Source organism: Anopheles ziemanni, chromosome 3 (assembly GCF_943734765.1).
Source record: "Anopheles ziemanni chromosome 3, idAnoZiCoDA_A2_x.2, whole genome shotgun sequence".
In the NCBI taxonomy this organism is placed as follows: Eukaryota; Metazoa; Arthropoda; class Insecta; order Diptera; family Culicidae; genus Anopheles; species Anopheles ziemanni.
Window position 1 is genome coordinate 93,949,872 of NC_080706.1, and position 288,358 is coordinate 94,238,229.

Below are 288,358 nucleotides of genomic sequence, written 5' to 3' on the forward strand. Positions count from 1 at the left end.
AAAAAACATTCTCGTAAACGTTTCCCATGCGACGTCAGCTTTTGCCAGAACATGGCTCTGGTTGTGGGTTGCGGTTTGTGGCTTGCAACTTGCTTGTGTGGTTGATTAAGATACTTTTTTACATAGTCGTGATATTTTCATGTCGATAGGAGGATCTTATTGTATCACTAATAGAGATTTTATAAAACAACCTTTACCAGCTATGTCAAAACAGAAGAAACACATGCTTAACATGCTCTTCGTTCAGCTACGATTAGGTCACATTGCAATTTCTATTTTTTTGACGTAATAAAACATCGACCATGAAACCACGCATCCCCACAAGAAGCAGATCGTGCGAATCCACCCAACCGAGATTGAATGGAATCGACCTTCGCGCAGGAAAAGGCTTACGTCAATTTTTACCTCCTAACAAACCCAAAGACGAAACCGATGATCAATCGTTTCCACCGGATGATCGGCCGATGATCGACGATCTGCGTGATGGATGGTGGGTTTTATTTTTATTGATTTTCCCACCCTAGACACAAGGAGCCGTCAAGCGGTGAAGTTACCCACATGCGATCTTCGGGGCCGTGAACACCAACACCTTCTTCGGCGCTCGGTGCATCTTGCCACGTCAAAGATTTTACACGAGCCCGGCGTCATGGTACCCGGCGGGGACAAAGTGCAGAACCCACCGAGACGCCACGCCTGTTTGCATTTATTTTGGGAACATGTGCTGCAAAGGCGAGAACGAAAGCGAAATGTACTTCTTCGAGACATACCGAACGTAACATGCCGGCAAGCGAATTGGGGTGTTTGACTTGAGTAAAGGCAAGGGAATTTCTACGCACCTCGCACGGGTGAAGGTCGAATGCGTTTTGACACCGAGTCGACGACGGCGACGACGAACGCTTGACACACTGCTTTTATCATCGCCGTTGAAGAGGGGCAGTATTTTTAAAATCAGCATTTACCGCATGTCAGTTGTGCTGACTAGTTACAGTGGCTTTCGTCTTGTCCATTCCGTAACGAAAGTATTTTTGAAACACATGTCCACACCCGACAGGTTAATTTCGTTTCGTGCACGGCCTGTCCATTGCAATTGGGTCCATGGTCGGGAAGGAAAGTAAAGGCGTAGTGCGTCTTATTGGACTAGAGAAGGTCGTTGTTCCTTCGAAACTACCCAAAAACAATTTCCTGATTTGGTCTGCCCAGAATGTGTTGAAGCGATTGTCGTGATTTCACGAATCATTTCTCTATTTCAATATATCAACTTTCAACTTCCAAATTCAACTATTAGCTTCACTTTCACTATCCACTCTCGTCAAAATCAATCACAAGACTCATAGTTCAATCCTTTTCATTGTTCAATGTCTACTTTGTTCTATCTTTTCCAATATGCAGATCCATCTCGATTCAGTAGTGGGCCATCGCTCTTCCAGTTTTCATTGCCAACTATGATAAGCTAATGTTTTCATTTTTAATTTTTCGTTGCCTCGTATTCGCAATTCTTTCGTTTATAATTTTGATCAAATTGTTCATTAGTGTTATTATTCTATATATTCATCTAGCTCGGCACAATCCCTACAGTGATTTGGCCGTACTGTATATACTTTTATCCATTATTCTTTCAATTTCTTTTTTTTCTAAGCTTTCTTCTCTGTTTCAACATTTATGAGTAAACAAATGACTTTGTTATTTTTGAAAACTAGCCATAATCTACATTTTATTGTGTAAATGCAGCAAAAACTCGCTTGATATGCGTACTATTGCAATAATTCATTCTGTTACATTCGAAGGTTTTTATCGTAAGCATTTTAATCGTCTAAAGTTGTTTAAAACATATTTTTCTTTTTTTTTATGTCCATGCAATTTCTTTAATAATTATTTTTCTACAAGTGCGTTCACATTTCGTGTATATGTATAGGACCCAAACCGATGAGTAACTTCAAAGTAAAATACATAAAACATAAAGTTAAATTAATCATTGCATTTCAACAAACATTTACACCATCAAGGGTAAGCTTGGAAGGCAATAAACTAATCATCGTTCAATGATTTCTCAAGGGTGGTGTGTCATCGCAAAAGGTGCACTTCTGCATGTTCATTTGAAGATAACCGAACGTTTATTGGTGGCCTACGACAGAGATTTTCGAGCATCAAATGGGCTTTTGAACTCTGAAATTTTTAATTATCCTCTACACACTCCCCTCGTGTCAAGTTTCGTCGTGGGCTTGACGCTCTTAAGGGTTAATTGTGGCACTCGACACCCGGGTCGTACCCAAGTGCCGATCAATGCCGGCCGATAAGATAACAAGTAAATTGCCGGCTGCGGTCCAATGAAGTGAAAGTTGGTCAGGTTGGCGCGGTGTGGGGGTTGGGAAAAACATCCACTCGGACGGGGAAAATCCTTCAATCAGAGCGGCCCCCGCGATGATTATCTTATCACAGACATGTCTGTGAACGGGACAGTCAATTGGTAATTGAAGTTATTTACACCTCATCAAACCCGTTTGCAAACGGTCCGGAATCGGGGCGGGGGCCTTCGAGTCGCGTCGTTCCGCGTTCTTATCTACGGCACTCTTTTTGAATGTGTCGGGGCTTCCGATGTCCCCTAGGAAGAAGCGAAGGGTAGAATACTTGATTGTGATGAAGCGGCAATTAGCGAGACATTAGAACCATTTGGGGCTGCTGCTCGTCCTTTAGAGGGAAATGCATTCGAAGAGCGTCTTCATAGATAATGCTCGACACGTTCGAGTGTTATGTGCGCCGTTGTGGGGGAATGGAACTGGGAGAAGCCCAGGTGACGAATACCCGCTATCCACTCAAGAATGCGTCACACGAATGTTTTATCTACCTACCACTAGAGGAAGAGACAGATTGCACGTAGTAGCATCGGTTACAGACCTCCCCCACCAGCGAACGACAATCAATTGTGATCGAGTGTCCACCTGGCTGACATCAGTTTCTATCGTCCTCCATTTTTTCATGTAGAAAACTAAACGTCGTTGAGCTTTGGAATCTGGAGCAACACACCAGCAACTAGGGACGCTGGAGAATACTACCGTCAGGCGGGAAGTGACCGTTTTGTGTCAGTCAGCGGACATATTTAGAACTAAACCGTAGAGGAAGTCGTCTTGTGCCTGGCGGCGCGAAGTGAACGGAATGTCCGGCGGTAAGGATCGCCGATCGAGGGCGAGCAAAACGCAAGGATGGGAGGAGGCGGGCGGCGAGTTCTACCAGGAGAGCTATCCGGCCGATCTGGAGGGTATGCAGCGCGATCCGTCCAAGATTGCCACCCTGCTACCATCGAAGCAAACGCGAAATGGTAAGTATCAGGCGTGAGGAAGAGGTTTCACTTCAAGCATGTTGAATGTTATATTTCCGTTCTTCATTTCTCCCGTTTTAGCAACGACAAGACGCGTCCGGCCGTCGCAAGGCCAGGACACCAAGGGAGGCACCCGGCGAAGGGCGAGCTTTTCGACGACGGTGGCCCGGCGAGGTTCGCAGTACCACGAGATGCAGGTGGCCACCCTGCCCGACCTGTCCGGTGAGTGTCGTCGAAACCGTCACGTGCCCTCGAACGGAAAACTCCAAAACGGAAGTGCGAAAAACTGTTTTTTCGAAACCATCACAACCTTCACGCCAGACGCCGATGTGATAATTCAAACGTGGACGTGGCCTAACGGTACACACCGATTGTTGTGGCGATTTGTGCGGTGGAGCAACGCGAACTAATTGTATCTTCGCACGCATTTAGGCGCCGCCATTTGGTCGGCAGCTTTGTAACAGGTCAAAAATTGGCCCAACGAACTATCAGCTCGTTTGGTGATTTTTGAAAGAGCAAAAACTCGTACCATTGAATTCAATGCTAATGATGTACCTCCCAGACGAGTGGGGGGTTCGAAAGTTGCAAATGGGAGGTGGGGGGACAAAAAAGGAAAAGTCCACTCGTCAGATAAAGCGACAGAGCGCGACGTTAGTCATGGCACCAGCGCCGGTGGTGGTGCGTAAAATTGTCCCACGACAGTTCTGCATGATTCCGATCGTCCATCGCGCGAGTTCAAAACCGGTCGCTGCTCGCTTACTTAACTTCGCAGAGCGACAGTTCAACGTACGAACCGCTGGCGACCATATGCGAAAGACACGGCCAGTAGACGGCGGTGCGGCAAAGGTTCCAGACGAAGTCGCCGCGCGGATGCGTTCATTATAGACGACGCGCTGTAAATTATCATCGAAGAATATTCGCGCGCCCGACGAGAGACCGACTTGCCCTTCCTGTCTCGTGAGTCTCGTAAAGTTGTCGTAAAGGGGCAGCGGACCGGCGGAGGGTGTCACGAATATATGGTGACTTCAAACCTCATGTGATCTCAACCCGGCCGTAGGTGTGATGGCGACGAGCGGATTGGCAACGCTGCAGATGGGGATATATTTTATGGAGTTCGTTAGATAGACAGCTTCATGATTCATGGGGTTTGATAGAAGGGGAACGTTTGATGCGTGTGTGTGTCTTCGGATAGTGTGCATCATTTCTTTTTTCTATGCGCCGCTTTTATGATTGATAAAAAATGGGGTCCCTTATGGCAATTAAATTAGTCTGATGTTTACTAATTGACAAAAACATGTTCGTTTTTAATTCACAGTACTCGAGCAAACGTTCAAGCACGGTTCAAAATCATTTTATCCATTTTAAAATGAACTGACTTTGTACTTTCGGTTTGTTAAAATACAAATGTTCATTCCATATTGAAGTTTCTTAGAACATTTCATGCTCTTAAAAAGATACAAAGGGTTCTACTTTCTTCAAAGAGGTGATGCCATTTTGAAACCGGAACACCATATATTGTAGAAAAGAAACATACGAAAGGTTCTTCGAAGGTAAACTGCTTTGAACAAGGTGCCAATCTTAAACCGCTAACGACCGTGGCAGTATGTTTCTTCTTGTGACAAGGTCCACACGATCCTGACTCGCCAATGTTTTCTTCTCTTCCACCGACACATCGTTGTTTCTGCTACAAATGGCCGACAGATGGATTTGGCTCGTGAAGCCTTACCAAGAAGCTGATCATGGCTTAGTCACATAAACAGTGTGGACTCTTTTTTTTGTGACCATGTCTCAGCACGATATCGCTGAGAAGGTTTGAGCGAAACAGTTGGGCAATTTCGAGGTTATTCTGCACTAGATAGATGCAAACACAAACAGACATGACACTGTGAACGTGATAGATAAAATGATAGTTTACAGTTGGTCTGTGTTGAATGGAGATATTTTTTTTTTCGTTTGTATGACTACATGTTGCGTGAGAAAGAGTTTTATGATTACCACCACTATGTAAAAGATGACCACGGAAGCCCGTTATAATCATTTTAAATTCAGTATTTAATGTTCAAATTCGCTCAATATCAATCCCACGAACATGACTCTAGGGAATTCAAATCTATTTTAATAAATTACTTGACTCCCGGCGCAAAGCGAATGCGATAAGGGTTCGGTAGCAATTAGCCAGTTTCGTCCGGAAACCGGCGGCAGGTTCTCGGTTCATCTGTTAACCAATTGATTGATGTTCGTCGGATCGCGCAAAGGGCCGAAACAATCCGGCACTGGTGTGTGAGGGTCACGGTCGCTGGTTGTCTCTCAATCGAATGCACTTTTTTGTCAAGCTGCAATTAAGCGAGGCGATTGTAGATGCCTCCCCATGTAGGAGGCGAAAGGCAAAAACACACACAATAGAAACCTTTGCGAGGTGTCACTGGGAATGTCGGGAATGGTGGAAGTAAGCGGTGACCTATCGGTGTACGGTGTACAAGGTTGGCGAACATCACAGTGATGGAGTGCTCACAAAACGAACTGACAGCCGGCCTCTTTGTTTCCGATTGCAGCTAAAGTTCCCGACATGCCACGTGCATTTCCAAACATCATCTATCCGATGCCGTCCAATGATCAATGTTGTATTTTTTTCCTTCACACCTACAGAGAACCTTATCAACGAGGAGCGAACATGGGAGGAAATACGGGAGATCAAATCTATGCCGGTGCCGATGGCACAGAAGCGGGAAATGAAGGCACAACTGCAGGTAAGTTAGCCTAGGGGTTGTCAAAGTATGGGAGTTACACAAAAGTTAATTCCGTTTCGTTTTATTTTAGAACGCCACAAAACTCCGACTGCAAGGATTCGAGCAGATCAAGTGGCGACGGCGGAAAGCGTGGCAGAGCTTTCGCTCCAAGTGGGGCGAATACCAGACGAAGCTGGAGTTGTGGCGCATGTCGTTGAAGACGATCGAGGGTAACTTTGGGACGGGTGTGGTCGCGTACTTCCTCTTCCTGCGCTGGCTCGTCTTTCTCAATCTGTTGCTATTTCTGCTGATCTTCGCGTTTGTTGTCCTGCCGCATCTGGTGCTGCGCGAACCGGCCGATCTACCGTGTGACGCTGAGACGGACGCCACGTCCGTGCAGTGCTGCTCGGAAGGCTACGAGAATGTAACCCGTACGGCACAGTTCTCCGTACTCGATCTGATCCAGGGGACGGGATTCGTGGAGGGTACGCTACTGTTTTACGGCATGTACACGAACCAGATCTACGGGTACAGCCCGATGGAGGATCGGGCGTACCAGACGGCTCGGCAGATGAGTGCGACAGCGGTGGCCGCAGCGGCCAACGGATCGAGTGCCATAGCAGCAGGCCAGAGTCGGCTGATGGAGGACGATGGCACCGTACCGGATCATCCGGAACCGACCACTATCCTTTACTACGACCTACCGCTGGTGTACGTGATCATCATTGCGATATACTACGCGATCACACTCGTCGCGATCATGCGTGCCGTCGTGCGCCAGTTCAAGGATCGCATCGCCGAGGGTGAGGGTCTGTTCTATCAGTACTGCAACCTGGTGTTTGGTGGGTGGGACTTTTGTATCCACAATCAGAAGTCGGCCGACATCAAGCATAAAGCGTTGTTCAACGAAATAAAATCGCTGCTGTACCAGAAGCGGTTCGAGCACGAGCGAAACAACCGATCGCGCGAGTTTATGCTCAAACTAATCGCAAAACGCATCGTGATCAACTTGATTGTCTTCGTAATCCTGCTGCTGGCTGCCATCACCATATACGTGCTGTTTAACGAGTCGCTGGCCAAACTCGAACCGAACTACAATCCTTCGAGTTCCGGCAACCGCAGCATCATACTGAGCTGGTCGACGTTTTTCTCGACTTCACCTCGCTCGGGAGCGGGTTCGCTGTCCAGCACGATCCAACCGTTGCTACAAACCGGGTTCGCCGATGACGGAACGTCCGGTGGAGCGGACGGAACCAACAACTTCACCGACTCGGGGGCAACGCTCGACCAGCCTCAGTTTTCGTTGGAAGAGAAACTACGGGTGCTGTTCTACGAGTTTCTGCCCTACCTGGCGATCGTGTGTATGAATTTGGTCGTTCCACTTATCTTCAGCTATCTGGTCAAATACGAGAAGTACTCGCCACTGTTCGTGATCAAAATAAGCCTCTTCCGGACGGTGTTTCTGCGGCTTTCTTCACTGGCGGTGCTGCTCAGTCGGTTCTACTTTCTCATCACGCCCATGAACGACACCCAGAAGATGCTGCTTATGAACAGTTCGACCGGGGATCAGGGTCAAACGGTCGCCACGGTAAATGCGACACAGTCGGTGCCTCTGACACCGCCACCATCCTCCGTTCTGGTGAGCTCCGGTGAGATGAATGACACAACTGGCGCTTTTGTGGCGAACCTAACCGCGACAACGATGTCGCTAATCGGGACACTACTACAGCAGCAGTCCGAGCAGCAGCCGGACGGGCAGGAACAACCGTCTCTTCCAGCCCCTCAGTGCTACGACGAGAAAAACGGTGCTCCACAGTGCTGGGAAACGTTCGTCGGTCAGCAGTTCTACAAACTGTTCATCGTCGACTTTGCGACGCACTTTCTGGTGACGTTCTTTGTGAACTTCCCGAGGGCCCTGTTCGCACGACACTCGAGCTCCCGTGTGGCCAAGTTCATCGGAGAGCAGGAGTTCGAGCTATCGAAACACGTGCTCGACGTAATCTACTCGCAGACGCTCTGCTGGCTCGGAACGTTCTATACGCCGTTTTTGCCGGCGATCGCAGCCGTTCTGACGTTCCTGATGTTCTACATCAAGAAGTTTGCCTGCTTGGTCAACTCGAACCCCTCGGCCATGCTGTATCGGGCGTCCCGCTCGAACTCGCTGTTCATGTCGACACTGCTGATCTCGTTCACGGTTGCCCTGGTGCCGGTTGTGTACGCGTTGGCCGAGCTCGTACCCTCACGCTCGTGCGGCCCATTCCGTGGGCTCCCGTCCGTCTGGGATCGGGCAATTGCGGCGTTCATGAAGCTGCCGCTGTTCTTCCGCAACGTGCTGTTCTTCTTCGGTACGGCCAGCTTCGCCATACCGTGCTTTGTGGTGCTGACGTTCTTCATCTACTACTACTACGCCGTGTCGACTGCCAACCGGCACATGGTGCAGGTTCTAAAGCAACAGCTCGTACTAGAGGGACATGACAAGCAGTTCCTTCTCAGTCGGCTCAGTTTGTTCATCAAGCAACAGCAAGAATACCAGAAACGTATGATGCGCCAGGCGGCCGAACAGCAGCAGCAGCAGCAATTGCAAGGGCAGTACCCCCAACACTCGTCCTCTTCCAGCTCAGCCGCCAACCATGTGATACAATCCTCGCCCTATCAACAACAGCAGCAGCAGCAGCAGCCACCGATAGTGCCACCGCCCCGCACTAACAGTCAATCACAGGCGACGGAACCGATACCGGCTCTACCTCCACGTGACTCGAAACCGAGTAGTCGCGATCGGCCAAAGGACCTACCCCCGCCGCCGCTACCAACAAATTCCGGCACCGTTGCGATCGATCTAAAGTAGGACCCCCCTTTTGGTTTAGGTTTACAATGAGATTAGAACACACGTGGCGGAGCGCCTCGTCGTTTGTTCCTTCCCGGTCTCTTCAGCTTCTCCTTCCGGGCTTCATTTACGGAGAGCGGACCCGAGACAGACCAATCGTGATATTATATTCCAATCGTTAGGTCATTTTTTTTTTACTATAATTTAGCGAAATCTTTATAATTTATTCTAGTTTCGGTATCCCTGATTTATGTTTATGATTTAGCCACAATGGTTTAGATTAATTTTTCGCAAAAACACAATTCCTCAGCGACATAGTCGGAGAAGCAAACAGCAAGGGGATATATTAAAATAATTGGTGGTTTGCAAAATGTACACCCCCCCCTTGGGGATCGTATTGTAAGGTTGATTTACACTTTAAAAGTGTAACTAACTTACATGTTGAAGGAGCAAGAAGGATCACGTTTTAATTTACAACTGTTTTAACTCGTTTTTCCTTCCGCAAACGCTCCTTACTTGTTGTATATAATTTATTGCGCAAAAAATATGTTTGTAAGCGTGTATAATTGAGTGTTTATATGTGTGCTGCTAGCTGTAAGTAAACAATGTGGATCTAGTGTGCATATTTCCTCGTTTCACACGGACACGTAAAATAAAATGCAAGGTAGGACTTGCGTGATAAAATATAAAGTACATTTGGGTAGACGGAAGTAGCAACACAAAAGAAAAGGTCCAGGAGATCATGACACGCATGTGATGGGGAAGGCAAGAAAAAAAAATGCTGTGGGTAGCATAAGTTAGCGATGTTTGTCATCCATAAGTTACGAGATGTCAATCGAAACAATCGTGTTTCCACCCCCAGACACACACACTTCTCACTAACGATGGGCAGCTAAGAAAAGAACTCAAACAAAAACGTAAAACAAAGTTTCACTTAAAAACGAATACACTAATAACAACCTTTTTTGGCAATCCAGACTCATCAAGGGAGGGCAGTCGAAAACAAATAAACGGGAACCAACCCGCGTACCAATAAGCTTCATGTACTAAAAGAATAAAGTAAATAGCCAAATTTTCATACGAATTAAATCGTAATAGACCGAGATTAGGCGAAAATGTAAGAACATTCTGCTCGCAAAATCATTTCATCTGTAAAAAAGGGATACAAAGAAGAAAACCAATAATAAGACTGCCTATTTGTACCGTTTAGTTAGTACTGGCTGGCCCAGCTCCGGGCGGATACCAGTCGAAATAACGAATTAAACATGCTCAAACACAATACAGATAATACGATTTAAACAAAATTGGACGATCTTTGCTAGGTGCTCGTTGCCAGCCCGGTTCAACTTTTTTCGAATCCCCGCGCATGTTTTACAAATAGTAGACAATTTTTGAACGACTCTTAGGTTTACGGTAACATACTTTTATTCTTGAGACATCCATCTGCTCTGTCCCATTCTCCGCGAGGAAACCTCATCAGAATACTCTGTAATATGAAAAGGGGGAAGCAATACAAGGTAGATCTGACCACACAACAAATCCTCTTTAGCTCCTCGTTTCACTGGAGGAAGTATACTTTTATCTTCCAACAACATACGGAAATGCCCGTCGCATACGTGTCCCCATGAAAGACTTTTTACGGATATTGAACTAAATCGGAGGAACTGCGCGCGGACCTACGCGCGGCACGTTTCCATATCCGCAACAGTCTGATATACGTAACTACTGCACTCCGGTGGAACTAAGCTAATCTAAGATCTCATAAGACAAAGTGGCCATCGGTGGACCACAAGCTGTGTCGCCAGTCTCGGAGTCAAGGGAAAAAAACATTTATAAAACGAATCGCATACATTAGGAATAGCCATAGGTTAAAATGGAAACTTTACCACCCAGAAAAGTCGTCACGCAGGCTAATGCTTGCTGATGCTGCTTCCCCCCCCCCATAAAAAAACCCTTCCGGCCCTACGAATGGTCTATTCGAAATCGTGCTATCCCCAATCGTGTTAAGACTGCTTTAGCGTAAACGAAAATTAGTCAGTTGATTCAACACTATAGTACGAGTAAAGCAACAACAATATCCTTCTGCTGTTCTACCACACGACATTATCACTCTCTACTGCTGAAACATCCATTTTCATAATACTAAACATCCACATTTTATGAGATACATTTTGTAATAACAAGTGTACCATAAGTATATGACAAACGTACAAGAGAAGAAGGAAAAAGCTGATGCACGCAATAGAAAATTATAAAAATGAATAACCGTTGCATTTTTTTGCTCTAAATAAAAAGCGTTTACCTCCACGGTATGGTCTTGAAAGAAATAATTAATTGGTACGCAAAAGATCATGTAAACTTTTATGTACGAGAGATATGACCAATTCATACGAATCTTTCATTCGATTCGAATTTGAATTGTTTCATAATACTTTCCTAATGTTTTTGTTAGTGCCTGTTTAACTAAGCGCTAATGCTATTCAAACCCATAGCGAATAGAACTAACATCGAACAGTATTAAGATTAATACCTGCATTCTTCGAGTATTTTGTTGCAGTAAAACATCGAATCGGTTTGAAAACGTTTTTCGGGACGATTTTGAATTTGAAAGTCAACGAATCGGTTCTAAAAATGCTCTTTTCTGTGACGCTCGCAACGATTCGTTTGTGAGTCACAAAAGTGGCATTTCAAGTGAGAGGAGAGAAAGAGAAGGAAAACAAAAATGACGCGGAATTCGGTCTTATTCGTTCAATAAGCAGCGAGACGATACGAACATGGGTAGCAAGAACAAACGTAATAACTAAGCCCGAAAATGCGCGCCGTTGTTTTGTAAAGCAAATCAAAAGTTGAATATACGAAACAGGAATCTAGCAGAGTTTCGGTCGAAGTATTCTAATGTCCGAATTGCGGCCGAATAGTGTTGTGTGTATCATTTTTCTTAGCGCGTAATTTGGGGTAACAAATCAGCATAGTGAAGTGAGTTACATCAACAAGTAAACAATGCGAGCGAGGTGGTTATGAAATTTCGCGGATCATTTTCGTCGTCGCAATGAATCTGGTACAAGAAAGAAGAAAATTAGCGAGAAGCGCAAAGTGTTTGATTGGTCGGTGGTCTAGAATGACTAGGTTTGCCAGATAGGCTACGAAGACCGGTGAATTGCGCGTTTGCTGACGCCGTCGGCAAAGCCGGCCTTGTCGTCAACTTTCAGCGCGTTTTTCGCTGGTAACGGTGGAGGAATGGTATCACCTTCGAAATCCAAGCTTTCCAAAAACGCCAGTCAACAGCAGCAGCAGCAGCAGCAACAGGAACAGCCGACACCGCAATCATCGCATCGAAAATCGGCCAACTCATCGAGTAAGTTCTTCGAAGCTTTTCTGAAATACAATGTAACATGGCGGTTAGCAAATTGCGGAGTCCTACGATTTGGCTTTCTCTCGTTTCGCGGAGTCCTCTAGTTTCATTTGCAGAAAATCTACCCCAAAGCGGATGAGGTTATGCTACGTAACATTAACATTCCGGTCAGAATCGTTTCGGGATGGTTCTGAATAAATTCGGCATTATTTGTTTGTTTCTTAGAACGCTTCGTCGTAATCCCGCTTTTTTGCCAGCAGGGATACGATACGTGTGCGTTAATGTATTCTGTTCCGCGGAGTCGTGCGTTGCGAAACCAAACCGGTCATGTTATTTATAAAACAAAAGAGGAAAGCTGATAAAAGTGTCGTAAAAGTACCGTTGCTAATATTGACAGCGCAGCTGTCTATTGTACGGTGTTTATAACGGGGGTCTGACGGCTCCAAAGGTTGGTTGCCTTTGCAAACTTTTCCTAGAAAAGTATGTGAACTTTTCGTCATAGCATTTATCATAGATGTAGGAATGCCATTATGTTTAAAAAAAATTGTATTACATATTCAAATTTAGATGCACGTACGTCACATAGCTACAAGCTAGAATTAAATGACCATTATATCTTTGAATTTATGTACTGGGTAAATGCAAATAACACGTTATGATGTTTCGAAACATATTGATGCTATGCCATACAACTATGGTAAATACTGTAAAGGAAAAAAATCTGCAACTATGACAACGGGATCAAAACATGGACTCGCACGATAAAATTCAAAAAACAAACACTGGTTGTGGAAACATATGAGGTCGTGGTTGAGAAAGTATTTGCAACTGGAGAAGAAAAAACTATCTGTAATTTTGTTAACACCAAATGGATCACCAATCGCGAATGACGGAATGTTTGATTTTCTTTCTAGACACCAACAAAGTGAAACTGGTGAAAGGACCCAAACCGTTGATTTACCATCGGTTCTACTTGGATATCGAGCGGCATCAGGTGGCGACGAAGATCGAAACTACCATCAAAGAACTTGGCGGTGTAAGTAACTGTACCTTTTCTTGATGAAAATTCGTGTTCGGACTAGATGCGGGGAAAATCGATTTCTGTTGCAATAGTCAAATGGAAGGAAAGTACAGCGACCGGCTTTTGGCCTCGCAGAAGCATCGAATTAGCAGCAAAAAGAAAAACATGTTTCGATCTCTCTCTTCCTCTCTCTCACTCTCTCGATGAGTATTTCTTAACTAAAAGAGGATTAGTTTTTGATGTAGACATTCGCGTAACTTAATCTTTTCATTGAAATACATTCCTTAAAGGACGACTTAAGAACTTACAAAGTGCACACTACTTAAAATAGTACAAGTGCATATATTAAAAAGAAATCGGTAGAACTTAAAACATTTCCTCTGTTTTAAAATATGTGTCATGGGAGAGGAAGAAAGATGGAGGATTATTTTTTTGCGAATGAGCTCGCGTTGCTCATTCACACAATCTGACGCGCGCTTCTTTTCTCATTCATCTTGCGGAGAGAGAGAGGGAGATTTATCAAAGAAAAATGTATCTGCGAGCGTAAAACCATCACATTTTCTCGGAGATTGCGCGGCACATTTTTACCTCGCCGGAGAAAGCGGAGCGGGTTGGCGTTTCACACGAATTTTGGGATCATTGTTAGTTCTGCTGCCGAGCCGTTCGGACGTGTCATTTTATCGAACGTGCGCACCCCACGTTCATCGGGCCCGCCGTCGGTGTCTGCGCGGCGTCCCCGTGGCATTTTATCGGTTTATGTAGAATGTGTGTGTGTCTTTGCGTATGCGAGCAAGGTGGAAAAACGAGAAAAGCGCCGATCAAGCAAGCAGGGCGACATTGGTGAAAAGTAAAACATACAGCGGTGTGCCGATGCGGCAAAAGTAGCAGTAGGCGTCGGCGGCACCTTACACGGTTAGTTAGGTTTGTGTGTGCGTGTCATAGGCGGCTGTGGGTTTGTTTTTTCTTCCATCTGCGCACCGCGCTCTTCTCTTCTCGTGACCCTGCCGTGTTGTTGTTGTTGGTGGCCGTGTGGTGTGCTTTCCTTCTTCTTGCTATTCTACTACGTTCTGTGCGCGTAGTTCGCGTCCAAGTGCGTCCGTTCGTTTGTTGGTGAGAAGAAGGAACGAATGATGCCACAACCATTCGCCCGGTTGCAATCGATGGTTCATCGCGTGCGCACAAGCGTGTATGTGTGTATGTGTGCGTGTATGTTGTGTGCTGTGTGCGCCTGACAGTGTGTGTTATGCTATGCTATGTGGTGAACGACGACGACGACGACGATGCTTCTCCACAACCCCTCACTCGCGTGTAGTGCGTTTTGTTGCTTGGTTGCCCAGGGGTTTTTGGTTCGGATGATATGGACGTTCGCTCGAATCGCGAGTATGCGTTTGCTTTCAACTTTGCTGCTACCAAACGGGGAGCCAACCTCACCGATGCGGTCGGTTCGGTCGTTCACTGCGCGTCAGAGCAAGTAAAACCAGCCGTCCGACGACCGTCCGTTCACACAAGAGCAGGAAGAAGTCTTGATACTCGCCATTTTCTCGACTGTACGACCGTTCGCATTTGCGGTGATGAACAAAACTGGGTGTAGCGGAATGATATGCGCGGGGTACGGCGGAGGAGTGCGTCAGCGTCCTCCTTTTTGCTGCCGTCCCTCATTTGTGGGTAGTCCATACTCGGAATTTCCCATCAGTTTTCGCCTACCTTTAGGAGGAGGAGGAGGTGGGGTGCGACGGATAATTTTTCATTGCTTATGCGATATACAAAACAACCCACGGAAGAAAAATGAATTCACATTTGCTGGGCAATCGAAAGATATCTGATGAAGTAAAAAAGTGTGAAACTTTTGAAGGCATTTCAAACCAAAAAAAAACCCCAGCAGGCTGGGCTAGGTTTGAATCAGCAAAACACAAAACACCAACCAGCACAAACGTTCGCGTATATGACGACGTTTGCCGAAGGGAGGAACGAACGTGTGGTTTAAACAATTTCAAACCCAAGAAATGTTTCAGTGAAGGGCGTTTTCTTCGCTGGAGCGCTGCTGATGGTTTGTTTTCTTGTTTGCGTTGCCTTAGCGCCGGGCGGAACGGGAGTGCTGATGGGTAGGATAGCAGGGAGCACCACACCGCCTGTACACTGCCACCCTGTGCCTGTGCCTGTGTCTGTGCTGTACCTTTCAGTTTACTTTTTCTCGTTTCGAAACGTTTACGAAGCGGCAGCAGTAGCAGAAAGTGGTTTCTGGGCGATCGCAAAAGAAAAGGGAAAAGCGGGAAGAGCGCTCACAATATAATCAATATACGGAATGGACTGTTACAGCATAGGATTGAAGGAAGCGAGCACGAGAAGGAGAAAGTGAGATGAGGTTTGCAAGCGCGGAAAAGAGTCGATAAACATGAATGGTGGGTCGACGGTGCTGCTGTACGTGAGTGTTGGTGAGAAGAAATCGCTGTTCCGGTGTGTTTGTGCATGTTATGTATGCAGGTCGATGAAACCTTCGCTGTGTGGTTTTGTTTGTGTGCCAATTCCGGGAATGAGTTTATGCTCGCGCGCAATGCGTTGCCCTTTTCATCGGGGAGGAGGGAAAAAATACACTACGTGGTAATATGGGAACTAACGGGAAGAAACACAAGGACATCGAGAGCAATCGGAATATCCCCCACGAAGAGCCCTCGGGAAAACAGTTTTGCAATGGGATGGCAAAAAGGGACGATAAAAATCGATACTTAAATAGGTCAATTTGTTGCTCGCGGGTTTTCCACCTCTCGATGGTGGATTAAGTGTTTAAATTGTGCTTCTTTTTCAATTACGCCGCTTAGCGTGAGCTAGAGCCGTATACTAGTATAGTATCGCTTTTGCAGCCAAATTAGTTCACTTGTTTTGCCTTGCGCAAGTGATGTGGCCCAAGAAATTTCAAGCAATAAGAAAAACTCAGTAGTCGAGACGGCGAGAAGGAGGTGGTTTGGTAACATTTTCTCATGAGAGGCTGATGGTAAATTTTGTCCTCTCCCTCTCACACACTCTTTTCCTTCCAAGAAACGCGAGTAATTGGTGGTGTATTGTGAAACGGAAAAGTTGTGTTGGTGCAATGTGTATGTTTTTTTTTCTCTTTTCACTTATCATCTTCCGTAATGTAAACTTAGTTGTTGATACATCTTGTTGCATGATGCTAAACGAAATATGGCATGTCTGTTAATATTTTTACCAAGTTTTGGACATCTTTTTCACTCTCGTATACGCTTCTATCATTTACAAAACTGACGTACGCCTTAAGCAAACGCCAAGAACCTTCAGTTCCCTGTATATATGCTCCCTTTGTTCCATCGTACGCTCGTTGCTGCTGGAGGGACACACAATCAGGAGATAAACATGGGGTTCATGGAACGCCTATTCCTTTCCCGCTTTATTCTTCACCATTTTTCAGCGGTATCTCGCGTTTTCTCCCTCTGGTTCGTAGTGTCGCAATGCAATATTCAACATAGGTTGAAGGAAAAAAACCCGCACCATCAGCGCAGCAAGCACGTTGTGTGTCGGTGGTTCGATTCGGTGTGGTGGCGTGGCGGGCCTGACTCGGCCTTCTTCTCCCGCCGACCAAAGGTACGAGGGAAAAAACTTTGTAACCATTCAGCCCCGTGTATACCCCAGCCTACGTACGTGTGTTGCATACCCTCTTCATTGTATCGTCGGCCAAAGGGGGAGAAGAAAAAAGTACTCAAGATAGGCCTCGTTCCATTCGCGTGTCGTTTTTCTCATCGCACTGTTTAATTTGTAATACAGCAATATTCTTTTCCCCATGAAGAAAGAATACGAATTTTTTTTTTTAAATGCACACCTTTAAATGGTATTTTAACTTCCCGTAAACACCCCGACTTCATTGAACCATTCTACTGGCGGTTGTTTTTGTGTCACTTTGGGGGGAGGAGGAGAAGAAAAAACGAGAAAAATATGTTGACAGCTTCCGTGTAACACCTCGCGTTGTATAACTGTAGTGGTGATATGTGTGTGGCGGTGGGTTGTTTACAAACTTTTGTTATTATTTTGTTCAGCAGGTTTTGATATGCCGCGTCAACTTAATTTGTTTCTTTCTTGTGTTTCATGGAACACACCATTTTTATGCAACGTTATATCGTATAGTAGAATAATATTTTTGTGGTATAGAGTAGCTCTTTTTTGCTAAGAATAAGAAAGATATGTTTTTCTTTACTTGTAGTTGCCGAACTTTTCGAAACTAAGAATCCAATCGATATGGAAAAGGGGTTGAATGTCGTTACGGAAAGATTCTTTATTTTTTCCACCGACACCGATGGTGAAACGGTTGAAAGAAGGTTCGCTCGAAAGCAGAATAAGGCAAAGATATAAACGAATGTGTTCTCCAACGAGATGTTCGAACGAAACGTTGCTCTTGGTTGAAACAGCTCGAAATGTGCCCCCAAAAAGGCAACGGTGTTACGAAGAGCTGGCCAGCAAAAACACACCAGCCGAGGAATCGACGGACTGCCGCGGTTCGTCGTCGTCGTTTATACGTTCTCTAAATATCGCATTGGTACGGGGATGATGTGCCAGGGAAAGCGAATGGACGCCGGTAGAGCAGCACACGATTGGAACAAGCGACGAAGGCAACGAAAAACACTCGTCAAAATTCAACCGGGTACGGCGACCGGATGAACAAGCTCTAGAGCAGTGATGTCAAACTCGTTTCACCTTGCGGGCCGCATTTCCTCCAAAAATAGGTTCGCGGGCCGCATTTTCTCCCAAAATAGGCTCGCGGGCCAAACCATATAATTGATTGGAGTGATGAAAATATGTTCTTATCAATGTGGTTTTATCTTAACAGTCAATCATGATTTACATTTTCACATTTTTTCACATTATTGTTCTTCTTGGCGTAACGACCTTGTTGGTCATGCCTGCTCGTTAAGGGCTTACGAGACTTGTTTCCCTGTTGTACGTGGATAGTCAGTCCTCTCGTACAGGGGAAGGTCCGGTCTCGGTTGGGATTCGAACCCACGCCGTCGAGGTGGTGAGCCCCGGCGCTCATGGGTCGATTTTCTAACTGGCGCTACCGCTCGGCTGTCGCGGACCCCTATTTCACATTATATTACTTCTAATAAAATTTACAAATTTTGAGTAAAAGAGAGGGTTTGTTGCTCAATCGTTTTCCTAATTTTAACGAATTCAAATCAAGTTTATTGAAATATATGTTGCAGTTCAACACTATTGTGTATTTTGTTAATGTTTTTAGAAAAGTAAAGGTATATAATTACAATAGCTAACTTATTGCTCCGCATTTGTTATTTTGTTTGGAATGGTCTTGTAATTCATCACGTTTGTTTTCTATAAACACTATTTATCCACTTGTCTAGAAAAATCTGTGTAAAACCTTTGCTGCAAAGTTGCATATCACTTTCTTATTGAAATTGTTTAAATTGACATTCGTTCAGTGCCTCTTGCAATTCGCAGTTCGTGAAAAAATGTACATTAAATATTTTGGTATTTGCTTATAAGCCAATACTCAAGGATCCAAACTTTCGATGTAATGCTTAGTTTACACGAGGCGCAAAACTCTGTAAAATACACGCGCAAATGTCGATTTTGCTGCCACTTTTTTTCGCTTCGTGTAGACGTTACTATTCGTGAGCCGATGCAGATGTAAGCGCATTCAATGTTGATTTGATTGTTTAACTGTAAAAAAAAAAAAAAAAAAAAAAAACAGCACAGAGGTATTGTACACACCGAAATCTTATCAACAACAACTGTACATCATCACAAACAACTATTTTCCATCCACCGGCACTCTATACCTGGTGCGCAAATTTTTGCAAAGCTATTTTTCAATCGCCGACCGAAAAACACATTTGCGCACATTCTGACAGTTGACTGCCCATCTGACAGCATTTTACCGCCAACTCACAGCATTTTACCGTTTGCAAAGGTTGCTTTGCGCTTCGTGTAGACTCAGCATAATGTTTCAAAGGGGTCGCGGGCCGCACCCAATGTTCTTGCGGGCCGCATGTGGCCCGCGGGCCGCATGTTTGACATCCCTGCTCTAGAGACACAGGGCAGCATGTTGGCGCGGCACCGTCATGTTATTTTTTTCATGTTGCATCCAACTCGCACAACCGTCAGATTGTATTTCTTCTGCGTGTGTTGAACTGACGTTTTGTGAGGGTTCTGCTTCCTTTGAGCTGTGAGCTTTGTGCTGTGAGCGAGAAAAAGGGATAGGTGATCGTAAGATCCGTAGTAAAACCTTGTTTTATCCAGCTAGCATGAAGATTTTCGTGAAACGACGAGCCGCAACAGCGAAAAGTTAAATTAAGGCCCGGGGCTGGTGGCCATATCTTGCCGTCGTTCGGTGTTTCGTTTTCCTCACTACGGGTTATAAAAAAAAACACCATAAGAAAGAAATAATAAAACGTTGGGGGTAGTTTTGCAAATATATGTGGAGGTTTGGCTGCAAAATGGTCGACCACGCATACACAAGCTTGAAATTGAACTGTCCTGGCCATGATGGAGTTTAACATAAAAAACCTGTGGTATTGGAAAGTCTAAATGGAGTGCAATTGCATCTTGTTGGAGTGAGTTTAATTGCATCTCAGTAGATTTGTTGACAGTGTCTTCCAGTTTACAGGACCATCAACTGAAAGTTTCCTTTATTTGTTGTCGTTTGAAGACTTCGAAATCGGATGATTTCTGCTGCAGAAAACGGAAATTAAAAGGAAAGTAAAGCATAGAAGCTGCGTTGTCGATGTATTCGTGAAGTACTGATGCATGTGCCAAGAGCTGTACTCTCGAGGTAGATCCGAAACAGCGATCAAGAAAGGCAACCCAACCAATCCATGGCAACTGGAGAGGACCCCCAGCGAGACGATGACAGTAGCGGAGTAAGTTGCGCATCGTTAATGAATCGTCCGTCTCCGTATGGGGACTCCCTTTTAAGCGAAACGTTTCGTTGCAGTGCAAGCGAAGCAGGGAAACCAGCTGTAGGGGTAGCAGGCGGCGGAAACGCCATGGAAACCAAGCGCAAAGAAAGACACAGACGTTCATGGCAACAGACTAGAAGGGTATATACAATGTTATGCAGTGTCCGCTGCATTTCAGAGTTCGAAAAGGTGCAGCAGCCCATATGTGCTGCGTCTTTTATGCACACCCGCGTGGACAGTCCTTATGTACCATTTGGGGTTTCTTTTACTCCCGCTGCCAACTGCTCCATCCCCCACGGCGGTGTGCATTCCGTTGGTCTCATTGGTTCACGAGGTTGGTCCTCCAACGCGTCGGTCGATTTTCTTACACGCATGTTTTGTTTGTTCTTTTGCATTTGCAGCAGCGACGTACAGCTCATGGGGCGGTAGACACATCACCAAGAAGCGTTCGTTCTCTCGGTTGCCCTGGATCGATCTGAAGGTTCAGACTCTTGAAGCGCTTCTTAGCTCGCTTGCTTGCTTCGTTTCTTCATGCCGATGAGCTGCAGTGGAAACGAATGTTTGCGTCCTGACGTAAAAATGAAATTCATCCGGAGCACGCACAGTGATGGTAGAAAACCAGACACGTCGTCACGGGATCACAGAAGCTACCCATAGGTTATTAACTGAAAAGGCAAGCAGAGAGCCGTTAGAGTTGGGGGATTGTGTTCTTGCTATGTGTTTATATGGCAGAAGAAGAAGCGACAGAATTGTTGCTTTCCTTGTGGAAGTGTGGATACTCTGTAAAGCAACGGTCTGTGCCATACGAACGAAGAAAATGGTTGCTGTTTGTGCTATAATTGCGACTGTCGTCATATTGGATACAGCGGTAGCCTACAATCGTATGAATCAACCGCTACCTTCATGCGACTGTACGTAAAAATTGTGCACGTAGCCTTACCTCAAACTCGGCCACCTCGATTTGTGACCATGGAGACCCGCGACGAGCGAAGGTTTCTCCATCAAATTGCTATTTCATGTTTCAAGCTAGAAGCAACAACGTGACAAGCGGCGGGCGGGGATTCTTACCACTATACTATCGAGGAACCACTGACATGACGTTGTTGTTACAAACGTCAAACGAAACCACTTAGAGTGAATGCGATGTACGGAGTTGATTTGTTTACGTTTCTCGCTCATCCTACTATCCTATCTGCCGTTGCTGTTGCCGCAGTACGGTGTATCTTTTTTGTTTTTTTTTTTTACTTTTTCAATATCTTTTGGTTGACCAAGATAAATTAAATTCATTGATTACATATATCTTACATCATCCGTTTAAAACATAGATAAAGCTACATGTAGTTAGTCACTTTTATTCAGTTAAAGTTTTCATTTCCTTGCTACTGTCAACTCAGCTGGTGTAGATAATTTAAAGAACCTATCATCGAACGAATGTCCAGATATAAGCGTTTACCACAGCAACTGCTGTGCCATCACTGATTGTGGCGATGACGGCAGCTAAAAATCGCAGATTTGTACAGCTATTCAGCGGGCAGCCGCGAGCAAAGAGAACAAAACGGTGGCCAGCGGAATGCACGGGCGCGCAAGTGGAATTCAATATGGCTGCTCTGCGCCTATTCGAACGGACGGAGTAGAAAACTCATTTTATCCAACTCCATTTTGTACGAAACAAGCTCCGTCGTCGGGTCGATCGGGTATACGGCGTTGCTGGGCTGGGCAAGTACAGACGACACGGCAAGCGAACGCGAAGAAACGCGCGACGAACGTGGCGGCCGCGTTGGCGAGATGAAGCGCAATGAATGTGTATGTTTCGGCGGAACGAACATGATGCAAGCTTCAATAGCAGTCACATAAAAGAGAGTGAGAGCTCAGGTAATCTGTGAGAATTTTCATTTAGAGGAAATATTCTCTCAGTCTCTTACTCTCCTCCAAAACTCACATACACTATTAGGATTGTTGATATTTAAATATATTAAAAAAAGATGGAGATAGAGAATTTAATTGGAAATTGAAGCCCCCCGAACAAATATCGATTTTATAATATTAGTTTTCCATATGTAATACCAGACAATTTCTCTGCGGAAGTCTACATATTTTATATCAAGTTTGTGTCTCATTTTGATGCTTTTCTCTCTCTCCCACCTATTGCCGCTCGTTCGTAATTTTCACGCTCTTTTAAAATATTTTGCCTTTTTCTAAATGTTGTTGCTCTCCCACGAGGAAAACAAACATAAAAGTGTTTAAGTATTAAAAAAAAGACATACACACACTGATTATGATTCTGTAACATAGCGTTTGCCAGACTCATGTAGTATTGGTGTTGGTTATACATAGAGCATAAGTTTTTGTTTATCAATCTCTTTAAATGATTGCAACAATGGCAAATTAATTAGTGTCAATACGATAAAAATACACATTTAGAGATATTAACTTCGTCGAATATGTTTGCTGTTGTTATATTTTTATAATTTATCAACTAACAGCAAAAACCATAAAGAATACACACCTACACAATATTACTCTAGAGTTCCATGGTTCGTGTAGAATGAAGGAGAGCAAAACATGCTAAATGCCAACACACGCTCAAAGTAAAGATCTTTCCCGAGCTCGATGCTCAACATCATTCGCAGGGGCCGGGCCCTGAAACCCAGCACAACGCAGGTACAGCAGAAATCGCGACCAGAAAGCAGCACATTTCGGACATGTTGCGATGGGCGAAGTTGTGCCTTTTGCCATTTGTACGGATGGAAAAAGTGTCTAGTTCCGTGGGTCGTTGAATAGTGCTGTGAAACGAAGCCATTGTTGTCACGTGTAGTTATTTACTAAACGCTGTGTTCTCTTTTCAATTTTACATCGTAATACAATTCTAACAACACCTACTACGATGCATGTACCATGAAAAACCTTTATACTTTACCAATTAGAAATGTGTACATCGTGTATGTGGAGAAAAGCATAAATGTGAAGATCTAAAGAAACAGTTGCCAGATTTATCCTGATTTACATCAGATTTGATAAGCATTTTCCTTCGCACGGTACACCTACGTATATGCTTAAGAGAACTTCGAACAAATCGATCGATTTCTCTCGATGCTGGACTTTCTTGCACTGGCTAAAATGGGGGAAATATAACATGTAAAAAAAAGAGAAACAATTATGCCCACCATACGGGGAGGCCACTGACTGAAATGAAGAAAAATAAAAAAATCCCATCCGATTCTTATGTACCGTTTTTGTGTTGTGATACCGGGAATCTTCGTATTCTCTTTTTTATTCGTACGGAGCGGTAAAAATGAGTATTTCTGAAAATATGTTGCTCTCGTGTGCGGATGGAAAAATTGAGATAAATTTCAGACGATAAACTTTCGGAGAGCATCGATGTTTTAGGTGTGTGGGTTTTGTTTTCCCGGCTGATTTTATGGGATTCTTTTCACACGCACACAGGCCTAATAGTGTTTTGTTTTCTGCCAATGAAACAGTATTTTTATGTTTATGATAAACTAAGAATCGTAAATAGAGATGTCTAAGACAACTCGAGTTTACAACAACTCAAAGCTAACGTTATAACGAACCTGGGTTACATTTTATGTTTACTTAGTCTCATCAGTTCAGCAGTTTTTTTTTTAAATATCCATCATCTGTCAATAACTTATCCAAACGGGGGGTATTGTCGAGTTTTGTTTTTAAATCGATCTAATCGAAAGTTTTTTTTTCCCCCATCAGTCGATCGAGTTTTTCCTCAACAAGGATATAACCCACTTCATCACCGATAAGCACCAGCAAGCGAGTGGGTCGCTTCCGATCACTACATCAGCTGCTGCCGGGACTGGCGAGCGGTACGACGAACACCATCCATCACCGTCCGGAGTCAGTAGCTTAGCACGCCGATTTGGCCCCGCTTCACCGGCGGCAGTAAACTCGCCGGACACGCCAATCCTTGGCACGCGGAATCGGCAACAACTACAGCAGCAGTCGGTCCGTGCGAGGCACCATTCACTTCATCCGACGCACCAGCAAAACCCCTACGGTCAATATGTAAATGATTACGGTCCGGCGACCAGTCGTACATCGTCACCATGCCCAACACCGACAATAACAACAACATCCACAGCATCATCATCGGCGGTATGCAGTTCCGGTGCGGTCAGAAGCGTGCAGCAGACGGTGGCTACCGGAGAAGTGGCCACCTTCAGCAGCACTGCACCGGTATCGCCAGTGACAGCAGGATTGGATGGGAAGGTAAGGAAAAAGTGAGGCAAAGAATGAGTAGCATAATGAGATGATTTTCTTTTTTTTCCAAGGGTAAATCAACTCAACCCGCTAATACCAGCACCGCACAAGTGTTGCCGCGCAACCGTGCGGATGCTATGCTACAGCGTGTCCGCCAACAGCACCACCAACAACAGCAGTATCAATCAGCAACACCCCACCACTTGTTACACTCGTCGCCACTAAATCCACCGGTGTACGTACACGGAACGCCAACAAAAAGCGAAACACCGCTAGGAACGCCACCGTCGTTCCACTCGTCCTCCCACCATAAGCCACCGAATCCGGCGAGTCCTTGTTACAGTCCGGCCGGTGGTGGATCGGTTGGCCCTTCTCGGCAACCGAAACAGCCACGACAAAACAGTCCCGTCCAGCTTGCCCGATCCTGGGGAATACCTGTGTGGAGTGCGGAGCAGGCGCTCAAGTTTCTCCGAAAGGTGCTCGACTCGGTACAGAACGAAAACCGCAACCGTTCGACTTCGTTGGCTCGCACGGCTGAAGGGAATAGAGGCAACAAAAGTGGACTGCTAGACGGTGGTGGAGGACGTCTGCATCATCATCATCGGGGTCATCACCACCGGCGACACAATCACGTTCCGCACCAGCACGTCCACCATCTCCGGGGACAGTTTATAAAAATCGAGTGTCTGTCCAATCCGGACAATTTTCGACCGATCTACCAGGAGTTCAAACAGTGGCCCATTTTACTTACCGCCGCCGAGGACTATTCCCTCAAGAAAGCCCCATTTGCGGACGCAAATCAACCCCCGGGACAGGCTAAAGAAACGACGGTGGGGGTTGGAGGTAATGGTGGTGGCAAAAAGACAGCCACCATCAACGCTGCGACGCAAAACACCACCGCTGTGGAGGAAGACGATCCGGCGACCGGTTGTGGTAGAATGACGAGGAAGTTACTATCCAACACAACTGCAACGACGACACCGTTGGGCAACGAGGGTGGCGACCAAGGTGGAGTGGTAAAGCAAAGGCAAAAGTCGGAGAAAGCAGTGCCACCGCCGCCGCAGACCCAGCAGCAGCAGCCCCCTCGGGATTGCGGTTATTGCGAGATCTGCCGGATCGAGTACGATTCGCTGGCGGTGCACGTTCAGTCCGAAAGTCACCGAGCGTTCGTGGAGAACGACGATAATTTTCTGTCGCTCGATCGTTTGTTCGGTTCGATTGGTTCCGGTGGCGGTGCTTTTGGTGGCGGGCTGTTCGACGAAAAAAACGACGAAGGTGGTGGTGCTGTTGGAGCTGCTGCAGGAGTGGCACCGAGCTTTGGGAACTTTGGAACGTTTCCGGGCGAAGGAAAATCCCCCAAAGCTGGTGGGAAAAAGCAAACATCATCAAAAACGGTGACGGTGACGGTGACGACGACGACGACGGCCGCCGCTGACGACGAACAACTGATCGAACGAAAGGAAAAATCGATCGGACAAACAACAACACAACGCCAGCAGCAGCAGCAGCTGAACGAAGGAGAGGTGGATGTGAAAGATAAGGCGAAGGAGCAGCAACAAGTGAAAGGGGAAAACTCTACGATAAACCAAACCTTTGCTGATGAACAGAAAGTGAGTGAGGGCGAAAAGGGGAAGAAGAAGGAGGGTGGGGATGGTGTCAATCTCAACGATACTCAAGAGCTGATCAAGCTTGCCCTGGCATCGACAGTGGCATACTTTGAAAGTGGCAGCAGTGACCGGGGAAAAAGTGAACGGACATCGACCGGTGGAAAGAAGGACTCTAAACGTAGCAGAACGGTGGTAGAGGACAGCGATAGCAAACGCATTAACAGTAGTTTGGTGGGTGGTGATAGTGAAATCCTTCCGCAAGAAGTCAGTGCTGTTGTTGTGGAGGAGAAAACAAGGAAACGTGGTCGACCATTCGGAAAACGAAGCGAAGGTATTGCTGGGGACATTATCAGGGTGATTGGACGTGTTAGTCGGTCATCGGCAGCAGCAGGAGCAGCACTAGCGTCTTCAACAACGGCTGTTGAAGAAGAAGCAGAGGAAGGGAACGATAACGTAAAGCCATCACTACTGCAGACGGAGCAGAAGCAGGAGGAGCGCAAGGGAATGTTTGGGCGACGGTCAGCAATTCATCATCATCCGCATAATCAACTGAACCATCATAACCATCAGAAGCACAAATCGACCCTCAGCGCACTATTGCTCAAGCAGCAGCGGGAAAGGGAGCTGCAGCAGGAGCAGGTGGAAAAGAAGGAGCAACCCTTAACGAGGGAGGACGAGGAGGAAGAGGAGGAAAAGAATCAAGACAAACCGGGTACCGATACCAGCTCCGACAGCAGAAGAAACCTCATCGATGATGATTATCATCATGCAGTCGGGATGAAAGTGATCACCAATTTTCGCACGGAGCAAGAAGAGCTTGTTGCGGACAAATCGGCACTCGTAGTGTCACCGCCAAAGTTGACCACCGGTGGTGTCGACGGTCTAAGGAAAGAGGAAGAGACGGCAACGCCAACGACGGCTGCCGTGGCAAACAAGCGAAGGAAACGTCGTGGTTTGGCCACATCGACGACGACGACGACGACGACGGAATTGGATACCGAAGGGAACGAGCTTCTTGCGATGGGTCAGAAAACGTCCACCACGGCTATGAATAAACACCATCACCATCATCATCATCATCATCATTTGCATCATCCAAACGACGATGATGGTGGTGTAGGGGCCGGACTGGTGGTTGGTACAAAAACGCGCCATACTACAGCCGAGGTCCATCATCATCACCATTTGCTCGAATGCGAAGGGTTGGACCCGAAGAACACGAAGCGTATCAGCTTGGGACTACGGCAGAATCCGAAGCGAGCGAACCTGAACGAAGACTTTACCAGCCTACTAGACGAAACGCTCGAGCGATCGAAAATGGCGTCAACGATGGCGGCCACCACCGGTGGTGCGACTGGTGGTGGTACGTCAGCGCGGAAAGCTCAATCCCGGGTACGGCAAAAACAGCACGGCGGAGTTGGGAAATCCCCGGTCAAGGAAGAAGGAGGTAGCAAAGGTGGTGACGTGGAACGACGGCTCCATCATACGAATAGTGGCTGTGAAGAGGAGAAGGAGTCGGATGATGTTGAGCTAGAGCTGGCGGAAGCAAACGAACGGTTAGGGAAAACGAACCACCAACGGAAAGTGGACAACTCACCGGGTGCTGGTAGTAAGGCAAGAAGCCGGCCGGCTGTTGGGGGGAAGAAAAGCGCATCCGCCGCAGCCCTGGAAGACATAAAGGTGCGCGGTATACGATGGAGAGCACCGAGTCCAACAACACGGCCACCGGTAAAGTCTCCCCTGCTGTACAAAGTGATTGAACAATCACCAGCCACGCCAGCTCCGGAAGCCAACTCCTCCCGAATTGCGGTTACTAATAAAAAGTCGTCTGTCTCGGTTGCCAACGCAACCGTCAGCAACACGTCAACCACTGCCGCCGATTTACAGTGTCCAAACAACAGCATCACCAGCCAACGAAGGTCATCGAAGTCTGGCAAGGGTGCGTCCCCGAAGAAGAACGGTCTTATCGTAAAGATTCGGCGAGTCCGACAGTCGGAGCTTAGTCTGTTAAACGATGAGGCAGAGAACTTTATGTTCCCCCGAAAGGACGACAGTAGCTCGGAGGTGGATACGGACGACGATCGCCAGACGTCGTCGGAGGGATATAGGGCGGCGGTTTGTGGCGGTCTCGGTGATGGTATCGCAGGCAATAACTATTCGATCGATCTACCGAGCAGTAGCGAAGGAGAGCGAGCGAAAGTGGAAGAAGCCGAGGTAGAGAAAGAGGAGGAGGAGGAAGATACGCCGGTTAGTGGTGGTGGTCGAAAGAGGAAAAAAGGTCAATCTGTCAAACATGGTCGTGAATGCTCGATGGAAAGTGAACCGTCATCGTCGTCGGTTCCCGGATCGCCTACAATAGCACCCCCCACAGCTAAGCGTCAAAAACTGGACGAGGACAAACCCCCGGCCTCCCGGCGGAAAGGCGGATCGCAAACAACGTCGTCCACCGCCGATTATGACAAGTGTCAAGAGCCGGCCGGGAGCAGGCCGCGATTTCCAGAGGCCCCCATCCAGCCAGGCCCAGTAGCAGCAGCAGCATTGTCATCTGCTAAAGAGCACCAACGGACACGGCGACGCCGCAGTCCATCGGTTGCAGTCGCGGTGCCGGAAGATGACGATGAGCGGTCGGCGGTAGCTGCAGATGAACACGAACGCGAGGAAACTCGTGAAGATGACGATGTCGACGAGGTGGAAGAGGAAGTGGAGAAGGAAGTAGAAATTAAGCAGGTAAGAAAGCCAGGTCGAGGACGCGGTCGATGGAAAAAAGTGGACCAGGAACGTACCATCTCCAGTACGACAGCGAAACCGACGTCGGCTTGTAGCAGTTGCTCGTGCGGAGTTACGCGGAGGGGTCGTGGTGCCGGACGGCGTGGGCGAGGCCGAGGCCGTGGTGCAGTATCGTATCGCGGTGGACGCGGTCGAAAGCTTGCATCGGCCGGTGGCGTCTGTCGCTGCCAACTGCTCGATGCGACGCGTATGCCTCCACCATCCGGAACGATCGATGCTGCTGGCGGTTGGCGTCGGAACAGCGAAGACGATGGATCCTCTTCTTCTACATCTTCCTCCTACCAGCCCACGACGACTCCTGGTCGCCGAAAAGGAGCGGGCTCCTCGCGGGCGTCGAAAACCAAAACGACCCCACCAGCAGCCAGGCGTGAACAGTCCCCGTCATCTTCAGCATCGTCAGCATCAACGTGTGACATCGTGAGCAGTAGCAGCAGCAGCTACGCCAGCACAGCCAGCAGCTGCGCCGTCGGCAAGGGCAAGGAGGATGGGATGGGGGCAGTATTCAAGTGGATCAACTTTCGCAAGCGCTGCGAAGAGATCGAACCGTATCGGTTTGCATTCGAACGCGTACCATCGCTAGAGCCGTGGTACGAAACGTTCCAGCGCCAAGACGATGGCACGGAGAAGGTTTACGAATACTTCGGTAGCACTGGTAAGTTTCGAGTAGCAGTAGCAGTTCACGTTTTTAAAGTACACTCTGCAATATGGTTTTTCTGCCAGATTAAAAAGGTACTTTCCAACCAACCATTCTCCATCCATTCTCTTGTGGTATTGTTCTACGTTTTCCGATCTAAGCAACCGACTTCATCATTCAAAACAAGGTCGGTAAAAAGAGATAGGTCAGAGCATACCAAGATCGATAAAAAGTAATGTCAGTTTTTTCTGCTACACCATTCTGCCTTCGCAACAATCTCTTGGCCGAAATAGGTAATCGAAAATGCTGGATCCAGTTGTGACCCAGGAAATTCAGAGTAGTGTTCCGTGTAAGTGATCCGCGGTTCTCTTGTTACCGCCCTCGCTGGCAAATCTATTTCGTTGACAATTCCGCAGAACGCCGATATTGCAAAGTGAACGTGTTTTGTTAATGTTTCTTTAAATTGACATTAGGAAAGAGTTAATTTTAACTTTGCTCGTGCTCATGCTTTACTTCTAGGCTACCGGAAACTACCGTACGAAATGGGTCCCCTACCGGCGCTGGGGCAAAACTGTTGCATACTAAACTACAAGGTGGTCGCATGCCGAAAGTCGAATCGCACCGCTTCACTACAATCCTGTTCGTCGTCCTCGATGGAGCCACCTTCGCCGGGGAAACGAACCAGTGGTTCGCGGCCAAGCTCTGCGGACACGGCACAACACCACCATCCCGGCACGACGAGCACAGCGTCAACCGGAGATACCGAGGCAAAGAAATCATCACCTTCATCGTCATCATCATCATCGTTACCGTTGAAGAAGCGGAAGCTTTTGCTACAACAAGATGCAGCGGCTGCAAGTAGCGCTGGAAGTGGTGCTGGAACATCCGGTGATGCTGGGGAAGGGTCAAGCGAGCGAAGTTCACACGGTAGTCGAATATCGAGGCTTATTGCGGGGGTTAACGAAAGACCCCGAAAATCGCCCCGTGAACACGCGTCGACACTGGCCATTCTCAGTTTGCTCCAGCAGCAGCAGCACCGGAAGCGAGCAGCCGCCATTAAGATTCTCACCAGCCCAAAGAAGGCCACAACTGCTACGGCTACGCAAACATCGGCGTTCCTGGATCATCACCAGTTCACGGCGCAAGACGGAGACATTGGTGACGAATTGTCGCGTCGTTCTTCGTCACGCGCAAGTGAACGGGGTGCGTCCTCCGGCGGTGGTGGTATTAAGTTCGAGCGACCCCTGTTCCCCGACAGTGGCTACGTCAATAGCCGCACCCTGTGCCAAGAGATGGATGCGTTCCTGACAGAAGAACTGAATCGTGTTGCCGGTGAACGAAGGACCTCGTCGACAACCTCTGCCGTTAAGAAGGAAGAACCGGAGGAAGTAAGGCTCCGCGAGGATCTTCAGCAGCAGCAGGAGGACGAAAAACAGAAAGAAGTTGACCAACTCCTGGAGGAAATTTCCGACGACGAACCGATTCTCCTACCGCCATCGGTCGCTCACGAAGGCATTGCAATCGAGCGTGACAATCTACCGGTGAGCAAGCGCGATCTGCTGGATGTTCTGCAGACGGTCGGCTCGGAGCCTCCGCTCAGCCTGAAGCTGGTACAGCGCTGCGAGTCGGTGGTGAAAAAGATCGTCCAGTACGATCGTAAAACGCGTCCGATGCTTTCAAGCGGGGCCGGTGCCGGCGGGCTGGGCATATCATCCATTTCGTCAACCCCGATCGGATTGCAGCTGTTCGATAGTGGCTCAATGCTGGCGGCCTGTGCCGGTAGCGGCGCTGGTGGTCCTGGGTCGGGCGGTTCGTTCCTTAAGAAGCGCATAAATCGCACCGGCTGGCCAACGAACAAACGCAAGATCGGTACGCGGACGCGGCTTCAGGCGAGGTTTATGGTGCGCTCGTCCAACTCCTCCTCCGGTCCCGGCCGAGGTGGTGGTGCCAGTGGAAAGGGAGGAAAATCAACTGGTGTCCTACTGAAGTCGGTTTCAAGCGAGTCGATTAAAAAAGAGCCAACCGAAGAAGTAGATGGTGGTGGCATTGAGGAGGAGGAGGACGATGACGGTGAAGAGGATGATGAGGAAGAAGAAGATGATGATGATGATGAGGAGGAAGAAGAGGAGGATGAGGTAAAGACGGATGATGATAGTCACGAACGACGAAGGCGTGGGCATCGGAAAGCTCCACGGCGGAAGACGCGTGATCCCGACGACGAAGACGACGACGATGACGAAGATGACGTAGAAGAAGATGAGGAAGAAGGGGACGATGATAGCGGGACTGTGGTGGAAGTAGCCAACAAATCTAAGCATCATCATCCCTCCAGAAGGAAGAAAAAAGAACCCAGCCATGAAAAGACTGAACGACGAAGGAAGTCTACGCGTGAAGAGGAACATTGTGAGGCGCTAGAGGAAGAACACGGGACGACTGAGAAACCAAACACCTGCCCACCGGAAGAAGCTGCTGGGCGAGGTAGAAGAAGGTGTATTTCCTCAAAGAGTGAAGATTCAACTAAACTCGTCTGCAAGGACGACGAAGAAGAGGAGGCAGCGGCTCCTCCCCGGGAATCGAACGAAAACGACGAAAGCGATGGCAAAGTCCCCATGACGAAAGAGCGTAAGAAAAAGGAAGAATCTAAACGGATACTTGATTCTATGCCGACGCTAAGGGCGGCTCTGATGCGGGACAACAGTCAGTTACAGCGACATCTGAGCGTACCCTCCTCTTCGTCGTCCCCGTTGCTAGCGGCGGCTATACTGGCACCACCAAAGATGTCTTCGGGACCGGTTGTTGATGCGCCACCGGAAGATACCACCGCCATCGTTAGAGGAGGACCAGCGGCTGTCGTCACTTCATCGTGCCGTATATCCTCGGGTTGCAGCAGTCTATGTCCAACATCCACGGGACAGCCCAGCGTAGTAGGTAGTAGTTGCTGTAAGTACGTGACCAAAACAACCACCACCATGACGCGCGTCGACTACGACGGAGGAGCGAACAGTGGAATCAGTTCAGTGGCGGCGACTGGTGGCAAACCTTCCGGAGGACGAAAGTCACGCGAACGAGCCGAAATAGGTGTTGTCGATGTGGCACGGTTGGGCGAGTGGTCGAGTGTGGAAGGAAATTCGGCCGCTAACCGTACAAACCGTCCTCCTCGATCATTGGCGGGAGGTGTCGGAACAACATCGGTTTCGGCGGGCACCACGAACCACGCGCAATCGACGTGCGCGACTGAGGATGACGACAAGGAGTGCGATTCCATCAGTTCCCGAAGCATCTTCGTGAGTGATGACTGTGATACAACTTCTTCTTCAACCGTGCTCAACGCGCCGGATGATGGCGGTGGTCTTCCTCCTCAGTTAGAACCCACAACTCCTTCCAGCTCTTCTGGAGGAGGTGATGTGAAGAAATGTATCATCTCCCAACCAAATGATTGTGGGGAAAGTTCCGAACATGACGAAATCGTTCGGAATGATACGGCACCGCACGAGGCGATAGCAACAAGTACAGTTAAAAGCAAAACGCCTCGCACGCCAAGCGAGAGAATCCGGAACAAGATGGTCCAGAAACGAAGTAGAAATGCCAATAAGGTCTCTCGCGAAAAAGTTGACACGATTGAGAAACCATCACTGCAGGAAACGGCGAAATCGAATAGTCACTCCCGGCGTAGATCATCATCATCGGTGCTAGCACCACCGGCCCCAACGCAGTCACAGTTTCCACCCCCAACGATGATGCCCCTGTCCCCACCGCTAACCACTTCCACGTCCTCGTCATCCTCATCGTCGTGCGGTGTGGATGATAAACCGATGTCTCCGATGGTGGTGGCCGAATGTAAGCACGACGATGAGGCGGATGATGATCACGACGATCACCACGGTTCAAGCACACGGCCTGCGGTCGAAGATGAACAACTTCCCCCTATCAACAACACCTCCCTGCTGATTCCATCGAAGATAAAAACTCGCTCATCCACGTTCGGTCGGTCGCCTGCGAAGCGAACCTATGGGAGAGCGAAAGTGGTCACGCCCGTGAAGTATCCTTACGTTGCCCTGGTAAGAACGAGCTTTCTGCCCAAAGGAGGAGACCCGGTGGATGTCAACGAACAGCAGCAGGAGATTTCCGTCGTTCCATCACCCGCTCCATCGCCGACGATTATGAGCTCCAGCAAGCGGAAACGGAGACGGAAGGCCGCTGAGTCGGATGCCTCGCTAGTGCCCAAAGTGCCAACGAAACGAAAGTCCAAAGCTTCGGTCAAAGTATCGAAAGTGAAGCATGCCATGATCGCTAGGAAACCTAAGCAACCATCGAAGCAATCGAAGAACATCGATCTGTCAGATGGGAACAACGTGGAAGAGGCGATCGAAGATGGCGGCAAAAAGAAGCGCAAAGGTTCTTCCACCGTTGTCTCGATCCATCATGTCGCGGTAACACCGAAGGCGCCACGTAAACAGGAGCTAAAGATAAAGGTGTTCAATCACGGTAGCGGCCACTTCAAAAGTGTCAGCAGTGTCACTTTCGAGAATGACGAAGACGAAGAGCAACATCATGAAGGTGCGAATTTGGATCCATTGGCAATGCTGGGTGGAAGTATCCATAGTCTGGACGAGGATCCTGAACAAGAGGAAAAGGATACACAGGTCGAGCTGATGGAGGAACATTTGATAGAAGAAGAAGGGGAAGTCGAAGAAGACGAGCATGAAGAGGATCATCACGATTATAGCGAGCAACACGAGCAGGATGTTGATGAAGCGCAAGAGGAAGAGGAGGAGGAGGAGGAACTGGAACACCACCACGGTATCGTTGAAGAAGAGGAAGAACATATTGAAATGCTCGAACTGATGGAGGTTGATGAAGAAGAATTGAATCGTCAACACGAGCAAGCAGGGGATGATAGTGGGGAGGACGATCACGAGGAGGAGATGGAGAAAGAGGAGCAAGAAGAAGCGTTCCTAACAGGCGACGAAGCGGATCATGATGATGAGTATCCTGCTCGACATCACGACAACCACGACGAAGAGGAGGAGCAGCGAAAGCTGATGATGTTGGACCACGACTATGGTAATCATCGTCATCAGCGGTCCATGATGGAGGAATCGGAGTTTGTCGAGGTGGAAGAGCTGGAGGAAGATCTGGAGGAGCTGGAAGAGGAAGAAGAAGAAGAAGAAGAAGACGATGTGGACAGTACTGAGGATGGCCATCACCAACACGCAAGCGACAATTTGGAGTTTGAGCTGCATGGCGTTGATATGGAACAGCGGTTGCCAGCTGGGAAAGCAACACCATCCGTAGCAGGCACCTCTTCAGCGGTAGTAACGTCGCCCACAGTAGCGCCAAGGTCGTCCGGTACGAGCACAAACCTTACCAATACCGCCGCCACGGCAAATAGCAGTAACACTTCGCCAACGAAGTACAGTCCGCGAAAGCTACGTAAACCTCGGGGCCGTTGGTACCGGGAACGATGAGTGACTGACAGTATCAACAGTGGTGGCATCCGTTGGCATCGCGTCATGCTTGTGTAAGATAGAGAGACCAACAACCAACATGGCCATAGTTTCCATATTTGATGTATTTGATCATCGTCGTCAACTATTGCTTCTCTTGCTCCAAGACCGCGGTATAAAACAAAGCTCACACTTTATTTCGTGGGCCTTTCCATAGTCCTTGTTGAGTGAGAGTCCAAGGGATGTACGCAAGAAGCGCATCAATTATTCAATCTATAAATTGTAACGATCACCGGTTGGATTTAGAGGGAACAGTTTCTAATAGCACTTGATTTAAGCGACCCGTTTAAATTTGGCCTTTGTTTTTAATTCGTAATCTGTCTGCCTGCACTCCAAAGCTTTGAGTATATAGTTTTGTACTTCTTTTTTTTTTTGTAAGCACAGTTGTGCATTTTCGTTAGTCCATTTTCGTTCAATAATAGCCATTTATTTGTCTAACGGTATAAGAGAGCATCACCTTTAATTTTATTATCATCTGTACACTGTTGTATCTTTTGTGTCTTTTTCGTTTCCATATCGGTTAGATGAATGCTCCTTTCCCTACCAATGTTCTCCCCCTCCTTCCCCCCAAATGACTGCCACCGCGTGTCGTATTTGATTCGTTTCGTTATGTTAGAACGTGCAGCTCAAATAATGGTCCCTTATTATTATTATTATTATTATACCTACTGTAAATGTACTTTTAGTTTTTTAAGCGCCACCGGTAGTTTTAATATCAGGCAAAGGCAAAAGAAATAATCGTGGTTGAACGAACACTAAAAAGAAAGCGAAACAGGGAAAAAACGTGAGTATTACTAGACGATGTGTGTAAACCGGTCGGAATAGGAAGATTAGGTATTGTGAAAGGCATAGATCACCACCACACCACCCAGCGTTAGGAAATCATCATCAGGAGGAAGGAGGGAAAATAAACATGTATAGAACGATCGTGTAAAATTATGGAAAAGGCTTTCTTCATTAATCTCTCCTAATCTGTCGATGGCGGGCGGGGACGTGAGTTTAGTGATGGAGAATTATCTTAGTGCCAATACTCGGCTAGGAAAAGGTTCGATAATGAAGGATCTCCCATAGTGGGATGATAAAATGGGGTGCGAAACTAATGTGTACCCCCCCCCCCCCTTGCGAGGAAAGTAAGGAAAAGGCATGCGCATATAGTTAGTTGTGTAAGTGTTGTTAAGACGCAAATTGAAGGGAAATCGCGATAACTTAGAAGAGAAGAAAAAATGCATAATGGAGAAATGATAAAGATGAGAAACTTGTTTCAAATTACCTTTTTGAGTTTGTCTGTTTCATTTAAACGTTGCATTTAAAATGATCATTTGTATTTTTCAGTTAATGGGTATTTGTTTGTGGTTTGATTTTATTTTAGATTTTCTCCGAATGTTGTAGGTAAACATCTGCTAGCTAAATATTTCTTCTGAAAGTGTTTCTTCGTTTTCATTCGGTTTCTGTTGTTTTCTGAAATGTTTGAGACTTCTATGAAAATACGTCTATCCGATGCTAATGATCGCGCTCTTGGGTGTGAAACCGATTTTTTTTTCTAGCACAAATTTTGTTGTTATCACCGGCCATGTCGGATGTTCGCGCTTTTACCACTGTACGACAGAATTATAGTTTTGAAAGTACTGAGAAAGTATCCTTTTACTTAGAAACCGCACAAAAATGCAAGATCTCACCACTGGTAGACAAGCGTCGGTTGGAAATATGTGAGCAAATTTAATTAGTACATTATAACGAGCCAAAATTATAGGGGATGTGTTCGAACCGCACATACGAAAAGGTAAACCACAGAGGGTGTCAAAATTACGAACCAAATCGAGGGAAAAAAAGAAAAAAAAATTAACTAACTACTATGCTAGGGATAAGCACAATTTCGGGATGGCATAGAAAATATGGAAAAACTTTGGAAGAAAATGAAAAATTCTGATTTGAAGAAAAAACAAAAACTAATCATTGAACTGTGTAATAAATACAAAACTGAAATGTCGAACAGTTTAAAAAATATAAGTCGGAATCTTGGTGGTGGTTTTATTTGAAAATGAGAACGATTTTTGTTATAGTCCTTCCGTTTGTGGTTGGTACGCTTACCGTTCTACGAAACTAACTAAACCCAATTAGTTAGCCTAAGAAATAAATTGGAAACGGCGGCGCGCTCGCAGGGGGCTGCGCTAGGTGTACCGAGGAAGTTTGTTATATTTTTATAAAATAAGGGGGGCTCGTGGGAAATCTCGAATCCCAATTGAATCAAATCTTGAATCCGTCAAATGAGATCCATATCCTTAGAATCCGTCTAGGGATCGAATCACCAGTCTGCCAACACTAGTGGACAACCAGAGTAGTTTTGGGAAAATCGATTCCCGGTTGGGATGTCAATCTCTCGATTCAAATTCATTTGGAGATCCGGATCTAGAAGCTAGATAAATAGTATTTGATACATTCAATTCCTAGATTTAACGAGCCAATACCCCATGAGAGCGGTTTTATTCACAGGTTCAGGATTAAATGACCCACCACTAGCTCACTCTTTTCGCCGCTCGGGTTTGGGGCGAAAAGGCGAATTCTCTCCCAAAATTCGGGCGAAATATTCTCTTTACCGGACGGTGACCTTGAACTCCGGTAGTCTGTTAGAGCGCAATGACCTTGGCTCGCTGAACCGGTAAATCGAACCGGGAAGGCAACTTGTCTGTACACGCACCGCAAATGTGTTGGTGCGCAGAATGCAGATGTGTTCGTGACCCGGTTCGTTCTCGCGGAGAGGAAATTGTCCTCTCTTCTCTACGCGAGAAGTAGTAGAAAAACTGAAAAAGATGGTCGAAATGTAATATTTTGCTTGAGACAAAGTTACGCGTTTTGAAAAGATCTTTCGTTTGAGGGGTTATTTGTAGAAATCGATCTAGGAACTAAAAAGTTATACGAGAATTGGCTTTTTTACCTGAATTGCAAAACCAATCTGCTTTACCATTTCGCCCCTTTTCGCCCCTTCGGGCGAACACGTTCCAAACTGTGTTTTTATCAAAAACAAGAAACAACGGTAAAAGCTACCTTCAACAAAGTTGCGCGTCTTGAAAACACCTTTCATTTGAGGGGTCAATTGTGCAAATCGGTTGAAAGAATCAAAAGTTATTGACAAATTATCAAATTTTCGCCTTTACTCACTCGATGAGTCTTGCACTAGTGGACTGTGTGGACTCACTTGGCGAGCAGTGAGTGTTTAGCGTTCGATGCGTTAAGGTGTGCTTACTTCGCTTGTTTCGCGTTTCGCACCACAGGAGGAAGGCAGTATTCAGTGCGTTTTTTTGTGCCACCAGCAGCAACAACAGCAGAAGCCCCATTGTTCACTGCTGCATACTGTTGCTGTGTGCACCTTTTCTGGTGGAGTCGCCTCGTCGTCGTGCGAAATCGTGCGAACAAGTCGCGCTATCGAGAAGCAGCTCCAAAGCTCGTTCGAGTGGATCCCGCCTTCGAGGTGTCGAGGTTGTTGTTATTATTATTGTTTGTTCACAAATTCGCTGCAAGGAAATCGGATATTGCTGAAGGGGGTCGTGTGTTGGTCGAAGAGAACCGGACGGCTATCGCAAAACGTACCAGTCCAGTGCGTCATCACAGTGGCCGCCGTCTCAGGGGAAAGGTGGATTTCTTTATCGCCAAACAGCGACGAATTGCGACAGCAAGCCCGACAATCCCTCCAAGACAGAAGGAGCACACCCATTCCGCTGCTATCTCTGCTGCATGCCCGGATCGTCGGCATATTATCAGCGATTTCGTTGATTGAAATCGAAATTCAAACCGCGATGTGAATCGAAACGACACGGGCAAAATCTTGTGATGCAAGGGAAGTGTGTGCGCTACGGAAGAACAAACCTTGCGTTTGTACGACAAATCTTCGGCGTCCGCCTAAAGTTCGCCCCATCGATTTGTTCCGGTTTTCGCGAGATCGTCATAAAATCGCATCCAAAAAAGTTTAGTGTGAACAACCAGTCCACCGTGTTGCGTCGTGCGCACACTTTTATACTAGTGGTGAATTGTGTACATGTTGGCTGCCGTCGATGCGATTAGCGTAACAAGAAAAAGTGATGGTGTTGCTGCTGCTGCTGCGCGGTACGCGAAAATTGCGAGTTCTGGAAATCATTTCATCCGCGCGAGAGAAAGGAAACAAATAGGCAGAAGTGTGTGTTTGACAAATCGTGAAGTGCTGTTCACTCGTTGTCGTGATCGTTGTTTTGTGTTGTGGAGGAGGAAAAGTGCGAAGGCAGGGAGGGGGCGGTGGTACTTTCAGAAAGAAAACAAAAAAGATGCTAAAGCCGGTGGGCACTTTGAGGTGGAATTTGTGAGGTTTTCTTACAAAAACAAACTATACGGTTTCAGTGGGAAAATCTCTTGGAAAATTACAGTTTACTACAACGAGAAAAAAACTGAAACAAAAACAAAACATCAGTTTTGTTTGGTTGTAAAATGGTTTATTCCTCTAGGGCTCCTCTATTTCTTAAAAATAAAAGAAAACGAGAAAATACGACAGCAAGATTTTGAGAGAGCATTGGTGAGAGCGAGACCTGATGGTGAGCTGCGTGGGATGAGTTTGAAGTGAAGTGGATTTCATTTTAACCTCCTATCCCGGCAGTTTTTGAATCAATGTTGAAACTAAAATGGTCAGGCTTAGGCTAAGTTTTCAAATGTTGGAATTTAAACCCTTCATTCGTGTTCCCCAATTTGAAAGTATCCAAAGGAGGTATTTAAATTTGCTCACTTTGAGATGAGACGTGAGGTCTGAGATCTCGCCATCTGCTGGTTGTTTTTTTTTCTCTTCTCAGCTGAGCATCGTTCAACATCGGGGTGGATCGATTGATGAAAACGCGTATCAAATACACTGCAAACCTCACTTTGGAGGTTTCCCGGGCTTCTGGAGCAGCAGCATCCGAGTTCGTGTGAAACATTCCAAACATCTAGCACGCTGTCGGTGCTACCATTAGCTCCGCACAATGGCCTGTGTGCCCGGGGCGGCAGGAAAGGAAGGAATGAGGCGGCAAGTGTTGGTGTGTTTACAAAACGCAGATGCTCCATATTTTCTGCGGATGTTTGCATACGGTTTTGTTTTTGTTTGCTGGGAAATGGAAAGTAAAAACGAAAGAACGTCTCCGGATGCCTCTGCGCTTATCTTGTGGCCCATGCTTATCTCGTGGCCATCGGTGTCTCTTTGAACTGTGTGCTAGATGGAATCTTCATCCAAAATTAAACGCCATAAAATTAAGACGACAAATGTCGTAATTCAAATGGTTCAGCCAAACAAAAGTGTCACGGTGTTTCCCGCAAAAAAAAAACCCGTGCCCCGTTTCGTGCGACGTGATGATGTTTCACGTTTTCAATTACAAACCATTGCCGTGAACGAAACAGTAAAATAGAATAAAATAAACTAAACGCCTCCATTAGCAGACGGAGTAGTAGGTCAGCGTGTTTCGCGGTCGTCGCCATTGACAGGCGAGTTGAAGGGTAGCGGCAACCGTTGTGGTTCCAACCGTCGTCATCACCCCTTCCCCCCTCCCCCATGCACCTGTTCACACTCCGCGAGAGGCATGTGACGATCGACAGAGGTCACCAATTTGTACGCGGGGTCGCGATCGAGCGTACGGTCGCGTGCGTTTACATGCGCGACTTCAACTGGTTGGCGGGGACATTAAAAAAAATACACTAATCCGTAACGACAGGTGGCAGCAGCGCAGCGTTGGTGTGTGTGTTTTAAATGGCATTAGCCCCCATTTCGTTCTTTGTTTCAAACTTGTTAGATCGATTAGTAGAGACCAGAAGTAGGAGTAGGCTTTGGTGGAGTGTTAGAAAACGAGCATCTAAATGGAATGCCAGAAAGCATAAAGTGAAATAGCTTCTTGTTGTTCGTTGGTTTAAATTATTTTTCCGTCCCGTGCGTATGCGTTTTTGTTTCAGCGATCCAGATTACGATTGATATTTCTCCATCACGTCTTTTCGGTGCCAACCCGGGCGAGTTGCGCACTAATTTGGATCCCGTGTGTATCCTCGGAATAGTGTTTGAGCGTATGGTGCATGTACGTGTGTAAGTGAACGGGCGTGAGATTGGGTGGAAAGTGTATCGGGATCCCCCACAAAAAAAGGGAAAAATTCCAAACCGCCAGCGGGAAGAGTGCACAAACGGGTGGAAGTAGAAAGTGAACCTTTTAAAAAAGAAGGAAAAACCCCAAACGGTGAAAAGTGCGCGTGTGTGTGTGTGGTTGTGGTTGTTGTAGAACTAAGAAAACTCACCAAAAAAGGGTAAAAAAAACCATCATCCGTTGCAAGCCAAAGCCAAGCGCGCAAGATGGCGGATCTGGAGGCAGTGCTGGCCGACGTCAGCTACCTGATGGCGATGGAGAAATCCAAATGCATGCCAGCAGCCCGGGCGAGCAAGAAAATCGTTCTACCCGATCCAAGGTAAGTTACGGATGTGTTCGGATCTCCTCCGAACGTTTGCATTGTGCGGTTAGTTTTCCTTCCCATCGATGTGTGTACATTTCTGTTTTCGCAGAAATGGGTTTTTAAGGAGCGAGGGAATAAGAAAACATACACGGTTCGTAGCTGCGCTGCGACTACCCTTGTTGGATAAAATAAACAATCGGCCAGTCAGTGGGAGATGTTTTTCTTCAACCGCGCCTTTCCAAGGTGTCTAACACCAGGCGTCTCCATTTGGTATTCTTCTGCTAGCGGCAAGCATCTCCTACAAGAGTGCGCTTCAAATATTATGCATTATTCGAAACCTGATACTTACTACATCTACTAGAAGTGAAAGACCGGGGTTTTAGAAAACAAATACGGTGCTTAACATTTTTAGATGCTTGAATATTTATGCACGTGGTATTTTATTGCTATCGGTGCTGGCGATGGATTAGGTGCTAGTTGTTTTTATTCGTCTCGAGAACATAAATCTGCCTCACTACCTTCTACCCTAGTGAATACAGCATCACTTAACATTGCGAACTTTTGCCACTAGGTAGACAAACGATTTCCGTTACCATCGTTACCGTTCAAAAAAGGTTGCTGCAATGTTTATATTCTGTAAAATTTAAATAGAAACATGTTAAAATACCGTACGAACCGTGATGATCGTTTTACATATAAAGTCTGTAAAACAACAAATTGAATTCAATTTACATTCCAAGTAAATTCCTTGGCCCGCCAAACATAATCATCCACGATTCGATTGAATTATTTGCGTCGAATGCCGTTATTCAATCATTTAATATCGATTATCCCACCGAAAACATTCCATTTTTGTGTGTTTTATACGGAATTGGACAGAAAGGTGAGCAGAGGATCAACATGAGTAAGAAATCTATCTGAACTATGGTTTCGGAGAAAATACAACTGTTGCAAAAATTGGTAATGAGTTGTTGGCCGATGATGGCTTGTTTATTTTTTGGTACATTTTTGGTTTACATCGTTACTTCCATTTACACCCAATATGGCGGGTGCAATTAATTCCGTTGAAAACTGCATCGATCGAGCATTACCTTTTAGACGCCCTTTCAATCAAGTGAACTCCAATCAGAACGGGTTTTGTGTTGGTTGTGTGTTGTGTGTTTAAATTTTAATTACTTTTCGAATGAAGGGTCCTTCCACGTGTGAAAGGGGTGGCGTTGATGTGTTTGTGTGGCTTTTTTTTTAAATTGTCCCCAGCAACATGTGACCTTAATTTTCGCCCGTTTGAAACCATTTCTCCGGTCCGCGGATCGATTCGCAATAACATTTCCATACTGGCCCTCCGTCATTTATTTATTAATTAACCTGAAAAAAGGGCAGGGCGTTGGGACGAGCGAAAGCAAGTAGAATTGGTTGGTGGTTTCCGTACGGACCGTTCCCTCGGGGGTAATTTTCATTCGTCATGAAGGGGTTGGGGTTGGGAAGTGTTCGACAGTGCTTATAAATGTGCTTGATAATTTGTACTTATCCTCACCCCACCCCATCCGAACCCTTCTCACCCCCTCACGGAGCTAGTAACTGTATGCGATAGGCTCGGGGTGGTACGTGCGTGTGCGTCATTCGGACGCAAAAAATGGCCCCATGCGGTAATAATTTTCCACCTCGATGATGATGCCGTTCCTGTTGGTACTACTGTTGAGGGTGATAAATAATATAGGAAGGCTGGCCGGGGGGAAGCTGCGCCTCAATTGGCACTTTTCGGCGGGCGAGAGGCGCCCTCTCACAAATAAAGCTGTTAAAAGTCGACGCTTCCTGAAGCGCTTTATCAATTCGCTTGACCCTCGACCATTTTGGGTTGGTGGGGGGACTCATTACTGCGTGTAGGCACAGCAAATCATGCTCGCTCTCACCTACACCCCAACAATTACCTGCGTCTGCGGGTTCGCTGAAGGGGCCAATTAATTAAACATTTGCATAGATAATTAACTCTTTAACCGGCTGGCTGCCTGGCTGGCTGGATGCTGCTGAGCGTGTGCTGGATGCTTCTACCCCACATTTGCTCATCTCGTTCCTGGCCCGTGGTTAGACGGCGGAAGTGTAGTACCAGCTTCGTGGTAGTAAGAATTTGCTCAATTAATTGCAACATAGTGAAGGCAGATTATTCTCATTGCACTGAAATGCTTTACCATCCGGAAGCGGTTCATGCACATTTTATTACATGAAGCAGAATTATGCTTGACTTTTACATCACAGCTTATTGAAAACGGGATTTGGATTCGCTTTTCATCATGCCCTTTGTAAGGTCTATGAAAATACACAAAATTTTCTGCCAGATTAATGTTCATGTGCCTTTTATATTTGATAATGCAAAATTTTGTTCACAAATACAACATATGATTTTTGAAAAATAACAGTATGAGTTACGATACCAACGATAAAAAGTTTCGTTTAGATTAGGATCTCGGTAAATTAAATAGTATAAATAGTTTATCACCAAAAACACATTTGAAATGAGTTCACATGGATACTTTACCACTGTGAAAATCATTCTGGAAGGTTACTCACAAAGTAGTTCTACGTGTTTTTCAATGTGACTCACGTGGCCCCTCTCGGAGGCAAAAGGAGAAGAATTCAATTATCCAGCGAAACACACAACTGGTTTCGTAACGAAAAAAATCCATTTTCAGCCCATTCCGACGATATAAATCATAAAGCAAGAGCTCTTCTAGGCGTTGTAGTAGCTGGTACTGGACTGCTTCAGTTTGTTCTAAGTGCTTGCCCTCAAGCGGCAATAACACACTCTCCATAGTCCGTGGCTCCGTTCCGTTGGGATAAGCAGCGTGCCACACGTACTTCTTCACACGTCCACGTGCGTGTGGGTTGGAAAAAATATATAAATCATAGCCGAGTGAAGTCTCCAACCGGTGGCTTTCCTTTGGACGCCTTTTAGCACAAGCACCAGTGAAGCGTTCATGATAATTTATTGTACCTGTTTTTTTATTTATAAAAGAAATATTTATCAACCTTTGGAATCAATAACATGGGGATTGGGGGAATGGAAAACATACTTCTTTGAAATGGAAGGCAGGACTCTCGAACCTTCTCATCAATGAAAGGCAATAAAACCCCGCACGAAACGATCTGATTGATTCGTTCGAGTGGCGACTAGTTTTTCCATTTATGAAGCCATAAAAGCAGAAATGTGAGGAAAATAGAATTATTGCCCGATGCTACACCACCACAATCATTACGTTAATTGCACACCGAATCGAGCCGAATCGATGATCATCGAGCAGCTTTGGGTAGGAAATAAAGCGAAGTGTGTCTTGCTGCTTGTGTGTACTGCTCTTTTCTTTTTTTTTTTTTTGGTTTGTGTTGTTCTATCTCGTCAAGAAGGATGGTAATCTCACACACACACACAACACCAAGAAAAAGAAAATACACGAATAAATAGGAAAACATAACCTTTTTGAAGAGAACTTCCCCACTAAACTTTCGCTGGAGAAGGGAATTTTCCGAGCCTGCTGAGCCATTCCATGGGTGCGTGTGTGTGTGTGTTTTGTGCGTCGTTTGTCCGCACGCCGGCATTCGACGATGTCGTTGGACTGGGTGGGCGCATTGTGTCTGGAAGTGAAATTCATGTCACAAACAGTAATATTTTCCCATGTTGACTTTTGCACAGCAGCAGCGTCCGCTTGAGATGTAACATAAGTGTGTCCTCACCACACGTTCCCTCTCCCTCCTCCTCTTCGCATGGGACAGAGAGGAAGGAAAGATTGGTTGGTCGACGACGGGTTTCGTCGGTTGGTTGTGTCATATACTTCGTGTAAAACGGACGTGCTCAAAGACGTGAACAAAGACCGGCGGTCGCCATCGCAGCGAAGTTGCTGGTGCTATGTTGTGCAGGATAACGATGTGGGCTGTGAATGGTGTCCCGCCAACGGAACGAGAGCACAGAACAACACGTGGCTGTGCGGGGTGCGGTGGGTGGGTCATATGTTTTTCCAGGGAACTTGTTCTGGCGTTCGACTGGCTGGCTCATAGAATATGCTGATCTTACGGTCGATGAGATGAAGACACCAAAATCCCGTTCCCCTTACACTCCTTTTTGTGTGCAGCGATGCTTTACTGCGCTACCATGCTGTCGTTGAAATGTTTGCCTATTACCGGATGAGGATCGTTTCTGGTTCACTGCGAACGGCGGTTGTTATCTTTTATTTTTTGTTATTTGTTGTTCACTTATTTATTTTATCGTTTAACTTCGTCATCCTTCCGTTTTTTTTTGTATCTGTTTTCTCTGTTATTATTTGTTCCGATCCTTGTTTGCTAGTAAAAAAAAGATACTGTTTATGGAAATTGTAATATTCAATAAATCCCCTTTTGGTAAGAAAGTTTTATTTTCCACCCGAACACCACGTGATTCTCGCCTTCGCTCACACACACGCACGTGACAGCGACCGCCAAAGAAAAGCTGACATGGAAAAAGCTTTTTCTTCTCCGTCCGGCATCTTCAAGCTCGCGACGAGTGCTAACGACCACGTGCTCAAACGTTGCTGCTCTTGACGAAGGTTTTAGTGAATGATTCATTTGGCTGGAGGATATTAGAAGTGTGTGGTACTTTGTGGCTGAATGTCACTAAAATCATTTTCCTTTTGCCGTCGTCCCCGTGGGAAAGGGACGATTGTGGGCGATTCGCCACAACGTAAAGATCGAAGTGCCCTTGTTGACTTCTGCTGCAGAAGTCTTTGCGTTGGGCTAAGAAGCGTCCAAGGTGGAACAGTAAGCGGCTTCCCAAGCACATAAATGGCTACTCAATAATTCGTGCGTCAGGGGTGATTATTTCAGCGAATTTCGTGCAAGTTGGCCAATTCATTTCAATACTCATGCATAATGAGTGGTTAGTACAGGGTTTTCCCCTGCGGATGGGAAGTTAGCTTCTACTAAGTGTTTGTATGAGAATAGTCCATCAAAATTCCGACTATTTCCGTTTGCTTAATGAATAATGGTAGTATGATATTACTTGGATGAATGATTCATTTCCCAATCTTTAATTGCCCGTAATACCTAGTCATCCTCAATGGCAGTGGATTTAGACAACTGGAGAAAAGTATAGAATGGGCCGAATTGACGCAATTTTATTCTAAACAGATTAAATGAAAAAAATGACATTAATAGTCTAGTGAAAGCAATGTACTTCACTTCATTTAAAACGTGCTTTTACACGTTGACTGCCATTTTTGATAGCCAGCTGTAATTAGTTCTAAAAACTTTTTGTCCCATAAATAAATGAAAATGTAACTTAATAATTATAGGAATATTTAATATCAATTCCCAAAGAAGCTAACTTTTTGTTTATCCATCAAAAACTGTCGGTTTATTGAATGTTATAACAAATTTTATAAAAAAATATTGTACTAAAAAAGTGTGCTAACGTGTGTCAACGTGTTAAATTTCTGCCTTGTTAGTGTGGAGTCGAAAAGAACAACAATTTAGAGAGTGCGTTTTTATACCAAGGATTGCAAAACACTCGAAAGTAATCTGCTTAATCATTTCTGAAAGTAGCAGCCAATTTTTCAAAGATTTCCGTTTCTTTTTCATGCGATTCGTTTTGCAACATCTATATCAAGTGCATTGGTTAGAAACAGCAGTGAACGATGCGATAAATTAAATGTATATTACTGTAATCGATTCAATCAATGTTTCAGTTCATTAAAATTAAATCGACAGCGATACGATTACAGAAAGCAAAACGGCCACCGACTGGAAGTGTAATTGAACCTTTTTTCGCTGGCCTTTTACTTCTCCCGTGCACCAGTTTGCCGCGAAACAAGTTGCGCCTATTTAGTAAAACAAACAAACGTCGGTGCCAGAGAAAACGTGGACATTCGTTGCCCGCGACTCGCGATCGCCGTGCAAAAACACTCCACGATCGCGTTCGAACCCGGGAGTTTCGCTTTTTCGTGTGCAAAAGTGGCCGGGGGAGAAACGATCCGGGCGGGGGATGAATTGATAAACGGTGGTTTTGCGGGGCAGCGAAAGGAAGAAATGAAATGCAAGATGGCGGCAGAATGGTCTTTGAAGTGGATGAGGGAATAAGTCAAAGCCGCCATCCGCCCGGCGCAGAACGTGTTTCCGCTCGCGCGTGCGCGTCGTTCGGGCGACGATTAAATTGAACCACTTTTTGGTGTGCGTGTGCGCATTTTCTTACAGATGTCGTATCGTAGTGCTGATATTTAATTTAGCTTGTTGTTTTTTTTTATGTTGAAACGGATTATGAAGGAGCCATACGAATGTGCGGGAAAAAAAGGAACACGAAAAATCAATCCGCTACTGTGCATTTAAAAGATGTCGTTGTGAAAAAAAATAAGGTAAATTGCTCCCATATCAGCCACTTAGGTGAAAACACAAATTCTTCTTCATGAGCAACATTAAACAAATCTAGTCCATTTGTTTGCATTATTTTATATTTACAAAAAATGCCAAAACAATATGTATGCAATCAATTACTGTTTGTATGAAAAAACCCTATCAACTTTTACATGCACAAAATTTTAACTTGTATTTGTAACTTGTAATAAATTCACGGGGATGAGTAATATGGCTGCAGAATCAATCTTTAAATTTTACGTAAATCATTAATCATTTGACTGAGTAATTGATGGTGAATGCATCAATTTATATGTTTTTTAAGTGTAAATTTTTGCTAAATTAGTCCGATGGAGTTGGTGGTGCGTATTGGAACACGTTCCTGTAAATAAGAAATACCATCCGACGCACACTACCATTGTCGCCATCGGCATAATCGGCGGCATTCGCGGACCGCGGGCCCTTTTGCCACACACTGTTGGCTTCGAAGATTAGAAGTTTTTACGACTCGTTTTTGCAACAACCTTCCCCAGCCAGCCTCCCCCCCTTTTTCCGCCAACCTGGTCGGTGCTTCAATGCCAATTGTCGGCCGACCGATGTCGCGTTTGCCCAAGCATTGTGTTGGGGGGATTGGTTTTGTACCGAACAGTAGATTTACCTCATGTTCTCTTGTCTGTGTGTGTGTGCATGTGCTCACACCTCACAAGACGCGAAGGAGACACCGAGACCAATCGTCGCCGTTTTTTTCATACCCTTTTTTTATTCCTTCTCAAGGCAATCGAGTGACGCTCCGAACCCTGTCGCGTAAGTTCGAGCTTACTGTAATTCCCTACGTTACGAGCCTATATTTTACAACATCAACCGCGTGAGTAACTGTTTGCCAAACATTACGACAACAACCTACATATAAAGTGTTTCGTAAAGACATATGCATATTTACTTTTTACATAAATGGGCGCGGTTGACATGTTTTTTAATCCATCGCCGAAGCAATCTTTAAAAGATTCATTGTTAAACTTCGTCAAACTCGGAGAACTGTCTTATAGAACAGGCTGGCTTATGCTTCAGAAGAGTTTTCCTTAAGCTTTTCCTTAGAGGGCTTTCAGTAGTGATTTATATGCTGGGATTTGGAAGCAAAACATAAATGAAAACATGAATGAAATTTTAAAAGTTATTAATTAGGACTTCATTGATTCCTGACTAAATATAAAAAAAATACTTGAAAGTGAACACTCTGCAAAAAATCTGAAAAGTAAAGCAAACATACCCAAAAACTGCGTTGCACAAATTTACAAGCCAAACAGTCCGCGGGGAACAACCGAAACCATTATACAATCACGACCGTATTGCAGAAGATCGTGTTTTATCAGACACGATGCTATGGTAAAGGTGAAGGGAACGGGAAAAAAGGCGAATGAATATATTTTAACAGGAAGAAACCATTCGACGAATGCGTTGACGTAAATGTTCGGATCAATATTTGCTAGATCGATTAACAACGGGGAGGAGGAGATGAGAAGTAGTTTAGAGGGGGGAGTGACAGTGGTGGAACTTGCAAGGGGGTTTGATGCGTTCCACAGTGGCTCGAGCAAAACTTCGTTGCTTAATTTCAATTCCGTGTGTTTTTTTTCTCGTGTCTTTTTTTCTGCCTGCCTGCGTCTCCAGCGTCTTTACGGAAACGCAAACACACAACTTGTAGATGGTTCAGCTGCTTTTAGCTTTACATTTCGATGGAGTACGCGGGGTATGCGCGCGGTAGCGCTTTAGGAGTCGGTAGTGGTTATTTTTGGGTGTGGCGAATGCTTTTTGCCTCCCCGTGGCGTTTAGGAATGTGAAATTTCGTTACGCTCCATCGTTCCAGCGTCGTAAGCGGGCGTTCCTGTTTATCTTGTTATAGTACCGATAGAATCACTATGGCGGAAAAAAATAACCTGATAACAACGTATCGTTAAAAATAGATAAAAAAAGGAAAAACTATATACGATAAGCCCGATGGCATACATCGATATTGCGTGACGACAATTCGGAACGGGCGCGAAAGAAAGTAACAGAATTTCATCGATTTTTATTTATAGAAAACTGGGAAACGACCTTATCATGAGTGTTTGATCAGTTTTTGCGCCGCCGTTTGACCACAGATAAATCTTTGCTTCGGCCCGGTTCCATGTGATTTTTCTTCGAACAATCATTTTCGGAAACACTTACACACTCATACGGTTCGGGTTCGGGTTTTCCTTCCGGCCACCAAAGCCTCGATGCAGTAGGAGAATTTGCTTTTATGAGTTATTCCCATGTTATTCCCCGGCGCGAAACTCATCAACCGCTGTCGCATGAACCGGTAATGGCGGATTTTTCCCTAGATTCACCATTATTTATGCCATCGGAGCACAGGATAAAGTGAAAATAAAAATAAAAAAGCCCCAAACAGCATCGTTTTATGGTCGGGGAACTGTTTTCGTCCTTCGAGTTCGAGCTCCAGCAAAAAGTGTCGCCGGCTGGTGAACTTTTATTTTCCATCTTTATGGCCCTTTTTCAAGAGCGCCATCTTCTAGATTACCAATGCACGAGTCCCCCTCCACTCCCCCCGCCACGGATAGGTGTTATGTGGGTTTGAGTGTTTTGCCTTGCGTTTGCATTGTTTTCGGAACGCAATATCCCGGCATATTCCCGTTGCCTGGTGGTCGTAAAATAGGCGACCATATATATCCAAATGCACGACCGACCGGTTGCCTATCGTACCGCCAATCGTGTTATTGGGTTTGTAATTTTTTTATGGATCCAAATCAAATCGAGTACGAACTTGGAAGGGTGAGGCAGTTTAGTGTTCATTTGAATATTTAAAACCGAAAGCAGTGCGTGTAGTTATTTGAAAACAGCGTTCCTCTTAAAGTCACTTTAAGTAAGGTCTGTGAAAAAAGCCGACATTAAAGGAACAGGTACAATGTAAACCACAAAAGTATCGATGAGCTTTTAACATCCCCTTTCTCCTTATCAGCAATATTCGATCGATGTTGGTTGTATGTTTTCCTTTTGGAATTGACGATGAATTAAATCGAATAAAATATAGGAGAATTGTTTTGTTCGAATTGAATTTTGACTGTACGAAAATGTAATGGATAGTTTAAAGCACGGGATGGTTCTTAGACGTGTTAGAACGGAGCTTTAACTCTAAATGTTCCTCATATCTTGCGGCAAGATCTTTACGTGCGTCTACCGGAAGCCATAATGGGCGTTTCCCTTCCAACGGTGACGCCACCAAACGGTACAATAATGTTGACAAGCATTATTTGCTCGCTTTTCCACCGGAAATGTTTGGCAGCGTGGTCTCGGCGAAGGAACGTCTAAAAAGTTTACAACGGGTTACGGTTTTATTTTCCAAGCCATCGATTTTACCGGAAATCGTTAGGTACGGGAGCGTAGCTGTGAGTAGTCAAAAGCCGGGTTTGATCGAGCCTGTCGTTTTAAAATGGCAGCTAAAAAATGAATAATGGCAGCAAAAACAGACATATACGCACCTAGAGTTTCGAGCACTAGCTTTTCCGGTGATAGGCAACCTAGGGAGGAGAACACGATAAGCAGGTCGGGCGTGTGCTGAAGCGGAATTAAATTTAATGTCAACATCGATGACACAACACATGGGAAAAAAGGAGGATCCACTATCGAATGAAAAAAGGGCACTCGATGGCGAGTATAATTTTCCACGGTGCCCTGTTTTCTATGACATTATGATAAGTACTTTCGTTATCCGCTGCGGTGACAATTAATACAATTTTTTCTGCGAATGAATTTTAGTTGAGGATAACTGTTGAGAAAATAACTGAGATGGCCGAAAATCCTATTACAAAAAGTACTTTTTTCAAGGTATAAATTAAACTAAAAGATTTGGTTCAATGTCAACGTGTCAAGGAAAATCGAAAAATCGAGCAAAAACGGCGAAAAAAAGAAATGAAATGAGAAAGAATTCCCCCAGAATGATGAATGACTCTGACACAATAATCTATAAGGAAGCAAACAAAATTTTCCCTAACGAAAGGGGAAAACAAAAAGTGAAAGAAAGCACCACCAACCGGGACCAAAGACCGGTGCAAAGAGCGAAAAACAAAATGCAAAGACCGAAAAGAAAGGAACGCACTCCGGAAAATGTGCGGCTCGCGAGACGAAGGTCGAAATGGTCAAACATTTCACTAATTAATCACACACCCGAACGACAACGCATCGATAAAACCCCATTAGGGGTTGGTGGAGGGAATAGAAAAAAAAGCGGAATGCGAGCGGAGCAATTCATTTGTTACAGTGGAAAAAGGGCTTTTCCGGGTAGCGGCCGGAGCTTGTGCTTGGGCAAACTCTCGTCGGATGTCGGAAAATTGGATGCCTTTAATCACGCAATACGCGGCGGCGGCGCACCATCGATAAGATTGTGATCGCAAACAAAAAAGCTAAAGGTGTTGGTTGGAGAGAATGGAGAACACTATTTGTGTCTGTTGTTTTTTTTTCTCGCTTGTCGGGAAGATAAAGGAAAGCGAAAGCCTTCCCGGTATAGGAGGTATAAGAGGGACGGGCTTACGTGAAAATCCCCCAATACGATTGCCGACGATAAGAATTAACGCACGGGGGCTACTAATTGATGGTAGTTGCGTCGGGGGGCCGGAAATATGGGACAGATTTATGCTTACCTAATGTTTTGGGAGCTGTGGCGCGTGGCCATGCTTTCAATTGGCGTTCGGTTTTCCATTAAGGATAAAGTGGAGTAAAGCTTAGGATTCTTCGAAAATTGATTGAAATTTCTTTATAAGGGCATTTACTGAATAGTTTAACACGTTGACTGTCAAGCGTTTTTAGCACAATTTTTAACTACAATCTTTAAAAAAAAAAAAAATTGTTTATAATATTTATTAAACCAATGAGTTTCGAAGGCCAAGCAAAACCTTACCTTCTCAAATAACTTATTTTTAATATTACTATAGTTTTTACGTTGCATTTTCATTTATTTATGGGTTACACTTTTTAGAAAAAGATTCTATTGTCACCCACTTGGCACTCAACGTGTTTAAATATAAATTGTCACACTATTTTAGTACAATCGTTTTGACTGTTTTTTAGTCACTATAGGCTACACTTTATAAGTGCATTGCATTATTAGTGTACTGCTGTCGTTGTGGCAGTCAACATGTAAACACGTTGAGTACCAAGCGTTTTTAGCACAATTTTTGGTACAATCTTTTTAATTAAAATTTGTTTATAATATTTGTTAAACCGATGGTCTTTGAAGGCCAAGCAAAAACTTAGCTTCTTAAAAAACTTACTTTTAATATACTATAATTTTTATGTTTCATTTTCATTTATTTATGGGTCACAAACTTTTTAGAACTAGTTGCTGCCGTCACCCACTTTTGGGTGACGTGGTACGGAATAGAATATTGAATAGGCTCAAATTGACTTGAGATGATGATCAGTTAGACGATAAAGCAATTGTTTTCCATGCGCTTTTACGTTAGAAAGAGCTCTTAAAAGTTGGGTTAATAATGCAAATGCCACCCATAAGCTCTCTATTCTAAACGATGATCAAATAGAGCCGAGAAGTTGCTGTGATTCGGAGCGAGTGTTTTTGATTAACTGTCCCATCAACGAAACAATCAGTGCGATGATGATTTTCCTTTTGTTTCGTCTCTTCTCGAACTCGGTCTGTCAGTCCAGGCCGTATGATGGTGAGTGATGGAAATTTTATCCAGTATGGAAAACTTTTCTCCCCCGCCCCCCTCGGATTGCGTTCGTGTGTCGTTCGTTGTGGTACAATATTACACGCTAGCACTACTACTTGTCGACCTGTGATCCCGCCAACGCTTTGCCACTATCCCACTTGGCTTCTGTAGTGTTCCCGAAAGCTCCGTTCGAGCGAAAAAGGGGGGAAATTAGAAATGCCTTTGGGTACATGGAATTAGAATTTCCTCTTAACGTCTACCATCAGGCTTGTCGCCACATCGTTTCCGGGCCGCTTTCTACTCGCACCCGCCCCAGATATGTACGTGTTTTCATGTATGGGCTATAAAACCATCTCGTTTTTTGCATGTTTTTGCATCTGGCATCAGCATATTTTTGTCGGCTGACGAATAGGAAAGGGTTCCCATATTCATATGTAGATGCCAATGACTGTGATTCTGTTTAAAATTATTAGAAAGAGGTAGAGTTCTTGATGATTAGGTCCTAGAGGTGGGAGCATGATTTGAAATGTGTTGTGATTAAACTGGATTCTGTGTTTACGTCACTGCCCTGAGTGTTTCTTGATTATTATTCATTGTCATTTCCAATTGATGTTTTGTTCCGGTCGTTTCTAATCATTAATACATAATGTGTCCCAGATTTTCTATTTATACTTTTGCCACAAAATAGTTCCTTTCAATTTCACACGTTGTAGTAGACATTCTGTTGAAAGCATTAATCCTTTTATTTACCCCAACCGACGGTCATCATCTGTCGAAACCGTTGCATATTTATTCTAGCCCAAGGTCCATCGTCCGATGTATTGATTGGTGGGCGTAATTCAATTATAATGTTTTCCCCAAAAATTTCCACCACAATCTACGATGACAGTGATGAAATTCGGAGCCCACAGGAACACCGAACGAGCCCGGGACCACCCTCTTCAACGAATTTTTGCCAACATCATTTCACTATCAATCTTGTTTGTGCGCGCGCTTTCATTTATTTTATTTTTCCGTTTCCGTTTTCTACAACTTGCAGCAAGACAGTTTTTTTCAAAAGGCCTCGTTTTGTTTGCTGGTCGGTGGAGGCGGCATAAAATCTGCCAACTAATCCGCTTCGATAAGTAGCGCCGTTGCGGAGGGAAATTGCCGACCGCCATCGCTAAGGGAAAGGCGGCGGGGGTGTGCAAAAATATGAGCTTAAAATGAAAAATGGTTCTTCAATATTCTTCCCGTTTCTGCGCGGCAAGTAATTCGCTCCTCGGGAGTTTGGAAGTCATCCAAAATATGGGAGGCGCTATTATCTTCTTCGTGATTCTTTTCCGATGCTCTCTCGAAGGTCGTTTCTTCGCTGGATTCTGCCGGTTGGCATGAGCGTGAATGAAGTTGACAGTTTAAACTTCGCCTGGCTTGACGATGACGAAGTGGAGAAATTGTTTAATTGGGTGTCATTTGAGGTTGATAGCTCAAGGCCATCGGTGTTTGTGAGACAAGTGTTTTTTACCTCGAATAAGCGTTAATTTATTTGTTTATTTATCTTTGTGTCATTATATTAATGGCAAACAAGTTTGATTAGAATAAGCTGCCTAATGCACGATGTTTATACTCATTTGGGATTTAGCAAAGAAATGAGAACGAATCGCTTCTTAATGTCCTTCCTTTGCATCATAAAGAGACGATAATATGGCGAACATCATGTTACATTATATGTAGAATGAATGTGAACAATAAAAAAGCTGCTACCTCCAGCTGGGACTCGTACGAGCAGGGATACGATTTGCATTAATTTTGATCTTTCAGGAAAGGAAAGAAACACGGGTGACTCTTGCGACGAAAGTGCTTGCTGCCGTCGGGTTCGAGGATGAGAACCACGTTCCCCATCATCAGGCTAAATTAATGGCCAGATGAGGTTAGTCATCATGCAGTATAGCACTCCGCCTCCAATCGGCTGGATATCGATCGGTTCCATCGGCCGGAACCTTTCCCGTGCAAATGATCCGACGGAGCGCTCACTACTGCGCAACGGAAAGCTCTCAGATATCGAGGCATTTAAGTATGAAACATACTTTCGGAGACGACGTGAGCCGATCGGGGAGGCTAATGGGATTTTACGGCGAGAACTTTGACTGCACTTTTCCTTTAAGGCGGCCTCCGTGCCTGTGCCTCCGCCGGGTAGCGATGTCACGCGAAGGATCCTCTCGCGGAAGAATAAATTAGATTTGGGTTGCTGTGCGAGCGGCGGGGTAAAAGTCACATTCGTTTTTATTAGAACACACACGGGGAAAAGGCGACTTCCCGGTACGGTAAGGGAACTGAAGCATATGTTGTAATTGACATAAATTATGATCAACGTGGTACGAGCGGCGATCTTTCCGTTTCACAGCGGGCAACGAACTTTCCCTTAAAGTAGCAAAATATCTCTCACTGAGGATTATTTGTTGAGATTGAATGCTTCGTTTGAAACATTTTCAAATTGTTAACAAAATCCGAAACGAGCTAGAAGTAAACTATAAACAGTATAATTGGTACAATGTACCAAAAAACTTGTCGTAATAATTCATTTAAACTTCACTTTGAAAACTCAATTTTCATCACTCAAACCAATGTTGAATGATTGTGTGATAGAGCGTCGCTGCATGAAAAGTGCATTGTGCAATTTCATTTAATGTTGATGCAACACATGCACAAAACAGAAAAAAAGATAAACCAATTGAGGGGATTTGATGGATAAAGTAAAAGAGGTCATTATATTTATGGGAGGAAAAAAAGGTACGAACGAATTGGACGACTAAAGGGATAAAGGCCAGTATAAAAAAAAACGGGATACTTCGGTTAACCTGTTCTCCAGCATTGTTATTTCGTTTTATACCTTTTTTCCAGTTTCATTTTATGTCCAATATTTTGCTCCCTTGTAATTCTCGTACATTTTTTAATGTTTTCCCCTTTCGTACGCGATGTGGGCTTTTTTTGCGCGCGGAAGTGGTGAAATCAAAACAAGGGATTAAAATTAAACCAACAATCGACCGCCGCCGTCAGAGGGCCATCGCGCCTCACAACGGAGTGACCGGTCACAGGGCGGTAACGTAAATAATTGACCCGATGCGCTCTCGATGGCCATCGGAAACACCTCGGCCGGGCCATTTTATTCAGTTTTTCCGTCATTCCGGCTTGGATTGGATTATTTGTTTATTTTATTTTTGTATGTTTTACTTGTCGCATCAACTGTTGACGGGGGGAGTCTGTGCACCCAGCCGAGTTGGCATTTTTGTGGGTTTGCTTTTTAAAACAAACATGCTAACGTATTTTTGTTGTGAGCGGACGCCGTCGGAGCAGGTTACAGACCATCACAAACATCGATCAACACCGGTAAAGGACAAAAGCAAACATTGCACACGATATTCAAGCAAGAATAAAAACGATTCGAAAATGTCAGTTGGAAAAAATGTGTGGGTGAAATAATGGCTCAGCTTGCATCATGCATCAAGAGTAAAACAAGCAAACAAATTAATTCTAAACGAACAAACGAAAATAATTATTTTCGACAGATAAAAGTACAATACACACTATAAATACCTGTGAATGCATAGGTCGTTTTGTATAATGTTTTTTTGTATTACTTGCAGTATGCAAAGCGTCACTTGCCATACTGACCTTAATGGTGATCATGTTTTCTGTTTCTTGCTTTAAGTTAGACCGGTTTTTGTAGCTTTTTATTTGATTTTTGTCCCTGCTTTTGTGACCTGCTTTCCCCCGGGGGCATCTTTCGTGTTTTTTTATTATTACTTTTCATCATCCGATGGATATACAGATCGTTTTTTTTTCTCCTGCTGTATTTCCTCTTCTGCAATTCGCTTGATTGTTTCTCGGTTCCTATCCTTCCCGTTCGGTTCATCTTTTTCTCTATTTTATTTTTGCGTTTTACGATTCTCTCCTCCGATGCTGTGTCCGCGACCGGTGTCTGCGAGGCCAACACCGGACGGCGTTCGCTTAATGCTTGTCCCTCGACTTATTATTAATGGTGTGTAATGGGTGGATTTGGCCGTGGGTTGTTGGTAGTTTTTTTTTCTTGTCTCTCGTGTGGTTTTGCCGTGCGTTGGGAAACCTGACCTGGACCGGCGAATCGGACATACTTTTTTTCTGATTCGGTTTTGTTTTATTCGAGCCCTGGTCGTTGGTGAATTCTTTTTCACTGGGTCATTATTTCATTGGAGGTGTATGTTTCAACACATACTTCAAACTTTTTTTGTCGTTCCTGTGACATCGCGTGTGGAATGGTTGGTGAACTCCAACAATTTGCCAGAGCATGATGAGGATTAAGTCAACAATGCCATTTTTTCCCCTCAATGCATGATTATTATACTGAACAGGTTCGAAAACCGCAACAACTGGGTGGACAAGCTTCTTCTTTTCTTTGCACATCCTTGACCGCAAAAGACGACAGCAAGGTTCTTGCTTGAAAGAGGCCAAAAGGCAATGCGCGAGTTCATAATTTGCAGCTTGAAGATGAAGGTGTTTGTTAAAAAAAACATCTTTGAGCGAAAATTGTAGAAAAGGTCTCTTTTCTCACTATGAAACTGTTGAGTGTTCGTTGGCTGTATCTATATTTTGATCTCGAGCAATATAGAGACAAGTTTAGCACATTGCAAGGCAAACATGAGCACTTTTTATGCACTTTTGCTCACATATTTTAATTGCCATTATTTTAATCTTTTTCCTATCTTAAAATGTCCATTTTCTGACATCAAAGCAATAACTACAAGTCCAGTTTTTCATCTGTTTTCGGCTATCGCCTTCTAATAAACCTATAAAAAAATATATTGAACCGTGGAAGAAACCATTCAGTTTTACCTGAATGAAAAACATTTCGTCCCTTCGGGTTGGTTTTCCGGAGGCTAATTTTATACTGATTTCCAACGAAAATGACGACGTTCAAAATATGACCCGTCGGAGGAAAAAGGTTCAAAGGACACAGTACGCATTTTCCCACGCTCTACCATCCGGAGGGGTGGGGTAAGCAAGCAAAAGGCTAGCGCACTTTGTCCCGGTTTTCCCGTCTACGGCATGAAAACAGTACCGTAGTCGGTTCGTGCATCCATGTTCGATGCCATAACATTCCTTCCGTTTTGTTCCGAGAAGGTTATTCAACGCAAGCGGCGGGTGGCAAGAGGTGTCCAAAAATAGATCACTTCAAACCGAACGGGGTGTGTGCGAAGGGCTTCCCCGATGAAAAACCGTAGGTAGCCCAGGAAAAACCTTTCCAATTTCGCTCTGGAACAATCGCATCATAGCAATTTGTGTTTTGTTCGAGTGGTTTGTGTGAGTGTGTATTTTGACAGTTTCCTTCTGCGTCGCCACATTTTTCATAACTGCTCAGCGAGCCGAAAAGGTAAACCGAAGCCATTGCGGGGGAAACTGATGCTGCTGCCCCACGGAAAGGAAAACCCACGCCACGTCGTCCTCCCCGGAATTGCTGCCGCGAAAGGAAACGATTGCGAATCTCTTGATGTCTTTCTGCCGGTGATGGATTTTTATTGCTACCGTTTTGGTTATCTTAGTTGAAAAAAGGGGGAATTTATATTCACAGAAATCGTTTGATAAATAATACACATCGGTTTTTTTCCTTTTCGACCAGTGTTCAGGTGAAGTTCGGTCATTCTTTCTTACTACATTTTCCGCAATACATTGTTTGCAATGGTTTCGTCTTATAGCCTTAAATACTTAAGCCCCTTATTGAAGGTTGATCCATATTATGTTATTATTATTCTATTGGTTCAACACCTTTTCGAATATTCATTTCTGCTTTCCATTCCATCAAAAATAGCCTCAATGGTAGTGTGCCGTAAAATATGTACGTTTGTTATTTAAATTTACGTAACACTGGCAAAGAGTGCAACCCTTCTCTCCTGCAGCGATGCGTAGCGAAAGTAAAAGTTCGATGAAGCGTTTCAAAAAAAAAGGCTCAGTAAAAGAAAAACAAAACTGACTCGCCGCTAGCGAAATGTTTAAGGGGGGTAAGAAGCTGTCATCTTAGTCCCGCCGAGTTTTCGAGTGCTTTCGTAATTTCTGGCAAGTTGTTTGGTGGGTGAAATAAAAACGAACGAAAGCTCTTGAAGCTTTGCTGAGGATCTTAAGGGGTTCAAAAATCAAAGTTTAGTGCCCGACCGTACGGTACCGCTTAAGTTAATGTAAAGACCGAACAATTTAAACTGCACAGCAACGAATACCTTCCCGATTATTCATCCGATTTCTAAGCTTTTTTGTTCACCTGTCTTTGCGCTAAGCTACGGCTTGATCTCTTTCTTCCGTGCGGACAGGACAGCAAAGTTTCACAAAACGCAATCTCGAACGGAAACGCAAATTATTAGCGACAGCAAACCGAAACAGACCACTCGGAAGAGATTAAAAAGAGTGGTTCCATAATAAGTGCCTAAGACTGGGCTTAATCTTAGAAAAGCTGCCGGAAACGAGGAGAAAGTATAATATAGGAAATAATATTTAGCTTGAATTGTCCTGCTCTCTCTGAGCTGAAGAGGGCAAATTAATCGGCCTTCTCTAAGTTTGGTTAGCTTATAGTAGACAAGTTTGTTGGTTTAGCTTTTTTTTGCCCTGACCTCTTTCGCTATGTTTTGTTCGTTAAATAGGAAAACATCCTGCTTGGCAAGTTGCTTCGTTTTATTTTGATTTTCTGAATTCAGGAGTTTGGCTCAAGCACACTCAAGCAAAATTGGTGTATTTTATTGCGCATCATATTTTCTCTTGAAACCATTGAGTATAGCCAGCCGTACAAAATATTAAAAACACAATAAACATAGTCCAGACGATATCGTCGACATGGTTTGTGCGTTTCAATGTTGTCTGGCAACGATCAAAAGCGTTAAAGTATAAGTTATTACTTTACATATTTTTTTCTTTTGATCTTTCTTTTCCAAGTCGTTTCCGAAAGTTCTGTTTTATTTTCATCTTGTTTTTAAGCATTGCGTGTTTCATGTATAAACTTAAGATAAATTTTAAATATACCTTTATTTTATTTATTCGCTTTCTATTTTGCTATTAAAATCCATACCTTTCTAGTTAATTCGTACCACAATCACTTTATTCGAAACACCTCCCTCAATAGTTTCGCAAACTCACAATCAGAGAGGGAGAATGTGATAAAATCAACCTGCAATAAAATTTAACGAGCAGTTAGTGTCAGGAGCAGCACGCATAAAACAACGTCGATAATAAACGCTTTGACATGATGATTGTTATTCATTTCGCATGGTTGAACTACTACCAGCATTAGCTGAGCGTAACCGACGTGGATTCTGCGTGTGCGAATCTGTGATGGACCGGGTTTTCCTCCACACAAAAAGAAGGGGGGAAAACGTTCGTTCTCGTTAATTCAACGACACACGGTGGAAAGGAATAAAATCGGTGTGAGTGTGTCCCCAGGAGATTACGGCACCCCACGCACGACGTTTGGATGCTTTCATCTTCACTTCAATTATCCTTTGCTTCGGTATTGTTGCTTCCTATGGAACTATATCGATTCGTTTTCGTGTCGAATTGTCAGATGAAAAGTGAATGAAATTGAACTGAACGTATGTTTTCCACCTTGATGTTCTTGATAATTATTGGAGTATTCGCATGTCTTTCAAAATCCCTTGGGAGATTGAATCATGTGTTTTTAAATCCTAGAAAACTATAAGTTTGTGGAACCCCAAAATATTCATATTTTCGCAGTTTTGTGACAGTGGGTAAAGTAATGTTCATACCTACAGTATTGCGAATTCCTGGTACAATTACACTCTACTTTCCATCGGGAGACAGTGGCTTGCTTTCTGGCTTTTGGCTAGGATTGTCAAAACCTTCTTTATCCTTTGCTAATGAAGTTGAAATCATCATCGTGGTCCTGGTGGCATTTCGGTTGGGTATAAGAGGGGCTGAAAACCTTTTGCGGGAGGGAGGTAAGATGAGGTCCGAAAGGAAAAGGAACCACGCTGATTAAGGGCGCGCTTTATTATTATGTGACTTTCATCCCTGGCGACGGTCGGGCCTCTCTCCCGTGCCCTCGGTTTGGGTTTTCTTCGCGCTCGGTGCGTTAGCCGTCTTACGCATGAGGTTTTCCGCCGTCGCCGAGGGAGACAAACGATTATTATCTTTTCGAGAGCCGTGGTGCCATGGTCTCGTCCCGATCGCCACCCGTTCGCGCCCTTCGTTACTTCTTCCGGTGAAGTCGAGCGTGAACGTCGTCGTCGGTGGATCTTTTTTGGCTGGCGAAAACTTTTGCCTCTGTCGCCGAGATAGTTTTGGTGTATTTACGGTCAGAGATCTGGGTGGGTGGCACAGGACAAAATACATCGGCGCTCCCTTCCATCCCCTCGTTCCTGGTCTGCAAGGATCGAGCTTTGTTTTCTTTTTTTTTGTCGCTCGGCAGTTACAATACTCCTTGGTCCTGTGGAAATGTTGTTAGACGGAGGGTGCAGGAGGGAAGGGCTGGACTGATTGATAGCAGTGCAAAAGGGAGGGGGGGGGGGGGGGGGGCGAGGTGTGCGTGTCTGACTTGCCCAAAAGGGCGGCGCGGTCACACTGGAATGGGATTTATTTATTAACGAGAATGGAATTTATTTGTCCGCCTTATTCGTTTTCTTGCTCGCGTCGTCTTTCTTTTATCTTTCTTTTTTTTTTTTGGCGGCAAGGCACGACTCGAACTCATTTGGAATTTGTTATCGATTGCTTGGGCGATCCCCCCTCGTTGCTAGTTTTATCTACTTTTTATGGCATCTTGCATCTTCCAGTTTCGGCTCCAACGTTCGGCTTTTCATTCGAGCTGAACGTTTTGCGTGTTGAAGATAGAAGTTTTCGGTGGGGAAGAAAATAATATGGAAGCTACAACTAAAGTATCGTAAAAGCAATACAAGATATGGTGACACATCCACGCTCTGGGGAGCGACATCTTAGGACAGAACTTCTCAACCCATTTTATTTAAAGCAATTGAAAAAATCTGTTTTCTAAATCTACATGCATCTTATATTATTAACTATATGGAACTGAAGTGAAATCTTTCATTTGGTGAGATACTATTTCGAAGGTACAAAAAAGTGCACTTTACTTACTTTGTACGATTTATCAATCCAAATGCTTGACTAAAACTTTGTTTCTATTTTAAATGTTATCCAAAATAAATATGAAGGCATTCCTGCAACATAACTTGAGAACCACTGCCATGGTGTATACCCGAAAAACTCACACCAACCAAACGAACCCGTGATTGACGGTAATAAATACAATAAGGAACTAATTAGAGAGAGCGAGATACCGATCGTCGTAAAGGTTGATCGGAGGAGCCAACAGTCGTTGGTGTTGGGCTGTTGAACTTAATTTTCCGAAAACGTTTCCACCCAAAGTCACGTACAGCCGGTGCGTCAGGAAGGAGATGTGTGCTTAGTTGGCTGTGTTCTGTTTGGCATCTGCGCTTCTTTTGCTTCCACTTCCATTCGCTTTAGATGTTTATTTGTTTCTTGTTTTATTCATCACCTCTGGACCGAACGGAGGGACACTGTATGGGTCTGGTCGTTTTGGGCGCTTTGCAAATCGTGGAGCGTCTTATCGAAAGTCGAAAGTTTATTGCAACCAATGTCCAACACAGTTTGTTCCATCGTTTTTTTGGTATGATTTAGTTTCGATTATTTTCTTCCTTCATCTGGCAACCAAACAGCGGGCCACTGTTGTTCTTACGTATCGGTTTCGAGTAGAGTCGAACTCACGATAAAGTTTGCACATCGGATTCGAATCTGATTATGGTGATTGGCAGTTTGATTTATGTTGTTGCTTCCATTGTTTTCTGACAAAACGTGTGCGAAAAAAATAGAAGAAGAATTGCTTGCAAACGTCTTGTGTTGCGTAACATGTTCGCCTGTCAGAAAATATGTGTTATTGTGGATTCAATTTGAAATCGGTTTATTTTACTTCTGTTTGTGGACATTGATTTGCGGGTGTTCTTTTCTTCAAATGTTTGCAAGATGTTGGATCATCTTATCAGTTCTGTTAGGCGTAATATCTAGGAACTCTCGTCTTTCGATGCTTTCATCTCTATCCATGTTTTTGTACTTATATTCCATGATCAAATCATCTTGAAAAATAATGAAAGTATTTTCAAAAAATGTTGACACGTTGATAAATAGTTGTCATTTGAAACTTAGTCTCCGTTTTCGCTGGTTTATCGTTTTTCCCCTCTGCTAGAAGTTTTCAGGATCCTTTATGTTCATATCGCGTTCATTGCCTGTTTTTTGTTTGTTTTTTCCCCCCATTTATAAACTTCCCTTGGTTGTTCCTGTCCTGCTCAAACTAGGCGTCAACTGATCAGATAAAAGCTGAGGCAGTATGACAAATTTTCCGGGAATTTGCGCCCAACAGCAAATTGGTGTTTTTGCAAAGGAAAAATAAACCAAAGTCGAACGCGTAAGCTTCAGAGTTCATTAATTATCGGAAGCGTCCTGAAAACGGGAAAGAGCGATAGGGAAAAACCGCGTACGCGTATCACCGGTGGAGGCGCATGGTGGTTTGTAATGCCGATACGCAACTACGATACATCTTGTGACGATGAATAATGTTTTTATTATGCACTGTACGTCAGTCGGTTTTTTTTGTCGCTAATACAATTTATGTTATTTGTATTACCATTTAAAAACCGCACTTTTGTTGATTAAAACTTTTTTGATTTTCTTATTTGATTTCGTTCTCGTCGATCTTTGGAAAAGTTCACAAAACAGAAACATATGGTGCAGTTTATTCTTGAGAATAAAAACATCCTTCTTGTTTTATAAACAAAGATATGAAAGGGCTTTTTGTCTGATCGAATATCTTCAGCTCGAACACAAAAACCATGACATTCAGACTGATGGGGAAAAATAACAAACGCACTGACCGAAAAGGATTATACATTCGAGTGACATAAGGTTTCCAAGACGGTTCTTTTCGAAACTGGGGCGATAAAGTTCGTCCGGAGCGGCGGATAAACGTGTCTCCGATGTCGTATGTCCCCGACAGAATACACGCCAGCGGTTACCGACAAACGTTTGCCACGAGGAGCCCCGGGAGAAAGGACGACGACCATCCAATTGTCGTGATTTAGGTGAGCTGGAAAAACTTTGGCTTCCCTTCGCTTTCCTCCACCGAAAAAACAGTGGCGATTCGCCGTTCGTGTTTGGTTTCAGATTTGTTGGTCGCCGTTTTAGTTTTGACTTTTCACTAAATGCGATCACTCCGAGGAAACTCCCGACAAGTTTGGTCAAAAACTACCCTCTCGCTCAGTTTGGCTTCATCCCTCCTGAGTGCGTGTTCCGTGTGCAAGTGTGTGTGCGGTACGAAAAGTTTTGTCCCTTCTGAGAGCTGTATCTGATTTCATCGTTCAGCGAGTTGGAAGAATTGGGCATGTTGGGGGGGTTTTTTTGGCTGTTTCGGTTTAGCTTTGCATTTCTCAAATGTTAACTGCAAACTTTCGCTTGACGCCAGCCAGCCAACCACCGGCACCGGGTTGGCCCCGGACACGGATCGGCGATCTTAGACATGACTGAGGAAAACTTGCTCCCAAACACAACAAGCCGCAACACTGCACAACCGAAACTTTTCGCTTTTCCCAAAAAAGAAAAACCAATGGCTGCTTGATTTCGTCGGTTTGGTTTTGCGTTAGACGGAACTATCTCGATGATAAAATTGTTGAAACATGTTTTGTAGTCGGTTGTAGTTCTTCTGCTTTCGAGCTAACGAAGATATATTAATACAGTTTGTGGGGAGTTAAAAAAAACAACGAAAACCCATTGGCCGAGAGCTATCCGAGGGGAAGGGGAAAGTGATTCACTCCAGATGGGATCCGTCTCAATTCGTTTTCCGGCCAGCTAGTAGCTCCCGCTCGAAGGCCTGGTCACGGAATAAATTTGAAAATCGTAAACCACTTTCCCGGTCTCCCCGGTAGCGGGGGAGGGAAAAAGTTGGTGAGCGGGAAAGAGCTCGTTTAGATAAACTCGTCGAACACACTCCGCGAGTGGTGGATCATCATCATTAGAATGAAACCCAGCGATCCGTGAACGCGGAAAGGCAGCAATGGGGAAATGAAATGGAAGTTAGAGAAAAGAAAAAAAACACGGAGACGAAAACAAACGGAACCAACCCAATGGGGTGGTAGAGCAATGGAAATGGATTCTGTGGTGGATCATTCCACGACGCCAGGCAGGAATCAATCTTCAAGCACGCCAAAGTGATACTACCAACATCCATCCATCCGTCGGCTTCGGTCCGGGCAAGCAAAAGACGAATAAAGACGCCACACACAATTGCCATGGTTCCGGAGGGGAAGGGGGGGGGGGAAGGTTGTGAAGCGGAGATTGATTGCTTTCGGTCGAGCGGTGCGCTTGTCCTCTTCGTCGAGCGCTCGATTTGCGATTTGCTTCTGGTGAAAAACAAAAAAAAAGCATGGAGTTTCCCGCGCTTCTTGCCGGAGGAAGGGGGGGGGGGGGGGGGGGGCTTCTATCCACCTTGGTTCGGCTTACGGTCGACTTGCATCGCACAAATCCTTGGCGCTCTCGCGATTGCCCGACGTTCGTCGAAAAATGGGAATTTGCTGCTCATTGACATGGAAGGACGTTATTGTAAAGTGCAGGTTTTATTGGTTGACTTTGCTATGATTATGGCGAACGACAGCGAATGATTCTAAATCTTGCCAGCGAAGTAGGGCAATCGTTTTCAGATTTCCAGATTCGCCTAAAATCCAATTTGACATGGCAAAATTAAAAGGTTTTTTTTGGCTATTATGCAGTATAACTGATATCGTTCATGTTCTATATTTCAAATCGATATTTTCATTCCAACAAATATCATCAGTGGATAACTAAAGGTGACGAATTGATAAAACCAACTGGCTTGTTTAGTTGTTAACTAACTCTTCTAAGAGGTAATGATGTGTTTTTTTACAAAAAAAAACTCGTTATTTTACTTTCAAATGAAACATAATTGACGAGAAGTGTTATCAAAAATTAAAAACAAAAAAAAAACTAAGAGTATGTTACGTTCGATGGTCTTTAATCGCAGGGGAACCCTTCTAGTGGATCGATTAAAATAGCAATTTGATTCGTGGATCACAAATACAGCAGCAGTAGTAAGTGGAGAAGCGCTCAAACTACCACCGAGGGATGAGATCGCGATAGAAGAGATTATTGCGATTTGGCAGATCAATAAACCACCCATCGCTCGGGCGTCGTCGTCCTCCTGCTCCCAGATGCATCGCTAAAACGAGCGATTTCCCTTCGCTTTCCCCGGAACTCCCAGTAGTGCGCTTCCGAATGCGTTGTCGAGCGCAGCAATGCTTTGATCAAATGTAGCGAAACTAATACCGTTCCGTTGCAGAAGGGAAAGCAAGAGAGATTGAGCGAGGAAATGTAACAAAGTTCGTTCGCTTCGAACCCATCTGCTGCTGGGAGTTGCTTTTGCAGCGAGGCGTCCTACTTCGAAACCCACCCCCGCGGGTTGTGGTAAAGCGATAGCGATGCGCGGCGGAGAATGTCATCATCATTTTTCGAAACGATTGACGTGGCTCGGCGGGTGGTCGGCGGGATGCGGGTGGTTGTGGGAGCAATGAAAGATAATCATCGTAATGCAATATGCAGCCGGGGCCTTTTTCTTGGGCTCGGTTAGGGAAGGTAGTGTGCAGTCGGTGTAATGATACACCAGCGCGCCCGGATGGACGTCATCTGGGTAGCACAGAAGTGAAAAGGAGAGACATGTGGCGACGTGGGCAGAAGGAGGGAAAATTGTGACCTAATCGGGTCGGCAGTTTACTCCCGCCGAGAGGACAATGATCGCCGTTGCGATGCCGCTAAGCCTGATGATGCAAGGCAAATTCTGTGACATCAAAACGTGGTGCTTTACCGCAATTAAGACAAAAAAAAACCGGTCACAAAAAGGACGAGAAAAAATATGTAATCTCTTCAGTATAATTTACAAGAAGCGCTAAGTAATATAAAGGCTGTAATTTGGTTACGTTTTATTCGTACCATGGAGAAACAAACGAAAGAGTGGTTAATAGTTTCTAAATTAATCCACACGCCAATAATTAATTAATCATTACAGTCGGGAATTAAGCTTTTTTCTTATTAAAAATGTGTAAAAAATGACATCATCATCTATATATATAAAATTCTTGTGTCACGGTGTTAGTGGTTAAACCCCTCCTAAACGGTTGAACCATGTTTAACGAAAATTTGCACACATGTTTCTTAGGTATGAGAATAGGTTTTTAACTATCTCACGTCTGAAAACTGTATACTTTTTTAATTAATTACGATTTTCTATCGTCATACATTAATCTGTTTGTTTACATTCAGTAATGACATACGAAGTGTAATCTCAACTCGCAAGTATAAACGGTTACAACCGGGTGCCTTTTCACAGAGCGTGCTGAGTTGATTTCGAACAAATCGTTTCTTTTCAATAACAAGAAAAATAATCTATGTTTTTTTGTCGTTAATAAGAACAAATTTGTTTAGTTTTGGTATCTATGAACTTTATATATTTATAGAGCACGGCACTTATACAACAAACAATCAAAACGTGTAGTTAAAAACCAAATATTTTTAACAGTTGTGACAACTTTTCCAAAATCGTTTAACCGAACTATAAAAAGCTAGTTACATATAATTTTGTAGAACAGTTCGAAAAACAAGTTTGACATAAAAATTGTTAAATAAAACGACTTGTATTGTTTGCGGGGTAATTATAAGCAAAAACTAAAGAAGCATGTGAAAAATATTAATTAAGAATAATTGTATTTGAAAAAATCACAGACAGTAAACCAAACAAGCACCTTTAAACCACATGCAGTAACAAAAGTAAAGTTCCGCAGGTTATGAGGATGCCGGTGGGAGCATGGACGCAACCAGCCATCGGGTTATGAACACAGTTTCTCGTGCTGAACGTCTCACCTCACACTTTCCAGTTCACGCGAGTCACGTGGCGGAAACGAACGTTGAACGTTTGCATAATCTTGGGGCCACCGGACGGATGGCTTGCCTCGACGGGTGCAGAATATTTTCTTTCGTACCCTTCCCCTGCTCCTCGTTGGGCCTGGGGCGAGGATAAAGTTAATATATTTCTAGCGAAAGGTAGCTGCGAGCCGGCGGCGGCAGTGTAACACATAGTACGAGTCCTTTGCGGGATGATTGAAAATTCAATTTCCCTAGCCGATTCCACCCGGAACTGCAACTGCCTCCGTTGGGGATTTTGGTTCTCAATGGGGTTGAGGCTTTGAGTTCACATTTCGTAAGGCACTCGAACAGGGCAAGGTAGAAAATTAATTTTATATGAATTTGTAAATATATTTTGCCTCGCTGCAGTTGAGTTTCCTTCATCTCTGGCGTCCGAAGAAAGAACACATTCGAGCGGGTAAACATTTCATTCCACCGTCGTCGATTGGTCCTGGTTTTTCGCAGCTATCAAATGGTGGTGGTGGTGGTGTGGGAGAAGAATTGAGCCAGACCCCGCCGGATGACGCCACGGCGGAGGGCGGACTGATCCGTCTGGCAGGATTTGCGCGTGTTTGGCATGTGGCCGCAACGGCATGTAAATATTTACCCGACTAAATTAGAATTGCCCTCAATCGATGGCATGTTTTGGCAGTTAGGGCACGGGGGTCGGGTGCTGCCAGTGCTGCCGGTGGTCTGATGCGTGCTTGGCATCCCGGTTGGCGTTTTTGGCACACTTTTATTTATCAAAAACCAAATCAAAACTGTAAACGCGTTCGGTGTTTGCAAGTTGGTGGAGTGCAACGTTGTGCAAATTTGCTGTGAAATCAAAAAATATTTCTAGCAAACAACATATCTGACAACACTGGTGGGACGGTTCGGAAGCGGTTTCATCGCCATTTGGTTGTGTTTCGGTGCTTTGGAAGCGTTCCCTCGCAGGGAGGTCTCGCGAATGGCAAAGCGTCGACAGACTGCTGGTGCTGATGACAGCTGTCACTGCATCTGACAGCTCCACACTTGCCACGCCTTTGTCCTACGGTTTCTATGCCCGCCGGGTAGCAGTGGGGTGTCAAGGGAGATATTTGAATGTTGTAAAATAAATTAATCATAGCATGTCATGGAAGGTGCTAATCGCAATTTTCGTTTGCAGCACAATACAAAACAATAAAGTAACAAACATTCACTTCATCATGGTCCAACTAAAACATTCGATGATTGTGTTGCTTTCTTGCTTTCACTTCTTATTATTTTTTTTTATCGTAAAAAGTAAAGGCATTACTTTGTTTCTGAATTTCATTTACCAAATTATATAGTGTGTTTCTTTCCTTCATGTTATATATCGCTTGACATGTGACACTTTTCGTCTCAATGATAGTCCAATGTTTTTTGTTGAAATAACTGTTGTCTAAAACTGTTCGAAAAGTATGGATTGTAATTACTCTAATGCTACGCGTAACATTTTATTAACTTTAATTTGTATCTGCTTTGGCGAATGTCTAATGCAATGTGTGTCCGCTGTCAAAATGCGCCTGGCTTACAACTGCAATCAAGCGAACAAGCTCTACTAGGTATCGTAAAATCTCTTTCCAACCGGGCAGCGGGACCGTGCTTAATTCAATTCCCGCGTCGCCCGCGGTTCAGTAAGATTGAATTTGGATTTGTTCCAATAATCCAATTATATCCCCAGACGTGTTCGTGTACGACCACCGGAACATGGGGAGGAAGCTGCAATTGCAGTGCAGTGCGTTTACATGCTGCATCTCTGTTGCACGGGGGGGTTTACGGTTATCTCGTTTCGCTATCATCTACTGGGCAACAAAAGGGTCGAAATGGAACTAAAAATTGGGAGGTCTAGGAAGAAGTAAGGGGTTCGCATTGGTATCATCTGTTAACAAATTAAATTAGGTTTCCCCTGGAGCTCTAGGTCGTTACGATAATTTCATGGTTTTTTAAGCCATGTGAGCCATGAGAATGTTTATTTGTTACCGCTTTATAGTAGTTCTTCCATTATTGATGTAAATTAGAATCCCTCAAATTTACAAGAAGTTTTGACGGAAAGATTGTTATCCCCTTTTTAAAATAGAAAACTAAACTTTCGACACCAAAAAAGGATAATTTATCATAAATTTCTTGTCACGTTTTGCGAGCTCGGAGTTCTTTCGGGGAAGTTCTTTTTCAAACTGTTCGTGTTGTTAACGACCATTTTCTCTTCTTCCTCTCCCACGCAAACACACATGTCCTTTTAGGCTTCCATTCCGTATCCCCCGGGCTCCCCAGCGTTTGGAAGATTGATCGTTCGGAAAATGGCAAAAATTCAATTCTGCTCGCTCTCCGTCCCTGGCACGTGTGGCGTTCGCCAGCACGTTCGGTCCGGTGGAAATAATGGACACGACCCTCAGCGGACAGGAGGTCAGCATTAGCTGCGCCAAGGATCCGTTGTCTAAACAGCGCGTTTTTCGCCCCTCCTCAATCGATATTTGTTAATCTCAATATTGTACGGACCCAAATCGGCTCCTAGTGCTCGGGTCGGACATGCGGAAAATACCCAATCTTTGGATGTTCTGCGGTTCGGTGTGGTTTTGAGCGATAATGATAAAGTGTGTCCCCTGAAATCGAAAATAAAAAACAAAACACAACGGCGAGAAGAGGAAGCAACAGAAAGATAAAACCACCCTGAGAAGGAAGCAATGGGGGATGGGTTGGTTTGACATTTGTTCGTTGGCAAAAGGAAGTGGGCTTTGTTTGTTACGGAAGAGAAAATCGAAAATCAATTTCCTTTTCGGAAGCTCCACAAGCCGCAGTTGGGCGTCTGTGTTGCACATGTCTCGGTGAAGGTGACACGATCGAAAATCGACCCGCAGATATGGTTCCCTGGTTGAGGGCGAGAAAGAAGGGTGAAAACTGGAGCCAAGTAAAAAAGCCAGAGGGATCGCATAAATAGCAAAGACTATAACAAGGAAGCTCCCAGCTTCGTCTGGGTCAGCATGGAAATCTGTGCACTGAGCTATGTTTTGGCGACAGATAAACTAAAGGATAGGGATTTGATAAGGATAACGAGTGTTACATGGGACGTTCTGGTCGAGGCGATTTCGGTTGGCGTGTGTCTATTGATTGCGTTCTATTCCAAAAGGTTTCAACTCGAAGAAAAAAACCCGATCCTTTTTGGTGGTGTAAGGAAAATCATTTGGCATCGAATACAGAAGAACTTGGGACAACAAAATTCGTTCATAAAGTAGAACGTTTCGATAGAAATAAAGGAGTACACCCTTAGACAGCTTTAAATTTTATTGCAAAACATTATATTTAAAGCACTTTATTCCATTCCAAACAAATGGCTGATTTTATTTCTTTCTTTTCCCTTTTCAGGTAAGCGACATCGATCGTTACATAGAGAATGCTAAGCATGAACAATTGACATCGATTGTGGAAAATTTATGTTGGCCAAGAAGAGAACATGAGAGAAACAAAACCCCCTGAAGTCAATCTCAACGGAGGAAGGATGCAGGATGTTCAGTGGAATTCCAAAATCAAACACCATCGAATTGATTTCGAGGCAGCTTATCGTCCCGACCGTCATCGGAAGCTGTCTGTTTTACGCTCCGGAAACATGCGTCCCACTCAAACCAAACCAAACGCTCCTTCGTTCCACATCGACTCACCAAAGGTTGCGAAAAAGAGGAGACAAAACATGGGTGAAGCTTCATGGTATAAGGTGTAAGATTTACCATAAGCCCCTAAATCCGATACGATGTCAAAATTATCTGACAGATTGTATGGCGCCGTTCATTTTCAGTAAGATAACCCAGTGGAGGCGTAAAGCACGTTCCGGGGCGTGGGTGGTTAAAGGGACCGAAGGATAGGACGACAAGCGGACGGAGGAGTCATCGATCTACACACAGTCGATTCCACCTCCCACGCAACAACCATCCTTCGTGTGTGTGTGAACCGGCACAACCCTGCTGGAGCTACGCTTACTTCTCATATGTTGACAATTTCGTAGCAAATTATCCACCTTAATTTTGACGTGCACCGGTTTCCGATTACACAACCTTGGACCGTGATCGAGGTAGGAGTTGGGTGGAAGGAACACGGGGGCGGGCACGAATGAACCAAGGGATGGAAGGATAGTGGATATGTGCCTACGGAACGTGATTTCGTTACAGCACCCTCGGCCTAACGGCAATGCCCGCTTTCGGAGCGAAGAGGAAAGCAAACGCACCAGCAAGACGCTGTTTGTGCACAGGTTTTATATACCTTTTCCAGCGTGCCAGCATTGTCTGTCAACCTCTCCATCGCATACCTAATGCCTCCTCGGTCCTCCTTTCCGCCCATTTCGCAAACGGTGGCACGTGACGATCATATTGAATTCTCGACCCGGTTCGTGATCGTCGTGCGTGCATTGGTGTGTGCGATAAAATTGGACCCGGGTCTCGGACAGGTTGAAGGAACAACTGGTTTAAATAAGGTTCGAGGTTGTAGGATTTTTTAGAAACAAAAAAACAACATTCCAAAAAACATTCCAAAAATTATTGTTATATATATTTCCTTAACGGAAATAAATATAAGCTAGATGGTATCTCTAGAATGGTAAAATTTTACTTTTCTACCGTCTCAGGGAATAATTGGAAGTCGTTCTTCAGTTCATTTGATGTTAACATTAAACAACCAGCGTTTATAATGTAGACAACAAGAGAATTTTGTATGTTTCCGGTTAAAGCAGCTTCGTTGGAAAACCGCAGCTGAAATCGCGAGGAAAAACTGTAAAACAGCAACCTGTACAAAATGAGTAAAAAAAACCGCCCAAAATACGTGACTAGAATAGGTTAGTCAATATCAAGCGATGATAGGATAAAACTCAAAAAAGGCTCACTTACTAGGAAGGAGACAACCGAGGTAAACATAAACGGACGGAAAGCTTCTCGAGACTGAAAAATTGCACGTTTTCGAGATGAACCGAAAACAAACTGTAGTATCAATAAAACGTCGCACGGAAAGGAACCACCTCACGATGGGTGGATGAGCATAAGGATGGCGGATTTGGCGACTTAAAAAGCTCCCTTCGAATTGAATTTGCTCGGGTGTGTGCGCGAGGGTTTTTTCTTAGATGCTGGTGTTTTTTCACGCATCTTCATCCCAAAACCTTCAAACTCCAATTTGGATTAGTTCAATCGTGATCGTGGTCGAGCGACGCTCGGGACGGTGGGGACGGAACGGGAACGAATAGTGGAATCCGAATCCGCATCGTGATCGGGGTCGGTGCGACAACTTGACTCGCCACGGATGTTCGGATCGAAGGTTTGACGAGGGTTAGCCGGCGTTTGCTCGAAATGAAGTGAAAGTAAAGTGGGAGAGAAAATAAAGATCAGTTTTATTTGTTCAAGGTTTTTAATTTTCTGTGAAAGTACCTTCTTAACTCGGTCATGTCTCGTTGAGAGTTTGTTTTTTTTACGGTCGTAAGATCGTCCCTTGTCAGTTACAATCCGTTACACAAGCATTGTGTATGACAAATCCGGCGGGTTAAGGTTATAAAATTAAAAGGGAGATTGTGAACATTCTGAAAAAAAGCACGCAAACTATTTCTTGCCACATTTCGACTCCCTTTTACAGTTATCATATTGTTCATAGTCGCGTAGGGTATTTCCATTTCCGACGCAAGCTGTCAGTAGAAAACCGCCAGCGGAAGCTGTCAAATAGTTGGTTTGAAAGCCGGTACAGTAAGTTCACTTAACCTGGCCTGAAAGACGTGTTCATAGTAGGAAACTTCCGGTGCGCTGGGGGAAAACAACACGCTTCCTCGCGGGAAAGCTGTCAGGGTAGTGTCAGCAGTCGGAGCACCGATTGGCATGTATTGATGTGATATGCATGGACTCACATTGTACCAGTCCGGTTCTGTAAGGAGAAGCTCATTAGCGTGTTTCCATGATATGAGCTTTCTCAAAACTGTCAACTGTCATTATCTCTCGTTACGGGATGATACAAAAGAGAACTTCACTTCACTGTACATCAAATGTACTAAGTGGCGTATGAGGTGTTGGTTGTAATTGTTTATGTTTTGTGGATTTAAACCACTTTAAGTATCGTTCACTGCAATAAACATGATGAAGAAATAGAAAAACAGAAACGTATTTCGGAACGACAAGTTTGTTGATTGTTGTGAAATTCGTCCGGAATATAAAAGCTGTTTCCTGCCTTCTTCATTACGAAAACATGCTGCTTTTGGAGGATGTTCTCTTATCCATCACGTTCCGACCGAGGACCTTCTTTTCCCGCGGCGAGAGCGCAACTTCTGTGTTTTTTTCTTCTGTTCATTCTGCTCCATCAAGTTGTCCCGTTTCATCATTTTTGGTACCAATAATGATCGTGAGAAAATGCGCGGTTTGTGGTTCCCAAAAGGGCATCACCGAAAAACCGGAAAAGATTGAGGCATCCGTTCTATTCATCCGTTAACTTGGTGTAAGTTCATTTCTATGGCCATGTCTATCCGCGTGCCATCTGTGTTTGAGCGACGATCCCTCCCGCTGGTCGGTTGTGCGAAATTTACTTCACATGCCGGTTGCGCCGACGTATAGAGAGTCCATTCAAAAGCTTCCTTTGAACCAAAGTTTGAAAAGGAGACTTAAAAAAACGGAAAACAAAAAAACCGTTCCAAAAGTATTGCTCACCCAAAACGGTGACAAGATGGCGCACAGGGAAGACGTACGATCTTCCATAGAATGGGTGGTCCCGTCAGCGTATTTTTCTTTCGGTATTTTCTTTTAAAAGCCTGCTGTCCACCGTTGAAAAGTTTCGCTGCCGTTGTGCCGTTCTTGGGTGGGTGCAAAAAATAGGGCATCGCCATTTATCAGGTGGCATTCGGTGGAATTCACACCGCGCTTTCGCCCTACGCCCCGGTGGGTTTTCCGTTTTCCGCTGGCAACTCTCGCTCCGTCACACAAACACACAGCACTGACAAGAACGAAGGTTTCGTTCTTCATGGACTCGGTTCGGTTGAAAAGAAAAGGTCTGTTGGATGGATTTTTTTTAATGTGTTCACGAACATTGCGAGGAAAATGTTGAAATGGTTTTAGGAGCAGGAAAAAGAAAGATGCGAGCAAAAGTGCGAAGTGAAATACCAGCCGGAGAGTGAAAGCATCGACCCAAAATGTTTCTTTCATTACACTTGGCAAGGGAACTCTTTCGAATTTTTTTAAAGTTCCGTACATTATATTTATTTCGTTCGTCTATTTTTCATTAAAACCCGCAGATTGTATTTGGATTTTTCCATTTTTTCAACTCATTTTCGATATCTTCAACAACTATCGATAAGAAAATATAACAAAAACCTCAACTGTTAAGATCATTCCCCTCCTTTTTCTTTACTGCCCGCTGTTTTCTTCTTTCCTTCCGACACTGGGTTCTGCAAGCTTTAGTTTACGCAGCTTTTTAGTGAGCGTGGAAAGCAATGGAACTTCTGATTTTCCATTTCCTGGCGTTGTGGTATAACAAAGTGGAGGCTTGCGGGGAGCGTTGAATAAAATATGATTTAACCCTCGCCTCGCCAGTACCAGCATAGTGTAAAAAGTGTGTGGGTTCTGCATGTGTTTTCTCTGCCCTCCTGTTCTGGCGGCAACGGTATCGTTTTCACTTAGAAATGTGGTGTCCCGGAAACGAACGCAGAGTGGTGGAAATGCTGGCTCTTAGGAAATGTATTTTTTTAACGTTCTAGTCAAGTCCGCTGGGTGAAACTGATTCCATTCTGCAAGTGGGTGTGGTGTGCTTGACCCACTGATCGCAAGTTGCTGGCGGAGTGCGACACCGAACCGTTGCGGTTGCAACGTGCAAAATCCCTCGCCTCGAAATAGGTCACCCCCGGGGATATGGCGCTTGCTGCAAGCAAAATGGAAAAGAGGAATTTTTAGTAGCAATTTTTTTTTTAAGGAGTGATTTTAAACTGCTCCTTTCACATTCCTATGGTTTCCGATGTCGGAATTAGGTCGAATGTAGAAGTTTTTTATTCCAGAGAACCATTGAAGGTATCGAATTATCAAACATTGTACACTATCTGGTTTGTTTTTGAATAAAACTTTGTTAATTTGTTTATTTATTTAACTATAAATGATTTGGCTTGTTACATGTAATATTCTAACTGCAGCACATGACATTACAACAGTATCAGTTGATTTCATAATGCGATCATGTTTATGATAACTGTGTCAGTTGAAATCAGAATCGTAGCAGTTGATATTATAGAGTTGAATGAAACTTCAAGGTTGATTTACATAGCAGGTGAGTTCATCTCGCATGAATCGCTTTAATTTCATTAGAAAACAAAAGGAATGTTTAAACAAGCAGTGCTGATTAATTTTCATGTTGACTGCATGTCATTTATTTACTTATTTTTGGGAGCAGTTTCGTTCCAATGAAATCGAAGAGCTTCATCCGTTATTAACCTACCTGCTACGTAGATCAACCTTGGGCTGTTATTCGTGCAATATACGTTTACACTCGCTAGTTGCGTACTTCGCTCAAGCTGCTGTACTAGGAGGATTATAATACCAACTGCTACGATTCTGTTTTCAACTGACACAGTTATAATAAACATGATCGCGTTATAAAATCAACTGATGTTGTTGGAATATCATATGCTGCAGTTGGAATAATTGCTGCTACTGTAATGATATCATCTGAAAATCCCTGTACTTCCCGTTAAATGTACAATTAATCAGTCACTGCTGCTCCAATCTTATTTGTCGTTTGAAATTGCAGTGTCCAGCCGTCACTTTCTTTCATTACTATCGCAGAGAAATGTAATACGAACCACCAGAGGAGATTGAGTTGATAGCATTATCAGTGATATTTGATTGCTAATCAAAGAAAACTAAAGCAGACCGTGCACAAAGGAAGGTGGACACCGAGCTGTGTATGTAGCAATGATGGTTTTGCAACCTGTTTTCCTTGCCACTGGGAAAGTAGGAGTCTCCATTGCAATACTACGCCCCCGCACGAAGTTACTACGGTTGTTTGCGAACAATACTGGGGGCAGTCCCTCACGCCGAGGGATGATTGTGGAAAAGCGGACTCTGGTCTGGTGTGGTGAGTAACTGCTGTTGCTACCCAAACGAACGGAAAAATAAAGCTCCCAAGGCAATCGGTATAGAGACGACAGACAGACGGACCTAACGGACCCAGTCGCAAAAGGTACACTTGTGGCCGGATGGATCGGGAAAAAGGGAGGGGAAAGGGAGTGCAAGGCGACGCCAGTTGGAGTTCGTTAGGAAATGCACTTTTTAACTGCAAACGAACTGCACAATAAATGGTCCAACGTCCACCACCGTTGGCTGGTGAAGGGAAGGACAGTTTTCTCCCGGGAAATGGTTCGGGTTCCGATTGGGAGGAAGGCGAAATTATGTAGTCCCTTCGCCGCTGCTTCCCCCTTTCTCACTCTCCCTCTTTCTCCCACTCGGAACGGATTTAGTATGGAAGGACATTTGAGCTGTGGTTCGACCTCCGCAGACCGTTGGGGATATGCTCCACCAGGATGTGGTAATGTCGATCCGCATCCGCACCGGTATCCTTGTATTACTCCTCCCCCCCCCCCCCCCCCCTCCCCATCACTCCCTCACAACTATCCCGTTCACCTACCGGAAGCCATTTGGCTTGGGAAGTAAACATTTCAATTCTCGTTCTCGTGGGTGCTCCGTCCATTCGGTTCCGTTCGTCATGTCTGTTCCGGTTCCGGGTTTTATGGTTCAGTGTCCACCGATAGACTTATCTTTCCCTCCCTCTCTCTCTCTGGTCCGTGCAGGTTGGATTTGCACAACATAAAATAATATCCCCGGGTCCTTGGTGCGCGCGCGGGAGAGCTGTCTCTGGAGCCATGATATATTTTTATGGCTTTTATACCTGGTTCTTTTTTTCCTTCGAGCGCCCGGCCGGTTACAAACGTGAATACCTTCTTTTTTAGGTTTTTTCCCCATTTTCCTAACGGTTTAAGGCACACTTTCGAGACGGCAACGTGCTTCATCCCAGCGGGAACGTAGTAACGATAATTTGTGACGGAGCTTTTCCGCAAAGGTATTCCGCGTCCTTGTCGCCACTTTCGCTGTATTAGTGTCGGACGGATTCGTCAATTATGTAATGACAAATGTGTGTGGTTTGGGGAAGATTTGCTTTTGGGGGTTAGAGTAGGAAAAGTTAGGTTAAAGTAGAGTACGATAATATTAAAAAATGCAAGAAAACGAAGCATATTATTTGAAATATTTGTTGCTCCATAAGTAGATAAAAATATAACATCAAAGCTAAAGCTATTAATAAAACTAATTCTATGGGAAGCTAAGTCTTCACTTGTTTTTCAAAAACCCTCGGTTTAGCAAATTTTATAAACAAGTTTTATCAAACATGGTTGTACTAAAAAAGTATGCTAAAAACGCTTGGCCGTATATATCCTAGTTGAACAACTGTCCTGTATTATTTAGAATCTAATTTGTTGAAGTCTCTCACCCAAAAACACGGCATCTCTGTTAACTCGAATATTGTCCTAGTGTAAATGATGTTATGTAAACTTCGCGGAACTATTCCTTGCAGACCTGTCTTTAAAAACTAATCGAGTTGAGTTTTACGTCGCCAGTATACCAGGTGTTCTGCGATAACAGTGTGAGGAAATGGCAAATAAAACTCTTTTAAAGTCCGTTTAGTTTTTGGCCATCAAGTTTCGAAGAAAAATCCCTTATCGCTCGTACGTCGCCGTTACGTGCTAGAACACAGCTACGGGACATATCTTTCTACCGGCTTCTCTCACAATATCCTTACCCTGGTTAGTGGTTCTGGGCTATTCCGCAAAACTTCATACCCACAACCGGCAAGTAAAATTCGAGTGTACTTTAAGTGTCCGTTGCGGAGCAGTCCTTTATGGCAGTATGGATGTTGGGTGTTTTTGCAGTTTCTTTTTATTTTAAGAAGCAAACGCACCACCATCGTTACTGGCTCTTGCCGGAAGGGTAAAGGACGTTACCCATTTGCCTAGAAGTAACCGTTTTTTGACCCCATTAGCAGGGGCAAACCACCGTGCACAGTGGCACAGTGGCTTGGGTAGAGTAATTCCCGCCCATTTTCCTCTTTCTACCTTGTAGTAGGTCCCCTTTTTCCTTTATGCTCTTTACATCAAGACCACTTCAATATTCCTTGCCGCTCATTATACGAAAAGATGAACGACCACTCTGTCTGTTTTTCCTTGTTAGTCGAAATTGTTAGTAGCTGTGTTTTAGTTGTAATAAATTTGCACAATCGTTAAATCATATTTTAAAACCTTCAAAATATTTTTATAAATAATATTAAAGCTATTTTTATACTTACCAAAAGAGGCACCCATTATGGGGACATAGCCTCTACGGGGTTCGTTAAAATACGGATGAGTGTGCAGATTGCCGGTGGAATGTGTAAGCCAATCGGAACAGGCAAAAGTTTCTTTGTCATGGCCTCCTTCGAGGATCGATGCTGATGATGCTATATTAAACCACCTTTTCGAGCACTTTTCGAGTCCCTTTTCCGACAACACCATCAAGTTTTGGGCAAATTTTCCTGACCCGGTGTAGTTTTGAGTGACTTTTTTTATCATTATTGCTGTATAGAGATGCTTATTGGGAAATTCCAATTTCCATGAGCTCGTTCTCGGAAGGATGCCTGCGCCATATTTACATGTTGTTTGATCAATATTCCTAGAACATGCATCGATGCATATTTTTATTGCTCTTCGGTGAACTTTCCTGTGTTCCGAGAAGGCAATTCAAATTTGCCACAAACCAGGCCAAATAAACGTGGTTCATCATCACCGGTGTGGGTAGTAAATGATTCAATCAATTAGCTTTCCCCCCAAAACGGCTTGAAAAAGTTCGTATACCAAAGTTGAACGATTGCAGAAATTGTAATTTAATCAACGTGTAGTGCCCGCACATGGCTTGTGTATACAAGTCCAACTTTCTCATACATTGTCTGTTCTCTTTCCCAAAGACGAGTGTCGTTCATAACTTTGTAAATTTTACATGCCTTCGTCAAGCGATCGTGACCACTTTTGAGTGAATGAGGCTCGGAGGAGGTCTCGTCAGGATACTCGGGTATTCGTTTATGTTCCGGTCAAGGTGCAGCGTCCACGGAATTATTCGATTTTAAACAACTCCTCTGATGTGAACTGAACTCATTTTTCTGTTTGATTTTGACTTTGGTTGGTTGTTAAAAATGTAAAATCACTCGAAAAGCTTTCGATTTGACGACGCCATGTCCAATTTACAAAAGCTAGCAAAGAAAACATTATTCCTTTCAACCGCAAGAGCTCGATTTGATTTGATCCGTGATTGGATCATGCTTTCGGTTTGCGTGGATTGAAAATTCCAGCGCGTCTTAAGTTAACAGTGTTTGGAATCGACACACATCGACAACATGTCCCGCACCGCACCCGTCCCTTCCCCGGGACGATCGGAATTAATGAGGTAAGCGCGTGCGGGGCTAACCTTAACCTACACCTACGCCCAGACAAACACTTACACAACCCCACAAACATCTGGCCTCGGGTTTTTTTTGCAAGGGGGCGTAACTTTGGTGAAAGTTTCCTTTGCCGATTACTTTGGCGAAGGTGCAAAGTACGCGTTGCTGAGCTTTCCTAGCGTGGTTCGGGATGATTCATGGATGGAACGCAATACGGCAAACCCAAGAAAAAAGAAAAGACCAAACCAAACCCGTTTTGTGCGCTTTTATTTTTCTTTCGCTCCACTTCAAAGCGCGTCAAAGTTTATTTGACTTTGCACAAGTAGGTTGTGTATGTTTTTTATTACGTGTAAAATTTGATCCCCCCCCCCCCCACCCCCCCCCCCCCCCGCGTTACTCGACCTTACGACGCGTGTTTCATCGGGAGCATCCCACACATCGAACATAAAGTGTGTTTGATTAAGTTTCAAACGAAACGATTCGCTTTCGGCGAATCAGTTTGCGGATGCCTCGGATCATATGAAACCAGTCAGTTCAGACCGCCGCAAAATGGCAAAGGTTAAATCGCATCGCGCTGTTGCTTCAAGTTTGTTTGTTCCATGCTTTGTTGGAACATTCAAACCATGAGTCATGCCTAATCGGAATAGCTAAAATAAACCAATAATTAACTTACAAGATATGTCTGGAGAAAGTTTTCAATTAATTTTGAGGTGGAATTTTCAGGAAGAGTCGTATCGTTGTTCAATACTTTTTTTTATTAGATGGCGGTAGTTCTTCTACCGATAGGAAGTTAATAATGTGTCGACAATTAACAAATTTGCCATAATTAATATAATAAAAAACAATGGAAAACTTTCCGTAGCTTCCGATATGAACTAGAAAATGATAAATTGTCGCACGCCAGGTCGCTTTGGCTCGATAGAAACATTGTGGTTTCGCCCCATTGTGAGCCCGTTTATCATGGATAATCAGTATTAGCGAACAAATTGCTCCCCCGTTCGAGTTGAGGATACCGAAAACTCCGTGCTAAATAGAGTTCCTGCCCCCCCCTTTCCCATTCGGTCTACAAGGGAATCAGGATTAATCCACCGGGCGGGCCGGTTGTTTGAGGGGTGGAAAAATGATCCCATTTGAAAAATTAATCGACGATCGTGTTTCCGAACGCAGCCACATTTCCACGCTGGCACAGTTTGACTTATTAATGGAATTTATAATGAACTAAGATGAAGAGCCGGTACAGGACAGGTTAAGGATCGCCTTCAAGCGAAAGAACCGAACATTCAATAAGATGCTGTTGTTGCTTGCAGGCCGAACCACGGATCGTTCATCAACTTGTTTTCATCAAGGCTTAAGGACAAGAGAAAAAAGCGTCCCAGCATAACTTATCGCAAAGGGCAAGCTCCCGGAGGACGCATAGGGTTTTATTGAGGTATCTTCCTTCCAAAGCCATCTCTAGTAGAGTAGTAGGTCTGTTGGCAAGCAAAGGCCTGTTTCTAAAAACCGATGTGCCGCCTGATCAAGATTGAGTAATTAATTATCCCTCACCGTTCCGTCGAGCAATCTCGCGGCCAGAAGGAATGAAGAGAAGCTGACAGAAGTAGAAAGGCAGGCGGGGAAGACCAGGGAAAAGGAAAACCTTTCGACTTTTGGACACTTGCAACTCTAAACTACTGTCATTCGGGGACATCTTTTACGGTGTCAGGATGAGCGAGCAGTTTCGGGCCCTTACGAGAGGACTATCGTGAGGAAAGATTGACCGAAAAGGTGATAAGGAGTTGCAAGAGGTGATAAAAAGAGACGGAAATGGAAAATGTTTCAGACGAGTTTGGGATTCCCCAAGCTGGGGAAGCTTGCGCTAATGAAAGGTTTTGTGACAAGCCAACTTGGGCTCGACTCTGTCTGTGTCCCATTTTCCCCCCTCCTTAAGAGCCCACTTGCCGAACTTTCCCTCTGTGAAAATCCTCGCTCGCTGAACCAGAAGAGGGCCGCCGTGGGTGCGTTGGACTTTTGAGTTTAATTAATTATGAATGGTCTTCATCGCTGTCGCCAGCGTCCTAATGTGTCTTGCCCTAGAAGCCACCCTGCCGCCGCGCCTATCCGTGTGGCCTCCGCCAACTTCTCCGCGGGTTAAAAGCGGGAAAAATTTACAATTCAAAAAACAGGGGACCAATCCCATCCGCCCGGTTTTGTAACGGGGCCACTGCCTCCGCTTTCCCAGATTTGCCGGCTCTCGGGCGTAGCCGTAAGATATTCCATGAATATGTAACACCAACTTTGTCCGCGTGGAATCTTTGGGATTGCATTTTCCACAGAACGCTTTTCGAACGACACTGCGTCCGGTTTCGGCCGTCTTATCGCTCGTGTTATGTTTTCATTGGCAGCATTGGAAAAAATGTTTGTACTGTTCAGCTTTCGCTATCACAACCGTAATAAAATTAGATGTAATAAGACCGTTCTCTTGTTGAGTTGAAAATTTATTGAATTATTTATAAATCGTTTTGATTGATCAATTGCCCTTTCTTATACCCTTTTCTTCTCTTCTTTGCAGTGTTCGCAGTGTGATGCACAAATACCTCGAGAAGGAAAATGAGGTCAACTTCGACAAAATTTTCAACCAAGTACTAGGTGAGTAGGTTTTTGATGTTTTAAAATTTCCAATCGTATTTTCATTCTTTAACAGTTGATAAAGTTTTTTCATTTTTTGCAACTTCCACGATCATATAATCACTGAAGAATTTAATGGATCTATTTTCCACTGTTTGGACTGCATTTATTACTCAATTATTTTCCTATCAACTGTCAACTGCATACAAAGTAACGTTTTGCTGAGTTCCTTAGTGGAACAAATATTCGAAGAATGCACTTTCGCGAGGTTCATTATTCAACGTCACTGGCCAAAATACGTTTCTCCCACAGCTGTCATCGATCATAAAACTCAGCGAGGACATTTTGGACTAAGAATCGGGTCAGAAGTAATTTATTCCCGTTCAGTGTCAGATTGAACAAAAAAAAACATCCAGTGGTAAAACTATCCCTAATGAAGTTCTTGTAAGGAAAAATAAACCGACTGGGTGGACAGGAGTGCGAAAGATATCCTATCGTCCTTGAAACAATTTGCTAGTTTGTGACATAAAGCAAAGGAAAATGAAGAAGCCGGTCGAGTATCCCTCTACCATCTCTAGATTATCAACATCTAGTAATTTGCATGATAAGTGGATGATATTAAATCAATTCACTAGAACGTTATTCTTGTTCAGTTTTTCTTCTTATAAATTTGTTCTTGGTGTTTTTTCAATTGTATACTATCAATCGAAATTTATTCATTCCTTATGCTGTGAATAAACGTTTTGATAAAATCGTTTTAACATTGCGCTTTACTAATTTCTACGGGGGTTTTTTTTTACAGGATATTTATTATTCAGAGACTTCTGCGACAACGTATCGGAAGAACCAGTGCCACATTTGAAATTCTACGAGGAGGTAAATATGCAAGGAGCTTATGGAGTTTCTTTCTTTTTAATTTGTTTTTCAAATGCTCAAAACCGATGAAGAAAACGGTGCAAGTATTAAATTTCCTTTATTGTGCATATTGTTTGTTCATGCAAGTCTTGGTTGGTCCGACATCCAGATCCAAAATTTCAGAGACTAAAAGCTAATAGTCGTCATGCATCAATCTTAAATTAGAAAAAGAAAAACTTTCGAAAAATGATTTCCGTACTAAGAGAAGAAAACATCTTGCTCCAACATTCTGCGGGCTCGTTTAATCATACCGTTCAATCCCGTTAAAGCTGGAAGCATAGATCAAGAAAACCTTTTTCAAATGTCGTCTGAGGTAAAGCGCAACATTGTATTTCGTTATAAGAACACAGCTCAGCATTTCGAGCTTGTTTCGAAAAATAAAACAAATTTCTTTGATGAATTTTGCGAAGCGGTCGGGTGAATTAATTTCAAGCAACTCTAGAAATAAAAACAAAACATACTTTGTCTATTTCGCTGAAGCATGATAATCCGACGACCGAAGGTTCGTGTTGCTGGGCAAGGAATAAAATAAATCTTTGTAAAAAAAACCAAAACACCGTTCGGAAGCTCCTGAAAAGAAAAAGTATAACTGTGGAGGAGTTTTCGTTGAATTTGCGTGGTAATTGCGAACGCCCAACGGGAGTTTGTTATAATTAAATCCTAAAATCAGAAAAAGTTAAATGTTTGCCCACAATTATCCTACAACGACAACAAAGTGAGTTATTTTCTAGAAAACGTGAATTGATGTTATGAAATGTACATTAGTTTGAAGCTAATGAATATGTCTGTATGCAAAACAAAGTAATTGATAACGTCCGGTGTGACGGCTTTACGTTGACAAATCTTTTTCCGAGCTTGTTTTGATCCAATACCTCTCAGGATATCCTGTCCACCTTGCAAAGGGCCATCCATCGTCTGCTGAAGCCCCCGAAAGGGTCGTCTCGAGAAAAGGTGGAGAGGATCCAAGCAAACAATAAGTAACTGACTGGTAAAGAGGGAAAGTGACAGTACACAGGAAGGAAGACGGAAAGCGATCGCGAAAAACGAAAAGAGTAAAGCTGCGCTCTGTTTGAAGATGTAAAATTTCTCATTTAAATGCAAATTAGTTGATGGAAGCTTGTTTGAGGTAGAGGTGAGCTTGACGAGTTTGGCAGCACTGGACAGCGGGTCAGGCTTGTCAACGCCTTGCAGGCCATCTTCGGCAACAGTGGCAATATGAAACATTCCCGCGTCCCCGTCCCCCCTTTCCTGCTTTCCCGGTCCACGCGCCGTCAAGAGGTAAACTCCGGTTTGACTTTCTTTTAACCTCGGGGAATTTTGTTTTTCCTTTTCGCTTTCCGGATCGCTTGAAGTGCGTCGAGACCCCGTCTTTTTTTTTTCTTCTTCCGCCTGCATCTCATTTGCGGTGTGAATTGTTTTCCCCGTTCGCCACCACTACCACCGCCCCTTCGGTTGGGGTCGCTTGACAAGTGTTTGATAAATGGCGGATGCCGCGGTTGAGTTATGGGCTGGCGATGGCAGCGGTTTGACTTCAACGTCGCGGTTCACCGGTACGCCCTGTTGTATTTGGCTTTACAATATCGGCCCGGCACGTCAGAGAGGGATAACAAAGTTTCGATCAGGCGTGTTTTCAGGGCGCAAAATTGATACCGAAAGCAAATGGGCCTTGTAAAGCGCGCTCAATAAACGTGACGGATGAAAGCAAGGAACGAACATCAAAAAGCATTTCGATTTTCAATATGATGGGTTTTGATTTCGTTTCGAAAATGATGTAAATTTGGTCGGTCGTTTCATTGTTACAAGTAAATAACAAGCACACCGAGCGTGTTTGCAACGTTACGTAAATATCTCTACATGTGATTTCTTCCGTTTGACTTTATGATGTCAGCCTCTCGACGAGCGTTGAGAGGAACACCGAAACATTTGATGATTAATGTTGTTGACCACAAAGTATGGATATTTTTTGGTTGGGACTTCGTGATCGTGAAGCATTAAACCGATTAAGAAAAACATAAATAAATGATGTCAATCTATCACGCACGATCGACCTTGCCCTTGCCGTTTGTCGAAAAAAGGGAGAAGCCAACCCCATTCCTACTCTTCAAACAAGTTTCTGTTCATATTTTCAAAATCTCCAACTGGTTTATTGGTCGTCCGGGAAAAATGGGGATGTTGGAGACGATTATTTTTATACACCCTTTAGTGACAGCTGCTCCATCGGAGCACCGTTGGTCCATGGTCAAACGGACACAACCCGCGCATCATAAACTACGTTCCTCGTTTTGAGCAAATGATGATGATCGCCATGCGCCCGTTGAAAAAAAAGCGATGCTTGGAACCAGCCATTAATTAGTCTAAAGTGGTTTGGTACGAGGTCCGATTGAACGAATTCGTTTTTAATTCGCGTTGATAGAAGAACAACATTCAATTACTTACGTAGTATAATTTTTTCCCCTGGAATAGATGAAGTTTGTTTTAAATTGAGATTGTTTGATATTGAAAAAGTTAGAAGTTGAAAGCATTTAATAAGCTACATCGGAATCGTCCTACGCTCAGCTTCATTGTTAAATTTTCAATACTAACAATTTGGCGAGTGAATATCAATACACGAGCAGCCTTAAGCTACCCAAGAAATTGTATTCTCGAACGAAAAAAGTCAATATATGAAATTGTTATGCTGCTTTGTCGATTTGGTATCGATTATTTTTGTTCTTGGTTCGATTTTTTTGTTTAGAGATTCTATTTTACCAGAAGTGGTTTTGGTTCTCGAACCATGTACAGATCCTCTTAAAACTTACATGGTATCGTGGTGAAACAGTCTCAGATGTATAGAACATTTGGTGATTGGAAGAACGAAAAAACAGAACTCTCGTTGGGAATGGAAAGTGATATCCTCGGGGGTAAAGTTCCTCCGTGGACAAAGGTAATCGATATAGGAAAAAAAGAAAGAAAAGCAAGAAACTGTGTATAACTGAAAAAGGACACTCAGGATAATCCTAAAAGAAAACAATTTTATTCTTTCTATGTTTCGATTAGTTTAGATTTGTAAAAACTTCGTCCGATTTCGTTCTCCTCTAGAGTTTCGTGTAATGTACTCAATGTTAATGTTCGTAACGAAAGTCCAACGCTTTTTTTAGAAGTTCACAATTTTACTTAGACTTTTAATTTTTTTAACTTGCAACATTTAGAAATACAAGTCGCACAAGTTTCTTGATTTGTTGTTGATTTGTGATTCTTGTGATTTGTTAACTATTACAGAAATAATATGAAGTATTTAAAAAATTAATAGTCTGCATCAAATGTTAATAGTGTTTGCCATCTGAAGTCCAATAAGAGCATTTCTAATATTTATACTATGTTGTTTACTTATGATAGTGATTTTTAAAGTGTTGTTTCGCCACAACTCGACGTAGTCTGCTTATCGATGTAAGTTTAGTGGTTATTTCCTCTAGCCCTCTATACTTCTTCAATTGTTACGGCTTCCGCTTTAAGTCTGTTGCTGCATGGTGGTGCGTACTTCAGTGCCGCTACCATAGCAACTATGTACGAAGAAAAATCGAGAAATAGTTACGACTTCCACACAAACTTGCCAAGGGTGGTACACGCTTTCCGGGGCACGTTTTATGTTCCAGTGTCCATTTTATTAGCGTTCTTACCGTTTCGTTGCCATCGGCTGCGAATCCGAACTATTCCATCGGCTTCCCGTACATCGCTCGATTGTTTCTCCGCCAAGAGCAAGGAGCAAACTTCCTGTTTCCTTTCTCATACAAAACTGTAGTCGAGGTGTACCTACGGTAGCTACGGAACAAGAAACTGCCTTCTTCGGCCATTTCACGTGCATTTCCTGAGACCGAACTTTATCTTCCACCTGTGTGGGCGAGTTTGAAAGCGTGTTGGTCTTAGAAAATTATGTTGATTGCTTTTCCAACCATTTCAGCCATTGGACGGTTTTCTTTTTTCTTTATTTTTTAAATTAAAAGATTGTTGTACATTTTATTTTCCAATCTGTTGTCGTGCTTTCCAAATTTGTTGTTGTGATTATTAATTTTCATAGAAATGTGTGTTGTTTCCCTTGCTGAAAATCATTTGACCTAAAGGAACGTTCAATTTCAGTTTGTGTTCTGCTTTCGATATTTTCCGCTCCGTTGGTATATTTTATTTGTTTGGTGTTGCAAATCAGGTTGCGAAATATTTTTTCCCTTTTTTTCTCTTCAATGTGAAAAAAGACCAGTAAACTTCGTGCCAAGCAAATAGTTTAAAGTTTTTATTTGTATGTTCCTTCTTGTTCCATCGTATCGGTTTCTTTTCGCCGTTTAATCCTCAAAGTTGAACCATATTTCTTTCCATCCGAGGAAATTTTTCGCAATTTATTACAACCTATCCGTGCTTCGCATCCTACGCAGTCTGACGGAAAAATGTTTTACTGGTGTCCTAGAAAAACATGCAAAAAAGAGCAGATCAAAATTATTTGCGTTGGTGACCTGAAAAAACAATCCCACCAGTGAATGTATAGCGGAACTTAGCATGGACGAATGCTGCAACCATTCTGGTGCCATATAAACTTTCGCTTCTATCGTAGGATTATTTCTGGCATGGACTTTTCTAAACTTTTCCACGTTTCAGAATGGCAAGTGGGTCGTTGTTTATCGTTTAATATTTAATATTTTTATTTAGATTATGAATTAAAATAATATAATATATGATTCTTCTTGAAATGTACAAGAGATTTGATGGAATAGAGCCTCCACCGCGAAGCTACCTCAGGTTTCGCAAGCTTTTTCCGGAGGTGAAATCGAATGAAAGTTTTAATTACAACTCTATTAGTCTCAGAACCGACAGGTCCTGCCATTCCCAGTAAGGAGCTATCCTGTAAAGCGGCCGGCGCACTGACCTGTCTGAATGTTCGAAACTGAAGAAGAACTGAACGGCCGCCTCCGGGCTGAAAGTTACCAACTATTAGTCCGTACACCGGTGATTCCGGGTCGTCTTGTTACCACCTGAAAGGTTTAATTTGGGGGCTAAAAAGTTAATCTCGCGGGATGAGTCCAACCGGCGCCGCAACCCATCCACCATTTTATCTTATTTTTCATCCGCCCACCGGGGGTTCCTTCGATTTGCACCATCCGCGCACCATTAGGAACTCACAATAACTGCACGAGCGAAAGAGGTTAAGTAGTTCCGAAGCCGCTGTCGAGGAGCGTAATTATTTCAATGAGTTTTGCTGCTTCCGAGAATGAGGATTGTAAAGTAGGCGGAGGGTTCATTCAATTATCTTCATTCCTTGGTAATGTTAGCTTACTTAATATTAAAATAAGATAAATAGAATAACACAAGTCAAACTGGATAAAAAATGGGCATTTATGTTTTTAGATTGCAAAAACAGGCAAAACGATAACTTGTTCAAAACTTTAAGTTGTGTAACAAAGTTGTTTCGTGTAAAAAAGTAGCACCTTATCGTTCTTAATGGCATAAAAGCACGAACAGGGATTGCGAGAATGAAGTACACGCCAAATACTGCATTTGAGACATCAACATCCACTTAGAATTGTCATCGTATTAAGTGTTCGTTGGCACTTCAATATCCTCTCGTACTGAGCCGTTCTGGCATGGTTCGCGCCTGGTCACCACCACCTCAATCAACCTATACTGCATAGTTTCTAGTGGGCACTTCCTTTGACACCACGAGCATCAATTCATCGAGTGGCCTTTCTTTCCTAAGGGTGACAAAGCTCATCATGTTTTCGTCGCAAAAGAGTCGCTCAGCCTTATTAAGTGTAACACTTTGAAGAAATGAAGCTGAGTTTCTTCGTTGATGATGCGTTTACTAAGGTGAACATAAACTACAGTTTGATTTGTAGAAACCTACAAGTGTTGGCAAATGTAACTTTTGTAGAAACCCTAGAAGGTAGACTGACAACAATATAAAACTTTATACATCGATGTAAAACGCTTGAATGATTTCATCATCAACATCAACCATTACCCCCCAGATCGACAAAGAAAAGTTTGTCTTAAATGAGGGATCATTCTGAAGAAAAACCATCTCTAAGGAACAATTCCCAGCTTGGAGATAAAATGCCCGCTGAAACATACAACAAACTTTGAAGGATTCTTGATGTTGCTATACAATAAATTGAACGATGGAATAGATTTAACGTTCTAGGGGTTTTGAAAATAATGGCTTTAGTTTCCATACGGTTAGTAGTTTTGTTTTTAAATTCGCACTAACAGGTGAAGTCGAAGTAATAGAATTTGATTTTTCTTTGCTGACTAATAAACAAAATATTTATGTCAATGTTTTTTAAGAAGTCGAACACAACAGGAAATAACCCATTTGCATTTTAAAAGCTAATTTTAATTTTGTTTTGGGGAAGAAACAGATCGTATCTTAAAAACCAGCCGTTAGATTATTTATACTTCAATTAATGTTAGCTTGTTCCGTTGTTGTACATTTTAACGTTCGCTGGTGCCGTTGCGATGCAGTCAAATGGTGTCTGGTGTATAGCATGTTCCATATGCCGTGGAAAAGCGCAACCAACTCTGGAATGGGGCGACAAAAAAGAGAGAACGTCACGTAACGAAACTGAGAAAACTGCACGAAACCCTGTATTTCGTGTGTGCTCTTATGAAAAGACAAATTGAAAGTTTTCGACAGGTACAACTGGAAGGCGCCAGCAGTTTTCTCAGTGGATGTAAAGCTCGCATGGCTGGACTAGAGAAAAAATTCTAAAGTTTTCCACTCCACGAACGAACTCGAACTTTGCACCAGGTTGAGAGAGGGGTCGCGAAGGGGAAGAAAGTTTTGCAATACGTGTTTGTTTTATTTTAGAGTCGTGTACTTTTTCCTTGTCGCGCCCTCCTCTAGCATGGTTTGTTCCGTGCAGGATCGTACCCGTATTTTATTTTGCTTGCTAAAACTCATAATTAAGACAGTTCTTGAAACGTAATTAAACTGGGACAACTTTTCCGGACCATGCTTGATGATTTCAAGAGTAAATTTTAGCGTGAAGAAACGTGTTGTTGGAATGATTGCATGCCACACGAATTGAAAGGATATGCTATGAAACAAAGAGCTTTAGTCTACAGTTTAGCTGTTCGTTTTTGCGAGGCGAACCTGGTTTATTTGAAAGTATTCACTCATTTTGTTTTACAAATTGAAAATAAGCTTTATACATTGGATTCTACCGTTTCTAAAGATAAGGTCTTAGTTTCTACGCTACTTAAATTCCCTTGACAAAACAAACCCCCTTTTCGTTCACGTCCCCTGCTCTTGTGAAGGGAATGCTGTAAAAATTAATGGTACCATCTGCATACAGAAATTGGATATTTGCTTCCAATTTTCCACCCACCAAACCCGAATTCCGGTTCGATACCGGATAGGGTTCGAATCTCTTACCGATCGGATCGGAAGTAAGCAGTGGATGACGGTGTCGGTACAAGTGTTTTGCCGGAAACCTCTACAAGCAGTGGATCTGGGCTTCGCTGGCAGCGCTTTAAAAAAATGCTACCCCACGCTGGGTCAGATGCCAGTGGCATTCCAACATGATGCCCGGCGAGAGCAGTGCGAAAGAAGTCCTTCCGCGAAGACGGCTACGGCAGTTCCAAACCCGGCGTCAGACGCCTCGGTTGGGATTCCGTGGCTTCTTGCTTTGGTCGAAGGACGGACGGAGGAGTGACTATCGGGGGTGTTAGGTACGAGTGCTTTGGAGAATTTGGGTATTTGATCGGTTTTTGTGAAGTAGAAAATGTTGGGGAAATTTCGCCAAAGACGGACAAAGAGATGTGTTTCAGCCCACATCGGTACGCTGGCGTTGACTTAAAGACTCTGAGGATGATCGACACGGGGCACTGCTTTTGAGGGTTTCCTATGCTCCACCGTGCGTGCTGGGATTTCAGCGAACTAGTACCGCCCATTACGGAAGAACCGACCGGCACAAACGCTCGGCTCCTTTAAAAGATATCCTACATTATCACTAGAAACGATTCCCATGCACAAAAGAGTTCGGTGCTAGAGGCAAGGGTTGCCTGAGAGGATTCTGATGCTGTGTAACTAAGGTAACTCCAAAAGAGAATGACGCTGGATGGAAGAGGAAGCAACGATAACAACGTTTTGCCATTGTACTCGCCGCTTGTGTTCGTATCGCAAGCTCTACCCCTTGCGTGTAGCACCACTTCGTTGGCTTTCGATGCAAATGTTATCCTTTGGCTCGTCCTTCTCGTATGGAGGGTCTCCTTTGGCGTGGTCCCGTTTCGAACGAACCACCATACCGCAATACCGTTCGTTTGCGTGTGCATTCATCCACGCGGGGGAACCCATGGGAAAAGCACGCGGCAACAACTGCTGGAGCCGGAAAGGTTAGAACTACGATTGCATCTGCCCAGGACAATCGCTCCAGAACGGGGAATCAGTTTTAGCAGCCTTCCCCCGTAGTCAACCTTTCCTCCGGTTCCTTTTTCTTTCCGTGCGCGGGGGAAACAGCTTGAAATTCGGTAGTTTAGTTCTGCGTGGGGAGGGTGCAGATAAACAATTCCGCTCGTCTTGTCGGCTACCTCCAACCGACACCGTCACTCCTGTTAACGGCCAGAACGCGACAGCTGGTCCCTTCGGAGGGAGTTCTCGAGGAACGTCGGAAGCGCATGTTTGCATTGTGTAAATCCCGGCTTCACCGCCGAGGGAGTTTCATTTTCCTGCATCGAATCCTCGGAAGGGGAGGGTGTGGTACTACATGACAATCTTGTTACATTTTAAGTGCATATCTCGCCCCACCAGCTGCACTGAACGGGGAATTCATGGGACACATGGACTTACATGAGTGTTCGCTGGCATTCGGAAAAGCGTCAGGCGGACGCGCAATCGAAACAGGAACATTTTTTATAAATCCACCATCACCTTTTTCCGCCCCGGGAATGGGAAATCTATCTTCTTCTATATCTATCTATATCTATAATATATAAAATTTGGCAACTTGTAAGGTGTAAGATTGTATCCCAACCAATTTGCATGCAAGTTTTCTATGCAATCGGTAATCTGCTGCTGAATTAGACAAAAAAAATCCCAACCAACAGTCCCGCAACAGAAGAACTGAATTAGCGTCTTCATTGATCGATCCTGATGCGCTTTGTTTTCGATTTAAAGTCACTAACTTGCCACGGATGTTTAATATTTTCAGTTTGTCCACAAATATGGAACATGAACAAAAATAGCTAAACGTATTTACTTTTGACATAAAGTACCGAACAGCTGTTCCCATTACATAGCATCGATTGCTATAGCAACCAGCTTGATTTGGGAAAGTGTAAGGATACTTGGATTAGCAAAATACTTTTCATGTTGAAATTGTGTTTTGAAACAATTTTAAAATGAAGGGCGGAAGCGCGGTTTACTGTAATTTTCCCCTCTATTTACAACTCGTTGGATAACATACACAAACTAAACCAGATACAAATCTTCAACAAAATGCTTGAAAAATGGGACAAGAAAAACGCATCGCAGATACTAAAGCATTGCGTTACAAAAATGGACCTTTACTATTACCACCGGTTGGTCTAACCAACTCCTGAAGCCGTTAGGGTTGGATGGTTGTGGTTAACTTTACAACCCGACTGCACTCCGACGGATGATTCAGTGTTATTTTCTGCTCGAGCGAAGGTAAAAACCAGGAAAATCATCATCCTGTTTGTCCAGCAAACGGTGCGACGGTGCCTAGGGGGTGGGCAAAGGGGGGAGGTTGGGGGTTAGAATCCCTGCTTCAAATGGAAAATGATGCCATCTCCGGAGAGAATGGTCGACCGAGCGCTCAAGGTGATGAATGAATGATGTTTACTAAACAGCTTCGCACGGAGGAAAATTGCGCTTGGTTAACGCAGTAGAAAACACGGACAGAGGAAGTATTCATTTGGGGCTGAAAAAAAAGAATGAATACTTGGTATGCATGAGTGGGAGATACCCCCGCAGTTGGTTCGCCGGAAGGAAGTTCCGTTTTTTGTGTTTGCTGCAATTTCCCTACCCTTTTGGTACGCGCTGAATGAAGGAACACATTTGCCGCCGGGGGTGATGGGAAATAAAACCAATGCTGGAGCGAAATGATGAAACCATGGTGACTGGATCCTGTCGCTCTGTTGGTCGCTAAGCATCGCATTTGGCGTGCAGTGGTGTGCATACCAATGCTCTAGTCGGTTGATGCGCTCGAAGCGGAATGGCAAATGTGCCAACGCAAACTGATTGCTTTTCCACGCTGTTGTAATATTCGCTGATGGATGTTTTTGTATCAAATTGCAAGAAATCGCACTCGACTATAGTATCGGGCAGGTGCTGTAAGATTTATTATGTTGAATTTATTCCTTTCGACACCTTCTATTATCTATTTTAGCTTTTTTTATGTATTTAGTTTTGTGTACACTAAAAACTCGGCCAATCACAAAGTTTAAGCACTGTAATGCACTTGTTGAAGGTTTGTTTGATCACTATTTTTTTATAAAATCATCCAAATTTTACAATTGATTCTCAGTTTTACTAACACATGCACACATATGTCAAGGTTTACTAAAGTTATACAACAGGGTTTATACAACTTATTTATTTTTTATTTTTCAGAAAAGACGGCTTGGCCGTATTGTTAGGGTTTATACAACTTGAAATCGATGAAATATGAGCCATTTTAGATATGACGTTATTGTAACTATTACATTAAAACATAACTCTCAAGTAAATAGTTAAAACCATAACTCTTTTCTCTTTTCTTAAGAGTTAAAACCATAACCAAACCTTTCTTAACCGAGTACCGCTGGCGTGTCAAGCTAGTATTTACATATATAAAAAATGTGAAAACTGGTAACGATTTATTTGGCTTATTGTTGGGTAGTTTATTTCTCATGAGAAATAAAAATTGTCATTGATTTTCGTTTTTTCCGGTTTGAATAGGAATTTCTAACATTTTCTTTTCCGATAAAGTTCGTTTAGCACATTTTCATGAATACGGTAAATCTACTACCAGGCGCCTTCATCGATTTAACATCTTGTTATAAGGACCCCTTCACTGATTTACATCATCATGGTATATTATCTGGTATGTTAATTTAGAGTGACAAAAAATAGAACAACGTGTGTCCAGAATGTGTCCATGTTATGCTCTCAAAATAGTCCAATGACCGGAGAAGATAATTAAACCCGGCTACTTGCTTTGTTCACTTCATGTCTCGATATCATCGATCGATAGGTCGTTTGCAAGTGCACCGATAAGCCCGACCGTCTTTACAAGGTTAGACAAAAAGGGGTCTGTGGCGGCTATCAGGCATGCATCGAGTGACAACAACGTCTTTATTGGCTTAGAAAATATATCTGTTTATCGGCCGGCCCAGACAAAAATCGATCAGTGATAAGGAAGGGGTTGCAAAAGAGGTCAGCACATTCAAGATTCTCGTGTCGGATAAAAAAACCCCGTCCGGAGATGTAGAGAGTGAAGGATAGCGTACAACTATTAATCTTCGCCGGGAAATGAATAGTTCTCGAGTGCCGCCTGGAACATGGCCGGTTGTGTGTGAAAAGCAACACACACTGCCTCCGGTATTGCGGAACACGGTGCAAAATGGGATTTATTGTGCAGGCGTGAGCATTCGCCACCCTTCCGGAGGGGGCGGCTTCCTATCATCAGTCTTCATCACCGTGCGTCGTGGGAAAACGTTTACGGCAGGTTCGATTTTTCCCACGCGAAACGTGTCCGACCCAGAAGGACCCTCATCTCGGTGATGATGCTTCTCTTCCCCCTAGGGGTGGTGGGGTTGGCGTAGGAAATGGGGGTTGTGATAATGGCGATGATGCATAAGAATTGTCGCAGAATTTTTCCCCGTCTTCCGGTCCTGCTGTGTGATTTATCGAAGACATTTATCGTGGGCCACAAATTGTACCTTTTTGCATCCTTCAGTTGATCCTAGCACGGATCGAATACGTTAGTTTTGGTTTGAGTGCATACTCAAAGTGCGCGAGGTTAAATTGCGTCTTATCATATGCATTCTTTCCAATGGAAGATTTATTATTTGAAGCGAAAAGATCGAGCAAATGCAAGATGTACTATAACTTAGAACATTAGAATTTATGTTCGTGCATCTGAACATGTAATTTATAACATTGCATTGGTAGTTAGTATCTAACGACAATCAATGGAAGAAATAATTATTATTAATTAGGTATTAGAATTATAATGATGTTTAAAATTAAAACTATTAGCCACTAAATTATCCACCCTCTTGAATTTCCTCGCCCGAACAATGATCAAATTAACACACCATAGAGGAAAATTTCCCTTCCCCATCACGTCCGCAACGTATCGTTTTGTCTCGGAAGAAAATCTCGAGTGCCTGTAAAGCCCATTGTTGCTGCAACAAATCGAGCCTTCTCCCTGGATGGCGTCCGTCATGCGTTATTAACTCCCATCGTCGCTTTCCCTTTCGCACTCCTTTTCCGCCACGCATGAACGTCGGTTTTCGTGATTATAAATATTTTAGCACCTTTCAAACCCGTCCACGTTTGGCACACACTATTCCTATTCCGCTGCTCGCTTTGCTTTGTGTCGTAATCGTCCTTTGTGTGTCGTCCTGCTTTAGGGAGCGAAGTTCCTGTTTGCGTGTTAGTAATCCCTCTCGGGGGCGTCTAGTACGGATTAACACTTTCACAGGCGCACAGGTTCGCTTGAGGGGGGATTGAAAAAGGACCTCATTTTCGGACCGCCCATGCCCTTAGCTTTGTTTTTCTTTCGCCCCTTGAGCATTCGCTTTTGCCTCTGATGAGTGTTAGTAGTTGCGTGCCGGAATCGCATGGAGCTGGCAATTGTGCTTTCTTATTTTCCATTCCTTTTTCCACCCGTCCTTCATCGACCCACTTTTTTAAAGGTATTATACGCAACACAAACACCACTAGGACGAGCTAACAAGCGGAGGGAAAGATAATCGAAAAGCTTTTACTGTGATGAAATGTTTTTTTCCGGGTTGGATAGAGGACGTCGAGCAGGAAATTGTGAACCGTTTCACAATCGACGCACCTGATAGTTTTTCCTCCTCCGCCGGGTTTAACCAAATTTAATCAAATCTATCTGCTGTCGTAAATTAATGTTGTCGCGTCGGCCAAATCTAGTGCAGCAGCTTAGAAAATCGTCCCATCGCCAAGCCATCGCTCGTTGAAGTGGAAAATTGGGTGCGTTTCAAGCGCGAAAAATCGTTCAATCTATCGACTTTCGATGCGCCCACTTTTCCACACCAGGCCGGGGCTGAATATCATATTTCCTTCTTTCCTTTTCTTCCTTTTCGTGGTTCTCCCTGTGATGCTTCTCTGCTCTCAAGTGTGCTACAGCTCTCACACTCCGCGTGCTTTAGCATTTCGGTCGAAGTTGAAGTATGAAAATTTCCACGTTCATAGGAAAACCGGGGGAAAAAAATACTTCCACTGTGCGCTGTGAAGGAAAAACTTTTTCCATCGGCTTTTTCGGCGCTCGGCGTGTAGAAGACGTGCCTTTCGACGTCCGTTGTTTATTGATTTTTTTTTTCGTTCGTTTCTTTGGGTTATCATATTTCTGTTTACCGTTGTTGGTTTACTCTTCAACAACGTGTACACCACGGGCGCGAGCATCGTTTTCTAACGATTGAAAATGGTTGAAAGTGAAAGAAACCGCAGAAAACACAGCAACAAGCTTACCAAATATCACAGGAAATGGTAATGTGTGATGTAAAAGCACACTCTTTGTTTTGGATAAAACAGAAACAAACAGTTTCGTGTTTCCTTCCGAAATGTGATCAAATGTGTTCGGCTGCTTCTGGTGGTTTTTAGTAAATTTTACAGAAGTAATAATCTTTTTTTTGTAACAACTGTTGTAATTTTTATCTTTACACGCACAAAATATAAATTTTAGTTAGTATATTAGTAAATTGAAATACTTCACAGCCTTTTTATCATTGCAAAATATGAAGTATCTGTATTTGGCAGTTTTCCTAAAATATGGGAAAACATCTACGTGGTAGCGAAAGCCGTTGATTTATACTTTATATTATGAAAGGGGAAAAATTGTGCGTGAATCCAATTTTTACATAATTTAGAAGCTGCCTAAAAATAGAGCATAACAAGGTCAGCTCGGTATGAAAAGCTCTAAAGCATGTCCAGGCAGGTGGGCAATTTTCTCATGCTCTTGTTTGTTTGTTGGAACCCATGCTTATACATGTTTTCAACTCTCCAACAATGCCCCATCATTACACAATTTTTCTGTTTACCTCATCGATATTATCTTTTGATTTTTGTTCAGGCATTATTAAAGTAACGCTTTGTTAATAAACAAGACGCATGAATTACACAACCGTATATGAATACGTTTCCCTGCCGTTTCGCTGATGTATGATTATCATTCGGTATCCTGGAAATGATCGTCCCAAATTAGACAAGAAAGGCACACTCGCACGAGTCTTCGTCGGTGGTTTGGAAATATTCCACTTCGAAACTATCTGGTTTCGTTTGCGGATCGATACGGAAAAGTAGGACACGGGGTTTTAACGGGGTGTTGATGGGACGGGAGTGTTATGTTTCACCCGGAAGCCTCGAATCATGCCGACGTCCGTGGCGGTTGTTGGTGGAAAAGCTGCCGCCTTCCCATACTTCCCAGCATAAGGGGGTTTTTCGTCTGTGTGTTTCAGTCTTTTTTATACTCTTCTCCCTGTCCTTGGGGAGCAACAGTTGATGGTTTATGTGCGTTCAACAGTCGGGGTGTTTGAGTGTTCGAGCGCCTCATCGATTAGCCATCAGTTTCATCGATTCGCAATATTGCGCCTTCGGAACGTGTCTGACAGATGCTTCTGGTTTTTGTAGTGTTTCTTATTGTTCTTTTTTCCAGTGTAACCTGTTGCCAGTTGTGGTCCTTGCTTCGTTTTGCATGACCTCATCGATATCATGTTTAAAGTTCATTCAACTGGCAGTGAATTTTATACGATATCGTAGTGTTCATCACTGACTGTCTCTCAACTCCTTGACACAATAGCAGCATTTCCACTTCGTTGTGTTGCTGACTCATGAAGAGCTAGAAATAAATCAAACTACCATCATCAGCAATAGTGATAAAGGCGCTCTTTCTCTCGCAGCTTACGATCAAGCGTTTCTCAAGTTCACCGACACAACTTTATCTTCATGCGCGCCTCATCGACCGAAGTGGTCGGGATTATCGAGAGACGCAAAAGTGGCGGGTCTTGTGAGAAATTCTTTCGAAAAACGTTCGCTTCCAGAAACGATTGACCGGGACACGCTGATGGAAAAATCAATGGCCGCCCCGAAAGGAACGCGGGAACAAAGAAGCTCAAGCTTTTTATCCCGCGCTCGCGCGATTGGTGTGGCGTAAAACAATTTGCCCATCAAGCACAAAAGTTTTCCCATCCATGACATGAAATATATCATTGATTCGTTTGATCGTCGGAAAAGTCTTACCGTCTCGAGATGAGCTCACGTCTTTGCCAGGTTTCATAGCGGATCTAACCGATACCACGGGATCGATACATAAAACACAAGGCAATTGTGGGGCATCGAGGGCAAACATTTACATATTTGTAAGAAGATCATCAAAAGGAAAAGCACCTCAGTTTGTATCAAACGAAACAGCCGTGTCTGTTATGCTCCAACATCCTTCGCGAACGTTTCGCTTGCCGATCAGATTAGCTTTTTCCGGACGAAAAGTTGTGATTGCGATGGGAGGATTTTGTTTGAAGGCCAAAAGGGTGCACGATAAAAGCAATTGGAGAAACCCATTCGAAAGGATGCATCGTAATTCGAACCTGTGTGTTTTTATGAATTGTAAAAAATATGGTAAATTTTATTATTCATTTGAATTATTTTTTTTTTCAAGGTACCATTTAAGGGAAAATTTACTCGCTTAAAAAAAAGTTCCAATTCTAATTGGGATCATGAATCATCGATTTAATTATGATATTAAAAGCAATGTCCTTCTGGGCGTGCACATCAAAGCGAAAGCGAGAAGAAAAGGCCCGTTTTCGAAAGCAGATTAAATTTAGGCAACAGTCGATACCGTCGTTTCATAGACCATTAAATTCGAAATGGTCGGAAACAAATGGAAACATTTTATTTACCAGCAGCCAAAACACCGAAAACCCGCTACACGCGCGCGTTCGTCACCTCCTCACCGGAGTCCGCCGGCAGGAAAACGGAAATGGTGCGTCGATTCCGGTCGATCGAGAGTTTGTTGTTGGCTTTTGGTTTTGGCTGGAAATTGTGAGGGAGTCGGAACAAAAATCGACCACATCGCAATGCTCGACCCCGCGCGCGGAGCCCGCTTTAGGCGCACCATTTTAGTTGCGGACTTTGTCGAAGCGTTTCCGATCGACCGAAGTCCACGATATCGCGTCGATTTTGGGCGAAAGTGCGGGGATGTGGGAAGCATAAAGGGTCCACTAACGAGGAAAACGATTCGATTTGAATCGGAATGACATGGGTTTGGTCGAATTCGGTCGAGTTTGATTAGTTTTCCCGGGCGCTACGAGAACGGTTCCGAATCTCATTTGCACGGCTTAGCGTGAGCTGGCTTTCCACTCGGCGGATAGTTGAATACCGGAGGCTTTTCCGTCCGTGAGGAATCACTCATCGTAATCAGCTTTTCCGTGCATCCTTCAGTATCATCACAGCGAATGATGGGAAATGAAAATTGAATAATGATTCGCTTTAACAGTTAGCGCCTTTTCGCAGCGCTTTATTGTTAGTAAACTGCTTTTGTTAAAGTTAGCAAAAAGATGTTATCATTTTCTTCAATCAGAATAAATTTAGATAATTGATTTGCTCATACTCATTCATAACGAAGCGAAGGCACGTATTATCCGGACGAAGGATTCACATTCCGTGGTTTGCGGTTCGCATTCGGATTTCTGCTTGCGCAGCGTAAATAAAACCTCAAACAAATAAACAAACCATTCCCGTTCAAACACCGTGCCAGCAACAGTTCGAGGTTTGATTGAATTTCACGACGTAGGAGACCATGGTTTTCTCACACATTCGATGGTAGAAAACTCTCGGAACGAATCGATAGATATCATGTGTGTGTTACAAAACGATTGTGAAAGGAACACGAAAGCAACTTTAAACAAAAATGGCTGATATATTATCCCATCATACAGAGCTGATATTACATACCATCTTTTTGGAAACCTCCGAAACCTGTCGAAGAATCAAATATCGATAAGTGTTTCGAAAGCGTCGACTACTTTCAACGCCCACTTTGTTGCAGCCAACTTTGTAGGCGAACGATGTGGGCTTGTAATGCCCGTGTTTGTAGAAATCGAATAGTTTGTGTTGTAACCGGTGTGCAAGGGCTTGCGATTTTTCACCGCTACAGCACCAGCGGCTCCAGCAGATGGTTTGTGTATGCAAACTGCTGTGGAATTGTAAACACAATTAGGAAAAGTTAAAAACATTATTTCTTATCTTCCACCAGGCGGTGCGAGAGTGCGTTTACATTAGATTGCGGTCTGGTTCTGCTCTTCTGTAGTGCGCACACATCGGTGGTACTGGCAACTACAAATGTAACCCTCTAGGAATGTTTGGTTTTGCAAATAGGTGAAAAAAGAAAGATTTCTATTGGAGACCGTACTGTTGAATACGAGTGCTTCACAGCTTGAACGCATATTTTTTCACTTTCTCGCTCCACTTCTCACATCGATTGCAACGAGCGCCGGAGGCATCTGGAAGCCGTAAACAATAAACCCTTGAGTGTCGGTCTAGTTCCGGTGCGTTTGAAACACTTTTGCTATGATAAGATTTAAGTGAAACGCTCCTTTCACCGCTCGGTTAGATATTGCATTGGAAAGAATTTTAAAAAATTGTATAACTGATTGGTGTAAGCTATTTAATTACGTCGTGTTTTGATGGTAAGAGGGTTTAAAACCACTCGACGGAAAATGAAACGTCGTTTGCAGACATCACCGTTGGCAGCTTTTCATCGCCTTCGGCGAATGTTTCCCGGTTAGTCTCTCGCCCAAGCATAACTTTTTTTCATTTTCCAATTTGCATTCTCCCCCACTTGCCTGGGCGCACAAACTTACAGCATTCGCAGCGCCAAAGATAAACACAGTTATAAACAAAAATAAAGCACCACTAGGAAACAAACAAGCGGAACGACGCAAATCCTCGCGGCTGTAGCGGCCCGAAGCCACAGCAGGAGGGAAACACTGTTTTTTTCCACTCCCGCAAAATACGGTCGACGTTCGTTTCTGCAGTAAATAGAGCTGCAAATCGTACAATATCTAAAAAATGGGATTCTGGTGGAAATGGTGGCAGGAACACATTTTTTTGTTGATTTCCTTCCATTGCAAAAACTGAGGAAATACGCACATTCGTACGTACCGAGACTGGATGCAAATTGGACGTGGTGTGAATAGAAGCACGAACGATGCGAGTGAAAAAATGCGTTCCTTTTCCGCGAAGCAAATGACACAACCGTGTGGAGCTTGTAGACCATCGAATGAGAAGAGAAAAAGTTCTATAAATCTGCCGCACGGTGATGTATTCATTTGTTTCGCATTCGTTAGTGTTTGTTTTTGAATGCTAAGGCAAGTGAGATTGACTTACACAGATTTTCACTTCAATCACAACACAATTGAACGCATTCACCCGAACTTGAAGCATGTTTGCAAACAATGAATCAAACATATTTCTGTAAAATAACAAAAAAAAGTCAAAGCAGATGTGGCCGAAGATAATTGCTGCACCAAAGAGAGACTACGATTGAAAATTGTAATTGCTTAAACTGGTTTAATTTAAATTGTCCTCTGTTTGACCAGATCATGTTAAAACTTTAAAAATTACAAAAAGAAGCAATTCAAAATTCTGGTCACCTTTTTTTTTTTGTTCGAAGCATTTGCGGTTATACAGCGACATAAAAGGTACGCGTGTTGATTTAGGATGTTTGTCGACAAGGCAAACAGAAAATGGTAGTTTCGAGACGCCCACTCGGGGTTTTCCCCGATCAAGATGAGGCGTTGAAACGTGGTTGCGAAAAGGAATTCACTGACCAAAGTGTCACCAAAGTTGATAACACGCTTGTTTTCTGAATTAGCATAATTGAGTGGGAAAGTGGAGGACGTTTTTAGTATCCCAGTAGGCGTTTGCAATGGTTTTGCCACTACTCAAATTGTTTAGCGCGTAGGTTTGATTGAATAACATATTAAGGTTGGAAAAACCTCGTATTGTTGAAAGTTGGAGCCCTTTTTTGCTAAACGATAAACGATTTTAAATCTAGTGTAAATTAAGCAATCTTTGTCTAATAAAAAATGTTTTCTTTCATTGCAGATCAAAGCCTACGAAAAGACAGAGTGCCATGATGAGAGGCGGAAGCAGGCGCGAGATATTTACGATAATTACATCATGAAAGAGATGTTATCACACACTCACGTAAGTAGTACAGAAAGCTCTCAAACGCCACTATCTCAAAATGAGCAGTTTAATTGTGAAATGCCTTTTCTCTTTTGCCAGGAATATTCCAAGGAAGCGGTGGCACACGTCCAGAAGTATCTGATGAAAAACCAGGTACCAGTGAATCTGTTCGAGCCGTACATCGAAGAAATTTTTCACCATTTGCGCGGCGAACCGTTTCGAAAGTTCCTCGAAAGTGACAAATACACCCGCTTCTGCCAATGGAAAAATTTGGAACTCAACATACAGGTGAGTGCCGGCCGCCTGTCCACATCAAGCCGAAACGTTTGCCGGGCGCTAAAGTGTGCGGATGTCGAGTGGAAATTGGATAATTCACCGCGCCAAAACCATCAGCGCCTCAATTTCCCTCGCAAAATGCGCTTCGTTTCGTGCTGGTGATTTGCGCGCAAGTTTGAACGAAATAAAACGAAACGGAATTTTCAACGGCTGGAAACGGGAAGATTGATTCAGCTATTTATAGATGGCCTTGCTCGGTACCCAACGCTTGGTGCGATGGAATGAAGCGATAGGTTGGCGAACTCTCCGGGGTCTGCCGATGGAAACGGGGGCGAGATCCCGGCGATCATGCGGCGCACCCGATCCTGTAGAGATTCTATTTTTAGCCCAGTCGTTGTCCTCCGGCCGATATCCGTCCGTCCGGAACGCACCACTACTACCATCAGCAGTAGCAGAAGTAGCAGCAGGTGTATCATTTTGCAAGCGTAAGGTGGATCGAAATTCTATCGCCCCGACATCTCACAGCCATCTCCCAAAGGGGCTTCGTCGCTCTCGTCGCATACTTCATTTCCCTTCAAAAGGCCACAGAATCCGACACCGTGGCAGCAATCCAGCCGACCGTACCGCCGTGGGCATCCTGTCGGCGGGGGAAATATTCTGGGAATTTCGTAGAATCGGTTGCATTTGATATCAATTTTCTCGTACTGTGAATTCAGATGAACCGAGGAGGAAGTTACAAACACCGTGTTATTTCGTTCGTGCTTAGTTAATCGATTATTGCTACGGGTTCCCATCGTCGTTGAATGAAGGGTTTCGATTAGGTGCCAAAGCGAATCCTGATTAAAGTTTCAGTACGAAGTTGAATTGTTAGAACAAGATACATTTAAATTCCTTCATTTGGGTTATTTTCATCACGTAATATGGAAACTTACACATCCAACAGTTGACCAGTTGTTAAACGAACAAGCGGAAATTGAATAATAGGTTTGAGTACACTTCATGGGCCCAAAGTCTTATCACAAACGACGGCCTCAACAGGAAATGGGATGTGGCGGAAAAAATAAATCTGCCTTAAAGATCTTTTCCATATTAAAGTTTACTTTTAAAGTCGCTGGTCAAGTGACAATTTGCTAGAAAAGTCGGCCATGGTTGAAGAAGGGTTCTTTGCTAACGGAATAAAACTTCACCAACGGAATCCTATCCGGTACGAAGCATCGTCCTACTCGAGGTGCGTAAAATTTTGGTCTCGCATCGAAATCGGGTGCGTAGTATGTGCTGCCTTTCGGCACACGACCCTTTATCCTGTTCTTCGAATATCCATGGGGTCGTTTCCCAAGAGTCAGCACAATATTTTTACCGCGAGTTAGGCGGGCAGTTTTTACGAGCCACCAGGCGTCTCCATGGAGCTCGGCTTCTTGTGTGCGTGACGGCGCATAACGTCCGTGCGTTGGAAGAACGCAAAAAAGGTGTTGAAATCTGATTAGAAAATCGCTGCCGGCAGGAGCCGGAGTCGTTTGGCTTGCGGTGCTAGCTTACTATCGGAGATAAGCTTTATCACGCTACATAGGACGTGAAGAAGTGCCAAAACACAGCTTTCATAAACAAAGCAAAATATGAAGATTCATCACTCGGCAACAGCCTGCCTCGAAGGCGAAGGGAAGACTTGTTCCTTCCCTTATCATACTTTTTCAACCTTTCCACATGAAAATATCAATTTCAACTAATGCCTCCACTTTCTTTTTTCTTGCATCGTTTGTAGGGCCTGAGTTATTCCTTTGCATAAGATAAACTTCACACATTGACAGTGACACATCGCTCCCGGTCGTCTACTCCCAAAGGAGTAACTTTTCACGGCATCTCCATGCTGTACAGTATCGATGACATCTGTGGAAACTGTGTGTCGCTTCAACTGCTCGAGGCTTTGCGGTATCGAGAGAAGCGTAATGAACGTTGCTCAAAATGGGCGAGAGTGTACATAAGAAAAATAGAAAAGCAGTACACTCGTTAAAAATGTTGAAAGCCGCATGAGGGAACGCAACACTGGTTGATATTTCTCTGCGCCAACTATTCCGCACTCAACCATTTGCCTCGGGCTGATGGTAAACTTTTCCCTTTCTCAAAGTGGCTCAACACATGCACACGACACAAACGGATGCAGATGTGTGCGGTAAAAAGAATGTGCTCGGGCTGTACGGGCAAGAAAACAAACTCGCACACGCCATATACACGCCGGGCCGAAGAATGCGGCTTTCGGCCGGAAGCAAAGTGAGAGAACATCATTAACTTTCAAGTCCGGCTGCTACTTTCGAATCCGGACCGGGCGATTCCGGTCCCTCGCACGTCCTTATCGTTCACTTTGATCATGGTACCCTGTACGGCCACTTGTTGGAGCGAGTGAGAAACGTTGGGGGGGCGCATGTAGACACACATCCGCAGGACAGTGCCCGAAGGGTTCAACATCTAGCTGACTATACGCGCTAGTTGATGAATAGCAAATGACAGGCTCCGACACCGACTAATCTTCCATCCACCGCCCACCGGAATATGTTCATCGTCCCATGTGTACGCCCCGGGGAAGGCAAGGAAAGAGGCTAGAATCCTTTTTCTAGTGGCATTTGCAAAACGGGTCGGAGTTGTAATTTTTGTGATGGCTTGATTATGTTTGGAGCGTGTGTTTGCGTAGGCAAAGTTGTGAGGTTGGTTAGACAATTTTATATTCGTCATGTTTTCTTAAAATGGTAAAAACTAAGGCACGTTTTGATATGAACCCTGTTTTTTGCACTTCATCCTTAATGCTATAAGTTTTTATTGTTAGGTTTCATTTGAAATTCCTCCTACTTAATGTATACCATGATTGAACAAAGTGGTTTCCTTTCTTCAAGGAGATCCCACCACAAATATCATACTTTTGAATTATTGATTTTCTTTAATGCCATTATGTTACCATTCGTTATTTATAAACATTGCACACTCACACACCATTATCACCAACAATCGTCGCCCAAGCAACCTGTGGGTGATTGTGTTAGGGATCACGAAAAATAATCGTCGGCTCTTCAACTCCTGCTCGCCGTTAAAATGGTCCCGACACTTTGTTTCTGCAATTATTGCACGGAAATTCCAAAATGAAAATGAGGAAACTGCGCGCTTGCCGACGAACCGACCGGGCCTTGTGCTTTTCCTGCCGTCCGGCAATGGTCCACCCCCTCCCCACCCACCCTTTAGCCAGTGGCCCTGACTTGTCCGTGGCGATTTGGGTCAACGTTTACCATTAGCCTCGCGCGCCCATTCCCTTTGCACTATGTTAATGGCCAAAAGTCTCAAAGTCTACCGATCCCATCGGACGAGATCCCCGTGTGGGAGAGGCAGTGTCCGTGCGTGCGTTTGTGTGAGTGTTTTCCGGTCGGCTCTATCCCTTTTTTTCAGGCAGCAGTCGAAGAGCAGACGGGGTAGAATAATAAGCCCAAGCCGGTGGTGCGGGGATGCACGGGACTGAAAGTTAGGTCCTTGTCCCGAGCTTCGTGTGGTGTTAAATAATAATACGAGGAAATGAAAGAAAAAAGGTTTCCATATAAAACCGGCTTGATGTTCAAACTCTCGATTTGATTAGATTAGTTTTTATGGTGTTTTATGCCTGGTGATAGGTGAAACTTTTGCCCGCAATATCGGTGTGCTCGGCTAATAATGACAATAATAAAAAATTACAGCTAAACGGTGCGGGTTCCTTTGCTGTACGGTTTCATAATTTTCCCCCTTCGCGTTCGGAAAATTTTATGCTCGAGTTGGGATTGTTTTATCTCTATGATGGCAACATGATATTCTTCGCTTCGGAATGAAGTAAAAAATTACCGACGTTATTATTTTTGTTTTATTTACGTTAAAAAAATAATACTCGTTGCAGCTGGATGTTTTTTTTTATGCTTCAGCGAGAGGTTTTCCTTTCACGATTCGCAGAATGATTTATTTGCGGATTTCCTTTTCCAACAGATCAGATTTTGAGCAATGTTTCATTTTTGTTTGGCTCAAATTTCTTGGAAACTGAAAAGATTAAATTGGTTTAGCGTTTACTGGAAACATTCCGCAGTCGAATGAGATTTACCTGGAACAGCGTCAATACATACATCGAAGCGATGCAATGAAAGTAAAACCGTTTGTGTTAACGCTTTTTTGCCGATGGAAAATTTCGCCCATGCTTTTGGAGCAACAACCGCGTAGGATTGGGTAAGGGAAATGAATATAAGTGCGAAATTCAGAGAAAAACGAATTTTCGTATCATATTGCATGGAGTAAAAACATTTATCGAGCAGCAGATATCATTCATTTCATTTTAACGTGGCAACAGGTGCAGCTTAGTGATTTTCCAACATTGTTTGAAGCATTAAAGATACGCTTATAGAACGCCTAGCAACAGCATAGCAACAGACCGTCTGCATACACAAAACACCGCTTATCCATTTATATTTCCAAAAATGGCTTCCTCTGTCTCTAGCATTTCCGCTTCAAGCTTCTCTTTTCGGCAGTTATTTTCCGCGGATGGCTGAAGAATTTTCATTAATTAAACGACCTATGCGAGAACTCAACTGGAAAACCAACTTTCTCCAACCTCCGTCTTCTGTGTGTCGCGCCTATGTTTCTTCCCTCGCAAGAGAAAGAGACGGCTTGAGTCGAAAACAGGAGGGAGCACCTGTGTTCGCGCGCCCCACCGGGTTCCTACCTTGCTTTCGTTCCATTGATCCCTGCTGGCGGAAAATCCGTCAACCGTGTGCTACGTTGGTTTTTCTCGGAAATTTGTCCTTTTTTTTGTGTTTTCACGAAGGATAAAAGGCGCATATTGGGCGCCTCTACCTTTAGCATTTAATTTGAACCCTCCGCCGGCTCCGTTCGACGATCGTAGGATGCGGTGTTTTGAAATGACAGTTAAATCAGGTGAAGAGAGATTCAACTTCACCTTCCGGTGGCGCCATCGTCGTGTATGTGTGTGTGTGTGTGTCCTTTACCCAGGACGAATGTCCACTGCGTGCCATATGCGGTCGGTCTCACACAAACACATCCACACAGACACACATCCGGCGTTGGGCAGTTCATGCGTGTCGAGGCACGCTGTTATCTACCTACCAAAAGTGGACCATCGTTTTAACGCTCACTCTTTCTCTCACTGGCTCTAACGTTCTGGCGGATGGCGCTGTCTGCTGCATGGTGAGCCTGGAGACGTGTGTATTTGTTTGTGTATACGCTTGTGCGTGTTTTTGTAGCCAAGCCTTGCCTGGTGAAAAGGGGAAGCTTAACCGGATGAGTGGTTTCATTTTTTCGCTCCAACGGCGAGGAATGAAATGACTTGATTTCATTCCCCATTTCTTTCATTACCACCTACGTTTCCTTCCCGGTTTCGGAGCCGTTCGTGGGCCATTTTGGTTGTTGTTTTTTTTTCTGGGTGTTCTTCCTTCTCTTCCCCCCCTCTCTATCAATCATTCCGCTTAACATCGTTAGGTTATGTCGTAAATTGGTAGCTTTGGGGGCTCTGGCTTTCGGAAATGGGCGAGCTACTGACTCCACGCGTCCTGGCCGGGGACGAACGATGTCGCAGCCGTATGTCGTGATGTTGACATATAAAGACACACACACACACATGCATACACAAACGTCTACCAGAGAAACGGCACTTGGCTGGTGGCATTGTCAAAACGATTGGAGAAGCGTTGACGTTGGTGGGAATACAAATTTTCCCCCGCAAACCCGAGAAGAAAGTGAGGCAAAGGTTCGAAGAAGAGTGGCGTGTGCGAGAGTCGCAACCACTTATTATCCGCCCGTCGCGCTGTTAACGGATCCATTTCCCCGCGATAACTCACACGCGCTTAAAGTCGTAAAAAATAACGATAATGACAGCTACGTGATATTTATTCGTGGAAAACTGGGCGCCTCCATTTCACCGTCCGTCGTGCCCACGATGATGCTGTGTCGGTGGTGAAAGTGGTTTGCTCTCTGTCCCGATGTCCTGGGAGCTGTTCTTCCCCCTCCCATTTCGAGCGAACGAGAATCGGAGATATATTCGGGAAGAGGGTGACAGAGCGTACCGCCGCAAAAGACAGAAAACGGCAATAAACGATCACTGCTGGGTAATTAGTGATACGGGCCAAATGTCTCTTCTCTGCCTGTGACAGTGAGGCGTTTATTTGACAATCTCCAGCCAACACAAGGATCCAGCGAACGGGACTACGCTGACGTTCGCAATCGTCGTTAGATTGGAAATTGAATTTCTCCGCCAAACCGCTTCGATCGATTGAAGTGGGTGCGTTGCCACTCTCGGCCTGGGCCGGCTGCTCTGAGTGTGCTCGAAATTCAATCATCCAGTCGGCCGGTGTAAACGAGTCTGTCAACTTAGCCGCACCATGCTGGTGTTGCTGGCGAATCGGAGCCGGGAGGAAAAGTTGATAGATTGCCAAATTGAGGAAGAGCCTCGCAAAAGGTGTCGGCGACGGTAGAAAAAAAAAGTGGAACTTAATCAGCTGAGGTGAAGATGAAACGATGTACGATAGGCGCACAGTGGTTCCACCGGTTTCATTTCACATCATTTGGGATGATTCTTTCCACGATTAAAATCAAATAACTGTGATAATACATTTCGATTGCTGTGGAAATGCAATTTACTTGGTTGTTTCAGTCATTTTCTCAATTGTTCACTCACTTCACAATGTTTTTAATTGCTAGTAAGTAACAACATGTATCTTTTATAAAATTTTTACTCTTGTCCATAAAAATTAAAAATTTTGGATGCGAGGAATTGAGTTGAACTATCTTTTTTAAGGAAACAGTTGTTGAAGAATTCATCACACTACATGGCAAAATATCCACGCTCTGAGCCACTGTGAGCAGTCCCTGTGGATGACAATTTTGGTCCGCAGATTGCCACACGTTCTGGCAACTTTATTTTCCTTCGAACATTTCCCTCTTCTTGAGCACACTTGGGGGCTTCATTTGGTTTACCGTAAGTTTTTCATCGTCACTTTCTTTTTACAGATTTACCTTCTTCCTCTTTTTTGAATTCCATCAGCTTACTCGGCTTCCTGTTTTTGTCGGCGAAGCTTGGCTTCCGTCTTTTCTACTTCTTAAAAGTTATTCCCTCACGGAAGTTCTCCGCCACCGGTTCTAGGCTAGCCGTGTGCTTTTTCTAAGGCTTTTGGTGGGTTGACTTATGTGTGATAAGATGAGAAAAAAGACGACTGCACCGGACGTGGATTGATATCGAGGAATTCAATTAGTGAACGTTCGTGATCTGTGACTTCTGGCACCCAACGAATTCCGTCGTGCTACTTTCTCGGGGTCGAGAGTCCTTTTTCACTTTGCCAGCCGTTACTTGAAAGATAACGTATTATTTTCTTTAAGATAAATTCGGTGAGCGATGAAAATATTCAAACCTTTTTCAATCGTTTCCAATCAAAACCGTCGGAGAGGGTTTTCAGGCGCTTAAAATGGTTTTAATTTTGGTCTCTTCTAAAGGAATTACGACACAACCAAATATTTCAACCCAGATTAGGAGAAAAGATCAATTCAATTATAAACTAATTGAATGCACTTTCTTTTATGGCTAAGTGGAACATGGAGTATCGTGTGTCGTAATGAAAAGCGATAAAGTTCAGCAAAGTCGTTTCACAATCGGTGCCTAGAAGCGACCAGGCAACGGAGATGAACGATCCTGGGCGTAACGCGTGGGCATTAGGATACATCAAACTGAAATTAACTCCTATTACCTTGCCACCTTCGACTAGCTCACCGTCCTTGCCATCCCTTTTTTTTGATTACCAACGTCAACCGCGACTCGGTCTTTTCACCTGAAGGCAGCCTCAAGGGCTCATGACCACAACGAGCAAGAAAGGAAGACGATTTTATCTATTTTATTGTGGGCGTGTTTCCGTTTGTTCTGCCTACCTCCCCGGGGCCCCCGAGGACGTGTCTGCCCACGAGTATTGGCACGAATTGCTTGGCAGGATAGAGCAATTTGCACTCCCAAGAAAGCGCTTCTTGCGGAATCCAACGGCAGAGTCGGTGTGTGGTTGTTAATTAATCGAATTATCTTATCGTAAACCACACGAAGCAGGTTGCATGCAAAAACGTGCTCGTCGGGTTGGTGGTGCCGGGGGGAGGTGGGCTTTTAAAATTTCCCCCGATCGATATCCATCGAGTGCCCTGGTTAAGGAATACAGTCGCAAGTTATATCTCTGCCATTTTGCTGCAAGTAAAACCTGATCACCGAACCGTCGTTGGCCTTAGCTATGATTTTACTATACATTTTATTCATTCCTCGCCAGCTCGAAAGAGAGAAAGAGGGTGAGATGCTCTGTTTTTGTATTGTCCCTGAAGGTGTTCTTCTTTGCAATCGATGCGGATTAGCAAAAGACCACTCTCTCTCTCGGGCTCTCGGGTAACGAGATGGATGATCCATCGCGTGGCAGCAATCCGGGAAGATGGTAATGTGCTTCATTAGGAGTGTTTGATTGGCGTGGTGTTTAGCATCTCTTCCAGGCTTGTGGTTCGGGGTGAACGTACGTACGGCAGGCGATAAAGACACGGCTCGTCCAATTAAGGCGCGCAATTCTAACGATCCTCTCCCGGGTTTTTTGACGGTCGTCTAACGGTAACGATCCTGGAAAATGTCTACAAACGGGGAGGGGAGAGTGGTGATTGATCCCGCATTTTCTCCGGTTTCAGGCTTGCGATGTGCCATGTTTTACGGCCGGTCATAAAATGGCTTCGAATAAGAAAGCACTTTTATAGCTTCCAACAACGACACCCTGCTTTTAAAGTACTCCGCACTGTCATTCGCTTTAAACTCGATGGATGTTTAATTGAGATTTCAATTTATGTTAGGAACATTTGTTTGAAAGTTTGTTATCATGTATTTTATGAACTGCTGTGCGCCTTTTTAATTTTCAAAGTCAAAGTAGGGATGTGGTTAAATATAAGTACTTCTTTTTAAATGTTTCATTGACTCAAATATCAAAAACCAGGAAACCTTTTCTCCCTGAAAGAACATTTTACACAAAATTGTTTAAATATGTAAGAGGTGTGTTCTCTTTAATATCACGTTCCTCATTGTTATTCTTTAAACTAAATTATATTACACATGACTCTGCCACCGATGTACGGTTGCACCAATTTACACAACTTTATTGCCACGGTACGCCACCCGGCAACACGTGAGCGACCGTGCGTCTCCATCGTGGATCGATGGGAAATGTGTGTCCCGCACGTTGGAGCGTGAAAATCATGAACCGTATTGTTTGCAAATTTAATTTAATCATACCACCGCTTTCTCGCATCCGCTTTTCCAGCTGACGATGAACGACTTCAGCGTACACCGGATCATCGGGCGGGGTGGCTTCGGCGAGGTGTACGGGTGCCGCAAGGCGGACACCGGCAAGATGTACGCAATGAAGTGCTTGGACAAGAAGCGTATCAAGATGAAGCAGGGCGAAACGCTGGCGCTGAACGAGCGGACGATGCTGTCGTTGGTCAGTACGGGGGTAAGTACACGTGGCTCTGCAACGAAGAAGAAGGAATAACACGTTACGTAATCATACTGTGGGAGCTACTTGCTTCATGTGTTTGAGTTTTAAAAAATTAGAAAGAGTTCAGTTTAATTCTAGAAAAGCTCCCTTACAACGCACAAAACAAAAAGTGAACGTTGGCTGAAGATAAAGAAACTAGCTCCCAGTAGTAGTTTATTTCAGTGCAAATGCTTCCACCACCGAGTGAAGACAATGTTGCGCACTCGAGATAAAGAGAACCCCATCAGTGCATAGCGACATACCTTTTCTATTAGTTCCACATATGTCCAACTGGCCAACGGTGCCATAAAACACGACTCTTCATGCTTCCGCAACGCAAGCGTGGCGTCATAAATCCGGCTGGATTATGTGAAATTCACTGCTTGAAATCCTTCACCCCAACGAGCAATCGGTTGACGGTGACGGCTGCCAACTTTGTCGTCGTAAAACCTGGCCATTTTGTCGTCTCTATTTGTGTGTGTGTGTGTGTGTGTGTGTGTGTTTTTTGTGTTTTTCTATTCCGTTTATTTATCCCCATTAGTTGGAAAACTGTCAACGGTGAACGCCAAGAGACAAAGAGCGTCGCATGTGTCGAGGAAAAGCCTTCACTTCCGGCCAATGTCAAGCCACCTTTCACCGTCACCGAAACCCAACGAAAGGTGTCCCGGAAGTCCGGCAGTTGCGAACGGAAGGGTGAAACGGTAGAGGCGCACACAAGGGCGCGGTTCATTATGCGGATGGACGAACCGTTTATGACGGCTCAGCGGGGAGAGAGAGAAGATTAAGATGAGCACATCCACCAGTGGATTGTTTTGGCTGGAGGGGCCTTCTTTGAAAAGACTTCCTTCGCCTAAGTGTATCTCCTTTGGTATATTCCCCTTTCCAGAAAGCTCAAAGAATGCCTGCTACTTCCACGGCAAAATGGCACGAAAGTTCCGACAAAGTCCACTCCACACACTAGCGTCATTTAACGTCCATCAATTACTTTGCCTTTTGGTAACAGTTTTTGTGCACTTGATATGAAAAGTTTCTCGCCAAAACTTTCCCACTAAACCTTCGTTGGGATAGACATCGTGGAGAGCGGGTAGGAATGGTCTTCCCTTGGCTATGATTTAACTCGCCCGAACGTTGTGGAGAGGGAGATCCGGAATCATGCACTGGAAGCTGCTCAACAGTTGAAGCATCCATCTAACGAACTTCCGTTTTCTTATCGTACCCACACACACACAGTGATATCCACACATACACACGTACCATCTCATAATGTTTTTCCTGCTTTTCTCTTTTTCTTTTCTTTCCGGGAACGTGTTCCTTCCTGCTCACGGAACTGTGGCATCATCATCATCATCGTCGTCGTCGTCGTCGTCGTTGGCATTCCCGGTCATCAACTTTCAGGTCGATTGCCCATTCATCGTGTGCATGACGTACGCCTTTCACACGCCGGACAAGCTGTGCTTCATCCTGGACCTCATGAACGGTGGCGACCTGCACTATCATCTGTCCCAGCACGGTGTCTTCAACGAGTCGGACATGAAGTTCTACGCGGCAGAGGTGAGTGATTTACCCCCCAACCCCGTTGTCGGTCGGGTTTGCATGCACGAGGAAGGTGGCAATTCGATACGGAGGGAACCGAGCGACCTTACCAGGGATGTTCGAGAGAGCCGTGGCTTAAAACTGGATTAATCTGTTCATATTTTTGTAGAGAAAGGATACGCTGGGCGACCGAAACGCGTTGGAATGATGTCGATGGAAGCTAGCAAAGTAGGGCATTTAATTACGCCACCATCTGTCTCCCGTGGCTCGTTTGGCGTTGGGCAAGTTTTTGCACGTACACCTGGAGCGCCAGGATGTGTGCGCCACGGAGCGCACGGATTGGCCGTTAATCCAAACTATCTTCCGCAGCAAACCACATCATATTGCTTCTCGCTCGAGAGGTGGTGGGGGAAGGGAGATACGGAGGGTGACCATGGGCGGCACGGAACCGGAACTGCCATTCGCAGTCCGTTAGATGATGATTAACGAGCGCTCAGTGCGCGTCGACCGGCACGGCCACTAGTCGGTCCGGCATTACGCCATGATTACGGGCTTTATTGAAGTTTTAACGGTCGATTTATTACATGGGACTTTGGGTTGGAGTTTGGTACGGCAATTTTTTGCCTCCACCAGGGGCCTCTCTGTTTTTATCAGTAAATCCGGAAACATTACATTCGTGCCAAACAAGGGGGTAGAAGAAGGATTCTGTAGGCCTTTCTGCATCAGTGGTTGTCCCGCCAAGGCAAATACTGGCAACATTCCATTCCAAATCCATTGCGATTACTCTGAACTGAACCGGCACAAGCCTCTGGTGCGCCTGGCCAATATGAATTGTGTTTTTGAGCAATGATTTATGTACAACTGAGAGTTCTGATCATTCTAGACACTAATGCAGTTCGTACTGAGCTCCTGTTTTATTTTTTGGTTTTCCACACAAGCATTTTTTCGTAAAATATTACATTAAAGCTTCATCCGCCTTTACACTTTTGCATGTTTTTCTAGGAAAAGTAAAAGAATAGACGGTCTAATCATAATGACAGGGGAGGAGCATAAATGAACGAAGTTGAAGAACATTGCTGGAATCTCAAATTCACATTCCTTCTCGGTTCGCCCGTGCGAGACAAAGTAACCGAATTAGGTGAAAACTTTCAGTCTTTCAATCGAGCCTTTTTTTTGTTGCGCAAAAATTTCCTAATTACTTGTCCAGGCGAGGCGGCGGCTCGTGTCTTACGGTTGAGTTGTAAGCTACGATTTCATTTCTAACTTTCGTCGGAATTGTTGGATAGCGCAAATCTTCTGCTGCTAGCAAGCGCAAACAAAAGTTGAGGATTTCATCCGTCGAACCAACCATTAGAAAGTGGAGCTACCTGGTTGAGGTTTATTCCCCGTAGTCTCACTTGAGCTGTAGCAGTGGCGTGGGGCAAATTGTCTGCACACTTTTTGAAGCAATCGATACTTTATGCTAAAGAAAGCAATCCCTATGGACGAGGTAGTAATTAAGTTTGAAAACAGATAAAATGGAAGGAGTAGTACTCAGGGAAAATAATTAATTTTCATAGGGATAACTACGTCATACAACCGAACAGGCCGATGCCATAACGCTGTAATGAAATATGATTGAAAATTCATCCATAAATTCAGTAGATCGAAACATGTTGGCACAAAAATCGAAGAGATTTAATTCAATTTTACTTCCAATAAGTAAGCAGGAACGGCTTCGAGAGGGAGAGACCTTTATCTGCTAAATGGATTTTTTCCAACATTAAACTTTTCTACTTTCCACACTCCAACCATGGCAATTGAAATGATTTAACTTTGATGTTATTTAAACGAAATTTTCATTGTGATACAAACACAAATTTTAGCGAAGTGAATAGCGATTGAACTTGGGAAAAAGATGTATAGTTTGCGAAACTAACTTATGAAATAATTTATTGGTTCCTTACTTCCTTTCCTTTTAAGGTAATCCTCGGCTTAGAGCACATGCACAAACGGTTCATCGTGTACCGGGACCTGAAGCCTGCCAACATACTGCTGGACGAGAATGGCCACGTACGCATCTCCGATCTCGGGTTGGCCTGTGATTTTAGCAAAAAGAAGCCTCACGCATCGGTTGGCACCCACGGCTATATGGCGCCGGAGGTCCTGTCGAAGGGCACACCGTACGACTCGAGCGCCGACTGGTTCAGCTTCGGCTGCATGCTGTATAAACTGCTCAAGGGCCACTCACCGTTCCGGCAACACAAAACCAAGGACAAGCACGAGATCGATCGGATGACACTAACAATGGTAGGTTGATATGTTTTTGAATTTGATGTAGCTCTTGCTTAACTAATCTTTTTGATTTTTGTTTCGTCGTAAATTAACCAAAAAAAATTATTACTCATTGTTAAACCTGAATAATCACTACTTAACTAAATCCATAAATCAATGTAGTTAACTTATACCGTATTGAAATCACTGTTTATCGATCAGTAAATAATAATTTCAAACTATAATCAATTAACCTATTTCTTCGATCCTTTGTTGTGTAATTCATTAGTCTATTAGATTGATTTGAAACGTGCTTCGTACTAATACATCTCACAAAACAAACATAATACCCTAAATATACTCTCATCGATCGAACCGAAGTTGTGTATGAATATTAAATAGCTATTTTAAAAAGCAACCTTCGTTCTTGCAGAACGTAGAGCTGCCGGAATCGTTCAGCAAAGAACTGAGGGACCTGCTGGAGGGCCTGCTGCAGCGAGACATCGACAAGCGATTAGGCTGTAAGGGCGGCGGGTAAGTCTCCGGACGGTGCGCGGTTGGTGAGGAGCATGGAGCGGTAGAAAAAATTAACCGACATCACACTTTCGCAGTGCGGACGAGGTTAAATCCCACCCATTCTTCACCGGCATCGACTGGAACCAGGTGTACTACCAGAAGTACACACCACCACTAATACCACCGCGCGGTGAGGTCAACGCCGCCGATGCGTTCGATATCGGATCGTTCGACGAGGAGGATACCAAGGGCATCAAGCTGACGGAGCAGGACCAGGAGCTGTACCGGTACTTCCCGCTCACCATCTCCGAACGGTAATGTAACTTCTGAACGGTTTTTGCTAATGAAGGGAAGAAGTTGTATTACACTCTGCTTTACTGTTTCTTCCACAGGTGGCAACAAGAGGTGGCAGAAACGGTGTTCGAAACGGTCAACACCGAGGCGGACAAGGTGGAGCAAAAACGCAAAGCCAAACAGAAGACGCGCTTCGACGCGGACGAGAAGGACTCGGACTGCATACTACACGGGTACATTAAAAAGTATGGCGGCTCGTTCGCGTCCGTTTGGCAGACGCGCTACGCCAAACTCTATCCCAACAGGTGAGTGCCAGATCGTTTGTCACTGTCGAAGAAACCATCTCACGGCGTCCTTGTTTTGCTTATTCTAGGCTGGAACTGCATACCGAAAGTGGCAGCACCAAACCGGAGCTGGTGTTCATGGATCAAATCGAGGAGGTATCGCCCGACTTTGTGCAGTTTAAGAACGAACAGTGCGTCCAGGTCCGGTTTCGCGATGGCATTCGCGATGGCAAGCTGATTCTGACGAATTCGGTAAATACTAGACCCGCAAGCCTGAAAGATACCACTGATTGAACACGTTTACGGTTTTGCTCTTGTAGGATGAAATTGGACTCAAGGAATGGGCACTTTCGTTACGGGCAGCGCACAAGGAAAGTCAGGAGCTGCTCGGTTCGATGGCGAAGAAGGCAGGGAAAATTTACGGCACCGAGGGCCAACGAGGTACGACAGACGGCCGACAGATGGGTGGTGCCGGAGCCGGGGGTGCTGGTGGCATGGTGATCGCGGGTTCCGGTGGTGCCGGTGGGGTGCTCGCCGGCAGTGGCCAGAAGAATGCGAACGGAGGCTCCAACTAGCGGTTACTGTTGCGATCTCGGTCCTGTTTCATAGAACCGAATCGTCTGAAGGAACCACTGCTGAAGATGAAGTGCAAGGACACCTAAATGCTAGGTTGCCATTGTGTCATCATCATCGTCACGCACGCAACGCACACTTACACATAAACACAAAACCACAAAGCACGCGCATCCGGTAGACCGATCCGCGACCGGCATACGGATTCCAGTGTGCTCCATGCAAGGCACAGCATATCGTCGAGCGAATGCAAAGTTGTTTTTTGCAAAGTATTACCAATTTCATGACTCCGAGTTGCAAAACGGGTTTTTTCTATTAGGAAAAAAAAATTAAGGTGAGTTTAGGCGAGACTGGGGCGTAAACGGGCGAGTTAATATTAGACTTTTACATTTAAAAAACTGTCAGTGGCCACTTACAGAGCCGCCTCCAGCAGGGCCAGCAGAAGGAAAACAGCATTGATGCACAGGACACAGGTAATGTGAAACAGCTCATTCATGTGTACGTACGTGTGTTCGTGTGCGTGGGTGATTGGCTTTGTTTTTGTCTCCTCTTCTCGTTATCGAAACGTTACAAGGGTCGAGAATGGTGTTGGCTAACATTGTGTACCTTTGCTGTGCGTCCGATGTTGATGCAGCAAAACGGTTTTGATATTTGCTGCCGAAAAGATACAACAGTGATATTTGAGGAATGATATCAAACAAAACCCCCGCGCCTTGCGTGGCTTAACACGTTCACCGGTGCGCAAGCTCCACCCGCTTGTACGACTGCATATGTAATGGAATTACATTACGAGCAGTGGTGGTTTCCTGCTCCATTTTCTCCTCATTGGCTGCGGAAATAGCTAATCGGGTAAAAGCAAAAAAAAAAAAACACCGCCAATGCCACCGGGGTATATATATATAATTTAATTATAAAGTAACAAAATCAGCCCTAGTGATAGCACTGACAAAACCGTCATACAAAACAAAATAAAAGGAAAACCTTACCAACAAACAAAAATATTAATAGTGAAAGGAGCATACACAAATATTTAGAATAATGAATGTGTCAATTTAGTATTGTATTACGAAGTGATAATCGAGTAGTGGGTTGGCGCAGGGACAAGACTACACAAACAATTTAAAAACAAAAGAAGCACATTGAGCAGATGTTATTAGAACTATATTAACGTAACATTACGATACAACATCGTTTATACAACGGGCGACAAATGGGGTAACAAACAAAACGTGCATGAAAAATGAGAAGCGCAAACATTAAGAGAAACACTTCTAGTAGCAGCATTACAACAGCGGACTTTTTGCGTCGCTGTGGAGAGCAATCAATCCGGCACTCTTCCATCAACAATAGTTTCCAATTGTAGATCAAACTGGTTCGGTTCGGCGATTATGTAGAACGTGCCGGAAGAACACACCGATCTGAGTGTACTTTCACCAAATAAAAAGCTGTAATTTTATATAGGAATCGGCCGTCTCTTCCACAATGATGTATGTACGACATTTGCTAGTTATTTTTCGACTCGTAACACAGTCTCCCCAACATCCCGCGCTCTATAAATTGCTATTTAAAGTAGAAAATCTGTAACACTGAAGGCAGCTTTCCGGTGTTCCTATTGATGGTTTTCGTTACCAAACTCCCACAGATCAGACACAATCAATGACAATAGTGCAGCAGCATCTGTAGCGATGGGGCGCCAGCAGAATGTTTAAATTAAAATTAAAATAAAATAACATAACTTCTCTAAACAGTAAGCAATGTCACATCAACTATGGTCAATGGTAATCAACTTGTAGATTCCTCAGCATTTGACGCGACTACGCAATGGCCTCTCTCCTATCAGAACACATAGGAGAAATCCTTTAGGGATACACTGTAGGGACTGCTATAGCAAAAACGCGCACGAACAATCCTCAATACTTATTTTTTTTATAACACACTACTTAGGGAACGATCGAAGTAAACGCGAAAGTGAAACGATCAGTTTGACAGCCAGTGCGAAACGATACGAGCAAAACCACCAATGCACGTGCGCTTAGTAGGCTGGGTGTAAGGAACTTCCTGTTTAAGTTGGAAATACCGCGAGCGAGCAATCATTCGAAGATCAGCTGAGGTGGCTCTGTCTATAGATGCAATTGTAGAAGAAATACCATATGTATCCAAGTTTTGACAAAACTCTTAAATGTGGCAATAGCGTACCGGAGTAATGCTAAACCGAAAGTAATGCTACAGCTTTGGCAACGGCCAGCAGCGGCACGAACGTAATTGTGTGTGTGTAGTTGTATGTGTGTGTGTGTGCCACGATATTAATTAATTCATTAATTATATCTCTACATTTAGTAGCTGAAATGACTGGACCTATAGTTAGCTAAAGTTGTTCGTATGGGTTTGAAATGCGCTGCGGCGGACGAAGCCAAAGGCAAAGTAATCCCAAAGATGGCTAGGCGAAGCAAAAAAATGAATGGAAGGAAAAAAACAACAAAAATAAGTAATTATTATATAAATTCAGCAGCTCACTGTTATGCAACACCAAGACTTTAGAGTAGATGATTTGATTTCGTTCTTTCATCGTTCACGATATAATTATCGCGCGTCGAAAATGTGAGACAACCGAAACACAGTGCATATAACGTTTAATCTTTAATTATATCTAACAGTAAAAGAAAAAAAAGAACAAGATAATTCGATCATGCAAACCAAAAAAGAAATGTGTAAATGGAAGCCCTTCAGTCAAATATGTATAACTATTAAAACATACACGCTACATACACGCAGAGAACAAATGGAAACCCCACCAACACACTAGTTCAGAAGTTCACAATTAAAAATCGCAAAAGCACACTTAACAAAAACGAAACAAACACGATCTTGAATAGAATAATTAGTAATAGATTAACGGTTTTGTTTTTTCGCATGTTCCCAATCTTGTTTCTTAAAAACCCCGTTTGTATTCTTTATGGTTTTGCGCAATACTTTTTTTTGTGGCATTCATTTTGAAGCTATCATATAATTATTACAAAATTAAAATTCTTTAAAAAATAAGAAAATAAATTCTGGAGAACGATTAAAATATAACGAGACGCACAGTATTAGCAGGACCACTAAAACACATGTTTCAAAACAGTGAGAGAAAACAGATTCTAACAAATCAATCACAATCTGTTCTTGTTCATGTTCATGAACTTTGGAAACATATGCGTGTAACTGAAGCGTTGGTCTTAAAGCAAATCATTTCTTTTACAAAAAAGTGGAACAATTCTACAAATAAAATAACTAGCTTTGGATCAGGAACTCCTCCGTACGGTCGGTGCAATGTTGATAATCATAAAATGATGCAGTACGTAAAACTAGACCGTGGACGCTGGCAATAGGCCGATGAAGAACTCTACTCGAGCCTCACTGTGGAATACAACTTTTGGTGGTTGCCTCGAGTTCCCGGCACTACTCGGCAGTGCAACATATGTAAGGCTCGCAAGGGCATTTGCTGTACATACTAGTATAATCGGTAAATAATCCCATTGCGTGTTTAGTGTGTACGTGATGATGCCGTCAGGTGTTTGTGATCGTAGGCGATATATAATTTCCAGTCTGTGTCCATCGATTTTCGCTGAATTTTGTTCGAAACTGTAATAAACGATTGTTGCATAAAACGGATTCCGATAGCTCTAAATAATACAGAAGAAACCAAGAAAAAGGATGGCTCGGCCATCAAGCGAAACGAGTTCGATGGACTCATAAAGCTTACACTGATTGAACATAAACAGCATATAGTATTGTAGAAGAAAGCATTGAAACAACTCAATACAGCAGCAGAAAAACCCCATATAGAGATACAATTATACATGTTTTCATGACGGGAAAGTTCGTAGGGAAAAACATTTTCAATGCTGCTACAGATATGAACCAACAGCAAGGGTTATTATCGTTGTAGGGAGCTTTGAGTGGCATGCGGTACACATTCACACACAGCCAAGCATATACTAACATGTTTGAAATAATGGATTTAGCGCAAACATTATAAAACAAGTCAAACAAATGTGCAAGCGTTTATGTTTAAATGTTTGCCTGCCATCACCGGTTTGGCATAACTGAAAAAATATTTTCTATCAAAGAAATGTACTCGGTGTGTGTAGCATAACGTGACCGCGCATGAATAGTGCGTACAAAGAGGAAGCAGGTGTTGGAATCGACGAAACGCAGAAGGTGAGTAGGAATTTTTAAAATAATTACCCAAAAATAAAGGTTCAATCGATGGAGAACATCATTGACTTTTGCCAAAAAAAGAAAAAAGGAAAACAACTGTGGAAAACATAAAATTCCACAACAAATTATCTAAATCTAGTGATTGCTAGTGTACGTTAAGAGACAACTCTCTTCTCCTGTGAATTGTACGTGTTAATTTAACTGTGTAGTCTATAAAGAACACAATTAAATGTTGACATCATGCAAACATCTGAAAAAATAAACACTACACACTCACACACAAATGTAGAAAAGAAATCAAATGTACACATCCAAGCACACGTTCGTTGAGATGAAAATGATGCGTTAAAAAAAATGGGAACGAGAATTTAACATTTATTCAGAAACAAAAAGGAAAGAAGTGTCGCAAGAAAAACTAAACGCACCGTGAACAGAACACACTCAGATGTAAGCCGTAGTGCGGGGTCAAGAAAACATTATAACATTGTTGCAAATGCCTGTTCAAACATGTGCGTTTAAAAAATGCAAATAAACAAACCCAATTAATAAGACATAAAACACGAGCGAAGTGTATGAAAACGAGCGAAAGAAAGCCGGTTGGACAGAGAATGGTACCACCAGGAGGATAATATGACTTGCGGCAATGCAAAACGAATGTTTCGGAAGGTCAAAAATGGATGATGAATGTTCGCTTAGCAAGCAACAAAAAATGGAAACCTGTATATAACACCGGGTGTTACAAACAACGTGTTAAAAAATATTAAGTAAATACAACAAAGATACGGCAGAGATGAAAACAAACGCAGCGTTGGTAATCCCAGTCAGAGGCCCGAAGGCATAACACAAAAGGCACTTATGAGAACATTTTTAGTAAGTAATACCATCAAAACAGAAAAAAAGAGATGCATGTAGCAGGGCGAAGTGCAACGCGGATGTTTAAATATGAAGAAATGCAGCGAAGTGCAAAGTTGAAAGCGTACTAACTGGTGTACAGTTTTATTAAATTATCCTTTTCGTGTACAAATCCGAAAAAAAATAGTGTTCGCCGTGGCTCCAAGTCGTTAGAAAGCTCTTACACATTTTAAACAGGTGCTTGAAAGTGAAAGCTTCTGCTGAATGCAAGCTTCGTGTGTAGGTTCGTTCTGAATTGATCGGCCCGGAGGTCGTGAAGTGATCGGGCCGATTTTGTCCGTTCAGTTTGTTGCTGGAGCTCCAACAGATTGGACGAGAGAAAAACACGCCTGAAGCAGTCCGCTTATCGCCTACTTTGATAATACCGCCTGCTACGATCTTCCCAAACGTAAGAGAATACGGGTTTTTGGTTGTTTTGTGATAACATTCCGGCCAGAGCAAGAACGTGCTTCAGTTTGGTGAAACTATCGGTGCATTATCAGTAAAAGTGATCGGTGTGTGATCTTTCGTCCAAAAACAGTACACGCTCAACTATTTAAACATCATGAGCTTCCAAAAGGCAGCGCTAATCTTGGCAACCGTGTTCCTCGTGCTGGTGTCATCGTCCAGGGCAGCTGATTTTGCAAATTGCGGTAGGTTGACGACCTATTTTTTCCACGAAACGGCCAATACAAGATGATAAGCGCTTGTCCTAAGATCGATGCGCCGCATCCGGTTGGGGATTTTTGTTTCCATTCTTCGAATAATATTAAACCCTTCATATTTCAACAGCAAACGAAACGGCCATCGGAGAGTTCAGCAAGGTGGAAGTGTCGAACTGTGGTGATGACCAGGCGTCGTGTGTATTAAAACGCAATTCTAATGCTACCATCTCCATCACCTTCACCAGCAGTAAGTATAGTTTCGTAAAGCGTAAATGGCCCCCGATTTACATACTTCGTCCTTGACCATGGATTTTCTGTTGCGAAAGAGAGAATACTTTCTTCGCTAGTACACGCCCCTTATGAAGCATGGAGTGTGCACTTTGAAGGTTTCCGTGACCTAGAACGGAAGGATAGTAGAATGCTACTAGTTGTGGACCAAGCTCAAGGTCCCGCTAATGGTACACTAATTGCTTGTATGAAAGATGTGCGGTCATTATTCTATTCCTTTGCGACAGTTTCTATCGGTTTAATCGACATTGAAGGCAATTAACCAACGCAAGCAAAAGTGTGTCACAATTTTACATTTAAATTGTAAGACATAGACACATCCATAGACCTATTGTACGACGAGAACCACTTACCGCTTTCTGTTTCTTCCCATGGTTTAGACGAGGATCTTTCGGAACTGAAGGCCGTAGTGCATGGAATTATTCTTGGCATGGAGGTACCATTCCCCCTTCCGAACGCTGATGGTTGCAATGACAGTGGACTAAACTGCCCATTGACTAAGGATACGTCGTACCGTTACTCTACTACGCTACCCGTTTTGAAGCAATACCCGAAGGTAAGTGAAATTTCCACAGTCTGACTTGAATTTTATTTTTTTTCCATTTTTTTTATAACCCCAAAAAGGTTGTAAACTGAAATTATTGTTGATTACTGATGAGCTTTGACGTGAACCCGCATCATTATCATTATATCAATCTTTGCTTATACATTGCAATTTTGCGTTTGGAATGATGCGTAGAAAGAATAACGTGTTTTTCGTGGAATTATTTGTTTGTTCAGCGAAGCGTTACAAAACAAATATGATTTCATTTTTTCCCTTCGTGTGTATACTTTATAGACTCTATTGTTGATGGTTGGGTTTTTGTTCTGTTTCATTGCAACACGTGGTGTAATTTAAATTTACTTCATCTTTTTTAGGTTTCCGTGGAAGTAAAATGGGAGCTAAAGTCGGGTGACAAGGATGTGGTCTGTGTGCTTATTCCAGCTAAAATCCAGTAAAACGAAATGAGGATGGAAGCATCGTTTATCCCCATTGCGTTGATAAGTTTCCTACCAACAAGTTGCCTTATTTCCCATCGCTGTGCCAAACAAAAATTAAACCACATATTGACGCATCGCTGCCGGCGTACTATGACCTCAATAAAGAACAGCTGTAGTAAGGCGACATACTCCCGCCAATCGAGGGAAAATCCACGCTACACCAACCGGATGAAGCATGATTCTCGCGGTCCATCTTGCCAGTTTCTTTCCGATTCTTTTGTTGCTGGACGCTTCGCCGTGCCTCACCATTGTTAGTGTAAGCGAAGCCTTTTTTTTTCTCTCAACGTCCGTTAATTAGATTGTAATTGAAAGCATAGTCAATCCAATAAAACCAACTCGTTTTACACGTTGACACTGTGCACGCGGTCGCATGCGACAAGCCGAGTTTATTCTTTCCACCATCCACCTTTCGCGCTCCGTGTCCCCCGTGCCTCCTGTCCATTTGGTTTAGCCAACATCAGCCGGCCTGTGCCGACCACGCTAGACATCTACGGAAATGAAAATTTTTCACATTCAATTGATCTCTCCGTGTGCCGACCACCGGTCGGTCAACGTGGCTGTTCGTGGGCGATGTTGGATTGACCACTAGCGGGACGTTGGCGGCATGCAGCAGCTGATTGTTTGATTGCATTTAACCGAATAAACGGATCGCGCCATCGTGTATTAGCCGACACTTCGTACCGCGGCAATAGGTGGAGTTGGCGGAAGGGTTGATGGGATTGCGTGTTAGCAGAATGGACAAAAACGGTTTCTAAAACATGATTCATCGTTGAATGTTGGCGTCGAAGCAACGAAGGTTTGTAATAGGTATTCTTGCAATCGTTATTCGTTGATTTTACATAGTGCACCGCAACCACAGGACTGTTCCTTACTACAAAATGTTCAAAATCTTGAAAATTTTTAAGATCCTACTGAGAAGGAAAATTTCTCAAAACTTCCAGAATACGACTCTTTGCGAAATTTCTCGAAATGTTTTCTATAAAAAAGGATAAGAAATATTAGTGCCGTTTGATATTCGTTGCCTAGCGCCAATATATTGAATTAGTTTATAAATAATGTTGCAGTTATTGAATAAATAGTTTTAAAAAATGCGTTCATCCGACTGCTAGCCGTACAGGTGTGAACACAGCATAATGCTGTGAGATCACTTTGACAGCAAAACGGGATTTGACAGCGCTCTGCTGCCAAACATGGGCAGCTGTCAAAACAAAGAAAAAAAGCAAATATTTTGTATTTCTCAAAAGTTACGTGAAGTTGCGAAGTTTCGTAGCGAAATCTCGCTGGTTTGATACATTTTTTTTCACGAAAAGTACAACACCTTACCGTAGTGTCCGAGTCGAACGATCGACAGTGCCGTGATGTCTTCGTTTGATTTAAAGAATGAGTCGGAAGTAAAGGAATACATTGAAAAGCTGGGCGTGGAATACCGGTTTGGTTGCTACTCGGAGAAAAAACCGGAAGGTAGGTATGGGAAACGAATCTTCCCGCTCGGAACACGTTTTAAATTGGTTTCTCTATTCCCATCGTTCATTGTCCAGTTTGTCACCTGCTTGGCGATTACCTGGAGGGCATCCGGAAAGATTTTGAGAAGGCGGCCAAAGTGTACCGATCGAACTGCGACGACTACAACTACGGCAAGAGCTGCCTGAAGTATGGCAACTACAGCTTCCTCGGCAAGGGCCGCGCCTCCGACAAGGGCGATCCGGCAAAGGCTTATAGCTACTACGAGAAGGGCTGCACACTGAACGATCCGGACGCCTGCCTGCACAGCGGTCTGCTGCTGGTGTCGAAGGTAATGCCGAAAGAGATCACCCGCGACGTACCGAAGGGATTCGAGCTGCTAAAGAAAAGCTGCGAGATGAACAACTCGGGCGCCTGTTTCTACCTGTCCGGTATGTACATTTCCGGCGTGCTCAAGGACGAGTACAGCCAGGCGAAGAAGGACGCGCAGACGGGTGAGCAAACGGCGGCCGGACACAAATCGTCCATCGAACCGACACGACCTCCGGGTGCGTACGTGGTGGAACGCGACATGGAGAAAGCGTTCGGTTTTGCGTACAAGGCTTGCGAACTGCGGAACATGTACGCCTGTGCCAACCTCAGCCAGATGTACGCGAAAGGTGACGGAACGCCACGCGACGAAAAGAAGGCTGAAATTTACAAAAAGATGGCCCTGGAGATGCAGGACGAGGTAAAAAAGCAGCAGCAACTGACATTCCAACAAGGGCTGAACCCGACGTAGATCAACGAGACGGACACCAGTCGAATCGGTAGCAAGCGAAAAGGGACGCAGCTGAGAGGAAATGAGTGTAGTAGAAGGATTGCGTTTGTTATCTTGCACGAGAATTTCCCTTCGTCAGCGAGGGAAACCGTAGCAAAGCCACTTATAGTGTTTGGTTAATTTTTAGTATTTTTCTTTGCCGTGTGAAAGCGTGTGTGTGCGTGTGTGCTCCGTGGACTGATTGATCCAGTCTATGTAGGTTGAATGCAGATAATAAATGTTGTTTCAGTTAGGAAGAAAAAGCAAACAGCAGATAGGCAGTTGTGTTACTGTTACGCGAACTGTTTCTTTATTTTACTCCGGACCTCGAGCGGAAACTCCACCACCCGCTCCATGCTGCACCGCCGGCAGAATGTGGCCCCATAGAAGAAACTACACTCGGTCGCCTTGCACACGGTCCGCCGGCAAAGGTTGCAGTCTGCGCCCAGGATGAGATAGTGTTCGCTGGCCGGTTTGTCCGGTACGGCACTCGGCGGTGGTGCGAACGGATCCCGCATTACGTAACAATCCTCCGGCAGCTCGATCTTCGCCGCAAACGGTGGCCGACGGCCCCGATAGTCGCAGGACTCGTTCAGTCCGCACAGCTCGCACCGGAAAGCGATCGATGGGATGGCCGGCGTTTCCGGGGCGCCCGTTTGTTTGTCTTGGATTTTTTCTTCCGTCGAAGAAGGCTTTGCTGTCATCATCTGTCAAGCGAATCGGAGAATGCAAGGAAGAATGGAAATCAAACTAAGCTCGTTTATCGAAGTATTTTCCTATTAGTGTCGTGTATTCGTTTCTTTGGGCCACCAGAACGGTTTCCTGGTGCGGCAGGCAATTGGATCGCTAACGCCTGCAACATTCACCGACAGTTGTCCATCGGGGAGCACCTTTTCGATGCGCAACAATCCGAGCCCCATGCTACCGGCTAAACCGCGTAACTTTCCCACAACCGCCCCGTCTTTGTTTTTAATTTCCGCATCCTGGAGTGCTTCCGATGGAACGTCTTTCACCGGTGGGGGTTCCTTGAATTCGAGCGGCATGAGGCGCTTCCGGATGACACCCGTGTGATACGTTCGTGCGGTCAGTTCCTGCCCGATGTAGCATCCCTTGTGAAAGCTGACACCGTGCAGGTAATCACAGTTACACTCGAGTGGGAAACACTTGCCATCCGGAAGATTTTCGCCACCCTCCCCAACACCGAGCGCATAACGAAATGCTGTGTACGGCAGAGGGTCGGTACCGTTCGTCGGGGCCATCGATGAACCCGGGAACATTTTGTGCAGCTGTTCCATTGCTTCGTTTTCATTTGCGTTGGAGGAAAGCACACGATAACCGAGCCGTGTGAGACGGGGATCTTTGAACGGATGCAGCTGGTCTGCGGCCACGGGAAGGTTTTTATCGGAGGCTGTTTCTTCAGTCGACGGGGCTTCCTCGTGTGTAACTCCATCTCGGAATGCAACCCACAAACGGAACGTGTCGTCTGCTATTACATCAACCTTCTTCTTCAACCGATACAGTCGCAGGTGCTTTTCCAACCGACCCGCCACGCTGCTATCACACTCGAGCAGATAATCATGCTGCTCGCCTTTTGGCCGTTTGTAGATCAGTGCGTCACAGAACACTCGCCCGTTGGCTTTGAGAAACATCGAGTATATCGCACCGCCGTGCTCGAAATGCCGCATATCGTTCGTCATAAGACCCTGTAGGAAGCTGGCGGAGTCGGTTCCGTGCACTCGTATGAACGATCGGTCGGCCAGTGGTTGAAGTGTGAGAGGTTTGTGCGTTGAAACGGATTGATGGCGCAGCTGTAGTCCACATTGTGGTCGCACCGGGAGTCTGATGAATGTGCCGGCAACAATGGAGCTTCGGAGCAGCATTTCGATGTGTTTTCTTTTGCTGACTGGAAAAATATTTTAATGCGCATCTGTGCGCCCAAATAAAACGATACATAGGGCGTCGATACTTACTATCGCTGGCTTATTTGCAAAAAATTATCCTTTTGCCGGCGTTCGAAGTGAACTCTGCCTTTTATCTTCGTAGGAAAACAGTAAACATTGCATCAGCTGTTGGAGTTGTCAAAGTTGACATTAGTGGTAAAACAAAACATTTACCTTTTGGTCAAAACCTTGCGAAAATACCAATTTGTGAATAACTTTTTGGATTTTCAACCGATTTTAATAATTCACCTCTCAGTTGAAAGGTCTTTGTAAGTGTTGTGTAGGCACCTTGGGCGCGCGCGTAACGCTTCCGCTCAACCCTGTCCTTGTTGACTGGGTTTTCGATGTGGAGAGTCCTTGCCGTGGAGCGCTCGAGAAGATCGGCCCCGAGCTCTCTCGCTTCCCAACCGCGCACCGGCACGGACGTACGGCAGCGCTGGCCGCAATACACCGGATACACACACGCGCGTTATAATTTTAACTTGTAACTTTGTACGTAATTAGTAATAAAGTTTTAATCATTTTATGTAAACCAACAAACCATAACAGTGGCGACGAGGATGGGATACCCTGTTGCGTGAGGTTTATCGCTACATCACGAATGGCTGGCCAAATAATATCACATATGGCGCAGATTTGGCTCGATTCTACAACAGGAAGGAAGCACTTACAACCGTGGATGGCTGCATCCTTTTTGGGGAGAGGGTGGTGATCCCTACATCGCTACAGAAAAGATGCCTTACTCAACTACATCGAGGACATCCGGGCATCCAGAGGATGGAGGCAATCGCACGCAGTTTTGTATACTGGCCATCATTGGACGGGGACATTGCCGATCGCAACTTTCTACTAAAACCGTTAGGGTGTGCAGTGTACAAACCAACAGCAAGTTTGTCGAAGCTATCATCAATGGAAGAAGCATACGGTTGCAATTGGATACGGCATCGGACATTACCATCATCAGCCATACTGCATGGGCGATTTTAGGAAAGCCGCCATTGATTAGATCTACAGTGTGTGCAAAAACAGCATCAAACGAGCAACTCGAATTATTGGGTGAATTCAAAGCGGAAGTCACAATATGCAATACTACGAAGCCAGCGATCATCCGCGTGGCCCAGGTCGGTCTACTTTTATTGGGAGCTGATTTAGTAGACTTGTTTGCACTTGGCTCCGTTCCGATGGATACATTTTGCGCTAAAATTTCGTCCAATACGCATACTTTGACAAAGTCGCGACTTATCAGCAAGCACGCGAAGCCGGAGCCTGAGTACATGATTGCGAGTATAAAGCTCGAGGAAGCCATTAGTTCCGTAGTCGTACATTCATTAAACGCCTTCCCAATCAATTTTAGAGAAGTCACAACGGCTACGGGAAACGATACCCTGTTGCGTGAGGTTTATCGCTACATCACGAATGGCTGGCCAAATAATATCACATATGGCGCAGATTTGGCTCGATTCTACAACAGGAAGGAAGCACTTACAACCGTGGATGGCTGCATCCTTTTTGGGGAGAGGGTGGTGATCCCTACATCGCTACAGAAAAGATGCCTTACTCAACTACATCGAGGACATCCGGGCATCCAGAGGATGGAGGCAATCGCACGCAGTTTTGTATACTGGCCATCATTGGACGGGGACATTGCCGATCGCGTCGCTGCATGCGAGGCGTGCCAAGACGCAGCTAAATCTCCACCGGTAGAGACATCATCGCGTTGGCCCAAACCATCTGGACCTTGGGACAGGGTTCACATCGATTACGCGGGACCAGTCGATGGAGCATATTTCCTGGTCGTAATCGATGCATTCTCCAAGTGGCCCGAAATCATAAAAACTGGAAGCATCACAGCGTCGTCAACGATAAGTATTTTGCGAGGAATATTTTCAAGATTCGGACCACCGGTTACACTGGTCAGCGACAATGGCACGCAGTTTGTTAGCGGAGCTTTCAAGGAGTTCTGTAGCAGCAACGGTATAAAACATATCACAACCGCGCCATTCCACCCACAATCGAATGGCCAAGCCGAGCGGTTTGTGGATACTCTAAAGCGTGCCTTAAAGAAGATTCGAGTGGGAGCCACATCACTCGAAGAGGCTTTGGATCTATTCCTTCATACTTACAGATCCACACCGAATGCAGTCCTGGAACAGCGCACTCCAGCGGAGGTAATGTTGGGCCGGGAGATCAGGACCATTCATCATTTGCTGCGCCCTTCAGCATCATCAGAGTCTACGGCAGAGAACGGTTCTCTTAAATGGCATCCGGGCGATCCAGTTTATGCCAAGGTGTACCGGAGGAACTCTTGGAGTTGGATCGCTGGGAGAATCGTCCGCAGCATCGGACGTGTTATGTTCGAGGTCATCACCGAAAACCAGAGGAAGCTCCGTCGGCACGTGGATCAACTCCGTCGACGCACTACGGCTTCTTCGAATCATGCGGAGCAGGATTGGGATCAACTTCCACTTCACGTATTGCTGGACGCGTGGAACTTGCCCGGGATACGACAGACATCCCACCAACCTGGAGCATCGGAGCCCTCGGTTTCATCCCAACCGGAGGTCGAATCATCAGCATCGCTAGCAGCGCCACCGCAGCAACAGGCGCGACGTCCGCCTCCTGTCACAGCGAACGACAACTACCAGCAGCCGCTACTACCACGACGTTCTTCTAGGAATAGAAGACTGCCTCGTAGGTTCACCGCGTATCGGCTGACTTAAAAGGGGGAGGTGTTGTGTAGGCACCTTGGGCGCGCGCGTAACGCTTCCGCTCAACCCTGTCCTTGTTGACTGGGTTTTCGATGTGGAGAGTCCTTGCCGTGGAGCGCTCGAGAAGATCGGCCCCGAGCTCTCTCGCTTCCCAACCGCGCACCGGCACGGACGTACGGCAGCGCTGGCCGCAATACACCGGATACACACACGCGCGTTATAATTTTAACTTGTAACTTTGTACGTAATTAGTAATAAAGTTTTAATCATTTTATGTAAACCAACAAACCATAACAGTAAGATTCACACTTGCACAAACGAGTTTGTATTTTATGATTTAAAAAAATCGGCAAGATAAATATAACACCCAAACTCCCACCTTCAACAGTTGATTGTATGAACCTTAAACATGCTCCTGCTGATCCTGCTACCCTGGTACGAGAGTGACCGAACTGGTTCGTTTTCCTTGTGATGTCGGGACCTTTTTCGAGACCAGCTCGACAAATCTCATCTGGAGAAGAAATGTATGCTCCTATCACTCCCCCAAGCTGCAAACGTCACTTTAAAAGACGTCTTTTAGTGGTCTTTTAATAGATTAAAAGACCGTTAAAAGACGTCTAAATAACACGGTTAAAAGACCGCATATGTCAAAACGTGGGGATTTCGAAAATTCGAAATAAAAAATTGTCCCTCCTTTTTTCGAACACCCACGTCTCTGAAGCAGCAGGCAACCGAGGAACAAGGAGGCGGGCTACTGCACCACCAGCCGTTCCAGAAGTAGGAGCTGTGACGCTGTACGGGAGGTGACAGTCGACGAGACTAGCCGCAGTCCTCTGACGGCGGCGAAGGAAGCGGCCGTCTCGGAGGCCTCGACGTCGGGCCGCTAACCGGAGGTAGGTTGTCCTGTAGGTGCCAGCTGATGCGTTCAGACAGGAGCTTTCTAGCGCAAGAGCTTTGCGAGAGCCAGGCGGCTTTGGGCGTCAATACTCTTCAATGAGCCATGCCCCAACCACTGGCTTAAACCTCTTCTTTCGATCTTTCGAAGATTCCCTTGATGTTAAACAAAAAAACACTGATTGTTATACAAACAATTATGGCTGAAGATGAAAGCGGGATCACTGCGTTGAGTTAATCTTCCGAACGATGATACGAACATTACCTCTGCCTCAGCTGTGTCGTCTGCTGTTGCCGAACCTTCTTGCAAGTTGTTGTTTTCTTCACTGTGATTAATTTTTTCACCCTCTTCGCTCATTGTATCGATTGGATGCTTTAAAATACACTGATCTGTGATGCTACGATAGTCAGCTGCATGAAATAAACAACCAAATATTTACGATTCTCATCGTGCCTGTTTCGCTTTGACAGAAATACAATGCAAGGAAGAAAAATAAGAACCTCCTAAACCAGATTGAAATTTACACGAAATGCACTTAAATCCCGCTTGACAGTATGTAACTACACGGACACAAGCAGAAGCCAAGTGCAGTAAAAACCATTCAAACTCCTCAACCCTGTATTGTAAATTGAGTCAATCGGTCTTTTAAGCCAGACCTTGCAGATTGGGCTACTTCCTTGTTACAAAAGCGACCGAGCTGGTTCGTTTTCCGTGCGATTGCGGGACCTTTTGTGAGACGACGGAATCCCACCTTGAGAAGAAGGTTGTATAAACCTTTGCCATGCTCTTGCTGTTCCTGCGACCCTGGTATCCAGCCGACCGAACTGGTTCGTTTTTGGATCGTTTTCCGTGCTCGCGATTTCGATTTCGGGACCTTTTTCATACCAGGATCGCAGATGCGTAGCGGAGGTTGCGCAAAACCTTACGAATCTTATCGTCATGACTGTGGAATGGTATTGGGATCACATTTAAATTGGTTTTTTGATAATTGAATGCAATCAATCGCTTATTAACCTGCAGCTCGAGAAAAATACTTACCGTATTTTATGCATTCATTTATTTTATTGCATTCGTGTTTTTTGACGTGTAATTTTCGTAAAAAATTAATGCAACTTGCATGCAACTTTTGTCCACTTTCTTAGGGCTTGCATGCAAGTTTTCCCGGAAGTGCTCCAGAAAAAAACATTCGGAAAAACTTGCATGCAAGTTGCATGCAAGTGGCATGCATTTTTTCCAATTTTTTAATCACTTGCATGCTAGGTTTTTCAAAATTTTAAACAAAAATCTGCAGTTTTCTTTACAAACTTGCATGAAAAGGACACGCAATTTTTTCCGATTGTTTAAAAGCCGCGAGTGTAAACAGAATTGTTTTACACTTCTTTTCAGAAGTCGGTTTACGCCTAGATTGCATAGGAAATCTGCTGCAAAAGAAGGGGTAAAAGAATCCTGAAAAGAAGAGCGGGCAGTTGTGAAGCGAATTCTTTTACGGCCCCAAAATAACGCCAAAATTCCTCGTTGGGGTGTCGACATCCGCCTGTATAAACAAATGATAAGTATAAATATAGACAACGTTGACTTTTATATATTAGATTCCATTAATTTCTTTCGCTAGTTGTACAATGAAATAATCAACACAAACTAGTGGGAAGTTGGTTTTTGTTATGGTTTTTATTTTCTCGCAGTCTGCAGAATCATCATGAACATCATTAATACGAGCTTAAATTCCATTCCTCCGTCACCGTTCCTCCGGTCGATCCAATTATTGTTCAAGGGAATCTTCGCGGACCAGGCGACTCCTTGCCTTGGGGCCTTAGACACTTCGAAATTTAGGTTTGTGTTTGATTTATCACTAGACTTTGTTTGAATACACTTACGAACATTAACCTTGGTTTTTTTTGTTGTGGGTGGTTGTTTGCTGTTTTGTAGTACACTAGAATTATTTACGGTGATGTTTTTTTTTCTTTTATGTATATTTGTGTGTTTTGCTGCGGGGGGTGTGTGTGAGAGAGGTGTACTTTTATTTTTCATTATTTTTCGTTTATTCTTTAAGTTCGTAACCCCACTTCCATCTTAGTATTTACCTTCATTATTGTTTTACGTTTATATGTTTGAACAGGACTAGATTACTTGTATTTCCGTCATCCGTGTACTCGTCTACACCGTTCTGTGTGTGTTTTTTTTGTTCCTTATCCTTTCCCCCCCCCCCCATTCCATATTTTGTGATGAACCACACCCAAACCCACCCTACGACCCCCTTCTCTCACTTCCATCGTGTATCGTGCAATGGAATCGTCCTCTACACATCCTCATACCTTTTGTGTCCAACTTCTTAATTTCTCTCTCCTTGGTTTACTGTTTTTTTTTGGTCAATCAATTCGATTCGCGATCCCCCCGTTCGAGGACACCTGTTCCCCATCCTTTCGCGGGGCACTTGTTCTTCTTCCTCCTTCCCATAAATTCACAAACTCACACGCACACACACACATGCACACGCACACCGAGAGGGAAGATGCTTCTTAGAAACGTAAAAATACTAGACAACCACACGTCGGACCATATCCGTCGGACGCTGGTGTGTTTAAATATGGTACACAAATTATACAGGGCATTCCGTTTCTTAGTATAGTTTTAATCAACTCCTCCGTTATCATTTCCTCAAGTTCCTTCCACATTCCCTAGTGTGCTTATTGTATTGTGTATTCAAGACTTTCAAGACAAGAAAACGGACTTCGATGAATGTTGACGATTTGTTTCCCTCCCCCCTTCCACGTTTTCCACTTGGTCCGGGGTGTTTGTCCCGTTGTTCTTTTTCGGTTGTAGCGTGATGTAAGGTTTGCAGACCCAGATGCAAAGCATTAGGTAAATGGAGCCCGAGGTCTCTCCCCCCGGCGGAAGAAGAGGGTGAGTATGGGACATACACTCATACAAACATACACACACACACACATAGAAGGACATGCTCCTCCAACTGCCACCATTCGATCCCCGGAGCAATTACAAGCCGATTGTTGAAATAACATAATTTTGATGAAATGTTGAACCAGAAGCGAGATGATGTTTGGCTTTTGCTTTTTTAAAAAGATGGCACGCTAGTAGTAGCAGCAGTTTGTGGTAGTAACAGTAGTAGAAATAGTAGTAGTGGTGGTAGTAGTAATATTCCGTTTAGCGGTAGTAACATGTTTAGCTAGTTTTTCAGCGGTAAATGATGGGGCGCGCGACTATAGTTCGACTATATTTACACGATTGAACGGAAGGAATGATTGTGGTGATTGTGGGTAGAGTAAAGATGGGCACGGGGAAGATAATTTCTATCGTTTTTTCATCGCGGGGGAAGTGAACGGCCTTCTTATGGTTTGCAAGTGAAGTCCGTCGCATATTACTTGCAAGTATTTTTTTGTATGATTTTGCATCATCGCATGTAATTCTACCGATTCTATTTCCTCCATTCACTTAAACACGCTGTATTGTATTTTTTTGCTGTTACCAACTAAAGGAACTAGAACTGAGTGAAGGAGAAAACCCCCATGCACAAAGATTGGTGGTTTGTTGGTTGCGGGTGACCAGTGTGACAAACGAAGAAAAATTTCAAACAAAAGTACTCTACTGGCATTCCTTTTCTATTCTAGGCTCTAAACGAGAGAAAGGGAACTGAAACAAATAATCCAACGCTCTTCACAAATCATTGGCTACATCTAGATGGTTTCCGAACGGATACGTGTGTTTTTTCTCTTATTTTTGTTGTGTTATCCTTAAGAAACGAAGGATGTTGGTAAATGGCAGGATGTTGTAAACGAAAGGTTCTGTAGAAGAGGGGCAAACCCATTCGCAACCCACACCACGGCCACTTCTTGTCACCGTTGATCGATTTTTTTACTTCTAAGGCTAACGTTTCCCGTTTTGCGATCAACAGGGAGCTTCAAATTTCATTTCCTCATTCGAATCATTTCCTTTGGAGGGATTTGTTTTTGAGAAATAGAACAAACATTTCTTCTTCTCACACACTTCGGGCACCTTCCGAAGAGATTCTCTTAATCGAAACACGTTCTTCGCTCTACGAACTAGTATTTACAAAAAAAGGAAAAACAATCAAACAATCGTACACATAAAATGATACAACAAATATAAAATACAGCTGCTCCAAAGGAGGCTCTGGAGGAAGGTGAAATTTAAAGTACTCCTGTTGATGCGAGTCGCATTCCTTAGCAGCTTAACGTATATCGATCAAGGTGGCCGTTGAGACGGTGGTGGAGAACGACTCCATGGCAACGATCTGCTCAGGCTGTTGCTGCTTCAGTTGCGCTTCGCTTAGACTTCCGTCGAGCGACCATAGTTGCCGCCGGTCGAGGGCGCACCAGCGCCGCTGGGAGGGGCCCCCGGGGCCGAGGTGCCGCTAGAGACTCCCGCACTGGCTGTTAGAGCTGCTACCGTAGCGGCATCTTCGGTACGGGAGGGTTTCCGCTCGCGCCGTATAGCTCCACTGCTGTTGCTGTTGCTGCTGCTGTTGCTCGGGATGATGGTGGTAGTGGTCACTGCGGCCCCGGTGATGTTGCCGTTGTTCAGGAGCTGGTGCGGGTGCGGATGCTGATGCGGATGCTGCGACATCATAGGACCAGGACCAGCAGTATGCGGATGGTGCAGGTTGGTAGTAGCCGGTGGTGCTGCCGCTGCCTGCTGAGAGGACACCGATGGACCCACCGAAACGATCACTCCGGTGGAAGGGGCCACCGCCGGATGCAGATGATGATGGTGCTGCGACGCCTGCTGCGACTGCTGGTGCTGTTGATGGTGATGGATTTGCTGATGATAGATGGCACCCATGAGGGCAGCGGGATGCTGCCCGGCATGCATGATTATCTGACCGGAGGTGTTGCTATGCGGGAGCATTCGTACTTTGATATCGCTACGTGAGCCAGTGCTTGCGGAGGTGGATTGAAATGATATCGACATTCCACTATCTAACGAGCCGACGCTACCACGGCGTTGCGGTTTTTCATTGCCAACTAAACGATGGATGCAAATTTTGCGCGGCGATTTGCGGTAGAGTTTTTTTTTTCAAGACACAAGACACACAAGAAAGGTTTTCACAAGAACGGTCACGAGAGAAAAAAGAGAGAAACGAAACGAAAAGAAAAGAAGAAAAAACAGCGCTGTGGTGAAATGATGCTTGCCCAATGATGATGAATGATGAATGCATAAAAATGACTTGCGGCGCGAGTCGTCAGTAGTAGGTGAGTATATTATTTTATCGTTTTTAGGATGAAGGATGAAAATGGAACTGGCGAAAAAGCCGTGGCGAAGGACGGGGGGGGAAAGGACAGAGAAGAAATGGTACACGAGCGGGGGGAATGGGGGCTTTTGTTAAGTCTTGCCTCACAGTTGGTTGGTTAAAGGAGTATGCACAGTTATGTTAGCAAATTTTATAAAAGAAAACATAGTACAACACAAAAACCCATCGACCCAAAAGACAGGAATGTTGTAGAGGTTGTTCATTCCGAGGAGGGACTTACTAAAGTCGGAACCAAGTAGGGGATTCGTTCTTCATTTCCTGGTTTAGGCTACGCTTTCCTTCTTACCTCACTATTGGTTGATATCACAATTTCACGATGATCGCTCGATCGTCGTAGTTCGCTTTTTTGAAAAGCCATTGCTATAGCAGGACCTTTTCACTTGGAATAATCTCTCCCAAATACGGTATTACTTATAAGACCGCCATCTTTCCAATGGTAACTACGTTCACAAACATCTCTGCCAGTCCTACATTACAGAAGGATGGAGGAAAGTTTTCTTGCTTTTTGGCACCTTGTTGGAACGGAATTATCCTTACTTAGTATAGGTTATGTACTACTTAAGTAGGGAATAGATATTTATCACAAAATTGCTGTGCACCATGGACCTTCATTCTACGCGCTTGTTGAAACCGTTTCCGTAAACCTAACTTTATTCGATGAACGATGCAACATCCCTACGTTCCTTCATCAAACCCTTGTTTTGCCTTTTGTAAAAAACGATGTATTTCAACGAATCCTTGTATTTCATTTTCGTTTGGGGGTTGTTCCTCCAAGTGCAAGCAAATGAGTGTAAGCAAACACAACAATGAGAAACTGATGATAGTAGTGTCTAGTTCTGGGGGATTTTGAAATGATTTGATAAACTCATTCCGTGTGCCTTTTTGTTTTGCTTGTGCAGCACGAACTAACTTTGCGGAAGCTCTTTATGACAGAGAAGCGTTACGCAGCACAAACGAATAACGAGAACAATCAACAACTGCAGGGAGAGAGAATGGTTTGTCTAAGCCTGCTAGGAAAAAAGCGTGGGCAAACGTGTTGGCGCAAAGTAACAAAAAAAACATAACCTAAAAACACGTCGGTACGCACTACCTCTCTCTCGCTCCCTCGTTGTAAAAGCAAACGGAAGTAACCGAAATGTAACGAAACTGTGCAGGTTGTTGTTCCTTCCCGTGGTGGGTTGCGGAAGTGAACGGATGCAAGGATGGAGAAGTTCGGGGGGTATGGATGGAGTTCGTAGGTGAAGTAGTAGGTGGTAGCAGTAGTGGTACAAGGTACTGGTTGGTTTGGTGGTGGTGTTTGGTAGGTAGCAACGTGACGGAAGTTCTTCGAGGTACTTAACAACTCCTCCCAGCGCGCGCGCCCGCCGCCCGTTCAGAATGACTTACATTGTTCGTGCATATCGAGGAGCGAGTTGCTGAGGGCGCTGCGCTTCAGCTGCGCCTCGCTGTGGGTGTGCGCGAGTCCACACTCGTTCGGCGAGACCCCGCCGACACCGGTCAGCGCACCGAGCGTACCACTGCCGGGCGGGTACTGGCCGGCGCACACCTCCACGTCGGCGACGCCACTGTCGCGGTTCTCGCTGTTGTTGGCACGGGTTCCGCGGGCCGACTTCTGCCGCTCGAGTTCGGCTTCGATGCGAAGCGTCTCCATTTCGTCCATCTCGCTGATCGACTCGCGCAGATCCTCGGCGAACTTGCACCGGTCGTGCTCGTTGCGAGCGTTGAACGTTACCAGCACCTTGCCGTCGACCTTCTGCGACAGGCGGATGCAGAACTGATAGTCTAAAAGTGGACGAAGAGAAAACGGGATTAGTTCCTCTTCCTGACACTCCTGATAGTTTGCCTTTACTTACTTGGAACATCGAGCAGTGTAACGACCATTCCACAAAGCGTATAGCTGTTGCGGAACGTGTACGTGACGGAGGACTTCTTCTTGCTGAAGATCTTCGTGATGACGAGCAGATCGTTGAACAGGAACACCTCCCTCTGGTGTACGCCCGGCCGTTCCTTCTTGTTGATGTCCGGAATCTCGTACAGGCGACAGTAGCACACGAGCCGCCGGTGGGGCAACGCCAGGTTCGGCTTCTTGCCTACGATCGTTGCCTGCACCTTCATGACCTGCGTCACGTGATCGGAGCCGGGTTTGAACTCGTTCGCCTTGACCCGCTCATAGATGCCGTTCAGCATGTCCCGATCGATGTCGTGACAATCGTCGATGCCACGCAGGTTCTTGATGAAGTCGTCGCACCGCATTCGCCGCTCCGGCTTCAGGTTCGGCGTGTGCAGATCCGTGTTGAGCATGATGATGGCAAACGCCAGCACAAACACGGTGTCGTGCGAGCGTAGCCGCGACACGATGTCACTGTTGCACTGGCAGTAGCGGGCCGAGAACACCTCCATCAACCGTTCGATCTTTTGCGCCTCACCCGGCATCCGGAAGTAGCCCTGGAACTTGCGCAGCGCCACATCGACCTGCATGCCGGACAGGTCCAGTTCGCCGGCGAAGCAGTCCAGCACCGCCATATTGAACGGATTCTGCAGGTTGCCCAGGTACTCGCCGATCATCTGCCGCGAGAGACCCTTGCGCGAGATCAGGAAGCGGGCGACGCCCTGCGGTGTGTTCTCGAGGAAGCCCTTCCGGATGAGATAGGTGATTCCGCGCTCCGGTTTCTTGTTGAACAAGTTCAGCCCGACGCGGTACTGCCGCTTGCGGATTGTCTCCGACACCTTGTAGCTGGTCGGCGTGTGGACGATCTGATCGTGCTGTTCCATCGAGTACTGGGCGGCGCTCGTGTGCGAGCTGAGGCATTCACTTTCGATGCTGGCGATGGTGGCGTTGGCACTTACGCCTCCACCCGTCGACGCCGTTACACCGCCGGCCGTCGTGACCGAGGTGCTCGAGAGGGATCTGCCAGCGACCACCACCTGCGCCACCTCCGTGCTGCTTGCACTCATCAGCATATGATCGGGCGATTGGGCCGGCAGCATCGGGATGCTTCCACTCTGGCTGCTGCCGGGGCCCTTGCGCTTCCACTGCGGTGAACTCGACCGATCCGAGCCGATCTCCGGCCCAATGCTAACCCCCGCGAGACCACGTTCCGCCGACGCCGACGAATCGCTGCCGGAAGACTGCACCGAGCTGAGACTTCCGTTCTCCGCCGTCTTGCACAATCCGTTCGGACGCAGCGAACGACTGGGTGTGTGCTGACCCGCTCCTCCCGGTCCCGTGATGCTGCTCGTGCGCTTCGGCACCTCCGGCGGCACTTTGCGTCCACTGGCGCTCGACGTGCTTCCGCTGCTGCCACCCGAGCTGCCGATTCCGATACCGCGCGGGCGCATGTAGATCTGGGCGGCCGTGTAGTGCGGCGTGTACGGGCTTTGGTGCGTGCTGGCCGTCTGCGAGTTCCACGACAGGTTCATCGACGACACGGTCGAGTCCAGCTGGGAGCTACTGCTCGCTCCGCTCACGTTCAAATCTTGCGATCCGTACTGACTTTGGTACTGGTGCTGCTGCTGCTGATGGTGATGCAGGGCGGCCGCATGCTGTAACGAGGCCTGGGGCGACGGGGACACACCCACCGGTGCATAGCCGTAACCGGCGGCAAGTTGTGCTTGTTGTGCGGCCTGCAGTTGCGCCTGCTGTTGATGGAGGATGTTGACATGTGGATGAGAGTACTGTTGCTGTTGTTGCTGTTGTTGCTGGGATGCGGTTCCCGTGACCATTTGGGTTGGGCTCTGACTCCACGAGGTGATGGGAGCCGGTGCGGGTGAGGCCGTTCCGGATTGGCTGCGTGGAATCGGGCTCGAATCCATACGGCGTTCCCGTAGCGACATCGAACGAACGGGCGTTACCCGATGATGCAACGTTCCGGGAGGTGTCGCAGAAATTCTACAATGAAATGAAAAGGAATTAGCACCCGGTGTGTGGTGGTTACTTCTGAAGCGGAAAAACTTACGTCGCACAGACACGTTGCTGGCCAACCATGGTACCGTCCTCGGTAGCATAGATCTGACCATCCTCCAGCTGATGGTGCGAGTGATGGATCATGTCCAGCTCACCGCCTTGCTGCTGCTGCTGCTGCTGCTGTTGTTGCTGCACCCTACGGCTCATGCGTTTCTCCGCCTTAGCCATCGCCGTGATCGAGGCAAACTTCTTCACCATCGTGTAGTGGCGGAAGGCGCGCTGAATCGTAAGGGCCGCGTTTCGTGCCTTCACTCCGCCGTACTTGCGCTCCAACAGTTCGATCTGCTTGTCCAACAGATCCTGCGACAGTTCATACCTGAAGGCGAGAGAAGCGAGAGAGAGAGAGAAATGAATATCAACAAAGCTCGATATCGGGGTAGATCCCTCACACAAGAAACCTATTCCCGGTTCGGAGGTTATGCGACAACTACCGACGGCGAACTGCGTATTAATTAAGCCGAAATGCTCGGGAAAAACCAGTGCTCGCGTTGGGGGGAAAAGCCATATCTCATCATGTCGCTACCCTTTTTTTCCCTCCTCCCTCTCGGTGGACAAACACTTGCATTGGAAAGGGTATCTAAATTTAGAGCTAAACCGTTCCAACTCCTCGTCCAAACGACGGGGGGCAAAAGTGACCGACCGAAATGCTACCGCTACACCATCGGTTGGCATCCTCTTCAAGAACCCTTCTCTATATGGGGAAAAGTGGGATCACCTGTCATCTATGGAATATTATAAGTAATGGGGGGGAGGTGTACCCGATCCTCCTCCGTCGCAGAATGAGATCAACCGGGATGAAGTTGAAGATGAAGACTGTCGGTTTCACTTTGGACACACCATCCATTTCCTGGAGACCCCACCATCGAACGCACAAGGGACATTTATTAGCCACCGTTCGGACGTCGTCCATCATTAACCGACTTTCCCCCTCCCCTCCCAGCTTCCCATCTTCTGCCAAACGCGGAGTTTCCGAAAATTTAATTAACACACTCTTCCGATTCGCCTCAACGATTTTTTTTTTTGGCTGCCAATGGAAAAAAGAGAAATGCTTCAATAAGCGGCGCAACCCCCGGAATTCGGTGGAGGGAAAAACCAATGAAAATGAACTGACGATGGGAAAAGCGAATTTTTTAATTTTGCCTCCAACGACCGCTTGCAGGTGTCGCTCATGTGTGTATGTGTCTGAGGTATTTGCGTGCCTAACGGACTGTGAATCCGCACTATAAATAACGGACCACAAGGGGGATGTGCTGTTAAATTTTACGAGTTTAGCACCCCGCACTTTATTATAGTTTAGCTAAAGTCAGCGAAATCCGTTTTTCCAGCGACCTTTCCCAAGGGCGATGGTTTCCCGCCTCCCCCCCCCCTTTCCGGGGAAGAAGTAGAACAAAACGTGAGTACTTCGGTTCGGATTTGCTCCCCATTTTTTTTTTCTTCGTTTTTGCTAACTGTTCCCAATCCATTCATGTGAGAATCATAAATTTTAGGTTGGAAAAGAAAAACACAAATGCTTCCCTCAAGAACGATGGGCAACATTTTTGATGGATGAAGCCGGTAATATCAATTGGGCGTGCAATTTTCCACCCGAAAACATGCGGATTACAGAAGCGTGGAAAGGAAAAGAAGAAGAAGAATGAAAGTGTTAGTACAAAACTGTAATTCGCAGTAGAGACCATTAGTAATTCAAACACGTCAAGAGAATTCATTCAAGAAACAAGAAACAAGAGAGTGTGTTTCCAAATGGGTTCAACTAACGGACCATGATTACTTTTTTGCAAATGTGCCATCTTTTAGTTACCAATTCTTGTTTAAAGGCCAAAGGGCGGTTAGAAAATGGATATCGGCCAAGTCCATTACCGGGAATGTCTATGTTAATATTAATAACTTATATGGAAGAAGAGAGAAAGTTGCCTAACTGTCATATGCTATTATTTCAACGGTTTTAAACAATAATTCCACAAATATTTTCCAATTAGTTTGGAGTCTATTTGATTCGGAGTAGATCACCACGAATTTGGCCTGAATGCGTGTTTATGAAATAGTACTTGTCTGAACTTTGTCATAGTAGGCTTCTCTTCCCCTACAAGATGATTCTCGAGTTCGAGCACGATGATTAGAAGGTCGCGAGCTGTCGTGTGTATATTATTTCAAAACACAACGCAATCACCCTCAGTGTATGGATTTCCCGCGGAAGCCGTAGCCTAACCACCTCAAAAGAACTACACCACGTCCACAAGCTACGAGAGATATTATCCGACCAACCGTGTGGATATCCACTTTAGAAACCCCGAAAGTTTCCTACAAACTCTAAGGAAGCCTCTAGGGCACGGTACGAAGTAGGCTTAGCAATAAGCGTTTTGTATCTCGCGTAATCTGAGTTACGGTCGATGGAGTCTTCAGATACTCGGTAAGCCGGAGGGAACTCTAGAAACCCCCGGAAAAACGGTGGGCACCGTGTCATCTGTCCCTTGTTCCAAATTAGTCCCTCGAGGCGCACTAGAAGTCGGGCAGATATTCATAAATAGATGACACACCGGGGAGTGCACGCATGTGTGTGTACGCAGCGCCTAAGAGCTGAAGTAATTTAATAGCACAACGCACAACGCGGTACGAGGGAGCGAGGGAGATAACAAGTAGTACTGCATGGCGTTTCGTTGACCCCTCAGTTTGATCCACATTACGAATGCGAGACGCCACCGAGGCCAAATAGTGTGCGCAATCTCTGGTGGAAGATATGGCACGGCGCGGCACTCTTAGATGGCCCTGTTTCGACACCAGAACACACGTCTGTAATAATAATAATTCCTGTCCCCGGGTTGGGTCTCACTCAAACGATCGCGGGACATTAAGGAACCAACCCATCTCGCCGCCAATCAGAAGATCTAAGATCTAGTCTAGGACGCGCTCGAGCGGCGTTGAGCAATTTACGCGATACACAAACACACCACACACTCCAATGATTTGTGGCATCACACCTTTTTTTTTCTTCGTTTCTCTCTCTTGCCATTTGTCTTTGACGGTGAGCTTTATTCAAACCCCAATTTAATTACCATACGAATTTGATCTCCAACTTGCGCACGGTCGCAGCCGAGGTACTCCTCGTGGTGGACGCTTGTTCCACCGGTTTGGATTCTGCGCCATCCTCGTTGTTGCTGCGGGAACCGTCTGCGTCCAGAGTGTTGAGCTGCTGAAGCGATTGAAAGTCACCGGATCTGGCACGTCGTTTGAGCCTCCGTCGACGCCTCACCACGGCCGCCATCGTATTGTCGGTGTTCCGCTTGACGGCGGCGGTGGACACCTCGTCCAACCGGGACGTCGATCGTGCCCAATATTGCGACCCAGTGCCATCGCCACTTCCGGTTTCGATCGTGGCCACCGATCGTACGGTTCCATCGAGGGGATGTCGTTGGGAGGTCACCGTTGGGGGTGTCGGTGGATGGAGGGAAGGCAGTCGGGAGTACTGCTGCGAGAGGAAGGCAACGACCGGGGAGGTGGGCACATTTTCCCGACACTTGCAGCAGCAGGAGCACACGCAGTCGCACGAAAAACTCTCCTCATTCCCATCGCTCACGTCATCGCTGCCCGAAACCGGCTCCCCGGCCGTGTCCCCCCCGATCCCACTGTCCCCTCCGGAGAGTGACACCTCGCCATCGGCTAGCAGTCCGGTTGACTCCTCGTCGTTCGGAGCCATTGTTGCCGCTTGCCAATCGGTGACGCAGGGGACTTAAATTGTTTCCGTTGCTCGCTGGATGATGACTTTCGATTTCGAACCGGACGCATTGTTCCAACCGGGGGTGAAAAATGGCACTTGGCTTGGCTGCGTGAGAGAGTTTCACCGGGGGAACGCCACCACAACACCGCACAACATTGGGTCCGCACTGATTTCACGGAGGAGGAGAGTTTCTGATAGTAACAATTCACAACACTCTAACACGGAAGCGGAGGGCGTGCGACACTGTCGAGAGACACACGGTTAATGATGGCTCGTGGGCGACACCGAACTTGCCTGAACCCCGCGACGAGGCAAGAGACAACAACACAGACACTCTAACTCCAGACCAATGGCGGACGGCAATGCGTCCCGCATATACGACACACAAGACACCACGCCACTTCTTTTACATACGGGTGTCGATGTAAACTGATTCCGATCGAGATAGCGTACTTTGGAGGGTGCGCTTCCTCGCTCGCGAGAGGTTGATTTAGGACTTAGGACTAGGTCCTAAGCACAAGAATCCCTACGCACGCGGTGGAAGTTGTTTCCGGTGAACTGCGAGCGTTAGGTTGAGGACTTCGCTTCCGGAGAACCCGCGATCGAATGTCGACAAGATCCAGACTGCAGGAACTCCACGTTCTCTACACCCGGTTCGCCATTCAATCTGTGTCACCCTGCACCTAGGCACGTCGGCGTGACGTCGCGCGACCCAAACTCGGAGACTGTTTCCTTTTTGTTTTGATCACGTTCAGATCACTGGGAAATGGGAACAGGTAAGTCTACCACGGCAACCTGTCCATCCGGAATCCGTCCGCAGTGTCCGAATTAGGGTAGGCCCTCTTCTGACTGAAAGCAGCAGGTTGCTCTTGGAGGGCTAGCCTTTGGCTTGGAACTGGAAGTAAACCCTTCGACGGGTCGAATGTCCGACTCAGAGATTCCGCGTTTATCGCGTTCGAGGCAAACACAAATTGCACACGCGATCGATAAGCGGACGGTTTGGAATTTTCTGGCAGGCGCTACTATCTCACTCAGGTGTGATAAGGAGGCCTGAACCTGAACCACAACACTCCTCAACACAGTTGGTTTACTTTGGTGAGTCACAATGGCGTTGTTTTTTCGGTATCTTTTTTATCGATTCGCAAGTGTTTTTCTTTATCGTACCGAGAGAAGCGGCGAATATATCCACAACTCGTGGCATTGAAAAACAAACACACGATGGAAGGAACGTGGACGCAGGTTCCTGATAGCACTTAGGTACTGGTGGAATTCCGCGTGACCAAGGAATGGGAAGAGGTTTTAGGGCTTTATCGAAAGCTCACGTTGGTTGAGGTTCGGTTGATAAGATACACACAGTTGGTTGGTGTGCGAATACTAGCAAAGTCGTCGGGTGGCAAACCTTTAACAACAGAGGATGGACAAGTATGAAGACTGGTTTTGTTATCTCCCTGAGAGTAAACAGATTTCCCAACATCACTTGAGGATTATCTTACGCGATAGGGTAATAAGACTGTTTGCGTACCGTTCCGTCCCCTTTTCTAATGTAAGTATGCGTATGACCTATTAAGAGATCATCTAATCTCGCTTCTATGCAAACATATATTTACATAATAATGCCCTTTCCCTTTCCTTTGGTAACCAGCCGCAGCTTGTGTCGCTTTCTGACTGTTCGGAATATAAAACGTTCTCACAACCAATGGAATACATCATCATCAACCACCGTTTGTTTCAACACACGTACACGACACGGGGCGGGAGCTCGCAGAATCTCCCATCAGTTGAACACCGAATGCAATCATATAAAGCCATATAAAATTCGCATTCAGAGCAATTTCCCAGGCCTTCGGGTGTCGTCACTGATGGTTGACTCATTCGATCGAGCCGAATGAAACGGTGTATGGTGTACGTGTTTGTTGGAAGGTGTAATAACCAGTCTCAATTCCATTGGCACACTGTAGCCGAGAGCTGCTGCTGTGGTTTATGGTTTGGTTGGCAAGAATTCGCACCAGAATCCAGGCCGACCGGCCGACCCGAGCTGGAGGAGGCTGAGGGCGTAAATTAAATCAAATCAGCGTCATTTTAATTGCACTTTTAATTATGTTCTCATCATGAGATGATGCCCCTCCACAGAAGCACGTCCATAGAACCAGTTCATCTGATATTCTTTGCATGAGAATTCCAGCTACTTGAAGTTGGAAGCAAGTGACGTTACGAAACGGGGAATCTTTCTGGGTTTTTTTTCTTAACCAATATAAATCATAACGTCGCGTTCTTCTCCCTCCAAAAGAGACTGCAACACATCCGACAACAAGTGCGGTTGTTGTTTTATCATCCAAGGAAAAACATCGTTAACTGCGCCGAAATGAAATCAGATCGCCAAATGCAGCTGTTGTCCGTACGTGTTTTTTTTTTCTATCGGATGCGAGATGGTTTTTTCCTCATCGAACCGTTTGGTTGGTTTCATTCTTCGACATAAAAATTCGGAACGTCTTCCTCCTTCCACCGGAGTGTATGTTTACAGACCGGACGGACATTGCCTTCACGCTGTGGTTGCCTTTTTGGGCAACGTTCCGATCTTTTTTCCCCCTCTCTACTCTTCTACTTGTACGAAGACGTACGATTTCACAAACGAAACAAATTGTTTGTTTATCATCCCACCATCGGCCGGATTTTGGGAAGATTTTCCCCATTTTCTATCGCCCGATACATCTCCCGGAACATTTGTGGTCTTTTTAAACCGGCTGACGAAGCTGCGCTTTCCATCATCGCGACCGTTCGCGCCTCTTTTTACTCCAATTTTGTTTTCCTTTCGTTTCCCTTCTTTTATGGCCGATCGAAACACTCGCATCACTTCACACCACAGGCACGTCGTCGCGTATCCTTCTTCCCGTGGAAGATTTCCGTTTCCGCTGTTTTTTTTTTGCTTGCCTGCCGTGTATGTTCTGTTCCCTTTCAAATTTCACTTCCGTTTTTCGTGTGTCTTTTACTCTCGTTTCGATCCGCTTTTCTCAGCGCAGTGGTTCAATGAAGGAACAAAGGATAAATATCGGATCGGACGTTTGTGCAACCGGATGTAGTAAAACTGCTCTAAAAAGGACAGGTTTTGGTTGGTTCCTCTCTCTCGTTTGGTCTTCAACAGGGGGTTCGAGGTACAAAAGAAAACGAAATGCCGACGAACCACAAGAAGAAGGGAAGAATTCGCCACTGTTTGGCACGTTTTCGACCTTCAAATGATTTATTTTAATAAAGAAAGAGGGACTCTCTTCTTCGACCCTCGGGTTTATGAGATTTTGGTTTCACAAATTTAACACATTTTTAAAACCCAAGTGAACACGGTTTATAGAACACCTTGACACCGTTATAAAGCACACACTGTTGGATGCATTTTCGATAAGAAACGTGTTTAAGGCAACAACACGGGGCCACCTCGGGAGCCACCTCGATTAATGCCCGCCAATCAAGGTGTACCCGCTCGCGGAATTGAACTGGACCGTGACCGTGCGTGCGTGAATATGTGGGTAGCCTGAGGGGGGAAGCTATGGACGCGCACACGTCGGAACGCCGGAATGCAACGAACTGAACAACAACTCCGGGGTACAACATGCACCCTCGCTCATGCCGGGGATCGCTGATCGGACCGGAAGATATGCGGGCTTCCGTTAGCGCACACACACACGCACACACACATACACGAGTACACAACGGGACCGATTCGCGAATACTGAGCCGAGCCCAAAAAACAAACCGTCCGTCCGTCCGTTGGCGAGTGACGATACAGTGAACGTTCGGACCGTTCGACAAGAACTGAAGCGCAACCGCGAACTACTAAGTTGGCCGCGCGCATCTCACATCACCACCCTCCCTCCTCTCCCCCTCCCTCCTACCGTTCGGTCACACGTACACACGTACGTGTGTGTGTTTGAGGGTGGGTGAGTTGTTTTTTTTGGGGTGGTGGTGTCTATCTACTACCAGAGGGTAAGGAAGGTAGGTGTACTAATAGCTACACCCCGCGTCGAGTGAAAAGATTCGATGGTAATAATTGTGGCGGTAAAGAAGATGCACCAAACCTTGCGCTCATACACATAGGCGCACCGTTTTTCCCTTCCTCTTTAGCTTTCCCTTCATCGTCCGACTGAAGTGTAAGTAAGTGAGAAATCCTAATGTTTGTCTTAAGCCCCCACACCCTACGCTTCTACCAACACGCGTTTTGTTCCAGCTCATAAATCGTTTTAGGGAATGGTATTCAGATTTTCCTACTCCTACCTACATTGCAGCCTCGCTTCCAGATTTATTTATTGGATCATAATTTCGGAAGGGTTTTATTTTGTTATTGTCGATCAATTCTCACGCTTTTGGGCTCGCGTTCTTAAGAGTTCATTAGAACACAATCACGGGGAGGGAAAAGGGAACGTTTATTCTCATCATTCTCAAACCTCTTGCTGTATAAACAAAACCCGTGTGGATGGAGGGTTTTCGAACGAAGTGGTTGAAGGTATGCGTGCCCGAAAGGGGTCGGAAGATCACTCAATAAAAATGAGTACGCCGTCCCGGTGCAGTGTTCACCGAGAGTGAATGCGGCCAACAAGATGGATGGTGCGTTAGAAACGTTCATCCGTTGATGATGGCATTAGATTTTCTCATCTTCTCTCACCTGGCAAGGACATCTTGCGAGTAGATGCATTCACAAAGCCATTAGAAGTGGAATGTCGTCGCAATGGAAGGGAAAACTCATCCCCAAGGGAATGTTGATTTAAATTGAAAACTAACCACACACACACACATTTGTGGCAATCCTTCCTACAGCACGGTGGACACATCCAGGGGCACACACACGTCCGTGCGGGTTGATTGAAGGCTGACCTCCGATGAACAAAAGCGAATGACAGGTGAGGAAAAATTATGCTTCCATAAATATGAGAGTGCACCACCCTTAGGAAGTGACAGGAGTTAATTAAATAGGAAAACAAAGCAGCCCGGAAAAGGTGATGGACGGCAGCAAATAGTTTCTTTCACTACCAAAATTGGATGTTGCGGGTGAGAGAGAGTGAGACACAACTAATTCCCGAACAACAAATTAACACACATGGTGTCCGTTGTTAAAGCTATCGAAAAGCGGGTTTATTTAAATTTTCCAAAGCCCGGGTGTCAAACTGAGGGCCAATAAAACGGAACCAATACTGTTTCCGTGTGGGTTGGCGATCGATCTTTTTAGAAAGGAAGTCGGCGACATTTTTGGCGTCATGCATATGAAAAAATGGTTGCTTTGATGAAGAGCCAGGAATATGCAAACACCCACATCCCCCCATCGGAACGACACTTTCTTCACATCTTCACCGTGTGTGGGAACCGAAAATAGAATGAGGGAAGAAAAGGGGGAAGAAAACAAACCTGCCTCCAACCCTAATGGATGTTAATTTCTTCCAATAAAAACTCACGGTGAAAGAGCGCAACAGCGACGAAAAAACGAACGATTCTGAAACGCCACCACTGTGAGACATTATTGACTCTTGACTTTGTTTCAGTCACAGACCGGTAGTGTCTTGTGTTTCGTGCCGCCATATTTTTTTCCTTGCGGCATTTTCTTTCTCCCGATGGGAGGGGACAAAGATACACCAGCATGGAAAAGGCGAGGGGGAAAACACGGGCGGGTCTAAATTTGTCGCATTTTATGACCTCCAGAAAAAATGAAGTTCACTGCTTTCGCCCTCCTCCGACACTGCCACAGCTGTTTACAGCCTTCTCACCGTGCGAGGTGTCGAAGGAGATTCACGCGAGAAAAGAGGAGAAAAACAGCTCCGTCGTTGGCGCGGCGCCATGTGCGACCTTCACACTGTCGCCTCCGGTGGGCAACAACCCCCCCGCCACCCGGGAGGGGTGCGTTACTTGGAATTTTCTCCTCGCACAAACACACACCATGTGTCGTGACATTCGCGCGCAGGAAGTGGGGGTTGTTAAAGTGCGATTAATTTTTCATGACTTCTTCTCTAATGAATCGAATTTCATTAGTTGCCACTTTAATATACGACCTCCGTTTTACAGCACGGGTTGTTACGGCGACGTCGACAGGATACACTTTCCACAATGTGTTTGTAAGTGTATGTGTGTGTGTGTGTGGAAAAGTTTCTCCTCATTGTTCATCCTCACAGCATACTGCGTTCTTACGGAATGGGGATTTTCAATTTTCGACGACCTTCCACACCATAATGGCGGACCATAAAAGAAAATGAATGTCATTCGCTGGTGCTGCTACTATCTTCCACTCTCCAGGACGATTTATGTGCGGCAATATATCGACGGTCTCGGTGTGCGAACTCTAGAGCCCGTTGTCCGTTGATAGAAGGTTGGTCTGACACACAAATCATTCGGACACCGAAGGGTTGCTCACTCAGAAGGTGTTGACAGTGGAGAGGCACGTGACCTCCCCCGAGTTGGGAACCTTGGTCATCCATCTTTGTCAAAATTGGCACACTGAATTCGGTCATCTGTCACAACTCGTCCCATTTCCTAACATCGCCCTAGAGAACGAATGACCCCCCCCTCAGATACTCTTTCTTTTTCTCAAGAACTCGGAACTAACGCAAGAATAACAAACGTCGGCCTTGAAGATGCTCGGCGGTGTTAATTGTGCCAATATTGCTCCAGACTACCTACACATGACCTGCTGAGATAGAGACCTCAGTACCGCCACTTAGTCCCGCTCTAAGCCAACACACACAACCAACTTCTGCTGGACGTTAAGTTTACTTTAGATAGAGCTACACTTAATTACCTTTAATCGGCTGACGTCGGTGGGGGGTTTGTGCATGACTTCTTCTTGCTCCGTTGACTCGACGTCTCGTTTGGTCGTCGTTTGGTAAGGTAATTGGAACAACGCTGTCGAGTGGTTGTCTGAGGCGGCAACGCGAAAACAACGCAATTGGACAACAAAACCGTATATGTGCAACACTTTTAATTGCTTCACTTCGAGGAGATCACCACCTTTCGTGTGGCCGATGTTAAGAGCTGATATTCCTGTTTCGACATCGTTTTGCACTCATCACGTTAAACAGAGGATACAAACAAACAAGTGTCCCACTCTAGAGCTCTAGAACCCTCGCGACACTGATAGCCACGTAGGCATCAAACGGTTTTGTTGTAAAAAAACATTCCACTGTCGGGAGAAATCGAAGGTTGTGCTGAAAAGAGATTCGATTCGACACACACTGGACAGCAAAAATCTGGAGCAGCCACCACTCGCGAATAATCTGAACTCCGTGAAGGACGCCGCCACCGACCGGCACCACGGCTACAGAGATTGTGAGCTGGTGTACCCAGCAGCTTCCTCCTACCGGTCGGTTAAAGGCCGACCATCGGACCAGCGTTTAGCACCTTCACCACGGACTCGAGGACTCGGGCCTCCGTTGTGTCCCGGTGATGGTGATGGCGATGCCGACGGGCAGAGATTTTGTGAACACACTCTGTTCGGTGTGTTCTGGCCGAGATACGCAAACAGACACACACACACACACTCGGAGATTGGTCTCCGAACCGGCGAGTTCGCGTGTGTTATCACAGCCATGTTGTGTTCCGCAGATTGGAGTGGCGTGTTGAACACATTCGTTAGAATATGTGCTATTGAACAACGACGCCCCAAAACCCCGCGTTCGGTCCTCTGCCACTAATAGGAATCCCTCACTTATCTCCGGCGGACACTTCGGGTTTGATGTTGTTGCTAACAAAAATCATTCAACCCGAAGCGCCGAAGTGGCCACACATTTTGCGTACGTGGTACTCAAACGAGTTGGGTGCCGAAAAGAGATAGTGTTGTAAAAAACAGATTCACGGGTCTCCGTGAACACGGGGTTTTTTTTGTTGTTGTTGTTGTTGTGGCCACTGTGTGCTTCTCCGTATTTTGATGGAGGAAAAACAAAAACATTTCATTATCACCAGAGCAGCACTTGTGTTTACTCACACTGGCTGACGACAGCGTGCTGGTTGGTTGGTGGTGACGCCTCGCGAGGGTTGTCAGGTTGGTTCGTCGTGCAGATTGTGCTGGAACGAACTGGAACGCCTACGGTGACGTCGCCAGTCTGACACCAATAAAGGGCGGGCAGCCATCAAACGACCAAACATCGGTGTCACTTAGGTTTCCCTTAAGTTCCCCGAATGAGGATCACACTCACTGGACAAAAACACTCCTCCTCATCCTCCTCGGGACAGCCAGCAGTGCATGAGAAGTTTAATTAAAGCAAGCCCACGGAACATGGCGACAGCCACTACTTCCGGCGGAGAATGCCAAACACCCGAGTTGCCCTACCACTCCGGCAGATGTCGCTCTACGCGCGGGAGAGTGTTGAATGAATGTCCTCTTTCTAGTTGTCCGGAAAACAATAGAACAAAGCGTTTACCTACGGATTGAGGTAGGAACCAATGGTGTCCGCAATGCATTGTCTGTCATTTTGGGCCGTATCTGTTGTGTGGGGTTGTGTTTTGTGCGAGGTCGTTGCCTCCCGACGTTGACAACGATTTCGCAAAAGTGTCGTCTGTCACTCCCGGAGCCTGGGTGATAAATTACAGCCCGCTGCGAGCGCTGAGAAGAGAACACTCCCCTCTCCTAAGGCCCGAGAGACGGTGTAATTAGTATCCATTGTTGCATTGGGCGCCACCGACGAGACACTTTCGATTGTGTTAGTGTGGGGTGGAAAAAAAAGGAAAGTAAATGCAGGAAGTCAGACCAACCGGGACAATGTTTGATCGCCTTTTGAGGCGCCATTTCCTCTGAAAGCTAAAGCGTGTAATTCACAAAAGATAACGATCGCATCGAAGGAAGGTTCCCATAGCTAACACTTTAGTGAACCACCATTCCAAATCTGATAGCTTTTTGTCACGTCTATGTAGGGAAGGCAGAAGGCCGTACCGTGTCTATAGCTCCAGGCGCCACGATGGCCATGCGATTACGTAACACTTTTGGCAACGTACTTCGATGACATTTCCGCTCTTCGAGGATGCTCAATCGACCGGAACCGGAGGCAAACACACATTCCCGAACCTTTTACATAACACCTCAGAGCACGTAACGTTGGATTCTATCGATTAGCGGCGTCGTGTTATGACATAATCCAACATAAGTTGAGCAATTTTGGCAACCACTATAAACGCCCTCGTTGAAGAACGCACTAAAAGGCGAAAGCTCGCACCTTTTACCTGGGTGTTTAATTTAATAAAGTCGTCGTGGTGTGTGGACGCCAATCAACCGGTCAGATCTTAATCGGCCGGGGCATCCAAACAAGAGAATGAGTAGCTAGTGAGAGGGAACACGTTCGAGCGCTTCGTGGTTTCGAGCTCATTAACAGTTGCTTTTATCTTAATTTACCCTCCTAATGAGTCCCGTTGATCCCGCAGTGTGTTGGTTGGTTGGTGTTGGGGGGTACTTACGCATTTTGCACACGTGTCCGCTTCAGCACATCGCCATTGCTGCGGATGGAGCCCTTCTTGTGCAGCGTCGGTGTCGCGATGTTCTGGTGCGAGCCGTGATGGTGGTAGCCGTTGTTGCCGGTGCCGCCGGTGGCCGAGTGCAGATGGTAGGTGAGCTGCTGCGGCGACACGTAGTGCTGCTGGTGTGCTGATGCGGAAAGCTGCTGCTGCTGGTGCGGGTGCTGGGGCTGCTGGTGCACGTACACGTAGCTGGCGGCGGACGAGCCGCCGCTGCCACCGACCGAGCCGCACAAGCCATTGTTGCCACTGGCGCTGGCAACACTGCCACCGCTCGGATGGTGATGGTGTGTGGAGTAGATCTGCGCCGGGCGATCGATTTTTTGTGGGAAACTACTCGAGAACCCATCATCATGCACGGTGGGAGGGGATGTGATCGCGTCCAGTGACAGAAGAAAACAAAACGCGGGACCAAACACACAACATGAAAACGAAAAATAAAAACGTAAAAAAGAGAGATAAAAAGAGATAAAAAGAGAGAGAGAAAAAGGTGATTAAAATGGTGGAACCACAAGACGAAAAGGTGAACATGAAAAATGGCAAACTGGGAAATGATGGTGTGTAAGCAAAGGAGGACGAAAATCGGGCAGATGTTTTGTTTTGCACACGGGAGAAGAAAAAGGGCAAAATCGGGAATAGGGATCCTTTCCCATCGGTCCAATCTTGCCAGAGGTACTTCCTTCGGGAAGGGATAGGATAGGACAGGTAATTCAAATATCTGCAGTGGCAAAAGAAACGAGCGCAAGGGAAATGGGATCCGAAAAGCAGTCCATGAAGGAACAAATGCAATGTAATTAAATCAGACTTTCATGACGATGTGCCGTATCTGTCCCCGGGGAGGGAACCGTGAGGATACCACCAGGTTGTTGGCAACAGAACGGACACCGTCAGCAAATGAAGTGGAAAAAGGACATCTGGACAATGGAAGTGTAAGAAAAGGTGAAGGAAAACGGTTCGGAAGGATTTTTGCTGAAAGCATACTCTCCGAAGAAGGCGAATTGATTTTGCCATTTAGCAGAAAGGAAAGCGTAAAAGGAAAGCAATCTTCGCCCCTCGGAGGGATTGTGAAAGACTGGGGATGATTTTTGAGTTGCGTGACTGCTTTATAAGTGACAATGCGAACATAATGCGGACGAAGCATGCAAACCGTGACGCCTGATAGGGATAGGTTGGTTTTCGCTAGGCGACAGACGGACGCAAACGCTCAAAGGAACGTCTCGAGACAAGGAATATAAATGTATGGAGAACGAGTTTTTCACTCTAAGCGTTTGCATCGTTAGAAGGACAAGGACATGACAAGAAAAAGGGGACTGGCGTGGGGGAAAAACACACAATCTATGGAGAGAATGGCTACGATTATAATATTTATTCTAAATTGGAAAACAGTGTAACACGTTGTAATACTAGATAATCCTTGAGCGCGTCGGAAAATAGCGTCTGGAAAAAGCAAAAGCAAGCAAAATCAAGAAATCAGCTGTGTATTGCAAATAAATGTTCTCCTAAAGCGAGCATCATGTATGACGAGAGTTTTGTTCGGAAATGGAAAGGATTGATATTTTCCCTGTTTCGGAACAAACCTCAAACCGAACAGCTTTCGGAAGGGTTCGAAAGGAATCTCATGAATGTTATTTGAACGCGCGTGGAAAAACATTTCATAAGTGTCAAAACAAAACTAAGATAAGTCGCCCTTCCGAAACACTTTGCCTCACGTGGGACATATAACGTGTGTTCACACCTCGAACCGTTTCTGTCGGAAAATGGGAGAAAAGCTGGAGCGCAATGAGGCAAAGTTTGCGGTAAGTTTTCCCAGAAGATGGGCCTGCCTAAGGAAAGTTTTCCGCTTCGCAAGGCTCTCGTTTTCTTCGCCGTCTTCAATCGAAACTATTTCCACACGGACACACTCATGCATCCAAACGAATGTTTGCGCACTTATCGAAGGAAAAGCAATGGTACTTCTTGTTCGTATGGTTTTCAACTCCCGGTGCGTATTGGTGTCGGCTCACACTACATTTTGTCTAGCGATTTTGCAGTTGGAAAAAGCAGTTGGAAAACTTTCCTCCACCGGACGGGGATAAATCTTTGACCATTCTTTCTCTCCGAGAGGTTTTTCCTTCCTTTTTTCGTCGGATTCAAGCAGCTTCTATTTCAGCACGTTCCCTTAGCGAAAGGGCCGGTTGGTTGATCGTTGTCTGCAGTGTTGAGAAAAACTTAATCTTTGCCTCCGATGGATGGCCATCTTTCCGGCGTGCCCTTTTCTGCGCCTCGTCCCCTTAGGGGGAGAGAGTTGGGTGGGGTGGAAAAAGTTGGTTAAATGAAATTTTCTTCACACTTCCGGAGATGGGTGTTCTGCGGGGGTGGAAAAGCTCGTTTGGAATGACGCACGTAGGGATTTTCGCCGATCGATAGTCGAGCCATTTTTCGCCGGGAAGTTGAAGTAGAAGCAATCTTTCACCCAACGTTGACGTTCAGTGGAAAGAGTCGAACTCGAGTCGAGTGTTGGTAGCACGGATCGGAGGAACCCGATATTAATCCAGGCAGACTCCAGAGGCTACTCTCGACGCCACGCGCCATACGCGCGACGAAACGAATCCTTCCAGGAAAAACCAACCTCGTATAGGAAAAGATGGACAGCGGAAGGCAAAGAAGATGAATCTCAGCTGCTGTGGTGGTGGTATGTGGCTGCCTTTCTTTTATTCAGATGGACTACCTGCTGCGCCGTTGCCCTCCGAGTCTCGCCGTTGACCATATGCCACACGAGGTCAGAGGATGGGACTGTAAATATCAGGGAACAGAAGCAGCTGCACCACACCACAGGCGGTTATTGCACGAGACAGCCGCCGGGAAAACCGAGGAAGCAAGACGCGATCCTCGCCTCGCCAGACTGCTCACAGACATTTGAGATGGACGTCGTCTGCCGCTTCCCCGAAAACTCCGCTTCGCGTCGTCGCGTCAAAATTAAGTGGAAACTAAGCGAGTTTTTCCTTCACGCTCGCCGGTCGCACATTTGTTTACGTTCCCTAAACCGTTCCAGATAGAGACTGTTCCAACGTTCCCTTCCGAGTGCAATGTTCCGTCTCAAAAAAATGGGACCACGATGGGATGAGCAACAGCGGGCGCATTCATCTCCGGTTCGGGTCGTTTTTCTTCGTTCTTCAAGACGCCACACGCCTCGCTGCACTTTAGGGCGGGCGCACAGACGGTTGGGCAAGAAAAGCGCCCAAAAAGAGGCTAATGAAAACACTAAACACATGTTCTGATGTGTTATAAAATGCCCTTGCGCCTCACAAGAATCACTTCCCTCGGCTGCTTCCCCCACACCATGCAATGCAATTAAGGGCATAATCGGGAGGAAAATGCACCGTGTGGTAGGGACTCCTAAAAATAGCTCCTTATGCCAAAGTCCATACCGAAAACTAGGTAATGATGCAAGCATTTTATACAAACACATTCCATAAAAGGGAGCTGGTTCCGAAGGTTCAAAAGAAGAAATTTCAATCCGATCCAAGCGAGGGAAATGCACCCCGGGGTGTGTTTTTCCTTTTGATTCCGAGAGAGATAACCATCATCATCAAAAGTTCAAAGTAGAACTAAATATGGATTTACTGGGTGGCGTCTCAATTGAGACGAAACCCCGTCGAGGGAGAGTAACAATCCCATATTTCCAGTTGATCAACCAAGCTTGAATTAATAAATAATTTTCCCTTTCGCTGCCGCCGCTTTTTTCCTCTTCGCCGGGTGGAAAACGAAGAAGTGTATCATGTTTCAGGCTCGCCGAGGAAGACATATGTGAAAAGAAAAAATTTATGCAATGAGGTTCTTTAGCTGATGTTCACAAACGGTTGAAAGAAGCGATGAAAAATGTTTCCACCCGCTGGTTAAGAAATCATCAGGTCATCGACTCGGTGGAAACCCGCACCAGGTGCAAGAGCGTCATGAGTTGAACGTTTTAAAAATACACTCAAGCCGAAGGAAAGAACCAGCAGTATATCCAATTTAACACAATCTGGAGGATTTTTGGTGCGATAATTCATTTGGTCAGTTTGCAAAAATGCAGTCAAACGGAAATTAAACCAACACAACCACAACACACCGTGGAAAAACCCTTTTTCCCCCCACGGGATGGAAAACAGGGCGACCACTCGCTAATGCTTTTACATTGCCATTTTACGAGCGTTTTGCGCGTTCATGCCGTAGCCCTCGTTAGTTATGGAAGGAGGACTGGCTCCCGGTTCCAACTGTCTGGGCGTTATGTCGGCGATGCCTCCACACATTCGACGTTCACAAACGCTGGCGCGACGGAAAAGCCAGTCATAATTTTACCAGCGTTCTTTTTTTTCGTCCCTCATCGGTTGCTTTACGCCCCTAGCGCGTCATAGTGAATGATTTCGTTTTTCCCTTTTCCGAGAGCTTTGTTGCAGTCTGGACATTCGACGTTCGGGGACATTACACGCGCCATAAGGGTGTAGTCAAGGGGGCGTATTTTATGGGACAAACGCGCGTGTTTCGAGTGGTCAAGTCCTTGCTGCGTCTGTGTTTCAGAGCTCGGATGGTGATAGAGAGTCGTGGACACCCACCAGACGTCACGAGACGTTCATCATGAGACAACAATACTTTTTTCCTATCAGCAGACTAAAGGTCAGCTTGTTTTTTCAACATTGTAGTTACATTTCCGAAACCCAATCCTCCTACTGGACGCCCTCTCTATGTTTGCCGAAAATCATGTCCCCATTACATCGTGTCACCAAAGGCGTCCCCTTGTCACAAATGTCACCTTTTTATACACCGCGGAGGCACTCCCTATCCTTCGTCCCGACTCACTGTCGTTGGCAGGCTTTCTTGGAATGTTTCCTAGGGTTTTTAGTCCCCCTTTCCAAGGGCCAGGAATTGCATAACAGAATGGAGGAATTTACATGCCAAGGGGTAGAGAGCGCAGAAATTGAAACGGAAATAACGATGCGGCGGAGGGAACGAGCGAATTTCTAGGGGCCCCGAAAATCCGTTTCCGGTACTCCGGAAAATGATGGACGCACACACACACACAAACACCACGGGAGAAAACATACTCCGCTTCGGGCGGATCGCTTATTAGCGTGACTGGGCAGATTTACTTTTGGACAATCCCGAGAACGAACGTTTCCTTGGTGAAGCATTTCAGGTGAAACTAGGTGAAGCGAGGAGGGGTGGGATGAAAATTATGAAAATTGAGTTTCCCTAGATAGGGTGATCATGTTGCCCGCAGGCAGGAGAATCCCAAATGGTATAAGAACCCGACGGGGGCAAAGGTGGAAAAAGGGAAACTACATTTATTTGCCCCGAAGCGCACGAGTTATTGTTTCCCATAAAGTTTTTTTTTCTTCTGTGTGTGTATATTCAGTTTTCCACTCTCATACGTTGTGCGCACGTTGAAAGTTTGTTTTAAAATATGTTAATACGCACGAGTTCAGTGAGGTCGGCCTTTTTTTTAATGCTCTTCATTTAATTCGACAGGAAAGGAGCGTCCCTTAAAGGACTTAAAAAAACCATCATAAACCCGTGAAGCTCTTCCACACGAACACGCGTGCCCTCATGAAGTGTTTTTAATCCAGCTGGGTTGTGCGTCGAACTGAAAAAAGGCGAGAAAATACGGCAAACCCTCTGCACCATATTCAGTCTCACGGTCCGTACTTTTACGTACTTTGGTGAAGAACTTTTTCATGGAAAGCTCTCAGGTGGAAAGCAGCTAATGCGAGCAATGGCCGTCCACGCAAGTGTAAAGTGTTAATGTGTGCCATTGGGTCGCTGAATTAAGGAACGAGGGGGGGCAAATTAACAGAATGAAGTCAACCATTAAATAAAAAACGCCAAGAACATTCTCTCGAGGGGACGGCAATATCGAAGAAAGAAGTATAAAATGCTGTAAAATAAATGTGGCGTGTAAAAAGAAATAAAAACAATAGCAAAAAAATAAAAGAAAACTACCTTCCACCGATAATGAATCCGGAGATACAAATGATCATGGTGCTGTTGGGTGAATTTTTAAACACACAAAACGTAAACAAAACACAAACACACACACGGAAAACAGAACAACTAAACCAAAGCACTGTTCGGAAGAATTGTCTAATTAACCTTCCATTGCGAATGAAGTCTGTTAATAGTGATTCTTTCCGCTCTATTGCTCTAAAACACACACTAACACGGGGTATACTTGGCAAAAACAAAGGTAATGTTGCTGAAGCTGTAAAAAATAACGTAATTAATAAACATAAGCACACGGTTGAGATACAAAACCAAAGTTCAAATGTTCTTTGCAGCAAAACAAAAATCGTAAAAGCAAATCTACGCAAAAACAAAACACACAATTACAAAGATTGCAACATAGTAAAAAAAAAAACATGAAACTAACATGAAAGCAAACACACACAAACGCTAAATATTGAAGTAACGTCACAAAATTAAAAAAAAACACACACACACGCAATATTTTTCATCCTTAAATGCGATAGTCACAGACACATTTGCAGCAGCAGCAACCGAACAAAAAAAGAGTCGCTTTTGGGGCAAAAGGATAACAAACAGTCGGCGTTTTGTGCAAATGGAGTCTTCGCATGTGCGCACACCTCTGGGGGTGTATTATGTGCGTACATCTATGCTACTGATGCTGCCCGTTATGCGGTTGTATGGGTGCGAGGAGTTGGGTGGCGAGGACGAACCTAATAGGCAAGTGTGCGTGTGTATGAGACTTTATACGGTTTTTCTTTTTTCGTCGCATGAAGGGAGGTTTTTAGCAAAACTAAATGAAAAGTACGAGGGGGAGATGAAAATCAATACTTTAGTATCTGAAATAGCAACATCTCCTCGGTGGTGGTGTTGGTGCCGATGCCGTTGGCGGCCGCTGCCCGTTGTTGACGGTTGTCTCGTGGGTACGCGATGATGCTGGCTGGTATGGGGAGGGGGTGGCGGACGGACTGACGCGCCTGCCTCCCACTCGATGCTTGGTGTGTGTTTGTGTGTGTAAGTGTTCGTTTGTGCGTGTGTTTGCTTTCGACGGCTAGTCCGTCCGTGTGTTATCAGTGCTTTCGCTTTCCACTTCACCGATTTATCTTCTCGCTCCCATCTCGTGTGGGTGTTTTCCTCCTGACCGGCGTGTGGTGTGACGGTATCCTTTTTAACACTCCCAGGGGGGGACAAAACTTCCCCTCGTCAACAGTGACGCACAGGAGCACACCAATAATTCCTTCGGACAAGGATAAGGCCGACGCCTCGCCTTATAGCCTTATGACGTTTGAATAAAAATGTTTTATTCTTTCCCAATGTTTATCACACAATACTTTTACTCCACTTGCCGTGTTTGAACTCTTCTTCTTCTATTGCGCTTATCACCACAACATTACACAACACTTTCCACTACGGAAGCTTTCCGGGGATGGCTTTCGGAGGATCGGACGAAAAGCTCTTTGTTTTATTCTACACACCGCCCCACATAACTCATTACTATTTTATGCAAATTAAACACGCCAACCTTCGGACTGCGAAAGTCAACCACTCTCACTCACTCTCACTCTATTTTTCTTTTACTCTCTTTAGCACCCGGTGATCGATAGCTTCTACTATTATTAGGAGACGCAAGGAAAAACCCGACAACAATCCCACGGTGCTCTAGAACTTATCGGGCAATTTAATCGTTACAATTTTCCCCCCGTTGCCACGCGACGTCCTTGCGATTCGCTTCACCGTCACTACTTAATACTACTACCACCTTGTGTACTACTCACGCACTGTGGGAGAAATGGAAGGTGGGATGGGGGCCTCCTTTCGCCTAAAACCCTTTCGGGGCACGAGAGGCACACTTTCCTTCCCCGCCCGGTTTTGCTTTGTTCGACCCAAAATTACGCGATTTACAAGAAAAGAGAAGAGGTTCTCGTGCGCCGATTGTCTTGACACGCGTCTTGACTTGCGTCCGTCCGAATTACAACTAACCCCGACCAAGAAGTTGAACGCAGCAGCAGCAGCAGCAGAAGTGCCTGTCTTCGCCAGCGAGAGAGGGAGAGAAAAAGACATGCTGCTCTCGACTCGAACTCGTCCAACCGAAGCAGGGAATAGAACGAACGGTTCGTGTCAATATGCCATCCCTTCGTTGGTGTGTGTGTTTTCCGTCCAAAAAGGATTTCTCCGCCTGTGTGTGTGTGCGTGAAAGGTAGGGTATCCTTTTCGGTCGGTTGGTCGCGTGGCTTGCTTGGAAAACCCCGTAGCGTACGCCAAGCCAAGGGAAAACATAACCGCACACAAACCGCCAACCGAACGAAGGACGAAACGACGGTTGGACAAAAAAAAAGGAAACATGTCGGGAGAGAGAGAACACGAAGGAAGAGAGAAAACTCCCGTCGAGGAGAGACCATGATGGAGGGTTTTTTTTTCTTGTACAAAACGACAGTTTTTCGAAAGGGATGTTTCAGAATCCAACACAGGAAAATGAACACACGGCGAACGGAGAAACAAAGGTAGAGCGAGGCAAAGATGGAGATGGTGAAAAGGTCGAAAAATGGCCAGTGGATGCGCGTCACAAACCATCTCCGTCTTCAACGTCGTCGGAAACGTGTGGAGTTGGAACGGGAGAGAGAAACGCTCCAGAACGAGTGGGAAAGAAAACAGATCAACAGGAGCGGCGGTGGCGGCACCCGGCATCAGGGGGGAAAAGTGACCCGGGGAGCACTGCACCAGACAAAGAAAATCGTCGCTGGAAAAGCGACTCACACACACACGCACGTCCCGACTATCCCCGACGGCGATGGGTAATCCATGGCAACGGCCAACGTCACGCTTGGGAAGGCGTACACGTGAAGTGTTTCGAATGTCGTCGACCAAATTTTCCTCCCCCCTAAGAGGTGAGATTTTACTCGACGTTGGAAAAATCGTAGATCCAGAATTCTTTTTCGTTGCCAAGAATCAACTCATTTCGAGTTTTAATTCCACATGAACGGGGGGGTTGTAACGCATTGGCGTTACATTTCCATCATCAATCCACTTCGCTGCACAATTATGTCACGAAAAGCAGTTGCCCTATAATTGCCTTAATGTGTGTGGCTTTCACAACCACAAAAAAAAGGGAAAAAACACGAAACGGGAAGCAAATACCGCTCGAGAACACTTTCTCCGAGCAGAACCACGGAACTGTACCAGTGTTTTTTTTCCGCGTGTTGCGTAACGCTCGCTGTCTGGAACGAACCAAAAGGAAGAAGAAAAAAAAACAAGCGGGAAATGTGTACCCATAAGGGCTCGACGAAACACTTGTTCGGAGGCATTAGGGAGGCATTTAGCGGGGTCTTAATGCATTGCAGCCCGGTTGGCGAGCGAGCGTAAGTGAAGTTACGCGATACGTCGAAAGCCGTCGTTTCTTTGCACTTTTCCGATGAGCTTCCACCAAGAAAAAAAAGAAACCCCGAGGGGTGGGTGGAGGGGACTTGGGTGGCTCTTAGTTGGATTAGTTCCGATGGTTATGACCCTGCCGGACGGATCATTACACTTGCAAATGAGTCTGTGTGTGCACGAGGTGATTGCCTCGTAATGGACGTAAGGATCACGTAGAAGAAAAATGGTTCCTCCCCCAAGCAAAAAAAACCGCTTTCCGGCGTTCCGTGGGGAGGGAGTTCGAGTGGTTCATAAAAATGGAACGCTAAATAAATGGCCGAGATATATCCCCCGCACACAGAATGCATTCAATTTCGAGATTAGCTATCCATCTACCGACCGCGACGTATGTCTCGTCTCGTTCTCAGCAGCTTAATTCCCAGCAACTGCATCGGCTCCCCCTATCTCCCTTAAGGTGCAGCAAGCGACCGCTTTTCGCGACCGACGATCGACCATAAAACATGTCAGAATCGGGCGCCTCACACATTCTTAGCAAAAAACCTTCCGAGGCAAGACTTTAATGCGCACAAATATAAAATCCGCAGACGACCGGGAGACGACGTTGGAGAAGCTGCAGAAAATTGGGAGACAAACCCCCCAGTGGCACAAAGGAGACGACTTACACCAGGACGAAGGAAATTTTCTATTTTCCACCGTCTGGAAGCCGGATTGTCTCTATGACAATGCTCGGGAGAATGCTGTCATGCGAAAAAGACTGCGAAAATGTAGTTCTTATTTAAAATGTAAAATAATACAACCCTTTCAGGAGTGGGTACGTGAGGGTCGGACGCCGAGGAGCCACATGGCCCATTGGGCGGGTAAATCTCGCTTGCAAGTGAATCGCAGACATTCAACCCCTTTAGCAGACCGCACTTTAGCGCTGCATCCACAGGTAAGGAAAACCGGAGCGGAGCTAAATGGGGATCGGCGAGAAGATGGTGTTCTGGCACTTTTCGTGCCCCAATTGGGTTCGTTGTAATTTTCCCATTTTACCCCACACTACATGAGAAGAGAGCGGGGTGTGGTGTTATTTAACAGTGGAAAATATCTTACACGTTTCAACTCAAACATGGAATCTTCGAGCGTTTCGGTGTGATGGCAAAAGGGGGAAACTAGGGCTACCTTTCCAAATAGAAATGAACTTCAACAAGAACAATTCCTATCAAACCTTTCCACAAGAGGATATTTTTACCCCGGATAGGTCTCTAAAAGTTAAAGACCTAACGTCCCTGCCAATTCGATGAAGCAAGTAATACCTAGACACATTAAGGATATTTCCTTGGCCTTCCGAAGCAGCACCTATTTTATTCTATGTCATAATCGTCTAAGAAACATGAGGGTTGCTTCGTAGAGCACCGTAACGACATGCTAGAATGGAGTTGGTATTCGGTAGGAAGAAAGTACACGACGTTAAGAATCCTAGCTAATAATAATAGCCAACAAAAGGGAAAGAAAATTGAATTGAAAGATGAAGTAAATTATGCGAAAATATAAACGACCTGTCGTGTGCAAAAGTCGGGAAGAAGGAAATGTGCCAGATATAACGCTCTCATCTTTTATTGAACCTCTTAATTCACTCTTCATACTATTTTCTCGCTATTAAACCCTATAATGATTGACAAAATGTTTCACAATATTGAGAAAAACTGAAATTGTTTCCGTTCTTTAAAACTCGTAAAACTAGTCTCTCAAGATTTCGAGTAAAATATTAATTACCCAAAGCGTTGCTTGCGTTGACGTAAATTGTAATGATTTTCCATTCGAAATACTCATTTCACCCTAACTCCTTTTCCCGCATCTGCAAACGATACGGTGTTATGCGAGCGAAAAGTCACGTTATCAATCGCGACCGAAAGGCAAAATAATATCAGTGTTTCTAAGGGAAAGCTTCCACCGAAGCGGCTTCAGATGGTAAACAGAGTAAAGAAAAGCGTAAAATCAATAAGAAAATCGTAACCTTTCGGCAACGACGAGTCGCGTAGTCGTAAAAGCAAACAGCGGGCCAAGAAAATCCTACAGCAGAGAGACATAGAACTTCGGTTGCCTGCCTGCCGTATTATTGATTCGATGAAGTGAAAATACATCAAGAAACCATTTGAGCGGGCGGGAAGTCAAAGACCTTTCTCGCCCCGGGGGTGGGCGGAAGGTGGCTGCTCCTTATGTTTGTCGCAAACATTCGCCCCCCCCTCGGCCGGGTTTTGGATCGACAACATCGCGTATCGACAAGCCTGCGTCAATAGAGGCTTTAATTTGTCGTTTTTCGATATGGAAAGTAATAAATAAGGGTGGCACTTCCGTTTGCCGTAGGGCGGCGTTAGGCTTCCTTCCGGGCAGAAACGGGGCGGATTTTTACGACTTGGAGCTGGATCGAAGACATCGGCCGGGGAAAAGCCACAAGCTGCCTGCTTTTTCATCAAAATCTGGTCCGATGTCGATTTGTTTCTTGTGGCGGATACCAATAGGAAGCCTTTCCTTTGCCAGGAGTACATCATCCTGTCTGAAAAACGGGTGGAAAAGGGAACCAAGAGTGTGCGTGGCAAGTACATCTGTTTGCTCAGCCTAAGAAGACACCTTCATTATGTGGAAAAGAAAACTTAACCCCTCGGCAGAAGACCGAAAACGTGCCCATCTTTCATATCTGAATTTCATCCCCCGCAAATGCGTCCCTTATAATAGAAAGCAACCACACTTTTGCTTTCAGGTTTCCTTTTTGGCAACAGGATTGAAGGGGGGAGCAAGTACCAAGAGAGAAGAGTCCGTTTCCATCCGCATTAAACGAACACCCCCAAAGGAGCGATAAGCGAAAGCAAGGAATGTTCCCAATCCCAAACCGGGGTCCGACATCAGTCAGGAATTGTTTTTATGGTTTAAAGTTATTTTTATGTAACAATCCGCCTGACTTCCTCCTTTCCGAGGCTTCCGAGTGTCGGGGTGTTTGGGAAACGACGGCCTGGGTTTTGTTTGAATAACATGGAAAGTTTTCCAGCTTTTCTCCAACGCAGCGCAAAAGGTTCCCCCTCGTACTTTTGCTTGCGTCATTCGCAGCAAAAGGGGAGTAACTTCTCAACTGGTTCACTTATCGCTAGTCGTCGTTACTAGAGCTGGTCGCAATATGTATCTGGTAAGCTCAAAAACAAATTCAATTTTGTCTTCCGAGGGAAAAAACGAAGAACTTCTACACCAAAAGGTTTAAAAAATGATTTTTACATAAATTAAAGGCCTAACCACATAAAACAATTTCAAGAAACGATTAAAAGTTGACCACAATGATGCGGATCGATACGATGACCGTTACGAAACATTAATGAGGACCGTCTTCAAGCCAACTTCGACTTTCGAGAATTCTGTGTTCTTCGAACTTTTAATTGCGACTGTCATTAGGAGAAACAACTTCGCCGGATCCATGGCTAAACTGTAGCAGAAGAGGATTTCATAAACCGAGAGAGAATGTAAGCGAAGCAAAACTTTGCAAGAAAGTACTGTAATTGACCAAATTTCTTACTTCAATTGATTAACTTCTAATGTATAAAACTATCTCACTTTCAGAATAAATATTGGAGTTGTCTCAAACAACAGATAAGAAGGTGTACTGTTACCAATTCCATTCTGGACTAGTCTGAACTGTAAGGACATCTGTTTCGTCAGCTCTGGATGGTGATATATACCTGAAAAAGAGTTAAAAAGAGACACATTAAAATGGTTGCTTCTTCAGAAGGTCGAACAGATAGAACAGAAACCAATGAATTCCAAATAATGGGTCACACTTTAAGTGTTGCGACGGAAAAGATATCAGTCTTTCAACGTTTGAAACCTTCGCTGACTAAAAGCATCCCGGGATGGTCATGTTCTCTACTTTTTATCTCTTCACGGCTCTTGAGGTCAACGGAAATGGTACATTAACCAACGGTGCACGGTTCGGTTCCAATACCCCATAGAAACATAGTTTTGAACTTAATTGAACGCTTCTATCACCCGTTTTTCGATGAGTTCTTGAGGATCTTTATCCCTGAATCGACGAAGAGCAGCACTAATTGGTGCTGCAAAAGTCAGTTGTCGAAGATGTTGCACATCCGGTAGATGTAAGGGAGTGGTACACATTTGGACACGCACTGGAACTTCCGTGCAAGCTTGTTAGGCGTCGCAAATTTGAAGCGCAAACGAAATACGGCTAGGATCTACAAATTGCCTCCCTGACGGTGAAGGACGGTGTGTCCTGCGGAGTCTGGCTAATTGCAGAAGGTCCAATCCCAGACGAGTCCGCACATCGAGACAGACGGACCGAACGCTCTCGATGCCCACACACACGGGCTGAGGGCGCCCAAGCGGGGCGTAGGTCGTAGGCATAAATTATAGGCTAACAGGTCCAAATATTTGTAGTTTTGCCGACACAAAAACCGCCCCTGCGCCCGACAATGGCCGGAGACCCTGGAGCACTTGACATTTTCATAACGCAATCGTCGCCAGAGCTCCGGGTCCGCCACGACATGCCGGGATTTGCATTTTCACTCCGAGTGCAGCAGTCTTCTGCCGGCACTTGTGATGGTTGTTTTCGGACAATCATTTCGGGATCACTGCGAAGACATTAGAGACGGCTGCAAGGTTCAAGTAGTCGAAGCCCTCGGAGCGGGAATGTTTGGACCGATTCAAGCACCAAGTCGATTCATATTCAGCTGAAACAAAAGGCAAAGACGGGAAACATCTTCTTCAGGCATTCTGAATTCCTCAAAGAGCACAAAATTTGTGGAATGGTAAATGGTTGGTTTCACAGCAGGACGAATTTCCAGCGCGATCTGGGTGGTCTCCGGGTATTCGGTCGAATAAGTCCCGGGAATCGATGTAGCAGCGCGCGACGCTGCCGATGTTAATGATGATGAAGATGATGATGCTGGGAAGATTACTATGAACTCTCTGGCGCGCTGCGGTTTGCTGCTTGCGTCCCGCGTCGTCGCATCGGTTCCCGATATTCGTCGCCGCGCGATTCTGCCCTTTTCTCCGAACGAAACCAAACCCAAAATAACTCCGAACGACTTGAGTTATGGTTGGCGAGTGGAACCGAAACAAGATAATTACCCGGTATCGGTGAGCGGACGGTACATGAGACATGCCCAGTCCTTCCTAGTTTTCTTATCTACAAGCGTCCACACTAATTCTTCTACGGAAGGCGTCGGATGCTCCCGAAATTAACTGACTTTGATTGTTCGGTATCAAAAGCCAATATATCAGATTTCGTACGATTTCATTCTAGCGACGATTTTTCCTTCCATTCTCCACCTTTTTATACTTGACAGGGGGATGAATGATTGAATGCGGGAGGACTTTGGGAGAAAACAAGGATTAATGAACCATCCTTCCACTTATTGGGAGTTCGATAGATTCCTTTTCTATTATGCTGTCTTAAAGGATAATGGCTCCAGTTTGTTATTGAGGAGCTGAAAGTATCTGATGGTTAAGCTTTTACATATTGCTATAGGAACTTTCTTGATATATGGTTAGGTGTTCCATATTTAGATAACAAGAATGATTGAATAGTAGATCCATATGTACATCAGTCACTGATTTAATTTGCGAAAAGAATTTTTATTCAAGAAATAGCTACGGCTTAACAGCTTCAATGTTCTAAAGTACGGAATCTACTCAACCTTAGACGTGATCAATTTTCCATCGTAAGCATCGTCGCAATATTTTATGTGTATTTTATGTTGTTTACGTTTCGGACGGTTTTTTTTGTCAATGTGGCTTTCTACAAGTGCATGTCTCGTGCAGCACAAAACAACAATTAATCATGTGCCCTTTTTGCTCCGCTCGAACGTCATGGTCAGAGACCGGATGCAACCGATGCCAAACCCATCTCTCCACCCGACCGGGGGGGCAAGTCGTCTCGACTCGGAAGTTCGAGACAGAAGTGACCACCTAAATCCTTACGGATCCTTTTTTCCATCTTCCCTACGGCACAACGGGGGAGGAACTCAGTCCGGAATGGGGGAAGGGTTTTTGTTTCGATCTCTGCATACGAAATTCGGTCCTTCGTTCCACCCGAGGGACCGAATATTCTTTCGGAAGTTTCCCTGCGGTAGTGGTGGTGGCTTAAAATTGCATCCGAAAAGTTGCATCGAGGGCGTCGCCGTGTGGAAGCATCTTCGAAAGAATTCGAGAGCAATTTGATCCGCCTCATCCCTTGGCCATTAAAATGTCACTGCATGTCCGGTGTATGGGGCGGAAACACGACGCTTCCTGATGCGCAGTCTCCTTCAGTGGCCACAGCGGGAAAAAGCGAAACCTGCTGCGACAACGGGCCGGGAAGGAAAAATCGAGAAAATTGAAAGGCAAACCCTTCGGAGGCGATGTGAACGAGAGCAAAGTGTAACGAAAACATGTGTTCAGCGAGTGGGAAAAAACGGTTTTATCGGTGGAAATCGATGTCCGTACCCGAGATGAAAGTCTAGGGAAAAACAATAAAATTTTCTAATTAATTGTATCTGCTTGATTGGGTCGCTGCTGGCTGCCTTTGGGAATATCCTTGGCTGAAGAGGTTGGAAATCACGGCGACTCCCGTCTGTCACTACGATGTGCCCTTTTTCAAGACACATGATTTCGAAGATAACGAAATAACCAGCTCCACGCCCCCCGAAACTGAACCCGTTCCCAGGCAGAAAGGAAAGGCTGCAGAAAGGACATTCTCAAGACTCGTTCAAGATTGTACCTCAGGGACGTCCGGAGGCTACCACACACTACTTTCGCCAGCAAACGACCACTGAAACAGGACTCACGACTCACGTACGCACACTAAATAGCCCCACATATCCTTGGTCCGAGCGAACGAAAGGGACAAGGAAGCGGACGCAGACGAAAAATAAAAAAAAGGATCACATCCGAAATCAAAGGATCCGACAGTAAAATCTTATAAATTATTACGATCGCAATTTATGTGCGTTTCGGTGCCTTTGTCCCTTCCCACGTCCGTGCGTGGTGGTGAGCTCTTCCTCAGGACGAAGCAATCCTTGCACCGGGAAAACAACAAGGTAAATCGTATCACATTCGCAGTACCTTTTTTACTTCATTCAACGACCATCCTTTTTCGTTGGTGGATGAAATATGAAAGGATTGCTCGAAAGACTCCAACAACGTGATGGATGGATACTCAAGAAAAGTAATGCACCAAGAAAAGTACGTTAATTCCGTTTTATTAATTTAATGCTTAAAGAAAAGTTTTCCAATTTTCCTGAAGAGAACTGTTATCAGCTTATATAAGACACCGCTGAGTGGGTGTGACTTATGAGCTTATACACCCACAACCAGCATGGAATCAGACAACGAACACGAATGCTTTACAGAGTTTCGATCCATATAATGGAATGTTTCAATAGGTAGGGAGAACATTTTAAACGCACAGTGGATATTTTCAAACGGTTGAGAGAACTTTGTAACAATAGTATAGGGAATCCACCCCTGTACGTTTACGCAAGAAAAGTAAATTAGTTACACAATGTATTTTTAGTCGTCTATTAATTTTATTGAAATTTGTGTTTTCGATTTTTGCATCCACTAGTTTATACCCGTGTGTCAAGCAACGAATTTGGAACGATAAACGTTGAGCACCTCACATCGGTTATCACACCGATCCTCAGCGGATCGATTGATTGACCGAACCGCTCGTAAAAAGTGGAAAAATTGCAGAAAAATCGGAGAATATTGTTGTAGTTTAGTAGAAAACAACTTATACGTTTTTCAAATATTTAATTATCCAAAGTTATATCACTCTTTGGCATACAAACGATGAGTTTTGTGAAATTAGCAGCTCACTCCCGAAAGGGGTTGCAAAACCCCCGGTGGATATGCACGATTCCACTACCTGTCTGACACATTCCCCCATATGATTGCAAAGTTCTCTCAACCGATTGAAAATATCCCTTATGCTTTTGAATTATTCTCTCTACCTATTGAAACATTCCATTATGTGGATCGAAACCCTGTATGTTACTTTCATTTCTAACGCATGCAAGCGCGATCGGTTTCAGTGAAAGTCAATATTAGCATTTCAATAAACTGCGATGTATCGGCTCGATGAGTCGCCCATGGGTACGATGAGGCTCTACATAAACGCCCCCCAACAAGCAACAGGACAATGACATCCGTACGGTGGAGTACATTCAACGCAATGTTTTGGTATTTTTGCGCCGTTCGATTTGCTCGAGTTTGCTTTACTCGGGCTGTGTTTTCCATCCGGGGTATTTTTTCCAGTGTTTTTTTTTACTGTATTCTCCGTCTAGGGATCTCCATCCGTATGGTTACGTTCAGCCCACACTACACTATTGACAGCCAGCCATGACAACTACCAACCGGAGGGTGTTTGTAGGAAGCACTCGGTACTATTTATAGCGGAAATTTGTCAATGGCGAACGAACCAAAGAAAATTCCACAGCTTACCATCGATGGAGCGTAGCGTGACGATGGGGAAAAAAGAGTATGGCAGAAAAGTAAAATCGATCTCCTCCACTGCAAGCAAATAACACAGCCCAACGGCACTGGGAAAGGAGTACTCGATTAGATCAAATATTTGACGAATCATCACAAGGAAACGGAGCTCCTGTCCGGTTTTCCTATCACTCTACCAAACTACCTTTCTTTTGGAGTTAGCTTAGAAAGGATCTCTTTCGATGTTCCACTCGTTGGTGAAACTAACCGAATAAAAGAAGGACACAGGCCTTTTCAAACTCCCTCAAACTCCGCGTCGTGCTGCTTAGCAGATCCAATCGGGCGTAAAAATGCATTCGCCAGCAAAGCATGTATTCTCGTGTCGTCTTCCTACAGCCTTCGGCAAAAACCCTGCCCAATCTTTGGGCCAACAGCAAAACTCTCCTATTGAGGTTGGAAGCAAAACGGAAGGTTGATTGCATCGGGAGCTAAAGAAAAGAAAAAAATCTGGTGGGTTTTTCCTTGGGTTGATCCTTTTTTTCCTCTCTTCTGAATGTTTTTAAGCAAAACCGAAACTAGGTGTAGTTGAGGATAGAAATTTTATGCTTTTATGTGGAACGATTCCTTTGAAATATGATTGAGATATGGGACGCAGGACGTTACCGTGTCACGAAGCCGTGTCCTGTATTATCGTTAAAGCCTGCTTTTTTCCTATTTTCTGGCCACAGACTCAGAAAAGGGGATTTGAAATAAATAACTGTGAAGATTGGCAAAATACTCACACAGTTTACAGGTAGACTGTCTTTACATTTCAACCAAACACGTTGTTTTCATTTAAATCGACATTTTTCTCAAATAACATTTATTTAAATTGATTGAAATTAAACCAAACCTTCCTTGACGAATGAGTGCGTGGGATCGTTGGTTAAAAGAACTATCAGAACTAAAGAGATTAAAAAGCGCATCCAAAGCGCGGGAGTCGGATTTCCACAGTGGGAAACGTAATTAAAGATCAAACCAAATGGGTGAAATGCGCCGCACTGTGTCCATTATCGATGTAGTTACACGCTTCACACCAATCATTCTCACATTTCAAACGCACTTGTGCCGCAAACGAAATTTCTCTCGCGTCGCACGCACATTTATTTGAATACGCTTGGCTCACATGCGAGGATCAATATTTGAACAGGACCGTCTCGTCGCGTGGCTTGTATTTTTAAGCAAGTTTTATATCACGTATTCTGGTAAAATTTAACTTGCATCTCCACATGGTTTGTCTGTTGTCTGTGAAGTTTCGAGAGCTTGAAATCAAAACAAGCGTTAATCCGAGTAGTTGAAGCGAAGAAGCAGTGCTTTGGTCCTCAAGATCAAAGAAGAAACAAGAGATGAAGCAAGGAAGCTGAAAAAATAAAACCGAGGTACAAAAAAAAGGTGGTGGCAGCTGCCGTTCAGATCATCTGTTGCTTCTTCCATACGACCATCCTTCGTTCGGGTCGTTTGTCCTCAGGCAATGCTTAACATCGACGAAGGGACGTTCTTAACGTGAGTGAAAAACTGCAGTTTTGAACAGAATCATTTTCTTCAAAAATATAAGCAAAATGTTAAGAAATAGTTAAGTAGAGAAACAGTTCTATTTGCAGGGAAAAAATGAAAGAAAATACATATATTAATATCTGCACTCAGTTACATAAACGCATGTCGAACGGAGAGAGAAAGTGCAACTAATGCAACATGCAACACGGTGCATCGTATGCTTTCAAATGCTCGTCTTCCGGGAAGACGAATCCCTTTGAGGAAAAAAAAGACCCATTCACTATCGAGCAAAATGTTTGTACATTCTCAACGGTGCATAACGGTAATATGCGATTTTCTGAGCTTCTGAGCCATTTTCCCCGCCCGGGAAATTCCGCCTACCGGTCGGTGCATATTGCATAAAAAGCTGCAGTCAAACAATGCAAGTGCAGGCAAGCAAATGGAACGTAAGTAAACGGGGAAAAGCTGTTGCAAAATCGGCTTTCAGTTGCATGCAAAGTGCGAGGCAAACGGAGTGGGTGGATGGTAGAAGAGGGGGGATGGTTTTATCCTTTGGATTACCATTCGACAGTAATGCGCGGATTGCAAAAGAAAGAATTCAATAGGGGTTCGCGGCGAGTTTAAAAAAAGAACATTTGCATAACTAATCCTCCAGAGGATGGGATGCATAAGAGATTACTTTGCATGGATTACGACTCTGTGAAGCAAAGATAAATTTTTCATTTACTCGAATAGGCAAATGACATATTCTGTTTGAATTATAAATATTTTTTTCTGTTTTTGTGTTGCTACAAATTTGTCTTCATAATTTGTTATTTTTGTCACTCTTTTATGCCAAATCTGACCTTTTCAGTGTTATTATATTTTCTTTTCCTCATCTTCAAAGTGCACCTGCTTTCATGAGCAACGTAGGAAAAATCTCCGCCAATCGTAAACCGAAAGCAAACATGCGAAGAAACTTCACCGCTTGAAACCGAAACGCTCTCAAACTGTAGCACCTGCTGCCCGAGAAGGAGTTCGATCTCTAAATGGAGTCACACCGGTTCAACAGTAAAGCAGTGAACCTGAACACCGGACATCAAAAAAGAACTTCATCCCCTTCAAAGGGTGGCTTTGTTTTACGGTATTGAATTGGGGATTTGTAGGAATGGTTTTTTCCTCCATTCCAGCACGATTTTAGTTCGAAAGTTATACTTTGAAATGCAAGTTGAAAGCTTGCAAAAAAGGCACATAAATGCAATCGACACAACTGAAAACCGGGGATTGTTTCAACCCAAGCAAGCTCGTTCACTTCGCCTTTTACGGAGCGCGGTTCGAATGTCCCCCGAAATGGGGGAAGTGAAATGTGAAACAAGATGTTCGTGGAAGCAAATCCTTTACGATCGTGTGCACCTCATAATAATGCGATGCGCACTTCGTGCAACACCTGGCGATGATGATGAAACCCTCCCCCCCTCGTACCGGGTAGGAAAGAAATCAAAAGTAACTTGGAAGGCACCGTGGAAAGTGCATCAAACTGACCATCCAGGAAGGATTCCGCGGAGGACGCATGTTTTAATGCATGCTAAAAAAAATGATAATTATGTAAGCGATATCGAGCCTTTCGAAACCCGCCGATGTCGATCGACGTTGAGTGGACGCACCCCAGACGGGCAGATGTTCATCAGCTCCTTTATTCCCCGCAAAAGCGGCGAAACAAATTGAAAGATCAGTTTTCTCTGAACCTGAACCGGTTTAGTTTTTTGCCAAACATTCGTCGCTTTTTAGCGGGAAAAGATAATTTGTACCTTTTTCCGATCTTAATTTGTGCCTCGAGATTGGTTCGGGGCGGCACAAGGTGCTTGCCTTGCAAACATTTTCAAGATGGTGAAAGAGTTTCCGAAAGGGAGCGCGTAATCCGATTCCGAGCCACGATTAACTTGGAGGGATTTTTAAGGGATTACGGTCCAATGGCAGCACGCCTTTCCACGAGCGCCAGGTGACGATCGTGTCCAGCGAAGCGAACGAAGAACAACAAACTTTGCCCGCTTAAGCAGGATCCGGGCTATTGATGGGGGATCATTTTTCGTTCTTGTCTTGTTTTGTTTCATTTGTTTCAACATCGACGGAAGAAAGGGGGAAAGGTGTGGTGGAGATATGCAAATAAACGTGGAAGGATTTAATAAATATTAAAAAAACAACAGCTGGGCAAGTTTACAGCTGGCGTTTAGGGACCCTTTTCTTGCTTGTGAAACCAACCACTAAAGCAAAGATGTTTAAAAGAACTCTTTATTTTAATGTAAGAACCGTGACAAAAATAAAAGTAGAAAAATTTGTTCAAGTAATAATTCTAATTAAAAAAAAATCTTAATCAACAAAAATAGCACAAAAATGTGTTAAGTTCAACCTTTTAACGCTTACCGCTTTTTAAACACCAATCTCCCACAATTGGATCGAATGCCATAACAGGTGACACTTTAAAAGCCACCATTTGCATATCAACCGGGTGACCGAAATAAATACCATCTAACACACAAACGCTGACATTCATTATGCTGCTCCAGTTAGAAAATGTTGCTCCAGACTGTGACTAATTGATCACAAACTATTTACACGCGCCGCGAGTCGTCGGAGTTCGCTTCGGGGCCGTTCCATATTTCCAACGGATTTCCGGACGCATTGAGAGAGGGAGATCAAAACTAACTGCGTATCGGATGTGCCACCATTGTGTTGGCTAGATTCCGGTAGCGGTGGATGTTCTTTCCGGTGCGGCAGCAGCTTTTTCAAATTAATTTACACACGATTAAAAACGTTCGCTCGTTGAGCGGTCGGTGGAGTGGTTTTAAAAGTTCTTCGGAATCAAAGCCGAAGGGCTGTGGGCTTTTTTCCCTGTGGAGTAGAAGCAGCTGGCGACCGTTCCCGTGGACGGCGTCAAAAAAGATTAATTTTTTTTATTTAATTGCATCTCACACGCACGAAAAGCGAGCAATCAAATCTACCCGCTTCCTTTCCGCGCCCGGTGGGAGGATGTAGAAAAAGTTTGATACAATGGACCATGAGTTTGAAAAGTGGTTTCAAGCGTGTGGGTGCCCTCCCTGCGCGCGAAGGACCAAGGACAACCCACCGTGCAGCCCGGCGGCTCCTAAGGAAGGAAAGACGACGAAGGAACGAACACGAAAACACGACAGCTGCAGCTGTTACTCCCCGAGAAACCCGAGACACACCGAGCCGGCAGTTTTTTTGGTGGAAAGCGAAGAAGATTACTCATTCGTTTCGGGATAAACCTGTCGAGAGGGAAAGGAACAGAAAAGCTGCCCAAAAACACGGACACAAACAGGCAAGAGGGGTTCGGCTAAATTCCGTCAGTTCAACTGATCTTTGGGATGATCGCATCTACTTTACGAAGGACAAGGAAACGGGCTCGTTTGAAAGCATTCCTCCACACGAGCCTTGGCCGTAGGAACACGATAGCAAACTTGTTGGAAGCTGAAGACGAAGGAAAACAAACGCCAGGTGCTAGGACAATCGACAGTTTATGGTCCTTTTTTACAACTTTCCTGTTGCACCGTCGTCTTGCAGTGCAGTGTGTGTCTTGCTTTGTTTCGGCTGGACCTGGTTGAGATTATGAATTCCGAAAAATAAAAACCTAAGAAGCATTAAATTGAGATGCAAACTGTCCTTCAACGCAGTGAGAAATAAGGTTGTGTGAAATTAATAAAACAAAAATTAATAAACTAAAATTTGCCTCCACTTTATCTAAAACCCAAACAAGCGTAGAATAGAAACAAAACGTACGCACGAAAACCGTTAATTGACACTAAAACACCATCACCTTGTTGCGTGTGTGGATGGCACCCTCTCTCGTTCGATTATGCAAATGAAGCGTTAGTGGCCCGACGAAACGGTAAACGGCTGTCCAAGTCCCAGTGTGCAATTTACCATGTGTCACACGTCGTCAAAGCTCCACGCTATATAGCAACGAAGGTAACAAAACAAAAGCGGGAAAATTTTGCAAATTATGTTTAATGATGACGTCCAAAGTAGCGGACGCAACGCCGGAGAGAGGCGGAAATTGAAAAGCAGGTGAGCTGTTTTCAAATGCTGGGGGTGAGTAATAAGTGTGCCCTTCGTGGGATGCACCAATTGTTGACGAGGACAGGTGCGTTGAAAGCGGAGAACAATCACTCAAAATAACACCACAGAACCCGAAGACGGGTGAAAAATGCATCCACGAATGCATCGGATGCATTTCTTCAAACATGTTGGTTGAAAGTTTCGTTTTCCCGGCAGCCATATTGGATCTATGTACCTTGGGTAGTGAGCTTTTGGTTTAAGCATCTCGAAAAGCGAGCACCTTCGAAAGCTTTCAACGTAACGAAGTTCAACCAGGGAGCTTTTAAGCCGAAAGCTGAACACTCGACTCCAGCTTTGGGATTCCCTTCGAACAGCTTTTCTCAAACGAGATTCGGGTTGACTTTCACGACAGAATTTGAAGGTGATCCGGAAAGAGACGTTGCAGAAAGAAAAAACCGGATCCAAGCTGTTTGTTATTCACGACGAAGTTTTGTTCGGGAGAAGGGAAAAAGCGAGACCCGTTGCGAGATGAAGTAATAAACAACAGAAGGCTGCACATTTGTGTCAGTAGAGTTTAACATTGTGCTGGAAGTGAGCAAACCACCCCACTAACACACTCGTGAAAGTGACACACTGCGACGGGGATGATGATGCAGCGGCGGTGCATCACCACCATATGCAAATAGGATGACGCCTTCTTCGCAACCCGAACCCTTCCGCACAAATGGCAACCGTTGATGAGGAGAGAGATGGGCGAACAAATTGCTTTCCTTTGCTGATGATATCATAAACGGCACACTTCTGCTACCGACCGACCGATTATTCACGTACCGTTTTCCACCTGGATGATTGTGGCATCGATGGTCGATCTTATGCGATAGGAAATTGGCATCGGTTGATGCACAAAGGGGGGTGCACAAACCGTGGCAGACGAAAGAGAACGCGATGGATAATGGCGGCACAACGTACGTCTGCTTATGTTTCTCCTATCATTTGCATATAATTTCAAGTGGGTGTGTGGGTGGAAGAGCCACAACCCACCTCCACAAACCGTCGTCTGTCGGACTGGGTCAAACAATTATTCTCTGTTCCTCGCTTCGAGAAAGAGATGGCCGCCGGCGGGCAGTTGTTGTGACCGGCGTGTGTTTAGTTGCGTAATGTTGGCAAAAGCAAGAGTCAAACCAGCGGCATGATTACGTTGCCTTCAGCAATTGCGAGCAAAACAAAACGATGCCGGGTATTTGGGGCAATTTTTGCAAACAATGCAACCAATCCGGTTAAAAATGTGTAGCGAGTTAGGTAAAAGAATAATTAAACGCGGTTACGTTTCAATTGAACAGAGTTTTAGTACAAAAGTAAGGAAACAACAAGAGTTCTTCCGTGTGTTCGAACTAGTGATGTGCAAACTGAATCAGAGTGAGTGAGTGAGCTAATTCATCGCAATGAATGAATTGATTCCATTCACCAGGATGATTTGTCTGCCAGCACAACTGAGTTTGCTGAGCCACCTCAGTAGGTGAGCCACCTCAGTAGATGAGCAAGCTCAGTAGCAACACTTTGCTGAGATAGGTGACACGCTCTGCTCATCTAATTGAGCGACCAGGATCTGCTCTACTCACTGAAAAGAGCTGCTTGACACAACACTAATTAGTGATTCGGCTCAGTGAGAGTGAATTAGCTCAGGAAGAGTGAATTGACTCACGAATAATGGGAGCTATCGGATACGTTTTGCTCTATCGATCGATATAGTATATCGACCAACAAGTGTTCATTTTCGGGATACTTGGTTCACTTAGCAATCGCGAACGTTGAAAGTTATCTATCGATACATCAGGGGTTAAAACGGCTGTCAAACGCGAACAAATTTGTCGAGCAGTTGCTATATCGATAGATATTGCTATCGCGAACGCTAGAAGATGAACCATATCGATCGATATTAGAGATGAGCCCAAAGAGCGGGAACTATACGGATCGATCCCATCCTAGGCGCGATCGACGGATCCCGATTCACAAAGCAGCGATCTGGCGGATCCGACGGATCGTCCGTTCAAGCCAAAATCTTGCATGAGATAGTTTTCTCTCACTCTGACCTTACAAACTCTTTCTTCCTGGTATCAGTGTCCCATGACAGATCAGAGAAGAGTAACGGTAGTTTTACTCACCAAGTAACTTACTCACCAAACTCCAAAGGGAGACAAGTCGACGATTTCCATTCTCATAATCACGGTCTCATTCAATAAAAGCCTGGGCCCCTTCCTAGCGGGGCGTTAAGTCTCTTTCTCAGTGAATAAAAGTCTCCCTTGGCTCGACGATTTGTCCACGATCCGTCCACGATCCGTCCACGATCCGTCCAAGATCCGTCCAAGATCCGTCGGATCGCCCATACATTCAAAAATCTGGAGAAGTCTATGCCTGTGGGACGTTTGGTACTACTCTCACTAACTTTGGAAGGGGAACCTGTCCGTCCACGATCCGTACGGATCCGGCATGTATTCCTGGGGGACCTTGGGCGATTCATTCACGATCCGTCCACGATCCGTCCGTACGCCCATACATTCTCTCCCTTTGGAGTTTGGTGAGTAAGTTGCTTGGTGAGTAAAACTACCGTGGCTCTTTGAACTGCCATGGGACACCAGCAAGAAAGAGTTTGAGAGGTTAGAGAAATCTATCTCACTTGGCGGTATTTTAGCGTGTTGAGAATGTATTTTTTCTTTTTCTCACGATCCGCGAATCGCCAACGGATCGCGGATCCCCATAGGGATCGATGTAGGATCGCTCAGTTCGTGGAAATGAATCGTCTTGCGCATCTCTAATCGATATACTATCCACTGCTAGGGACCAGTCGATAGCGAGTTAAAAGTTCATTTTTGATGGTGGTACACTAAAAAATCGACACGAATCCACAATAACTAACTCCAGTGAGCAACACAATTCGTTATTTCCACCAAATTCACTGATTTTATTGATATTTCTTTTCAATTATTTTCGTCTGTTTACCAAATGTATCACTTGAGCAGAAAAAAAGGATACTTGGATCCAGCTGGATGACGATTGTCGTCCATGCGATTTTTACTTCCATAGAAAAGTGGCTATTTGGCAGCCAGAAAACTGGTTGCCTTATCGACCGATAGATTTATATCGACGGATACAGAAAAAGCGTATGCGATGCAAAATTCGAGTAGATAACTTTATGGACCGATAAAAATGCATCGATCGATTGGTGAAACCTACTTCGTTCGCGATAGGCATCAATGAATTGGCTAAGGAAGAATCAATTGGCTAATGAAGAGTGTATTGACTCAGGAAGAGTAAATTGGTTCAGGGAGAGTCGAATTGGCTCAGGAAGAGTGAATTGGCTCCTTAAGAATGATTTGACTATTTCGCGAGCTCAAAACTGCACATTTATTCGATGTATAATCAGTGGTCACCAGATCCTTTCAGTTGATCAGTAATTATCCATCGAAAATTTTCAGCTCGCGAAATAGTCAGTTCACTCTCCATGAGTCAATTCGCTCGTCCTGAGTCAATTCACTCTTCCTGAGTCAATTCGACTCTTCCTGAGCCAATTTACTCTTCCTGAGCCAATTCACTCTCCATGAGCCACTCTCCATGATCCAATTCATTCTCACTGAGTCAATACATTCTCACTGAACCGAATCCTTCTCACTGTGTCAATTCATACTGAGTGAATTAAAGAATTGACTCTCTATTCCAACTCACTCACTCTGATTTGAACCACGTTACTGAATAGTTATTCTCATCGCTAGTTCGAACCATAGTCTATAATTACAGGAAAGTGTTTAGCAGTGTCATGGTGGCTACCAAATAACATAAATGTTTAAAAACATAAACCAATCCGTTAAAGATCGGATCAAAGCCAATCGATTGCCAATAATTATTTCCCATCCTCATCGGAAAGGGCTTTACTCTTCCAATCCTACTTCCTAGATCATTTTTCGACTCCAATGCCATCCAATAAACCCTCCTTCAAAATGTTTGATTGCTGTTGAATCATTAACATCAAAATCATTCATCGAAAGACTTCCCACATCGACATATTTTGAAAAAGTCAAATCAATCTTTAAACGAAAACGAACTTCCTTCCTTGCTTCGTCACGATGATAATGATCGTGATGCTGGCTTTCCTAACATTTTGCCCAGTAATAATAGGGATGCGGGCAGTAAAAACGGTGGAAAACAATAAATGTTAAAGGTCTGCGAAATTAATCGGCTCGGCTGTAAAATCAATCCCACTAATTGGGCTCCCTCTCTTCGTTCAAACGAGATCCCGCGAATGAGGTGGAGATCATCTTTGACCTTAATTTTTGCACATGCCTTTCTTGACCCCTCACCGTCGAGTCGGTTCCAAAGGCTGGTGTGTTTGACAGGTTCAAGCGCAAGCGGTGAACGATCGAAAGTGGCCTTCCGTTCGCGCGAATCTTTGCTGCTACTGCCTCTGCGCCCTCGGAAAAACTCTCCGTTTTTCCTTAGGAGTGGAGGAGGGTGCCGAAACATTCGGGCAGTAGGACCATCCGTTTTCACTGGGTTTGTAGTAATGAGCGAAAGAGGAGCAAAAACAAACGGGCCCCCCGGGTTTGTTGAAGGTTCATCGTTAGCCCGTCATTGAAGTCATCGGTCGGTTTTGGCACGATCGAATAAACGAAAAACAGGTTTCGGGGGCTTTTAGTTTTTGCTTTACTTTCCCCCCGGTATCCCCCCACCTCACTCGCTCCCTGCTGGGTGCCATCCGAGTGGTTTATGATTTTGAAAACACGAAATCCATTCGAGCAAACAGGGAGAAGAAGTAGCTGAGGCCGAAGCCAGTGTTATTGGCTACATTTAGGTTTCGGTTCATTGGCGAGAGAAGGTTGTAGCAGACGAGTTTTCATTTTCAACATAATCTTCACGACTTCCTCCTCCTATCCCTCCCTCCTTTCATAACCATCTTCTTCGAAATTTCGTCGGTTTCGCTTTCGGTGGTGGCTTAAGCGCACCGCAATCGGGTTTTCTAACGGAACAGAAAACAAACCCCGAACCGACGCAGCGGAAGCGTGGAAAAATGTTGCGATTTTCTACTCTTTTCGATACGACGTGTTTGCTTCGGCAGTCGAAATATCGGATCGGCATCGAACTTTGATTGAAAGAAAAACCTCCCCCCAGTGGGGAGCACCCGTTTATTATTATGCTTCTTTCCCTCCCATTTCCCTAACGTTCAACGCGTGCCGCATGTTGCGCATCATCATCTCGCGGGGCAAAGGAAAAATAAAACGATGCGCGCGGCGAAAGTGAAACTTTCAGCGCGATGGTTTTTGGGATAATCAAACCATACTCTTTACCGAAAACTGCGCTCTCGTGATTATGCTAAACGAAAGCAAAAGCCGGTGCGCGTTTTGAGATATGCTTCACCTGAAAAAGCTGTCACGCAAAAGAGGAATTTTCTGCGGGCTTTTAGATAACAGAATATATTTTCCAGAGTAGGTCAAAATTTGAATGTAAAATCGTGCATTTCAATGTGATCGAAATTTGACTAAAAACTACTGTTTACCAGCGTCCAAGCTAATGGCACCATTGTGGACACTGAAAAGAGGTGAAGAAAATGATTTCTTAACCGCCTTGGAGGAAAAAGGGAAAGCCGGTTTAGTCTAGAACGGGAAAATAAACAACACCAATGACACCTTCTTTTTTTTTGGGGGGGAAGTTGTTTGCCGGCAAATTTTCTCTTCCACAATTAACACCAGCGCGACCGCTCGGGGACGCTTCAGCGGTTTCTTCTAATGGTTACTAATTTTTCGCACCAACAGCATAACCTTCAAAGCACTACCATCCACTTACCATAGCACAAGACCCGATCCAGGCCATGCATACAATTAGCATCGTCCCCGGCGTGCCATGGGTGGCAATTGCTTTTTTATGAGACTGCCTCCTGATTATCACACAGCTACTGATGGATCTCTTAGCTGGAATTTCTTTGCTTCATTCTTCGGCACTTTCTGTGAATTATCGCCTCAGCGCGCCTTTATCTCGTAGGGACGGAAGGAACCTACATCCGCGCTTAAGCATAAATTCCTATCATCAGGCAAGCGGTGAAAACGAGCTTCACGATCCAGGGGAAGAAGGGCGAGAAGGAATCCGGCACGAGGCCAAGACGGTTTGAGTGGTTGGATGATGCCCACCTTCATCAGCATCACGTATGCAAATGAAGCTTCTCGCCTTCTCTCGTCGGTGGCTCTCCGTGGGCTTTTTTGCAAACTTCGGACGAAAGACTTCAACGACGAACGACGAACCGCTCTCTCTCTCGCTCGTTTGAATGTACGATTCAATTCATCACTGCATTCATAATCTCAACATAATCACCATCATCATCACCAACACCATGCCGTGCAATGATCATCAAGCGCACGTTCCTAAGCGAAAAAAGGGCGAGGTACTGCAGTGGATGCAACGGAACATGCATCAAAACGATGTGTTGGCGTGGACAGCCGCGCCTAGATGATGAACGTTCGTTCCACGTCCAACGCGATTGCAAATTTTGCGCGATTGTCCAATTAGACGTAAACGGCGGTGCAAGCAGGAATGCACGTTTACTAGCTTTACCTTACACTTAAAGAATCGGTTCGGTGGCGGAAGAACCGGGAAGCTTCTTCAAAGCTTTCAACAACGCCGTAATTAATGTTTAATTTTTGACTTCTACCCCTTTTCCAATTATTTCTATATCGAAGCCGGTGCAGGAAGTCGAACGCACGCGGGGTTATAATTGCGTTGCGATTATCACTAATTGTTTCTTTTTTTCAATAAAGGCTTTCCAACCGATTACAACAAGCGAGGGTAAGTTGAAACCTTGAGCAGTATATCCTGAAGAGGTGGTTGTGTCTGCACAACACTTCAACAGCTGCCTTTCGTTTCAACAAGATCCTGCATAATTTCATCGCAAAAACTCCAGACGGAAGCGAACGATGATGAGCGAAGCTTTTCCACCCGTTGGTTTTCTGGAGCAGAGAAGCTCCATGCAGCGACTTTAACGTGTTTATGTTTTCCTTAAAGCGAGCAAGGTTTTGATGGTCACACTTGGGAAGCCCTAACCTCCTTTCGCGCGTTGTTACACCCCAAGGACTTTGTAGGGAAACAACCTAGGGGCGCGCACTATGGGCGGATTGGAAGTGACGTGGAGCGTGTTTTATGGAAGGGCATCTGGTGGTTTTTATCACCCATCAAGGAAAATAAGGAACCATACTGACCTTAAGTAAGCGAGTTGATATATTTGTGAACGTTGCGCTTGAGGAACTCCAGAAACCCCCGAATGGCGAGGGATAAGTCTAATGAACAGTTATTTACCGAAATCTATACGAGAGAAGCTTTCCACGAAGCAACACCAAAGAATGAATTGTAATTGAAACCGTTGGCCAAATGTTTTGAGATTGGTCAGCACTATCGCAAAAGAACTTGCAACTCATGGCGTTTTGTCTGTTCTAGCGAGCGTTTTAGCTACATCTACGTGAAGATCCGGGTGATGGAAGCGTGACAAATGTCTCAATAACTGGGCTGGCAAAAATCTACACCGTCACCCGAACTCTATTGCGGAAAAATAGAGATTTCAAGGTTTTCGATTTTTCACAACATTCTCGTTTTCAAATTAAATGCTGAAGAAGATCTTCTCCTAGATTGTGTTGAGATTGCTTTTAAACTTTAAGTCTAGCATTCGACCTTTTTCTCGATAGCGATCTTCGTTTGAAGTTGATGCAAAGTTAGCTCGAACATTAAAAAAAGGGCCAACGTGAACTCATTACAGGTTTGTACATCTTTGCGGTCAGTACGAACATCGTCGTTGTCGTCACTGCTTTGTTGTGGTCGACAACGTGTCGTGTGTGCCACATGTAGCTGTTGAGTACTACGGTCTGGTAGGTTATGCCTTCTTCTTTGCCCCCTCCTTTGCTCATCTTCACCGTCCTTTTTTGCGGTTGATCGTGTATGCTTGACTTATGTCGACACGTTCAGCATCTTTGGTACCGGAGGGCCTGAGGGAGGGGGTCTCGCCTCTCAAGGCAAATAATCACGCAAACCGGGGCCAAACCTCGAGCTCGGTGTTTGTACACACAACTGATGAGTCACTCGAATGATCTCCATCCGTACGATGTGAACGTTCATGCAGCGAATTTACTCCAAAGAAGGAAGTGACTATCTCTAGTCTTAATGGTTTGACTCGCTATGACGACCAGTAGATTACCTCAAGGTAAGCAAATCGCCTAACCGTTCGCAAATGCTTTGGATGTCCTCTCCCAGAGTGTTTCGTCCTAGTCCCAGACGCCCTTGTCTTTATGGGTGTCGATTTAATTGAATTTGCCACACAGCATCAATCGGTTTTTGTTTCGCTTCATTTCAACCGAGGGCTTTCATATTTTCGACATGGCAAGGATGGCGCAATGTGCCGCAACGAATTCGGGGGGTTTTTTGCTCGGTTTTTGCGTAATCTCCAGCATCCGGTCGGAGGAATGGAGGGGTCCGTCGCTTAAATGACTTCTAAACTTGACCTCCTCCGGAGTCGTTATTTTCTTGCCCATTTCCAGAGCGAAGGGAAGGACGTTAGTGACGCGATTAGTTTAACTAACCCACAAAGCAGGTTGTGTGTGGACGAAAATAATGTAATGAGAGAAAGACAGAATTGCAAAAAATCTTTACAACATCTCGTAGATCGAGAAAAAAAGTAATTAATTTACCCAAGGGAGTAGCAAAACATCGCGCAATCTACGTCTAGGACTTTTTAACCCTCGCGGACAATACTTAGGTACGATGGTGCTTTTAATGAGATAACATGCAGTTGTGAAAGAGGCTAGCCAACCGTTCCTTTTACTTGGTCAACACAAATAATCAACATGCGGGACTCTAAGGGGCGGGCAATATCTTAACCAGACGTCCTTCAGCCATTTGCACAAGGCTGCAGAAATCGCTCAGTCCCTTCGGTTTCCCATTTAGTGGCCACAACGCTGAAGGTCGGCACAATAAAAGTACATTAACAGGGACAAACGTACTACTTCGCACAATAAGAAGTTTGCTTGTCGCCAGGCTCTCTCTCTTCACGCCTTTCACGACACCGTTCAAATAAACTGCTCACGACTCCAGGTTCTTTACCGTAGCGTGTACAAAAGCGAGAAGGATGGATCAGCCCGTGATAAAAGGCGCGAATGTCAATGTCACGTTCACATTTAACCGTTGTGGTTGTCCAGTTTTTACCGATTTACAAGATGTGATAATTTTCGCGTGCCAGAAGAGAAACCGTTTACTCCAACCGGGTTTTGGAAGCATAAGGCCCGATCCGCGAATTATTGACGTGCAGCCCCCGCGTGACATACACCGATGGACAATGGGTAGGGGGTCTTTTCGATGCTCGACGAAGGAGTCCTTGCTTTGATTGGGCTTGCAATTTAAGACTGACATTGCAATTTATAGTCCAATTAATAAAGAAAAGTGAAACTCGCCCCCGAATGAGGGTTGGCTCGAGTTCGTTCACTTACATCTGAGTGTTTGATCTATAGGAGGTACCAGACCGCAACTTGGGCAAAGTACCTAACAGTCAAAACAGATTTTGATGTATTTTGGAGGAGTGTCATTCTATAGTGCACCTTCGCGATCAGCGCCGGAATCTGTGTAAACAAACCATTTTACACCACCCCCGACAAAAAGGCGACATGACAGCTGAGCGAACGCTCGAGGAAACAACGACTCTGATCTACTCCACGACAAGATACCGAAGGAAACATGTTCCAACACTGCATCGTGTCTACCCACACTCGCAACCCACTCACGATACGTCACTTCCCGCCATCGGTTTGTGCCATAGGCAGAGGCAGAGTTCTGCTCTTGCAGGCATGGAACAAACGCCATGTCGATGTGGAGTTACCTGTCGAAGCGATTTCTAGGGCGGTGACGTGTCCTTCGTCTCCTGCGGCTTCGGAGAAGAATAATTAATAATTCTTGATCGTGCTATAGTCCACATAGGCGATCAGATGAGATCGAAAAGTAAAAAGTATCCGGGTGTACATGGTTGTCTCCGGTGTGACCTTTAGCGTTACCTTCCCAAGTTCGTGACGGCTCGGCTATTGGTTACAAAGCTGCCGGTAAAGTGGATGAATCAAACGCAACGAAGTGAAGCTGTGAATGAAGCTGGATCTAGTGAAACAAGACGCCTGATGTTCTGGAAGACAGAATTCTGATATTCGTGATGAAGTGAAACAACCTCATTCTAATTGTTTCTGCCTCGTGAGACTATCATGCGCACGTTGTTATCGTTAGACACACGCAAACAATTATTATCTGCTGCAAACCACACCAGGTGGAGATTGATTTTTTCACAGTTCAAAGTAGTAGCGGAGGTAATTTACCCTATGAGAACTTCAGCTAAGTCCTCAGCCAGTGTTGTGACTCTGCGTTCAAACGTGTTTGTTCTCTTGGAAGTCATTTTCAATCAAACCACTCCGTATCCCTTCGCAACGAAGCAAGCGGTTAGGGCCCGGTAGAACCATATTCACCCTATCAAGGTGATCACGAGGTAGATCGTGAGAATTGTGCGATTTTAAGACCGGCTATTTTTAGTGTCCGGGAGCCAGACCTAGCGTCTCCTCTCTCTCGACACCGCGCACGTCGAGTGGATGGAAGAAGTGAGGTTGGTTTGTTGATTGCATTACTCGAGCCGGGGGGGTTTTAAAAGCAGCATAGGCAGGGTATCCAACGGAGCGCGACTCACTCACGCGACACCACCCCTTAGGCCGAGAACGGTCCAACACCTGAGTTGTTCTCGAGATGGGATAACCGCTTTTCGAAAGGTAGCAGCAGCACCGGACACAACCAGCTTCCATGCACGGTGAGCAAGTTTTATTGCAACACACAGCGCCATTCTGCTACTCGCTAGGAGCTGCTGCTAGCTGCCGATCGACGGTAGCAAAGCCACAGGTGGTAGGATTTGTCGCCGGTGGCCTTTTGCAGCTTCGCAGCAGCAGGTTTGCAGACGGGCCAGTTGTTGCGAAATTCATTTTCACAGAATATCATGCATGTCGCGGGTTTTCATCATACATTCATCTTCGTAAGATTCGCGATCGATTAATTAAAGCTTGGAGTGACTATATGAGAGATGTTCTCCACACGTCTTACACGATCGACAAGTCGATGATCGATAGTGATCCCGTGAAACATTCCCATGATGTCAGAAAACCCTGAGAACCGTCCTCGGAATAGACAGATTTGGGAAAAAAGCATCTAATCCTTATTTTGTTCTTTTCTAATAAGATTCTCCTTGTCTATAGACGTTCATTACTGAATGATGCACTTTTTTGTTCAGAACTCCTTGAATACTCAAACAACAGTGGCGAAGGACGTTTTTGTAACCTTTATCGAGATCCCAAACACTTCTTTGAAAGATTTAACTTCAGCTCAACATGATCCTAACTCAAATCATTTTGAATCGATCTCTCACGCTAATGAACTTTAGACACCTACCATCTGTTGCCTCACTAAGCCCTGACCACAGCTGACCCAAAGCAAATTCGCTCACCATTATACCAATGGTTTCAAAAGAGTGGTAAACTAATCTTCATCGCATCTGACCCTGCCTTCCAGAAGCCAGAAAGTTGCTCGAGCTAATTCATCTCAAATCGTTTGTGTTTCGGTATTGCAGATGCTTAACAGGTCTGCACTTTACCCCTATCGTGGCTTCGACCATCGTTTTAGCCACGATCATTGGCTAAGTGTTGTGTGTTTATTGCGAGCGGATTAATTTACGTAATCGACACCGCGAAACGGCGCAATCTTCGATGGAAGATGACCGAAAAAAGTGGAGCTACTCACATTTATCATGAATCTGAACAGCTTCCTTCTACCTTTTTCCATTCATAACTAACACCTCTAAATGGTGCTCCCTTTCCCACCGAAAACCCAGAAGCAAATGTCTCGCTCAACGTGTATGTAAACAAGGGTTGCGGTATTTAGTGTTCCTAGTTCATTTGTTTAACTTTATTAAGTGTTTTTTTCTTCTCCACTTGCAAACCCGGTGCAGAGTAGTTTATTGTTTCAAACAAAGAACGGTTTTGCACTGTCGGCTGTTTATTGTTACGCGATCCGCGAGTGTCGTGCGCCCCGAGACCAGCTTTGCATTCATTTTCTCACGAATTCAACGGTATTTTACCCTTTTTCCTCTTTGTTTTCTCGAGCCTGGTCTCTCACTGCATTAGATTACGTGAAGTTTTTCCACCACCCTTCCGTGAAAAGCGCACGGTGGTGGCGCATTCCATTTGCTTTACTTTTCACCGCGCTAAAGACAAACAAAACTTGTCACCCATTGTTCGAGCGGTGGCAATGTTGAGAACAGTTTAATCGTTCATTTTGGTCTTCAAAATCGTAGATGATGTAAAATCATTTGTAGCACGAAGAAGATTAAGATCAACCACATCAGATATGCAATAGGCTTTAGAAACAATTATAACTTTCGCCTTTTTCAATCAGGTGCCTCATCTGAGTTGAAATAATTATAAGGGAGTTCAAATGGCTCATTTAGAGCCTTTTCGGCTAATTAGATATAATTGAATCCCACTAAGCGACGCGAAATGTAAGGTTAATTTTGGGGTATGTACTCACGACCATTGGTCAACTGTAACTGAGCATCTCCACTTCATCGTTGAAACATTTCGTCTTTACCTGAAATAATAGATAAAGGATGTTGTTAGTAAAGTATAGCAAAGGTTGTCATCGAGATGAAATTGTCAGGAAATAGAATAACTTCTTGGTCTATGCTGCTAAATGCTCTGCGAAAAGGTAGTGCTCTCCAAAATCCTCCAAAATTCTCCAAAATTCTCCAAAATCCTCCAAAATCTCACCTGACTATCGTCGCATGATGGCTGGTATGTGTTTCCGTTTCCTTCTTGCGTCCCGAATAGCTCACGACCGTGATCTGCCTCGTCTGTGTTCGCACCACCCGCCTCACCCGGCTCCTGCCGTCCCCCACCAGCACTATCGTGCGCTTCTTACTGCTCGCCCCGCTCGCATTGCTTCCACTTCCGGCGGCCGTCGTTGCGTCACTCAGGACACTTCCCGGACTCCCTCCGGACGTGTTGTGGAGGTGGTGATGCTTGTTGTTGTTGCTATCACCACCAGCGCTTATGCCACTCCCGCCACTCCCACTGATCAGACTGCTGCCCTTCTCCGACCCTCTGCTTCCGCCCAGATGTAGGCTGTCCAGCTTGTCGCTCAGATCGAAGTATCCTCCGCCACCACCGGAACCGGAGCCGGTCAGGATATGCTGCTGGTGCGGGTAGAGTTTGTAGTAGGACGACTTCTCCGACGACGAGGACGCCGCCCCGCCGTTGGCCACATTCCCAACCGAGCTGCTGAACGCATTCTGATACTTGAGCCGCTCACCATCGCTGTGCTGGAGATGGTGGTGACGCGGGGAGGACCGTGACTTCCGTTCACGCTCCCGCTCCCTCTCCCGTTCCCGCTCACCTCCATGGTGGTGATGGGGCGAGGGCGAGTGGTAGTGGCGGTGGTGCGGCGATTTGTAATGATGATGGTGGTGGTGATGGTGATGATGTCCGTGCTGCCCATGATGAGTGTCCCCGCCGCGTGGGTACAGCTCGGAGTCGAGCATTTTCGAAAAGACCGCCGAATTCGGGGCCGGAAGTCGAACGAAGCGTCACTAATGAACCAATGCTAACCAACCCCGCTGCGGGGGTTTTTAAAGACCTCCTCTCTGCTCGGGGGAGCACAACTGTTCACTTTTCCGATGCACACACTATGCACAACCGAAACAATCTAAACCACGGCGATGATGACCACCAACGAAGGGACTCATAGCTCCCGCAACCAAGCGGAAGGTGGTCGTTTTTACTTTCACTCACAAGTTCACCAAGTTGGTTTTCGTTGTTCGAGATTCTTTATTTTACGTACATGGAACACAGGTTTCACCTAAGATTCGTACGTTTCGGCAACTAACTTTTCCAAATCATCGTTTGATTGTGTTCGGTAAACTGTTCGCGGTTAAAATTTCGTACAAATTTCACTCGTTTTACGTTGATTTTATTTTCGTCAGCAAATACTTTTTGATTTGGGAAAACACTGAAAGAAGGATGACGTTAATTTCACCACACATAAGTTATTTAAAGTATGTTTTAATGCCAGAAGTTGTGGTGTGTATGTACGTGAGATCGTTCGAAAAACTGTCCTTTCACTTAAATCAATGTCTTAAACACTTTAGGCCACTTAATATTCTTTGAAAACAGTAAGAATGATACATGAAAACTCTCATATGAGCTCATCGGTCGAAGGCGGAAAGAAATAAAAACGAGTTTGTGAAACGACAATTAGACAGAACAGTTTGTGACAAATCTCCGCCATGTTTGATGGGTTCATCACATTCAAGTATTGAAATAATTTGCTTTTCGGTGGGAGTTGAACAAACTTGCAAATCACAGGAGTGAAAAGGAAGAAACCAAAACACGGAATTAAAGTTGCTAAAATTCTGCGTAACCACTCCCCGGACATCGGACTTTCCGGCAAACGTTACTTCGCCGGGTGGGTGGCACTAAAAATACGTCTTTGACGCGGAATGTGGAATGTGTAAATTCTCCGCGAGTGTAGGATGCGATTGACGCAAGATGACGAAGCTCTGGGCAACTTCAGAATTTGAAAGCTGCCTGCCTGCGTAAGGCGGAGATCAGGCTCTCCTTACATTGTTAAGGTCCACACGCTTTGCATTAGCAAAGTCACATTAGGCTCAGTGCAATATAAACTGGACGTAAAGTATATGGTGGTTCTAACGGTCGGTTCTTGTTCATTTGCGTACGCCGGGTTGGAAACGTGCAGAAGGCGTTCTACTCCAATTAGAATGCGCGTGGCTGCGAACGTGTATGCGGTTTAATTTCCCCACCACTCCAACTCCAACTCATAACGGCGAACGATAGTAATCAGTGCATGAACACTCCGATGCAAAAATGCGATTGCATTCGCTTCTCACCATCTTTCACCACGTTGGGAGGAATGGTTCTGGAGCGGCGCGAAGGGATTAACTGCATCGTGCGGCTTTGCCTGTGGTGTTGCGCAAGCACAAACAACTCTTAAATGCTGTCGGCAAGACATGTTCCTCGGGGCTTAAGGGTAGCTTCCTACACCGTTTGCCTTATTTAATTTGTACCACCCTGGATTATTGGATTCCATCGAAGTGGAAAGAAATGGCGTGTGCGCACAATTAGAGAAAGATAAATAACCAATGGAGGAGCCGCTATAACGACGAGCTCTACGAGCTGTACGGTGACCTTACTGTCGTACAGCGAATTAGACTCGCCAGGCTCCGGTGGGCTGGTCATGTCATGAGAATGGCACCGGACGACCCAGCCCGTAAAGTCCTTTTAGGCTGTCCCCAAGGACAGAGGAGGCGTGGTAGGCCTAAATTGAGATGGAAGGATGGCGTAGACGAAGCCGCCAATAAAGCCGGGATACGGAATTGGACCAGCGTGGCGAGCGACCGTGAGCGGTTTCGGATGGAGCTTCGTCAGGCCAAGACCGCTCAGCGGTTGTAGCGCCACATAAGTAAGTAAGTAAATAACCGCTATCCAGCCTTGTTGTCGGATGGATTAGCGGTTTTGTTAGTTTTGTGCAGTGATATTCATTGTTTTTAATCGTTCAATTATCCATCTGACGTCCGAAGTCCGAAGTAATGAGTCTTCAAAAACACTTAAAACAATATTTATTGTCGCGACATCGATTGCGCTTAATTATTCAATCGTGAGATGATGTTGACACACAACGATTGGTGACTTCTCCCTTCTGATCGTCAGCGAAGGACACCCACGGATAGGTCGCTTTCGTAAAATTCCCTGTTCGGACTATCCGGTGTAATAAACCATCGGTGTTATGCAACGCCGGGGCAGCAACCCATTAAAGAAAAGTCACCCTTTCCATCCACGATGAACCTTTCAACCCGCGATGATGGACAAATTTAATGGAATGTCTTGTAGTTCAAGGGGACACATTAAGATGCCGACTGCATCCGTCCGACCACATCTGTAGATGATGTTTTCTCACACTCGCGAGCTGAAATTGCTAACTTCGAGTGCAGTGCAGGTAGTTTTGTTTTTACGATGCTTTCATTAACCGGATGTCAAGGGGTTTTTGCTCATTCCTTTATTTTATCAAACATCATATCACCGCACAATTATTTTCTAACAAAAGATGGTATGTTTTAATGTTTGTTTCTGCATTTGTTTACATCTCTGCCTACATATTCGTTTTTATTTAAATAATTGCACAACCTCAGACTGGTCAAGCACGTTAATTTGGTGGAAGCTTTGGTGGTCACGCAAAACCTTGACTGGCGACATTTTCGGAGACAAGGAAATAAGGTAGATAATAAAAACTTGCGGCACGTTTCGATGCCAAGCTGCTTATGAATATGTCACTCGGAGTGGAAATAAGTTATAGAGTAGCTGCGTGAAGTGCGACTAATGGGTTACGATGGACGAAACCGTAGGCGCCTTCCCAAAAAACAATCCAAATAAATGCCTCCTCCTCGTCGAAGCAACTAACGGATTATGAATATTTTCGGCGTACAGGTTTGCCCTCCATCGGGGTTCGGGGTGTTTTGGATCAAGCTAATGGGACCAGTTGGTTGGACATCTACAAGTCTGTTGAAACCTACAACGACTCCATGATCTTTGATCTAGACATTCGAAGATCCGAGACTCCTACGCCGCCGGATTGAGCCACTTCGTGGAATGGAAGTTGCCCAGAATAAGCCTGAATCGACGGAGTGACTCAATCGTCTCCTTACCGAAGTCGAACCATTGAATGTTTTGAAGTTCCCAACTCCGCTGAGAAGAAATCGAAAGTGATTGGCTCTCCGATAGCTTCAAGATGATCAGTGACAGGTTTCTTCCAGTGCCCAACGGTTAATTTACCAATCAATTTCGAATGAACCGAACACGATCGGGGTGATTATTTAATGATTTTTCAATCACAAATTTATTTTTAAAAAATCCACTCGAACGATGGTAGCGAAGGTAACCAATTCAGTTGAAAGTCCTAATGCCTTCATTATGACTGATTGATTAATGGATGATTATTTCTTGTATACCGGCTGATGATCTGCTGTAACCTATTGGTGTTTCGTACGGCAAATTATGTTTTGCTTGGCTAATTAAATGACATATCAAACGAAGAAACCTTCGCTGACCGCCGTGTGCGTACGCAAGATGGAAGTGTAAACAGGAGAAAGTGTGACAAAAATCTAATGCCCAGAGCTCACGCTGGAAGCGACTTCTGGCGCGGAAAAAACACTTAAGGCAACAATGCAACTGTCAATATGCCCGACGGGCATTTGCGTGGTTTGGTGGAATGTTTCCCCCTGGAGGAGAAAATCCACCGCCATCAGTTGGCTCAATTTTCACCCAGCGAGCCCTTTGAAGCCCGGTTAAGTAAACAACAGCTCTTCCCCTCGAGCTAAGGGGGGAGCGAAAACAGGAAAGGGCTTAAGCTGCTGTTGCTGCTCGTTGTTGGCCACTTTCGATCGCGCCGCTTTTACGCCGTGTTTTCGAAGACATGTTTCTCGTGCTGTGGTGTGGTTCGGGCCATATTTTAATTGCCCTTTGTCGTTGACACTTCGAGGGCGAGTGGTTATGAAAATGGGTAACTCCCCAAAAAAAAGCACAACGCAGGAAGCGCACGAAAGCACCTCAAAAAGACGGTGTTGTTGTTGTTGAGTGGTAGTTTCCTTTAACCGACACATGTTGGAAATAAGGCAATGGAAAGTTTCAAACGACAATGCTGGATACTGGTTTTCTACTCCAAAGTGGTGTTTTAAGGGAGCGACCTGCGTAAAGGGCCCGAAAAGACGGTGAAAGTGGCCAGAAAGTTCGCTTCCGAACTGAACAATTGCTCATCAATTGAGTGATACACTCCAACAGTAAATCATTGGCCATTCGAAAACAAATCGAAAGTATTTACTTTACATTCCTCGAATGGTTTAATATGCTAGCGTTCAATGCAGAACTAAACGAAACGATTTACAGGGATTTTCAGATGATATCATAACAGTAGCAGCATTTATTCCAACTGCAGCACGTGATATTCCAACAGCCTCAGTTGATTTTATAACGCGATCATGTTTATTAAAACTGTGTCAGTTGAAATCAGAATCGTCGAATCGAATCAACTAGCGAGTGTAAACGAATATCGCACGAATGACAGCCCAAGATTGATCTACGTAGCAGGTGGGTTCCTAACGAATGTAGCTCTCTGATTTTATTGGAACGAAACTGCTCACAAAAATAAGTAACAAAATGACATGTAGTTAACATGAAAATTAATCAGCACTGCTTGTTTAAACATTCCTTTCATTTTCTAATGAAATTAAAGTGATTCATGCGAGATGAGCTCACCTAATATGTTGAACTACATTGGAGTTTCATTCGTGCGATATACGTTTATACTTGCTAGGTACGTACATCGCTCGACCTACCATACCAACTTTATAATATCAACTGCTACGATTCTGATTTCAACTGACACAGTTATAATAAACATGATTGCGTTATAAAATCAACTGCTACTGTTGGAATATCATGTGCTGCAGTTAGAATAAATGCTGCTACTGTTATGATATCAACTGAAAATCCCTGTAACATAGCAATGTCTCTCTCTTATTGGCGGTTGCACAACCTCAGTTGGCAATCAAAAGCAGCTGGAAAGGATGCAATTAAGGGGGATGAACACATTCACCGCGTGAAGCAACCGACCCTTGGGACGCGTGGGCGTTTAAAGCTTCTTGGAAGTTCGTCACCACCACCGTTCGATGCGAACGGCACTCGATGAGAGTCATTCAACCGGCACCGACAAATCCCATTCCCGGATGCCCGGGTTCCGAAATTAGTTCGCGTGGGAGCCGCACCGTTTATTGGATGTAATTTTATGCTTCCCTATCGAACCTCGAACAGGGTGTACTCCCCCATCGATCAAAGGACGATAAAATTAAGTTTAAGGCGTGCTGCATTGAAAAATGGACTCACCTTCACCAAACCTCGGTGTTGAGCGCCACGGAAAAGGGTTTCGTTTATGAGAGATTCGTTCGCTCCCAATCAAAGACGCCTACGCGCGCGGAGTGTTACAAGAAAGGCCATTTTATAGCTCTTTTTAATATTTTCGTGTGGGATTTGTGATATTTCTTCCCTCGCTTCCTCTTAAGGTCTCCAATTAGAGCTCATCATGCGCTAGAACGGTTCTGCTTCAAAAGGTGGACTTTCACACGAACCTGCTGATTTCCATCGGACCCCTTTCTAAAGAGCGCGTTGGTTTACCTTAAAACACTCGTGAATTATTCCAAACCTGATCCCGAAAGCCGATGATAGCACAACAAAACGGGGTGTATATTTTTTCGGTAAAGCTTCTTTCGCCCCCCCTTTTGCCATTTAAAGGCTCTTGGAGTAACGGATTTGTGTTCGGACTTTTTCAAAGTGGTCACACATGAGGTATGCGGTCCCAGGGGTTTGGAATACGCCTTCGTACGACATTCATACGGGAGATGGCGACCGCGATAGAACTGGTTCCTCGGAAGCAGGTGTGTGGGTGAGTTCCTTTACTTCTCCTCTCGGTAGAATGGCAGATTAAAATTGCTTCGTTAAGTTGTACGGTTGGTGAACTATTTAAATATGTAACCAGTTTAATTTTACCACCCCAAGGAGTTTCTTCACTTAAACTATATACTTTCCATCGTTCACAAGTGAATGCGTGCATAAACCATCTATTTCCGCGAAAAGTATGCCTCCTCTCGGGTGCACGAAACGACCTCAACTCTGTTCGCCATCAGGGTGTGTTCGAGGCAGGTTGCCGTTTCCCATGCGCTTCAGCAGCGGCGGTAGGCTTTTGAGGTTTATGTCCGCACGAACCGCCCGCCCTTTGGCCGTGTGCTTGGTGGGTGGAAACCACCAAGGGGAGAAATCGTGACGCCAATTGAACGCCATTGTTGTGGTGCATTCGACAGCGAAATTCGAATGGTTCACTCCAACCACTGACCGACATAATATTAGAAAGAAGGGAACAAGAATGTTAACCACCCGGCGGGTAATTTGTAGCATAAATGTAGCCACAAATACCTGTATGCGGTGGCAACCTAAATTTACAAAATATTTGGGGCGTTCCAAAGCCATAGACCTGAGCTTGTGGCAACATTCACCGTGCAATAAATGAACGTAGTGAAACATCACAAAATATCATTCAATTATATAATAGAGAAAACAGGTTTATAACTTTAAGATGTTTTGTCACAGGTGCTAATCAGAATAGCATTAACACTTTGTCCATCATTTTGGAAGCCGCGTGTGATGAGTCACTCCAAATGTGTAATCGCAACAACACGTTCGTTCGCCGGAAAAAGAGCTTCCTTTCCCAGATGAAAGAAAACGTTTCGTCCCCAGTCTGGGATATCACATTTCAGCTATTCAAACTGAACACTGTAAAGTGCATCCGCTTTAAAACCACAAAACGGCCATTTCCTTTCCCCACGTTCCATATGGCAACATGGTCGAGGAGTTCAATTGCGTTCTCAGCTGTCTTCTCCCGGCAAGCAATATGAGATCCTGCGTGAAGCATAATTCACAGGAATTACCTTTTGCTCATTGCAATTAACCGCAGAAAAGCGTTGCGGGAAATCCTTTTCTGAGCAAAGTTGGTTTTAAAAGACTGAACAAACTGCGAGGCATTGTAAACAACTCGTCAAGCATCATTTTGTGCATCAACTTGGTTGCATCGAGGACTTCGCTTTTTCGTGCAATTTTTCGAAATGATACCGCGTTGCGGTGAACTTTTTGGGAGTTTCTTCAAAAAGTTTGTTTTTCGCGTATACTTTTCGCTCCTCTGCCAATTACTTATAATTGACCAATTTTTCCCCCCCAACCTGTGTTGCATTCCAACGCAAGCCACCACAATTCGTCTTTCCGCCGAATCGTTCGTTAGCTGCGGTTGATTAATTTGCGCCACAAAACGAACGAGAACGAACCCCGAAACGGCACCATCTTGCGCTACTATTTTCAATGTTTTTGCAAGGTTGAGTTACGTTTTTTTTAGTTTCGAGTTGGTTTAGAAAAGTTGTGATTTTGGAGGTTTTTAAAACAAAAAACAAAAGGCGCTCGGAGGAAACCGTTCAATGTTTCGGCGATTTTTGGCGATAGGAAATAGTGACAGCGAGCGCCATGTGACCAACCGCCATCTACCGGAAGTGATTGGTGAGCGTGGAGGAAGCAGTAATTGATTTCTTATGCTTCACCTCTCCCCATCTCCCTCTGTTCCGATGCCCTCCTTTTTGCATCCTGTGCCGGCGCACAAAAAGAGGAAAGCATAAAAGTGCGGCATTGTTTCACCTTTTTTGGCGAAAATTGTAAAAACCCCGCCATCGGTGAGAGATAGTTGGAATAAAAAAAAAGCAGTCCCATTTGGCGAAACGGGAGAAAATACTTCGGTTCGAAAAACCGGGAATTCACACGGAGTGGTCATCGGGATCAGAGTTCGAGTGGAAAAGGTTGCCCCTCGGTGGCCATTCGTCGTGCCATACTTTAACGAAAAGCTACCTCTTGTTTTTTTTTTTGTTGTTCACAACATCGTGAGGAGTTCGTTGGGCGACGTCGTGAAAAGGGAAAGTCGTCGGTCAAAGGAACACACTATTATTATGCAGATTTTCGCCGGCTTCGAGTGAGCTCGAAGTGATTTGTCGTGAGAAACTCGACTCGTCACTCATTTTCAACAACGAGACGTTCGCTTTCCGCAGGAAATCATTTTTCATTGCGTGAGAATTAAAACTGGCGAGGCAAACTCTTTTTTTCGGAAAATGACGCAAGCACACAAATGCGAAGGAACGGTTTTTTTCGATCTGAATATCGCTTTGTTTCTTCAGAAAACCATCTCGCGAAACAGCCACAAGTCTTCACACATATCAACGCCTACAAAACGCCTCGCTTCCTCTGGAGAGTTATAGGCTACGGTGCATTCAAAATTTATGCCATCGAATACTAATTGATAGCTCGTCCTCCGCCTGGGAAAACAAAGAATTTCTGCCGCATCCCATCAACGAGTTCTACACCCGCGGCCACACCAACACAAAAGCATAATAACCCTCGCGATACGTGTGCATCATAATTTAGCAATTCTATTGCTGTTTTAGCGTTTCGGGATATTATTCTAATCTGTTCGCAGCGGTCGACCGTGTGTTTGTTGTTTGGTGATGCTGCTGCCGCCTTCGTTTTCCTTCGGTGGACACGACGCGCCTTATATCCAAGCAGCCTCGTCGGACATACCTGTTTGAAGGCCACGAAAAAAAGCCGTTCCGTTCGATCCACACGGTTGCACCGACGAAGCAGAGTGACAAGTTTTTCAAACCATTTTCTTTTTCAGTCGTTTTGAAAACTATATGAGTGTTGAAACCAAGAAACGAGTTAGAAAATGTTTTTGTTTCGGGTTTAAAAAGGTAAACGAGTTCTTGACAACGCTTGTGTAAATTCCTGATTAGAGTTTTGACTTCAAAAGTTTAGGACTACATCCACATTTAGCAAATTTAGATCAGTCCCCCTTATCTCTATACTTTCTTTCTCTTTGAAGCTTTGAATGTTACATTTCGCAACAAACATATGGATACAACACACCGAAATACGATTCAACAAGTTTCTCATGGCATTCGTCAAACAACAAGTTCTCCAACCAGTTCCTAGTGCGAAAATTTGAAATCATTTTCACCTCCACTAACTCCCATCCGGGAAGTGAAATATGAGGACAGGGACATTGGAAACTAATTTCCGATCGACCGAACTGGAAACACTTGAAGCCCGAGACTTGATGGATGACAATTTAACGAGTCGTTGCCGCGGACTGGAGACAACCGATTCGTTATCGCTGGTTGCCAGGTTTTCCGCGACTCGCCAGCGTCAGCGTCGGAGATCACTTCCGGCACAAACGATATATGGGACGGAGGGGGCGCCCTGTCGGAACGAAAGTCATTCCCCTGCGCGCGGAAAGAAAGTCGTCGGCTTGTTGTTATGAGTACAAATTTCTTCTCCACGCTCGAAACGCAGTACATATCAAATTCGAATCGTTCGTTTCCACCGAAGGGAAACCGATTCGGGTATATGGCGCTTTCCTGATCACGTGCTGCAGGGAGGGACACATTTTGTCCGAAACCCGAATCTTTACGCTCCAGTTGCGTCTGTTTTCCGCTAGAAATATTCTACCAGATGTAAATTGACCCAAAGGGATAGTGTTTTTTATGTCTTAGTAAAAGGAACAAACACGTAAAAAGCGTGTATGTCTTCTCGGTTTAATTTCCATTGCATTTCCAAGTTATCTCGGAACTGCTTCATAAAACGCTATCTTTTATTCAAATTTATCTTAACTAAGATTGGGTTTATGAGGTTGGTGGCTTGATTTATAAACAAAACATCGGTAAGAGGTTGTCAAAGCTTCCGTTTGTAGTAAGGTAAACTTTACGACCACTGGACACACACCTTTTCAGCGGAATGGGACAATTAAACGAAATATTAGCATCAACACCCTTGCGTCGGTTGCTGCTGCTGGACAACAAAAACATGGGGGGTTGTTAGTCTGAAAAGGGTTAGGGCCCACGAAAATAGGGCAACAGGGGGCAACCCCACGTTAACAAGAATTAACACAAAACAATGGGACACTAAAACGGTAATTTTTACCAACGGGGAACAAATCACGAGGCGTCTAGGGGCGCTTAGGTATTATTAAATCTGTGTGTGTGTGTGTTAACAACTTACTATTTTGGGTTAAATTATAAAGATCCAAGTTGTTAAGGGTTAGGTTTTGGAAAATAAAATTTTAAATAAATTTGAGATTGTATGTAAATCGGGTTCGTCGCTTGAAGTCTTTCGTTTTAGCAATTCGTTTTAAAAAAGCGGAGTAAAATGGGAAAGTCATCTGTCGGACAGTATGACACACTGCCATATTGTCGACCCTTCCGCAGGCTTGGTTACGCTCGGTAGCTTCCCGGCCAACGTTTACAACGTTTTAATTATCGCCTGGAACGTGACTTTCGTAACACGCTGGTAGCAGCTGCACAACACGTGGCTCGGCGCATTTGGTTCGAGAGCGGTGCATAAACATATCGCCCCCCGTGTGCATTCGCCGATGGGTTTTAACGTGCCGATCGATCTTGCCGAGGAATGCCACACAATCAGCCCGTCCGTCGTCGGCGCCACCGGGGAGGTGACTTTTCCAAGGGTGGGAAGAAAAGACACGTTCGCTCTTTTGCCTGTTTGTTGAAGCGTGCACGATACGATCGCACAGCTCTGGGGACGCTCCGGATCCAATCGAGGCCACCGGAGCTGACGCATGGTGGTGGAGGATTCCGTTTGATCAGGAAAATTTTCTCTTAGTCACCGATCGAAGATCCATCCCTTTGTGGGAGGGGTTCCTCCCGTTGGTCGCGTGTGTTAATTAACGGAAATGATGACACACGACAGCGATCGATTGATAAGTGACACTCTCGGCTCACCTCGAAGAAAGAAGAAGCATCGCTCGGGTTGGCTTTAAGATAGTGATTATTTTGCATAATGCTTAGCCTTAGGTGGTGATAATGGTGACACGATCACTATGATCACACAAACGCTGAAGAAGCTCCGCCGTTAATGATAATGAAGGGCTGCCACCAAGGATGACGAAAGCCCGTGTCTTGAGTGCCTTCCCGAAGCGTTCGCGACAAAACGTGTAATTTGATGATGCTGTGTGTAATCACAACACGCAACACCGTTCACACTTTCCTATCAATAGAGCGTGGGATTTTCCGCTTAAAAGTGAAACCGAATGCGGGGAGTTCTACGTGAAATCGATATTGGGTTTGATAACACCCCGAACGGGATAGGAACAAAGTTTTAAGGAGGGTTTCGCTTCGATAAAACCACCAACCGGAAGAGGAAGAAAGTATTCTTCAACACGCACACACTCTTCGGACAAAAATGCGGTGCTCGCGGAAAGTCTCCAGCGCGTTTGCAAATGAGGAACTAGCGAAAGCCTCAAGTTTTTTTCGTTGCGATTGCAAGCAAACAACAATGATCATGCCTACACACAATCAAAGGCGGTTACGTATGAAGCGCGCTCGACAGGAAGAAAGCTTGCATGCTAATGTGGTAAGCTCTAACAACAACGCACAATTGTTGCTTTGATGGGGGTTTTAGGGGAAACGTTCTCCAATGTGAATGAATTGCCTCTAAACGTTTCCTCGACTCGACCTACTCACTTCGGTCGAATGAAAAATTATCCACTAACCAATAAAGAGGTTGTTTTTGAAGTGGTTGTCCACTTTATCTTTGCGCAACATAAACGATCAAACACTGTTTTCTGATCATCTTTCTGTGATCACCCGCGTGTGCTTGGCGTCGCTTAGTCGGATATATTGTCGCCCACACACGCACACACACACAGCAAGCACGTGCAGCACAACGGAAGCGTCACGGAACAAACCATCCATTAAGGCAGGAAAAGAGTTGACGGAGCCGGGGCCGCGTGACAGCGGAACATTCCGGATGTCAACTTTCCGTCCCGGTTGCGCCCACACGTGCGTACAACGTTGGATGCATTTGTATGCACCGTGGATGACCTCCCGTTTCCCTTCGCTGAACAAATTATGATGCTAACCACTAGCACAAAACAACAAGTGATGGTGTCATTTGGTACTTTTTACTGCTTTCTCCCTTACACTTACGCTCGCTCCATCCAAAGCTTAATGTTTCTTTGTTTTCCGCGTATCGGGGGGTTTGACGCAATCCTCCCACCAGAGAGCATATTTTTTGGGGTGGTGGCATACTGACCGACCGATGAACGTATGTATTTATGTGCGCTCGGCCATGCTACATCTATTGTGTAGTGATAAAAAAACAGCCCAAATAGAAGCGGAAGTTGGACGAGTCCGAGGCGCATGTTTGCGTCATGTTGTGCAGTTTTGCATCAATGTTGCGCTCGAACTTTTTTTTTCCACCGGCACATTATGAGGACAGTTTGGTCCACAATTGTTTCATTGTTTCATGGAGAAATTGTGTAATAGTTTGGGGGGAAAATTCGATAGCGCGGACCATCTCAAGGAGACGAATTAGGTCAAATGATTTGAGATTGAGACACTCAAAGATACATATTTATGACCAGAAAAAAGACTGAGTAAGAAAAGATTAAACTTCACTTTTTTTCTGGATTATTTTGTACTGAAAGCTTTAATATTTTCACTCGGAGGTTGAGATAAATGAACCTTTTCAATGCTGTTGCAACGCAGTTCATCGCAGACGTCGAAGTAAATCATAACTCCGGGTTTGCTGCAGCACGAGGGCTAATTATCGGGCAAAAATCTTCTTCCGCACGCCAACCTGCGTGTTACGGGGGAGGGTTTATGAAGCCGGAGGTGGGTTGCGTTTGGTATGCACCTTTAAGATTTATTGAAACACCTGCCTCCCAGGTGTAGCAGCTTTCGACTTAGACACAGATGAAGTCATCAAAACACCAGCATTGGCAAACGACCGCATAAATGTAAATTAAATTCGTGCCGTTTCATTAACGTTCGCTCGAAGGTGAACTAGTCCGGACACGTACGTTGGTTTTTGCCTGTAAAACACGAATTCAGAAGCTACACTCGCATGGTGTGTGTATGTGTGTGTGTTTGTGTCCGCCAACAAATGCCACAGTGCAATGAAATTGTTTAAGGGCGGGCAACTGGGGGCAATGACTGCGTAAAGTATACTCCTTCATCAACATTGAGCTTCAGATGCAGTTGGAGATAAGTTTCATTTGAGCAGCGTTGACTTTTGAGAAAGTTAAGGTAGAATACACCCTCGAGACGGTGAAATAGTGCATCAAAAATGTGATACTGATATGCACCTTCGTTTACTATCAATCAAAGCCCAGCTATGGATGTTTGTGGGTTGCAAAGATTGATCGATTGCCCTACTGACAATGGCCAACATAAGTGGACGCACGCTGGCCCATTTGATCACGTGAGCATAACGCGCACATAACACACACAAACACGGAAACCAATCAATAAAACCCGCAACAAGACGGAAAACAGGCAACCAACAACCTTTTAATCCATTTTTATTTTTCTGCTGCAGCACACGCATCACTTTGCTGACTGAAACCATCAATTTGCTTGTCAAACTCAACTTCAAAAGTGCTTTGTTTTGCATTCAGTTGTAAAAGTTTTCTTAAATGTCCAGCGGTGATTATATTCGAATTAACATTGCACAGAAGGTTTTGCTTACGTGAAACCATCTCATCAGCACTGGCTCCTAACTACTGATGTGCAAACTGAGTCAGAGTGAGACAATTCATCGCAATGAATGAATTGATTCAATTCACCAAGATGATTTATTTTGGCTCATTAATGATTCGGGGGGTCCGCGACAGCCGAGCGGTAGCGCCGGTTAGAAAATCGACCCATGAGAGCCGGGGCTCACCACCTCGACGGCGTGGGTTCGAATCCCAACCGAGACCGGACCCTCCCCTGTACGAGAGGACTGACTATCCACGTACAACAGGGAAACAAGTCTCGTAAGCCCTTAACGGGCAGGCATGACCAAGAGGTCGTTACGCCAAGAAGAAGAAGAATGATTCGGCTCAGTGAGAATGTACTGGCTCAGCGTGAATGTATTGACTCAGTGAGGGTGAATTGGCTCAGGAAGAGTGAGTTGGCTCCCTCAGAGTGATTTGACTATTTTACGTCAAAACTGCACATTTTTATATGGACAATCAGTGATTACCAGGGCAGTGCAGTTCATCAGTAATTATCCATCGAAAAACTGCGTAATTTCAGCTCACGAAATAGTCAATTCACTCTCCCTGAGTCAATTCTCTCTTTCTGAGCCAATTCACTCTTCCTGAGCTACTTCACTCTCTCAGAGCCAATTCATTCTCACTGAGTCAATACATTCTCACCGAGAAAATACATTCTCACTGTGTCAATTCATACTGAGTGAATTAAAGAATTGACTCTCTATTTCAACTCACTCACTCTGAATTGAATCACGTTGCTGAATCGTTATTCGCATCACTACTCTTAACGGACGGATGCATGGAAGAGTGTATCAGTGTCGTGTAAAGACATCATATGCAGACTCAACCAGGCGATGAAAAGAAGCGACATAATAATTCCATCAATCGCCCGATGAATGACCATTTTCGGTTGTATCATCTGCATGTCGTAGGAAACCGATGAAATATTACACAACATCGAGGCGGTAAGACTACCAAAGTCGGTGTCGAAATGGCGATCGTGTTTCCAATCCGCTGCTGATTTTAACGTAAAAGCAACCGTCTTCCATTTTCGGTGGTGGAAAGAGTGGAGAATAGTGTCCAAATTTAGAACACACCGATGCCAACACCAACTGAAAAAGGTATTATAGAGTTGTTTAAAAAGCCCGGGGAGAAGTGCGAAGAAACAAAACCGCTCCCGAGATGCGAGTGGATTTTTGAGGGCACCCTCATATGCCCTCCGCAATAAATGGCTCCCGAGCGGGACACATAAACAAGCAGATTAAATTCCCATCACATTTAATTACCGTACCGAGCCGCTGAAATGGAGCGGAGTTCATAATGCACTCCGGGGCGCTAACCGGTACAACACACATCTCATCGCAACGTTTTCCAATTCGACTCGAACGAGTCTAACGAGCGTTCGAAGGCGGCACATAAACGTCGGACGGGTCGCAATTAAGTCGCGTTAACGCCATACTGGGGTGGGGAAAGAGCGCGTGATCGCGTCCGGATTATGGCTGACCCGAAGAAACAAACATGGATTGAACGCTAAACAAGCATACGGCACCCGAAGAACGGAACTGGCCCCAAGGAAGCTAGGCGCAGATGGTCGACGCTCTAGAGTTTTAGACTCCGGAGTCGCACCCCAGGAAGCGACGAATAAAACACTCGTACCTCGAATCGCCCAAGCGTGTGCTCCTACGCGGATTACGACGCCGTGTCTATCGCCGGAACGGTTCTGCCTGCTCCCGCTCGGACCAGCGCGTCGTCGTCCGCCAACGATCTTCCGGGTTCGCAGGCAACGGGATCTCCGACTGTTCCGGCTAGCCAACCATGTCCAGCAGCGGCTAAGATAAATACGCGCCGGATAGGGTGTATCGGATCGCAGTTTCTTCGAGCTGAGAAGTCGTCGTGCTTGCTTCACGTCGTTTTCGATTCCCTTTTGTCCGGGCAGGAACACACGCCATACGCAAGAATAGTCAGTGTGCTGGAAGCGGAAGTGTGTGGCACCCTTCAACGCCGTCGGGTTTGTTTTTCTGAGCTGCATGAATCATCGACGTGTGCTGAACGAAAACATCAAACCGCCTTATCCCAAAGAGAACTGTCGAAAGAACTGCCGGCAAACCAACGCATTCGAAGATAATTGAGTAGGCGCTTCGGGAATACGGGGGGAACTCAGGGAAAACCCATGCATTCTTTTTCGTGGTAAAAGAACCAACCAGCAAATTTGTCATCGGAATGTTCTTTTTTTAGAGAATACCAAAGGTTCAACCAAATGATAGGCCAGAAGAAATTACAGCATGCGCCGTAAGACCTGATATGAAAGCACTCTGTCATTTAATGCGCAGTTTTTACGACCTAGGGCGAGGTTTATGACGAAGTGGGTAATAAAACATAATTCAACCATCCGTTCGTTATCAGCTTAAGCCGTTTGCCATAGTTTAGAGAACCAAGACTTTGCAAGACTCTCAACTCTAACTCTTTAAAATGAGTATATCAAATGAGTCTAAGGTTATTACCATCTTTTACACTTGTTTTTAAATAGCTTAAAAACCAGATGCATTCATGAATCATAGCCATAACCAACTGTAATCCATTTCGCTTCGAATCTATCTTTCTGCTTCCGTTTTTCTCACCCAACGTCTCAATCGCAGATGGGTGCCTTTTTGTTCCGATTCCGCCAATTTAACTTGATCACCAGAAAGCGCGAAAAATGTCCAATCATTGCAGGTCTCCACCGAGAGATTGGCACAAAGACCCGATGCACGCAACCTAATGGAAAGTGTTGAAGAGTTAAATTACCCCACGGGAAAGGGAAAGAAAGAAATGGTAGCGTTTTATTTTTAAATGGCGCAAATCCTGAGGGCAATGATTTTGGAGTTGGGTCTAGGAAAGCTGATGCCGCAATAGTGCATTTGTACACAGTGTACCAAGGAGCAGGTATTGAGCCGCTAGAGTCAATCTCGCTCGGTGAGATTGAGTGGATGTAATAGACAGCCGTAAACGCCCCGGAACAAACGGGATGAGGGGAACCCCGGGCGGAACTACCACCGTCCGGGTACCGATGACATATGGTGGCGGTTGCAAGGTTGCGTCAACACCGGTCGGTCGTGAAAACAAGCGTGGAAATGGTTTCGATTAAGCTAATTGAAAACAATCATCCATCAACTCGAACCAATTGTGAGTCACAATGTATGAGGATCGAGCTGGTGCGCAGTTTGGTTGTACAGCGACGCCCGGCTATAGCGCCTATAGCCCGTAGCCGGGGCCTGGCCTCAACTCTCACCGATTCCCTTTCGATCTGGGACTCGGCGGCACTATTGGCCATCAAACAGGTTCTCCCCCTCCATCTGTCTATTCGCGGGTATTGGGAGACCGATCCTGCTTAGTGGTTCAATCACGCGCGCGGCATCGCCACCATCCGAAAGTAGGACGTCCCACTCTCGACCAGTCGCCACCGGTTCGCGGCGGGGGAACCTGGAGAATCTGGTTCTAGTTCACAGCGCAGTGTACATCTGTTTCGCGGGTGGGTGCATCAACGCGGCATGTGCATTTGGACTGAGCCGGCGAGTCGTGCATCATATCATCAAGGCCACGACGCATTCCCTTCCGATAGCTGAATGGCTTGGTTGAGTCCACTTTCGCCGGTTTCCAGCCAGTTTGACTGCGGAGAGTCGCGGAATCGGATCGGAATTGGACCGGGAACGAGAGAGTTCCCGGACTGGAAATAGGTTACCCCGATTTGTGTCTCCTCTTCCTCCGACGTTCTGTTGCTCAAAAACGGCCATTCAAATGCAAGTGACGCGAGTTGACGATTGGAAGTTCATTAAGGAATTACTCTCACGATCACATCGAATTCAGGACTTAAACTGGAGCGTTCACTTTGACGAAGCTTTATAGAAGTGGTATATCATTCCATCGACTACAAGGGGTGAATTTAATCTAGGACCATATCTCGCATGGAAACCTCTACCATGAAAAACCGACAGCACGTTTGATGTTGCCAGCCAGATTATCGAAAATCATCAACTATTCATAAGCAAACCAACCAGACTGGTGTTGTGTCGAGCTGTTTATTAATTACCCTCGGCAAACGTTTGACATTGTTAATAACTCCACAAACCAGCCAGACGCTTCCGATTCGAAATAAAATATTAATTGGTGGTCACCCGTCGTTTCACGCCGCGTTTAAAAATTTAAAAGGGAACTGGACAATCTGGGTCGTCAACCCTCGGTGTTGGAGACATTCCACCAAGATGGATTTATCGGGGAGTCTATTTGTCGACAGTGGAAAAAAAAGTGAAAAACTATGACACTCACTTTCGCCCTTCGGAGGCCACGAGACGAACATGTACTGCTGCATCATCATCATCATCGCGTTTCGAGATTTGATAGATTAATTGAAAATGGTGTTTTGCACCGTCAACTTAATGAAGAAAGGGAAATGATTTTTGGGGAACCGAAGAGTGCTGAAGACTGACTTAAACTACACATCTCCCACTTCTTCTCGGCGAATGAGAATGATGAAAAATTATGCTACTTTTACCGACTGCCGACGATTACACTTGTGCCCGATCCGGGAGGAACAGTAAAAGTGAGAAAAATGACGAGAGAAAACGAAGAGGAAGCCGAAATGGCTGTACATTGGGCCCTTATGAGAGCTCGGGCACGATCAGTTAACGAAATTGGTTGGTCCAAAAATGCAATGAAGGAGAAAAACAGACAAGATTGCTTTCCCTGAACTTCATTATTTGTCCTCTTGCTTGTTGTTCGGGTGGTAAAAAAAAACACACAGCGAAGAAACAACAACAAAACCGCATTTAGCGCAACATATATCACCGAACCGGATGCAGAAAGTGTCAAGATCACTGACTAAGAGAGTGGACAAATTCATGTTAATTTGTTTTCTTACTCTATCGCCTTTCACCAAAAACGATATTTTTACTTTTCGAAACATCAAGTTGGATCCGTAATGTTCCTTTTCTGAGATTAAATTGGTATATCCGGTTGTAATGCTTAATCGAAAAGGAAAGTTAAAATTACTCCAAACTAAAAATGCATGGCAATAAAACAACAATATAAATTGATATAAATTTGCGATAAAATCTAACTGATTTTGAACGAGTCTCAAACTTTTACAGCTCACGTAAAAAAACCTGTCAGCAGGTTCTCATTTTCTAAGACATCCAGAAAAACACATACGAACGAGTGAACAACCGAATAAAAATGGAGAACAAATCCACTCAAACGAAACAGGGTTTGGTAGCTGGTACTAATCCAAACTTAATTAACGCTACCAACCAAACGAGGCTTAACAGTCGTCAACTATAATTTGGTGAATCAAATCAAGAGCTTCTTCTTCGCTGGTGTGCCTTGGTGTGTGGCTTTTTCCGCTTGCCATAAACCAACCAACCCATCCGCTCGCATTTTCCACGAACGCACTTCCCAATAAAACAATCTGCGATCGCCGAAAGTCGAACGTGACACGATGGATGATTTCGGCTTCGATGGTGACGATGTTTTAGGCAGGTTTAGACGTGGAACGTCCAAGGTACATCCCCACTAACTGTGCAGCAAAACACATAAACCGGAAGAACCGTCAAGTCCGGCGACGTCCGATGGCCACGATGGAACCACTGTAATTAAGGTCTTGCGCGAAATAAATGTCTTTGCCGATCGTGTGATGTTCGTTCGCAAAGAAGCGATCCGATGATTGCATTCCGATCACGTTCGATGGAGGCTTTGTTTGTCGGCAAAGTCGAAGTCAGTGTTTTTTTTTCATGGCCGGTTAATGATCCGTGCCCGTTTGGATTTGCAATTCATTTGCAACAGTTTTTACAATATTTATCGTTTGATAATTTTTCGATAATTTGCTAACTGTTTATTGGTTTATTGGATTGCGAGCGTTCGACTGAGTAGTTGTTGTGGTTTAGAATATTTGAATAATAATTTTCCACAAAGTATCCGATGATGATCCAACGCTGGCAACTAAAAACGTTAGTCATCGTTGCTAATAAGTACATACATCCCGAGCAAGAGGGGATGATAGAAAGCAAGTAAACAAGCCGGTCGCGACCAAACAACGCACAAACTTGGCAAACAGCGACAACTGACCACATTTACTCCGCGGCTTCCATTCGGTTTACGTCATATTTTTCCTTCCACAAACTTCTACCTCGGGCTTGTAACGACGACGACGACGACGACGCCGTCCGGATAAGGTCAGATGAGTCCCGCGGAACACACGTGACACACATTCAGAGACTCGTTGGGAAATCCCGGCGGACCTTCTTCTCGGGTAACAAAAACTGAAGGGACAAGTGAACTGGACGCAAAGGCAGCAATGATAATTGCATTCGAAGGGAATCGAAGCAAAAAAGCAACACTCCAAGAGAGCTCCGAGTTCTAGAGCTCTCTCGCCAGTTCAAAGACCTGTTCCGGGGTGCCAACTTCGACAACAGGCGCCAAGTGCACGAGATGTTTGAAAGTCAATCCGTGTCCGATCACCTTCGAAGGTGAACAGCCTCCCACCGAAGATTGTTGTGTGTTCTCGAGTGCTCGATTAAGGTTACGTCGACTTGCGGCCAACGCGTTCGCCGCTTGTTTTCGTGGACCGATGTACCCAAAACAACTATAAAGTAGGTGTTTGGGTGGCTTTCGAAAAATACAGGACCAAAACGGGGACAATCTGGGGGACTCGCCAAAACGCCGCGGCACACATTGTAGGAAGGTGCCGCAAATCCTTTAACTACAAGCCCCGGTCGGTTTCCGCTAAGGCAGATTTATGGCTAAAGCTGGCAAGCGCTGAAAAACCGGTCCCGGAGTGTTGTTTTTCCCGCGAAACCGAAGGGAAACGAGACGAGAATGTGGGGGAGGTTCAGTTCGATTCCTGGAGGCGTCCATGAATCATCAGTAAGGTTTGGGAGCGCGAGTGTGACTAAGAAACGAAAGGACGCACATGCCGAAGAAGCCGGTTTAACTCAAGTCGAGATGGAGATAGAAAGCAGACGAAGTGAGATAAATCATCGTTCGTAGCCACACCAAAACAAATCTTCACTTTCCTTTGACTATTCTGAGATGTAAATAAATTAACGTAACATTGTCAATAAAAGAAATGTACTTTGGAATATTCAGTACAGGGTTTGCCACCTATGTTAGACTCTAACCCACCAATAATTGAAATAGCTCATCAACTCATCTAACTGATCTGTTTTTGTCTCTAACTCATCTGACTTTGTCTCTAACGCATCTGTATTTGACTCAAGCTGAAAACTAAGGAATAAACGAAGTTATTGTGGTTATGATACATAAGAAATACAAAAGAATAACTTACAACAAAAACAAAATAATAATGTTTATGGCGTACAAAAATAATAATGTTTATTGTTCTTGCAGTTCTACAGCGTATCCTAACTACAATTACTTTGTTTATTCCCTGTTTTAGAGACAACCCAGATGCGTTAGAGATAAAGTCAGATGAGTTAGAGACCAAATGAGATGAGTTAGCGACAACAGTTGATGAACAATTTCAAAATAAAGTGCGTTAGAGACAAAATCACCCGCTTTTGGGGCAAAGTTGGCTGGCAATGCCTGTATTACACCTGACGGAAGAAGTAATTTAAGGAATTTTGCATTCTCAATGACTAGAATATTACTCTTCTTGAAAGCAGGGCATTAAAAACATGCTGAGGCTTATGTCAAGGAGTTTACCAAGATAGAAATAACTCAAACATTTACAACTTTGACATTTTGGCTCACACTTAGTACTTAACTTCAGTAAGTTTAGAAAAATAAGGTCAAGCACACCTTTTCTGTACAACGAACTGCTGAACCTCGAAAAAACAACACAGGTGTCTTATTTTCTACGACAAGCTGCTCTAAAAAGGTTGACATGAAAAATAAACTGAACCAACACACGCATTTGTTTTCGCATTCACTCGCTGCCACCGGAGTACAGTTTCGCGAACCGAAGGGAAAACCACGCGGACAGGTACACGCGAAAACTTTTCCAACTTTTAAGCCAAACAACCAACCCCATAAAACGAACGGTACAATCCGAATAAATGTGCTAATGTTGGCAGCAGCAGCAGCAAACCCCGGCCATGTGAGTCTCAACATGGAGTGTGAATGTGTGATGGCGGCGTTTTGTTTCCTTTTGGCTTCTCACCAGTCCGTTCGTTCGCGGTTACATTTGGGCAGATTTATACCTTTGTCCTAAATGTCGACAGCTTGTCTTGCATGTATTTATGCAAAATGTGCACTTCAACCGCCTTTCAGCGTTGGGTAAATGTGAAGCAAATTAACGGAGGAAAACCTCTTTCTCTCTCACTCTTCAGACGATGACAAGTACGAGATTGCCATGGCCCTTTTCTCACTGTCAACAAACGGAAAAGGAGGATCCGTTTCCGTTTGGGAAGTCAAGAAAAATCGCTACCAGAATTAGTTACACGAGAAAATCTGTCAAAAAGGCTCCCTTTTTCCGCGTTTCTCGCTCGGAAAAACGGCACACGCGCTTTTCTCTTTTCCCAGCCCACCTCCTTCCCGGTGGGTTTTCGTTCCGGGCGGCGATCGAACGGAACGGGCATTTTTTTCCCGGGCTGGGTGGTGTTTGAAATGTTCCCTGTTTAGCGGTTTTTTTTTCTCCTTCTGCTCTGGTTTACTGTTTCAGTTGTCATTTTTGTCTGATTTGCTGATTCGAGATGATGCTGATGCTGTTCGCTACACGTTCGTTCCATTTGCGTTGGCTTTTCCGATCCGGTAAGCTGCCTTCACCTGCCTTTTTTTTCATTCGAACGGATGTACACATACATACACACACACACACTAGTTTGATGCAAATATGAGAAAAAACTAGCACAAGATCACTGCGACGAACGCAAGTTGCATTTTGCATTGCGATGCACAAGTTGCACACGCGGTAGCACACACTGATTATTCAAACACCCCACCGGTGGCAAGGTGGGCTCGGACTTGTGGGCGGACTCGATAGTGTGTGTGTTTGGTATGGCATCATTTTGTGGTTACTCTTTTTTTTCCTTCTTCACAAAAGTGTACACATTCGAACGGCTGCAATAGCTTAATTTTGCAGCTGCAATGGTTTGGAGTTGGTGCGGCAGCAGCTTCTTCTGGTGGTAATTTAACTGTTGTGTGAGGCAAACGGTGTTGTTTCGTTGTACTTCGCCAAAGGATGGGGTCGGAAAACGCACACGCACTCACATTATTTCACCCAAAAGTAGTACTTTTCGCCCAAACAACAGTTTACAACTTCTCTGATGCATTACGGTTGAATATTCCACATACACACACACACATACTACCACAAGCCGATACCCACAACTAGCCTCGAGGGGAAGATTAATATAAACTCTGGCCCAAAGGCAGCCTCCTCTTCACGTACCTTCGTGCACTAATTTTCCACGCGCTTTCGCGTGATGCCAATCATCTGCGTCGTCTGGTGATAGCACGAGACGGGAAAAGCGAGTGGAACGTGTTAAAGAAAACAAAAAAAAACACTCACAGCACACACACACACACACACACAAGACACACACGCATGCAAGGGCGCCAAAAAGCACACGCCTCGAAAAACGCTTCAATTATCAACTTTCGATGATGTATCGCTCAATTTATTCGACAACCCTTTTTGCTTTCGGGGCGTTTTCAATGTCGAGCTCCCTCCCTCCTCCCCTTTGGGAGGATGATTTCTCAACCCCTCGGGTTTGCGGCTGCTTTGTGTATGTATGTCGTTTCGATTTCGATTATAATCAACGCACAACAACCTTCCGGGGGATTTGTCGCACGAACGATAATCGAGGAGAAAATTCGTCGTTTGCCCGTGAAAACTTGACCACCACAGGCATCCGGTGGAACAGGCACGCAAACACGATGCACTATTTTCACTGACAAAAATGTGTCGTTCCGATAAAACCACTGACCGAAAAACAAACACTAACCGCGCTAGTGGCAAAATCGACGGGAAAAAAGGGAACACACTCATCCAATTGACAGTCCGAACTTAATCAACCCTCGTCAAAGGGACCCCAAGATGTCGTACCGAAAGAAAATTCACCATTTGTTCGTAATCCGGGTAGCGTTTGCGTGAAGAAAAATTTAAATGAAAACCGTGTGCGCGCGCGGACGAACGCGGCTCCACGGATCGTCGTTTGTGGGTCTGTACGGAGTCGTACGTGAAGTTGAACTAAAGTCGACTGCGTTACCATGCGAAACGTTACCCCCCAGGTCCAGGCGAACGCTAAGAGAGCATAACGCTTCGTCTTTTTACGCGCCAGCTGATTTGCGCGAGAGAGTCTCCCTTTCGCCTGCTCTCTCAATTTGATCTTGGGAGAGTTTTAACGTGATCTTGCGTCGATCGTGGAGGGTTTTCCTCTCGACAGACCAAACACTCACTCCGCTTGAGAGACGGAAAAAGCTTCTCTACACGACATGATTCATTTCCTTTCCCCGGCACAACCGCTCGTTCGATTCCGCTTCGGCAATTCCGGTATTGTATTTCAGAGGTTGGCTTTTTTTCCTTCCTCCTTCTTCCTACGGGATGTGATGAAAATTTATGAAGAACATTGCTGCTCGACGCACGGCGAAACGACAAACCGACGTTGACGAAGCGGTCCGGAAATGGGCAACACCGCAGCCCTCCAACCCCCATTGACTCTTATTCTTGCAAGAACTTTACACTTCAGCGACACCTTTCTTTACGAAGAGTCGCAAATTGGCGAAAGTGTGACCATATGGTGCTTAAAAATTGTTGGTTTTGCTGAAGTTCAGTATCATGTACAGGAAACCGTGAAGAAACAACATTTAATCGAACGAACGAAACGAAAGACTTCAACGACGATGAGAACACGAACCTTTTTGTTTTTGCTCAATCACTTAATCCTCGTCGTCTTTTTCTTTCTGTTGCAATTTGTTGTGCTCTTGATTATCGGTACCGGTTCACACCATCGATCGGTGACCCTTTTAGCTCCAGAGTGTCTACGTTCGCATCCATGTTCAGATACATTGCAGTTGAGGTACAAAAAACCAGGTTAATGAATTTTTGCAAAATGAAAAAAACCGAAACCATCATGTTTGTCATTTAATACATTAACTCGTTTGATGAAGATTTGAACAGGCGCGTAAATAGTCTTATACGGCGATGTCGAAGGATGTCCGAGCGAAAGAAGCGCCAAACAAACACACGAGCAAAGAAAAACTTAGTCAACAACGAACCGGATAGAGGAAAATTGTTATCGTTCAGTTCAAAAGACATGCCGCCGCTCGCCGAGGTGCTTAGAGCTTGTTTATCCGTCCGTCTGGTCTATGTTTGCCGTGGTGCAGTATTGCACCATTCTGTTTGGTGTGCAACCATTCATCGGATTGAACTGTCTTCGGAACACAGACACGCTGCTGTAGCCCGATTGTTGTCATTAATCTTTCGTTCCGCAGAAAGCATTTGACTTCAGTTGCTTGAGGAAGCAGGAAATTTAATCGAACTCTATGATTAACAATGAAAAACAACAAACTTCCATCACGCTCTTTGTCATCGGCACAACCGCCCTTACCCTTCGCAACCCTTTAACAATTGATCGCGTGTGGAAGGTGGAAACTCCAACGACTCTCAGTGGAGTTTTATGACGAGTCGGCGGCTCTGCGATGCGCGGAAAACATCCACTCCAAGCTAGATGATGTTTCGTTGTACACAATACAGTTTGAAACAAAACGCGAACGAATGATGAAATGATACTAGACTGCATGCAGTAATGCTTAGCTTGCAGCCATCCCTCGCGAGCGTTCTTCGCCGTTCGCAGGGTCACGTTTGCAGTGTGAGTTTAGCGAAAGAACAAATAAACATTCACACACAGAAGTAGGAAGTCGGTACTCGAGAGAGCTTGCGGAAGAAAAGGAAAACCAAAAGCAAAGAAGCTGTCGAGCAAGACAGTGTTTCGCCACTTAAAGCACGTTTCGAAGCAACCTGATGAACATAAGGTGCGTTGGGTTTCAACACCACACCCACTGGATGTACTACCATCGTAGAGAATGATGAAGACTTGTTATTATCGAGTTATTCTACTGTTCTTAAACCTCTTTAATCTATCGCTTCCCAACAAGATGTGAGGTTAGGAAATTATTGGTTAAATTCCTGACATTAACAATAGTTCTTAATTGTAGAGGTATTCCGAACGGGCTTGTAGTCTCGACTCATCGCAACTCGAGCACAGGTTGGACGGTACAAATCTTATAACGGCGTGTCAATGGCAAAGCAAACACGAGCTCCTACTTCAGCTAAACAAATCAGCAAACTAACATCTACATCGATCCAGACTGTTGCCTGGAGGTTGACACAATCGAAAGAAATACTTTTTGTTCCCGCTCGGTCCAAACAACGTCTCCCGAGATAGCCTCTTCATTGTATGAAGTGTTGACAACCGCGACTCCATCCAGAAAAGGGGTTGAACGCCCAAGCACGCCAATTGTTGCGTGACGTAATCGTTATTTATTCCAGGCTCCCGAACGGCAAACACGAAAAGAATTGTGCGGTGTTTGGGGAGCTTTAAAACTTTACTCTACTGATGTTTTGCTTGGCCCTGGTAACATTACTGACTCCCTGCTATCGGGGAGCCAAGTATCCTTGACTATTTCGCATGTATTGATTGTCAAATTTCATCACCCTTCAAGGTGCAGCTGGATCCCCGAAAGCAAACCTCAAAAGTAACACGCGCGAAAGGTTGCAAAATCTTCCATTTTGATGTTACCAAACTACTTTGGGTGGGACACACATAACACTTGGACGAGGTGCAAAGAGGCACCGAGGTGGCGGGGTTATTTATTTTGGATAACTGACCCCAACACCGGCCGACATCTTTCCCTCAGCCATTGCGCGCTAATTTGGAATACATAAAACACGACGAATGGTGAGAGACCCACCTAAAGCCACAACTGATGCCTTTGTTCGAAAGTCAAAGTGTCGACTTTGCTGGCGGTGCGCGCGGCATTGGTTTGCGCCCGGTTTGGTGGAAACCGGAGTTTGCCATGAAGTCCATAAAAGGTTTCGAATTGCTGACTCGATTGCAAATGAATGAATGGCAGCAACATCGAAGCTCGGGCTCTTGGGGTCTGATAGGTGGATCGGTGGGAGCCATGAGCAGTCCATCAGACCAACCACGGAGCAGAGCGGGATCATGTCAAGATCATCACGAAGTGTTGTCGTGTCCGTCTTAAGCGCCGATTGACCCTTTGGCTTCTGGCCGGAGCCCCCGGGGGAGTTATGGGATTATTGAGCAAACAAACGTCAAATCTATCTCGTTCGGAAAGGGGCGAAGGCATATTTCGAGCCTCTATCGCGTAAGCTCAACGTTAACCCTACCTCTCCCCTTGACCGTTCCTTCACGTCCTCGCCGCTCGACTATCGTGTGCACCTGTTTTGATTATGTCACGCGGAATTCGGGCCGTCCAAATACTGCTGCGGAGTCCAGCTCGTGATTTTGTGACGCTCAGGTGGTTTCCGCCAGCGTTTTGCGGTGACAACAGCAGAGGCACACAACGTGCGCCTCGCGTTCGCCGGTCTCTATTTGCAGCAAACTGAAACGCATCGGTGGTGGATGGCACCCCGAAGTCGGGCCGAAGGTATTGTGCAAATTTTGCAGGCGGCACAATTCAAACGATCGCACCTGAAAAGTGCACTCTAAGCACTCGGGTTGTTACGTGCCCAAGGCGATGGTCCGTTCCGTTCCGTGATTATCGCACTCGCCACCACCATCATCCTCGCAAAGCGTCGGCCCAATTTCGATTCTACCACACACGCGGGCTGGCTCTACTAAAGCGGCGGCGTTTGCATGTCCCGGAAAGCCCACATTTCCTTATCGAAGGGGCCACACTTTGGGCGTTCCGAGGTTACTGGAACTCGTCGCTGGTGCAGTAAAAGTAACCTACAATTAATAGCAGAGGCTCGTGTTCTAATTAAGTCAATTGGTTACAGTGTCATAACGAGCCGTTATGATTGCCCGTCAGGTAAGAGCAATTATGCTCAATTACTTACGTTAAGCAGAGCATTTCGTTTGCAGCACACTTATAGACCAAGTAACATTATTCCATTAGGATCATCCACATACCTGCAAAAGTAAAAAGAAAAGAATGGTAAGTCAAATTAAAATGATAATCACAGGAAATTTTAAAAACCTTCAAAAAACCATTTTCGGAATCAGATATGAATATTCCCACAAAACGCTTCAAACCCATAAACAACCGGTCTAAAAAGGATTGAGTTTCTCTCACACAATATAACAACTCACCTTGCTGATCAAGGTGGTCCTTTGCGCATTTTTATCGCGGCAGATTTCAAAGATACCGACTGAGTGAGAGAGGAGGGCTGGCTCGTTTTCTTTTCACAAATCGATAATCAATAATAATTTCGTAATTAAAACATAAAATATTTAACGGCCTAAACTCTTTCCCACTCTCTCTCTCCTTTCTTGGGCATGTTGTTATGCTTTCTTCGAGAGTGTTTCCTTTCACAAGACTGTACCGATTGTCGCATAACTGAATACTCGTCACATAACGTTTCACGAGTTTTATGTATAACCTTCACGATCCCGACCGACCGCCCGACCGACAGACAACATGAGCTTGAAAAGCATCGCCCTCACACACACACACACACATGGGATACGATGGATGTGGGTACATAAAAACCGGAAAGTAAAAGTTGCCATACTTTTTCTCGCCCCGGTGGTGTTGAGTAGTCTTTTTCAAGCATAAGAAACATATCAACTAGACGTTTTGGGGAGCGGACGTTCCGGTGCCCTTTATTACGGGATGTCGCCGACCCGGTCGGTCCTCGGGATCTGCTGCATAATAATGATTCCACGAAAACGTGTCCCGAGCCAGGATTGCGCAAACGAACGAAAACCGCGAGAGTGCGTGAGTAAGGGATCGAATCCAGGTTGAAACGATCGAAAACACGACTCCCAAAACCAGAAGCCATCAATCTCCGTTTTTTTTTGCCGACCACCGGTCGGGTTGTATTTGTGCGTTTCTGGTTATGCCAACCTTCTTTATCAATCGATCCATTGCGTGCCGCTTTTTCGAGCTTTTCGCAACCAGGAAGTCGACCGACATCGAATGACCCAGACGACATCGCCCCGATCCGCTCGATTATGTGCGCTAAACGGGTTGCCAATCCCTCCCGAGAGTGTCCATAACTGTCCTCCATCCTCCAACCGACCACCGAACACGACGGAGCCCGTTACGACCGTTTCCATATCGCTATCGCTTATTTTTTTTTAAATTTATTTTTCGCTTCCAACGGGGAAGTGATGTGCGTTGAATTTTTAAATAAATCTGTCGCACCAAAAAAAAACGAATGGTTGAAATTTAAAGGAAAATAATGGCACGCGGTTTCCAACCCCGGCACGTGTTGAGATAGCAATTTATATTTATCACGTTTTCACCCGTATTATACTTTCATAACCCGTTTTGAACGTTACCATTGGTTGCGGTGCGTGTGTTTTGTAAAGTGTCATTTTCACGCGTGGTTTGGCATAACGCATTGCAAGCAACGTTCGAAAATGTAATAAGTTTCTCACCAACACCAAATCGTCGTCGATCGATGCAATGGGGGCTTTATGGTTTGTTTTTGATTGATTGAGGTTGAAGTTTATTTACGGTAAGCGAATTGTAAAATGGCAATGGTAGGGGTGTGGAGAGGGGGAGACCGAGAGAGGGGAGGACAAATGCATCCACTTGGAACGAGTTTCGATCAAAAAGCGCCGATAAATGCGCACGTATAAATTCCAACCACTAAATTGTTGAACATTTATTCGACACTCGACTGGTTAATGTGTATCTCAACCGATCGAGCCCGATTTTCCCACCGCATAATGAATAATAATGCATTTCCCTGCGTCTCTCCTAGGGTACGCCTCCGCCATCTGTTTTTCCACCGTCCGAAGTTCATGTGAAAGATAAACTTGACCACCTTTAAGCTCGCGGGAGCCGAAAAAAAAACTGAGCATCTCTCCGGTGTTGCCTCTAATAAATTCCCTTTCTATGGGAGAGAAATATGATGATGATGATGATGATGATGATGAGAGATGTTCAACGATTGCAGGTTGATTTCCCTGCCACATGATCTCGCATGAAACACGACGATGAAGATGATGTTCGTCGAGGGGGTTTGGCGTTGTACGGATGTCGGTGTAAAATAAAACACCCAACAACCAGATTGCACCGCTAGGCGACGAAGCATGAAATTGAAAGCATAGCCGTTTCCATCAAACAAAACATTTATTAGTCTACTTCTCCCGGTGGCTACCGTGGGGGCAATTTTCTTCGCCCACCACGATCGCAAGCAATCGACTCGAGACGCTTTTGGAGGATTATGTTTCGGTTTCTTCGGCTTCCAAAAGCAGACAACTCGAAAACACCAGAGCACATGCATAATTCAATTGAAGTTTTAAGTACCGGTACCAAACCGTGCCCTTTGTTTTGCGCCTACGATTGTAACGATTAAGCTACCAATGGATCGTTCCTTCGCAAGGACCCTTGGAAGGAGGTTTCGATTTCTTCGAGTTTATGCTGTGCGGTTTTTATTGTTGGCCACGATTTCGTGACGCTGTTTTGTTGCGATTTTGCATGAATCAAAACGGAACGGAACCTCCGAACCTCCAAAGGGAAAATAACCTTCGGACAGCAAACCTTCCCTTGACTTTGTTGTCGAAAATTGGTCAACCATGATGGTGAAGGAAACGCGGTAAGGGGGAGGGGTGGGGGAGGGGGGCTTGACGGACGGCGACGAATCTTTCGATTCGATGTAGCACAGAGGTGTATAACGCCACCGCTTGACGACATCGACGCCATCCGGCCCTCGCGCCGTTTGACGCGTTTGAAAACGGAAATTGCATTAAAACGGTGTCAAGACAACGTACGTTCATAATCGGCTGAAAGAGTGAGTGCAAACAGCGCGAAAGAAAGAGGAAGGGAACAAAAAACGGTTTGACGGCAAGCAATTGTCAGCGAGAGAACGAATGATGAACGAAAGATTTAAACGCGCCAGCAAGCGACGAACCTTTCCGTGGCTTACTGTGGTCTTCCGATAATGGCGGGCTTCACCTTAGAACAGATGCATTAAGAACGGAAATTAGAGGGCAATTGTAGAAAATGAGGTACGGTACTTAAACAATGAAGGAGTTGAAGAATTATGGGAACTTTTTTCGTACAGTTCTCTGAGCGGAAGTAGGTTATGTTTGCGACAATTAAAACGTGTGTTAGCCTTCTGTCCCCGTTTCCATTTATATTTTTCAAAGACAGTACACTCTTTGAAGGGTTTTGGAAAAATGTATAGCAGGTTCGTGTTCCACTACGATCTCATTTGTTGAGGTCTCTTGTTAACCAGTGCATTCCCCATCGATTGATTCGATGCACCTTCAATACCGATTGGAAAAGGCGGAGTGCAGCAAGTGTGCGATGGTATTTAACCAAATTAGTTCAACAAAACAGCTAAGCAGCTTTGGCGAATTTAGCCACAGAAAGCATCACAACCGAGCGTCACAAATTCGGCGTCCACCGGTTTGGAGTTTTGCTGGTCAGTCGAAAATAGATTGAGAGAAAACTCCCTCGTCGCACCAGAAAACCGAGATGGAAAGGGAAGAAATCTAATTTACTTCGGGCGCCCGCCCGAAAAAGGTACTTTCGCCAACCGCAACCACGGCGACCGTGGGCCAATTTTCCATGACGAAAACGAGTAAAAACCCCCAAACCACCACCAGCAGCAGCAGAAATATCTCCGAAAAGTGCACAATAATTCTACTGGCGTTAAGCATTTTCATGGTTTGTTGAAACAAACCATTTATGCCGTCCTCCGGGGCCCCCCGAACCGAACCAGATCAGGAAAGCTGTCTCTGGCCTCCACCTCATCTCGGTTTCGAAACCCTCTCGAAAGGGAAAAGCTCACGAGGGGCGGGTCGGCGGCTGCCATTCCCGGAGGCAATTCTATTGTTGTGCTGTGGTGGTGGGCTCTGTTTTAAGGGAAATTTTCTCCGCCACCGAGCAAACCAAAGACGCGCAGTTGAAAAGTAAACGCGAAATTCGTACCGAAAGCAGCTCGTACTCGCTCTTGTGCTCCGTCGGGTTGGTTAATTAATTTTCACTTTTAATCTGCACCAGAGTATGTTGTTTTCTGCTTCACTATCTTGATCCCAAAGGGGGCACACAACGTCGGGCTTTTCGGGCCCAATTTACTACGGAAGGGAAACGTTAGGGTTAGTCGGGGTTCGCTGTTTCGCTTTAGTTCGCGGTTCCTCCCGCTTTAACTTGATACAGATTTGATTGGTTGGCCGAGAGTGTTGTTCGAAATCGAGAGTGAAATTTTCCAACCAACGGAGAAAAGTTAGTCGGGTGGTGATTTCTAAAATTTCCTTGTCACCCTTCGGAGTAAATTGTTGGTACGGGATATATCACATCGGGGTGTTCAACTAAGATCCGGTTCGAGTATAGTTCCCCATCGAACGTGCGATACAGAATAATCCATTGTAATCAAGTTGTCTCACCAGAAGCGAGCTGTAATTACTCATTTGAAACCTTTGACTCGCACTAATTCTAGCCTATCAGCGTTGAAATCGTTTTTCGAATGGCGAGAAGTACAGGGTTTCGATCCATATAATGGAATGTTTCAAAAGATGAAGAGAACATTTTAAAAGCATAGCAGGGGATATTTTCAAACAGTTGAGAGAACTTTGCAATCATATAGAGGAATGTTTAAGACAGCTAGGGGAATCGTGCAAACCCACCGGGGAATTTTGCAACCGGTTAGGGGAGCAAGTTGTCAACCTCACACAAGTCACAAGACACAAGTTTGTTGTAATTTGTTTGTTTACTTTGATCCAACCCTGTACGTTTACGCAAGAAAAGTAAATGAATTACTGTGTATTTTCACTAGTCTATTAATTTTATTAAAATTTGTGTCTTCGATTTTTGCATCCACTAGTTTACATTCGTTAAGTAACGAATTTAGTACGATAAACGTAGAGAACCTCACATCGAATATCAAACATTGACTTGTCATTTTGCGTTTAGCTCAGCGGATCGATTGTTTGACTGTTCGTAAAAAGTCGAAAAAAAATAAAAAGTCGAAGAATATTTTTGTATTTTAGTTGAAAACAACTAATACGTTTTTCAAATATTTAGTTATCCAAGGTTATATCACTCTTTGGCATACAAACGATGAGTTTTGTGAGGTTGACAGCTTGCTCCCCTAACCAGTTGCAAAGCTCCCCGATGAGTTTGCACTATTCCCCTAGCTGTCTGACACATTCCCCTATATGACTGCAAAATTCTCTCAACCGGTTAAAAATATCCACTATACTTTTAAAACGTTCTCCCTACCTATTGAAACCTTCCATTGTGTGGATCGAAACCCTGTAAGGTTCTCTACTACAAAAACATCGATTGTTGATTTGCGAGTAGAAAGCTAACCAGCTTCCTCTTTTCGCCCCTTTTTAAATCGAAACATTCGGTAAAAGTATTCAGCAGTAAATTTGTCATGCACCCCGACATCGATCGAGCGCAAATGGAGTATTTCCTACATGCGAACCCCCATTATGAGGCGTTGGCACGATCTTGCAATAAATCTGCTTCCAGCCACCTCGTAGAAAGGGTTTCGGCATTATTGGCAATCGTGAGGCCGAGGCGCGGGATCTTGAGCAAAATCTCTCCGAGGCTCCCGGAGGGCGTCCTAGGGCCACCGAAGTGTGGAAGTGTATCCACACCCCGCTCCGTCGTGGCTGCCTGCGGACGTTTGAAATTTATCGATCGAACTCGGGCTCAGAAGAGTTTTAAAAAGTAACATTGGGGGTCCATATGGAGCAATTGCTAGAGCTAAAGCGATTAGATCACTTTCGCGGTTGCGCGGCACCTCAGCCTCTTAGAAGGCTTCCTTCTCGAAGGCGCGCAGAGGTCAGGTTAATCTCCAGTCATCGCCACAAGCACGAGAGCACGGGCGACGTCGGGGATTGATCTTGTGCAATTACCGTTTGCTCGACGATGGGGATCTAAATGCAAATGCAACGGAAAGGCATCAATTACAACACCGCACCCCACAGAAGCCACACTACTATACTGGGTATACATACTAATAACAGAGAGATCAAGCTACAAGTAGCTCTATTTAACACTGGCATAGGTTTTCGGGACCTTCGTTTGTGGTTAGAAAAATATCGCTCTTACTTTCATTTCGGTTTCACGTTCAAAGTCCACCAAAGATCAACTAGGATCGACGGTAATAATTCAACAACAAAGTTGAAAGAAACAGTTCCCCAAAAATCGTTCTTTGGCACAGGTTCGCTAATGAGTTCCCGCTATATTTGAGCGCGATTATTTCGATTAACAGAGCGAGATAATTTGGCGTTCGCTTCCTCCTCGACTTAGAAAACGATGACAACGATGGGGTAATGATTATGGTTCGGTATGCTGGAATGTTGATGCCACCGACCGCGAAAGTGACATGTCGAGGGAGAAGACAGGAACACAAGCAAGGGGTATACTTTCTTCCACTTCCCGCAACATATAATCACGTTCCGTTTATTCCTCCTTCTTCGATGTCATGCGTGTGTCGCATTTTCTATTTTGAGGAAAATCAAAAACCCTCCACTCTGGAAACGTGAAATTTGGTCGGTTTTCGATTTGGTTCGATTGTTTGATGATTAGTACGTCGTTGTCTTCAGTTCGCTACACTTATTAGTCCATTATGAATAGCAGAGGGATTGGGGGTCCGCGACAGCCGAGCGGTAGCGCCGGTTAGAAAATCGACCCATGAGCGCCGGGGCTCACCACCTCGACGGCGTGGGTTCGAATCCCAACCGAGACCGGACCCTCCCCTGTACGAGAGGACTGACTATCCACGTACAACAGGGAAACAAGTCTCGTAAGCCCTTAACGGGCAGGCATGACCAAGAGGTCGTTACGCCAAGAAGAAGAAGAAGAAGAAGAATAGCAGAGGAGCATAAGCTCGTTTGAAAACCTGTCGTTCACGTATCATTACCAAAAGGTCGGCATGAAACCACGCTTTCTCCGCGGGAACAATTTGTTCCACACTCCATCGATCGCCACATTTCATTGTGGAGTATAAGCTCGTCATACACCGATCGTCAACTGGGTTCGATTGTTTGCGATCGGTGATTGTTATTGAAATGACAAAAAAGAAAGTATCGGAGGGCGAAGGAGTGACGCGAGCGAGCGAAACATGACAGTTCCTTTCGTCGACCAATGCCGGAAATGAGCTTTCCACGTGGGAAAGACTGCATCACAACAAACTGCATCGTTATGCGATGTTCCTGTGGGATTATTCACCCGAATGACAGACACAAAATGTCATTAGCTGAATCGTTGCAGTTCCGATTGAGTTGTGAACCGGAACAAGCGAGGATTGAAAATGGATCAGATTAACCGAGATATTTATGAACGCTAAGCAGGTGTCTGCTCTACCGAGATTTCGTTCGAGATGGAAAAATCATTAAATGCGAGCAAACAAGTTTATTTGCATCCACAACGTACGAAGATAATAATGAAGACTTTCTCTTTTATGTCACTTTCGAGATCTCATAACATCCCGTTGTAAATGCTTTCAATCGAATGGTTTGTAACGAAATGCATGAGAATTTGGTTTTGCTCAGCTAAATTATCATCCAGTGAGTTTAGCAAATTCAATTTAATTCAATTACTTCCAAATTACTCCCAGTCACTCATTTATCATTACCTTATTTGTGTCATCTTTCGCTTAATGGGGAGGATTAATAGCAAACTCATTATGCGTTATGAAAGACGGTGGCGTTGCGCTTGTTCCCACATCGCGACCCAATACTTCGCGGTCAATGGTCTAATTTCCAGAAAGACAGAATAAAAAAATAGTTACCCCAACCAAAAAAGTGAAGTTGACAACTTCAACTCCAAGATCGACATTTACGTAACGGATCGCCGAAGACATTGAACAAGCTTTTTTTTTTTTGGGGGTGAGGTACAATAAACTAAATTAGTGTGCGCTCAATACGCAATCGAGGCGCGAGTCACTCCACGATTCAATCTGCAAAACCCTCCTGGTGGAGCTAATTCATCCCAACTGCTTTTGTCACCGGGGCGAAAGTGTGGTTAAATTATGTATTTGGTAACCGTGGTAACTCAATCTCCAGTGAAATCTTGGATAAAGAGACTTATTTGGGACGTTATATTACTAAAGGTAAATGAAACTGAGTCTTTGGTATTTGTTTGAAAAGAAAATTGGAACACTTCACAAAAAAAGAGGTGTTGAGCAACCTTGCATAAGCTTTTAGTAACATTCACCTGCTTTTAGACGATGTTAAGATAGGCTGCACTTTAGATTGTCCCGTTTTGGGGAAGGAAAACGCAATCACTCGGAGGTTTCTGCGACAGTTCTCACACCTCATCGAAGGACCGCCGGAGCTGATAATGAAATAATGGAAACGTGTGATCGGAAATGTCGGGGCCAGCTCCGGCCGGTTTTGGAACTTTATACGATGGTTTAATCGACTCTTAAGCCTCCCGGTCACAGAGTGCACAAGTGTAGTTAATCATGTTATCCAACGTCGTCGATGGAGAGACCTCGTTTCAGGTGCATTCGATGGCCTAAGGAATTGAGGCGGTTGCGCTAGCGAAACCTTACCTTATGCTGGCTACATAAATGGCCTCAGGTCAGGTTGCTCTACCGAGGCGCACGCGTGTGTGTGTTTGTTTATTTTTTAATCAGAATGACCCTTCGAATAGCTAACCCCGTCGCGAGGCTACAGATATGGCAAGTCGCGTCGTGTGTGGGAAAAAAGGCACTCCTCCTGCAGCAAGGTGAATAAAACGTTGCATGGTGGCTAATTATTAGCTGCTCGAAATAAATCGTCACCCGACGTCGCTCAACTCATGTGTGGTGTGGAAGTTGAGCAATTATGGAACGCCTTACAAGAACACGCGCGCGCGATCGAGACATGCAGGCCGTGGTTTCGATTGATTGTACTTTTTTGCAGATAACGATACGAAGGTCTCGCGGTTGTGCCGGGGCTGGTTTTTGCATGTGGGATGTTGTCTATCGGTGTCTATACAATGCCTCGAGACGCACCAACCTGTTGCTCATTGGGCCTTTAACCCGTGGTAATTCTAACCACAACTTTGTTGATCGAAACGAGTTGAAATTAGTGGTGAGAATAACGATTCAGTAACTTGATTCAATCCAGAGTGAGTGAGTTGGAATAGAGAGTCCATTCTTTAATTCACTCAGTATGAGTTGACACAGTGAGAATGATTTGGCTCAGTGAGAATGTATTGACTCAGTGCGAATGAATTGACTCAATGAGAGTGAATTGGCTCAGGAAGAGTGAATTGACTCACAGAGAGTGGATCGGCTCAGGGAGAGTGTATTGGCCCAGGGAGGGTGAATACTTCGCGAGCTGAGAAATTGCGCAGTTTTTCGATGGATAATTACTGATCAACTGAACTGATCTGGTAACCACTGATTATCCATTTGAGAGTGAATGAGATTAGATTGATCCACAGTTTAGAGCTCACGAAATAGTCAAATCATTCTGAGGCAGCCAATTCACTCTCACTGAGCCAATACACTCTCCCTGAACTAATTCACTCTCATTGAGCAAATTCACTCTCACTGAGCAAATTCACTCTCACTGAGCCAATACATTCTCAATGAGCTGAATCACTAATGAGCCGAAATAAATCATCTTGGTGAATGGAATCAATTCATTCATTGCGATGAATTGGCTCACTCACTCACTATGACTCAGTTTGCACATCACTAGTTGAAATATGTATACGAAAGTGCAAAAATCGATACTCAAGAACAGCGCGATATGTGGTAACGACATCCTGCGCGTTACTTCATCGACTTTTGTCCTTCAATCACCAGCAACAGGTGAATGGAGAGTCACTTTCATTGCACGGGATTACTTTCAGCGGTAAGTAAATCAATTTCCACCAGAAACGCAACGGAGCGCTCTCGTCCGAGCGGTTCGTGATGCAACACACACGCATCGTCATCATCATGATGGACCCAATTCCAGCGACACAATTTTCGACGCATCGCGAATCGCTTGACGGGGGGGTTCGCGAGACATTATGGACCTGCCGACTTCCCCCCACGGGGAGGGTTTGATTCGGCCGTTTTGATTAATTTCGTTGGTGCAGCGAGGTCGCTCCGCTAAAGTGAATTGAATCGTACAACATCGGCAGACGTGAGCTTGATTGGCCTGCTGCTGATGGACAAACGACAGACCCTCCGTTGAAAGGAACCGTGAAGGCCCCCGAGGGTAAACGATCGTTAAAGGGCACGCCGAAACGCACCTGACCGGCGAAGAGACACGATTCGCTGAAAGAGTAGTGTTTGATGAGTGACGATTGCGATCGGCATTGAAGGGATCTTCTTCGTGAAGATCCGATTACAGAAACGGACACTGAATGCGTGCTGCGTTGGATTATGTTGATCCGCTTTTGCCAACGAGGCCAATGATTTGTGGATCTGACCATTTGAACTCGTGCACGTAACCACGATCGAGGCAGGCGGCAGGACAAGTTACCATATAAGCTGCAGAAAAGTTGATTGCGCGTTTATAGCGGTTCGTATTTCAACCCATATGGTCGGGCAAGGTCGGTAGGCTGATTGGGCTGGGAAGCTGTCGATAGTTTAGGACGTTTGTTTATTTAAACCGTGTCTGAGATTCCTACATGACCTACATTTAAATAAACAAAAATGCCAGGCAGTAAAATCACAAGTTCGCTACAAACTTTTAAGCGTCTTGTAATGAAAATAGATTGTTCCATATTTAAAACTGCCAACAACAAATGTTTTCCCTTGCAAGCAAGCTTGAACTTGAAAATGATTCCATGCGCTTCCAACCGTCAATTCAAAATACCATCAACCGCACCTTCTGTTTAACTCGCTAGATGTCGCTTCAAACGCTAGCTTTAACAAGTTGATCTGTTATCCGCTAGGTGGCGCTAGTGAGACCTGTCAACGAGTTCAAGGTGTCTACAATAAAGCTGTCTTGAGTTGCCAAGATCAACAACAATGAAGATACAATTCTCCCAAGATTTGTAAGACAATGATCACAAGGTACTTAAGCCCACCTTTTTAAACTTTTTCGAATTCAAAAACAATTTTTAGGACCTCAAAAACCAATTTCAAAGACCTCAATCGTTCATTTCCAACCCTATTTTTCAAAAAATAGGTTTCAAACTGATATAACAACATCATATCAAATAAAACACACCTGCGTGGGTTTAGCAATTGTGGAAAAATGAAATGTAACAACAAACAGCATTTCATTTTCTACAATTTCTTCCAGTACCACGTTTCTCTTTCCATCGTGCAACAATGTTAAGGACCCGGATCCTGGTTTTATTTTATTATTCATATTTTTACGATCCGTTCGTCTTGACGAACATGTGGTCAAAGTCCGTACGATCGTTCGAAGGAACATCAAACGGGATAGAGCTGCTTACAAGTAAATGGCGTTAATCCGTGAACCATTGCATTTGTTTGTCTTTTAGGAGCGATAAAACTGTGCACTTTACGCCAGTGATCTCGATGACAATACAGTTTAGTAAGCACACACACACAAATAGTTGCCAACCATAAAACGTCCAACTGTGGTTTTCCGTTCGACTCGGAGTCCCTCCCCTCTTGCGATAAAAACCGCTGAAAAACCCGAAACGCCTTGACATAAAGAAGATCGAAGAAATTTAGGACAGTAGGAGCATCCCCGATATTCTCACCATCATTCCCTACAATGCGGTCATCAGACGCACGACCGAACGAAAAATGGGGATGCAACCCGCGTGTCAATGATCTCCCCCCCAGGGATGATGTTTTTGTTGCATCGTTTTCTTTTTCGAGACCAAAAACAGAACGCGTCGCGTCGATTTAACTGTCTTCCCTCGGCGATTTGGAGTGTGGGCGTTTGGTTATAGTCTGTCCCAAACAACCGGCAGCAAATGGTTTGCATGTCGCCCGACCTCTCGCGACACGGGGTTCACTTTAGACAAAATCGAATAAAAACACACATGTTGTGGACGCTTCACCATGGTGGATTCCTTTTTTTCTAAGAAAGCGTATTCCCGAATCTCTGCGCCCAACCCAACCCAAGAAGAACAGGCAAGATTAATACGATGGCTGTGAATTCGTGATTATTTTTCTCGCCGACTGCGATCGACTCATTTGTTACTCGCGGCTTTGGCAGGGAAATTTGTCTGTATCGTTGCAATTATCTTGGGATGGGACTTCCAGGCGAAATCCCTGGCGAAAGGTTGCAAACCGTATGACAGGGCATTTGTAAACGAAATGTTGAACACATAAACTCAATTAATCTTCCACAAAATAAGTATTAAAATATCGTACATAATAGATTCTTCCAGAAGTCCTTCAGACATTTTAATGGTGGTCTAAACCAAACAGTAGCCGAAACTAACATGATGAATAATCTCTTGTACAATAAATGACACCCAAGTTTGTTATCAGATCCTTGGGAGTCTCGTGTCGACGACGAAGCTATGCGTCTAATAATCACAAACATAACTACGTATCTAACACAAGATAAGAGCCCCGTGTGAGTCAGAAGACCCTATCGTTCGAGTTCGGTGTAGGTTTCTCCATCGCAGACAGACAAATTAAAGCTCTCGTCACGATTGATTAATCATACAAAGTAGTTGGAAGAAGGAAAGCGACCCCTAACGTCGTTGACTCCACCGTCTATCTGCGCGTTCCATTCCATCAAGATGTTGTTTGATGACGAGTTTGACTCTCCGCTGGGGGGCACGTGGTTCTTCTTGTGCACAGGGAAAATGAGGCCAACCTCTATCTATCAGCTGATCTAATGCTACCGGTTAACGGGAACAGGAGTTGCCTCTCTTTTTTCGAGCACCCAGAAGAAGCATTTCTTTTCGTGTATTTGGTTGTTTTAGGTTTTTCCATAAATAAACTCACTTTCGTTCTCCAACTGTGTTCTGAAGTGCGTTTTTATGGAAGGGCAAGGCACTTTGTCAGGCTTGTAGAAAATGGTAAAGATCAGCTATTTCTCAGGAGATATGCCCTCTCGAAAGCACCCGAAAGAAGCGGAACAAAAACACACTTCACTAAGGTGATGTTTATATTGGACTGTTCTTAGACGAACCAGAGAATCCATCGTCTAAATGGCGTCGATATTAGCATAATAGCCTCGAAGCGATATTCACTAGGAAACGGAAGAGCGCGAACGGAGAAGAACGCGAACGACACTTTAATTGACTGTCGATTATGCTAAAGGCCGGCTTCGTAAATGGAACCGGCACAGTTTCGTCGAATCAGGAGGAAAACTCCCTCATCAACGACTTTGAGTGCTCTTTTTCCTCCGATTGTGATCGGAGTTGGGGAGTTGGGGACGCCGCGAATCGACCAGTTGCAGGCTCGCGGTGTGGACAAATTAATTCTTGAAACATTTCCCACCAGCACGCGCGCTCACGGTCCAGCTCTTGGACCTTTTTCTAACAACGTACTCGGTGGTTCCAATCGCAACATGAGGACGGACGGAGAACGTTCTTGTGAGGCGCACACGAAGCATTTGAAGTATTCCAAGCACGTTCCTTCTAACTGCACACAAAGTGCGCTCCCATTCTCAACCTACACTGTCGGAACAAATTATCAGAAAACTTTGCCCCGCTTTCCACGGGGGGTGTCGTCCTGGAGGTGGTTGAGTGAAAATTAGTTGAAATGATTTTGAACTTCAATTAGGCCAATATTCCTCCTTACATCGGGAGCTTTATGCAACGAGAACTTGATGAGGGTTTTTTACCAAATTCAAATCAAATTAATCATTTAAAAGGCGGCACGTGCTAATAGAGATCAGTTTTGCCCATCCTCACAAAATGGACCATCATGTTATAGAAAAGATAGCGAAAAAATAACCTTTCCACCAAAGTGCCCCAAGACACGCAAGAATACTGCAGCAAATATGTGCGAATCAATAACAAGCTATTGTTAGCTCCGATGTTACATCACGTGTGTAGGTTTGGAGCTTGCGGAGGAAAATTCGAGAACTTGGAACACGAGGTGAAAACGCCCTTTCAAATGAAATTGAAAAATGAAATTATCATTACTTATTCTAATAAACTCAAAGGATGGGCCTTATTCCCCGGCTGCGAACGAAGGTGTCCGCCTAATTTCACTTTCATTCTCCCTTTCCAACACCGTGAGAGGTACAGGGTCCACTACATTCGTGACTTGATTTCCATCTCACCTCCCCTCCTCGTGTCCACGAGTCGTTCCAAACGGCACAATTTACGATACTGCCCTTCCTTTTCTCGTTATGTGCTGTTTTCATTAGTAAATTTCTTATGCCACCATAAATTGTTTGTGGTTCTTCTTTTCTGTTCTGTCGATGCTATTCTTTGCATGCCGTAGTGATTTTCCTAGCGCACCTCTCGGACCACCTTTCCACAACCGAGCTGATTTCATCAACGTTTATTGGTTTGGTTTAGTTATTTTATTCAATGCTGTATGTGTGTATCGAGCAGCCCCGCATTTAATGCCTTTGGGGTAGGTTTTTTGCTTGTTTCGCTTTTTAAAATTGTTTCTAAATATTTTACCATCAACAGCGCACAGCAGAAGACCGGGCCAAACAAACTGAAGACCTTCGGTTTTTTTATGCCTTCAGGTAGGATGCTTCCGGATGGGCAAAAACGCCCAAAGAATCTGCGCTAGGTTTGGCGAAGAAAATCTGTAAAAATTTAATTTTATTCCCCTTCCCAGAAGCCGAGGTTTGGGTTGTCGAGACCAAGACCGCAAAAGCAACACGAACACAAGGGAAAGAGAGATTGGGGCAGGATCGTAGCTGAAATTATCGGAATCGACCAATTTGGCAGTTTAGTTTTCTTGTTTGTTCCTTTGCCTTTTGTTGCTTGCAAAATATGCCGGAGATGCTTGGCGGGCTCGAGCCAACAAGCGTTAAACGTGGAATGCAATGGGCTATTTTGGGAAACTGATCCGCTCGAGATAAATGTAAGATAATTTTTATCAATTCCGGTAACTGCCGAGCGATTGATTTGCGATGTGCAGGTTCTCCCCACTCTAAAGAACTAACCAGCATAAACATCAGTCGGTGGCTACAAACGGTCCAACTGAGGGCCAACTGTTGGGTGCTCACTTAATTTAAATATACGCTTTATTTATATTGGATGCCACCGACGGAATACACAATCGCTTGGTGGTCCCCTTGAGGCGCGAACCAGAGCGTCGGTATCTCTTTGGCGCCTGCTGGCAGTTATTGATTGAATCAAACGGAACAGCACTCGTAGGGCGCTGGAGGCAGAGGCGACAGAAGCCACGTCGTCAGGATCAGAGATCAACTCCGGAGACGATTCCGTATCGGTTTGGGAAGGAAAACGGGCCCCCGCTTCAAAAAGGCACACATAACGCCGTTCGTTGGAGGTTGAGAGGTTGAGAAGGCGATAACGAATGCTTCTTTGCTCATCATGTATTCCTAACCGGCGTCTACCGAAGGAGGGCGAGGAAAGCCGGTAGGTTTACGCTGAAGCAACACATAACACACGGTGACCGTGACCGACCCGGGGCGTGTGTCTTATCATCTGCCGCACGGAAAGTGAAGCAATTCTTACCACACGCACAACAAACCTTTTGCCACGATGAACGAGCCGATATTGGGGAATTCAATTAGAAGAGGTCTCTGAGTGCTTACTTCGAAATATGAATTTTCTATCGAGATGTTGCCCGTGCATTGAACAAGAACTCGTTCTTCTATTCGCTCACCTGTAACGAGAGAAAGAGAGAAGGAACACGTTAATGTTGAATGCAAAGTGGGCTCGAGTCGACGACGATGAAGCGGTGGAGATAAGACAACCCTTTTTGCAGCCCACTTGCAGTGCAGTCCCTTAGTGTCAGAGCTAGTGATGGGTTCTCGGAACCGCACCCACCGCCCGGAACCGCTTCCAAGCATCTTTAAACCGGCTGCGATGCCGGCTTAGTAAAACCAACGATTCCGGGTGCAGCCGTCCGGAGTCGTCCGGAGCCGTCCGGAGCCGTTCGGAGCCGTTCGGAGCCGTCCGGAGTCGTCCGGAGCCGTCCGGAGCCGTTCGGAGCCGTTCGGAGCCGTTCGGAGCCGTCCGGAGCCGTCCGGAGCCGTCTGGAGCCGTCCGGAACTGTCCAGAGCCGTCCGGAGCTGTCCGGAGCCGTCCGAAGCCGTCCGGAGCCGTCCGGAGCCGTCCGGAGCCGTCCGGAGCTGTCCGGAGCTGTCCGGAGCTGTCCGGAGCTGTCCGGAGCTGTCCGGAGCTGTCCGGAGCTGTCCGGAGCCGTCCGGAGCCGTTCGGAGCCGTCCTGAGCCGTCCGGAGCCGTCTGGAGCTGTCCAGAGCCGTCCGGAGCCGTCCGGAGCCGTCCTGAGCTCGGCAGCCGGACCCGTCCGGAACCGTCCGGATCTACCTTACGGAGCCGCTTCCGATATTGGTGGAGTCATTCGGAAGCGGTTCCGGTTTTATCCGTCGAATTTACCCATCACTAGTCAAAACTCGATGACGAGGAGCGAGGAGCCCACGAAATCGAGCCTATCGATCTCATTTGAATCGATCCGTTTGTTTGTTTGAATCGTTTGAAATTGGCCACATTTCTCAACAGAAACCCCTCCTGGCCATGTTCCCCCTCTCTCTGGTTTGGTTTGGTTTGGTTGCGGAATATTCAAGATCCACCCCCTGCAAAAGAGTGCGCGGTTGGTTGGTGGCTGGCTGATTACACATTCCACTCATGGGTGGCTCGTTTCATGCCGTTCGCACAGAGTTTGTCCCTCGTTCAACCGCAGCACCTCCCCCCCCCTAGGGACGCTACCAACATATGTCTGGTACGCGACATTGCTACAAACATCGTTCTATAACGCGATGAATGATGTATGAATGGAGCACAGCTATTCGCCGGCACATTTTAACATTCGATGGCAGCCCACCTTCTTCCACGGAAAGGTTTCGGATTTTTGATCGCAGATGGTTCTTGATGGCTTAACGGGAAGGATGGGTTGGGAGAAACGCCAAGGAGTAGGAGAGGTTTATGATTTATAAGTGAAAAGGTCAAATGCAAGCATGGCTGAATTTCGCGATAATGCTCCCATCCGCATCGATGTTGAGGCACAACAAACACAATACTCTAAGCTCAATTATCTCAACAAATGGTGAACATGACATTCTGAATTAAGAACTCAAATGACGTGGAAGTCAAAAATGATTTGCCATTCTGTGATTTTACTTTAAGAAACTGGTCTCGTTGGCGAATTCCTCAGGCTGTTGGTACAGTTTTATGTGCATTATCTTATCGTGAAATAGATTGCCTATCTTTTCCTCATCGGTTGAATCAAAACACCTGACCCTAAAGGAATGTGCCAAAATCGGTAACGTTCGCTCACTTACACACGCACACTCTTCCAATTCTTCAACCCTTTTTTATCTGACAAAAGGGTATCATTTTGGTATAAAAGGCTTTGTACATACCACGCCCTACCGAAAACTAAACGCAAAACATCAAACATTAGGAGAGCAAAAACCCCTCGGCAAAATGTCCATTTCTTTTTTTCCTCCCAACCTCACCATGAGGCGGCTCTTTGCGCTTCACTCGATCAGTTTGGGAACTCATCCACCCGGAACGATACCGATTATTTTTTACGTACGGTGCGCGGGGCTTTTGTTGTGCATAAATTATGTACGCGCTCGAGAGCACAAGTTCACCGTTTTTCCGATCAACGAGGGGGGAAGCAAAGCAGGGCGAGGTGGGCCAGGTGACGCCTGTTGGGGACGACGCGCACCAGCGGACCAATTTGCGCAACTACCGTGGCGCACACTTCACCGACCGGAGGCCAGCACAGCACACGCCCGGGGCGTTGTTGGACAACGGTCGCGCTTGGGCGCGTGTTTTCAAATCGGAAGCATACATTACGGGAGAGGCGAGGAAAAGAGGGCACACGTCTGATAACGAACGTTGGGTGCGAAAGGGAAGCACTTCCAAACACAAGCGTGGTAAAAGAAGCCCGGACTAAATTAACTGGTCGTCTTACTCAGGCGAGTTCAAATGGGTTCTCCCACACCTGACTCGGTCCGGAGATGGGTTTAACCGAAGGCTTACAGTAATCCAGACGAGGCTTAGCCGTGCAGTCACGCAGAAAATTATAGGAGATCTTCATACCAAAGCGAGGTACTTTTAAACACCTGCAAAATGCAATTGATGTAGGAAGAGTCTTTCAATCCTGAGAGATTATGAAAAGAGTGTCTAAATACCAGACTAAAGAAAATAACGATATGACGTAAGAAAAAGTGTTCAATACCAATTCTGTATCAAATTATTTTGATTTATAATTATAACAGGTTAGAAGTTTAATACCTTCAAATCAATCAAAGGCGTTGACAATATTTTATCAACCGACATATCAATTTTATATTATGCTTTTCACTCCAAAACATAAACCGGTATAAACTGAAGTAAAGTATTTGTACTCCAATGGAGTTTAGCAATGCAATGCACTCATTTGAACCTTGGGACATCACGTGGAAACTTTTGATCTCCATAAGTTCATCAGCAAAGCGAACTCGCTCCAACTTTGTACGATATGCACACACGAGTAAAGTGAGGAAAAATCGATGTCAACAGCAGATTGCGTGCGTGATCGTTAATCGGTACATCTCGGCTGGGAGGTCTCTGAACCGGAAAACTCCGTGGCCGGAGCTGTTTGCGCGCTGCGTTAATCAAAACCGTACCGGAAAATGCACCACACCTCGATGTGGACGAGAGATCTAGTCGTTTAAGAGGAGGGTGAGTGTTTGTGAAAAGTGAAAGCTACACAATTGACAACTCGTTAGCAGGCGCTGCCGCGTAAAGTGGGTGACAATTATTTCTTTGTGGACCAAGCCAAAGGCAAAGTTGGCAAAGTTGGAATGCACACGGGAGGCGGGAGGGAGAACATCGCCTCAACGCATGAGGTCATAGGAGAACCGGTTTACAGGTGGGCAATTATCTTCTTATCGACGGCCAGGTAGCCAGCGCACCAGTGTCGGCACTCCAAGCGCAACCTGAGGAGGTAAAGGCAAAAGGTGCCTAATGGAGTGGAGAGTACATCACGCAACTGTGATCTCTTTTAAACTGCCGACGATAAATACCTCGAAGGCGCCGAAGGCTTCGCGTTTAGGTCTAGAAGCAGAACACAAATTTGCATAAAATTAGCTTTAAGCTTTAGCGCTACGTGTTGTAAGTTAAGCTACATAGAATTGTAAGTAAGGAAGCATGAGGCTCTTAGAAATCGTAAACTAAGATCAGAACCAATCCCTGGAAGTTATACTTTGAACCAACACCACAGAACGTCATCAAACCAGCCGACACCTTCAAGATCGTGTGTACTGTTGGAAGATAATAAGTAATTCAAATGTATCCCTCAACTACTTATGGCGAACTTGGTTGTGTTGATCTACTCCACATGTCGAGGTCCGTGAAGGAAAATCCCATAAATGAAGGCATTATTGATGCATCGACTGCATGAATGATTCTCGTGATGGGTTGGACTATGTACACTGCTGTGCAAACTATACATTTTGCACAATGTTGCAAACGATGGACAAATGGGTTCTTTGTTTTGTTTCCATGACGTCTTGACTCACGTTCATTATTCAACAGAGTGTATGAGTTTTTACTCGGTATTTACAAATGATCAGTTTGATTTTGTTTCCAAATGTTACTAAAAGCTAGGTTGTGTACGAATATTTGAGGCATGTCGTTTATAGATTATTCGGATATTTCATATAATGTGTCGTCCAAAACTATCAGCACGTAATATCAGATGAAAAACAAACCAACCAACCCCCACACTTAAGCCTTCGTTTAGCATCTCTTCCAATAATTAACACCAACTGGTGTTTTAAAGGCCACTTATCTATCTTTTGCCTCGGGCGTTTCGCTGGAGAGAAACATAATCCATCCCAAAATGTCAAGGACCATATCTCATCATGCCCGAACCCGAAGTTCAATATCAACAATCAAACCGGCTTCTGGCTATATCGAGGGCACCACCGTCCACTATTTTTATTTCTCCGACCCACCAAAATGTTTTGCGGGAGAAAGAGGGTTTTAAGAGATACAAGACGGATCGTTCGAAGCCGATAGCAGCCCACGGAGTCTGATGAAGTGGTTGGCCGCCCGCCAAGAGGCGATGGACTGTAAAAAATGGATGGCAAAAATGGACTGATATCGAACTATTAATAAATCATCGATAGTTTCGCTTGGCAGCGATTTATTCTAGAACCAATGGCTAGTGGCGTTTGGTGGGTGTGTGTTAGTTTTGAACCTTGCATTAAAATGGATGGCAAAGAAAAGGAACGCCGGGCTGCCAAAAATCTTGTTGTGGGTCTTGTCAAACTGTCAAATCAATCACAATGTAAAACGAGCAAGATTTATCTCAATTTGTCAGCTATGCTTGGGTTAAAGTTTAAATACATTGATGAAAGATGTGCGAAAGAATATTTATGTTTCCTTTAACACGTTGACTGCCATGTCACCCAAGCGTTTTTAGCACACTTTTTAGTATAATCTTGTTTAATAAAATTTATTTATAACATTTATTAAACCAACGATTTTTGAAGGCTTAGTAAAACCTTAGCTTCCAAAAGAATTGATAATAAATACTACTATGATTTTTATGTTTTACGTTGACCTTTAACACGTTGACTACCATGTCACCCAAGCGTTTTTAGCACACTAGCAATATTTATGTTTCCTTTAAGCTTATTCTATTTTCTGATTTAAGAAAACCTTATACGTTATCCATTTCCACGTCTTCAGAGCCACTTTTACCGTTAGTCCTTTGATGTTGGTTTGAGGCATGACACTGGATGAGAGAAGCATAATTTATGCAGTTGTCTCACGGTAATCCATAAAGGCTCGTCCCTCTAAGCGGGTTGTTCGTCCTTCCTATTCCTCCCTGGATACGTCTTATCGCGGAAGAAATGACACATCAAATAGACGCAGCTAGAAGCATTAGTCCGGTGCCCTTCTTCGTCATAGTTGAGAGATGGTCCACACCCTTGCCTTTCGAGAGATCCATCGAAAGAAATTAGATATCAATTCGTACCTCGACGGCGTCCAATAATTCCTGGCATTTCGATGTGATTTCGAATCGACAATAAAAACCGCTGCTCCTCGGGACAAGTATGTTGTTGTTGTTGCGAGTTGATTGTGCTTTAATGCTCGTGAAAACAGAACAACATTCCACCCTGTTTTTTCCCCTATCAATCCGTATGGAAATCGCGGAACCACCCTGCTTGAAAGCTCCACCGTCGGCACCGCACTTTGATGTGAACCGTAACGCATAACTGCATAAATAGGAAATAGGAACTGGGCATGTCTTTTTTTCCCCGGAGGAGAAACCCCGATGCGCTTGTGGGCCCCGAGTACAAAATGCTATGGCGACGGGAAAGTGTTGTTTGTGCTTGCAGTTGCACAACGATTCGAAAAAATATAGGTTGGTACGCGAGGCACGGCGTACCGCTTTGCCCCACTTTTGCCAATAATGCACCGAAGCGCATGCTGCAGTTTTGTTTCTGCAACTGCTTTTTTCGCTCATCGCCAGCGCATCGTCGATTAACCGTTTTCCAATTACCGTTTAAATGAAAAAGTACTCCAATTGAATACCTTTATTGGGCGCAGTTATTTTCTTTATTGAGAAGCATAGTAACGGTTTCCATAGAATGGAATACTTTGTGAAATAATGAAATGGATAAACGATAAAACTTTCCATTTGAAGTGAGAATTGCAGTTCTCATAATGTGAGAGAAAAATCTGACAATCAAAATTTGTATGTTTACCCCAACAAATCAGTCCAAGAAGTCGAAAGAAAATGTTACTGGGAGAAAATATGAAGAAAAGTCAACGAAACGTTCTTCGACCACATCGAAAAACACAAACATGAGTCATCGCTCTTGTATCCCTTAGGCTACAATATAATGAGCGGAGTGTTTCCAACGTCTACCAACTGATTACAGCCGCCAGTTACACCAAAGGAATTATAACGAGACATAACAAAACTCCACCCCAAATGCAGCTACCAGGCAATGTATAAAAGAACCATTATAGACCAAGATTAGTCTACCCACCTTTGAATGTCATGGCCAGCACACAGAAAAAAAGGTACAAATCGATATCGCCCACGAGAGTTCAAGTTCAATGCTCCTGCCACTTTCTACTACGGAGACAACTTAATGCGGACGACGTCTAGGCGTGCGTGGCATTCGCTATTACGATCGATTCCAGGGCCGAACACCATCGTCGATTGCATCATTTCAGATCCTTGTCGTATATTCTGATTCGCCCGAGGGAACGCCACTCCGGCTGACGATGGAATATTTGGTTGTTCCCCCCAAACGGAAAGGACATTTTTAGGGGTTAACACACGCATACACACACACATCGCCGAGGGTAAAATTTACGACCCAATTCATATAACAAAAAAAAGAAAGGAAAAGGAAACGCCACGCAAAACCGTCCAGAAGGTCCTGTTATTTTCCCTTCATTAGGAAGCGCCGTTCTGGTTCGTTAAGTAACGATGCACACCATGATTCACAATCCAGTGGGAGTACCACCATCGTGGGGGGTTGGGAGCTGTTGTCATTATATTGTACTTTACGAGACTGCGATGCAGTTGATATGAGTTTGTGAGGTTATCATGCAAACACATCAACAAGCAGGAAGTGAAAACTCAAGGTGAAAAAGGAAAATAAAACAGAGGACGGAACAAGGAACACCCTACCAAAAAACTTATCAAACAAGGACATTCAAGTATCCAACCGGAGGGTTTATAATCCTTCCCATATTCTGTGAAGAAAACATTCAAATTGTTCGTAAAATAAAACGAAACAAAATTTTTGCACAAATCACATTCTGGGGTGGCATATGGTGTTGAAGCACATCGAGGAGAAAAAGGGAGCACACTCCCATAACGAACTGTATTTTGATTTAAAGGAAGTAACCAACACGACGATGCATCCGTCAGCTACCGAATCCTTGAAAAAAGAAACGCTAGACCGAAAGTCAAACCCCCGAAAATTATGCGCTTCAGTTGAGAAGCGGTGCAACCCCTCGCATCGCAAAATATAGGAGACGTAAAACAAAGTTCCCACTTTGGCGCATTGGCGTCGGAAGGGATTTTTCGGGGGATTTTCTAATGAATATTGCAGGTCAGGTCTTACCTATCTCTAGCGACGCGGATATATCCTTCCAAACCCTTAGTCTTCTTCGCTCGAACCAAAAAGTTTTCCCTAGCCGAACGTGCTGAATCATGAAGTAGCTGACTTTGGATCTTTTAACATTTTCCTAGCCGAATATAGGGGTGGAAATTCGAATATGGAAAGTATGCGACACAACGGCGCCTCATTAACGGAGTGAACGGAAAATAAACCTTTTGTCTGGACGGTGTATGAGCTGCTACAAGAGTGACTCACTCATTCACTAGAGTATAACCAACAGTTAAATTGAAAAACGCAACCTGTAGTAGACAAATTTCCGCCAGCACGTCCGGAAGAGTTGATTGAATTCTGTGCATTCCGTTTTCAATGTCTGCTAGTAGATTCGAATGGCAATGATAAACGTCGACAAAGCGAAACGACTATTATGAATAAATTGAACTGCGTCCAACGACATGAATCAATTGAATTGCCGATGGGAAAGGAAGGGAAGGAGATCGAAATTCAATCAATATTCTGACGAACGAGATTTTCGTTACCGATGGATGAGCAAAGAAATAAAGTTTTAGATTAGTTTTGTTTGTCAACACAACAAAAGGCATTTGATTAACACTCTTGCTAAACTTTACTGAAAACAAGAAAAAATTACTAGAAACCTAAACAGGGACTCATAAATGTTTTTCGAATTTTACAACCCACGAGCCAATAACATGAAAAATTATAACGCTTTGAACTTTACCGCTTCAAAGAAAGTCATAGCACATAAGATAAGTTTGTTTTCATTTCTCAGGAATTTATCTACCAACCTTCACATTCGAGAAGGCCACAGCGAACACGGATATCCCATTTGGCGCTCGCCGGCGTCGGAAGATCTTTATTGGATCAAACGGATAGAGCTTCGCACTTCTAGAGCTATCGTGTGCCATCATCATCTCGTATGTGGCGGCGGTCAACGCCCGGCCACAAGAGAGACATTTTCAAATATTTGAATTCATCTCTTCCAACCCAAGTGTTTGACTTACTGACCCAGGGTTTCTATTCTACCAGTTTATGTATGTGGCTCTGGTGTGTTCGGGTGGGAAAACGGGCTGAGGGCACAACGCCCACGCGACAAACCTACGATCCCACGAGGGAGCCGAGGAAAGGAATAAATCACATCTCTTGATCTATTAATTCGTCTCCCGAGAGCGTCGCCATAATTCCCCCCTCAGAAACGGAGACGTTCAAAAATGGGCAACATTTTAATGCATTTAGCAACCGCGTGCACGAGATGGTGTGTGTGTTTTTTTGGGGCGACACTGGCCTCGTTGGATGCCATCAACGGGGAAATAAATAAACCTAATGGAGTAGGATGGGGGGATGTAATGAGACACACCCCTGATGTGCGCTTATGTCTGTCGGTCTGTCTGAGACCCCGCACGATATGTTAATTACATTAAAAACACCAACATTCGTCATGCACGCGGCGTTCTCTTTCTTCCTTCTGTTTTTCGTTGTCTGGTATGTGTTGAAGTATTTCAGATTATCTTTAATTACCCTCCCAGTAAAGGCCAAACAATTAGAAGAGAGATAATTCTGGATTCACGTTCACGAAGAGAACAGAAGAGAAGTCACAATCTGACGATGCTTCTTGTTGAGGATTTAAATACAGATGAAGAAATATGTCTAGTACCTCTAAGGCTTCTTTATTGCTGAGAAAGGCGTAGCAGAATGTAAGTTCTGGTACTCCTTAATTATGATTATAAATATGAAATCCATAGAAGGGAATCTGAAAAGATTATTAAGTGAAAATCGATGTATTCAGTCATACCAAACACGACGCCCTTATAACATGCTTCGTCGCAAGATTCTAGCTTTTCTCGTGGGAGTTTCTTGTTCCAGAGATTATCTTTTTGCAGCCATACGAAGAAGCCTGTTACCGACCGCTGCTCGGTTCGACGGTAATGAAAGCCAAACATAAGCTGTCGAGTTGGCCCGATGACCGTCACGCTTGGTTAGGTTCTGGCTACTCCCAAACGCCTACGCAACGCTCGCTCGCCACTGAATTTGACCGGGCTGTTTATGCTACACTGCATCACGATCGGCACCCAAACAACCACGAAAGTGCAGGCACGTCCTCTCGGGCATCGACAGGCAGCCTAACCTTCGCCCGGGCGGCTCCGTCTCATGGTCGGCGAAGCGCAAAATGCACAACCACTGCAGCAGCCGTGAGTGCGAAGTGAGTGAGATTTAATTAAGCCACTTCAGCTTCAAGATTCGGTTTCATTTGGATTGGAGCACTCGGAAAACACTGCTCTCCCGGGAAACAAGCAAACACGGCGTACCAGGTCGAGCGTGCGGTTCGGTTTTTGCTTCCCAGAACGAGATTTCGCAAGATTCAATTACTTAATTGACAGGCGTGATCTTCAGCGGGCTTCTTAAAATCCACCAAGAGGCGTTGTTGTTGCCATGATAAACAGGTAGTGATGAGAAAAACAACTCTTTTTAAAGATTTGAATCAGAGTGAACAATCATCACGATGATTCGAATCTTTAAGTCACTCTTTTGTGATTTAAAACGTGTAAAATGTTTTATTAATCTTCGAGGAGATTTGAATTCATAACGGGCTTCGAATCCCAAACAAGTGAATGAGTGAGTAAAAGAGTTGCTAGTCGCCAGAGAGATTCGAATCCCAAATAGAGAATCGAATCCCAAGAGTGAGTAAAAGAGTTGCTAGTCGCCATAGAGAGTCGAATCCCTGGTTGAGATTCGAATCACAAATTGTACGTGTATTCATACTACTGTGTCCAAAAAGTAAGGTGCATTTGGTGCTCTAACTGGGCGCGTCAAGGGTATTGGTGGATTGTTATTTTTTTATTGTTAATACATGTGTTTTTGACTTCTTCAGAAAATTTCATGTTAAAAAATTAATCCGGATAGGAGATACGATTTTTTTTTGTGGCCTACTACACGTATGACCCTCGCTTTTCGTCCCTAGCGACTATTGGGGAGCAAAGAATTTGCTTAAAATTTTTAATGCGTAACTAATGTTTAACTGCGGATTCGTTGAAATAGCTTTTGGTGATGCAGTAAAAGTAAAAAAAAATTTTTTGCGAAGGGTTTAGTGAATTCCAAAATGGCCGCCATGGCCACAATGGCCAAAATGGCGTCATGAGACACATCATCCTCAACGATTCCTCATTCGACGAAGCTCACGTTCAAAATTTTAATGAATCAATGTTAAATAATCGTCGATTGATTGGAGACTTCACCGATAATATTGAAATATCTAAAGTATCAGTAAATAACATTTTAGAGGAGGTTTTGGGCCTGGAACTCAACTGGTACCAAAATGTTGAATTTTTTTGAAAAAAGGCGTTGCGTTGAAGTGGGTGAAACAGCGCTATCCGACTAAATTGACAAGACGAAATGCATTATTACTGTAGACGAGACTTGTAACTATGCTTCAGACTGTAAAACAATCAATCAATCGAATAAATACCGTGCCAGGAATTTGTCAGGACCAAAAACCTAGAAAAACGAAGATCATACGTGTAATAGGCCACAAAAAAATCGTATCTCCTATCCGGATTAATATTTTAACGTGAAATTTTTTGAAGAAGTCAAAAACGCATATAGCAACAATAAAAAAATAACAATCCACCAATACCATTGACGCGCCCAGTTTGAGCACCAAATGCACCTTACTTTTTGGACACAGTAGTATATAGTTCGAATATTAAGTCCCAGGTTGGGATTCGAATCCTAATTTTCCAATCCCACATTGGGATTCGAATCTCTATGGCGACCAGCAACCCTTTTACTCACTCTTGGGATTTGAATCCCAATTTGGGATTTGGGAATTTGGGATTCGAATCACTGCATGGGATTCAAATCACTACATGGGATTCGAATCACTACTTGGGACTCAAATCTCTATGACGACTAGCAACTCTTTTACCCACTCGTTCACTCTTTAGGGATTCGAATCCCAGTTCAGGATTCGAATCAAAAGGGAGTAACAAAAATTGTCCGTTAGGATTTAAATCAATCATTTATTAGTAAGAATCAACTCAATCATTCATTCTTACTCATTTCGCTCACATCACTATAAACAGGCAAAGTATTACTAGAAATATGTTGGTTCCAGTTGAAAACAACAACTAAACATTGAAAAAACACTTTCGACAAATAAAGTACTCAACATTTGAACGAGATTCAATGCAATTCCACACAAAACACAAAGAGTTCCAGTTTCTCATCATCGCGCAGAGGATTTATGCTGACAATGTTCAAAAGCAATCGCATTCAATTGTGCAATCATTCACACACAACCCAAGACTCAACAACGGCAACAACGAAAGTTTTACTGCTTTACACCATTTCGAATAAGTTCATGCGACTTTGCAGTCGTTAACATGCGCACTGATATTTTATCTCCTACTACTTCACATTAGATAAGAAGATGCTGTGCACTTACAAAGCGGGTGAAAAGGAAAAACACAATTGGAAACAGAAAGCCCAATAGTCTTACCACGGGAAGCCCTCCTCGAAATGGACTGCTTGCGTTGTGCAAAATACTTTGCGCCTTGATCAAGATTGATGTTGTTATGACGGACTTACATAAAAGAGTACGCCAAGAAAAAAAGGGGCGCGAGTCTCCAATCGTGCTCTTCTTGCGTAAACAAGACTTCCGCCACTTGTTGAAGCTGTTTAGAAGGGCTCGCCAACAACACACACTTGCCAATAATCCCAACATTGCAGGGGAGACGCTTGAAAACGCGCGGTTCGCTGGCAAATGGTTGGTTCTTGTGCTGATGAAATTGTATCCGTAAACAAATTGTAGTCGAGCAGTAGGGAACGAGGGGTGTGTGTGTGTGTTTATGTTGAGCCTGTACTGTAACCAAAGGCCGAGAAGTTTCCTTAACAAGATGAAGGTACTTCTTTCTCTTCTGCCCGACAGCTTTTTTCCCGCTCGACGACGACTTCCTGAAATTTGCATGAATTTAACATCGGTGAAGCGATTCGCTTTATTTTCAGATTTGCGGAGTCGAGAACGAGATTTCCTAAGAGTGGTCTCGTGAAACCGGACACAAAAGAACCCCAATGCCCTCGGTCAACAGTTCAACCAATACAAAGGAGTTGGTGTGGGTTTACGATGCTGTCAAAGTCTGCTGTTTACGAACCTCCAAAAACCCAACTGCAATGTCACGGGACACGAGCGATAATGCACCGCCCGAAAGGCGACACGATTATGCGCTTCCTCTAACGGGGAAAAGATAGGCTGTCATTATTTAATCGAGTTGAATGTTCCCGATAAGATGCCATATCTTTTCCTCTTCTTTCTGCTCTCGTTTCGAACTAATTTCCCCATCTTATCTGCAGCTTTGACGGGTTCGTTATCGTCCAGTTAACCCTGCAGCGGCTAACCATGGCAAAGAGAGAGTTAATTGAGCTGCCTAAATATACAATATTCTGTTAGTTTCAGAGATAACGTTAGCAAGGCGTGAGCTGCAGGAACGAAGGTCTTCCGCTAGAGCTAGCTTATTAGCTGCATCGGGCTTGTCACCGTTTATAATGTTCTTAAGCTGAAGAGGATTTGAACGAAGGGAAAATTATGTTTCTTTTTCAATTTATACATAGTAAAACCATTTAACAATCTCTAAACGAATAAAACATCTCTCATGTTTCGCAATTTGTGGAACTAAGTTTGTTTGGTGTAAAACCTCTCATTACTCTGAGGATGCATCGTGATAACACCTCGTGTACAAATACTATCGAAGAAGACCCCCAAAGGAATGTTGATAATAGGCATGCTTATCTCATTAGTAATTTTCTGGAGTGCTGCTTTCGAAGTACCTTGTTTCCATTAAACATTAAAATTGGTTAATAAGGTATCGGAACCTATCACTTTCTTCGTAACCAGTTTATATTAACTTGCTAAAGCTCATCATGAAGCTACTAGAACAATCTTTCATTTACTTAATTTTCGCATCGTTGATGTTGCAAGCCATAAAAAGCGAGCTAAATTGATTATAAAGAGCCTTCATTCCATTACAAAGTGCCGCCGTTAAGCGTTGACATTTTGAGACACACAATTAATTGAGGGAGCTTATCGGGAGTTTTTAAGGGTTGTGAGAAAGTCTAGAATTACAAAATTTCTTACACACCACGAAAGTCAAATGAAAGGATCTTCCATTTCTTCCAACACGAAACAACAAGAAGTTCCAAGCGTCGACGGAAAGTGTAAATGATTCATTACTAAAACAAACCTTCTCATTCATAAAGATACTAAAGTAAGTCCCATGCATCTTTCCTTCCCTTCTAACGTAACTCGCTCACAAATTCTAAAGTCACATAGCGATGGCGCTTTGATGAAGCACCCATTTGGGTTTCCTTCCTAAGATTTGCCACTTTCGTCGGGTGCAAAATAATTACGTATAATTTCTCATTTAAAACACTCTGTCAATGCCGTACGTACTCTCAAGTGCGCCCAACGATTTGAAAGAAATGTGAACGTGGATGAAGGCGTAGCAGGCAAACAAAAACAGACGAGCGGGCTGAGTAGCTTCTTGTTCTGGTTTCCTTTTCTTTCGCTTTTGCATTGAAGTTTGCAAAGACGTCCCAACTAGCGCGACGTCAAGTCCGAAGCTGCCATTACGAGAGAAAGCGAGTATGCGTCTAGACACGTGAGATACTTCGGAAGGGCTTCAGAGCAGCATTAATTTTCACTAATTTTCCCAGGAGTCTTCACAAGTGGTTTAGCAAACACAACTCAACAGCCTCACAAACCGACCTTCAGCAACGGTTGGCGTTATTTAAACCGGAGGCAATGTGTTGGAAATGTTAAGAAAATATTGCATTTGAATAGAAGTCGCCGTTGTTTTTCATCCTTAGGGAGTTCTGAACGTGAGCATATCTTGGGAAAGGGCACGTTTCTGCGCAAGTATCGTTACGATTGAAATGGCTTACAAATTGCACAACCAAAGGAAAAAAAGTCTATGATGAAAAACAACTCTTTAGTCTTTACCCCTGAAAACAGATCCACCCTCCTGAAGAGAAGATTCACTCTTTGAGTAGCAAAAAAAAAAAAATGCATGCGGAAAGGAATTTATTCTGGTCGTTAAAGAATAAAAACTAGTTACATGGAAACGAATGAGCAACATAACACAGCAGCATAGTTATGATGAAAATATGAATTATAGACCAATGGAAGGAAGAAGAACTCACTATCTTTCATTAATGATACAATTATCACTCGGACAATAGAGAGAAATGCAAAATGAAACAAATGTTCTTTATAGCAACATGCTTATAGTTAACAACCTTTTATCTAAAAAGACATAATTTTGGACACATTTGTCAAAAGTTGAATAATTCCCATGTTAGTTATGCAAAACGAAAACACTCATAACGTGAACAAAGACTCCGCTATGAATCGTCGAATAATAAACTATTCGCACAGTTGATTTATATTGATCTTCCTGCCGCAAGACGTAACCACCAGTCTCGCTCCTAAACCCGGCGTAGAGCCCTCGATGAAACCTCGAGTTTCTAACGGAACGGCACTTTAATGGCCACCCAACAGACCATGAAGGTTAGCTTCGCAATATTTCAATACGTTTAACATCATCTCCACACAACCTACCTGAAGTGACACCGGCGTCGTTCCGGCAACATCTCGGCAGAGGAGGACCTCAGACAGGGGGGTGGGGGTGGGTTTTGGAGTGTCACTTCAAGCTTGTGTTAATCCAGCGCGCATAGACACACGCCAGCTTCACTCGTGGGCTTGCCCCGGTTGATGTTGACTTACACGTAATGCACTCTCTTCTCTCTCTCTGTTGCTTTTGTGCTTGGACTAAGCATCTGCACTACGGAAATGGCTAACGTGTACAATATGGGAACCACACCACAACGCGTGTCCTTTACGTCGACGTCGAGCAGTTGGCAGACTCCGAAAGGGCTCTTCTGGTGCAGCGAGATATCGATTTTGTTTCATTACTTTTTAATACCTCGTTGAGAGGAACCTCATCATCGGCTGTCCACCAAATCGGTACAACCCGCTTCACCTCACATGACACGTACAAAACATCACACGGCTGACCAAAGCTGACAAATCTCCATCGGCGAGGGCGTATAGAGCTATTCACCGGCTGGCCGAACCTCATGAGGGTGGAGTTGTTGGTGACTTCGTCGCTTCAGCTTCGTCGGAAACGGTGTAAGCGGTTAGAGTTTGTTGTTTCTTTTTACTTTCCACCCCGGGCCACCGGATCCACGGGATTGGCAATGACTAGTTTCATCTCCGGTCGGCTCGTGGGTTTCACTTCACCAGACCCCGGCGGGTTTGTACCGCTTGATTGGGTCAACAACACACGACCATTTTTCGTTTAGCCATCCACAGGTAAACAATCCTCAAGCCCGTGGAGAAAAAGTTTGTCTAATTGATTCTATGCAAGGTGTGGGGGAAATTGAGACCGAATGGTCATCGGTTCGATCATGGATTTCGTAGATGTTTTGCCGTTTGCACGTGGGATGAAGTGGACGTGGAACACTTGTGACGTAAAAGAACTGTCACCAGTTTTAGAAGTCTTTTCCTGTCCGGCAAAGACACTTGAATGCTCCATAAACCTGGCCTCTTATGGTGATAGAGTTGGTAAACTACCGAGCCGAATGTACTGTTGGTTTTCAATTTCCAATACGCTCTACCGTCACCGACTCAGAACGGCCGAACACTTGCTTACTACTGGCGACAGCTGACGTCGCTGGCCACAAACTGCCAACCACCAAATGGTGGCCTTTTGCAAATTTTGTTGTTGTTTTCTTTTCACTGTTCCATTTTTGAGTTTCCTTTACGAGCAAACGCGAAGGCAAACTATATGCTTATAGCTGGCCACTACAACAATATCCCAACGGCCTAGAGGCCCTCCTCCGATATTTCTCTCGAAGTCGTGCGCCATATTTCGCAAGCTCTCATTTCTCTCATCACACAATTTGGCACAACTGGCGACCAACGGGGATCAACGGCAGCTGCTGCAGAAGCAATGACAGAGGGCAATAGAACCCAACCGTCCAACCAACGGATCCGCAGTAGGCTCACGAACTCTAACTATGTCACTTCCTGGACGTGGACAGGAAAGAAAAACTAACGAATAAAACTCGGCTCACAGCGGAGGTCGATTGCATCGATCTACTTTGGCTGGAGGGCCTAGGCACCCGTGTGTGTGTGTGTGTGTGTGTGTATGTGCCTGTGTACGACCAACTCCGGTGTTTACTTAACCCTTTCCGACGACGAACGACCGATTGTCTACGGCATATCCGACGATTTACGCTTCGACTCTGTAGGATAGTTGTCGAACCTAACCTAGATACCTAGTGTATCACTTTGGCTTCCATTGTCGACGGGTGGTGGTGGGCTGAACATGTGTCCAAAGAGTTAGGTACGAGGGACCTTTTGCAACAAATACAAAGGCCCGAACAATCTTTGTGCAATATAATACCGAAAGGCGCACGGAAGCATTTATTACACTTGGCAATCAAAAGAAAACTTCCGGAAAGATTATCGAGTTAAACAAACAGGGATCAACCGGGTTCTTGGGTGTTAAGCTTAACGGGGCAAACTTCGTTTGGCGACACTTTTCCACCCTCCGTTTGTGTAACTTTCGAACAATTTTGACTGCCAAAACCTAGTTCTTTGTCCTAGAAATCTAGTTAAACTCTGTTTGGCCCCTCCGGAACCCCCTCATCGCTCCCTCCCGGATTGACGTAACTTGGTGCTTTATTGCGAAACTTGCTCTATGTGCCGCCAAATTTGGGCCCAAAAGTTGTTGGGTTGGAGATTTTTTCCGGCTTTTTACGTTGCACTTGCACCACCTCTTCTTCCCATCCAGTCGGTCTCTATTCAAATCGGCCTCGTTCGCTTGACATCCAATACCCAGACACACACACACACAGTCTGAACGTCTATGTTGCCAGACGACTCCGGAAGAATTTCACCACTCCTGCTCGAAACAGCGAGATCCGCCCATTACATATTTTCCCGTTGAACTTACACAGGAGGACACAGTCACAAAAAAGTGTCTGAATTGACTTCCGTCACTTCCAGACGACAACTTGTAATCGTTTCCGATTACACTTGCCGCCGGTAGCTTTTACTCGCTGGAATAACTTTCTTTCGAAGACGCTATGAATCGTTGTTCGATGAAGAAGTACAGGATTAGTGTTGTGTAGTGAGCAGATGAGCTACGTGATCCACTCTGCTCACCTCACTGAGCAGAGAGCTGTACCTCCGTGAAAAAAAAAACTGAGGTGGCTCATCTACTGAGCTTGCTCACCTACTGAGGTGGCTAAATTACCAAACGCATTAAACGAACAACTTTGACCATCTAACTTATCAATTTTACAACCTAAACTCATGTTACTCAACTGTCGGTTCATGGAGATAAAACATACTGTGTTTACTGAGCCACCGGTACAATTGAGTTTGATGAGCCACCGCACAACTGAGTTTGCTGAGCCACCTCAGTAGGTGAGCAAGCTCAGTAGATGAGCCACCTCAGTAGGTGAGCCACCTCAGTAGGAGGGCAAGCTCAGTAGGTGAGCCACCTCAGTAGGTGAGCAAGCTCAGTAGGTGAGCCACCTCAATAGGTGAGCCCCCTCAGTGAGTGAGCCACCTCAGTAGGTGAGCAAGCTCAGTAAGTGAGCAAGCTCAGTAGCAACACTTTGCTCTGCTCACTGAAAAGAGCTACATGACACGACACTAGACAGGATTGAAACAAACCATTAATGCCGAGACATTTGAAGAATCGTTTACAAAAGCTCGTTGACTCTTTATGTTAACATGTTTAATTAAATTTTTCTTTTCTTGAATTGACTTTTTTGTTATCTATTTTATCAATATTATTATTATCACCCAAGCGAGTCCATTCAATTTGTAGACATAACATAAGAGACCCAAATTAAAAATAATCCCTTCGATGTGCCTCAGTTGCAAATGATAATAAAGCACCCCCGAGGAACGTGTACCTTTTCCCATCAACTTCTGCAGAAAGGTCGTGTGCGGTAAAGTGTGCAAAAGGTCATATCGGACGGGTTTTTAATATAAAATGATAAAACCCCCTCGTTTTTCCTCGATGACTCAATGTACCTTGGGCGATGCAGGAGTGAAAAACCGGGCACCCACACACAAGGAAAAAATAATAATAAAAGTGTCCTTTTCATCAACTCCCACACGCCACTGTCGGCTACTGTCGGGTGCGATGGCATCGAAAAAGGGTCATTTTTCGATGGATATTTTCACCGACTGTGGGTGAAATGAGGGTGCAGTTGTATAACAACCCAGCTTCCATTGCTCACTTTCTCCTTCGTTCGCAAAGGGAAAATTTGCTAGTTTGCCGGTAGCGCAAGGATAGTGACCGAAAAACGGGGGAAATTACGACCTGTCCCGGCACTGTTTTCCATCTCCGGCCGGCTGGGCCGGCATTTTCTCTCGCCCGTGTGTCCCGTGAGGCGTGCATCCGGTTTGTGGAAATGAGCGCTTCTGCGCAATAGGATGCGGCACAAACACGAGTTCGAGTTCGAGTTCATCGGCGAACTGAACCTGAAGCATCGAGCGGTTCCAGGCCCGGCTCTAATGAAAACAGCGAGGAAACCGGTCCGGCAAACTCGGACGAGAGAGTCGTTCAAATAAACAAACATATCAAGAGATCGATGACGCTCTGATGATGCACGATTGATAGAAGAAAAGTTTAATAAAAAGACAAATCGAAAGAAAACAAAGATCGATTAAAAATGTATCTAAACAAACTAAATGTCAACACAACATTAACAACAAGCAAAAACAAACTTTTATGATAAAACCAACTCATACTTTCTTTTGCTTTTCTTATCTTTATCTTCATCTGAGGCATGGTTCAGATATGGAAGCTTGCTATGAAAACGGATGCTACAGCCTGTTGCTTTCTGCCTGGCGGGGAAAATCTTGTTTTCTGGAGAAAAAATGAGAGTCCATACTACTCTAATGAGCCCAGCGCGTAGGAGGAGGATATGAATTGCTCTCCAAAGAAAACGACTTCCCTCAACCCACACGGGAGAGTTGATCGAATCGCTTTAGAATGAACTTTCATTCGTTCCAAACCCTTACCCTAACGCCGCAAAGCGATGCAAAATTTGCACGGACTGGACAACGGCGTACGGAGGGAGGGAGGGGTTTGCGGTATGAAAAATTGTCCTCACCTCGTAAAACCGCAACGATAACGGTGCGTGGTTGGAAAATCAATACACGTGGGTGTTCTCGAAGTTTTCTTATTCGACGACCATTTAATTTTATATTTCACGTGGCACCTTAGAGGGAAGAAAGTGATTGTTAGTCTTAATTTGGACAGTAAACGTTGCGCCAATCGTTTACTAAAGTAAGAAAAGTATCAAATAAACTTATAAGAAAAGGCATAAGCTTGTTCTTGAACATCATATTTATTCCCATGGTAATTCAAAAGAGAAAGTAAACCTGTAAACCTCCCTGCTTTATTTATTTCTCTCTCATATGAATGTTGAATTATGTAATGTTTGTTGATAGCAGCCAGCTGGAAAATCTGACGCCATCGATATATACGTTTGTACTGCAAAACGCGTATCAACCACGAGCTACTTTGCGTTTGGGAGTATTTTTTAAAAAAATTCTAACCTCTCGCAAACGGGGTTTGTAAAGCCAGAACAAACTATAAAAGTATCGTTTTTTTTCCACCGGTGAACATTTCGCCAAAAGGTCACTGGCGTTGTGTTTCTAAAAGGGGGAACAGCCGACACTTCTTCCTCCCCACCCGAGGGCTCGAACTTTGTGTGTCTAATGGTCCGGGAGTAACCCCAGACCACAAATGTAAACCCCACCCAAAAGACCGCAGACAATAATATAATACGGCGAGGAGGGAAGCCCTACAACAATGTACTGGAAACAAACATGGGGAACCGGCGAACCCCGGTGTATTCCCGCATGGGAAGCAACATAAACCAGATGATGCAGATAATGGTGGAGAGAAGGAAACCAGCGTGCGGCCACGGTCAGCCCAAAGGTCTCGGACAGTCTAAGTACGGAATTGTAACCTAGCAAAAGCTTTCATCCGTCGGCTTCCTCCGACTGACAATGACCGTCGTCACTCTTTCCAACATAAATGGAGGCAAAGTAGACAAGTTACTAGCCCGGGGTCACGTGATGCATTAATGTCATATCTGAAATTTATTAAACCTGCACACAATGCTCGGTAATAGACGATGGAGTAATGCATGCAGCAATGTCCCACATTAGGTCTTTGTTGCTCGAACACAAAATTAACAAAACGATCATCTGATTATGTAAAGTATGCAATAATTTTCAATAATTACTTTCATTCGACAAACAAACTGTTTGTTTCTATTACTGTTCTTAATCTCCAAAAGAACATTGAAGACAACGATGAAACTAGAAAATACTTGTTATAATATATTTCGGGAGAGATAAAAGTTGCATAATTTTCTAGGACTCCCAAAACATAGACAACCGCCATATTATCTCCTGGCACGTAGCATTACTTCACACTTTGCCGAATGGAATAAAATGATTGCATAGCAACGAAATAAATTACTCACAAATTAAGGCCGAACCGATTATCTGCTGCCGGTTGGGTGCGTTCAAATTTCGGCACGGCCGCTAACCTGACACCAACAATACCACCTACAACATTGAAAGCTGGCAGATTCGCTCACCTGCGGAAGAAAAATAAAAGCATACCCCAAAAGTGGATACACATCGAAAGGAAAAATTGGTTAAAATTACGCTCATTACTCTGTGTCGTTCAAAATTTTGAAACCTCGCAGTAGAAGCAAAAAAGTTCAGACACACAAATTGCACTTCACAAATTGAGCACTTATTACGATTGAAGGGACAAAAACAAATACGACGTGGAATGGCCAAAGAGTGACAAGGGAAAAAAGGGGGTTTATACCAACGAATGTGATTTCTATTGCGAACATTGCCAACGCTTTCGAGCTTCCCATAGTACGTTTACTATTTTGCCCGCACAATGATATGCTTTAGCGCATATTATTGGGAATTTATTGCCTTACTGCAACCTGCATTGACCCAGATAAGGAACCCTCGAACTCGACGACTGCGAGTTGTACTTTTTGGTCACTGTTATGGAAAAGATTGACTAATGGTTTTGGTTCCTCCAACAAAAAAAGAACCTTCTTCTGCTTGGTTTCAATTACCTTAAACATAATATTTTTTAGCTACAAATTGTGGCCCGCCGGTGTAATTCATCGCCAAGATTCCCTTTTCAAGACTTAATCCTCTTGGGGATTATTTTTACGATGCTCTTTTACCGACATCGCGCCATCGCTCCTTGCGTTTACAAGACGATCCGACAATTTCAACGGATGCATCGTCCTCGTTCGAGAATGAAATTTTTTCCTCCAATATCCTCTCCCTGTACACTGTTATGAAAAAATACCAGCCGTATATAAAACGATTCCACAGATCGATACAAATTCAATCGAATAACGTTTTTCCAACATCCTGCTACCGGTGTTCGTGGTATGATTCCAATAACAGTGTGCGGGCCCCCAAACCATTAGGATCAGCTCAAGGATAAGAACTCCCGAGGCACATTCGCCAGCTCGTGTCGCTCCATGCCGTTCGAGTTGCTTCTTTTCAACCTGCAGATACATTTCCCGGGGTCGACAACGATGGCAAAGGGCCATAGCAAAAATAAAAAAAAAACACATGCATTGCGAAATCCAATACGGATACAAATAGAACCATCCATCGAGTGGCACTGGAACGGTCCAGGGCGAAAGAGCGCATCGGTAAACGGTGCTGTTATCGCAGACCGAACAATTTTCCATGTCGTCTGAGTGATCCCACACTGAGCGTTTAGTGTGGAATGGTGGAAGCAAAAAATCGTACAGGGATCGAATGATATTAGAAAAACTGCACCCGCGGGCTTAAAGTGGATGATCCGAAAAGGGAACGTCTATTTTGAATCCATTGCAAGGAGTATTACGCAATCGAATACAATTTCAATCGAGTACATTTAACAGTAGTGCATGCCGATGGAAGTTTTCTAATGGAAAAGAAACATTTTCATATCGACTACGAACCAGCAGTTTATAGAAATATAGGAAAAACGAGAACGGAAACGGATACTCGGCCACAACGGGACTGGACTTCTTTGCGTCTTTTTCCAACACAATCGTCCGTTTCATGCTTCATCCCAAACGACCGGAGACCACGAAGCAGAGATCAACCGTAATATTTCACACAGCCATATTTCCACGCGAAGCTCATCCTAACGCCGGCTGGGTGTCTGCTGCTGATACCTCATGCTTTATGGTCATCCAACTGAAGCGACAGAAAGTGGGTGGCTGCTGGGATGGGGGGTGTTGAGAGTCCAGCCACCAAACGATCGGCCATCCACAGCCATACTTAGCATGAAAAGCGCATAGAGTGCACGCCACCCCCCCAATCGACACCATTCCGTGCAGAAAAGGCGTGAAAAGGCGGCTCAAAACTCTCAAACGACCGCCCCGATGCACAATCTTTTCCGCGGCCGCCGCCGGTTCGTGTCGGAATGCCAAGCGCACCAATAAGCGCCATCCTTCATCGGCAGAACAACGCCACGCCACGCCACGCCACGTGGTTTGCAGCAAATCGCTTTTTTATGTTATTGTGTCGACCAGGCTTTACGACCGATTGACTGAAATTTATGTGTTTCAATCATAAGTCGGCAATTTATGGATGATTTGGATGATAATTTATATGAAATTACAACTTCTCGCTCTTTGAGCCTCACTGCCCTTCCTGGAATTGCAGACTTCCCAACACTCCACCTCGCTTTTTACATTATGGATAGCTTAGGGTCAACGAAGAATAGCTCCCACCAATGTTGGAGTAACTCTCCCAACAGTCTAATTTCGGAAATCAACCAAACTCATTGAGCAGATATCATAAACCATTTCGACCGAATCATGATTGATGTGTGCGGTGTGAGGACATTTTGAAAAGCGTGTTGTTGCAGTTCCGGAACGTCAACACGTATACATGTTGTTGGCTGAACCTCAGACATTGGGTAGGAGGTTGAGGTACTGCCGGCAAAACCACTCCATCAAATACATTGATTAGATACGATATCAAAGATAATTGTGCCCCGATCGTTTGATTTGTAGCTTGTAAACGTATGTCAAGGGCAGAAATGAACGAGTTTCAATCGCGAGATAAGGATCGGAGGGTGGTTTTTGAACGTTATTTAAAGTATTGGAATAGTACTTGGAATTTACTGCTTTTCTCACGAATTAAGTTGAGAGTAAAATAACAAACAACAAAACACCTCTGCTCCTATAAAAAATCTTCCAAAAGTTCACACAAGAGTACAAGAACTCTTACCACACTTGTAACCTTAGACGACAAAGCCTTGGAGAAACCAAATTAGCCTACAACTTTCCACCAACTCCCGGTGCCGTAAAATTACGAAAAGTTATTAGCTTCTTGCTGCCAACAAACTTCACTCGTCGTCCGGACGTCGCTTTTTGTGTAAGGGCCACCACCATCGATAGGGCAGACCTAACTCCGGACAAATATAGACTCGGGTTCGTAAATTAATATTTCCTACGCCCGGTTCCATGGGCGACCACCTTTGCGAAGGGAAGGCCCTCCGTAGACGGAAACACGTTTTCTTTGCTATCCCAAATAAACACATGCACATGGTGAGAGAACGCCTTTCGAAGGTGTGAACATTGATATGAAAGGAAACTCCACAACTTTCCAGGCGTTGTTTCAAGTAATAGAATCACTAAAAAACCAAATCCTAAGACAATAGAAACTTGGGTCGGGAAAAACACAAGCTCAATGAAGAAAATTTAGATAAATGGTATCAACCAAACCAAACCATGATACGATGATACTGAGAATGAAGACATTTTTGCACTGCAAAAATAGATAAATTACTTTTAAACACTCACTGAACTTTGCAAATTCTCGCCCAGGGAAATCTAATGAACACGTAACAAAGACATTGTGGGAAAACAAGTTTGTCACGATGAGACTGTAGAAGCACATAAAGATTTATTTACACAGCAATCTTACCATTGGCACAATCTCCAACGCGTTGAGATGTTTGCCTTAATCAACCCACCCGATATTCCGTACACAATCATAAAACAATAGCGTAAAGTTGACAAAAGAAATGGCATGGTGTAATTTTATTGAATTTTAGTTCTTCTTTTGCATTCATTTGCAGCAGAAAACTTTTGCGGCATTATGTTTGTTTATTTCATTTGCCACATTCAATTTATTCGTTTCGGATCCAGTTTATCCTTCTCCGGGAGGAACGTTCGAGGAAGGAAGTCCTTTGTACCTTTTGACGCCTTGGTTATAACCTCAACCTCAACAAGCCCTGTCACAGTCTGTCTTCTAGAAGCGTACGGCAAAAGCGCAGAAAATAACGGATAAGTTATTTCCACACCATTTCAATACCTTGCGCAATTGAAAAGCGAGTCGTGAAACCGAAACCTCGAGGTCGCAGCAGCAAGCAAGTACGACTGATGACTGATTGAATGAAGTTAATCAAATGCTTTATTGTTCGGCTGGAGAAGAATGTACCGTTTGCTCGAGAGATGATGGTTTACCGATTTAAATTATAAACACGTTTTTTTCCTTTTCGGCTGGAGGGAAATAAAATAAAATACAAATGCACAATGGTCACTTTCGAGTAAATACCGGGATAATTATTTTTTCAATTGTTTCATATTGCGAATTGTATTTTAAAACTGTTTTGTTGAGTCAGAATCCAGTATATCCTTTTTGAGAATCTCTTTATTTCTATTTCTGAATTTGATTTAAAGTTTTAGATTTATTTGTAGGTTTTTGTTTATAGTCTTTGCCTATTACGGTTTGACTCCTTCAACCTGTGTACCCGTACAACAGTACGCGTTACGATGGAGGCGTCCAGTGCCCATCTCATGGAGGTCCAAAATAAAAACTTGAATAACTTCTGCTACTTTCCGCAGGTAAGCTCTTCATGGCTTAAAAGAATACATATCAGGCTATAATACCATGCCTTTGAACTTACGCAACTCCGCGCACTTTTTGTTTGGCAAGATGTCAAACTTCAAATTGTTTCATATTCATCTGTAATTTGATACGTTTTGTATAATATTTTGAAAAATACAAGTTTCACATAAAATCCTATACTTTTTCTTTAAAAACAAATAAAATACCTTTCCAAAATAGTCATATTTGTAAAAAAAGGATCAAAATTGCCAAAGTAATAAATATGCAAAGATGGTTGATTTTTTTTAAATTTCGGTCGGTTTTTTTTCGCTTCTTCGGACTTTGACCTTTTGAATCTCAGAACTGGCAAAACGCATAGGATCCATTTTTTGGCTAGTTCTTAGTTTGATCTTGTAGTTTGAAGCAAAAATGGTTGGTAAACTTTATACGTAAGTTGGATTTCTGACTTTTATCCCGGCAAATGGCCATTGTGAAATGGTAAAATTTATTTTGAACTGAATATAAATCGACTATGAAAGTTCTTGATGAAAACGAATCAAAAAAAGGACAAATTTGGCAAAAGCATAAACGCAACTTCCATAAATGGACCGATGAACCACTCTCAAAAGCATGATGCTCTGAAGATTTCAGCAAAATGGTTCATAAATAAAATGAGTAGATCCCCTTCGTCTTCATCTTCGTCAGTCACTCTTTGCACGCAACGAACCGCAACACCTTCATTAAGGGCCAGCTGCCGTCGATGCTGGGTTTGCGGTGAAGTGCATCGTCGTTGCATCTCGGGTCCACTTCAACACTACAACACACACGCGCAGGAATGAAGCCGTGGACACTTCATTCGACTGTTGGGTCTCATATGACCAGCTGCCGAGCAACTGGTACTCGCATGCAGCATAACTGCCCTCGCCTCGTCCCCTTTGCCACCCTTCGTGTGACGGTGGTTTTGCGGACTCCTTTCATCGGATTCGTTTGGCTTTCTTTCAACAGCATAAGGCCCGTAAATTATGCTACGGTGCAACCTCGACGACGACGACGCCTGAAAGGTGCGCGCTACACCGAAAAACCAGTATTCGTACGCACATGCCCTTATTCGTCAGCCGTGGTTCAGTTCAGGCGATCCTTGCGAAAGTATGTGCTATGTTTTTTCCCTTCTCGATGGCAAAAGAAGTATGCGATCTTGAGGGCATAGGGTCCACAGCACACGAGCAAAACGCTGGCACAAGACCCGATCACACTCCGGTGATTACCATTTTAAATGATATGATACTTCTTGCAAAACAAGGGCGCTATCTCACATAAGACTCGAACAACGGTTTAGCTAATGTACGCCCATTTAAGTTCAAACCCGATTAGCAACGCGCTGCCCTTTTTTTGCAAGAGAGACTTCGCGCGGAGAAAAGCCTCACACTTCGGAGATAGTCCATTTCTTTTTGCGCTCCATTTCTAGCGATTGCAGGCCGCCCAAAAAAGGGGCGTCGAGTTGAGGTTAGATAGGTGAAGTTTTGCTCGCAAAGTCACACTCCGGGCGATTGCTTGAAAGTTGGATATGGCTCGGGTTTTGGGAGACCCATTAGTGCATTGTCGAAAGCGACGTTCCAATGTTCGGTGGAATGTTGTGTCTTACCCAACGGGGATTCCTCCAAAAAACACTTACATACGTGAAACCAAGTAGCACGGTAAGTTAAGATGCTGTAGGCTTTATTGAGAAACAACGTAAAAAGCCTTCGAAGAACACCTTCGTCTTGGAGTTAGGAGATGTCGCAACCGAACCTTCGCTGGAGAGTTCCTCGGCTGTTTCGACGAAATCAAAGACCTCCTTCTCCGACCACCACTAATGGCGAACGCCATATTCGGGCGTAACGACGGCGGCGGCATGTTGCGATGGAAAGCCGTCTCACGGGTAACGCACAAATTGGAGTTTTCAATTAATTTTAATTGCTTCATGTAGCGGAAAAACTACGGCGTACGGCACCGAGAGTTGCGAGACTTCGATATGTAAGGAGAGCTCTAAAAATGACTCGCTCTAGGTTTGTGCTGTACAGCTCTAGTAGCACATAAGCATGACAGTTTCACCACCTTCCAGAGGTAATGAAGTGTCATGTGTTGCTTGCCAGTTGAATTGGCTTCTTACACATGACATTATATTTTCATATTTCTTCTATCCCGCTAACATTTTTATTTCCATCAATTCCAATTCAAGGCAAACCAAAGAATGACCTACAACAAATTTCCAGCACACGCGAGTTCGAGGTAGGAAAATTAAAGCTTGTCGCCTTCTTTGTTCAATCTAGCCGTTAGCAGCAAATTGGGCTCAACTAATGAACTCAAAGGCGACCGCCGCCGAAATGTTGCCCAAGTCCAACCGAAAACAATCAACACGCACCAGTCGACATAAACGACACCTAATTGAAGATCAAATATGGTAAATTTACAGCTTCCGTAGTTGGGGAAAGTCGAGCTCGATTTTGTGGTAAAGCGAGTTGGATTTAATGTCGTTCCTCAAGGGTCGATAGATGTTGTACTCTTTAAGCTTTAAGCGGAATTAATCACGAACGTATGTCTATCTCCGGTGACGCCAAACTCCTGGGAACAGAACCTGAAATGTTGACAGTGGCAACGCTGCGAAAAATAAATAAGCTCAACAGCTGGCACAGCACTTTACGTCCCGCGAATGAGAGGGACAAAAAAAAGTTGGCCAAACAGACTTGACAAATGCCACGGCAAAACTTCCGTCACTCAGTTTTCGACTACTTTGATGGAGGCTTGACAGCTTCATCGCGAACGACGAATCCGGGTGCTTACCACTTGGATCATCCGCGACTTGAAGACGACGCGATTTTTCGATAAGACTCGAGCGGAGGGAGGTCGCTTCTAATTTGGTTTTTATTGCACCTGCCATTTCCTCGAAAGCAAGAATAATTCCATTGGAGTCGAAAGGTCGGAACGTTTTGTTTACACGAAGCATCATCGCAAATTTTACATTTTTAGCACTCTTGTGTCTCTTGGTTCTTTGACTGTTCCTTTTAGCGATTTTTCACACCGAGACCGGATTATTTTATTTTCTTCCATTTAGGCTTTACAAAGATTTTGCGCACTTTCTTCAACGTGCATTCCAAGGCGGAACGTATGAGCTCATGGATTTAACTGAAAGTAAACAATCCGACTCCAACTCTCCGGAGGAGGAGGGGGGTGGAACGGAATCGATGGGAGGGCCGGCCCCGCGCTTTTCAATAAATAGTTTGCGTAACGCAAATCGTTCGGTTTCCGTTTTGCAGCACAAAAACCAAGCGAAGCGAAATGTTGGTAGCTCCACGCCGTGGATCGTTGTCTATTTTGCGATGATTTCTGCAAATCGCTGCAAAAAGAAAACGTGTCCGGTCCATTTTCGCTTTCCCCCGAAAGGCGGCCCGGCCCCCAGTGCGAGATGTCTGATTTGGTCAGCAAAACCAAAAGGAAAAATAGAAACAAGCACAAACCGATGGGCAAACAAATCTCGCTCTCCGGAGTGTTTGATTTTACCCGCCCCGCGCGTCAATGCAAAAATAAATATTTGTGCGCATTTCGATAATCAATCTCTAACGCTCGCCGCCATCTGTTCGAAGGACCGATGCTGGAGGGTGAGTAAGCTTGCGGGATAGGAAAAAAAACGGGAAAACAATGTGCATAATCGTCTCGAAAACACATTACAAGTGCCTTAAAAAGTACCACTTATATAAATCGGACTTCATAAAGTTACCCACCCGAGAGTAAAACCTGCCGAAAATGGTTCAATAAGATGATTCGGTGAACTTGAAAACCCCAATAATACAGCTCGTTTACCCTGAGGGGACACAGAAATGAACCGCAAACGGCTCACATTTAATTCAATTTGCATCTTCTTCGCCTTTCCTCCGCCGGGTGAAACCCACGAACGAAAACGAACGCTCTAATGAACTCCGAGCGAAGGGGAAAGTATCCGCCGGGCCAGAGATGGGTGTCTATGTTTAATTTATTAAATTATGGTTCGGCCGCTCGATTCCGGTGCAGCAATGGACGAGGCGCCAACGTTTTCGCCACGCGTTGCTGCATCATTAACCACGCCATCGCCAAAAGGCATCATCTTTGGAGTTGGACCCAAGCGCGGGGGGACCTCGGTTTTGGTGAACAATGAAAGCGATCATCTCGAAACGAATACCAGTACGCCCCGGACGAGATGGCGGCGACCGTGACCTGGTTGTGCGCAAATATTTCCACCTACGTGCGGACGGAAAACTGACCCAAAACTGAACCTCATAACAATTGGTGTTTACCTCACGAATTCAGGAACGACCAAGCGGAATCGCATTCGGAGTGAACTCTGATGAGGACGTTCCGCCTTGGTGCCTTCTCCCAGAACGAAGGACAACCTCCAATCCTCGATCTCGACCCGCGGAGGTGAAGAGTGTGACCCGAACCGAGCGTAGGATTTGTTTGATTTGTTAATTAAGTATATCCCATTTTTCTTCATGACTGACTTTCGGACACGCTGTGCTGTGAAATGGTTTGGACTAGTGATGTGCAAACTGAGTCAGAATGAGTGAGTGAGCCAATTCATCGCAATGAATAAATTGATTCAATTTACCAAGATGATTAAAATAAATTTTGGCTCATTAATGATTCGGCTCAGTGAGAATGTATTAGTGAAAGTGAATTAGCTCAGAAAGAGTGAATTGACTCAGGGCGAGTGAATTAGCTCAGGAAGAGTGAATTGACTCAGGAAGAGTGAATTGGCTCCCTCAGAAAGACTTTTGACAATTTTGCGAGGTCAAAACTGCACTTTTTTTTCGATGGATAATCAGTGATTACCAGCAGTGCAGTTCATCAGTTCACTGCGTAATTTCAGCTCGTGAAATAGTCAATTCACTCTCCCTGAGTCAATTCACTCTTCCTGAGCCAATTCACTCTTCCTGAGCTACTTCACTCTCTCAAAGCCAATTCACTCTCCCAGAGCCGAATCATTATCACTGAGCCAATACATTCTCACTGAGCTGAATCATTCTCACTTTGTCAATTCATACTGAGTGAATCAAAGAATTGACTCTCTATTCTAACTCACTCACTCTGAATTGAATCACGTTACTTAATCGTTATTCTCATCACTAGTTTGGACCTGTGTCTGTATGTGGTGTTGGTGTTCCCAACTGAAGAGCTTCAGAAGGGCTTCGACATTCGAGTGCGGAGGCAGATCATGAAACTCAAAACCCCATGGAGTCGGTGGTGAAGGACAAGTGCCACTGTCCGGTGCAGCAACGCGATTTCAGGCCTGCCTGAAGCCAGACGCCATCCCACACAAACGACTAGCCCTCCAACCCTCCCTCGTTGCCTTAAGCTCAAGAAGTTTAAACCTAATCGGAGGAGCAGGAAAGGATGCAGAAATTCGGAGGACGAAAACCCGTAAATTGACTGCAGTTAAAAATATCGAGTTTAGGATACTCCTACGAGCGCATTCGGCCATCCATCTAACCAACCCACCCGGCATCGGAGCCGGAATATGTTTGAAAAAGTCGTCTTTCCTTCGGAACAGGTTTCTCTCCGGGCGTCGAAATCGGACTGCATTTGAATATTTCTTTAGTGACCCAAAGCTGATGCCGCTGCAGTAGGAAACCACAACGTTGACAAGATTATTATTTCACAAATGTGATCGCTAATTTCGGCAACGTTTGATTTTCGGTATAATCGGAAAATTAACCATCGTCCCACGCGTGCCATCGACTTGTCAAGGATGGGGAAGTGAGGCAACTGTTGAGGTTAATTGAAAGATATTGGACTATCAATTCATTTAAAATATGCAAGTCGTAATTCCAAAAGCTTCCAGTTCTGAAGCGATGGCGTACGTGACGTAAGTGACTATAGCTTGGAGTCATGAGCGGGCTTCGCGGAGTAATGAAATGATACCAGCACCTTTCGAAACGGCAGGTGCTACCACACCGAGGAGGACAACCTTAAAACAGGTTCTGCGAATTACGCGAGAAAGTCGGAAGTGTCGGACCAGCACCGGGCACATCATCTTAGGTTCAGCTGACATCGTTTATGCCGACGGTACCCGCGACGACATTAATGCGCAACTCTGTGCCCTGAGATATTGAAAACAAACCCATCAGGAGTTCGCTTTATTTTGGTTTTTGCGTGACGGCTGCACCTTAACTCCACACGGTGGACATAAATGATCGATTATTATTTAAGTAACGCTGGGAAATTAATACCTTCGGAAGCACTAGATTCGGCAGCTTGCCTCCACGAGTGGCAGCTGCCGTAAATTATGGCAACCAGTTCATCCAGCATCCCGCTTTTGACAACGTTCGTCGAGTCGTTTAGTAACCTCCCGAACATTGGACGATCGCATGAATACATCAATGATTGTTGATGCATTCTGTTGAGGGTTAAACATGAATAAATCAGTTGATTTGCACGCAAAAGAGGCAACTTCGTGGACACATTTCCATTTTGGAGACCAATGAAAACAATACAGCAAAACACTTTTTGCAGTCTCTGCTTTTCCCGCTGTCAACCGGGCAACCGGGCGTACTCGCATATGGAAACTAGTTTAAACATCATTAGCATATGTTCCGGGGGGGACGACTCAACTCAAAGTCCCTCTTTCCGTCAGTAATTTTATGGGAAAAATGTGAAGATCATTTCCCCCTACGAAACGTGGAAAAATGTTGCGCTCCAAACCATTCGGATAAGTGTAAACTACTTCGCAGAGGAATCGGCGTAAAGAATGGCAACATTTGAGCGCCGGCAAGTGACACACATTGTTGCCGGGCTTAATGAAATCCATATTGATGCCATCTCCCGGGGCCCTGTCGATGCTTCACCCGCGAAGAGCGTGCGAATGGTTCACAACTTCTTTTTCGGTTCGGAACTCCGGGCAAACATCAACCCATCGGGAGTCATTCTGCCCCCACCAACGCGGAGGGCATCACATTTGAATAAACATGGCTGTTAAAACAGCACTTGTTTAGCCATTCCACATACTAATTATGCGCTCGCAAAAATGCAAATTCCGCCGAGTGTGCCGAGGGGAAACAGTAGAATCCATAAAACAATCGCGACGCCCTGTCTAACGACTTCTATCTATGTTGGTTGGTGCACGTTTTGGCCAATGAACTTGGCAATGGTTATGCTCGCCCCGTCCAACTGAGCATTTGCTACGTAGTGCACGACCACCATCACCTTTTTCCGCCCACAATGGGGAACTTGGAGTGAGCTTTCGTTAACACGTCGTCGTCCATCCGAAACCCCATCGTGACTCGGGCAGAAGTCACGTTGACAGATTGTATCGGGTTTGCGACGCTTCTTCGTCACATCTCCTGAAGCAAATGTTTACCGTTACGCGCTACGATTGAACTTTGCGCAAGTTGTTGAAAGATTAATTGGAAGATATCGTTTTCGATTGAACTTTCTACTTGCCTTCCAAAGAGCGCCTACACTTAAACTGGGTGGAATTTGTCCAGTCTGTGGATAGGTTTCGAATTCATCTGGTCTGCTTTTTCCCCCGAGGTTGTTTTATATTCTCCAAAGAACAACAAAAGTCTACCTTATTGTGCATTTTTTCTCCTTTTTTTGGAGGACTTTTCTGTGCGCCAAAGTTGTATTCTAAAAGCAAACTCAAAGAAGAACTCCGATCCGTCCCTCTTTTCCTTCCTCAAGCGGATTCATATTTTCATTCGAAAGAACTTTCCAACGTCCGCCCGCGTCCCATGGAAAGGGTGGGGATGTAAAAATTAATTACAAAAGCTTCATCCTACAATCGTTTCCTCTCCACAACGGATTCATCGGGAGGTTTGTTCCCGCTGGAAGCTCTAAGCGACAGTGCCTCATGGGCCCTTCTCCTAAAGAACCGTTTCTGAAAGGAACGCAGACAAGAACAACACGACGAACGACGAACAAACAACCAGGTTTATACCTCGAGTTGGGAGGAAGAAAACAAAATACACGGAAGCGAGAAAAATGCCCACTTGCAAATGCAGTAGCACGCTTCTCGGAGGAGCCTACTTCTCGCGGGCAGCTACCTTTTGTCCGATGAAGATGCATCCCCATGGCATGGGGCACATACACAGACACCAACCTGTCCTTTTGCATCCACTCGGCACGTCCTCTCAGACCCTCTTAGGAGCCCGGGGGAAGAGGTGGAGATAAAAGCAATCCACTGGCTTTTGAAAGCAAAAGGAAAAACTCCTATGCTCTAGTTGTGTCTAACGAACTTCTTCCCCTTCGCTGGTGTCTTGTCCATCCCTCGGGTTTTCACCTCATACGATGTTCGAGTGTCGGAATGTGTGACGTATGTACATCACGGCGCACGTGGACATAATCGCTCTTCAGCGATCATTGCCTCGTGGAATGGAACTGGTGAGATGAGGTGATAAACCATGCATCTAGTCCTCTTAGGGGAGGAAAAAAAAGATGCGTCGTTCATTATCAGTATCAACTATTCATTTTAATCTAAATGAAAAACATGATCGGTAAGTGATGCGAACCGTTGGATAAAACATTCACCAACGCCAGTGAGGCATAAAAAAGGAATAAATCGAGTGGAAAGTACCCGATAATCGATAGAAAGAGTGTTAAAAAAGTTATAGAACGATAGCTAGTACCCAATTCAATAGAGTGATATAAATTCCAACACATGAGGCAAATGCAGGAAAACAAACTGATTTGACAAATTGAAATGGAAAACTCTGGCTAATTGAGGGACGGCAAATAGGTCAATACAGCCACTCTCGTATGACATTTATTTCCATCCAGTCAGGCGCGATGAGGAAAAACCTCGACCAAACCACCGACCAAATCGTCTCCCCGCTCGGCGGCCAACGGTGGTTTAACTGACCAACATAAAAAGAATCATAAAAATACGGACGCGAAATGACCCACTCCACTCCCCTTCCCACCCCCCAGGCCAACCCACGAGCCACAATAAATGATTGGTTGGAAGCAGTTAAGCGTGGGAGTTCGGATCTGGGGATCTGGTCGCCGATAAACATGCTGCTGCTGCTGCTGCTTTTGCTGATAGGGATCTCCGGGGCCACGGACGAGATTAAATTTCGATGCAAACGAAAGACCGGACCGGAGAGAGAAGGGATTTTCCATATTTTCCCGTCTTTTTTTTCTCCCGCCTCGGAAAAGAAATTGAAATTCGATCGCAATCCCACAAATGATGACCGAGGAGAAGACCATTTGGTTGGCATGCCGCACAAGAAGCGACTGGACTGGACCGCGGCGGCGGTTTGACCGTGTTTTGTGCGTCTCCTAACGATGTTCGGTTGCGACGTGTGGATATAAAAATAACAACGTTTGACGAGGGGGGGTGCCTCTTTTTTACGACTCCGGACTGATTCGGTCTCGTTTTTCCAGCCGCTAGGGATTGCGTAGCCGCGGGCGACCACAAATTTTCCACCCAGTATCAGGGTGGTGGATGACAAATTTAATGATCCCACTAACGACCTGCACAGCCCTCGGAGAAACACCGCTACATCACCGGAACGATGGTTGTTGTTTGCGGTCGCGTATAAAAATGATACGCATTGTACTTCCACATTGGCGGACGGACGGGAGAGGGGATGATAGTGCGTGCTGAGGTCTGTTTGTCCTGATGTGCGTCAGACGCGACAGCACACACGACAGTTTGTCGACTAGCCTGACATGAAGTGTGCCCGGCGAAGATGTCTTACTACGTTGGCATTGCCATTTCTGGCCACCATCCCTCGAGAAGAACCGCGTTCGGTGTGCAACAGTTAAGGATTAATTGAAAGGTCGTTGTACTGTGGGAACACCGCCATTCAGAATTCGGGGAACGTGCCTAGCTATATTTTAATCTTCACTTTCCAAACAACGTGATAAATTTTGGAAGGGTTGTCTAAACAGAATAGAAGGATTAGTTCCCTCCAGACATAGCGGCTAACATGGCTACACATAGAAGTCGGGACTTCCAGTGGTGTCTAAGGCACTCACCCTTTGGAGAATGGAGATTCTAATAAGCAACCCAAGGTGAAAGTTTGACTAGTTTGACTTCACACGAAGAATGTCAGTTTACTGTAGTGAAAGAACCATTCCGGCGTGCATTTCTCATCCAGCACCATCCGGGTGTTATGTCTGGTAATTTCCATTCCCGGGCCACGGATGAATAGACCGCGTCACCTTCGACTTCGATACCGTTGGAAATGCTTTTAGCCGCAGCCATGCTCTTCTGCGTTCTCTTATCTCCAGCAAGTCTCGGCGTCGACAAGAGAAGAACCTCCATTCATTCTCGCGTACTCCAAACGGATTGGCTCCACACGCCAAGGGCCCTGTCGTACCGTCGCGTCCAGGAACAAGACATGGAAGGGACAGAAAACATGAATCTTCCATCCACGCGCGCCCAACTAGCGCTTCCCCACCGGGCGGGAAGGTAACGGATAGACAAATAATGTACGCCACGCTCCATTCTGCTCAACTCTATGCGACGTCCAGCCCCGTTCGGATGGGGAACTCCCGTAGGCGTAAACGTGAATTTATCTTTTAAGCCTTCCCGTGGCAGCGCAGCCTCCTCTGCAATCTCTCAAGGCGCAGCCTTCTCCGAGGCCGAGTTGATGTCGCATTGTTGCTGATGAAAAGATTTTTCCAAATGAAACACACCGTAGATCCTTCTAGATGAAGCCCCGGGCGAGATGAAGCCCGCCTGACCAACATTCGAGTCCGATGCGGAAAGACACTGTGCTGGTGGGAGTCGGCTTGTTCAAGTACACCAGAAACTTGTACCGGTGCGTCTACGGGTACAACAACAACACGGGACGGCTTTTCACCAACGCGCTGGGGCCAACGAACGGACAAGAGACACACCGAGCATGACAGGAAGGAAGATGACAACCGTCGCCGGAGGCAAAGTATTATCATCGCTCCATCCTGTGCCCATCGTGCCACTTCTCTTCCCCTATCGCAACTCGTTGAAAGCTTCCTTGTGACTACGAATGTGTTTCACAACGATTCCACCAGTTTTCCTGGCTACAAAAAAAAATATCACCAACACACACTCTGTGTTCTAAAGCCTACCGGAAGCCTTCCCTCCGTGTCTTTGGCAATCCTTAGAAAGTTATGGCCCGAACGGGGAAAGGTAAGGATGAACATTTTCACACACATTTCCCTATCTTTCTGGCACCATAAGCAAATATCTGCAGGCGCGTACATTCAATTATGTGTTACGAGGTTATGGAGGTAGAACTTGCTGAAGAGCGTGAGGACATGTCGGGAGCTGTAGAATATCAAATGCCTATGCCCCTTCTTATCTAATATGGAAAAAGGTGAGGCAAAAGCGAAAGGAAAACAAACATTTCCTGTTTGGGGAAATTTGAGAGAGTGGAAAACATTCTTATCGGAAACCTTAATTCCTGATCACGTTTTGGAAGTACACGTAAGGAGAAAGCGAAAATTTAATCTTAAAATGAAACAAGTACTCACTCCTGCCGACATTACCCATGTTTATCCCGAAAGCCATATGAAGAGTGTCAAGTACCTGTAAAAAATAATAGAAAAAGCTTGTTATCGACTGTTCAAAAAGTTTCTAGAACGTCAACTTTTAATTTCATCACGCCTTTGAAACATGCCTATTAAATATTTTACCTAATCACCTACTTAATAAATGGAACTGGTAATAAATACTTCCGTCACTAAAGCAGGATTAAACATCCCACGAAAGGGATTTTTACACGCTTCAGCGATCAACATTAGGGCGCACATCCCACGCAACTCGTCATCGAAAAAGGTCTTCCCAAAAGGAAACCGAAACCCTTCACGCCGAACCGACAATCGTTTGGCATCTTCAGCCGCTCCAAGAGCTTCCAAGTGTCTCATTCATCATTCACGCTTCCTATCCAAAAGATAGGCCCCAGCATACCCTCTCTTCTTAGGACGAAATTGAAATTGATTATAAATCTGCATGTCCATTTTTCACATTCTCACGTCCGCCGTAATACGTTCAATGTCAACGAATCGGAGGGATTAAAAACTGGCGGGAGGAAGAAAGAGGAGAAGAGTTGAGTTGAGTGCCAAAATGGAATGCAAATGAGGCTACGCATCTCCTTCGCCAAGAAGACATTGGCGGTGTGGGGGTTGCCGTTTTCGTACGCTAATCGATCCCGCGACGCGACAGCTTCGGAGCACAATTCGAAAAAGCGAATCGACGGGATTTACGCGATCGGCAACATCATCTTCACACAAACGGGGAGGAGGACAGACGCCACACCACTGGCAGACGCACCAACCAACGGCGACGACGACTGCTACGCAAACAATGTTGAACAAAACGGACACATGTGCGCCGTAGAAGGAGGAACACACACGCGATAATCCACTTGTATCGACAATTTAATCTCGCACCGGCTGCGGAACGCCGGATGCTCTTTTCCTTCACTTGAACTTGCAAAGAGACTCGCGGCAAAGTGACGTGACGTACGCCACAATTGCAGCACCGCCATTTAATGAGGTTTCCCGCAAGTGCCCCGCAAACCAGTGTGTCTCATTAATCATTGCATTGTTGAGTTTGGAGGCGACGTTTAGAGTCAGCGCAGCAAGGTTAACCTCACTAGGAACCTCCTCCTCTGGGGGACTTGGCCTCTGCGCCTGATGGACGTTGGTCTGTCAAGATCATGACATTGCTACCGATTGTTACGCGTTCCAGGCGAGTGTCGGCTAGATTCATTAATCTCCCAAACCCTTAGGTGCTCTGGGGTCGACACATTACGCTTTAGATTTAATGCATATTAGATAGCATTAGTCCTAATCTATTTCCGCCGATCGTTGCCTGCAGTTGACACGGTGGAGAGGCCTCCCGGCGGATTGGGGGATCTAAATTTCAGAAACGAAACACACCATATGGTCACCGGTGCTGCCTTAGGATTAATTAAATGCCAGTCCATGGGCGCGTGCAGGAGGGGTTGCATCATGCGGCGGCAAACATCTCCTCATCTGAATACGTCTGACAGAGATCCGTGACGCCACGGACCACCTGAAAGCGCCACGTTCCACGGCGTCAGCTTCCTATGTATGTCGCCGCGAACCAATCAGCCGAGGATAAATTATATCCCAACGCAGCATTCTGATGACAGCTCTGGGTGTTGTGTCAACGTGCAATTTCCGTCCGCCGTCCCCCTCCTCCTTCAGCGAAACCCGATGGATGGATGCGAGATGCAGATCTCTCTAGAGCTCTCGAAAGGCGCAAAACATCCGCATTGAGAACGGGCAACCGTTGTTCGGAGAACGCTCTTATGGTGGACGACTCTTGACTGACGTATATCGGACGACAGGTGACGCGGACCAGAATTCCCGCCATCGGAACTCACTCCGCACATTCGTCCCACACGCTGTTTCGTTTCGTTCGGACCTTCAACTCTCTCGGATCGAAATCGAAAACTTATAAGCGTGTTTTATAAGCGGCTCTAACGCCAGCCCCGTGTGCTTTACGGACATTTCTTTCTAGCGCCGGAGGGATTAACACTCAAGATGGTTCCAAGTCGCATGGTAGGCGTTAGGACAGTTCTCGTTTTCGTCCATTCGACCCCTTCGGCGAATTGATGATCGTAAAACTTCCTGAGCAGCCAAAAACTTTATTGCACACTCTACTCAAATATAACCAATATAAAACGTTGCCAAAATTAAGCTAATTGGAAAGCGGCCGAACAGGTGTTTGTGAGGCTTTTCCGTCTTCCAAAAAACGTGAGCGAATTTATTGCGAATAGTATACCTCGAGCTCTTCCAAGAGTTTTTTTCCGAATCGACACAAATCATAATCCATGCATGACATTATCCCAATATGGCAAAGGAGGTTCTCGAGCGATAAGGTCCAAAGACAATATAGCTTCGTCACGAAATACACTCTCTTCCTCCTTTCAAGGTTGAGAAAACGAGGCGGTGGGTAGCGAGAGATAAGAGTCTTCAAAGTAGGTGGCCAACTAGGAGGAAGACAAGATGTAGCGGGGAATGTGTGCAAATTAAACCCCATTTTACGTTTCAACACGTTCATTTTTACGCGCAGAATGTGTGTGTGTTTGTGTACGGTTCGGTTTTGTTTGTAATCATTATAAATAGGAATGAGTACATTTGAAATTTGTATGATGGATGATGACAGCCTTTCCATTTGGTACTCGTTTTTTTTTTAAATATTGGCAAGGCATAATCTAATTTTTGTCCTTGTCCTTGTAGCACATTTGCTATATAAAGAGTTAAGTAAAGCAAGTTTTTGATTACGTTGCCAATGACATAACCGACATTCTTCGTTCCAAAACCTCTGCGAAAGGCCAACTCCGGAAATTCCATCCATCTTCCAAAACATCTCATTTAAATGCTGGTTGAAAATAAAATAAAACCACCCGGCCAACACACCTTCCGACCTTCGCACACCTTTCGACCTTGACACACAGCTTAGGACTAGACCTTCGTAGAGCCAAAAAATTTGCCCAACCATTCCGAGCGACCGACCGGAAATACTTGTATGCTGAAATCATTGCCCGGACAAACACATTCGATCTGCTCGCGAGACGACCTCGCTCGGCGTGTGCTTGTGAACCATATAAGACATCTCTCTAGCGCTAGAGGCAAAGGGTCCTACAGACCACAGCGTGAGGTCTCATCCGATCGACACACGCTGTCAAAGGAGAAGTGGCTGCCGTACAACGCAGCGAAACGAAAGAAAAGCAACATCCCAAAACCCGGGGCTCAAGACATTGTTGATCTAGGTGGTACACAAATCACCAAACACCAACCGAATCTCGGCAGCGCACAAACAAACAGCGGACAGGGAATAGACCTCCTCTTAGCTCGCGATCATACGCACCAGATCCGGGAGCCGGTCGGCCGGTTTGGAGACGAATTTGGCGTTCAGCACACACACACACAGACACGCATGTCGCGTTCTGCAGATCATTAGTCTTGACGTTTCATAAATTGCACACGATCGAGAGTGTGGCAGCGGGGCGCGATGTTCCATACAGCGGCTCCAAAGCGGCACTCACGTTTGAAACGCGTTGGTTTTGGCTTCTCCAAAAATAAACTCCAACAGCGCGCGCAGACTCCTTCCTCGCGCGCTGGAGGAGTTTGGGAGGATCCCAGGAAACTCGGGGTGACTCGGGGAAGCGCGATTTAATTCGTTCCAATTCGACAAGTCGAGTCTGGAAGATGTTCCACCTCAGCACACACCCACCCCGAAACCGAACGTCGGATATACATATCTCAATGTATGCAGGAGGGATCGTGTGTGAGGCGGTGTTTTTCCTTCGTGCGTGCTACCGACGCACGGCTGATTTAATGTTGTAGTCCACCCGTTTCCCCCCTCAGCGCACTCCTCAGTCGGAAGCAGCGTGGAAACCCCTTTTCTCGGACGTCGGAAAACTGTGCCAGTAAGGGCAATCGGATGTAGGTTTATTTTAAGGGACGCCGCAATCCCTTCACCGCATCCACCAATCCAGACGAAAATCAGACGCTGCGGCTGGATGCATTTCCTCGTGCAACTTCACTTGCGGCCGCTCGGATTCCTACCGGAAGATTTATGGGGATCGTGTGTCTTGGGAAAAATCTGGCACAAAAAGATCCAGAACAAACCACGAGGAAGTGGTTCTCAGAAACGAAAAATGGAACCTAGTAAGAAGAAAGAAAAAAGGATAGTTTTCATTGAGAAGGGGAATCAAGCCCTTAAAAAGCAATAAAAACAGGATGCATGCATAAGTGCATTGGATGTAAAGAGTTAGGTTAAAGCAAAAAGGATAATTCACAGTCAAGAGGTTAATTGTAAGACTTCTTGTTGTTGAGATTTACGATTCAAATACTTAGCGCACTCTTCAATGTTGAAGCCTATGATACCCAAACGAGAAAATTACCTTACTGATCAACAATCTTTCCTAAGATTTTATTCTAAAAATGATTGAAAATTGATTTACTTTTAACACGTTGGCAGTCAAGCGTTTTTAGCACACTTTTTAGCACTCTTTTTTTATTAAATTTGTTTGTATAATGTATTAAACGAACGGTTTTTGAAGGCTAAGCAAAGACTTAGCTTTCCAAAGAATCAATATTTAATATTACTATAATTTTTATGTTGCATTTTCATTTATTTATGGGACAAAAACTTTTTAGAACTAATGACAGCTGGCTATCAAAAATGATAACAAAAGAAAGCCCAATCCTACCATAAACAGAAATCTAAAAAATGTATGGTTATCAAAACGCGAAGGAAAATTCCCCCACTCAACAGTGGCTTTAAAGGCTCCTTTCGTCTGTTTTCATTTGGAAATAGATTACATTTTGATTGAGTTGAGTTCCCCGTCCCGGTGGAATCTTTACAAACCGCGACGACTTCGCTTGATGAAAATCGAAAAACCCCCATTTCGTAGAAAGTGAATCAACCCACCCCTCGGGTTGAACGATGGGTGATTGAAATTTTCGTGCCACCGATTAGTTCTGGCCGTCGGCTTCCTCTCCTTCCCATCGTTGGCCCAAACTTTCGCTTTCCGCGAGCCTATCAGGCCCTCAGCCGGTGGATGAGATTCTCTTCTTCCGAAGAAGAGCACCGAACCGAACGATGATGGGCATAAATAAATCAATCTCAAACCGCCCTCGAGCGAAGATGGTCACCCGATTGCGCTGGACAACCGCATCATCCGAGGCGAAGGGAAAACACAACATCGAAATCCCGTTCGCTAAATGGAAACACTGGAACGATCGTTCCTCAAACTCCATATCGGAACTTGAGGCCACCAACTCGACGGTATTGGAACTGCAAAAGGGTTGCATTTTTCTCCCATCTCCTAACTCGAACTCGGGTATCAAATGATCGACGGGGCGCGAAAAAGTGAACGCGAGAAATAATCACTCCATTTCTCTTCCAACTCCTTGGGGGTTTTTTAAACCGTTCGTAGGAGCATCCGAACATAAAATGCGCATGTCTTCACGCCCGGTTAAAGATTGGGATGGGGTTGGGGGGGGTGTTGGAAGACGATCACGCCATTCAAGCCAAAGTATTTAAGCGGGAGCTCGAATCAATTCAGCCGCGGCGAGAAAAGTGTTTGTGTGTTTGATTAGAAAATAGACTTAAATTGAAATCGCTCGATTGTCGGGGTGTTTTTTACGGCGCAACGCCATTAAAAACGCGAACTTCATTTACCATTTAGCCTTCCAAGCGCCTGTCTCCCCCTTGAGGCGAATCAAAACAGATTTGGATGTAACACAGTTACAGGGTTTCGATCTATGTAATGGAATGTTTCAATAGGTAGAGAGAATATTTTAAAAGCATAGGGGATATTATCAAACGGTTGAGAGAATTTTGCAATCATATAGGGGGAATGTTTCAGGCAGCTAGGGGAACTGTGCAATCGCTTTCGGGAGCGAGCTCCTACCTTCACAAAACTTATCGTTTTTATGCCAAGGGATGGTATAACTTTGGAGAATTAAATATTTGAAAATCGTGTAAGTTATTTTCCACTAAAATAAAACAATATTCTCCGATTTTCCAGCAATTTGCCGCCGAATTACGAACGATTCGGTCAAGCAATCGATCCGCTGAGGTAAACACAAAGTGACAAGTCAATGTGTGATATTCGATGTGAAGTGTTCCACGTTTATCGTACCAAATTCGTTCCCTGACAAACGGGTGTAAACTAGTGGATGCAAAAATCGAAGATACAAATTTTAAATAAATTAATACGCGTGTAAAAATACACAGTAATTAATTTACTTTTTTTGCGTAAACGTACAGGGTTGTGAGGTTGACAACTTGCTCTCGGTTGCAAAGCTCCCCAATGAGTTTGCACTATGCCCCTACCTATCTGACACATTCCCCTATATGATTGCAAAGATCTCTCAACCGGTTGAAAATATCCCCTATGCTTTTAAAATGTTCTCTCTACGTTTCGAAACATTCCAGGATCGAAACCCTGTAAGTGGTTCATCAGCCGACAAAAAGACAGCGACCACCCTCTTTCGTGTTGCATTCAATCAAATCGTGTTTTCCGGGCGGGTTGTGCTTTTCCCGATTTAGGTTTACGAGAGGCCCAATTCCTGCCCTTTAAGAAAAACACCAAACATGGACGATCCGATCGTGCATATATCGATCAAAAAGCGAACCCTTTTTTACGGTCCCTTTCCTATCCAAGCAGGCGCACGCAGGTGACCGAACCCGAAGGCAAGCTCACTTAATCAGCAGACCGCGTGCGCTGATTTTCAAACCCAATTCCAATCAACAACAGCGGCTTACTAATAGCCGGACAAATGGAAAGCTTGTTAGCAGTGAAAGTGCTGTGGTGGAAAAAAAGGGGAAAAACATAAGGAAACAACAGTAAATTAATTGCTTCATCAACAAATATGTTAACAAGATAACGTACGCATCGAGACGAGGCGTGTTTGGGGAGTCGTCGATGTTAAGTATGTCAGCTATCCGACTCAATGTCACTTTACAACACCTTTTTATTACCCCCTTTTTGAATTAACTCGACGAATTGGTTCAATCTTGTACGAAACGGCTCATTACGCGTTCGGATTAAATTTCCCGCCATGAAAGCTGGGATTATTTTTCTTTCCAAAACAACAAGCCGACCGGTAAAAGAGGTTTAATTGTTCACATGCATCAGTGATTGAGCAACCAAAACCCTGGCAAACTAATGAAGTTCTAATTATCGCCAAAAATTTTACAACTACAAACCCGAGGTAACACAACTGGAACAATCTAAAATGTTCTTAACTGTGTGTTTTCCCACCACCGACCACATCCAGTTGAAAAACTTCAAACAGAAGCCCATCGACCGCCGAAAAGGGTTTTGCTGCCTTTGAAGACCGCACCGGTGGCAACAACGCCGTAACGATGGAAAACCGAACAAATAATGGACACCCTTTTTGTGAGAGAACGCGAGAACTTCAAGACCGGGTCTTGCCCGCACCATATGGCCGAGGAAGAGGAACCTCATTTTTTATGCACGGAAGTAAACATTCCGCACGTTACGTTGCCCGTTTTTTCCTTTGTGTGCGCGTTTGTTCGGGGTGAAGAAAATTCAAATTTAATATTTCCTTTCTTGCAACCACAAAGAGTAAGAGAGGGTTTCGAATTCGGTTCGAGGGACAAACATGAATTTCGGTGGCGAAAAGGGAAGACGCACATGTGGTCTCTCTTCTGGTCGTCGTGTGATGATCTTGACGGGATATATTTAGTTCCATGCGGTAGCATAATTAAACCGTAGCCCATTTTCGACCCGAAGCACCCCGAACTGTCCTGGCTACTGGGCAAGAGTCTCGGTTCGTCTGCTTTGCCCCAAAGGATAATCGTGTCAACTGCTTACACTTGCAAGCGCGAGCGAACGGAGAGGGCACACGAAATTAATCTTGCCTCCGCCGTTCACATTTGGGCCGTTGATCTTCTTCAGATCGCTCGTGACCTCCTCGAAGATAATCGGACGGGCATGACTTCTATTTTTACGAGTTCTAGCGCGCGCGTGCATTCGCTCGCCCCCAGCGTCGGTATCTTCGAAGATCGAAGACATCGACCGCGCCGGGGTTAAGGAACACATGTGTGGATGTGTCGTTTTTATGACCAAAGAAAGTGTTGATGGTCTCGTCTCCGTTTTTTCTCCAGATGGTCCAGTGCCGGGTGAGCAACAAATTGAGGATATCATTCTCTTCTGTGTACTGTTGTGCCAAGCGATTGTCATTACTTTTTGCTCTACTCTATCTTGAGATGGATGAGAAGGAAGAGCAAGACATTAATTATAATGAAACGTGGAAAAACATAGATAACAAAGTTATTGACCTTCAGCCTTCCTCGGCTAGATTCGGATCAGCTGACTGACAGACACGCACAGTTACCTTGAAGTGACCAATTTTAACCTCCCTCCGGCACCGGTGGAAACTACCGTAACGAGCAACGCACCATAAGCAAGACACCTGTGTCTGCGCACAAACCGTTTTCGCTATTTTCCCCGTTAATTACTTATCACGTCGTCGTTGGCGTTGTCGTCGCGGAAGAAAACCCGCACCCGACTTGGTGCTTACTTGGCTGTAATTAAATGTAAAACCCCGTCTGTTTGCAGGGCAAATAGGGTAAAAAACAGGCATAAACACACCACCAGCGGAAACAAAACAAACGGTGAGTACGCAATGTGAACATTGTGCGAATTGCGCCGACGACGAGAATCACGCCCGCTCGCCACCGAAAACAAAAAAACAAACCGGAACCTAGGAAAAACATCTAAGAGGCTAACTGCACCAACGAAGCAAGCTTAGTCGTCGGATGGTTGTTGACCAGCCACCCGTGAGGGAATCGTAAAACAAAATCTCCTCAACTCAGCGATCATTAGCTACCCCAAAGCCGAAGGAAACTAGGCCAGGGAACAAGAAGGTGGGAAAGAAAACAGCGGACCCGACCCAGAGTGACATAAGAAGAAGCTAACGGGCGGCCCAACAAGTTAACGCCGGTTGGAGGGCGCGCTGCTATACGGTACCGGAAACGGGTCGGTTCGAAGACCGGAACGCATAGAACCGGCGCGCTGTCGGTGGTGACCTGTTAAACGATGGGCCGATGGAGGGAGAAAAAAAAGCCCGCACTAAACTCCGAGGCCGACGAGGGAGTTGACGGGAAAATAAATCTCGACAATCAGCGCACCGTTTGTGCGAAGAGGAAAAATCCATCAGATCCAGGAGCAAGATGCTCCACAGGGTCGGAAGTACTGAGCGGAAATGGCAAATGCAGTTTATCATAAGTTAACCGACACATACGACGATGGACGGAGGAGGAAATGGATCCTCTCTTCTCGATGGTGATGAAGATGATGGGAAACAAACGAGATTATCCGACGACAACGTCCAGGCCAAGCTGGTGATCCAGGATCATCGCTCTCCCTCTGGACAACCCCATGGTCAATTTCTTCTCGGTCCTAGTTCTAGGTCGACCAGCAATAAGTTGATTTTTATTTACGAACATCTAATAAGGTCGGAGACATAGAGATGCAATTAAGAGCATTGCACAGTGGGCGTGATGATGGACAACTTATACAATTGATTTTTAGTTGGAAGGGCTGTCCAATTTTGTTTTGCACCTTACCACAACATTCACTTGGCATAGTATAAGAGAATGCGGGACTGCTAACGTTGTATAAATTCGTTTAAATTCAAATTTAAATAAAACCCAATGGAAAACATCGCCATCACATCGCCAATACAATCATAGGGCCAACAGAAATCAAAACTCAAATTGAAAAACAAAACAATGATAAAATAATGAGCGGATTCAAAACGGAACTTCAAATCAGCACGGAGATGCTTTTGAAAATGGTGTTGAATCTCTATTGGTGATAATCGTATCAACAACCATTTAGACAATACTATAATTGCAACAAGACAAGTTGATTCGCAATCAAATAACATAATGACGATACTACTTTAAGGCAGAAAATTGCGAGTGTTCCTATAATGAAGATGTTTCTTTAGACAAGACAGATATTTGTTTTTGTTCAGTGAATTTGGACATTTGGCTTAGCAATGATATCATACTACAAATTTCATTTAAAGTATTGAATCATAAAGAACAATAACGATCTCTATAAAATGTGTTAGTTCGATCTGTCGTACTTGGAAAAAAGGATCTGATTTAGCAATATTTTTTGACATTTTTCTGCTTATGTATCACATTAAATCTGTTAAGTATACCATGCAGCGATATATTTGATAGAAAAATATGCAAAACAGTATGCAAGTGAAATCAAATTTCAACTTACTTTAAATTAAATGTAATTTACCATACTATACATAATAAATTTCTACTTATTGAAAATTGTCTACTGAACTCTGAAAACTCTAACTGAATATTTTGAAACTACAATGATCAATAAATCCGACAATCACTACAGAATAAATATATATAGGGTAACTGTACCAATAGTGGTGCACTTAGTACTGTAAATACCAAATAGGTGTAATTTATGAGTGTTAAGAACGCAATATTCTACATATGTGAATCAATTATGATCGAAACACGACTTTTCTGCCGAAAAATATCTATTTTCACCGTAAACCATACAAAAAACACGAAAAAAAGCGTATTTTTCTACCTAATCGGTTGCTCCTATTATGGTGGTATGGTTCCTATAGTTGTGCTATCGTGTTCCTATAGTGGTGGTAGTACGAAAAACTTTAATATATTTTGACTATAACCTATTTTTGAAGCATATTTCGAAAAGAATGGTAAAATACTCCTTGACCAATGCGTTGTCATTGAAAAGACTGTATTGTTTTACCGACATATGTCCAATTTTAATTCATAAAAAATGCTCTGAATATTACAGCTTAAACTATAGTATATGCATTATAGCGTATCCTTCGCCCGCTTTCTTTTTTCTTTCCTCTGCTTCTTCTGCTGAGCCTTCTCTCCAGTTCCGCTTTGTTTATTTTGTAGAAACTGAATAAAATCACCAAATTTACCTGATTATATTGGCCAAAACCGGAATAAAACTAAAATATACTTGTGAAAAAATCTATGGCTACTATAGGAACAACTTGGATTTTCGTGCCTATAGTGGCACTATAGTAAAAACTATAAAAATATAATAAAATTATACTAAAATGCACTAAGTTCGTATAAATCAATTATATTGGAGTATGTAAGTAGCGAAATCATATGGGTTTAATGATTTTGTAGTGGTTTCTAGCCTTAAGGAAATCATGATATTCGTTATAGATTCTTAAGGAATGCAGCATGTTGGGACAACCTGTTTAGAAAATATGAATTTTGGAGCTTCTATATTACGGAATGACATGGTTCATCTTTCGAACACTCCGCAGAAGATCAAAGAACATTTCATAGAAGAACAAATAACTTCATTGTATATATATCGGCGTAGAGCTAGGATTTTATTCCACTACAACCACTATTGGTACTAGCTCCACTATGGGTGCACTTACCCTATAATATGAAAGAGGAGCTTACAAAATTATTTGGAAGGGTATTCGCTTCCACCTGAAACCCGTCAAACTCTACAACCAAACCCACTGTGCATTTGAATCGCTTTATGACAATTCATTCCCTTCGTGCAACTGGAGCAAGGGCTATATATTGGCATAATCATTCGTTTGGTCTGGGAAGATATTTATATACATGCGGATCACCCCATTTGTCTGTTACTGACCGAAAAGGGATTCTGATGGTTCAGTCATCTTTCCAAGGAGGTTGGCAAAATGTCCGATTTATCCTTGGAGCATCGATTGCTTTTGCATTCGGTTGATGTAATTGCTTCCAACAAATGCATACCGATCGATTTTGGGCCAGAAATACTTCCACACCAACGGCCTTCCCACAAACCAACCAACGGGTGTTGTTTATGGGGACGAAGAAATAAGGGCACGGTTGCATCACGGTGTTCGAAATAAACTTCGATCCCCTGGGGGTTAAATACATTTTATCCCCGACCGGGCAAGACAACGGTGACGAATTTGGCTGGCGAGGCTAGAATTATGGGTAGGTGTTTAGGTTGAGCGGATCCGATACGAAACTGATTGAAGTGCTATCGAATTTCCGACGCCAAACCGCTTCACTTGGGGGAAGGCAATAAAGGTCTCTAAGTATTTTATAGCCCGAGAGCGCTTTTTTCTGTCCGGACGATTAAATCTTCTTCCACCTACACTACATAAAAATGGCCTTTTGGAAGTCAATCTGTTGAAAGGTTTAATTGGCACCAACAACACGAGCCGATTAAGTTATTGGAACAAATTTTCTCGGGAGTGATTGAAGTAGGCATCGATTTGCACAACATGACATTTTTCTTTACCTGTGTTCCGGAAGTCGCTTCAGTTCGGCCATGTCCAGCTCGAGGCGCAAGTTGGCCACCTCGCACAGCAACCGATCCCGGTCGACCGTCACCTCCTTCAGCTTTTCCCGCAGCCACTGGTTTTCCAGCTCCAGTTCCTGCGCCGACACGAATTCCCCCCCTCCCCCTGGTTGCTCCGGGGCCATCGGGACCATCGGTTGCTGTTGCTGGTGCATCGAGTGCGTTGACAGTGAACTTGCCAGCTGCACCGCCGGGTTGATGGCTTCCACGATGCCGTTCGACGAGGCGGAGGCCGGCGTCGCCCCCTGCACCTCACCACCACCACTGTCGCACATTGTTGTCGATTTGAGGCTTCCCCGGCTCACTTCACAATACACTTTGGCCTACTCGCGCGGGAATAGGACGCAAGGATCGCGGATCCTGCTCGAGGAGACGTAACACTTTGCTTTCGGGACTCTGCTTTTCGCTTTCCATTCACATCACTTCGCATGACCTGGTGAAGCATTAAAGGAACGGAAAATCACGTGCCCACACGTTTTCTCGCCGGGGGAAATTCACTTTTCTCTCACACAAGAGCCCGCTCAAAAACTGTTGCACGCACGTTGTATTTGTGCAACTCTCGCAAACCCCGTTGGTGCACTTATTTTTTTTTTTCGCGTCGTTGCTGGATGCTGGAAAGCGTCGTTTCGGAAACCGGTTCCCCGGTTAAACGCAACTTTTATCAACGCCAGGTACCAATTCTTTCGCTTGGCGTACACAGAACAGAACACCTGAAATCTCTTCTTTTCACTGCCAGTTGTCAACCATTCTGCCTGCTTTATTCTTCGCACATTTCGCACCGATCACCATTGAAACCCTTTCTTCGCAAGCACAATCCTTTTGGTAGCCCTGGAAACAGAATTCTGAAATGAAGTTGGCACTTTCCGTTGTTTCCTTTCCTGCACCACCTCGTGCACGACACACTTTTGTTTCCCCCTTCGCAAAGAAAGAACAAAACAACCAGATAACCCCTATCTCATCGCGCGTTGAATACCTGCCTTTTGTGAAGAAAAAGGTGTGTAGCTTACAAACAAACGAACGAACACACACGTCTGACACGCTTCGCGCTGCGACAGAGAAAGACATCCGAGCGCATCGACGGGCGGAACGAGACTACCTTTCAAACGTCAGAGGAATCATTTGCTTGGAAAGCCTAAATGTCACAAGCGCTCCAAAATGCCAATTTTCGCATAACTTTTTAGTTTCTCAACCGATTTCCACAAATGACCCCTCAAACGAAAGGTCTTTTTAAGACGCACAATTTTGTAGAAGAAAACATTTTACATTTTGACCATATTTACAGGTTTTTCTACTAACAGTCGGTGAGCGAAGAGAGTCACGAACACAATTTGCATAGAATTGTTGCACCAACACAACCGCATCCGTGTACAGACGCGAACCGGTAAAAAGCGGTTGAGCGAACCGGTAAAATTACCGTTTAAATGACCTTTAAGCTTTAAAAGCTTTAAGTCATCAGCGGCGCCAGATGACGCTAGTGAAGCCACCAGATGGCGCCAGGAGTATTTACGGCATAACCGGTTCGCTGGGAACAGATCCCGCAAAACGGTTCTTCAAGGTCATAAAAGGTCACAAATCGTAAATCACCGGGGTCTGGTCCAGCGAACCGGTTATGCCGTAAATACTCCTGGCGCCATCTGGTGGCCTCACTGGCGTCATCTGGTGGTCGATTTATGACCTTGAAGAACCGTTTTGGAGAACCGGTTATGAACCGGTTATTTCGACCGGTTCGGGCCGACCAATCACAGGCCTCCGTTTAATGTGTCCGTTGAACAGTTCTAAAATGCTTGCGGAATTAAAATTTGTAAATGTTTAAATGAAATCAACACGAATTTCGAGCATTTTGCAAATTTTGTGTCAAAGATGAAACATAAATGTTTAAACAGGAGGATCTTATTGGTTTTTCTTCGAAATAACCTCTGATTCCGTGAATCGAAATAGTATCAATGGACTCTAAACCATATTTCATTTCTACTATTTCATTTTCTTTAGTTAAGAACCACTTATTTTTGCTATCATTTTTCAAACAATAATCCTCAAACTCGACGCATGCATATTTGGCGATATTAATATCAGTTGAATTGCCAGCGATATTACTTTTTTTCACAATTGGCTGTTTCAATTGTGGATTTGAAGATTGTGTAGGGAATTTTTGTTCACCGAATTCATAGATTTAGTTGATGCGCTAAAAGCTATTTGTGCCAACGGTTTATATCCAGATCGAATTAAATGTTTAATCTGATACA

The 288,358-nt window shown here is 44.9% G+C and overlaps 8 protein-coding genes across 8 annotated transcripts; 5 read left to right on the plus strand and 3 right to left on the minus strand.

The window, feature by feature from the left end:
• The first annotated feature begins 3,150 nt into the window (after nt 1-3,150).
• On the plus strand, nt 3,151-11,064 carry LOC131283982 (transmembrane channel-like protein 7). The gene is made up of 4 exons (XM_058312831.1): nt 3,151-3,313; nt 3,395-3,535; nt 5,960-6,060; nt 6,131-11,064. The coding sequence occupies exons 1-4, from the start codon at nt 3,151-3,153 to the stop codon at nt 8,882-8,884; spliced, it is 3,159 nt and encodes a 1,052-aa protein (XP_058168814.1). The 3' UTR covers nt 8,885-11,064.
• A 569-nt stretch (nt 11,065-11,633) lies between these two features.
• Nucleotides 11,634-35,241, plus strand: LOC131285881 (uncharacterized). Its single transcript, XM_058314736.1, has 8 exons — nt 11,634-12,222; nt 12,566-12,579; nt 13,130-13,251; nt 23,877-24,392; nt 24,455-25,789; nt 25,880-29,429; nt 29,931-31,316; nt 31,380-35,241. Exons 1-8 carry the CDS (start codon nt 12,101-12,103, stop codon nt 34,877-34,879), a joined length of 10,545 nt encoding a protein of 3,514 aa, XP_058170719.1. The 5' UTR covers nt 11,634-12,100; the 3' UTR covers nt 34,880-35,241.
• A 5,915-nt stretch (nt 35,242-41,156) lies between these two features.
• On the plus strand, nt 41,157-120,599 carry LOC131288798 (G protein-coupled receptor kinase 1). Its single transcript, XM_058317974.1, has 13 exons — nt 41,157-41,353; nt 83,405-83,481; nt 84,263-84,336; nt 103,691-103,792; nt 103,874-104,062; nt 113,377-113,568; nt 114,988-115,143; nt 117,088-117,414; nt 117,794-117,912; nt 117,990-118,208; nt 118,287-118,493; nt 118,562-118,724; nt 118,793-120,599. The coding sequence occupies exons 1-13, from the start codon at nt 41,241-41,243 to the stop codon at nt 119,045-119,047; spliced, it is 2,193 nt and encodes a 730-aa protein (XP_058173957.1). The 5' UTR covers nt 41,157-41,240; the 3' UTR covers nt 119,048-120,599.
• Nucleotides 120,600-124,488: 3,889 nt separating this feature from the next.
• On the plus strand, nt 124,489-126,482 carry LOC131289989 (NPC intracellular cholesterol transporter 2 homolog a-like). The gene is made up of 4 exons (XM_058319361.1): nt 124,489-124,789; nt 124,929-125,048; nt 125,470-125,645; nt 126,008-126,482. The coding sequence occupies exons 1-4, from the start codon at nt 124,702-124,704 to the stop codon at nt 126,086-126,088; spliced, it is 465 nt and encodes a 154-aa protein (XP_058175344.1). The 5' UTR covers nt 124,489-124,701; the 3' UTR covers nt 126,089-126,482.
• Nucleotides 126,483-127,386: 904 nt separating this feature from the next.
• LOC131287517 (cytochrome c oxidase assembly factor 7 homolog) lies at nt 127,387-128,391 on the plus strand. The gene is made up of 2 exons (XM_058316576.1): nt 127,387-127,591; nt 127,669-128,391. The coding sequence occupies exons 1-2, from the start codon at nt 127,489-127,491 to the stop codon at nt 128,370-128,372; spliced, it is 807 nt and encodes a 268-aa protein (XP_058172559.1). The 5' UTR covers nt 127,387-127,488; the 3' UTR covers nt 128,373-128,391.
• A 292-nt stretch (nt 128,392-128,683) lies between these two features.
• On the minus strand, nt 128,684-130,398 carry LOC131287016 (cysteine-rich DPF motif domain-containing protein 1). Its single transcript, XM_058316030.1, has 2 exons — nt 130,361-130,398; nt 128,684-129,097 (listed from the first exon to the last, which is right to left on the minus strand). Exon 2 carries the CDS (start codon nt 129,095-129,097, stop codon nt 128,684-128,686), a length of 414 nt encoding a protein of 137 aa, XP_058172013.1. The 5' UTR covers nt 130,361-130,398.
• Nucleotides 129,039-130,287, minus strand: LOC131287015 (putative transferase CAF17, mitochondrial). The gene has a single exon (XM_058316028.1). The coding sequence runs from the start codon at nt 130,268-130,270 to the stop codon at nt 129,170-129,172; it is 1,101 nt and encodes a 366-aa protein (XP_058172011.1). The 5' UTR covers nt 130,271-130,287; the 3' UTR covers nt 129,039-129,169.
• Nucleotides 130,399-138,209: 7,811 nt separating the features above from the next.
• LOC131284089 (uncharacterized) lies at nt 138,210-193,379 on the minus strand. Its single transcript, XM_058312945.1, has 6 exons — nt 192,610-193,379; nt 156,311-156,700; nt 143,177-143,500; nt 141,074-143,109; nt 140,607-141,002; nt 138,210-138,933 (listed from the first exon to the last, which is right to left on the minus strand). The coding sequence occupies exons 1-6, from the start codon at nt 193,377-193,379 to the stop codon at nt 138,239-138,241; spliced, it is 4,611 nt and encodes a 1,536-aa protein (XP_058168928.1). The 3' UTR covers nt 138,210-138,238.
• Between the last annotated feature and the right edge of the window lie 94,979 nt (nt 193,380-288,358).

What these genes read in the sequence shown, in the direction of transcription:
- LOC131287517 (XM_058316576.1), top strand. Translation starts at nt 127,489, where the DNA reads ATGTCTTCGTTTGATTTAAAGAATGAGTCGGAAGTAAAGGAATACATT. An exon ending in CTCGGAGAAAAAACCGGAAG is followed by an intron (nt 127,592 to 127,668) that starts GTAGGTATGGGA and finishes TTCATTGTCCAG; the next exon opens with TTTGTCACCTGCTTGGCGAT.
- LOC131283982 (XM_058312831.1), top strand. Translation starts at nt 3,151, where the DNA reads ATGTCCGGCGGTAAGGATCGCCGATCGAGGGCGAGCAAAACGCAAGGA. An exon ending in ATCGAAGCAAACGCGAAATG is followed by an intron (nt 3,314 to 3,394) that starts GTAAGTATCAGG and finishes CTCCCGTTTTAG; the next exon opens with CAACGACAAGACGCGTCCGG. An exon ending in AAATGAAGGCACAACTGCAG is followed by an intron (nt 6,061 to 6,130) that starts GTAAGTTAGCCT and finishes GTTTTATTTTAG; the next exon opens with AACGCCACAAAACTCCGACT.
- LOC131287015 (XM_058316028.1), bottom strand. Translation starts at nt 130,270, where the DNA reads ATGCTGCTCCGAAGCTCCATTGTTGCCGGCACATTCATCAGACTCCCG.
- LOC131288798 (XM_058317974.1), top strand. Translation starts at nt 41,241, where the DNA reads ATGGCGGATCTGGAGGCAGTGCTGGCCGACGTCAGCTACCTGATGGCG. An exon ending in ATTTGAAATTCTACGAGGAG is followed by an intron (nt 84,337 to 103,690) that starts GTAAATATGCAA and finishes CTTTCATTGCAG; the next exon opens with ATCAAAGCCTACGAAAAGAC. An exon ending in TTAGGCTGTAAGGGCGGCGG is followed by an intron (nt 117,913 to 117,989) that starts GTAAGTCTCCGG and finishes ACACTTTCGCAG; the next exon opens with TGCGGACGAGGTTAAATCCC.
- LOC131284089 (XM_058312945.1), bottom strand. Translation starts at nt 193,379, where the DNA reads ATGCTCGACTCCGAGCTGTACCCACGCGGCGGGGACACTCATCATGGG. An exon ending in CAGCAACGTGTCTGTGCGAC is followed by an intron (nt 143,110 to 143,176) that starts GTAAGTTTTTCC and finishes ATTTCATTGTAG; the next exon opens with AATTTCTGCGACACCTCCCG. An exon ending in CCTCGATATGCACGAACAAT is followed by an intron (nt 138,934 to 140,606) that starts GTAAGTCATTCT and finishes TCCATCGTTTAG; the next exon opens with TTGGCAATGAAAAACCGCAA.
- LOC131287016 (XM_058316030.1), bottom strand. Translation starts at nt 129,097, where the DNA reads ATGATGACAGCAAAGCCTTCTTCGACGGAAGAAAAAATCCAAGACAAA.
- LOC131289989 (XM_058319361.1), top strand. Translation starts at nt 124,702, where the DNA reads ATGAGCTTCCAAAAGGCAGCGCTAATCTTGGCAACCGTGTTCCTCGTG. An exon ending in CTCCATCACCTTCACCAGCA is followed by an intron (nt 125,049 to 125,469) that starts GTAAGTATAGTT and finishes CCCATGGTTTAG; the next exon opens with ACGAGGATCTTTCGGAACTG. An exon ending in TTTTGAAGCAATACCCGAAG is followed by an intron (nt 125,646 to 126,007) that starts GTAAGTGAAATT and finishes CATCTTTTTTAG; the next exon opens with GTTTCCGTGGAAGTAAAATG.
- LOC131285881 (XM_058314736.1), top strand. Translation starts at nt 12,101, where the DNA reads ATGGTATCACCTTCGAAATCCAAGCTTTCCAAAAACGCCAGTCAACAG. An exon ending in CGAATACTTCGGTAGCACTG is followed by an intron (nt 29,430 to 29,930) that starts GTAAGTTTCGAG and finishes CTTTACTTCTAG; the next exon opens with GCTACCGGAAACTACCGTAC. An exon ending in TCAGGCGAGGTTTATGGTGC is followed by an intron (nt 31,317 to 31,379) that starts GCTCGTCCAACT and finishes AGGGAGGAAAAT; the next exon opens with CAACTGGTGTCCTACTGAAG.